The 232,662-nt window shown below is 36.1% G+C and overlaps 12 protein-coding genes across 16 annotated transcripts; 6 read left to right on the top strand and 6 right to left on the bottom strand.

Moving 5' to 3' along the window:
• Nucleotides 1–9,423: 9,423 nt before the first annotated feature.
• On the bottom strand, nucleotides 9,424–12,321 carry LOC6644526. The gene is made up of 2 exons (XM_023176971.2): nucleotides 11,726–12,321; nucleotides 9,424–11,667 (listed from the first exon to the last, which is right to left on the bottom strand). The coding sequence occupies exons 1-2, from the start codon at nucleotides 11,865–11,867 to the stop codon at nucleotides 9,443–9,445; spliced, it is 2,367 nt and encodes a 788-aa protein (XP_023032739.1). The 5' UTR covers nucleotides 11,868–12,321; the 3' UTR covers nucleotides 9,424–9,442.
• A 62,051-nt stretch (nucleotides 12,322–74,372) lies between these two features.
• LOC6644527 (acetylcholine receptor subunit alpha-like) lies at nucleotides 74,373–124,441 on the top strand. Of its 5 annotated transcripts, none has more exons than XM_047011525.1 (11): nucleotides 89,300–89,662; nucleotides 89,791–89,861; nucleotides 95,405–95,699; nucleotides 95,783–95,963; nucleotides 101,459–101,574; nucleotides 112,671–112,839; nucleotides 118,882–119,018; nucleotides 119,897–120,043; nucleotides 120,154–120,246; nucleotides 120,504–121,632; nucleotides 123,943–124,441. In XM_047011525.1, exons 2-11 carry the CDS (start codon nucleotides 89,825–89,827, stop codon nucleotides 124,141–124,143), a joined length of 2,505 nt encoding a protein of 834 aa, XP_046867481.1. In that variant the 5' UTR covers nucleotides 89,300–89,662; nucleotides 89,791–89,824; the 3' UTR covers nucleotides 124,144–124,441. The 5 variants fall into 5 exon arrangements, with proteins under 5 accessions (XP_023032706.1, XP_046867481.1, XP_023032708.1 ...); XM_023176937.2 differs by lacking the exon at nucleotides 89,300–89,662 and adding an exon at nucleotides 89,940–90,001 and having other exon boundaries at nucleotides 89,816–89,861; XM_023176938.2 differs by lacking the exons at nucleotides 89,300–89,662; nucleotides 89,791–89,861 and adding an exon at nucleotides 74,373–75,010.
• An 8,313-nt stretch (nucleotides 124,442–132,754) lies between these two features.
• LOC6644555 lies at nucleotides 132,755–135,081 on the bottom strand. The gene is made up of 5 exons (XM_002067201.4): nucleotides 134,779–135,081; nucleotides 133,891–134,237; nucleotides 133,467–133,814; nucleotides 133,237–133,388; nucleotides 132,755–133,176 (listed from the first exon to the last, which is right to left on the bottom strand). The coding sequence occupies exons 1-5, from the start codon at nucleotides 134,983–134,985 to the stop codon at nucleotides 133,085–133,087; spliced, it is 1,146 nt and encodes a 381-aa protein (XP_002067237.1). The 5' UTR covers nucleotides 134,986–135,081; the 3' UTR covers nucleotides 132,755–133,084.
• LOC6644556 (pyridoxine/pyridoxamine 5'-phosphate oxidase) lies at nucleotides 134,789–136,116 on the top strand. The gene is made up of 3 exons (XM_002067202.3): nucleotides 134,789–134,850; nucleotides 135,244–135,769; nucleotides 135,838–136,116. Exons 2-3 carry the CDS (start codon nucleotides 135,252–135,254, stop codon nucleotides 135,962–135,964), a joined length of 645 nt encoding a protein of 214 aa, XP_002067238.1. The 5' UTR covers nucleotides 134,789–134,850; nucleotides 135,244–135,251; the 3' UTR covers nucleotides 135,965–136,116.
• Nucleotides 136,117–136,140: 24 nt separating this feature from the next.
• Nucleotides 136,141–163,631, bottom strand: LOC6644557. Its single transcript, XM_002067203.3, has 8 exons — nucleotides 163,227–163,631; nucleotides 149,107–149,277; nucleotides 142,717–143,218; nucleotides 142,440–142,650; nucleotides 141,450–142,288; nucleotides 141,179–141,380; nucleotides 140,011–141,103; nucleotides 136,141–136,508 (listed from the first exon to the last, which is right to left on the bottom strand). The coding sequence occupies exons 1-8, from the start codon at nucleotides 163,257–163,259 to the stop codon at nucleotides 136,329–136,331; spliced, it is 3,231 nt and encodes a 1,076-aa protein (XP_002067239.1). The 5' UTR covers nucleotides 163,260–163,631; the 3' UTR covers nucleotides 136,141–136,328.
• On the top strand, nucleotides 137,863–139,105 carry LOC6644558. The gene is made up of 2 exons (XM_002067204.4): nucleotides 137,863–138,182; nucleotides 138,245–139,105. Exons 1-2 carry the CDS (start codon nucleotides 138,083–138,085, stop codon nucleotides 138,841–138,843), a joined length of 699 nt encoding a protein of 232 aa, XP_002067240.1. The 5' UTR covers nucleotides 137,863–138,082; the 3' UTR covers nucleotides 138,844–139,105.
• A 2,401-nt stretch (nucleotides 163,632–166,032) lies between the features above and the next one.
• Nucleotides 166,033–168,206, top strand: LOC6644559 (BTB/POZ domain-containing protein 17). The gene is made up of 4 exons (XM_002067205.4): nucleotides 166,033–166,576; nucleotides 166,645–167,608; nucleotides 167,680–167,837; nucleotides 167,914–168,206. Exons 1-4 carry the CDS (start codon nucleotides 166,214–166,216, stop codon nucleotides 168,166–168,168), a joined length of 1,740 nt encoding a protein of 579 aa, XP_002067241.1. The 5' UTR covers nucleotides 166,033–166,213; the 3' UTR covers nucleotides 168,169–168,206.
• Nucleotides 168,207–170,225: 2,019 nt separating this feature from the next.
• Nucleotides 170,226–183,698, top strand: LOC6644626 (synaptic vesicle 2-related protein). Its single transcript, XM_002067209.4, has 4 exons — nucleotides 170,226–170,330; nucleotides 181,911–182,426; nucleotides 182,484–183,152; nucleotides 183,233–183,698. The coding sequence occupies exons 1-4, from the start codon at nucleotides 170,288–170,290 to the stop codon at nucleotides 183,649–183,651; spliced, it is 1,647 nt and encodes a 548-aa protein (XP_002067245.3). The 5' UTR covers nucleotides 170,226–170,287; the 3' UTR covers nucleotides 183,652–183,698.
• LOC6644560 lies at nucleotides 171,539–176,524 on the bottom strand. The gene is made up of 2 exons (XM_023177009.2): nucleotides 176,284–176,524; nucleotides 171,539–173,385 (listed from the first exon to the last, which is right to left on the bottom strand). Exons 1-2 carry the CDS (start codon nucleotides 176,507–176,509, stop codon nucleotides 172,457–172,459), a joined length of 1,155 nt encoding a protein of 384 aa, XP_023032777.1. The 5' UTR covers nucleotides 176,510–176,524; the 3' UTR covers nucleotides 171,539–172,456.
• Nucleotides 183,699–191,999: 8,301 nt separating the features above from the next.
• On the top strand, nucleotides 192,000–209,318 carry LOC6644627. Its single transcript, XM_023177036.2, has 7 exons — nucleotides 192,000–192,329; nucleotides 202,271–202,376; nucleotides 206,492–206,645; nucleotides 206,722–206,849; nucleotides 207,082–207,229; nucleotides 207,342–207,464; nucleotides 207,530–209,318. The coding sequence occupies exons 2-7, from the start codon at nucleotides 202,299–202,301 to the stop codon at nucleotides 208,915–208,917; spliced, it is 2,019 nt and encodes a 672-aa protein (XP_023032804.2). The 5' UTR covers nucleotides 192,000–192,329; nucleotides 202,271–202,298; the 3' UTR covers nucleotides 208,918–209,318.
• Nucleotides 203,101–204,013, bottom strand: LOC6644628 (farnesol dehydrogenase). The gene is made up of 2 exons (XM_023177035.1): nucleotides 203,441–204,013; nucleotides 203,101–203,364 (listed from the first exon to the last, which is right to left on the bottom strand). Exons 1-2 carry the CDS (start codon nucleotides 204,011–204,013, stop codon nucleotides 203,101–203,103), a joined length of 837 nt encoding a protein of 278 aa, XP_023032803.1.
• A 2,919-nt stretch (nucleotides 209,319–212,237) lies between the features above and the next one.
• On the bottom strand, nucleotides 212,238–217,723 carry LOC6644629. Its single transcript, XM_002067212.4, has 3 exons — nucleotides 217,573–217,723; nucleotides 214,134–214,367; nucleotides 212,238–214,068 (listed from the first exon to the last, which is right to left on the bottom strand). Exons 1-3 carry the CDS (start codon nucleotides 217,721–217,723, stop codon nucleotides 212,390–212,392), a joined length of 2,064 nt encoding a protein of 687 aa, XP_002067248.2. The 3' UTR covers nucleotides 212,238–212,389.
• Between the last annotated feature and the right edge of the window lie 14,939 nt (nucleotides 217,724–232,662).

The raw sequence follows: 232,662 nt of genomic DNA, 5'->3' as shown, positions 1-232,662 counted from the left end.
CCAGATGCAAGATCGGTTGAGCTGTAAACTTTTTTACCACAACTTTTGGCGCAGCTTGTTCAATAAAGTGCGTGTCTGTATTTACGTATTATTTTTCATTTTGTTTTGATTTGGGTTTGCTGTCTAGATCATTAATTTTCGCAATTAGTGGCAATAATATGTGCGCTAATTTGGTTTCATTGCACTGAGACAAATGTGGTGAGTAGTGTAGTATTTTTTAACGGTAAAATTTAAAATTCTGTCAGCTTCATAAAACGTATCAAGGAATAAGAGGCCTTGAGTTTTTGGCTCTACGACGTGCCTGGGCTAATGCGAATTTGCAATTTTCGGCTTATGTACATACATTTTAATGTACGTACATATGTATGTATATATGCATGTACATATATGCATAAGTAAGTAGGTATTCAGATATGTACATACTTATGTATGTATGAACTTGTGTTTGCCAATGTTTTTGGTAGTAAATAAAATGCAACTTTTCGTCTTCTGTTCTCTTATGGTGGATTATGCGAAAGCGTAAAACATGAAATGACTTTTTGTTTTGTTGTTTGCTTGCTTGTTTCTTACTTTTTTATTTTACTGTGTTTGCCCTGTTTTGCATATATGTATGTACATATGTATGTACATATGTACATACAAATATGTACATACATATATGTATGTACATTCTACATACATACATATGTAAATACACGTGTGCATGTGCGTGTGTGTGCCTGTAGATTTTCACTTTATTCATGCATAAACTTGCCTGAGAAAGTTTCGCGATGCAAAAAGTTGCCACGGGATTTGATGGTGGCTTACCCCCTCTCCCCCACACCATAGGGACCCCTTTAACCTTGTTGGACACATGCAAATAACATATCGATGCAGCTTTTTCAAATAAACCCTGCACCTATACTCATTCAGCCAACATGCGGCATCACCATCACAACCACCCTTAATCGTAACCTCAATCCCCTCTGACCACCCACCCTGTGCTTCCCCTCTCTCACTCACTCTCTCTCTCTCTCTCTCTCTCTCTCTCTCTCTCTTGCCTGTTGTCCTAGGGGGATTTAGTGGCAGCCGCCGGAACGTGCTCCTGCTTCTGCACACATGCATCAATTTCCGAAACCACAGGAACAGAACAAGCCTCGCCTATTTCTACAGTCCACTCCCCCATAGCCTCCCCCCTTTAAATAAATCATAAGTTCTTGATTTTCTGTTGATTAAAAAGCCGCAAAATTTAATTTTATGCCATAATTTATAGAAATTTTGCATGTCTGTAAATAATTGCATAAATGCGGGTTTTTTGTAATAAATGGTTAGACAAGAGTTGGGTGTCCGTAGGGTGTTGGTGACGGTATACCTCTATCTCTGTCTTTCTCTTTTTTCTCTCTCCCTCTCACTCACATAGAAATACATGCCCACACACAAATGGCAAGGTGCAAAAAAAAAAGGCTCAAGGCCGTAACACTTGTTATGAAAGAGATAGCATGATCCAGACAGGTATGTGTGAGGGTGTGCATGAGTGTGTGTGTGTGTGTGTGTGGAGAGGTGTGCGTGTGAATGTGGTGCGTGTGAAACAACCAGAGGTGCAAAGTACATAGTTGCCACTTAAAAAAGTGGGGGAGAAAAAAAACTTCAAACAGACAGTAGCCAAAAAGCTTTGAAGGATTCTTTTTTCCTATCTATGTCTTTCTCTCGCTTTCTCTCTCTCTCTTTCTCTATCTGAATGGGAATGGCTTGAAAGGGTAAAGGGATGGCAAAAGAGAAGATAGCGGCTCACCATGAGGTTTGGTCTGTATGTTGCTTTGGGCCATTGACAGTAAATCTGTTCAAGTTGACTTGGCAGCAAGCTGAAATACTAAAAACTCGCCACTTAACGTGACCTAGTCGACTCTAAATTACCCTATCTTTTGGTATTCATTAGACCTAACTTTCTTGAATTGCCATCACATAAAATTACCGAAGATAGATAAGTTCTCTTTGTATAGATTCTACATACATATGTATGTATGTATGTACATACATCATAAATACATACGAGAGGCTATAACTGGACTTAGCTATGCAGCTTAAAAGTATTAACTTTGCTGTTTGGATATCTTAATATGCTCTTTACTTAGAAGGTGTGTGGCCATACATACATATGTACATATACACATAGATGTAGATTTGTATTTACATACACGTGTGTGTGTATGTGTGAATTTAGAAAAAAAAAAACCAAAGGGAAAAACATGAAAAGCCCAAAACGATTTTCGCATGCACAAACATGCATTAAAAAAACAACATAAAGTTACTGTAAGAGCTACTGAGACGTTTTTTGTAAATGTCCATACATATGTACATACGAATATACATACCTATACATATATATATATATATATATATAAAATTATAAAAAACAATATAAAACAAACGGAATCTTATCCTATTCTCATCTTTATATCCCATTCTTTGAAGAATATGAAAAAAAATTTAATTTTTAATGCTTAACATGTCGAAAAATTAATTTAAATGTTGCAAGGTGATGCGCTACTATATTTTTGAACACAACTGTATATGTACATATATGTATGTACATATGTATGTACATTTCAAAAGTGTTTGTTGCGGACCAGAAACATTAAACTAACTGATTTTAGTTAACCTCGCAGATATTTGCTAATAGCATACATATGGCTTACCTTTGGGATATAAAAATATCGTATGTAAAAGATATTTATGTAAACCAAGTATATATGTACATACATTAGGGTATTACGGTTCGGAAAATCGTTTAACGTTTCACCTTTTTGACCAATCACCCTTAAAAATTAAATTTTTCAACTAATTCCGATATTTTTTTCTATTCGTTTTTATACTGATAATAATTGCCTATACGTAAAATATATACATTTTCAACTTTTATCATTATAAACATCATAATTGTCATAATTGTCATAATTCTTACTCAATTAATTGTACTGTGGCTTCCAAACACTGCGTATACGTGTTATGGTTAACATTACAAAATATAGCATACTTTTTCGGGCAATGCTTGGTAATGCTTTGTGTTACATCTTGATTCCCTTCGCATTTATGTAAAACTATTCCAAATTTCAAATTTAATCCACAATTTAAAAAAATAAAACTTATTATCTTTGGAAAAGAACTTAATTAATAAATGCTGAAATCCTTAGGGCAGTGGCATATAAATGACTTCACAACTCGACTAAACGAAAATCGAAGATTTGTTTGTATATACATTATGCATAAATATCTTCAAAACAAGGATAATTTTTCAAATGGACTTATGCGAAAGAAATAATTTGGTTTCAAAAACTATATTTTAAAGACTATATTTCAATTTGAAGACAATGTATGTATTTCCAGTCCACCAAGATGCAATTCAGCAGATAAACATTTGCTCTAAGGGTCCCTACCTATGTAAAAGAAATAAAAAACCTATTTTGGGAATTTTTTTTTGTGTATTTCTAAAACTAAGAAATTTAAGCTTTTGCTAAAAAATTCTCCTTGGTCGAATATGCCTCGGGTGCAGGCCAAGTTTCTTTATCAGCGAAAAAAAGGATAAGCCGAAAATTATTTGCTTTGCCTCGGGTGTTAGAAGTACTCGGCACCGCTGTACTTATAATTAGAGCTTTTGTAGAAATTAAACAGAGCACCAAAAACTAATTTACACTACATTGTTTGTTTTTATTTCTACATTAAAGCTATGTGACAAAAAATAAATGGAAAAAGATAAGTAAAAACTAGATTAACTGAAATGGTTTATCCTTGTTTTTAATAATTGTCTTCATTTTGATTGGGTCGAAAGGTTAAACGATAATAAATAACGCCAAATGTAGTTTCATTCGCACTATAAATTCCTATTTATCATCCAGATGATGGATTTCAGAGGGCAGTTCAATAAGTAAGCAAGACACACCTAATCACAAAAGCTAACCTCGAGATGTTCAAGTGGAATCCAAATGCGATTTATATTAATAGTTGACCAAAAAATCAAACCTAGCTAATATAAAAGTGGATTTTTGTGGGAAATACAGGTTATGTTTATGTTTATCTACATTCATATATTTCTATGTTTGGAACTCATCTCGCTTTGATGTACATTTTCGCCCTCATTATTAATTGATAAAAATTTCAATTTGACAATTTTTTTTTGTTGCTCATTGCAATTCTTTTGATGATTTATTCAAATTTATTTGCAATATTAAATTGCCATTAAAACTATTTTTTTGGTTAGTTAAAGTTATTAATCATTAAGTTTTTTTTTCACATTATAAATGTATATGTATATGTATATATCCATAGAGTAAAGCATTTAAGTGGCGTGTCATGTTTTTTCTATATACCCATTTATATATATGTTTTTTATTTTTATTTTGTAATCGCATTTTGGTGTGGCATTTTTTTGTGTTTGCTTTTGAATTACTTCAATTTGCACTGTGCGTGTATGTCTATGTGAATGTGTGTGTACGTGTTCTAGTGTGGGTGCATGTCTGCCTATATTATTGTTGTTGCTGTTGGTAGTGGCGCGTAGCAATCATCATCATCATCATCATTGCGGCCTCTTGGTAACCCTGACCTAAATTTAGCACTAACCAGAGCGTTAAGCTAACTTCCGACTATGCCAACATTTCGATACTCTTTAATTCAATTTTGATAAGAGAAACAACTTATGTAGATTGATATGTAACATTATCTTTAAAAAATGGAAATGGAAAGCTTTTAAACAGCATTATTGGCAAATGAATAAATCTTTTCTATGTCAAAGTAAACTGACGAAACCAGTGATAAAACAACTTTAAGTTTTGTTTCTTCTTCTTTGGCTTTTATGACGTTAGACAACCTTTTTTTCATGTAAAAGAACAAACAATAAAAACAGCAAATGGTTCTTTTCCATCGATTGTGATATTTTAGTTGAAATCAAAAGATTTCAATCTTCATTTGAGAAATTAAAATTATGTGCATATTCTTTTATAATTTTCTTTCTATACATTTCTTTTTTTTTCATATGTATTTATGTATGTATATGTTTGCATTAAACGTTTAAATATGTATAACATCTGAAAGGAAAACAAAAGAAAAAACATATTAATTATTTTAATTTTGTCATACAGCATAAAGTACAGCAAAAACCACTTAAAGTTCATCTGTGCATTACGAACTGTCAGGATTCATCAAGAATGATGCTCTGAACACTAAAAACTACTCTTGACGCTTGTATATTTTTATAAAACAATTACTAACTAATTAATTAATATTAGTGGGGTACTATTATGGAGGGCTCCAGATGGGGAGTCTGGAGGGTCTAGAGATTTCGCGAAACATCGATATTATGTTTTTTTTGTTTTTATTTTTTTTGCTGGTATTCATGTCAAACTCATGAATCTTTGAAGTAGTCAGACAATTCTGACAAAATGTTCCCTTTGAAAAAGGTTTTTTTTTCGGTCCATGTAAACCATTAATTGGAAAATTCTGCTTTCGCATCGTTAGACATTTATGTGGCAGAAAAAAGAACTTAAATTTCTGCTCCTTAACCATTTCCTCTTTGTAAATGTATCAAGCAGTGTCTATTACCGCTTTGGCCTTATCTGACACTATTATATCATATGCTATAAACAATTAAAATTCTTAAAATTTGATGAATTTACCAGCTGTCAATTGACCAAATCATTAGAAACTAACTTTGAGCGATGTTTTTATGATGAAATGGTAGTTTCAGTTGATTATGTCATCATTTATTGCATTTAGGTTTCCTTTTTTTGGCCATTTGTTGTCAACTAGAGTTTTATTATACTTTATGTTGTCCACTTGCATTCACATCAAGTACATTTCACGTACATACTATTGTTCATAATTTTTGTCATGTCACACATTATGCTATGGCAATGGAATGGAATGGAATGGATGAGGGTGTGGGCGTGAGAAAGGAATTGGGGACTGTATTACAATTCCCTTACATCAAATAATATTTTCTAAAGCATACTTTTTGGCAGGCAGTGAGGCTATTGCAAAGAATTTGCCAACTTTCATACTTATATTTTGTTTGTTATCCTCAACTCAACTTAAGCCAAGTAAACAATATGCAAACCTAACAATACGAATGCCTCTTTCTTGGGCATTATACTGTCAATTCGTTTACACTTCAGGTGAAGTCACCCTATTCTATAGAGATGGCCTAGCAAGCTAGCTAGCTAGCTAGACAGGCCATAGAAATGGTCAAACGGCAAGATGTGTACGGGGGAGGGAGGGTGGTTAGAGAAGAGGTGGCCAAACGAAACCAATTTCCTTTTTATGGCAAATGAAATGAAAAAGTGAAATGACCACAGAAACGACAGACAGTGAGAGAGAAAGTGACAGACAGTGGGACTTGGAGGAAAAGAGGGACGAATGGGTGTGGGAGTGGCATGTGAAGGGCGGACAGGAAATGGCCACTTGGACATGATGCGACAATGTTCTGGAATGCTTTTGCCTTTTGGATGCTTGAACTGCAGCAAAAGTTGGTAGGGAACATTAGTGCAAAAGAAGCACAAAAAAATGGCAAACAAAAAAAAAAAAAAAAATGAAAGAAAGGGAAATACAAAATGCTGAATTAGCCAAGGACTCACCCCACAATTGTAGAGTTTCTACAAAACAGAGTTTTAGTATTTCTATCTACATGTTTTCTCTTTTTTTTTCTGCTTTTTGCTTTTTGGGGCAATCTACCCGCAGCGGCTTTGCGGTGGATTTATTTTATTGCTCCCGGCTCTGTAAAATAAAATAAAAAAAAAACCAACGAAAAAAAAAAACACACACACACACAAAAACGCACCAAATACGAGGCAAAGACAAGACCCTCCGTAACTTGTTCGACTCGCTTTTGAGATGCCTTTTATGCGGTTTTGGTTCCGGTTTCTATTTAATCCTTTCGCTTCTCCCTTTCACTAGTTTCCTCCCATTTCTCTTACGCCCGTCGGCTCTCTGTTTTAACCCCCTTCTATGTCTATTTATACACATGATGGGCCGGACTTAGCAGACATGAAGGGGGAACTTGGTTATATGGATATCTGGCATCTGTCAATCAAATATTTAAGATTTAAGTTTTTTGGTCAAGGTTTTGTATACTATAACTAATTGTTTTCAACAGAAACTGACATCTTAGATTGTTATAAATTTTATGTGGACAATTATGTTAGTATTCAGTAAACTATTTCTTTGATATTTTCAAAATGCACACTATAGTAACTCTTATTAAGCATTTCACAAAGACTTACCATTATAAATGGTTCATATGGTTTGGAATTGAATTTATTTGGCAAGTCCTTCTGGTCGCGGACCTGCATCCTCCATCTATATGTATTTATGTACTATGCGCATTTCATTTCATTTCATTTGATTTAATTTTATTGGCTTTTTGTGTGTGTGTGCGTGTGCGTATTGGAATTAATTTAATTTGATTTTTATTTATTTATGCCAATGGGGGAAACTTTAGTCAATATTGTCTCATGCACTGAAGGCTTTTGCTACTGTATGCATTTCGGTTGGTTAGAATTTTTGAAATGGAAATAAAAACCAAAATGGAAGAAAAAATTCGGTAAGTTTTTAACATTCCCCATTTGATGCTCTATTGTTGTAGTTCTTCTCCTGCCAATTCATCAGTCTAGTCAGGCAGTAAGGCAGTCAGTCAGTCAGTCAGTCAGTCAGTCAGTCAGTCAGTCAGTTTGTGACTTAGTCAGCTATTCAACTGTGTCCTGAGCCTATTTGTCTGCGTCTGCCAACATGGCAGAAGAAAGCATTCAGCTCAAGTCCGTTTATATGGCCAGTCATGTAGCACGCATCATCATTTATCAAATCCAACAAGAAAACAAAACCAAGAAAAGAAAAAAAAAAAAATACAAAATAGTCAAAAAGCAAAAAGAAAATAGAAATGAAAATAGAAAAGAAAAGGGAAAGAAATTCAACCAAAAATACGTCGCCGCTTTTCTTGCCTACTGTAGATTTCGGTTAGGGTTCTATTTTCTTTCTTTCGTTTTTTTCTTTTTCTGTTTTTTTTTTTTGTATTTGTTTTCTGCGGAGGCTTATCTTTTTGCCACTGTGACTGTGACATTGATGGGCTACTAACAACAGTTGCACAGTGGTGCAAAGCGTCTATTAAATTGAAACAAAAGAAAGTTCTGCACGTCGTCAGATAAAGACGGATCTGGGAATTTCTTTCTAAGGGTCGGACATGCATATATCAAACCCCATAAAGGTATTGCAAACAGATTTCTTATTGATCAAGTTAATTGCTGAATTAATTAAGAATTACTATAAAATTAGGTCAGCGGATTGAACAATATCCCTTTTTGTTGGACACGAATCCTTGATTAAATAATACTATTTTTAATTAACTTTCTACAATTAACTTTCAAATTGAAGATGTCTTTACAATATTTTTTTTCTTAAGCACCGTGTTTGAGATATACCATGATGTCCAGTCACAAATACATCAAAGGATTCGAAAGGTATCTTGTTCTCTTTCACAATCAGAACTTGTTGACAGTTATCACAGTTTTTACAACTACAAAATCATTGAGTGATCAATGATCAATTGATAAAATTTTATGCCAGAATTTAGAAGCTGTAGTCTTCTTTTGTAAGGATTTTATAGTTGAATTAATGTTATATTCAGGCAAACACTTTGATGGATAGTTTGATTAGAATTAAATTGAATTAATATTCACGCAATTGATTTCATATAATTTAGAATTGCATAAATTATAAGGATCTTTGCAAAAGCTAAGAACAATAACAAATTTGTACATATGATATCAATCTATATGCTAATTTCTTTCAATGTTCTATCCAACTTGTGTGTGCTTGAATAAAAAAACAAAACTTTTATTCTTTAAGGTAAAATTTTGTTGCTATAGACTTTTGCAGGACACTGTGCCCAATAAGGACTTGTAGTTGTTGTTGTTGCTGCTGTCATGTAACAGTTAAATCTGCATGAAAAATTAATGCCATGTTGTTGCCACTGCTGCCGCATTTGGGGATATTGAAATTAGCCAATGTCCAAAATACAAGTAAAACACCACCGCCAGCACCACCGCCAGCACCACCACAACCAACCACCCAATTACCCATGGTGGCTCAGTTTTCAACGCACTTTATCTTAATATATTTGTTTTGTTTACCGTTTATATTTTATTTTTCGGGGGCAATATCGTATTGCCCAAGGAGAAATCATACGATGGTAAAAAAAAGCAAAAAATTTATATATACCTATCTATCTATATATATATATATCCATATATATAAAACACATTACGTTCTAAACACAGGCTTGGATTGGCTTGGATTGGCAAGGGTCGGCCGGCCGGAGGAGGTAAATACACACAGTTTACACTTGTTCGACTTGAATTTTGTTTTTCTATTACTGTTGATTTTTTTCGTCTCGTTTTCTCTTTTGGGGGGGGGGGGGGGTGGTTTAGTAGCTGGGTCGCCAGGGGCATTGATAATGAAATTGTCGACGCTGGTGTTGCATATGTTGGCGTTGCTGATGCAATTGGTATTGCTGCTGCTGCTGTTTATGTTGCTGCTGTTGCTCATGATATTGGTGATGGTAATGTTGTTTCTGCTGGTGCTGCTGTTGCACTTCCATATGAGCACCTTTAACCGGATCACGCTTTTGACGATGATACGGTGTAGTAAGCATTTGACTGGCCGAATCACGTTTGTAAACGGTTGCAGGCGATACTGTTGCCGCTACAGTTGCTGTTGCTGTACCTAGATTTTGATGCTTTTTCGATGAATCTGCATTGATTTGCAGTTGCTCATGGTGACTATGTTGATGGTGGTTTGTCTTGCTATTGCCTGGGCATGAAGCTGTTACCGCTGCTCCTGCTGCTAGTGTTGGTATTGGTGATGTTGTTGCTAATGTTGTTGTTGTTGTTGTGACAGCCATCGGCAGATTTGTATTTGTTGTTGGCAAATATTTTCTAGCTGCCGATAATATACCTGAGCGATTACATGCCCGTTTTGCAGCAGTTGCCGCATCAGTGGCCATTACAATTAGTGGTCCTTTTAATGTCATTTTGCTTGCAATTGCTAACTTGCCTCTATTTGCATTGATGTTGTTGCTGCTGTTGTTGTTAGCCATGCGGCAAAATGGTTGTTCAGCAATAAGTTGCGCTTGTTCAAGAGCTTGCTCTCTTAGCGTTTGACTCTTAATGGCACGGTTGTATGCCGATACCTGTGAGGTACTTGACATAAGCAACTGATTACCTAATTTCAAAGGTGTCGACGGTATCTGTTTTTCGTGCTGTTGTTGCTCCTGCAGCTGCTGCTGTTGATGAGATTTACTGGCCCGTTTCATTAATATAGCGGGCAGAGGGCAAGCTTTTGATTTATCCTTCATATGGGCATGACGACAAACGCGACTCATCTTATTTTTGTCTATCGCAATTTGTAAAGCATCGTAACTAGTTGACGTTTTCTTCGATTTCGTTTTCGATTTGAGTGTTGTTGTCGTCTCAGTGTTTTCTTGCAGTTGCTCCTTAAGTTTCGTCTTCTTCTTCTTCTGTTTTTGCTGTCCTTCTGGCTCCTCCTCATTGTTTTGTTGGCCATCCGTGAGGCTTCGCTGCTGATGCTGCGTTCGCCGTATTACCATCGGCGCCAGCGGCCTCAGCGGCGGCGGCGATTCAATTAGCTTTCTGGACATCGATGTTATTGTTGAATAATTGCAGTTACTTCGTTGCCGATGGTTTGTATGAAGCACGTTTTTGAAGCCCAATTGCTTCCTTTGCGCATACTGTGCACTATGATATGGCTTAATATACCCAGCATGCCGATTGAAAGCATAATTGGTAACTGGACCATCGGCAAATTGAATACACTCGAATTGCTTAATACGCTCACCCAGCCCGAGCGTTTGGAAACGTGTCGGCGGGTCTTTCATCTCACCCATGGCATGCTGCTGCTGCTTCTTATTATTATTGAGGTCGAGACCGAGGCCAAAGCGAAAGCGGCGCTCCCCCGTATTGGCATCGTTCTCGTCCCTATTGTCTTGGTTAAAACGTACGGCCAGGCGTTGCTTTAATGCCTTATCAATTACCATAAGACGTTCCGCTTCGGCAACATTATTGCTGTAGCTACGTGCAGCCACAGTTGCTTTTGCTGCTGCTGCCACTTTTGTGGATTTCTCCAATGCATTCATATGATGCAGACGACTGGGCGGATTCTGTTTCACAAAACTGACCAAACCCAGTTTTAGCGCCGAATGCAGGGGCCTTGGTGGCAAACTCATTGAGCGACCACTAAACAATGTCATATCGCCATTATCATTATCATCTTGCGGTATTTCCAAATCATTTAACCTCTTTCGATTTGATTTGGGTCCGAGGTGGTGGTCAATTATGTTTACACCGCTGCCCATGCCGCTGGAACAACTTGAGCTGCTGCCACTTAGCAACGATTCTCCATAGATATTATAATTGCGGGCAGCACCCATGCTAAATGACATGGAACGACGGCGACTGGCCTGCATGACAGTCTCAATCAGATTGCTCGAATTGGCAATAGAAGCCTGATCGGCCATCTGTTTGTGAGTTCGTGGATAGGTGCCGCCAATATGGCTGCATCGTTCCCGTTCGGCGGCCTTAAGTGTGCGCACAGGTCCTGGATTCTCCTGGCGGCCCTTAGTGTCGCGGGAGTCTATAAAATTTACAGACTTAGAGAAAAGGGAGAGATGAACGTGCTAGAATTTTCTTACCCGGATTATAGGGCAGCACCGAAGAGCTGCGTGCGTAATAGCTTCTCACTGCATTCTCGAATAGCTCGTTGGTGCTGCGCAGAAACCAGGGCTGCATGCGCTTATTGGCCCGCATTAGACGATTAAGCTGCTCGGGTTTCATCGTCTTCGTCTTCGTCCTCTTCCTCCACCTTGTCCACTCTATAGATCAGCTCGTCTCGACTCAGCCTCAGCTCGACTAGTCGCGTCGCGACTCAAACACCTCTGATGACCCCTTTTCACTTTACAATTTCGTGTTCCGATTATACCGAAAGATAAAGATTCCGCTTAATATATATTATGGCTTGCATTAAACGCTTGCCAATTTAACTCGAAGAATTTTGATAATTGTCGTACTCCTAAACTGAAATAATTTTTTGTATGGTTTTTTTTCGAATAATTTTGCCTGCCTCAACCGAAACGGATCACTTTGTTATTGTTATTCAAAAAAAAAAGCAAATGTATTAAACTATGAACGAGTTCATGTGGAAAAAATACATCTACATGGGAAATATTTTGAAAATAATAAATAAAACAAAATAATCCCTACGACTTTGAAAAATGAGTAAGTGTTGTATTGAAAATTAGGTATATCTAAATGTAGAGTACGATTTAGAAGTTTATGTTCTTGAAGTAAGACAAATGGCCGACTTGATTACATATTTCCAAAGTTCATAAATTGGAACGGATTTAAAGAGCGATCTATAAGTAGAAAAGGTTTTAAGATAATAACAATTTTTGGAATGTTTTTTGTATAATTTTTCTTAAAAGAAACCCATCAAGGTGGTCAAAATGATGTCTGGGCTATTTATATATCAGTTTAAAAAGTTTTCGAGCTCTAAAATACTTTGCAATTTCAAACATTTCCATTAGCTTGATCTACCAATTTGAAATGAAAATTTTTTTTCAAAAATTGTGTTTACCATTCAATTTCGACTCTAATATCAAAAGATAACCCCAATGCCCCAAAAGTGAACGAAACATTGTGGCTAATGTCAACTACAGGGGGCATCAGGCTGACTTTCGTTGTGTATTTCGATGGCTTTTTCAATACAACAACATTTCTGTTTGTCAATTATTCACTTGTACTCATTCATTACCAAAAACCCATCCATATGTATGTATATTTATATCCCACCTACACATACATACATATATACGTGCACATCTCTCTGCATTTCACCTCCGTACCATTAGTGTACTCACTACTGACATTGATTTATCAGCAGCTGTCAAGTGGCTTTATTTGCTCATCCCATCCTTTTTCATTCCATATCATTCCATTCCAGACCAGACCAATCCAGCCTGCGTCTGTCCATTTGTCCGTTGCGTGGTCAAGGTAAAAATGTAATAATTAGCCACATTGGTAAAGTGATGATCTGCAGGTCAAGTTGGGCCTTAGGCAACATTTTCCCTAAAAATCATGACATGGCAAATTACATACGTGTATATGTGTATATATATTGTATATATCTATTTCTATCTCGCTCCCTAAGCACCCCAGCCATCAGAAACTAGATTTTCAGTTTTTTTTCACAGCAATTTGTCAAAGTTTCGCCTGACTCGCCCACCAACCACCACAAAATGAAAGTAGATGATATGGTGGATAGGTGGTACCTTCACCCATTTCCTGTCGAGGTTGACCAGTCACTGATGATGATGATGATGATGATGATGATGTTGTTGTTTGCTTGTCTCTCTCTCTCTTATCCTCCCAACCATACAAAACCAAAACCCTAGCAAAAGTTGGCAATATGCACAAAAAGCATCGAATGCGTGTACGCGAGTGAGTGAGACAGAGCTTAAAAGGGAACGAGAAAAATCAGAAGCAGTTGCATCTGATCCTACTCTACTGTGCGTGTATGTGTGTATGGCCATCCGAAAATTGGTTTTAATTCAATTACAGTGCGTAATTTATGCATTGCTTAGAGCACCGCACCTATCACACCCCGTAGGCCATTCATTCAGCCACCCAACTAGTCTAGTCACCTGCTGGCATCAGTGGATGCTTCCCACACACCACAGTGTAAACAAAAATCACAGGTACATATATGCTGGTTCCAGGTTAAACGCGTTTAGAGATTGTAGTGTTCGTGTCACGATATCTACGTACATATGTATGTATAAGTATTTTCTAGATATGTTGAATCGAAAAGAAATGATCAATATTCAGTTTAAACTTTATACAACTCTATCAATCTTTATTTCGCAGGACTTTGACTCACAAAAACTTTTGAATTTCAACAAAAAAAAGAAACTTTTTATTGGCATTCAAATTTTAACTACTTTCATTTGGCATAAATTCAATTCAAATTATGGATCAATAATTTGTGAATTTTGATGGTATAGTAGAACTAAAAAAAAGTGCAAGCAGGCAGAGATAAAATTAGAATATATATACATTCAAATCGGCTGAGTTTCGAAACCATTTAAACAACTTTGGAAATTTTGTTTTACAGTATCATTATTAAAACATTTATGTCCTCCTCTATTCTCTTATCAAAATTGTGTCTTTTGTGTCGAAAAGACAAGTTATCCCAAATCCATTTAATTGGATTTCACAATCTTTTGCCTTTTTTTCCAAACTTTTTCTAACCTTTTTAAACCATAATTATGGAAAGTAGTCTTAGCTAGGTCTAAGCTAGAAGTCGATTAGAAAAATGCTTCAGCTAGTGTCTGAAAAAGTCGCATATGAAAATGAAGATTAAGATTTACGTATTGGTAAAAATAATGTAGCCAGTTAAGTTGTATGTTCCTTAAACTAGTATTGTAAGTAAAGATTTCTTTACTTAGAAATAATTTAATTCGTTCTAATGAATTTATACTATGATATGAAACAGTGCGAAATGAAATGGATTTAGAAAAGTAAAGTGTGTAATGCACTTACAAATTAAATGAATAAAGCAAAAGCGATTTAAGTCTGGATAAGCAAATCACAGATGAAAGACTGAACTGCTTTTAAATGAAATGAAATGTAATAAGCAGTGGTTGAACTGCTTAAGTAACCTTTCGTTATGTTTCGCTACAATAACTTTCGCAAAGTAAGAGATCAAAGAAAGGGCACAGCGAAAAAGCGAGAGCCAGAGAAAGAAGGTAGAGTAAAAAGTTCTTATGCTTTTTCTTTGCTTTACTCTTCTACTTGGAAAAAAATTTTTCTTCTTCTTCTGCAAATCCCTACTTAAAACTTTACCTAAATTAACTTAATTAATTGGCACATCATTCCGTTACAGCCAACCCTGTCACTTACCCCTTCTATTTCGTCCTTTTTTTTTTGCTCACTCGACATGCAGACCTCCTTCGGACATTCTTAATTGTGGGTGAGAGACAAACAGTATGAAAATTCCTTTCCGTTTCCTTTTCAAATTGTGTGTGAGTGTGTATGTGCCTCTCTCTCTCTCTGTCGCTCTTCATGGTCGTGTGTGTGTGTGCGTGTGGGTGAGTAGGAAAAATTGTAAAAACGTCGCCTGCTGTTGAAAAGCATTTGCCTTTGCTTCGACCCGCCCCTTCCCCCTCCCTCTACATTTGTTCTAAGCTATGCCACATTAGCAAGTGAGGTGCAAAGTTTACGAGTGTCCTTTTTTGTTGTTCTTGTTGTTATGTTTTGTGTTTTTGTTTTTTGCTTTGTTGCTTCTTCTGTTTCATCTTTTCGTCTTGTTCTTCTTAAGGCTTTCTCTTGTTTTTTTTTGTTTGTGCTGTGTTTTGCTGCTTTTTATGTTTATTGCTGTTGTTGATGTTGTTTGTTATGATTTTGAGTGAAAATGATGATGAAAACTTGTCCCCACTGACAGGACATAAATTTGCTGCTTCTGTTTCTGTTCCGACTGCCATTCCATATCCATGTTCTTTTTGTATCCATGTGCACTGGCCCCATTGAAAATTGGCATATTCATTGCATTTTGGGGGTAATTAGACTAATTGACTTTTAACCACTTTACCGTGGCCCAAATTCAACTATTCCGCAAAAATGATGTCCTTTAACCTGAGAGCTCCACGTTACACCTTTTATACGTTTCGCAATGCATTAATATTAAATATATACATACATACATATGTACATATATTGTGTGTGGCTGTGAGTGGGAGTGTGTGTGTGTGGGTATACGTATGGTTTAGGTATATTTGCGGCTTAATTGCCGTGGGCGTCTTTGGTCAATTTGGGTTCAATTCAAATGAACCTTTATTGTTTTATCGATTAATTATAAACATTTAAAATCCCATGAACTCCCCTCTGTGTAAATAAGACCAGAAATTGTTTTCTCACAATTACAAGTTTTATTTATAAACACGCATTAATTTTATTATTGTATTTCGATTTCCATGTTCCCATAAATTTGTAATTCGATTTAGTCATTTTATTAAGAGACATAGATAGTTTATAGATTGAACCAATTACTGTTGTGTCCCATGGAAACATGCTTAATCATAAAACTTAGTTAAACTACATTTTATATGTTTATATACCAAAAAAATTTGTAGGAATTTGCAAGAGTATAACAACTTCGACATGGTCAAATTGAGTTCTTTGTAGTTTTTTTATTCCTCTGTTTTCAATCGTTGAATGAATTGCTTAGATTTTGCGATAGGTACTCGATAAAATCCAGGCTTAAGTGAAAAACTGTGATACAGATCAATCAACTGTGCTTTTCTTTTTTTGAGAAAATTTTTGGTGAAACTTTACACACACGGTCTATAAGCTGCATCACCATCTGACCAAGAGCGTGTAAGCCACAAGAGTAGCGCAAGAAGAGAGAGTGAAAAAAGAAAAAAAAAAAAAGAAAAGCAAAAGGAAAAATACGGAAAAAAAGAGCAGAACGACGAAATGGAGATGAATGATGTGCGGGGGCTTTAGAAACAGTTGCCACATGGCGTTAGTCAAGCTCACAAATGCAAGTCAACTGTGCTTAGTAGCGGCTGCTGCTGCTGCTGCTGCACTCTCTTAGTGGCCGTGGCACAAGGATTGGGCGAGACGGCATGGCGATGGCATGACGATGGCATGGAATGGACTCGCTGTGTGTGTGGGTGTGTGTGTGAATCGCTTATTCATTCATTTGCTCAGTCAGGCATTCATTCATTTCCTTGATTATGTTTCTTATCAATGATAAATGAATATGAACGAACGTACCCAGCACTCAAAACTGTTGTAAACTGTTAGTAAAACCAGAGAAATGCATAAAGGTTGCCCTTCCGGCCCAGCTTCTTTTAAATGCAGATCGACCTTAACGATTACCTGGCTTACCTGGATTTTGCAAAAAGAAAATAAAATTAAACTTATTGGCATTACTTAATCAAAAAACTCACTTGCCCAACAGTATGAACCCAAATGAATGAGAGTGAATTCTATTTGGTTTCGCACAAAATTCAATATACATATACATATGTATAAAAGGTATTTTTATTTCAAAAAAAGTTTTATGTTTATGTCTTTGAGTTTTATTTTTGCCACGGAAAAATATTATTTAAACTTTGATTAAGACTTGTTCTTGTAAATTCGCATCAAAAAATCTTTACTCAACATTTTATTTATTAACTTTTCAGAAGCTAATTCTATATTATTAGGTATTAGAGAAATAATTTCACAACGATTAATTGTTTAATTCGTTTGTTTAAATTTCCCGTCTATACATTATATCAATTTTCAATTGGCAATTATAAAACAAATCAATATGCCCAAACCTCCCGTTGCGGCCGTCATCAGGCAAACCGAAGTTTTTGGTGCTTTGGAAAGTCAAGCGCAGGCAAAACTGTTTCTGACGTCTGCATCAGCTTGAGTCCGTATTCCACGACCCAGACCCAGACCCAGAGTCAGACCCGAGACCCGAGACCCCTGAACCCGGACCCGGCTAGGACCCATCGGCCATGCCACACAGTTGATTGCCGCAAAGAGTTTCTCTCTCTCTCTCTCTCTCTATCTGCCTTAGCTGACTCTTTCTTGGCTACGTTTGCCAAAAGTGGTTAGGCAGTGAATTCCCGGTAGGATCTGTATCTCTTTTTCTTTCTCTCTTTCTCTCTCTCTCTCTCTCTGTCTCTCTCTCTCTCTCTCTGTCTCTCTCTTTCTCTTTTTGTCGCTGTCTCTCTTGAAGTGGGCGCTCGCCAATTTTCCAGCACTTTAGAAAATAAAATTTTTAACAACTCGCCGAGGCGGTCGCTAAGTGCGTCGACGTTTAAACTCCCCCATGAGGTGAAGGATGAGGTTAGAAAAAAGAAGATGAAGAGGAGTGGAAGGGCGAGCGTCCATCAACTTGACGCTGTCCTTGCCTGGACTCAACCCCATGAGTTTAGTTTCGCAAAAACTTTGCTGCAGCTGCAACTCAACTGAAATATGCAAAAGACTATCATCATCATAATCATCATCATCATCATCATCATCATTTTGTTTCGGCATCCTTGACGATGATGTGGACCTTTAGACATCAATTACGCACACATTTTGTGCTGCATACATATTTAAGCCACGCCCAATAAACAGATATACATGTAAATGTATGTATGTATTATACTTTGTAACCCCTGCCCATTGGCCCACTGGAACACCTGCCCATCACCTGTCGTTCTATTATCTTTGTGCAATTATGTCACACTGCCTGCTTGCAAAGAGGATAAACAATCCTGTCCAGGCTATGCTCTGCATTATTTATGTCAATTGACGTTGAATAATTAGCCTTTTCCTTGTCCTTCGCGATGTTTAAAACTTGCTCTTTGCTCCATTGACCACCTTAAGCCCAACAACCAACCAATCGACCCTACCAATGCCAATCACCAGTCTCTGGCCCCCACTATCCACCGCGCACCAGCCACCGCCCACCGCCCACCGCCCACCGCCCACCGCCCACCGCCCACCGCCCACCGCCCACCGCCCACCGTCTATTGAGAGTGCAATTTGTGATATATGACTATGTCAATGGCTGCCATCAATATTTCCTAGCTAATGACTCCTCCAGCTTGCAGCGTCATGAGGGCAGCAGGCTTATACATAATGAGCGAGTGACAAAAGGGACATTTGCTATGCGAGGGTTGAGGCAGGGTAAGTAGTGGGGTGATGGGATCACCATCGATGTAAGCATTGTAAGGCCAACTTCTAATGAGGCTAATGATGACCCAAATGACGAGCAGAAAATAGTAATAATAATAAAATATTGTAAGAGTTGCTCAAAAATTGTTAAAGAAATGTCATGACAAAGCAAGTGTTATCGATAGACAATTATCGACAATTATTGTAATAATAGTTAAACGTCTAGAAATTTCAATGTCCTCCCAAAAATTGGCCCATCAATTCTACTTCTAACAAACTGTCAACTACTTCCGAGCATTCAGTAACTTCCAACCAAACCTAAAATTATAAAACTGATAGATCTTATGAGGCATTCGATATGTTTGAATTATTCATTATAAATAATGTTTCCGAGTAATGAAAAAAAGGTTAAAAAATAGTTTATTTATTAAGCAAAAGGTTGGAAACTTAAACAGTTTCTTTTGTATGCACGAACAAAGAATGGTTTTTGCTTTTAACCTTACCTTTCACAATAATACTCTTGTCAATTATTTAAGCCTTTCGAAATACCAAAAAAACAACAACCAAAAAGAAAACCAAAAACAAACTTAAATAAAAATTTTGTAGAATATAAAATTTTTTAGTAGTTTTCTTTTTTGTTTGCTGTCATTCAGACCTTGGACAAGACATTGACCCTTATGACTTCTATTTGGGGTACGTTTTTAAGGGGTTTTCGGGGCAATCAAACGGAATGTTAAAATCTGGAAAAAAAAAAAAAACGAAAAGACAGCAAAAAATGAAACAACAAAAAATATATATATTTATATATAAAAAGAAGAGGGTGAGAGTGACAGAGAGAAAGGGGGAAGGCAAAAGAAATGTGAGAACTCTTTGGCTCGTGTTTTCGACATTTTTTCGTCATGTGCTGGGGAGATTGGCTTTTGAGACTCCTCTTTTTTTTTTTCTTGTGTTCCATCTTCTTTGCTTTTTGGGGCTGACTGACAAGTGTGCCGAAATGTCCCAGGCATTTGTCATGAACCCCTGAGAGTGCTGGCTGGCTGGCTGGCTGGCTGGCTGGCTGGCTGGCTGGCTGGCTGGCTATATGGTTGGTTGGTTGGTTGGATGACTGAGAGGTAGAGGGCAACAGGACTGAAGTGAAACGGTTGGCGGGAGATGTCAGAAGTCAAAGAAGTCACACAGACACACACACAGGCACACAAATACAAATACATTGATACATACGTGCATATGAGTTTCTTTTCATATCTCGTTTCTTCCTTCTCGTCTCCTGTCACTCAGACAAATAAACAGGCAACGCTAAAGGCATCCTGGTGGATACGGTGATGGGCAGAAGAAGTCGGAGTGCGTGAGCAAAAGTTAGCAATTGGCATTAACAAGCTGGTTGTTATACAGTTTCGGTAAAATTTATCACCACCACCCAATCTCCCAGCACAGTATTCACACCGACAGACACCACATAACACAACAAAATGTTGCGAAATTCTAAGTAAAGAAAGATTCGGTCAACAGTCACTTACAATTAGATGATGAAACAAATTCCCAGTGGTTTTGCTCTCCCTTGAGTGATTAAATTCACATATGTATTTTTCTTTTCGTGAATAAATATTTCAAAAACCAAAGGAAATACATATTGTGAATGCCTAAACTGTCGTCTCCCAACACATAGACAAAAGTGAACAGAAAGTTATAGATATTTTCTTAGACTAAGATCAGGATTATCTGGCTTACGATCTAGTAATCTTAAAAACAAATTGGTCTATTTCTAATTTCATTTTCAAAATTTCTCGATAATTAACAATTACCAATCATTTTTTTTATAGTTTTCACAAGACAAACCCATCTTAATCATAGCTAAAATGCAAGGTGTATATATAATTATTTTCATACGTTTGACCAACTACCACTTCCAAAAAATATGTATGAATCTGTTATCCCAAAAGAAGGTCAAAATTTATCCACTAACAGTTTCCATTTCAATTAATCTCTGTGTATTCAAAAACTCAATATCAACAAATCAAATTTGGTTTGTCTTTTAATTCTTACTGGCCACAATATGTGGTTAAGCAATCTTGCCCAAAAGTTTGTGGCCAATAAAAATGAATTTAACAAAACAAAATTGGAGTTTTTTTTTATTGTGATTTTTAAAATATTTATGTATGTACATACATATGTATAAAATATGTATGGTATGTCTTTAGGAAATCTTTTTTTGAGAAAAGTAATTTAAATAAAACTAGTTATCGAAAATCGACTTGATTGGTATTTTGGCCTTTATGCGTTTTTGCGTTTTTTTAGTGAAATTATTTTACAGAGAAAGTAAGCTAAAAATTATATTTGTAACTATAATCCAAGCTTTTAATTATGTATGTTTTTTATTAGCTGTTTTTTATACTTAAAATGTGAGCAATAAATAAAATATATTTAAATTTTGAATAAACGAAAATAAATACCCAACAGTGATTTGGTTGTGTTAGCAAGAACGATAAGTTAACAGATACTTATATGTATATATACATATATATAAATCAAATCTGTTGGTAATAGTCAATGATACAAATAAATATGTACTCTATTTTTATGAATGGATTAATAAATAAGTAGAAATACTTTTGTCTGAAGCCTGTAATATTTCGAAAACGTGTTGTTATTTTTCGTTAAAGTTAAATGCCTTTGAGTGATTTAAAATTTTGCATTATCAGTTAATGCAACTTAGGCAATCTCAGTTTTTTTTTTTTTGGTAATTTAAGAAGCTTTGTTTTGTTGTTATTTCCTTTTTTTCGTTTTGTGCGCATTTCAAATGCAAATGTAGTTAAATAAATTGCCACCTGATAGAAAAATCAACAAGGCGGCCAAAAGGGTATCAGAAAAGGACCTCCAAGAGGCACGTGGCACGTACGCACCTCACGCACACACACACACACACACATACACATGTCCTTCCAGCTGTTGACTTTGTATGAAGGGCACCACCAAATACAATTGCCTTTCCACTTTCCTACTCTACCTACCACCGACTGCTCCTTCTTCTTATCCCTTAGCGTTCGCCTTTGCCTTTTCGCATCGACAATAGTGAACAAATTGACAAAGGCGTTAAAGTGAAGTTGCCCCTTAGGATGGCTTTCTTTCTCGCTCTTTTCCCGTCGCCACTCTGCTGTATATACATATAGTTTAGTTTATGCTTTGCCAGATTACGCATACGCCGCGTGTGTCACGCACTAAAAGATGGCACAGCCACACCTCTTTTGCCTTTAAAATGAAATTAAATGCCTTTGATTTATTTATTTATTGAATGAAAAGAAAGAGTATTGCCAGTATTTAAGTCCCATTGCCTGATTTGCTCTGTTACCAATAACCTTTATTGAAATTTAATTTATATTGAAATTAAAATCTTGAAAATATCAACAGTGTTTGACGTTAGCATTTAATGTAAGACTCAAAAGGTTTCATTTTTATCCCTAATCTTAATTCGATTTTAATTTTTTTCAGTGTTAAAAACATACAACACAAAAGGGAAAAAATAGCAATAAAGTAATAAAAATTAATATTCCATTAAGTTTGAACAAATGTTTATTTCTATTTTTGAGTGTGTTCCAAGTTCGATGTTTATTTTTCGAGATGTGTCAACCTCAATATTGTTTTTCGCTGCCTTTGTCTGCTGGCTGCCTGGGTCTGGGTCTGAGCCTGGGCCTGGTTTTGGTTCTGAATTTGGGTCTGGGTCTGGGGCCCCACCTCATGTGGTGCTTCCATGCCCTCCTCTCCGTCTGTTTGTCGTGTAGTAGTAGCTGCTCCACATGACATGGCCCTGGTTGCTCAGTTTGCTGGTTGCTGTATTTTTACCCCTTTTATTTTTCTGCTTTTATTTTTACTCTCTCTGTGTGTATGTGTGTTAGTGAGTGAGTGTGTGTGTTTTTTTTTTATTATTTTTGGTTTTGGTTTTTCTTTTCTTTATTTTTTGAATTGGTCGCGAATTTGTGTGATGGTTTTTTATTTTTTATTTTTTGCTTTGGCCTTTCGCTGCTTTGATTTCACTTTGGGGGTGGCTCTTCTTTTGCTTTCTTTCTTTCTTTCTTCCTTTCTTTACGGCTGTCTGAGTGTGTGCATGTGTGGGTGTATGTATGTATGTGTGTGTTGAGTGGCACTTGACAAAGTTATGACACGCCCGTAGGTGAGGCCAGAATGTTAGCTACGATGGCGATGGCGATGGCGATGGCGATGATGATGATGATGATGATGATGATGGCGGCGACAACGATGTAGATGAGCATGTGGACGCCACTTGGCTGCCGCCTGCAATTGATCCTTGTTTTTTTTTTTGCACTCCCTTTCTCTTATTGCTGTTGTTGTTGAGAATTGCATTTCCATTGCCAGGTGTCAAAAAAATTGGAAAAAAGAAAGGGGAATGAAAAGCTTGTGTGCTTGAAATGTACTTCTACAGATTTCTGCTTGGATTTAGTGGGCGGATGCTTTACATCTTTGTTTATTTTAGTTTTTTATGCTTTTCTGTTCAATGTCCATCATCATGTCGTCTATCATCATCTCTTGTCTTATTAATGGGAATGGTTAAATTTATTAAAGTATATATATTGATATTACAAATTTACATATCCTTAGTCTAAAAATTTAACCAAAAAAGTTAACGAATGATAGGAACAAACTTTTCAACGTTTAGCCCTTAATTATATTTTTTGCCTCATTTATCTGTGCTAGCAATGAAATTCAGAATATTCCTTTTTTTTTTTGCTGTGGCAATTTTTCTTTTAATATCCCTGTCTGTCAAAATCAATTGAAGGCAACTTCAGGGGGCGGCAAAAAAATATGTCATTCACAAGTGAAAGTCGTAAAAATTTTAATTGTTAAAATCTGTCGGTCTCTGCCTATATCTCTGGAGAGAGAGAGCCCTGCATGAAGGGTATATTCATTTTGTTAATATCTTTGCACACACACAACAATGAAATCATCAATCTGCTTAACCCTAGCAGGCTTAATGTTCGAATTGCCATCAACTGGATCGAATCGACTAAAACAAGGATCAGATGAATTCGATAGCATATCTCTCTAATGGCTGGCAAGGGAATAAAAACTTCTGGATATTCGCAGAAGTTGTTAGACTGTCCTTCTTGTTATGTTTATTTTTGGCAAGAAAGTTGCGGGCTTGTCGCACAATTTCCTGTCGCCATTCGCTCACGTTGGGCGCCAATTATTCTGTAGGTTCTTTTTCCGCTGGTTAACGCTGTCATCGATGGGTTGGCGGGGGGCTGCAACAGGTGCCGCTTCATCCTACCTACATACAGACCTACACCTTTTTGGTACCTAAACCAATTGCTACAGCTCCCTCAGTCATTGTACTGTGGCAACATTGTCAGTACTTGATTAACAGGAGGATGCGAATGAAACTTTGTTGCCAACTGTACCTTATCGCACTTCAGTTGTAATTTTTCGCCACTTTTAATGGCAGTTTGCATGTTTGTGAAGGAAACTTTCACTTCGATTTGCCGCCAGGCTGACTTTTGACTTGCCTTTTCTTCTTTCCTTTCTGCTTCGCATTCAATGCTTCTCTTTTGTCTCGTCACCATCTCCTGCTTTCCCAATTCATTCATTCATTCACTGACATTTCTACACCTACAGCCACTTTCACTGCCATTGCCACTCCCACTTCTACGCTCACCCTCTCCCTCTGAGTCTCTTGACGACTAACTTCTTATTTATTTGGTGTATGGCAAACAATTTTTTTATTGCTTTTAGACAGTTTTTGTCATTGATCACATAGGAGAGGTGGCCCCACACCATCATTCTGATGATTTTGAAAAGTTTCCTTTACCTTAAAAAAAAACAAACTCCATTTAATGATGTGGTGCTGGCTGCCCTCCACTCCCCCCGTCACATCGGAGCTGTACACAATCAAAAACCGACTATGGCAACAAATGACAGCCATTTAAGTCGATCAATCCATCTTCCCTGCCTCACACATCGCGTGTACTTCACCTCCGGTTGCCGTTTAGCTTTTCATTATAAATTTTTATGCTGTCGATTTGCAGCTTTTAATTAGGAAAGAAAAAGAAAAACGCTAAAAGAAACCGCAACAAATTTCCATATATTTTTTTATGGTCTCTCTTTTTCTTGCTGATAAGCTTGAAAATATGCTTCTTCCCTTTTTTTTTAGGTCTGTTTATGACCATGTGAATTTTTGATTTTAAAATCAGTTTATGAGCCAATTTTATGCTTATGTTAACGACAAGAAGAAATAACAAAAATGCCATCAAAACACAGTGGCACACGATGAATTTGAATAAGCATGGAAAATTCATAATCAACTTTGGTCTAATCAAAAATTTACCAATTGACAACTTTATACAATTGCAAGAATATTGTTAAAAGTATTTCAGATACAGATAGATATATAAGATATATTTATCATATATTTGGGTCCATAAAAGTTCAGCATCTTTGATTTGCTATAAACATTCTGAAATTGAGGCCATTTGAAGAAATTGTCACTGCTTTTGGGAATAAAAATCGTTCTCTTTCTTTCTGAGCTCTAAAAATTGGTCAACTAAATAAGTTCTTGAAAGTGATAATCTATAAGATCTTTTTTTGTCGTTAAAAGCATAATTTTAAATAGTGTTTATTCTTTTATGAATTTTCCTTAAAAATCATAATAAAAACCTGACATTAAAAACTTAAATGATATTCTCAAATAAGTATTTGCTTTACATTCTTAATATATACTTAGGAATATCTTCCTTTGTACTGAAAAAAACCGAAAAATTTTAGGCAAATTTATTCTAATTGTGCCCACAGTTTGGACTTTTAAGTTTCGTATAATGATTGTCGATTAGTCAAAGTAAAAATAAAAAAAAAAAAAGCAGAAAGGTTAAATGCCTTCCGTTTAAGGTGTATATTTTTTAATTAACCAAAGCTTTTATTTTTTTTCAAGGTTGTAGAGGAGAGAGAAGATTGTGGAGGAGGCGCGCTTATCCGTATTATAAAAATATTTAATTTTACGCATGCTCTAAAAAGCGCGGTATATCTTTAATTTGATTCTTGGAAACGTTTTTGTTGAAATATTCCATAATTACCTTAAGAGATTTTCACTTATTAGAAATTCAAAGCACTAAATGCAGAGTATTTTTTTTTGCATTGATGAGTGGAGTAGATTGTAGGGTATTTGAAAATTGAAGACTTAATGTACTCTATGTGGCATTTTCCTACCACAGCCTAGTTTCGCTTCGTATTTTAGGCGGGGTCAAATCCGGGAGGAGTGTAAAACTCGAAACTCAATTAGGTTGCATGCATGCTCGTTGCCTTGTCAAACACGTGGCATGATGGCAGAAGGGGAAGCAAGGGATGTGGCATCATGGTTAAGGCGGTGGAGGGTAGAGGTAGAGTATCAAAATCACAGCGACAACAGAAAGTACAAGCGAAGTACACACAAGTACAACAATTATCAGATGAGGAGAATGTGTTGCAGGAGGGGAGGGGTTACAACACTAAATACCCAGCAAGTGGAAAGTGAAAAGTGAAAAACGGAAACGGAAATGGCACACACACACACACACACACACTCATATACACAATGAAAAAGTGAGAGAGAGAGAGAGAGAGAGAGAGTGTGCAGCAATGAGGTATGCATGTAGAATTGTAGAATGTGTGTCGCTTGTAATTCATAGAAATAGCCTCCGATCCGCCTCCCATGCTTGCTCTGCCCGCTTCAAATCCCGTACCATCTTCACCCCCAAACGTTCGTCTCGCTACCGAACCATGACCATGTTAGCATTTTCTCTCTTTTTTTCCTTTTTTTTGTTGTAGCAACTCGCGTGTGTGTTAAAAATGAAAACCGGGCAAGACAAACGAGACCGGGACGTGGCACAAACGTCACTACAATGGCCAACGGAGCACCAGTTTCCTTCTCCTGTGACCAAGTCCGTACAATACCTCACCAAAACATCCAACCCCAACCCTCCTCTTGCTCTGCACCATTCCGCCACTCTGAGATCCTATCGACCAGGCTCTGTTCCTCTCCCCACCAAACACCGCTCCACTTTGGCAGAGAGCTTCAAATTCAATTCGCTGCGCCATGTTCATTGTTTATTTTTCATTTAATTTTACATTTTTTTTATCTTGTTCTTTCTTTATACTTCTTTTTTGTTTTTTTTTTTGTATATTTGTTGTGTTTTATTAACATTTTGGTAGAAGAGAGTAGCTTTAATTCATCATTTAGCGAGTGGGTAGAAGAGAATGATTGAGAAAGTGAAAAAAAGAATAAGAGTGAGTCTATCAGAGATAGATGATTAGAGGAGAAATATTTGAGTTTTGTCAAAAAACTCAACTAAATTGTTTCAAGCCATTATATAAAGCCAGATTTTCTTAAATATCAGTATAACCTTATCTTAATGTAGTTCCACAGTATTTCTAACTTCTTTATCACTCAATTCAAGAGTGCTATTCCCTTTGTTTTATCACATTCTTTCTAGTTCTTTTTTTTTTTTTGTTGCTAACATTCATGTCGGCAGATTCAATTATGGGGCGTACTGAGGGCGAGGTCATTTCGGGGGCGTGGGCGGGCAAATTTTGCGCGTAAATGACAAAAGTTTTGCAGCTCTCGAGTGTTGATCTTTCAGTCAGGTCGGCGGGAATTGAGGAGTGTGGCAAACACACTACACTACACACGGTAAACGGGCAACGTCGTTAGCTACTGCCAGTTGGACAGCCACGATGAGAGAGCGAGCGAGATGGAAAAACAGAGATTGAGAGGGGCTGAGAACGGTGGGGCAGAACTGTAAGTGGCATCCTTGAAACTTGCGTCAAGGCGCCGCACGCAATTTGCTGCAACAACGTCGAGAGAAAAAACGAAAAAAAACCACCCTCCCTCGCCCACTTGAACAACAACAGGAAAAAAAAGAAACCAAAAACAACTCAAAGGTCATTAGAGAGTGCGCTAGTTGGAGAAAAGGGACTGGAACTAGGACCGGGACCAGGACCGGGTCTGTGACTGGGGTCTTGGTTAGAGTCTGGGTTTCATTTACCATGGGCTTCACATGACCACAAGGCAAGGCAAATCGTGGAGAGGCGAGGCGAGGCGAGGCCAGGCCAAGCCAGGCAAGGCATGGCAAGTGGTTGCAGTAAGTGAATAAAGCTGACAGGAAACTCGACACACACAGTAGTAGTTGTCAGCCGTGGTAACGAAATGTGCCAAATTGAGATAACCATTAAAAATTCAGTTACCTTGACCTAACCTAGACTTGAATAGTACTTTACCAGGACTAAGCAGGATTTTAGCCTCCTGCTAACTGGTACTTGGCCGTATTTTAGTTTAGCTCTACTTAAATGAATCTAAATATAATAGCTAGTTTAAGTAAAATGTTGTATATAATACTTCAGTTTGTTTTAGTTACTTGTATAACGACACAGAAACAACTCGATCTAAGGTAGTCCAACCAGCTGGTCTATCAAATATTTATAGATTAATATGTCGATCAAAACAAAGCTAACTAAGTCTTGGACACATTTAAAAAAAGGTTTCAAACTGGATTTTTCAGGGTTTCAAACATCATTGAATAAGAATCTCATCACTAGTGCCTAATAAAGGTTCTTAGTCAAAATCTAGATCAATAAAAATACGTACACACAATGTTCGATTATTCTCAGAGTTGTTTTAGTCTATTTTGAGTTCGCAACCCTGGCAGCCACCTACTCGAAACAATATTTTCATCATCATTGAGCCATTAGACCTTCACAAAGTTAAGCAAATCGTTTTTAAAGGGGTCAAGGGGACAAATGTTCGGCTCACTTTTACCCAACTCAGAGCTATCAAAAAGCCAACTTCACTTTGGCTTGATGCCCGCCAACAAAATGCTTTCGAATCCAGGATAACTCAAATGAACGAATCGAACGAAAAACCCCCACTCAAAAAAAGAAGGAAACCAACAAACAAAAAACCCAACGAAAAATACGGACAGCTGCGCCCCAGTTAAGGCGGTTGACAACATGCAACAGCATCATGGCAACATTTTCCGCCTCAATTAATTAAAATGTTTTGTTTTAATGTCTCGTCTCCCAGCTCAGGACAGATCAGATCGGAGTTCCCAATTTCCGGCTGTGTGCCCGTTTTCTCCTCCTTGCCACACATTCTGAGGCAGTCTAGTGTAAAATGCTGATTGATATTTCCCGGTTAATAACATGGGATGCCTGCCTGCTGCCTGCCTATCGTTTGTGCCTCGTCTCGTTTCGCCTTCAATGAATAACGTCTTCTGTCTCCCAGTTTCAAGGTCGCGTAATAAAAATTAAGTTCATCCATCATTTATAGCCAGCCCCAGGAAAATGTTGAAACGTAGGCAAATGGGTTGCTTGTCGAAATTTGATGGGGCAAATCCCTGGAATGGGTCTCAATGGGATGAGATGGCCTGAGATGGGATGCGATGCGGTGCTATGCGATGCGATGGAATGGTTTATGGTGGAGCACAAAAAAAAGGGGGGAGTTTGAATTGCCTTGGAGTTTGGGTTACGTCTTGTTGACAGCAATGACAACGACAATGACGACGACGACGACGACGACAACGACGACTCAATTAGTCGCTGCATTTACATAACATTTTAAGCAAGTTTATTTAATTTAATTGTTGTCGACTTTTCGTTAAATGTCCGTCCATTGGGTTTGCCTTTTGTTATGTTTTGTGAGTTGCCGGCTGCTTGTTGGTTTTCTTTAGTTTTCTTCTTCCTTTTATATTTTGCTCACTTTTGTTGTTGTTGTTGTTGTTGCTGTTGTTGATATTTCTTCTTCTTCATCTTCTTCTGTTGTTGTTAAATATGGCCTCGTGGCTCGTTAGACAAACCACAGAGCATAATACAAAGCAGACACAATAGAAGCACATAAATAATCATTTTCGATGCAAAACAAAAGAGAAAAAGGCAAAAATGGAAAAGTGCAAAGTGAAGAGAATTCAAAAATTGCTAAGACAGCAACTTAAACTATATTAAGTCATAGTCATAGTTTTTAATATGGTCAATTTATTGGGTATGCCATTTCCTTTTCATTTTGAATATGACTTTCATATTTTGTAGCAAACTCATGAAACACGAATAATATGAAAAAATATAATACAACCGTATAAAAAAAGAAAAAGTGATTGATAAAAATTTAATAATGCTTTTCAATGTTGGATGATCGATGAATTTCTCAGATTTGAAAACTATTCCAAATCAAAACAATTGACAACGAACAGAGGTATTAAAACTTATCAATTGAAAAAATCCAAATTTTTTGCCAAACCGTGAAATAAATTGGAAATAAACATTTTCACAAACGGTTTTCCCCCTTCCAAAATGAAAAATAACTGAATAGAATGGGACACTAATATTTGTTATTAATATCTATCAACATACCAAAGGTGATTAACAGCGGACAAATAATAGTTAAGTTATGGCTAGAACAGTTTTTCATTAGGCCATCTGGCCATTGTCGGCACTGATTTGGTAGTGAAAGAGACAAAATATAAATATAATTAAAAAACTTGTGATTATATACAAAAATAACACCCAAAAAAATAAACCTAAATTTGATTTGTACCTGAAAATGCTCACCATAAAATAGAATCTCTAAGGAAGAACCTTGTCATGATAGCTTCCTTTATATTCCTTTAGTATTTTGAAATTCGTTTCTCGACAATTCCCCAGGAAACCAGAAAGAGAGAAAGTCTATTTCGAAATAGACTCAAAATGATTGATTTGCTTTCACATTAGTAGTTGATGTTTCAATTGTAACATTAATTGGTAGCCAACATAAGCGTTATAGTATATATGCAGCTTTTATCATGATTATGATGACCTTATCCAATGTGTTTCATTTGTTGGCTATTATAGTAATGCGAACAGTTAGCCACAATTAAGGATACTCGGTCAAATCAATTTATGTATGAAAATTTCTGACAGAACACGTGACTGAAACGCAAACAGACACACACATGTGCATCTCACACACACAGATACAGATGCATCACACACGTGCATGGCATTAATGCAAATGAGTCGGCATTGGAGTTCGCGTTCGGAGATGAAAGCAGGAAGCCAGGATACGAGAATGCGGAACTCGCTCGACTTGATGCCAAATTGAATTATGCTGCATGCCAAAAGGGTTAATGAAAATGCGGCCCGCTATTGGTACTACGTATTCACCGTACTTGAATTCAGATTCGAGCTGAATGAATTGTGATGAAGCACCAAAACCAACCAGATGACCCATAGCAAAAAAAAAAAAAAGAAAGGAGTGAGAAGACCAGACCAACAGGCAGAGATAAAGATAGAGCAACACACAGAGGCGTGGTTGAGGTAAAGAAGGAGATAGAGAGTAGGAGACTCTGTAACCGCACCTACATACATAGAATGTGTGGATATGTGGATGCAGTGGTCAGCTTGCATGCAAATTGATGCTTTTTGTTGGGTTTCACATTATGTTGGTCACTCTACTGCTGCTTGCACTTTCGACAAGGATTTGGTTTTCATGCAGATTACGACAATGCCAGAGTAAACGTCAATGAAGAATGTGACAGATGCTGGTGGCAAGACAAAAATAAATTAGTGGGCGGCACTAAGAGAAGCACGAATAGATGGCGATGGCAAAACAACAAAAATATGATGAACGGATGCGATTGAAGTTGGAAATGGAAATGAAAATGAAATGACCCACCCAAAACCAATATAGCGAAAATTAAATGAAAATTGATCAACTGCAATCCTCTTTAAATAAATCCATGTCATGACAATGCATACAACCACAATGTAAAGTGATCTGTAAACAACAAATTGAATAAGTTCTTAAGCACATACTATTTAAATATTATATCTTAGACTAAGTTTGTGCACACTTAGAACGTATTAAAATGGCATATTGACATCATTTTGATATACAATTAATTAAATATATATATTTTTAAACCAAAACGTTAAAATCAATAATATAAATTTTGTTATTTAAAATTAATGTTTTGATTAAATATTTCTTATACGACAATATCAACTAGCTTGATATTTCAACATTTTATTGTAAAAATGAAGTAAGTAAGTCGTCTCGCCGACTTAGGTATACCATACACCAGTAAAGCAAATATTTCAACTTTATTAAACAAATGCATTTTCACATGCTTTTTACAAGCATATCTTAGTATCTCGCTCACTCTATCATACGAGCACCCTAGCGCCCCCACCAGCTGACGGCCAACTCCGGCCTTATGGAAAAATGTTTATATGCATAACTCGACTGTTTTTTGTCCGATTTTGATCAAATTTGGTATTTTGCTAGATATTAGTATTAAATTTAAGTGTGCCAAATTTGATTGCATAAGGTAAAAAAATACGGGAGATAATCAAGTTTTTCAAATTACGAGGGCGGAAAAGGGCGTGGCAAAATTTTTACACATACAAAATGTGTGCATTTACTAAGCGAATATACATACCAAATATGGTGTCTCTAGCTGGAATAGTTTTTGAGATAAACGCTTTTTTTTAAATTGCGGGGGCGGAAAGGGGCGTGGCAAAAATTTGAAATAAACTTGATCACTCTACATACTACACGAGTCTACATACCAAATTTGGTGGCTCTAGCTCTTACAGTCTCCGAGATCTAGGTGTTCATACGGACAGACGGACAGACGGACGGACAGACGGACATGGCTAGATCGACTCGGTTGTTGATCCTGATCAAGAATATATATACTTTGTGGGGTCGGAGATGCTTCCTTCTGCCTGTTACATACATTTTGGCGACTTTAATATACCATTTCACCCTATGGGTGTATGGTATAATAAACAATTTACTAATTGATTAAATTGATAATATTTATTATTGGTACCACATGACGTATGAGCAACAATTATATAGTCATTGGGTCATATATTACTTATTCTATTATTATTTATTGGTTACCAAATAATATTACGTATACGACATGTATGACGTACAACTAGGAGGATATAACTCCCAGTAATATGCCAATGAAATTGACAAATTTTGGTATTACAAATTTATATTTGAAACTTATACTTCTTGTTTGATTGTACTAAGTACATGATGTATGAGCACTTTTATGATTTATCTATTGGCACTTTGTAAGACTATTAGTAAAGCAAAAGGAGAACAAAACCTCTATAATGATATGAATTTGTACGAATCACAATAACCTTCATCTACTGACCTAGATAAATCCGATTTTTTCTTGAATTAGGAAAATTGAATTTATATTTAGATTTAATTATTTATTTTTTAATTCTTTTCCATTTGATCATAATTGTTTATGTTTTTGAGAATTTTTGAATTAAAATGGTAATGTTTAGATTTCAGGTCAAGATAAAGATGCGACCCAATAATAAAATAGCATCACTTATACGCACCATACGCCGGCAATAATCATAGAAATAGCCCCCGCATTACACACGTTGCGCATGCCAGGGAAATTTTAACAGCATACAAATGGGGGAAATTCTTAAATGTTCTTTCTCTGTTGTATTTAACAGCGGCAGCATCACCATCAGCAGTAGCAGCAGCATCCTTGGCTGCTATTTGGCAGGACAAACAGTATGAAACAGGACTCAGCGCAGACGGCACGCGTTTCGCAACGACGAGAACGGTTTAAAAAACAACAGCCAACAGAAACAGCAACACAAGCACACAACAGCAACAACAACAACAACAACAACAACAACGCGCGATAATACAACGACGACAACAACAACAACAACAACAATAATAATAACAAAGACAACAACCCAAAGTCGTACATTTATTTTTTTTTTTGCGTGTGTGTGTGTTATTTCGAAGGAAAAGTCGCAAGTCAAAATCGTCCTTTTACTCGTTCGTGTCCGCGCTCTGTGTGTTTGTTTCGGTGTGTGTTGGTGTCTGTTGTGTCTGTGTCGTCAATTTTTTTTTTTTGCGATTTTTTTTTGGTCCCTTTCTATTTTTTTGTCGACTGTGTCGTCGGTGTCGCGCATGTGACTGCCCCAGCTGCGTAGGTTTTCTGATTTTTGTTGTTATTTATTTTTTTTTAAATCATTTCATTTCAAAATTTGTTTTCTATTTCTTTTTTTTTTTGATACACATTTCATTAAATACAGCAAAATAGACACTTAGATCTAAAGACAAGTTGTACATTTGATACTAAGCTAAAGTCAGAGCATTTGAGAATTTCCAAAACGCCAAAAACCAAAACGCGCGCGCTTACATAAGTTGGTTGAGTTGTCTAAATACAGGGGAATGAATGAGCGCGGGGAAGGGTTATGTCTGATGTATTGGCAATGATATCTGCTGTTTAATGCTGTCCAAATAATAAACAGTTTTTGCTCAAGTCAAAGAAAAAGCTATGCACATGCAAATTATATGGCTAAAACATAAAAATAATAGAAAACAAAAAAAAAAAAGAAAGGAATGTAAGAAAAGACAAAAAAAAACCATTGAGTAAAGTAAATGGCGTGCTGTCAGGGCCATTGTCTGAATTGCCATTGCCTACTTTGTGGCGCGCGCGCGTTTTCTTGGCTTCTGCTGTATTTGCTGCTACTGCTGCAAAAATTGTTACACGGTCATTGCGGAGGTCGCGCCAAAAGAGACTAACTAAAGCAATTGCAAACTGCAGCAACAGACTAACAACAACAACAGGACAAACAAGCACCAACAATAGCTGCATTAACTGACAATAGAAAGATTTCGTAATGCAATTGCATATTATAATGTGCCGACATGAATATTAACTTGATCAAATTTTCAACTTGTTGCTTATATTATGCATAGATTTATATATGTATAGGTATGTTTAGAACATTAATTGTATTTTAATTTGCTCCTGGCCCTCTTTTGTTTCTGTCTTTCTCAGCTGTTTCGACCAAAAACAACAACAACAACAACGTTCTTTCTGCCACAAAAACTAACAAAAAGCAAAACTAACAAAGGCAACAAAAACAAACAAATAAAAACTATTAAAAAAAATAAATTTCTGAAACAGAGCAAAAGTTAAATGTATAGAAATTAAAAAGGAAAAAAAGAATTTTTAATAAAATATCGAAAAGAAAAACAGAAGAAATAACTATAAACCAAAACCAAACCAAAATCCAATTTGCGTTTGAGTGCGTTTGTCTCCCAACTGTCTGTGGCTGTGTTTGTGCGACGTGCGACGAGTGTATGTGTGTGTGTGTGTGCGTGTCGGTGTCTGCGTGCGTGTGTGAGTGTGTTCCCGTTTGTTTGGGTGTGTGTCTGTGTATGTGTGCTAGTTGAAGGAGAGACTTCTACGCTTTTCATTTGTTTCTGTCTGCAGAAAGCAAATTTTTTGTGCCAAGGTAAGATTAGCATAGACATACAAATATGCTCACATAACTATAAACTCACACAAATAGAAACACAAAACACACACACACATACAAACGATATTGTGTATAAATCTATATAAGATATACAATATACATATATATACTTGTATTCCCCTTGATATCCTCATGCAAATACATAAAAAAAGAGCAAGAATTTCATTTCACATGATAAGTCTATATCAGTGATTAAGAATCAAAGCCAAAAAGCAAAGGCAACTTTTATATGAGTTAGTTTTAATTTGGCTTAAATAGAATATAGAAAATAATAGAATACCTCAGTTTTCATCGAATTTACTTTTGATTCCAAATAGCTAACAATTTGATAAAAAATTGATAAATCAATTAAACCATTTATACTCTATGGCTACATGAGATTAACATATTTTTTCTTTTTTTAAATATTAACAGAAATAGCATTTATAAGAGTGATTCGTTTTCTGAATGAAAAAACCCGCTACTATAAGAAAAAGTTATATTCCATTGATGTATCCACCAATTATTAACTAGTATTTAAATTATAAATTTTCTAATTTTAAATCGAACACAAACCGACAAGCATTTGCAGTTCAAGCGGTTTGGGTAACCTACCCCAATGACAAGCTTCTTAAGCGAGTAGCTCTAGGGTCATTTCGAAGCAAAAGCATCTAATGATTGTAAATCTAATCATTGAAATATTAGTTAACTTATTATTTTATAATTTTAAAGCCCACGATAATCTAATTTAACTTTAAAAAAGAGTTTTATATAACTTTGGATTGGTTTCCTTATATAGAACTAGAGCAGTTTGAGAAATATTTGACATTGAAAAACTTTTTTTTGTTCTAATTAAATTGTTTCATAGTTACATATATGGTTAGCTCGTTTTCATTTCTGGCAGTTGTTGTTTATTGATTCATACGTACGACTAGCACCACCCATCGCATAACACGATGATGATGTGCCACGCCTCTTAATTGCAGTACATTTTGTTTTTTTGCACAAAATATTTTTTATTCAAAACCCACTCTTGAAATTTTAAATCTACTATCAAACGAAGAGCAACGAAAACCAAACGGTCGGAAAAGATAATGGCGAAGTTAATATGCCCTTGCCAATATTACATTAGTTTTATCTAAATACAGTTTCATTTTCTACCCTCACATTAACTTAACTTGGCGTTTTTTTATTTCTCAAAATTCTAGACAAACTAAAGTAAAAGCATTGGCATTTTTTTTTGTTTTTGTAAATTTCTGATGAAAGCAAATATACCCATTTGGCGAGTATATAAAAAAATAAATACGAGAAGTGCCCCTGTGCGTATGCAATGGGAAAAATGTTAAAATGTTTGCCCAACAATTTTGAGCGATTACGAAATGTGTGAGTGTATATGTGTGGGTATGTGTGTGTGTGTGCATGGTCGTGGGTGTGGTGAGTTCTCTGTGTGTGTGGATGAAAGCGGGTGCGTATGTGTGTTTGTCTGAACAACTCTCTGACATGAATGGCTCTAGTGGGAGTGAAGAGTAACAAAAGCAGCTGCTGCTATTGTAGTTCCTGTTGTTATTGTTGTTGGCACTGTGGTTGCCAAAACAGGCAAAAGCGCCTGTTTTATTTATTTTGTTGCTGGCATTGTTTTAGTCGTCCAGCTTTCCTCCCTGTCACTTTCCAATCCCCTTGCCCCTTTCTCTTCTCCTCGCATGGCAATGTGTGTGTCGGATATACGTCCAATTCCATCTTCAATCTGCATTCATGTGCCTACAGAGTAGGGTTTTAATTAAATGCAATAACAACAACAACTACACACATACCCATAACTACAACAGCAACTTAAATTAGTTTAGTCTATATATTATACAAACATAGATATTTATAAGTCTTTCTACTTATCTAGATGCCCATACTGTGCATATTTTTTATTTTAACCATCCTCTAGTATAAAATTCGACTTATTCAACTTCAATTGAACTGGTTTTCGAACCAAGCATTTTGCCGTTTGTTTTTTTCAGATAAATCAGAAAGAGAAAAAAATTAATTTTTACTACTTGAAATGTTTCGTTTGTTGCATTTTTCAAACGTCCTTAATGTTTACGAATTTGATACAGTACAAACCAATATATTTATATATATTTTCCCCTACAGAATCTTGAGAAAAAAATCTTACAAAAATATAGAGCTTTTTAAATAAAAATGTTCAAGAGTTTCGATAATCGAAAACCATTTAAAACATTTGCTTAAAAGATGGAAAGTTTTTATGCAAATATTTCCGATTTTATTTTCATAGTGTTTGTTTAAGAATTGAAAATTCTATCGTTATTTGGATAGATGATCCAATTTTCTTTGCCTGCTTACGACACCTGTCTAATGATAATAGACAATTTATGCATTTGCTCTAAAGTTGGTCATTTAATTTAACCATATCCACATATTTGACATTAACAATTTAACTTAACGTAATTATGCATTGGGGTCCAAGGAGTTTGCTTTAGTGTTTCAGTTCTGGTAAACAAATATTGGAAAGTCACCCTTGGGTCTTATTGTTAGTCCAAGCAATAATAACTAATAACGATTTGTGTATGCAAATTAAACGAACTGATTAAATGTTAAATTCAACACTTGACAGCAATAGTAAGTGCAATAACAACAGCAAAAGCAAAAACTTATTCAAGTCACAAAAATTATTGCATAAATTTCTATATGTATTTTGCATTTAAATCGTTTTAATTGTTGCCTGCTGGCTAAATGTAAGCAATTTTGGTATAGGTGTGTGTGTGTTTGTCTGTGTGTTGTGTGTGTATGTGTGTGAATGAACTTAACATTTAGAATATTCCATTTTCTCTCCCTTTTCTGCCGGTTCTCTAGCTCTAGTTCTATTGTTGTTTTCGATGCTGTCTCTCTGGGCAAAACAAAAGGGCGACTCAAATTTCATTGCAGACAATGGGGCGTATGAGCAATAACAAGAGCAGCATAGCAGCAGCAGCAAGAATGAACGAACATTGCAGAACGAGGCAAATAAAATGTTAACATGGCCAAAGGGAAAGGGAAAATCGTTTGGATTGTGAATTTTGAGTAGCCCAAAATGAAGAGATTAGTGAAATGACCACCACACCACCGCCATCACCGCCACTAACACTACCACCACCACCTTTAGTAGAGATGAGTCTGAAACTGGGCAAACACAAAGCGACGAGTCAACACGGCAGGCGCTGAAATTTCAACTCGGAACGAACGAAAAAAAAAGAAGAAAAACCAAGCCCCAGGGAGGCAGTTAAAAGGCAAGCGGAATGACATGAAGTGTAGCATAGCGGCGAGTTTGAGGAACGGTGGCGGGGCATGGAAAAGCTTAGTCTGCTCTGACCTGAGTCCATGCTTCGGTTTCAGCTTCTGCTTCTTCTCTTTTACTGCTGCGCCGGGCTTCATCTCAAACTTGGCCGTTATCCTTGCTTGTCGTTTGGCATTTGCCTCGTTGCTTTTTATGGGCCATGTCAAACATTGCAAATCAGTTTAAACTAACATGCGAAGAGTATAAAAGAGACAGACAGCGAAAAGAGACCAGAGAAATAAAGAGGAAAATAAAAATAGAGTGAGGTAGAGATGATGGTGGGGCAAAAAGCCGATGCTAAGCGTAGGCGCGCAAATGTGTTGTCTGCATTGCAGCTGACGCCTATTTTCTACTTTATTTTCCCCCTTTCCCTTTCGCCAACTTGAAATTGATGCCAACACTTTTTTAAATGCTGTCTTTTTTCTATTATTTCTCACCTATCACTTTAAAACTATTTGAAGCTATCAAAAAAAAAACACCAATTCTTAGTTGCATCTATTTTTGGATATATATGACTTTAACTTTAATTGTTATAAAATCTCACAGTATTTAATTAGTTGGAACTTAATTTAAATTTAACTTATGTCTATTTCTAATAAATTGTGAAAACAAAAGAAATGACAACTCTTCTGTTGTGTTATAGTGATCCGATACTCCTGCAATAAAGATATAAAATAACCTAGAAAGACGGCCATGACTATATGAACGCGTCTCGTCATGCCACTAAGAAGAATTCATATAATTAATAGGTAATACCCTATTAAGTTTCATGTTGTTAGGATATTTGATGGCATACAAAATGCAATTTGTGAATACCTTTGGACAAAATTTGCAACGTTGAACGAAAAAAGAAGGCATTTTTGCCCTAAAAAGTATGCTATATTTCGATTAAAGCATGCTTTCTGGGTTGGCATTAGTTTTCTATGTATTAATTACTTTCTGCTCAATTTGTTTTGACTTTACATTGTTTACCTTTCTCCAATCTAAGTAACCCAACTATTATTTGGGTATTTCTGTGTCAATTTGAATTAAAATAGTTGACTTTTATTTCACCCTGAATACAACTACAAAAGCGTTTGGTTTTGTGCGATAAAAAAAGCGTATTGTTGAAATATTTTCTTGAAGTTTTACCCCTAAGTAATCACATAGATGGCAATGTTGAATGTTTCTTAGTTAAGAAACTGTTGGGAGCTATGTATATGATAAAATTGTCTGAAATTAAGGCTTTGATTTAGAGAGTTAGAGAGATATTTAGCATATATTCAAACTACGCCTTCGATTACGAGGCAAGACATCCAATGGAATTTATATTTCTATTATATTAAGTGCAGGATAGCTCAATCCCGATGCTGTGAATTAAACTGTTGGATGTGGACGTGTGTATTCTGAATTGCCTTCTGTTTTTGGTCAATTGCAACTTAATTTATTGAGTAGAGGCATTAACACATATGGTTGTAGGTTTACAAATTGCCATAACTACAGTCTCATATCACCTTTTCGCCTGTCGCCTTTGAAGTCACACTTACCTATACAATTAACCAATTAACACTCACCTCTTACCCCTTGCCTTTTTGCTTTCGGTTGTATGCATTTTTATTTTTATGAGTTTTTATGACCATTTTATTGTTGTTGCTTGTTTGTTGTAAACAAAAATTTGTTTGCTCATAAAAATTTTAATTGCTCCAACACAGAAAACAATGGAGAATGCAAAAAGCAAAATGAAATAGCCAAAAAAAAAAAGCCATGGATAATACGCCGACATTTGTTTACTCTTTTATCCACAAATATTTTGTGCAAACTTTAAGAATATCTTCCCCATAGATTGAGTTGCTAATAATTGTTGTACAAGAATTTATTCATTATAAATATTTTTATACCTTTTGTGTCTAAAACATTTTAATAATCTCCTTTCTGGTAGGGTATAATAAAGAAGAAAAAGGAAAAAGCACACAAGGCATAATGAGAACTGGGCAAAAGTGAGAGAAAAGTGCGAGAGACAACAGAGCTAATAAAAATAAATAATAACAAATACAAATACAAAAAAAAAAGGCAAAATAAGTGGCAAACGGCCAGGCAACTGTGGCATGGTATGAGTGTGGGTGTGGTGCCAGAGGGTTGGTGTGTATGTGTATGTGTGTGTGTTGCTGGTGCGGAGGGTAGGGGCTGGTCTAAAGAAAAAGGGAAACGCGTTTGTGCGTTCAATTAGCTTGACAGGCAGATTGTGGGCAGCGGGCCAGCAATAAACGAGAGGTACTTGAAGACTTTCAAACGACACCAAACGTTAAGCCATATCGATTTGCCTTTGTTTATAATATGTTTCAAAAAGTATACTTTAGAGAGTCCAGAATATAAAGAAAATATTTGCTGTAGTGATTTAAAAAAGATCCTACATTTACAAAAAAAGGATACGAAAACCAAAATCTGTATGAATCAAAGAATTCATTAAGAATTCATTCAGTATTTCATGTTTGAGAAGATATTCAAATCAATTGGAAAAAAATAAATTACAAAGACTTTATTACCAGTTTGCTAAATGCTATTAAATGATAATTAATAGGACAAAAACTCAAATCAATACTAAGTAACCATAATGTTACAATTTCTTGCTTTCCTTTGATGATCATAACCGATGTAAATGAAAGTAGAAAGGTTTTGGGTTTTTTTTTGCTGCTAAAGAACTTGGAAATCTGCCTCCTTTTTGCTTGGACCAACGTATCCTTGCCTGTCTTCCTTCCTGTCATCAGTTTTTCGTTCTTTCTCCGTTCTCTACCTCCCACATCCCTCTCTGTCTCTTGCTTTCCGTGTATTTTCTTTCTCACTTTCTGTTGTGGTTTTCAATGTGTTTGCCCTGGCATGCCGCAGTAAACGCATAAAATGCGTACAATAAAAAATTATAATAAATATATATATATATATGTATGTATAAGTGTGTGTGTGTGTGTGTTCATCTTCTCAGTTTTTTGCTTTTTACTTCCTGCTGACTGGCTGGTTGGCTGCCTGCTTTTGCCTCTGATTCGCGCAAACTTTTTAATAGCACTGAAAATGCCTCCTGCCAAAAAGAAAAACGAAAGGAAAACCCGCCACAGGAAGTATTTTGAGATTTGCGACGATGACGATGGCCACCCGGCACACTGTTAGCGTCTCCTGGTTCCCAACACTCATTACACACTATACATACATAGTATATTTTTCCCTTTTGCCCTTTTGCCTTAACTTTAGGGTCCTTACTTAGGTTGGTAGCATTTTAAATATTAAATATTTCCCCTTTAGTGCCGGGGCAAAAGAATAACTAAAAGGCAATATAACTTTGCACACTAATCTTTTTGGCCGGGATTCCATATATTGATAAACTATGTACTATATGTAACGTCAACGTAGGTCGTTAAGCTCATCTAACAAATAAAATTCAAAGAGTTTTCTACAACAAAAGTATTATGAAATGAAAGTCAGAGTATATGTTCATTTTTGGACACAGATTACGACTTACTTGGAATTGACTTCCACTCACTTTAATCGTTTGTTCACCTGCTCTAGTAATTAAACAAAGTCTAATACCTTGAAAGGCATTTCATTAAAATTACTGAAGAAATTTCACTTAATTAAATGTTTCCTACAAATTCAAAGACTATACCCGAAATATTATTAATAGGATACATTGTTTCCGACTGACAGACCTTTAAGTCATGAAACTCCCTCCTGCACATAATCAAGAAATTGTGAAATTTCTTTATACATCTTTTTGTTTCATCTCTGTGTTCATTGGCAAAGTTAAGTGACAAATGAGTAGACAAACAAATTGGATAAGCTCTCAGACGGGGTAGAATAAATCATAATAAAAATCACAAATATGACATATTACAAATGGTTTAAGTAAATAAATAAACAAAAGCGGTAGCAGCAAGAAAAATTGACAAATTTATATGCAAACTAAAAATGGATAACTATCAACCTATCCTTTGCCATCCTCCCATTCCCTTTCCCTCTCTCCAAATATTCGCTTTTCCACTCTCTTCAAAAAAGGAGAGTAAGCTTATTTGCATATTTGCCCAATATTTGCAGTGAAAAAAATCCAGACGAACCAGATGAAACTCTTGCAAAAATAAAATACAAAATATGGTATATCAAATGCAAAATGCATTTAACTTTCCCAAAAGTAAAAATAAAATAAATATGTCAAAAATTTATTTACTTATTTAGTATTTATAAAGAAAAAAAAAATAACAATTTGTTATAACTTTTGTGCTTACATATATGAGGGCCCAAACACGATGACAATTTAATTTTTCTATAAACATTTTTTCGAGCAAACATTTCAATCATTGATAAGTTAGTAAGTGAATGATTCAAAGTTCAAGTGGATAAATAATTTGTTAAAATATTTGTTTAAATATTTTGAAGAGACAAAACTGACAAGTGAATAAATATGCATACATGGGTACATAAGGATTTCCGTGTCTACCTATGGACCCCATCTAATGTTGTCTTAAACGTTCTCTTTCTTGGCCTTAATAATATGTACAAATGTATGAAATATGCATAAGCATCTGCCATTTGCAGTCATTTGAATTTGAATTTATGCCTAAAAGTCCAGTTTGGGCAATTATGATAAAATACATACAAACACGCGTGCACGCACACACACACTCACACACAGATTTTTCTGTATATATACATATATTTGTATTTGGCATGCTAAAAAGGATAAGCCTAAGAAGCATATGCAAAATGAATCTTTAGCATAACGAATATGTTCACCGCACAGTGGCCTAAGGATTATTGATGCTGGCTGGGATATACACGTACAATATAGAAAAAACAAAAGGATGAGAATGTTAGTGGACAGGACTTTGGGTGGGGGTCAAAACAAGATAGAATGACTCTTTACCAGCTAAGTAACTTTGGCCTGATGACTGTCAAACAAAAGCAATAGAGAGCATTAGAGAGTGGAGAGAGTTGAAGGGTAAACGAGGTAGACAAAAGCAGAACAAAGGCCAGACATTTTTTGGCCACATTAATCGAAGTTGAAATGGGCTGAATGAGGGAATGACTGAATGAGCGAATGGCTGAATGAATGAATAAAGGAAGGAAGGAAGCCCTAGGAAGGAAACACTGTAGACTAAAACTGCTGCTGTTGCTGAGTCAAGGTTCCCCTTTCCAAACCACTCCCAATCACCCAACCGAGGAAGAAAAAAACCGAAGCGGACAAAACGAGGTCAACCCACATGCAGAGCAGGTGGAGAGGAGGTGAACAGAGATCCATACCGAAAACTGTAAAGACTTAAAGGAAGTCTTATGATTTATTTGCCTAAACAATTGATATGCCCAAACACAACAGGAGGCAACCGGAGGCTGGGGAGGGGTAACAAGTAAGAGGGCGTGGCCCAGACATTTTCACAACTCTTTGAGAGACGAAGATGAAATATGTAAATAGGATTTATGGTAAAGTTTTAACAGAAGCTAAGAAAACAACAACAAAAAAACATAAAGGAAAATGAAAGAACAAGAGAAGTAACTCACCGAACACAAAATTTTCAACAACAACATAACTAAAAGCAGTAAGAGACAGACATAGAGCAAGAAAGACAGCTATAGATGGGTGGAATGGTGAATAAAAAACATATTTATCCAAGTGAGTGAATAAGCAAGTTGTTTAAATGTAATGCGAGAGTTAATCCAACAATTTGCAATATATATTTTGCTATTTAAAAAAGCTAAAGTTCTTATAAGTATCTCTGTCAAAACCTTGCTTTGTTTCTACCTCTAAGAAATAAGAAGACTGCAAGTCTTTGTTTTTCTAGTTTTCAGTTAGAGACTAAGCTCATCCAATGATTTGAGTAAAGGACGATAAAAACATTAAAAATTTCAAATATATAGAATTGAAGTGACCACCAAAAAGAATATGCAATTGCCTTATTCCAGTCTATAACACTTATCGATTCTTTAAACGTGATTATCCTCATTATGGGTGTTGACGAAAACTCGGCACAAGTATGGCACTCATTTTGTAGGAGAGATCTATAATAGCTATCACCATAGCGATCAATATCAGTGTTGGTTAAAAAAGACAACGCCTATTGAAATGGTAAGAGTAACCCAGAAGAGTTATATCATATATCATGTATTCATAATTGAAACTCTTTGGGTGATGATTCCATTAGAACTTAGCCAAATTATGTTAAATCTGACAACTATTTATATCAATATATGTTTTATATATTTATATACACAATATACATACATATAAATGTATCGTATAAGGACTCAAAAACAATAAGTTAATAAATCTTTTTTTGAAGTGTACTTTTACAGAATATTATTCAAATTTTACTTTATTGAAGAGGTCGATAAGAATTTTGTTTTGTAATGCTATTGTTTTCATTTTTCATTTAAAACTATTTGTCCTGTTTTATATAATATTTACACTTAGCTTTTAGTTTTGAAAATCTAATCAAAGTAAACCATGCAGAATTGTTACTAAATTAAAATTGTATTAAATTACAGATAAATTGGCCGAAAGCAACAAAAACATGATGACTTACGTTGAATAAAGCATAAAAGGATCGATTGGAAGTTAAGACGAGTGGAATTATATATCCTGATTGTCATATACAAATAAAGGTATGCTTATTGTTATTGCACCTTGTAGAAAGGGTATATTAATTTTGTTAAGAAGTATAGACGGAAGCATATAAGCCATATAATCCGAAATCCGATTTTTTAGATAAATTCTTTTATCCGTTTTTTAGGTAAGAAAAAAACAAAGACTTCCTAAGTTATACAAACTTCGGTACGACCAAAATTCGCCCAGGCTTTCTAGTTTTTAATCAATAATTAAATTACAATTTGGAATTTGGTAAACTGATCAGTCTAACCATGTTGAATTTTACCTTCTCCATTCACAATTTGCTTGTTGTCTTAGGCGTTTCACTTAAACTGCTCGTCCTTCATCAGTCTCTGCATCGTCTGCACCTCATCACTTGCCATCCTTCCACAGAGACATCTTTCACCCAAAACAGTTTTCTTTCTTCATTTGTTACAACCCATTCTGCAGGTTCTTTTCCCACCTCCACCTCCATCACCACCACCTCGTCTTGTACAGCCCCTCTTAGTCACTTGTATTTCCTACATTTTACCCTTTGTTCATGTTGTTGTATATTTTGCTTGCTTTTCCTCATTTGAAAATGTCTTTCAGTTTGTCTTTTCTGTTTGTCATGTGAAAATTAAGCCGTCAACTGTTTGTCCCCCTGCTCTGCATCTCTCCTGTCAGTACCTTAGCACCCCAACCTTCCAGCATGAGAAGAAGCAGCAGTAGCATCATCATCATCATTTTCATCATTATCATCCCTAAAAGCTACTCACTTGGCAAAAACTTTTGTGTGGCACTGTTCTTCTGTTGTGCTATGTTTTATGTACGGGTATGTGTGTGTGTATGAGTGTATTTTTTTTGGCTTCTCCATCTTCTACGACTGTCAACTTGCTTGTCGTCTGTTTGGGTATTTACGTTTTCAATAATTCATGCTTAAAGGATAATCAGGATATGCGTGTATGTAAATTTTGATAATGCCATTTTCGAATGCCACAGGACATTCTCCTTGCTCGCACAAACTTCTGACACACACACACGCACACATACATGTCAGCTGGCTCGTTGTGGCTCATTGAGGTGCTTGAAAACATTTTCACACCTTTTTGCATGCCCCATTTGTGTTGTGGTGCCAACAGGCATCCCCAACACCACCAACTCCAGCAACCTCAACCATCCACTTAACCACCTACTCAACTCACCCATTTTTTCAGTTGCCACCATTTGTTGTATACACTGGAGAAATATGAAGCAAATGCGTGCAAAGTCAAACAGATTGTCTTAATTATATTATATAAAATTAAAGTCGTTAAAGTTATTGTTACCTTATTTTAAAAACAAACAAGATTTATACAAAAATTAAAACACTGCTGTCGGCAACCAAGGAAAAACGCCGATTACGTGTCACAATACTTTAAAGAAACAATTGAAGATTTTGTGTTAATTAGGCAGCATAACTAAACTGATTTAGCGCCATGGATTTTATAAGTTTATATAACCTTATTTATACTAAATATACTTGCCATTTTTAGACAAGGCTATTAAATTGGAAAAGCAAGACTCTGTGCTTAGAATAGTCAGATATTTGCAACAAGACATTTCCGATCTCACAAACTATATACATATTCCTGATCAGCGTGAGAAGTCGAGACGAATTAGCCATTTCAGTTTGCCCCTCTGTGCATATTTCCTTCACTTCTTAAATTAAAAAGCTACTGGAATTAAGTACAGTATTTAAGTTTTTTATTGCCTAATTAAGATCGAGTTTAATAATTTTTCGGATCAGAAAACTATTATATATATGTACATTGCTGCCATTAAAAACAGCGATCGAATGCTAGAAGGATATATGAACTTCGGCGCAGCCTATATTCGCTTCTTTTTAGTTTTTCTAGTAATCTTTTCAAATAATAGGAGAAAAAGCTTGATTAATCAAGAAATGTATACCAATTGGGGAACGTTAACAATAGAAATTTTCAAAATCAAATAGGCAAAGACAATTTTGATCATTAAAAGCATTCGTAGAACCTAAGAAACGATTTCAAGGAAAAACTATTAAAAGGCAGCTGTCCAAGATAAAAGTCTAGATCTGTACTTCCATTTCCTAGGAAAAGAAGCCGTTATAATGTCTTTTATTAACTTGTTTTTATACTCTTTAAAATAAGATTAAGTTTAAAAATCCCAAGCCCAAAGAAGTAAAATCTTTCATTTCTACTCACTTTCTCTTTTTCACTTTCATTAAGTCGCTTAGGTGAGAGGGAAATTCAACCTAATTGCCCTATATTTTATTTGATACTGACATTGGTAATGCTAAAATAGATAAAATTTTTTTTTAAATCAACTTGTCTCATTAAATTTAGAATGCAACAAAATAAGGTACATATATATGTACATCATTATAAGTAATTTATTTAAAATATATAAATGTTCTTTGATTTAATGCAAATTTAAAGAGCAGTCAACTTTAAGGTCAATCATTTTCTTTTGGCTTTTCCCGGTTTTGTGAAGGTCAATTTGTTGGAATTTGCTGAAAATTAAGTGTTCGGCTGCAAAGTTGTGAAAGCAATTTAAACAATATGAAGTCCTTCTTAAATTTGCGTATGTAATTGAAGTTTTATGTGGAAATTAAATGTAAAGTTCGCAGTTCTTAAGACAAAGTGTGGAAATTTGAAATTTAATAGAAAATTTCTTCTTACATTTATAAGAAATTCAACAGCCTTTCTTATGCTAAAATCCTTTCAGCCTTTCAGTCGCAGCCAAGTTACAAGTCAATTCAATTTTAATGGCCTTGGTAAAGTCGATAAGTTGAAGATTTCAATGATGATGTAGAGAGAAGTTGGTCCTTAAGGCTTGGTGCAAAACTTTTTGTGGTATTTTGAAATGGCATTTTCAAAAATCTTGTAATAATTTAAGTTGACATTTTTGTTTATTTGAAGAGTATGTGAAGTTTACTAAATGAAATAACTTTTGATTTTTGTTTCAGAAGGAGGAGAAAGAGAGGTTTGACAGGGGGCATTGCCTTCTTCGTGCTTTTGTGCTTTTTCATTGTTTGCTTATTCTTTATCACTGGCTTTGTCTTGTCTTGTAATTTTTTGGCAAATCGAGAGGAATGCCGCCAGAGACGAAAGTGTCTTGCCCGAATGCCCTGGCAGTTAGTCATTGAAGCTATTTAGTCATTCATTTCATGCATTTATTCACTGACTTGACGGACGAGACGGACGGGACGGGGGTCGCTCGCATCCATGCTCACAGAAATCTTAGGTCTTCACACCTTCTTGGCTGGCTGGGTTTTTCAAAATCAAGGAGGAGGCATCTTTTTGTTTGCTCCCAGGTGCGACTCATTTGCTGTTCACGCATTTTTCTTACACCATTGGCTTGAATTTTTAAGCACCTGGTACTGATGGAAAAGAATACCAATCCCCTATCATCCCGCCAGCCCCTGCGCCTGCCTTTAAGTTTCTCAGGGGAGACTGTCAGCACGGCCCAAAATGAAAAATGAGCAAACCCAGCTGAGTTTCCTCTCCCTGCAAAAGATAGAGAGAGAGAGAGAGGGAAAGAGAGAGAGTGTGTGTTGGTACTGATAGACAGATTTTTCTGCTTCTCCCACGCAATGTTTTGCTTTTTCCGTTTGGCAGTTTTCTTCAAAATTGCTTTCACTATAGATAAGTTTGTGGTTTAAAGATGACGGTAAGGGGAGAATGTTTGGTCTGCTGTCCTGGATATTCTAAACAAAATATTTTTTGCATGCAAAATTGTGCAATCTGTGAACTAAAAGCTGAAAGGTCTCACAGCATTTTTCCCTCCCATATGTCGATAAATTAAAGAAATGCCAAAACACAGGTGGACGCCAATTGGGATGGGATGACTGGCTGAGTGAGCGTGGCATGCATTGTATGTATGTACATATGTGCAAATGTATGTACCCGTTCGTATGTTGCAAAAATTCAATTTAGTTAGATTTTTATTTACTTTGGCTTTTGGTCTTCTCTAGCATCTGACACTAACAGGTGCATGCATATCGCTGGTCCACACACAGACACATACATATGCATATATCACTCTGGGCGAGAGAATGTCAACTTCAGTCAACTGTCTCCTCCCTTTCATCTCTTCTGACTGTTCATCGTGCAGACCCTCAACCCTTTTGCTCATATATCCTTTTACTGATGTCCTTTTCGGTCACAGTTGTATAGCCAACACAATACTTTTTCATTCATTCCCCCCACCATTCGGTTTTTAAAAAAAAATCGCCTTGTAAGCATTTTCGGACATATTCGTGTTATTCTTCTGACACTATCTGAAGGTTGAGCTAAAATTATACGCCATCATTGAAAGTGGCTTAGATTATCTGACAAAAGAAAAACGCAAAAGGTTGTACTTTAACTTATCTGACATACTTTTAGATACAGTCGAATCGTTTAAGTGCTTATATTAGAACAATACTTGCACTCATATTGATTAATCTTTGAAATAAGTAACTAATAAGTTAAGAAAAATAAAATTTTAACTATTAACTTGCACAGTTTAGTTTTGTTGAGTGTGTATTTTTCGATATCGACTATGCAGTTATATGCAGTTAAAAATTAATAATTATACATTTAAGGATTTAGTTATATGTAATAGTTTATGTGGTTAACATATGATTCATTTAAGAAAAATTATCAATGAAACAGACTTTACATATTCCTTTAACACATTAGTCATCTAACATGGCTTCGTGAATCATTTAAGAAAATCATAGATTATCTTGATATTCAATCATGAATAATACAAAGTTTAAAGGATCAAAATTCATTTTTCTTGATTTATTGTTACTAAATCTATCTTAGACATAATATTCCCTTGTCTATATTAACCTTATTCGCTATATTTAACATCAATTGATGTCATTTTAAATGCTAAACTTTCAAAGCTGTAAGTGGTGAAGTCATATAATGAAAAGTTCTGCCATTATTCCCAAATGATTTGACATATATTTGGCACTTCCAAATTGAATCAAATTAATGGATCATTGATTTTTGATTTTAAAAGGACATTAAAGACTTGTCCATTTCTTTGCTTGAGTTTTCGGTTTTTTCCTTTATTTATGTTTCACTTTTCCTAAAATAGATAAAAACCATTGCATTCCATTCCTTTCGCGAGGCCAAAAAAAACTTTGGTGCTTCTCTTGAATGTATTATTTTGCCAAAATGAGCTCTCTGTTTCTATCTCTCTCTTTATCTTTTTCTCTCTTTCTGTTCCACTGTCTGTGTCTATCTGTCTGTTTTTCTCTGGGCTTGGCTTTGTGTGCTGATGCATAAAATATGTGGCATGTTTAGAGCGAAATTATCCACAGACCTGCTTTACTTTCAACACTCACTGCTCACACAGTTGCTTTCGAAATTCCCACCGTTGTCTCTCTTTTTCTGTCTGCCTTTTCAGAGAGGGGAAAAAAACGTTTTTGGTCTTGCTGTATTTTACTGCTTAACTGCATATTTCAACGTTTTTGCATCTTTGCGCGACAATAATTAAAATAGTTGCTGCCTATCGTCGCATTACGCATACGACGCGTATGCTAACCAACCCATACCATACATAGACACACACATGTGTATATAGAGACTCTGCCCAATTCCCCATCCCTCTGAATGTGCGCCTCAATATATGCAGTATGTAATTCATAATGCGACGGCAACTTCCGCTTCTTGTTGCTGCTGTTGTCGTCGGCTGTCGTCTACCTGGCACTTATGAATATTTGTGCCGCGTTTTTTTTTCTCTCTGCTGTTATTGTTGTAGTTGTTGTTTTGCCAGCTAAAAGCGCGCAATTTACATAGTTGTAAGTTGTATGTAAGTGTGTGTCATAAGTTTTCTTTCTGTTGTTGCTGTTGTTGTTCGGGGCGAATGTTTTATGCATGCGTTGACATCATTCACAAATGATGTGAGGAGGAAAAGAAGCAAGAAGATACGATAAAAAGGAAAATAAGGAAAAAAACAGAATGGAAAGGGATGCATAGTAGTAGTAGTAGTAGCAAGCGGTAAGGACTTTTAATGCAGTTTTGTTGTGGATTCTGTCTTGACTCGTCATAAATCAAAAATAATTACTTTTTACCTTAGGAACCCTAGGCAAAAAAAAAGAGAATAAAACTCAAAAAGGTCTACACAGGTTTGGTCGAGACGAATCAGGGCTGGTCTAGCCTAAAGTTGTCCTTTGACCTCGCTCATCGCCCAATTAGCCCTTTGCGGCTTGTGGTTGTGCAAGCTGCCAATTTGCCAGCGAGCTTCTTTGGGGCCGTAGCTGTCATTGCAATCGAATTGTGCAAATCAATCAACTTCAATCAAAGAGCAAACAAAAACAAAAATGAAGGTTATTGGTTTACTATAAATATTACACAATGAATTGAAATAGGAAAATGTAGCTTATGTGTTAGACTTTTTTAAACAAACACTAACAATAGACTTCAAACTCAAGTAAGAAAATTTTGTTAGGTTGTAAAAATTAAAAACAGCTGTGAAGATTATCTATCATTTTATATGAATACAAAACTAATTTCTACGGATAAGATTATGTTGACATTTAAAGTCCTCGAATCGGACCCTAATTTATAATCAGTCTTTAAATTGAACTAACGTGTCATAGACTAACGATTATTTATATCTCGCATCGCAATGCACAATGCCGAACCGCTAAGAATTACACAGATTTTAAGACACACACCTAAATTTATAACAAATCAAATCTACTAACACATAGGACAAATCCGACTTTTTCAATTGCATCTTCAGTTTTATCCATAACATCTTTCTTTTAAAAGTTATATACACTCAAAGTCAAGCAACAATTTACACCAAATGAAAGCAGTTTGGTTTTGTTCCCAACACTTGTTTTTGACAGCGTTATTCTCACCAGTGTTGAACAATTTTGAAAAACCTAGTATGCAGAAATGTGATGTGATATCTATAAATTGGCATCAAAATATTTGGGTTTCAAAAACATTTAAAAATTGACCTAAGTGTTTAAAAAACGGCTCGGCACACCTATGTGCAGTGTTCAGTTTAGAAACATTTAGCTCTTTTTTGTAGCATACTTATTGGGGTTGTGTGTAAATTACATTTTCTCAAAGAGAATGGAATTTTTATTATGTGTGATTTATCCATTAACTTATTTTATATATTTAAAAGTTTATTGAAAATATTTTGTATTTTTTGACAAAAGTTCAATTTTTTGTGTCTTTAACTTAAACTTTTGAATTCTGAGAAAAATGTTTTCTTTTGTATTTTGTGTTTTTCTTTTTATTTTTGTTTGTTGAATTTTTTTAATTTTTTAATTGATTTTATTTGATGGCTTGGTTCGTTTGGGCTGTTTCTTTTAGACTGGTGTGTCATTTTTTTTTTTCTTATTTCTTTTGTTTTTCCAATTTCAAATTCAATTTGTCGCAATGTGCACAAGTGGGCAGAGCAAGCAGCTGAAAAAGATATTCAAGTGAAAGAGCTAACGGCAGGGAGAAAAGAAAGTAAAACGTAAAAAGTATGCAAAGTGGTATGGAGGTGTGAGAGTGAGAAGTGCTTAAAGTATAATGAAAATAAATACAATTATAAAGCGAACGAAATGCAAGCGCAGTGTTGCCTTTTGGTCTTATTCGTATAAATCGGCACGTACGCAATCCCCCCGCGCACACATACCCACAGTACTTACTGTTCCCCTTTACTATACTCTTCTATTTGTTTTTGTAACTTAGTCATACCCCGAAAGTGACTGCCTGAAGCATGGATGGGTCGTTGTTGAAAACTTGAGCAGAGTTTTAAAATAATTTTCTCAGCGAGCTGTCCTGAGTTTCAAGCTGCGTGTGTCCAGTGACTTTTGATGAGCCAAAAGATAAGAGTGGCTTGCACTTGTTTTAGCCTTATCAGCAAATTGCAACCCAAAAATAGGAAGCTTGGCAAAAGGAAGTGAGAAACGAGGTGCAAGCAAGAGAGAGAGAGAGTGAATGAGAAGAGGACCTCGACGAGTTAGCAAATTCAATTTCTTAAGTGGCAACTTGTCCTTTCTCACTTGTTCCCTTTTCTCTTACTTTCTCTCTCTCTCTCTCTTACTCTTGATGTGTGTCCTGTGGACACTGCCCAGGGTAATGCAAATGCAGCCAACGGCAACAGCTTAGAGTTCCGATGAGCTCTCCTTAAATGTGCTTGCCAGTGTCCTATTGTCCTATTGTCCTTGTGTCCTGATGTCCTGTCCTGCTGTTGTCTCAAACTTGCGGCACACTAAGCGGCTCAGTGCCAGTGCCCTTCATCTCTGGTCCGTCTATCCACCTCTCGTGTCTCAGCAAAACGTAACTTGTGCGTAAAGTTTGCCAAAGCATGACACAAAAACACTAACAGTTGAAGTAACAGTACCAGATGCAGGTAAAGGGATGCATTTCTCTTGTTTTCTGAGCCGCATCAGCTGCTACTCATGCCGCTGCCTGCTGCTTGCCGCATTCTGTTGCATTGTTTTGTGGCTTTTTGCAAGAAGTTTTTTAGGAATTTGTTTTCGGCATTTTGGGGTGAAACATGCAACAACAAAAAAAAAAAACAACAAAAGCAAAACTAGCCCAAAAATCTAAAACAAACCTAATATTTTGCAACATTTTCGGGGCTGAGGCTAAGTCAACGTTGGTATAATTAAAAATAATATAACCAAAAATGCATTACCACAATAAGGTTTTGGTCTGGTAGAAATATCTTTGATAATTGGCAAACTTTCGTGCACTAGAGAATCAATCAAATATCTAAAAATTGTATTAATTTTAATACTAAAAATAGTTGAATGAATAGTTAAAGTCAAAATTTGTTGATTATTTCCGTTGTTTGCTTCAATAAAGATGATATTTTTTGGCATTTTTAATTCAGAAGCTAAGAAGTTGTTAAAATGAAACGATTTCCAATGATATAAGGAAATTTCTTTTTTGTGTCCAAGATTTGACCACAATTTAACTTCACGACAAAGCTTCTTTGCACTGTCTTCTACATAGATATTTATTTGTGTTTTTGAATCAATGTTAAAGGCAACCTATTTAAACTCACCAATTAAGGTTTAAATTCATTTAAAAAACACTGCTTGGTAGCTTTTGTTGTGCCTAACTCGTCAATTGAATAGGTTTTTCACAGTTTTTGGCTGTTGATGTAAAATTTCTTACCACAACATTAAATTTTGATATGTTGTGAATGAAATTCAATGCCAAAAATCGATCGAACTTTCCGAATTGCGAATGAAAAACGTTTGAGCGTTTATTCATAAGTGAACTGGCCTAACACTGCTTCAGTTATTGAGAGAGAGAAAAAGATACGGGGAGAGCAAAGATATGCTGCTAACTCGGGCCTAAACTTAAGTCAATGCAGAGAGAAGGAAGAGGTTTGAATGGTAGTGTATGAATGGTTGATTAAGTCATTTGGTGCAAAAATCGGAAATCCGTATGAAAAAAACAATCTTTCTATGTGTCCAGGATGTGAAATGCTTTCACGCTTGCATCTCTTTCATTTTTTTTTTTTTTTTTTTAACGGCCTGTCCAATGCAGCTGCCAGCAGAAGTAGCAGGAGAACTGGACGGAAAATGTGCGTGTATAGCGATAAATACTCTAGGCCCCACTTTCTCTCTGTTTCTTGTTCTCCCCACATACAGTTTCATTTTTATCTCAATTCGCCAAAACCAAAAAAAAAAAAAAAAAACGAAAGCAAAACGAAAAGCGAAAGTTTTGCGCTTTGGCGTTTCATTAAAGTTTTTGGCTCACAAAAATAATATACGACTAGCAGGCGTGTGTGTCTGTGTCTGTGTGTGTGTGTGTGTGTGTGTGTGTGAGTGCGTGTATGTTGGCAAAAAGTTGTAACTGCTATCAGTTACTTTTGCATTGAGAGTCCTAGAAAGAGGCAGATAGACAGAGGGAAAGGAAGGAAGAAAGAATGGTGGCTATAGAGACGACGGCGACATTCACATTATGAAGATAAGCCATAGAAAACAAAAGACCCAACCCCAATTCCAATCCCAGTCCCAATTCCAACCCCAAACACAATCCAATCCAATCCCATAACCGAAGCAAACCTAGTCCAACTTAGTCCCACAGGCCCAGCCACACAGCCGCCTACGCAAAATGTTTTGGCTTACCCTCTTACGACATTTTGCCGCCATGCTCGCTTGGCCGTTTATTGATAATTTCTCGCAAAATAAAAGAACTTTACCTAAGAGAACTTTAATCTTAGTTGGGGTAGTGCTTTGAATATCAAAAGAGTAGCAATATATGTATTTTTTTTTTTTTTTGCTGTTTTTGTTTGTTTGTATTCTATGGTTATAAGGAAAAATGCTTGAAAACAATATGGATTCTATCAATTGAGCGTCTTCTGTAACTTTTAGATATATATAGAGCTTTAATAACTTTTGTATATAAATGAAATTCTATTCTATAATATTTTTGTTTAGGGTATAGAAAAGTCTTTACAGTTAAAGTGTTTTAGTTCTTCTTCTTCTACGCTTGGTTTTTCATATTTTAGTTTTGGTTTTTCTGTGGCCCACATGCATATAAGTATATCTACATACATACATAGCCAAGTGGCTGCCCGGCTCACGGACTTGCCTTTAAACCCTTTTTGTTTTTTTTTTCTGTTTTCTTCTTTTTTGTGTTTTTTTTTTTTTGTTTTGAAAACGAAATGAGTTGCTATAACTTTCACCAGGGGCCAAGTGCGTGTATTTTCTATCTCATTCCTGGTCTCTTTTTTCACTCTCACTCCTTTTCGAAGTACATATGTGTATGTGTATGTGTGTCTGAATGTAGACACAAATCAAAAACTTTTACTGCTTACACAGACTGAAAAGTACTATTAACTATCATTCGCATAGCGACTATTAGATGTTGGTTTATTTGTCTGGCTTTTGTACATCTGTGAATGAAGTCTTACCAGAGGATTTTATTTTTAATGTCTTGACATGGTTAAGTTCCAATTAATGAAAACGTATACGCTCGTTTCTATAGCTTATTGATGTCAAAACCTTTACAATTTTCATCGGATCTTAATAAATCCTATTTATCATTCGACAGGAAATTCGTTAAACTTTTATTTGTAGTTGAAGAAACAAAGAACTTTAGTGTAAAATAGGCATCAGGCCACAGGACCTTAATAAATTACATACAAAAGAAATTAAAAATTTATGGTATGAAGTTTATCTTAGATTTCCCACATCTAAAACTTCTTTTAAGGATATCTTGTGTTATCTAATGTTATCAATAAATATTTGGCTAGGAGCTGTGCATCTGTAGAAAAAAACCGTAAAAGCTGACATGACAACATTTACGGGTCATACCTAATCACAATAAACACAAAAAACAACAAATTACTGCAAAAATTTCTTTGTTAAGTTACTTGCGATACAAGAATATTAGAATTGAAGTTAAAAAACCAAAAACCTCTTAGCCCGCTACACTGCTGGTCAATAGGTTAGACACATTCTAACTTTCAATTATATTTTATTTAAATTTTTTTTTATTAAAAACAATTGAAAATAAGTTAACGTGCAAATAACGTTGACCAATTTTATAATACCCTCTGCAAGGGTATAATTATGGTTTTCAAATGCAGTTCTCAAGCCAACTAGAAAAAGTCTTAGCAGTGTATCTAACACAAAGTCAGCAATAGCAAAATTTCCTTCTATAAATATTGATTTTAATTTATTATTAATTGTTTATTCCTGTAAGTGTGAACAAATTTGTTATGCAAATTGAAAATATTTTATTTTGTCAACAAAATCATCAATTAAATGTGATATGTATTTGGTATTCAGTCGTTGGCAACCATTTGGGTTTTAATCAATACACATTTGTTGAGTTTTCTTACAGCTTGTATAATGAATTAAATTAATAATATTAATTAATTTTTTTTAATTAGCCATCCATCCTTAATTTGAGTGAATGCCAAAGGCTTTTTGTTCTTGTCAATGTCCTGAACTGAAGCTGTTAAAGTTCTTAAAGTGCAAATTTGATATTCTCAAGTCTCTTTGGGTGAAAAGGAGAACAAAATTTTCGTTTACTTTTGCTGTTTTTAAAATTTTATGTTTTTTTTTTGTTTTGTAGGCGGAGGCTGCTTATCAGGCACTGTTTTTTTTTTTTTTTTTTTTGGCTGAGTGCCTGGCTCCTTCTTTGGATGTGTGTGTGTGTGTACTCCTATGTGTGCCTGTTTGTGTGTCACTTTATTGCTTTAAGTAAGCAATTTGAAATTTGAGCTGGCAAAAGAGCCAACATGAACAACAACAAGAACAGCAACAACGACACATTCGACAGTGGCAACTTGTTTGTTGTTGTTGTTGTTGCTTTTGTTTAAATTGCTGTGAGTTAATTTTCTTGCACATTGTTTGACAGACAAGCACCGAGTCAGTGAGAGAGTGAGTGAGTAAGAAAGAATGCCAACGACAGAATAAGAGAAACAGAGAGAGAAAGTACGTCCATCAACATGATTTAAGGGTTAATTTAATATTAAATTGAATTTTCCTTAAAACATTTCGGTTACTTACATACTTACTTCACTTACTTACTTTGTCGTCTGACTGATGGATAAAAACCCCAAAAAGAAAATTTGTTTTCTTATTTTGCTCTTCGTCTTTTAGACTGAAAACATTTTTTTTTTTTAATTACAGTAATTAATGCGTCGAGTAGAGCCTGAGTCTTGTGTTGTTGTTGTTGTTATTTTATTTGGCAATCTGCCACGCCTTGGCATCTTCATCATTTTGATTGTAATCGTCTCCACTTCATCATCATCATCATTATCATCTTGACAATGCCAACATGTCGTATACTCAATTTCGAGGCATCATGTCCTCCTACAAATGGCGACGTGAGCTCACGTATTACAAAACGTACGAACGTACATAGTCAGCGGTGGCAAAGCAGCCTATTTCCTTTCCTTTCCTTTCGTTTCCTTTTTTTTTTTTTTCTCTTTCGCTTCTTTACTTTATTTTCCATTTCATTTTGGTGTTGAAAAGCGGTGCCACGCCTACGCCAACTGTAAAATGAAATGAAATGATTGCATGCAAAATAAAAATATAAAAAAAAAATGAATTGTAAGTAAAAATAAAAGAAAAAATTATAAATATATTCTGGCAATTGACAAGTGAAATATGTATATGGTAAACTATTAAAACTCAATGGCCGTTTATATTTTTTGGTATGTTACAATTTTAATCCTTAAAATCCATTTACCATTGCATATAAATGTTTTAATTATTCATTTGCATTTGATTTTGGGAACATGTCATTGAAGAAATCTTTAACCTTAAAATGAATTTAAACTTGTGCTCTTGAAAAACTTGAATTCAAACTATATAAATCAAATAAAAGTTTCGCTTAACATTATGTTGACATAATAGTAAAAGTTTTGCTCCTCCATTAAATTTCTATCATTATTTGTATTTATTTATGATGTGTTAATCGACCTTTCTTCTGTATCTATGTATGTTTGCACATAGTTTTGTGTATTTTTGCCTCAAGCTTTCAGTGATTTTCATTTGGGTCTTAGGGGCAACTAAATAACCATAAAAAAAAAGAAAAAAGTTATTTATTTTAATTGAGATTTGTAAATTGATTTTGGCTTTTAAGGTTCTCTAAGTTGCTTAAAGTTCCGTTGAGACTCATTGATGAGTTGGCTTTGAATTGCATTTGAAATGAATTTAAAGTGCATAGTCTTAAATATAAACACAAGTAGAACTTCTTTCGTATTTGCCTTCAATGCTGCATCGTTTGGGTGAATGTGACACGTACGTTTGCTAATTCAAATACTACTCACACACTCACTCAGTGACTCATTCACACACTCACTCATTCATTCACTTACTGCCACATGCAGACACGTAAACATATGGGGAAGGCCTTCAGCAAAAAAACAGAAGAAAAAATAGTTGAAGACCAGAAAACAGCCTGAGACCAGAAAAAAGAGAGACAACGAGCAGGAAAAAAAACAGAAAAAACTGGGACACATTGCGCATACGACGCATTGCACACATATATTATGTTATACCCTTATTATTATGAATATAATTTTAAAATGCATTGAAAAGCCTTTTTTTCCCCAAGGATTAAAAAAAAGGTCTTATCTGAGTTTGTTTTCTATTTCTTTTTTTTTTTTTGTGTCGATCTTTAGGAAATTAACATGGGAGTTTATTACCTTATGTTTTCCTGCAGGAGTTTGCTGCATTTCCATTAATTTCTTGCTAGATTGGCTTTTTTTGTTAAAATTGTTTTTAAAAAATTGCTAGAAATGCAACCCACGAAATTTATTGAAAAAAAAAGGTATAATAGCAAATCAAATCGAGTGGGATAGAAATATCTCCAATAGATGGTGGAATAACAAGGACTAGAAGGATTTTCCGCTCTATAAGCAGATTTACAGAAAAAACCAATATTATTCGCCACTTTTTGGCAAAATTTTTAATCGAGGTAAGCAAAAGCAGGCACAAAATGTATTTGCCAAGGGGACATGTACATATATATGTATGTGTATGCCACATAGTTTGTGGCAACAAAAATAACAAAAAATCGAAGAAAGAAACAACTGCCTGAAAAGAGGGAACGATGTAAGGCTGGGACCATGATGTGGAGAATTTTCAACGGGAAATGAACGTACTGCAAAACAATGAACTTTCCGAGCACCTCCTGTGGGATGTGGCCTAGGCCCATTCACTTTGGTCTTTCGTATGGTTGTGGCCCAAAGCTCTGTTATAAAATGGCAATTGAGCGTGTATCAGAGTATGTGTGTGCGCGCGTGTGTGTGTGTGTGTGTGTATTCCGAACCCTTGAAACATTTCAGTGTTTTAATTTTCGTTTTGTTTCGTTTCCTTTAATTTGTTTCTTGGGGTCTAGTTAAAGGAGCTTTAGTCTGCAAATATGTAGGTACCCATAGCTAAAAAAGGCTCTCCCATCCAAAATGAATACAATTGAATTCTCTGTTAAGACGCTTTAATCACTCGAGCTTAAATATTGCTACACACAGCCATATCTATTAAGTTATGACTTTGTTAAGCTATAGTTAAAACTTCCATTGCAGTTCTTTGTTTGTGTTAATTTCTTAAGCTTTTGTTTTAGTTGGTTTGCTAATAAAAGTTTAGCCAAATTGTACGAACAAGTACTTGCATTTACCTAACTTTAACCTTCAAATTGGTTTTTGTTCTTTAACGACTGTTATTGACTAACTCAACAAGTCAATAGGGTTTTGTTTTTTTTTTTTTTTGGCAAATGCACTTTGAAATAGTTTAATAGTTTAATTAGTATAGTTTGATTACTTTTCCGGTATGAATATTTTCTCTGGTATCTCATAAATTTGAATAACTTTCAAATTTGCAATACTCTGGAAATCGAACTTGAAATATTTGATAAGAAATAATTAATGTTAAGTCTTACCTCCTACTTTAAGAGTTTTGGTAAGTTTAGTTTGGTCTCTATTAGCTAAAAGTTACAGCATTGTTTTGGTCTATTGTTTTGACTTAGAATTTGGTAAAATTATCTCGTAGATTTACTTAACTTCCTCTTTAGAATTTCTATTCGTGTTCTTTAGGTTTTTGAGTTTGCTTCGTAGTTTTCAGTTTTCTTGGTTTAGTTTGGGGCCGCAAATATGGACCAAATATATAATAACAATGCCTTGGCCATAGCACGCACACAAACAATGGCAACAACAAATATTATGGCTAAAAACAATCAAAAGTGGCAACCACAAGGCAAAAACAAAGCAGAAACAAAAAAAATAAGAGAGAGCAAAGAAAAGAAAACAAAACACAAAATGAATCGAAATGAAATGTTGTTGGCCAGCAGCAAAAAGCTACAAAAATGAGAGCACACTCACACACAAACACACACACACACACACGCATAAACACAGACGGGCTACTTGACCAGCTAGAACTGAACTGGTCTTGACTGGACCAAGTAATTTGGTCATTTTTGGGCCACACTTCTATACACATACACAAACACAAATACACACACGCAGACACAATAAATAACTCAATTGCAAGCTATTTGCTTGAAAAGTTTTCTTTGCCCTATGGCTGCCTTCTGACTTATAAAAGTTCTCCGCGCCCCCCACTCTCCTACACACACACACACACACACACACACACACACACACACACACAAGCAGCCAGCCCCGTCTGGCTGACTACCTTCATTGCTTATGCTGGCATACTGGCTGGCTTCCCCCTCGGACCCCTCAGACATTGGCATGCAAAATAGTTGAAAAATTTAAATAACCAAAGAATGATGAGAGAATTGGTCGAATGGCTAACCAGGGGGCGGTAGGAGGGGCTGGCAAAAATAATTCATTAAAAGAATATCAAGTGTTAAAATTCACACAATTTACAAAACACAAAAGGAAATTGTGCCAATGGCAATTTGCTTTTTGCTCTCGCCCTCTCTTGTTCTATTTCTTTTTCTTTATGTGTATGTGTATACATAAGTGTGTGTTTGTTTATATTAGTGTGATTTTGTGTATGTGTGTGTGTATCTGTGTAGATTTGCGTACTCGGGCATTTTGGCACTTGTATTTTTACATACATTCAACCTATACAATACTAAGCCTTACAAGTTGATGTAATTTTAATGAATAATAACGATACATTTGTTTCCGTTGCGATACTTATCATTGGGCAATGAAACTCAAAACCAGAGGGCCGGAAAATTGTTCGGAGATGCTTCCTTTTTATATATTACACTCATCGGACCAAAGTTAATGTACCTTTTTGTTTTTTTGTTGCAAAAGTATACAAAAAGTAATAAACATTAAATTTCAGTTAAGATCAAGTTACTTTAATGTGAATTCTTTTACCACTTGTAAATAATTTAAAGAAAAAGTGAGACAGTCCATTCAATGGATTTGTTGGCATAAATTATATTTTAAATTAAGGCATTTCTTAAAAGACATATTATTTTTCAATTAACAATTGATCATTTTGTTTTAAGTTTATGTTTGTGTACTTTAAAAATGTTTTTGGTAAGCTTCTCAATGTTAGAGAAAATGTTGCAAAAAATAAACATATAATCAAAAATGATTAATAAACCGTAGAAATAAAAAATATTTTATTGAGGTTTTATTTTTAAAATGATCTAATAATTATTACTTTTGATTTCTATAATATATACGTTGAAAACTAATTATTATCTATGATTAAAAAAATATAAATCAAGAAATATAAATAAATATAACAAATATAACAATAAAAAACTTTCATTTAACCTTCATTTAAAAAAGAGACGAATATCTTTTAGTCTATGGTTGATCTAATAAATATATATTTGTTTTTTAAATTTGTTGTAAAGCTTTGAAAAAAAAGCTAACTAAAACCTCATTATAAAGCGCAATATTTAATTTTTTTTTAAGACGTTTCATTTTATTTAAGATTTAAAAAAATGTAACTTAATTAGAATTTAACTGAATCGATTTTTCATTGAAAATAGTTTCGATGAAACAACATTTCGATTCGTTACATCCGTTCAATATATTAGGGTTAATTTTTGAAAGTGCTTTTCCACTTGATAATGTTAATGAATACCTTTTGAACAGAATTAAAATGAATAAATGCAAAACTGAGTAGCAGATGGTTTTAAGGGCATGCTCGATGAATAAATGGATGAATGGGCGAAACGGGGTGACGGGCAAGGAGAATGTGTATGAAATGGTTGAAGTTTTCGGGGGACAACGAGGTGATTGTGGGGTAAATCAACGAAATGTTAAATAAGCAAAACGTGACTTTATTCGCAAAAATGATGAGGCCAGCCAACCAGTTGGTAAGCAAAAATCAAGATGCAGGGGGAAATGCAGAGGTGGTAGTATAATGGTGGTGATGGTGGTGGATCGAAAATCCTGCCTAGGTCCTGCCAGCGTCAGGCTTAGCACCTTACCAGTCACTGATGCTGCTGCTTCTGTTTCCTTTTATTATTGTTGTTGTTGCCTTTGGCTTTAAGTGCTACTGGCAGCTGACGACGACGACGACGACGACGACGACGACGACGATGGTGAGATGGAAAAAAGCGATGAGAAAAAAAAAACCAAAATAGTAGTCGAAACCAAACGAAAAAAGTGCTGACAGCATTTTTGGAAATTGGCGTCGAAGGCTGTGCAAGGATTTCACAGGCGACAAGTGCGTCTGACAGCCATGGGGCATTAAAGCTCACAGCAATGTTGCCAAAAGCCAAAAAAGTGAACGGAAAAAATGAAAAGCAAGGCATTAAAACAAGTAACAACAACGAAAACAAAAATCGAAAACACACAGAGAGAGAAAACCAAACGTACACAGAGAAACCAAAGTTTGTCATAAAGTGTCAAAGTGAATTGAAAATTTCCATTAAGCGTTGAAAATCTGCAAAATCCATTGCGACCGCAGAAACCGCGCGACAAAACCGCAGCCAAAACAGCTAACAACAACAACAACATCAACAACAACAACAAAAACAACGGCATCAACAACCAACAAACAAACCAACCTTGATGAGTCCCTCAAAAATTGCCATATCAATATAAAATTCAAATTTAATTGAAAGCTTTAAAACTAAATCGAACAATTCAAAACAAAAATTTGTGATTCCTAATTCCATTCAATTATTTTTTATTTGTTTTGGGCCTTTGGGATGCTTGAATGACTTTTGACTTAGCTCACGTTCAACCAAAGACCAAAATGTACCCAAGACAATTGTCGAATATTGACAATTTAATTTGTCTCCTGTTGCCTCTATTTCTCTTTTTTTAACGCTTAACTCTATCCGTTAAGCTGCACTGAGACATAGTTTGCCCTTATTTAATAAGGAAATATCGATCGCTGTTGTTGGCCACTGAAATGGTTTAGAAAGTTTTAGATAAATTCAATTCAGTGGCCAACATTTTACATAAAAAAGGATCAAAGATTGAGAATGACTAACCAATAGACCTGACCTCGTACACACACGCAGCAATGTCTAATTATATAAGTTTAATATTATTTTAAAGGCGGAGACGAACAAAAAAAAAAAACAAGAAATTGTAAAATATTATTCGACTTATATTCCATTTTGCTTGTTGGGGCAGCTTAAGATGCAGGAGCATAGATCCCTTTCGGCTAGTCCTTTTTTTGGTATGCTCTCGCTTCTATATGTGTGTGTGTGTGTTTCCTCCTTCATGATTGATGCCCAGTTTGCGCGAGATTTCGTTTTAATGCCTTTGACAAATCCGTTTCTAGCACAAGAAACGAAAGAATGGCGGAGCCAATTTAAACCAGGCGAAGCAAGGCGAGGCTAGTCGAGGCAAGTCGAGGCTAAAGCAAAGTCTTAATGACAAAAACATTTGAGCGTCAATTTTTTTTCTTTCCTTTACTTTTTCTTCTGTGTGTGTGGATGTGTGTGTAGTCGACGTGTCCTTGTCAATAGTGAGGCCTTGTCTGGGTGAGCCTTAAACAGCATTGGGGAAAAAAATTACTTAAAGTTTCAGTTAGTTGGCTTTATAGTTAGACGAATCAACTACAAACAATTTTGGGCATACTAAGCTGGGCTGAAATGTCCGCTCTATGAAGGGAAAAAAGAAAAATTGTCAATCGAGGACGAGGAATTATTGTTCGGGCGTTTTCCCTGTATACACTGTACACTGTGAGTGTGCTAATTTTCTTAACGATGCTAATAGTTTAGGTATAGGGTCGAGGACAATGATGGGCATGACATATCATGACACAAGAAGAAGCCAAACAAGAAGAAGAAGAAGAGGAAGATAAACTTTGATAGAAAGAAAGGAAACAAAGAGATAAATAGAGTGTGAGATAGAAAGGAGAATCCCCCATCCTCTTGTCCGGCCCGTAACAAACTAAATGAGATTTTCATGCTGGCAGACAGGATGAAAGGCAAAGGCAAAGGCGAAGCGTGTGCTGAAATTTTAAGCGATGGCAAAAGGTTGGTAAAGCTGAGAAGCCAGAGCCAAGATGAAGATGAATGGGCGTTAGACGTACTGAGGAATTAATAAGAGGATAAAGACCACACCAACAAAAGTGATGATGATGATGAAACTGAGGCTGATTATAGTCAAGCGGAAAGGCTGGTAACTGTCAAATATGCAAATGAACCAATAAAAATGAAGTAAAAAATTAAATTAAATTAAAATTGAACAACAAATGTGTAACGTTTTGTAGCAAAGTTTTTGGATTTCGTTTGGCCATTTCAATGAGAGAAAGAGAGAGAGAGAGAGAGAGAGAGAGAGAGAGAGAGACAGTGTTGGGACGGGGCCCAGTATCAGGGTCATAGTCAGCGGCAGGCTCTGTTGTTGATGTCTAATGCTAATGCGGCCCGCCTCCCCCCCCTCGCATTTCTTCACACTAACTCCTGCTGCTTGCATGGCGTTTGACATAAAAAGCATAATTGATTACACACACACACACACATACATCGAGAAAGAGAGGGAGCGGCACACCGACAGAGGCAAACACACCAACCGCAGGCCGCGCTGACATTTACCACACCGCCCCCTCATTTGTTTGTGCTTCCAACAACCTCAATGCCATTCCCACACATCCTGTTTTAGAAGCAGCTTATGACGTTATTCAATTATGGCCAACTTAATGCACAAATTTGCTTTTATTTTGTAGCAAAAAAAAAAATTGCATTTGCCTAAGGGCCAAATGCCATTAAAAAGCCAAAAGCAGCAAGCACTGAGCAAGTGAGCAGAAAAACATGTTTTAGTGAGCGAACGACGAATATCTGTAAAAAATTTCCATTAAAAAACGGCGGCCCAGACAAAGGTTAAATCTTGTGCTAGTTACTTACAACAAATTATATTAATATTAATGTTATTTAACAAAGCATTTTCATGGCAACTATTTTCACGAGGACTTAAAAATTTTTGAAGTATACATATATTCAAATTGGGAGTTTCATAACTTTAAATGGAATTAAAGTTGTCGGTCTAGATGCCTTCAGATAAGCATAAGATTACTCTATAAATATAGTAAAACCTTTTTTAAATGAGTTTTTTTTTTCCAATTTTTTTGAATAAAACTAATTTTGAATACGTTTTGCTTAATAATATAGTCGTAATTATTAGCTGATTACGAATTTTATAACTTATAGTCTAAGTCATTTAATTTTTTTGATAGCTTCTTTTATGTTTAGTCGCTCTAACTTAATTAGAAACGCATTTTGAAATCTCTTTAACTTATACATTTCTTATAGGTGTATACTATTTAAAGTTAATTAAGTTAATCAAGTTATTTAAATACACGAGTATTGCATGCGAGTCTACTCACTCACTTTGCAATTCCATTTTGATTGACTTATTTATGAGAGAGTCTGTTCCTCAAAGGTATTCACTGGCTTTATTAAGAATGCATTTACTTTGACAACAAACTTCACTATGTCAATAATCCATGCATAGTTTAAATCACCATAGTCAAAAGCCAAGCTCCTTCCTTGCTCTTTCCGTCCACAATTCATGGATGAACGAGGCGAGGGAATATTCGACCGGAAGTTGCGCGCCGACAGGAAGTGACCCGCAACACACACACACACACATACACAGCTTTACAGAGGGAGAGCTTTTTGGAGTGTGTGTGTGCTTAGTAAAATGTTTTAATTATAATGAAAATTTGCTTAGCAAATTTTTTGTTACACGGTAGTTTGGTTTTTTGGGGAAATGAAAGGGTCTGAAATATTTGCCGATGCCGGGGCGGATGGGGTACAAAAATGGTCAAATTACTTTCAACTAAAAAAGTTTTAATACCAATTTTTGCATAAAGTGTGTGTATATCTATTATAATTATTGCATAATTATGGCGGAGAGGAGAAATGATGGAAATCGATTAACATCTCAAATGTTTTTTCAGTTCCAAGTGTTTGGAATCCGGAAGGTATCGGTCAAGTTGACTCCTAGACAAAATGGCAATGAAAACGATGTGCTAATTGCCGTTGATTTCAAACAATCCAAATGGGGTCTTTGAATCACGAGTTCAATAAATCAGCTGATAGTGTTTGGCGACTGGCACGGCAGGTTAAGGCCGTACTTGAAGCTAAAACAATGGCAAACGTAGAGAATGGGAATGACAATAAAGATTGCAGGCAATTGACATACCTTTCCATTGGAACAAATGTGTATTCTGTCTATTGTCTTTTATTGGTAGAAGAGTTTCAGCAGACTGTGAACGTAATTTGGTATAGCTTAAATTTTTAAAAGCTTGATCTCTGTTTGGGTCATCATTTTTTATTTTTGGACTTACATTTTGCACTTTTAAATGGGAATCTTTTGCTTCTAGGTTTCATTTACTCTTTGGTGCAATGTGAGAAGCCCTTTCAGCAGCTGCTCCCTGCTTAAGTGTGTTAGTTATCTAGTTGTGTAGGTGTGGGGGCGTAACACATGAATATATACCTACACACTGACATCCGCCCAAGCACACACACACACACACACATGGGATAAGTTGACAATGCGAGTGGCAATTATTTAACTTGATTTATTTGCTTCAGTCAACAAAAGCAAAGAAGAAATGTGGGCGTGCATATAACTAGAATGTCAAGTAGAATGAGTTGAACTGGTGGAAAGGGGCGAAGACGTGGTGTGGACTGGTTGAAGGCGATAGGAGTGGTATAATGAAGCGGCTGGTAAATTTAATTAGAGCATCCTCTTCACCTGGCCATCAGGGAAAACAACTTAAATGACAAAGCAAACGATTCAACGACAAGCAGCAGATCCTCGAGATGTGCAGTCAAATAAAAACAACAACAACAAGAACAAGGAAAACAGAGATGGCAACAACATGGACAGCCATTTGGTCAAGTGTCTCATTTTGTTGATGATGCAAACAAAATGCAGGCAGAAGACACAAACTCTTCAGCTACAACTCGTCCAGCCCCGGCTGGACCGGGTCTTTGCCGTCTGTCAATAAAAAGCGAAACAACAACAACAACAACACACACACACAAAATGTGAAAAAACTTAGCTGCAAAAAGTGCAGGCAAACTTAAGAGTAAAAGAGATAGCGAGAGCAACTAAGGAGAAAATAGGGGGGCAAAAGGAGTAGGCAGTCGGTGGGTGGGCGATGGGGTTTACGTGGTCTAGCAGCAATAACAAGTTCCACGCGAACAAGCTCTGTCCAAGCGGAAACGAGTAAAACTGCCTCATCATAACAAGCCATGAAAAACGAAAATTGCAATGCAAAAAAACCAAAAAAAAAAATAAAAAAAAAACGCTACAGAAAAAAAAAAAAAAATAGATATGCCCCCAACAAAAAGGAAAATATTTTGTGAACACCAAAATGGGCTAAGAAGCCGAGTGGAGAGGGCGGTTGTGGACGATAAAAAAAAATAATACAAGCTGGGGGTAGGTACAATGTGTATAAGTGGGGCATGACCCTGGCATTAAGCCCATTAAATATCAGCTGCCATGGGAGCTACAATAACTGTGGCCAAACCTACCACAAATTGATGGTTAAATTCAATTTCATGGATATTGAGCTTTGGTTAACGGTATAGGAATAAATCCTATTGCAGGTCATTTAGAATATTAATTACAAGCAGGTATTGAGAATAGTTAATCGAAAATAATACCTGATCTGTTCCTGTTGCTGCAAACTGATTTTCTTTTTTGTGAGTAGGGAATAGAGTATTTAACAAAAGTAACATTTTTGTTGAGAATTTTGAGTTATTGCTAATCCCACAATTAAATATTATATCGTACAATTTGTACTTTGCTTGTAATAAGCCGCTTTTATGCTTTCACATTTTTTTGTTGTTTTTGGTTGGGGGGTGCGTAAGTCTAATTTTCTTGGGCATAATCAATTCTCGAGCCGGTAATTTATCAAACTAAAACTGGTCTAAACAGCTTATGGAATACATACAAAACCATGTCACACAGTGCGTATGGGCAATAAATTTTGAAAAGAGAAAAGAACCAGCAAAGCCCAAATAAGTAGGCAATAGAAACAAAAAAAATATACCACACACACACACACACACACACAGAGACAAATATACATGCAGACATATAAAAGACAACGCAAAAAAGAAAATGAACAGGGCAAATACACAAATCACAGTCAGCAGCTGTGACAGAAATCAACTGCCAAGGCGAAGGCAAAAAGCAAAAATAAAAGAGAAAAAGAAAAGATGAGAAAAACTAGAAGAAAAAAAGAAAACACAAAGGGGAGAAGAAACGGTGTCACGGGGATGACTGTCACCTGTGTGCATGTGTGTGTCTGTGAGTTAATGTAGGAATTGCAGGCCACAGAAATGCAGATGAAAAAAACCTCACTTATGTATATACTGCGTGTGTAGATACACAAGGACATGTATGTGTGTGTGTGTGTTTGTGTGTGGGGTTAAGCAGAAATAAGTAGACAATGAGCCAAAATCTAAGGTTAAACCAGACAAAGAGAGGAATATAGCGAGGTAGAAAAAACGAGCCAACATGCCAGCGAGAGGCCAAACGTAAATAACTTAGTGCAGTAATCCAAACCATAAATTCAATTTATAGTTTTCAGTAATAGTTTCAATGATATAATGTTTCGAACTGAACTAGGTTTACGATAGTTTTTAAGAGAACTAAATAACTTTTAAGGAATTTAATGTCCCAATGACAAGTCTGTTAAATTCGTACATAAAAGATATTAAATAATTATTACTAATAATAATAATAATGCACTTTTGTTATTCATTATGTTCACAAAGTTTGTTACCCCGTTAGTGTGCTTCTCTTAGTTGTATTTTTCATTTAATTTTCTCATTGAATTGATTCATCGACCATTGCAATGCTTAAGTCTTTAGCAAAGTCAACGACTTTTTTGGTAGTTAAAATGGTTATATCGACAACTTGTTAACCTTTTGCGATCGTAATGTTGCTTTTAAACAATTTGAAGTGACACACTTTAAATTTATTGATTTTTAAAATTTATGTTGTTGCTTTTTTTGTTAGAAAAGTACCTTATAATTTGCTTTTATGACCTCATATACTAATATTGTGGTCAATTTTCTATAAAAATCATGAGAATAATGATTTTTTCAAAAAATTTTCAAGCACACATTTGCTACTCTTTTTAATGCTGAATTCCGATTGTCTGAAAACTTTTTCAATTCGGTTAGAAATCAGCTACAATCTACAAAGATATTTCTATAAAGTTCTTGACAACCCTTTATCGACTTGACTGTTGTTGCTGATCCAAAAAATTATACACCTGACAGAGTCGGAAAAGATTTTTTCTACCCGTTGAAAACATTTCGACGTATTTCATATATTATTTCACTATATGGGTGATCCAAAAGTTATCTTTCAACGGTCAAAATAAAGAAAACTGTACAATCAAAATTTTCAGGACATCTCTTAATACTGTACAGATTTATTGATTTTGACCATACCTTCATTATCCTCTAATAAATAGCTCATGTAAAGAAATGCTGCCACATAGAGTATTACACAGTCAATTAGATTTTTATGATTATTTAATATACAGATATGATAAATATGAAAACGGGAGTTAACTTAATTTGATAATACATAATTCATAAATATATTGGACAGCAATTGATCAGGTGCAGCTTTTGCTACTACTCTAAAGTCTGCAAATAGTCTGCCAGTCTGCCTTCTACCAGCTAACTATATATATGTACATATAAATGAATAGGACCAATAATGCTGTTCAATTTGAAATGTTGATGCCCGATGATTATGTTGATGACGCTGCAGCAGCAGAAGTAGCAGTAGAAGTAGCAGCAGCATTTCAGACTCAACTCTGTCAGCTTTTGGAGGCACTTGAGTCTCAGTATCTATCTATCTATGTGTTGTCGTCGCTTTGCCTCACCGTCGGTGCCGTTGCGACTGACTAGAAATGCAAAGCACATTGTTAACCCCACTTCATTGAGAATGCTAATCGCACTCATTACACGAAATATGCATGTAATAATAGCAAAATCAGCAACAACGACGCTCAGCAGCAGCAACAGTAGCAGACGAAGCAGCCGTGCCGCTAAGCATGCCAATGAGAAAATTTGCGTGAGAGAGAGAGAAAGATAAAGGCAATGTTAAATGGGGAGAGCAAAATGAAATTTAGTTTCAAGCATGCCGTTGGCCAATATGTTTGCAATTTCTAGTTGGTAAAGTCATAATATAGTAATCATAGCCTACATTTTGGCGGCATACATCTTAGGCTTTTGTTTTTTTTTTTGTGCGTTTTTCTCTTCCTTTTGAGGTCAGAGGTCGCTGGTGCCGCTTGTAATGGGCGCCTCATTATGAGCGACAAAAGGCCACTGTCATGATGATGGTGCTGATGACTGAAGCAAATAGAAAGGGACACTGGGGGCAGGGAACAAGGGTGAAGATAGGTTGGTAGGTTGGTTGGTTGGTTGGATGACTGACTAGCTGGTTGGTAGAGCGTTTGTTTGTCGGATTTGGGGGCCTAGGCCAACGGAAGTTGTCAGCAGGTCGCAGCTCGTGTCGTTGTCGCTGGCGAAAAATCGAATTTTTCTTTCGCCCTTCTCACATCTGGCAATGCATTTAATATGAAAAGACAACAGGCGAGGACAGAAGCCTTGCTCTGGCATCTGGCAAGGACAACGCCCAACGTCTTAAACGCTGTCAACGTTGTCTTTTTCAAGCTTCAAGTGGCAGGAGAAGCAAACGAAAAGCAGCAGCAACAACAACAACAGCAGCAACAGCAACAAAAAGAAAGAAAATGCCCCTGGCACATTTTTGCTCCTTCGTCTTCGTCTCTGTCTCCGTCATTGTCTATACATTTCGTTTTGCTTCTTCATCTTCGTCGCCGTCTCTATCTCTTGGCGTTTTTGGCCATCGCTGGAAAAGTGTGCGGCTGTTTAAATTGACACTTGGCATCTTTTGTTGCATCAAAAACGTGTCGTTCTTAAGGAGAGGAGCTGCTGCGCCGCCGCTACTGTTGTTGTTGTTGTTGCTCGTTCTTAGCTTGTCATGGCACCTGCAGGCGTGCCTTTTAAATATTTGACAGTGCTTGGATAAGGTCAAAGAGAGGGAGAGAGGCAGAAGTGTATGTGTGTGTGTGTGTGTGTGTGTGGTGGTGGGGGATGCTTTGGTATTGTTGTAGTTAGTCGGGTATAAAGACACTCATGACATTTTCCCAAATTACTTCCGAAAACCTTTTTGAGTTCTCCCCAATGCCCCCACTCATCCTTGTTATCCTTAGTCTTGTCCTTACCTCACTTATGTATTCATTCATTCCTATTATAGTATGTTTGCCTGTTTGCCTGAACGCTGAAAATTCTACTTAATTGAATTGAGAAATTATGTTGCATACCTTTTTGGGGGGAGTAATGCCGGGTACAAAATAAACATAACATTTCCTAAACTCAACTTAAGCTGCAATATTAGTCCCTTAGTATAAGAGAACAACCATTTTGGTTCATGTGTTTTTTCACCCAGACTTCTCGAAGTTGATTTTTGTCAAAGCTTCAAGCTGCCGGGACTAAATTACCAAAATAATGGATTAAAGATGAATTGTTTGTTGTTTATAAGATTTTGATACCTTAACTAGCAAATGTTTTCGCTAAAGACACTTATGTGTAATCCCAATAGGGATATAATAACAATCATAATATCACCACTAAAACGCAAAACTTAATTGTAGTATTAGCCTCTGCCAAAAGCCTTGGAAATTTCATATTAATCGATTACACAGATCATCGAAAAGTGTTTGAACCTTAATAAGTGTCCTATCGTAATTGGGGGGTGTTGCTCATGACCATGTGCCTAGTTTTTGTCCATCACGTCAGGTGTGTTTGAGACTTTTTAGGTTCCAAAACTTTGTAAACTTTGCCCCAAAAAAGTATGCTATGGGGTGTTTTAATTTAAAATAAGTATTGGATTCTCTTGGATCTAACAAATTGTTTATTGGAAAGGTTTGCAAAAGCCATTTTTTTTTTTAAGAGGACTTTCTGAGACCTTTCTAAAATTCTACGACTCTCTATAGCTTATTTTTCTGCGACCTTTCTAAAATTCTTCGACTCTCTATAGCATACTTTTGGTTGCAAATCCCTTGACTTCACAAATTTTCGACGCGATGGCCTAAGACCTGAGTTTATATTGAGAAACAGCGTACAGCTCTCAAATTAAAGTCACAAAAAACCATGTAACCCTGTACTATTAAGCGGTTTATGTGGTACACATTCCATTCAAGGCATATCAAGGCATTTCCCCTACAACAAATCTCGAATAAAGTAATTTTATATATACTGCATTAACTGTTGTGTGACTTATAGTTAAAACTTTATCTTCAATTACTTCAACAAATTGATGGGGGAGATCAAGATAATCAAATCCGTTGGGGAGAAGTTCAACTTTTATTTTGCTTCAATTTTTGTTGTGTCTTGTAACTCTGTTTATTAAAAGAAAAATGCAGTTTGATAATGAAATTGAGGACCCAAGTCCAAAATTAAGCTGAAAATTACTTTGCAAAGTAAAAGTTTTGGTTTTGTTGTGATGTAAAGCCAAAAAATATTCCATTGCCTTACCATACAATATTCGTTTGAGTTGAGTCTTTTTGTTTTGGCCAAGTTATTAATTAAATTAACAGGGCCAAAGAAGAGAACAAAGGCTGGCAAAAAACTTTGAGCACCTTATTCGATCCTGGGGTTCCTGGGCGAAATCTCAAAGGCCAAAGTAAATGAATTATGATGAAATAAGCAATTAAAATTCACAAAATGTTTTGTTTTATTATGATTATTATTTTATTTCTTGTGCAAATTCAATTTGGGGTCAAAATGAAAAATTTTTTATAATTAAAATGAATTTGCATAAACAACAAAAACAACAAGAAGTATAAGTAAAAGAGAAAAAACAAAAACACCAACCAACTTTGCCTTTGCCTTTGCCTTGTTTTTGTTATGTGTGCGTGTGAGTGTGTGTGTGTGTGTGTGTGTGTGCTGGATAAGAAATGGGATAAATGAGATAGATGTAGAAGCGGGAGGACATTTGAATATTTTTTTGTTTTGTTTTGAGCAACTAATTAAATGTTTCACTTTCATTTCATGATTGCAGCTCTCGACTGGGCCTATTTTGTAGACGGAGCGAACAAAGGACCTAAACGGAGGTGGGGGCACAACAAAGAGAGAAGGCGAAGAGCGAAGACAGCGGACAGAATTGGGAATTGAAAAAAAAAAGAAAGAAAGAATGTACCAGGATACGCAAAAGCGGTTTCCGGAGCAGCGACAGCAGCAACAGAGGCCACAAAATATAAAAACATTTAAAGAATTTTAATCGAAAACTGCCAAGAAACAAATATATATACACATACACACACATATATATATATATATATATATATATATATATATACACATATATATATTTACAGTTAATACAAATATATATATATATATATCTTGTAACGATATACATAACAATGATACATAACTTTAAAATGTTATAGATACACTTATAGTGTATATATATATCTAGAGATCTAGATATATATATATATATATACATATACATATATATAACTAAATAGAAAGCAAAAGAAACGGAAGAAAGTGCAAGAGAAACAAACAAATAGATGTGGATGTTAGACAACCAAAGAAAACAAATATTTCTAATAATCATGTAAATAAATGCTGCCAAATCCAGGATAACAACAAAGAGAGATGCATATAACGCACAACAATAACAACAACTACAGCAACTCCAATAACAACAATAACAACAAGAAAAACAAAGAAAAAAGGAAACGAAATTACTTAGTAACTGCTGCGCTTGCGCCCATTAAAGTCGAATCAACTAACTTAACTTAAGCCCTGCCCCCGCCTACCATCATAAACGTCACCTCTGCTTTTCCTGCACACACACACACACACACACACAGACACACACGCACAAACCATCACGATCAGCAGTAGCACTACCGGAAGAAGCATCTCAGAAGCACCACAGGCACCAGCAGCAATATCAACAACAACAACAATACCAACAACAACAACAGCAACCACCACAACCAACCTCTCGGCCAACAAACAAAACAACAACAAAAGCGTGCAGAGGGAAATGAGATGAAGTGGTTTCAAGTGACCATAGATATGATTCTTGTGCTTTCATTTATATCAAGTAAGTGGTATCTCATGCTTATATATTTATTAGCCTCTAGCCTCGACCCACTGGCCCCTAGTCCAAAGAAGAGTATCTATCGAGTGGCATTCAAACAAAGCCCAGACCCCAACCCACACAAGCACACACACACACACATACACACACGCACACGAGACGCAACGCAACGCAACAGAACAAAACACAACAAAAGCAATCGCATGACATTCGCCCGATGACATCCACTCAACACTTAAAACATTCTCATCGCTCTCTCTATCTCTTGTTGCTAATATCAGGAGCGGATTGCCTCTAACAAAGTCAAAATTTAAGCTTTCATTACACATACATATGTTGGATCTATGCTTAAGGGCGTAGCCAGGTATGGGCAGGGGGGGTTAACTGCCGTCCCTATGGCATTAAATTTTTGTCTTTTTTTAAAAAATACTTTGTTTTTTAATCAAATCAAATAAAAATTCATTTAAAACATGAAGTCAAAAAATTGCTGCCCCTAATTTAAAACATATCCAAGCCTTTGTTTCTCTAGACTAAACCAAAATGTGCATAAATTATGAAAAGAAAAGTACGAGCAGCTATTAATTTTGCTTCCAACAGTTTTATTTGAAATCAAAATCGGGAACTATATTTATTATTCGCTATACCTCTATACCTATGTACATATGTCTTTAACATAGTTCAATGTAATTGTATTTTATTAAACTGTTCTATCGTTGCAAATCCTGATTAGGCATAAGTTTTTACAAATATTTTGTTTAGCATTTTGAATAAAACAACTTCATCTTTGTTTTAGTTCATTTAATAATAAACATTTATTAGGTATCTTTAATGGGAAATTTTTGCTCTTGTGCTTTAGATGAAGCTCCAATGAAAACTGATAAGATAATTATGTATACCTATATATACTTTTCCATATACTCTTATACGTAGATAGAATCAATAATGTCTAAAGTTTTATTTAAAACTTTAATCCTTTTTTCAACTCGCAAGATTTTATTACTTTTGGTTTTTCACAATATTTTTTTTATCTCCTTCAGAGAATAGTATTTTGCATCTTTAGAATGGTGACACAAAAAAAAATCCTACTTAAAAAACCGAAAATCGTCATTTTGTTCTGGAATATATATAATTCCTATTAGTATGTATTAGTCTGATAGGACTCATTGGCCCTTTAACATATTATCGTATCAAATATTGCGATTAATATGACAAAATTTTAAAGAGTTTTTTTAATTTATTATCAAAGCTCTGAGTTTGGTGATGCCTAAAATAAAGAAGTTTGAAAATTGAAGAAATTAGGTTTAGAGAGTAACAAAAATTAAATTTGTCATTCGCTAGAATTCAGAGTAAGAATTTCTAACTATTAATATTGAAAAAGTCACTGAGCTTAATAACAAGTTTAATGATTATCCAATAAACTAATAACTATATGACTGGTTTTTGCTTTTGCTGGTCATTTCTTTAGTGTTGTTTTGGAACGTTCCTGTTTCTGTGTTTGGCAAACATCCTCCATCTTGTCCATTGAAACCCACGAGTGCTTTGACTCTGTTAGAGGTGGAGATGTGGCGATTGTTATGGCGTTAGGAGACATAGACGGAGACACTAGCAATGGCATAGTGGGTGGGCCAAGTGGATGACATATGTATATACATACATACATATTATTGCCGCTGTCAGGCTTTATTGCGGCAGCTTAATTTGGATTTTAGCAATTCAGTCGTGTGAAGAATTAAAAGAAACAATGAACAAAATTGGCTAAACCATGTGCTCTTGCTCAATCAGTTTTGCCCAGTAATGATTTATATGACATTTTGTCTAACATGAGAAATTTGATATAAAAATATATTTTTAAATTCATGATAGAAATAAACTGAGGGTTTTCCTTTTTTTTTTTGCTGGTATTTTGACTTTTCTCAAGTTACTTGTAAGTTTGTTTGCTCTTTGGTATGTCTATTCTTTAGATTATTTACAACTTGCATTGACTGACCGTTTACGCTTACATTAAGCAGTCATTCTACAGGGTATTTGTTCCGGTTCTTTTGCCTCTTTTATGTTGGTTTTAATGTTTACCAGACATTCTGTCTGAAAGTGTAGAGTTGTAACAGATGCCACACACACACACACGAACACAAAGAAAGAGAGAGAGAGAGAGAGAAAGAGAGCCTAAGAAGAATTGTCCACTTGGTCTTTGCTTCGATTCGGTTTCACTTTTAATGGCACCCAAAAAAAAAAAAAAGAACCAACCTAAAAATGAAAGAAAAAACGAAAATAAAGGCTACTGCAAAACTAGCACAAGGCAGCCACGCCCACATGGCGAAAGATACAAAAATGCGACATCTGTACACACAGATACATATTATGCTGACACACACACACAACCATACACCATACATTTGGGTGCGTGTTCTCGAATTGATATTTGGGGTATTCGTTCAATGCGTTGAAGCTTTTCCTGCTTGGCCTGCAATTAGAGGCCATTTCCCAGGCATATATAAACAGCAAGAGCAACTACAAAAGACATAATACTCGTACATGAGTAAACAAAAAAAAAAAAACGAAATGAAGAAAATAAAGAAGATGAACATACAAAAAACATACATACATACATACGAACACATAAACAGACTTTCATACATATAGATTTATTCAAAAGTAAACATAAATCTTGAATCGTAAAATGTGTCTGCGCTTTTCCTTTGGTTTGCTTTTCTTTGGACGTTTTCCCACTTAAACAAGCATCGAGTTTCTTTCGATTTAAAAACCCATAAATTCTTTTCTTTTCCTTTCGTTGTTTCTTGTTGGTTCTGTTGTTTTTTTTTTTTTTTTTTTGGTTCATATTGGTCTTTACATGAAACAGGCAGTAAGCAGTGCTATGCATCGGCCTTAAGGGTCGAAAGGGAATCAGAAATTCGCCAAAAATCCAGAGCGCCCAAAAGACGAGGCAACACAATTTTTCATGTCATCATTTTTTGGTCGAACGGAATGAGAGAGAGAGAGCCAAACATAAATATAAATGGCAGTAAAGCACGCCATACTCACACACACAGTGTGAGAGAGAGAGAGAGAGAGAGAGAGAAAGAGAGAGAGAAAGAGAAAGACACATACATGCACTTGCATCAATAGGTCTGCCTCAAATGGCTGCTAATGCAGCAAGCAGCAGCAGCAACTGCCACGCTCCAGTTTCCGCTTTGTGGCCATTAAACGAGCCACACACACACACACACACACACACACACAAAGAGTGGCATAAACATACACTAACACCCATAACCCTGACCAAGTGAGCACTTGCCACTTCTTCACCCACCCACTCTATACCCCCCTCCTGGCTCTTAAAACTTACCCCTCAACAAGTTTGTCTCAAAAACGAACATGAAATTTTAGTATCTCAAATATTCTTCATTCACTTGATAGATGACTGGAAAATTTCTCATTTTCGACAATTGTAACCATTGAGCAAACTATATAAATGATTTGCTTTTAAGAATAATGATAAACAAATTTCAAATATCTATCATTTTATGTAGCGAAAACTATGCTTATAAATATATATATTTGCTCAGCAATTTACTATATTAAAATCACTTAAAACAACTTGAGCACTTTATGCATTAAACTAAACTAAATCTACAACATTTTCTTATTTATTAGAATAATTGTAAAAGCTGACGAAATCAATTAAAAGCAATTTGCTTTTTATTTCTTGTTTTATTTATAAATATCTATAAGATATTTTCGATCGTTAATGGTACTAAATCATTGGATCTAGGCAAAAGATATGAATTACCTTGTAAATTGATTGACGACATTCCAATAACATTTAGCCTCAGGTCCTGAATTGAAAATGTTCTGGCCGACAATAGAATCACTTATCCCAAGCGTCAAATTTAAATGAATCAGCGCCTTGAGATGAGGTTTATATTATGTAAATTTCAAGATAAATTATAAAGTCTAACTTGGATTAAGTCTTAACCAGTTGATTTTATATAGATTTCAACATTTGTGTATCTCTTGTGTACATATATATATGGGAAGAGTGGTTAGAGTATATACATTATCAGCATTAGCTTATATAAGAAATTCTGTTTTGCTGCTTTGCAATTTTTCACTCTTAACTGCTTTATCTTCTGTGATACTAATGTGCCGGGCCCTCTCTAGCCACTTCCTTCATGGCTGTCTATCTATCCAGTCTATGTTGGGCTCCTCTCCTGGTCCTGGTCCTGGTCCTCTAATGCAATTGCCACGCCCCTGCGGCTGCACTTACGTGGCACTAATATAGAAAAGTGAAGTGCTACGACAACGATGACGACGCCACTTGCTCAAAAACGGGGCGTGTCCGTGGCAGCATTCCCTGCCGTCTTACCACCATGCCACCCACCTGCCCTCTGCCTTCGTCCTACACCCACTTTTATCCACAGTCAGTGCGACAAATTCACTGCAGTCGTTGTCGTTGCCGTTGTCGTTGCTGTTGTCTCCATGGCCATGGGTGTCCTTCGTCCTTCGTTCTCGTCGATGTCGCCTCAAGTAGAGCAAGCAACAGAATTTGGGTCGCCATCCACCGTCGTCGGGTGGCTGCAATTTTTTGGCATGATTCATGACCGCACCATGGCAATGTCGTCTACGCGCAACTTAACACACAAGAGAAGAGACACAGAGCACGAAAGATTGTCAAGGAGATAGAGAAGGGGACGTAGATAAAAATAAACCATTGGGATAAAGATAGAATGAGACAGATACATGAAATTTTCAGCATGTGGGATGGCTGACTGGCTGGCAAATGCCACCAAATCATGCACAATGGGCTACAATCGAACCACCAAGCCACGAAAGCTTTTCGACTAACTCAAATATCCATAACTTTATTTCTTATGGCTGTATTCAACACATGGCCACACGACTCTTAGAATACTTACAAAACGAATGTGCCTAAAGAACTTGATCTCACTTAATTTGATTTGATTCTAGTGTGTCCTTGAATCGATGCAATTAGGTTTTAATCGAAACAGATAAACTAAATTCCATACACTCTGTAAGCTGTAAACTGCACTGTTCCTGTATATCCAGTGCAATTTATTGAAATTGCTTTAAGCGAATTCGCTTTTATTTCTTTCCCCCCTCCCAACACCCTGCTTCTCACTCTGCCATCGATTCCCTTTCTCGTTTATTTTATTTTATTCGATGCTTTTTATTTTTCCAGATTTTGCATCGTAAATTCCCCACGTGCATCCATTGTCCGCAGAGTGCGAGTGAGAGAGATAAAATAGTAGAGTAGTTGCAGCTTGGGCTCTGTGCGTTTCCTCTGGCTGCCATTGTTATTGAAAATTGATGAACATACTCGCACATCCACACACACTCACATACACACCCATTAGAGGGGTGGGGCGGGTGATACAGTTGGTCGAATGAAAGTGCAAGGAAAATTATTGCAGACAACCCCCATCTTTGTGTGTTGTAAATCAGACGAAAGTGAAATTTGCCAACAAAAAAACTAAATAATAAAAAGAGGAGAACCAAACAAAGAAAGCCAAAAACTGTAGACCTATTTTTGAAATTCGATTGCAATAAGCGATTTTAAAGTTTGGCTATAAGAAATTTTGAAACATTTTAAAATACATTAAAATAGATAAGTAGAGTAGTGTACAATATAAAGGCTCGCAACTTATTACAGGATAAAGAAGATTCAAATTGGAGTAAAAACCAAAAGGTTTTGCGTTTCTTATCGGTCAACAAGGTATGGCTAAATAACTCAAAGAGCCTTCCATGACCAACATAATTTCTGTTAGGTTCTTTGAGTTTAAATGTACAAGTATGAAAGAATTTAGATGGAAACCTGTTTAAGAAAACATAAACATAAGCCTGAACATTTTACCTGACCAATCGTATTGTCCATCCAATTAGCAATTGCAATGTTCAGACATCATGAATAATTGGCCATTAAATTTTTGATCAACAACAATAGAAAGAAGCTCTATCGATTACTCACCATTTGTTGACGTTAGTCGACTATTGAAAGCTGGTCACAGTTTCCACGATAAATCTTTAGAATTTCTCTAGAATTTGTTTTTGTCACTTGTATACTAAGTGAAACTATTTATTGTTCGCTTCACGCTAGTGTATAATAATGACTAAAATGTGTATATGTATTTGTGTACAGATATATAAATCATTTCACTATAGAGAACAATTTGTATGATATATATTTTAAACAATTTTTGAAATATTTTTTATGTTTGACAACTAGTCAAAATTTTTTATGCAACTGTCCAAATTTGTTAGTAAGCGCTAATTCTGTTAGTCTTACTCGCTAGTCTTACTAAATTTGTATGATTTATTGGAAAATTTCATGCTTACATACATATTTAGATAAAGTGGATATTTGCTGTGCCACCATCAATGGGTAAGAAACGAAGGAGTATAGATTGTAGACCGCGTGATGGACCTTGTGCAAAAAGTCATTGAAAACTTTTCCAGCTCTTAAGTACACTTGCCCTTGCCCCCTTGCCCCTAACCCTTATATGTGTGTGTGTGCGTGTGTGTGTGTGTGTGCGTGGGCAAGTGCGTGGGGGTTTTAATAAACTTTTGAAATGCATGATTGATGATGTTGATGTGGCCTGACCCCTTCCTCTCTCTCTCTCTCTCTCTTATCATTACACCCCCTTTTCTTTTCACTCTCTAACCATCTAGCTGTCTCTCGCATATATACATATATTTTTTGTGTTTTTGATGAAAGTTTCATTTTCGATTTTGTAAACGAGTCGCATCGTTTGCCATCGCCTCGCTAGTTGTTGTTTGAAAATGCGCCAAATGTAATTACACACAAATGAAAATGCATTGAAGAGAAATTTGTGATTCACACACACACATACATGTATATGCAGCAATGGAATGAAAGGCTTTTGATTGATGCTGAATGATTGGGAAATGGGCATGTGATTTTGTTTTGTTTGATTGAATGGAAATGGAAATGCAAACAATAACCTTCAATTTATTTTGCGAAAATTCCAAAATATATCAGCGAATGAAATGCAAAGCAATTTGAAGCACTGAATTCTGGTTACCCTTACAATTGCTACTAATATCTGTCAATTGAATCGCAAATATTCTGAAACTAACTGTAATTATATATAAAAACCAGTTTTATCTGTTGGCAAATGGAGTCGCCATTTGACTCCGCGCCAACTGAAATTATAAAAGCACTCTTGACTAGTAAGTACTTACTTACTTACTTACTTTGCAGCGATGTTATTATACTTACTTACTCTTGCATGCAAGCTTCTGTGTGACCAGAAAATTAGGTTAGTTGGTTCTCGTGGACTCTGTCTTTTGGGCGGGTCAAATGTGTTTTGATAAATGAAGTTGTTGTCGCTGTTTCTATTTTCAGCCAAATGAGACCAAGCTTGAAGGGGAACAAAAAGCGCCGTAATAAAGTGGGAAAGCATGACAAACCGCAAAGGAAAAGCAAACGGCAGCCAAAAAAAGAAAAGCGACAGAAAGAAAAAATTGTATAATATAAATAAAAAAAAATAAATAAAATACACAAAAAAAGGATGCAGCAGAAGTGACTTCAACGGAAATGACAAAACGAGCTGCTGCCATTTCAGCTTTATTTTTCTCCTTTTTTTTTCGTCGACTTTTGCCTCAGCTGAAAATTGCATTTATCTTCAAGTTGAGTTTTTCTCTCCTTTTATTTGTTTTTTTATTTATTTACGTTGCATTTGCTAAGCTCTGCCCCCAAAATAAAGTGAAATGTAGGGATGACACACACACACACACAGGCTAACATTCAGTGAGGGCGTTTGTGATTTTATTACCTTCGCCTATGTCCATTTTGGAATTGCGCCCGCATGGCCCATACCCATCAATTTTCGTCATATTCATTATCATCTGTAAGATGTAGTATTAAACTTTAACCCATAACTTTTAGCAACATATCTCAGCCATAACTTGAGATTTGAGTTCACATTCCTGAAGTTAACCCTCCTTCCTTCCTTTCTTCCTTCCTAACTTCTATTCATCGTTTTTCCGCTTCGGTAGGAAACTTTTTGCTAAAGTGAATACTCTGGACAGAGCAGTCACCCACACTATCCTACTATTCCTCTGTCTATCTGTGTCCTTCTATATGTATATAAATAAGAGTAGTTGCCAGCAAAATATTCACCTATAATTTGCCTTCCCAACTTCTATAATTTAATTTAATTTCAACTCATTTTGTGTGTGGTGGCAAGGAGGGCAGAAATTGCAAAAAGTGTTGCCCGCTTTTATGGGCTCAGGGCAAAATCACCGCAAGGCTTAGCTAGGCTACCAAGCAAGCAACCCAACCCAAACAAAATACCAACACACATACCAAAAATAGGAACAGCATACTGACTGCTGAATGCTGACTGCTCCTTGCTGTTGGCTTGCAGCACTCAACGCTCCTTAGGGCCTCATGCATATTCAAAGAGCATTTCATGAACCTCATAAGCATGATACTCTCTGCCTCAACCAATGTAGTTGCCCAAGACCAGCCAGTAGCCGGCCCAATGGCTCGAGCCGGTATACCACACACCACATCAAGGTGTCCGTATTTGTAGCCCATAGCCGTATTCATGTCCGTGTCTATTTTGATGGTGTTGGTGTTGGTCCTACTGTCTATCGTGCTGTCAGTGAATAGTAGGTGGAGCATGGTTGGGATGAGATGCTGCTCAGTAAGAACCTTGCTTACATATTAAAGACTTTTCGTGTCGGTCAGTTATAAAAAAAAAAAACACTTTGCTTCTTAAGTGGTTTTCCTTGCGTCTTTATTGAGTGGCGTAAGAAGAAAAATGGATCTCATTTTGATCATTCGCTTTGATAATCCAAGTTTTACGTAGCTCAAATTCATGTTGTTAGTAATGAACCAGATAAGTGTAATTAAACTGGATTTTCAGTTTCAGTTTACCAACTGATCAATTGACTTCTATGGTAAGGAGAATGGGGAGAATGTGGGTGCGAGTAGCATAAAATCACATAACATATTCACAATCGTATGATATTTTCAGTATATGCCAGGGGGAAATCGTAACAAATCTGCTGTTATTACATAAATTTACATTGTCAAAACAATTACATGGAACAATTTTGGTCTGATATGGCCAAATAGCACGCAGAATAACCATATATATATACCAGCAGCACCAATAGTACGAGGACAAAGCGTTAAAAAACCAAAAGGGGGAAAGAGACAATCATTGGTGGGGGTACAAGAGGATTTGCAGGCATGTGAAATATGAATAACGCAATAAAAACGTCTTACAGATGCGTGTGTATATGTAAGTCGATACGGGAACATTCAGAATACAAGTGTGTGTGTGCTGCGACCAGGGGTAGAGTAGCAAATACAATTTGCATCTCATGACTATACAGTTACAGATACATTTACAGATAGATGTATAGATACAGATGGCAGAAATACAGCTACACATGACTGGCTGCACATAAAGTGACAGTTACATTTGTCCCACCACATTGCGTGGTGTTGTGCAAGCGGGGACGAGGGCGGGAACGGGGGCGTATACATCTGTAGATACTCACAGATACTTTACGCCTGATATGCTGCAACTCATTTTACATACAAACTGCATTTTTGTGCTCAAGACGCTTAAATGCGGTTCAGGTAACCCAGAGGGTAACCTCCTCGATCTCCTCCATCCGGAGCTCTATTACCATTTGTATTTGTTTATCAAAGCGCTAACTCTAAGCCCGTCTTTTGCGGTGAAAACGCAGCGAGAGGGTGGCAATGGAATTTGTTGCCAACTGATGCACTTGAGAGCTCCGGATTTGTGATGTATTGCATTTTACGGCTTTCAACTTGGGTTTATTTTTATCTAGTTATTTATATTTACCCAATGTCAACATAAAGAGACAGAAAAATAGATGGCGAGAAAGCCAGAGAGTATAAGAAAGAGAGAAGATTGGTAAAAAGAAAAACATTATTCATCATATTTTCAAGTAATATTTGCATGTTTAAGTTATTTTCTTATTTGTTAACAAGTAAGTCAAATTAATTCCAGCTTACGTTAATTAAATTTGTTTAAGTATAATTCATAAGACTAATAAAAATCAATAAATATTGAAGTAAGAAACGAAAGATGGTGATATTATCGAGAGAAGTGAGTGTATATTTTTTGATATACCTTAAGTAATTATTTTATTAAATTGCAAAATTTGAAGCATTTGTTGAGTATGAAGTCGATAATCTCTTGTATGTCTTGTATGTCTTGTATGTAATTGTCTATCTAGAGTCTTCGGTGTCTGGCATAGATAGCTACCATTTATTTTAGTTTAAGGTTTTAACACACTCGAGACAGCTAAATTTGTTGGTGGGTCATTAGTAGCCCACTTAAATGGAATGACAGGTTTTTCTTTTCTTTTTTAACGTATTTTATGTTTGATGTGAAAGCGTTCTCAATCGAAAGTGTCGATAACTTGGCATTTTGTAGCTTACCTTTTGCCTGACATTGACAGCCAGCAATCGCAGTCTTAACCACATAAACTGCTTTCCACACCCCGCGCCCCTTAGCCACAGCTCCTTTTAATGCCGCTGTCAATTGCTCATTTGTCTTCCGGCGGTTTTCCACGCGTGAGTGTGTGTGTGTGTGTGTGTGTGTGTGTGTGTGTGTGGTAGCATTTAAAAGCCACAAAGTGCGCGGCAAACAAATCAATTTGCCATAATCATCAACTAACAAGGCAAAAAGCAAAAGGACGAAGAGCAGATATGCCAGAGGAGCATATAGAAGTGAAGAGAAGAGAAGTGATGAGATGAGAGAAAGCGATTCGCTACCATAAATGAATGAATCCTGCAAGGAAGCCAGCGTTGACTGACAGACGATGCGTGCAGCAGTGCCAATGCAATTACATCCTGACATACGACAAGTTCTTCCTCTTGCCTTCCTTTTCCACTTTTCAAAAGTGCCGGCCATGTGCGGGGGGGTTGGGGATGATAGCCCATGTGAATTGGCAGCAACAGCGCCAGCAGAGACAGAGACACGAATTCGCAATTAAGTGATTTTATGGTCGCGTATTTCAATTTATTGCCAATCGAGCGGAGCCCTTGGCACCCTCGACAACCCATGGCCCTCAACCTACGTTGGCCCCGTCTCTTTTTTACTTTCGCTCTTTCTCCTTCTCCCTCCCTCTCTCGCTTTCTCTATGTCTCTTTTGGTGAGCCTCTCTCTTTCTATTCACGTTGACATGTTTTGGAGGGGAGATTGGATGGTTTCCTCTTTTATTTTTTTTACATCCAACATTAAACGATATTAGATTTATGGCAGCAGCAGCAGCTCACATATACACCATAGACTCACACACCCACACACATACATATATATATATATGTACACTCACACCAGTTCCTCGAATCGCGATAGATGGGAAATGTCGTCATCAACATGAGCATCGATGGCATTGGCATTGGCAGCTCTTTGCTCCGCTGTCAATGGCTGCACTTCCGTTTCCGCTACTATGTGTCTACATATGTGTGTGTGTGTGTTTGTGTGCGCTTTATCATGTCAAAGTACGGAACTTGATTACGCTGTCATTCCCACACACACACACACACGACAAATGTATATGTTTATGTTTTAGCTTTACAATGATCGTTCACCTTAACAATAATATCAATTTCGTTTCAAAATTCGAACTATGCTTTATGTCTGAAATGTTTGAATTGTATTGACAAAATATAGAGACTACATTGATTTGAGACCAATCGTATTCAGTTCCATTTGATGTCAAAGCCAAGTGCAAAATAATACCGACTGAAACGATGATTTGACGATGATGACGTGTTTGTTGTATAAACCCTTAGAAACACTTTAAACACCTCCTTAAGGGTAATTTTATGAACAAAAATGTTTAATTTGTGACCATTTCATTTCAGTCGAATGTCAAAAGTTTCATCAAATTAAAAGTTGTTAATAATTTTTTTAAATATGTAAATTCCACTTACTTTTTAACTTTGCTTTCTGGCCTAAACCAGTTGGGAATTATAAGTGGAAGCAATAAGCTTACTGTATTATTTTGTTTTTTTCTCTATAAATATTTTTAAAATCTTTACATTTTGGTTAAGGAGATTTTAAAGTTCATTTTGGTTGACATGGGATACCATGGCAGGGTTATTTCTCAAATGTTCAGATATCTCTCTGTCTTTAAGCACCTCCCTAACCAACTCCCTACCGCCTTTTACCATCTTTCCGCTATACAAAATGAAGAAGAAGCAAAAAAAAAAAATAGCTGCCATGCAGCTAAAGTAATCAGCTTTTGGCTGGCTTCCTTTATGCCATTCATAAAAATGGCTGCCAGCTAAGCGATGGCTATGCGACAGGTCCAAGGGAGGAGACTGAGAGTGGGTAGTAGGTGGGTGGGTGTATAGAGGGTGACGGGGTTGGGGGATTATGGCACAAAATGCTAAAAGTGTTTCATAGCACAAAAATGGGCGTGAGCTTCGGTCGTTGGTGTGGGTGTACTGGCATGAGCATGTAGGCAAAAATACCAAGTTCAATATGGCACTTTTTGGTTGGCTCGTTAGAAATGCGTTAACTATGTCAGAGCCAGCGAGTTCCTGTTTCTCATCATCTTCATCTTTTACTTTTGCTTCTGCTTCTGTTTCTTCTCCATCTTGCTCATCATGTTATTCGGGGTGTGCGTGTTTCCGACATTTCGTACTTCCGTTTTGAAGTTCTCGCAATCCCCAACCCTAAAAATATTTTGTGGCGCGCACATTAAGCGAAATCCCCGGCAAACAATGCTTTCTCTTTCGCTAACATTCAACTGTCATTTGTGCAAAATATATAAAAAATAAAAAAAACCAAAAAAAAAAAAAAAAAAAAAACAAAAATTGTTACGCCAGCATTTCGATTTGAAAGCAGTCGACCAACATTTCGACACATTGGCTGCCACTGAGTAAGAGCAACTACCTCACACACACACACACACACACACAGCAACACCAGACCAACAGCAATAAGAGCAGCTTGGTCTTGTTTTTGACGCATGGCCCATAAAAAATGATGATGGGGATCATGCACGTGCTCTACGCTCAATTCATCAGCTGGCAAACACCTACAAAACCATACCCGAAATGTGGAGGCCAGGAGACGGGAGATACTATAGTTGATGGGCAGGGCCTGACACTTGGCAAAATATTGCCATTTAAGCTACGAACGCAGCATTTACGCTTGACAGACACACACACACACGCACACACACACATATATGTATGCAATGGAAGAACAACAGGGAAAGAATGGGACGAGTAAAATGTGTTCGTATGGTAGGAGATTCCTGCTAAAGGGTACAAATAGATGTAGAGCCATGTCAGTACGTAAATGATTGGATTCAAGTTTCAGTCATTTCAATGGAGAAAAAAAAATATTGACATATGTGCATAAACGAATGCATTTACTGTTATATAGAAGAACAAATAACAAATTTTTAAACAAATATTTAGTATGTTAAACGGAATTTCATTGACAATTTAAATTAATCAGTGAATCAAAGACAGACAACACTTCATAGATTAACTAACAACAATGGGTAAAAGCCCGCAAGACACGAAAATCTTAGTAATTTAATTTGTTATATTTATCCGATCTAATTGAAATTTCGGGATCTGATGTAAAACTAGCATATTAAATTTTTTGAAAATGTTTCTTCTAGAGCTATATGATATAATGGTCCGATCATGACAATTTTCATACTTTATCTGCTCCGGGCTATAAGTAGCTCAAATATCAAGTTTCATCCCGATAGCTCTTAAGATGGCGGCGTGAAGTTCATTTGCACAGACGGACGGACGGACATGGCTATATCGACTCAGCTTCTCATGCTGATCAAGAATATATATACTTTATGGGGTCGGAAACGAAACCTCCTTCTGTGTGTTACAAACATCTGACCAATTTTATAACACCCTCTGCAAGGGTATAAAAATAAATAACATCGAGTAAACCTCCAAATGTAAGACCTGTTTACATTAAGCTGAAGTCAGGGAACTCGATAGAGAAATTTGTTTATTTACTTTCAGAACAGAACAATTTTTCATTTAATTTAGAAGTTCGCATTGGGGGCAAAATCATTTAAAAAGTTAAAAGTAGACTGTAAAAAAGCGAAAATAATCGATTTGTTTTCTTTTTATTTCATATTTCTTATCTTGAAGTCTGACGAATCGATTGGCCTTCAAAGCAAAGCAAAGTAAAGTTTCGAAAATAAATTGAAATTTCATGCGCTATAAAAGAATTGAGTAGAACATTTTCAAAAACTGTTGATAGTGGATCAAAAACAGTTGTCAATACAATCAGAATTTGCTGAAATTCGATTTATGTTTTAAATTTTTGGATAAAGAATATGAGTAAATCGAATTAGATGCTTTCCACTGTAATCAAAAGTTGTGAAGTATTTGTTTTGTTCTAAAATGACTTCCTAGGAATCGAAATTCCATGTATTTAAATGAGTGCAAATCAAAGGAATATATATGTATATTCGGGTCATTTCATAGTTTAGTTATTGTTGGCGTCGCGACAGTTTCAATTTCTTGTGATTCATTTGGAAAAACGTACACGTAGTCTAGAAAAAACCAAGCTGGACAAAACCTCATCTCAACCAATGAGCCGGAAATGTGAATCTGGATGGGGCTGGGTCTGTATTTTGACTGGTTTTGATATCCCTCCATTTTCGTTTTTCTTATACTTTTATTTATTATTTTACTTTTCGTTTTCGTTTTGTGTTTGCCTTTCACTTTTTGCACGCATTTTTGTGGCGGCTAGCAATGTGGAACGTGCGGCGGGTGCTGTATGGTGTATGGCGGTTGGGGATCATGGGGCATGCTACTCTTCAGGTCAGTTTGCCAACCCAGAAAGCAACGCAAGGAATTATTCATATTTTTTTTCACCGCCTCCTTTTCACCCACTTTTAGGGACCGCCGTTGGCGTTTTGTTGGCGCACTTCGTTCCGTTGAGAGAGGTGCAGGCTTGGAATGTAAGGGCGGGGGTGGTAATACGAAAGGGAATTGTGGCGAGTGTGTGTGTTTCCAGTACCCCAAATTGTGCACCTTGCGGCCGTGCCTCTTATATTGTGTGTGTTTGTGTGTTGATTTTTTGTTGCTCGTGCGAAGGACCTTTGCACTTGGCAAGAACCAAACAACGTGGAGAAGAGTGAAAAGAACGCGGCCAGATTGTCACCCACATTCGAAATTCCCACATTGGCCATTCGCATTGTTGCTACGCTTTATATTATTCATACGCTCAGTTGGCTGAGTTCTCGACTGCATTGCTGCAGCTGCAACAGCAATTGGATTGCTCTCTTTTCTGGCTTATTGTTGTTCTGTTCTTGTTTTCACTTTACCCAGTTTATCATTCACATTAATTGCGTGTAAATTTCAGGCTCTATCACATTAAAGAACAAAAACAAGAAGAAAATGTGTAAATGTAAGATTTTCCATAATGATTTTAGCAGACATACTTACAATTCATCCCCATTTGGCATACCTAGTTTCTTTCTACTCCTCCTTTTCCCCTCATCCGTTTCTTTGCCACTGCTCAACACTCTTCTCTTCTGTCCAATTTTGTTCTTTCTTTTGGCCTTGCCAAGCGTTTTGTTGTTCGGTTCTTTGGAATTTATGGCGTTGTTTACACAAAAATTGCATTCGCCTTGCAATTGAGTAAACACCCGCCAAGACCAAGCAAAAACTTCCAGCGAAATGTGCAAAGAAAATCAACATTTCTTCATGGCAAGTCAAATTGAAATTTTTAGGCAAAATTTAAATGAACTATATGTATCTGTACGATTGAAGACCAAGTTGGGGCAATCAAAAAGCCAAAAACAAGAAGCAATTTATTCCACCTTGTTTTTTTTCGATGGATATAAATGGGTATCTGTGCGTAAGTTTTGAATTAACCTTCGTTTAATGATTATTTTTCTAATTGTGTATAAACGATCCTGGAACTTAAGGATATTTCAAGGTTTAATCATCGAAAACAGTTTGTACCGACTTACTTATACAAAGGTTTAGGAATGACATCAAATAACTCTCCATAACAAGGAAAACCCTATTCACTATTCACTAACCTAGTAGTTCAGTTATTGCATTAAAAAAAAAACATTTTAAAGAAGGACTTAATACTTGGGGGAATTTAATAATTGTAAAAGTGGAATGCGAAACTTGTCTTTTTCCTTTCTCTTTCTTTTGGCTAACAATTTCTCTTCTTCTGTCTCTTGCATAACATAGAAAAAAGCTAATAAAAAGAAAGTTCTTGGCCAGTAAATATTAAAGTACATCTATATAATATAAGATAACACTTACTAATGAAATCGAATTATATACCATGTGGACAGTTAGCGACGGAAAGTTGGAAAAGGAAGTAACAGAAGAAGGAAGGAAACAAGTGGAAAAGCCATTTGCTTCTCTGTACTTGAAGGCAAAAAGAAAAAAAAAATAAGAAATTTTCTTCCTACATTTGTCTTTTGTGGCTCAGACATTGACTTTTGTGTGTGGGTGTGTGTGTGTGTGTGTGTGCAAGTGTGAGAGTGTGTGTGGTTTTGTTTAACATCTTAAACGAGCCTCAAGGCCGGATGGAAGCAACTTTAACGCAACAACAACACATGGCCTTGTCCCCCATAATAACCCCGCAGCCATCAAATTGTGGCACCTCATCCACTCCGCCTGTCATACACTTTGTTCCGTTCTCGTTTGCTCATTCATATGGCAAGGTGTGCGACGACTTTTATAGGCCACTGTGTTACACAGTGTGTGTGAGGGTGAGAGAAAGTGGGCGTTTGTATGTATGTGTATGCGTGTGTGTGTGGATTGTTGCTCGCGTGGGAAACGTTAAGTTAAACGGACCTTTGCGGCGAGCGCTTTTGTCGCCTTACCTCTAACTGGAGGGCATATGAGGCATATGCTTTATAAAGCCTTAACTGTGTGTGTGTGTGTGTGTGTGTGTGTGTATGAGTCTGTATATGTGTATTAGTGTGTGTTGGTGTTAATCGACTGCCTTTCAACTGACTCACATGTGTGGTGGATGCTGGTGGCCTGACAATCACATTAAGAGGTAACCAAAAAGCACATTTTTATGATTGCTTTGCGTGTTGTAAATGTAACACACATTTTGCCAAACACACACACACACACACACATATATATACTTAGTAATTTTATTTATTACATTTATGTTTTCATTTTATGCTTAGACATACGCAAAGTTTTATCCTCTCTGGTTCTGTTTATTTATTTTGTTGGCTCTATGTTGGTTTCTTTTCGGTTTGCTGCCCTTTTGGGAGACTATGGGGGCTAATTGATAAAGCCAAAGCCCAAAAATGGCAGAGCAATTAAATTTCCATTTGACTGCATATAACCTCATTTGCTGAGCTGTCCGACGGGTGAGGAACGGGGGTGGAAAGCGGGTGCGGCGTCCATGTGGTACAAACGGATGTCCACTGTTGCCAACTTCTAATTAAGCATTTCGCAATTCTATACGCACACCGGTTCCACAGGGAAAGTATGAAGCAAAGGGGCGGGGCTGTGGGGCATGGGGTTTCCAAAAGCCAAAATGCAATTTCCTTGTATGCGTGAAATGTCCGAGTTTCAGGTTGGCTCTTAAATAATTATTTGCTGTTGCGTCGTCCTGTTTCAGCATACCCGTTTCCCATTTTCTGTCCTAGGTCTTTCTTTCCATTTAACCCTTACTCCACCTTTCTATTTCTCTCTCATTCTATCTCTAGTTCTGTCTCTTGTGTGTGTGTGTGTATGTGACCAAGTTGGGTAATTTAACTCCTAGTTGCAGCTCTGATTATGTTTTTCTGTTGCAATGGCAACAACAATAATTAATATACATTGCGTATACGTCGCGTTGGCCTCGGTAGTTGCATTGCTTTTAATTAACACATACTTAAACACACTCATGCAAACACACACACACAAACTCTCTCACACACACACAGAGACAACATAACATGACTGATGATGAATAAATGGCAAAGAGTAGCACACAAATAGCAAAACAAAAACGATACCAAAAACCTAAATCAAATTTCTATGCTAATGCTAAAGTAACCGGAAGCTATAATTCATTATCCTTGCTTTTGCACTTTGACTGTTGAAACGATAATGATTTTTCACCCACAAAATAGATATATGCATACATACATATATCGTTCAAACGCCCACGATTTGATTTAAAATGTTGAGTGGCTTGCCCCTAATGGGATTTTATCCACAAACTTAGATTATTGTGATCATTTTTACCTAATTGGAAAAAGTAAATGCTTTATAGAAAATTTGTAATTCACATCTTACCTATACTTAATCTATTCCTCTTCTCCTGTCAACAGTCAACTAGTTGACATGCAACTAATTGTAACGATTTACTCAGATCTTAACAAAAATTAAGATGACTTTAAAAAAGACAATACTAGATATTTATTGCATTTCTAGATTCATATGCACCTTAAGACATTGAGGTATTTAAATTTGACTAATGATTTACTAAGAATTTTGAATAGCTTTTCATTGATAGAATGATCATCACATCGAACATCAGATTCGAAGGAGTGAAATAGGGAATTTCTCGGGAAAGTTTTATTCCATTTTTCACTTACTCGTATTGAATTTGACTCACACAAAATATTTTAGAGGCCATCATGAAACAGAACTTAAGTTAATAATCTCAAAAATGGCGATATTTTTCCAGATAATATTCTAAATTATTATTTGTTTCAAGACTATTATAACTAATTTCAACACATTTGGCTTGTATGTTGGGAGAATTCTCAGAGTATTTCTTGTCTGTTGCATTCATTAAATGATTCTAGAGATTCCAATTAGTTGTTGATTCTATGTGAGAGAGATTTAAGAGCTGTTCTCTTATAAATACTTTTTTGCCCTTTTTTTGTTTCATACTCTCATTATGCGCAATCTGCTTATGGAACATTACAATGGATGATAGAAATTTCGCATTATGGCCATTGGGACTTATCTACAAGCCGAAATCCATTCTTCTGTCTGTCGTCTCCCTTGTTCTGTCCAATGGCCGTTAGGGCAAATGGCAATTAATGTGCAGGACATTAAATTAATGATATACGCTGATAACACATACATACATACACAGACATACACAATATGCTTGACCCGTGTTGTCTCTTCTCAGCTGGTGCTCTCCTTTCTTCTTTCTTTCGATTTTTGTGCCTAATCTGACTGTCGAATGGGTCTCACTGCTAATTAGCTTTTGGCTTTCACTTTCGCTGTGGTTGCCAAAAACCAAAAATAAAGAAAGGAACACACACACACACACGGAAAAAAGGAACAAAAATTCTATGGAAGAGAAAAAGAGAGGGAAAGACAAAGTGAAATCTTTTAATTGATTTATTCTCGTCTGCCATTATTTGTTGTATTATTGTCTGTGACCCGGATGGATGATGCCACCACCAACGTTTTGGCAATGCATGAGAAATGGCTAGCTGGTCGGTTGCCTGGTGGCTGGGTAACTATTTTAATGCGCTTAGACTTTAGCTACAAGCATTTTTATTGCTCGCCATCCGCCATCTGGTTCTCCATCACAACCTATTCTCAATGATTTGGTTCCATGTTATAATGATAAGCTGATTAGCGCAAGCTTCGCATAATGACATTGGCGACATTTTACAGCTGGAAACCCCAGGCGAGAATCCCAATCAAGTTACAAGTTACAGCTTGAGCTCATTCTCTTCTTCTCCTCCTCATCCTCCACCTTTTTAACTTCCTCTATTCCCTTTTTGCATGTCAGGCAATGAGAAGGGAGCGAGCGAGCGACAAGAAGGAAGTAAAACGACACCGACAAGGTGCCAGAGGAAACGGAGTGAGAGATGTTGGCCATAGGGGAGGTCCCCTCCCCCTAACAACAATAGCCATCAGGTACTCTGGCCCTGGCTCATGCTTTACAACGCTTGACTGAGCTCAGTCGCTGTCCGGCAATTGGCAACCAGCAACCTCCTCCTCCTCCATCAGATCTGGTCAGGTCTGCCCCTTTTGTCCTGCTGGCTGTCGCTGCCATTGACGGCGCATTAACTCATTTCCTGCATCATTAAGAGGCACCTGCAATTTTCGCACATTTACACCACAGACGACGTGGTGGACACCTATATAGTGTGTGGGTGGCATTTGACTTAATCAATTCAAGTTACCCTTAGTTTCACAATGAAGTCAAGGATAATCCTTAATGGGTTCGAAATGCGAACAAAAAAAAAAAATGATGGCAAAATGATGGCAAAATGATGGAAAAATATTTTAGACTTAACTTGATAACATATTCTTTTATCTCTAAGTACATAAGCTCTCTCTCTCTTTCTCTCTCCCTTTCTAATGGTTTATAAATTATTTATTTGTTTGTTCTTATTTTTCATTTTCAGGCAGCACAGCGAATCCGGATGCCAAGCGACTCTACGACGATCTGTTGAGCAATTACAACAAATTGGTCCGGCCTGTGGTTAATGTCACCGATGCTCTCACGGTGCGCATCAAATTGAAGCTATCGCAATTGATTGATGTCAATCTAAAGAATCAAATAATGACCACCAATCTATGGGTGGAGCAATCTTGGTATGATTATAAACTCAAATGGGAGCCGAAGGAATATGGCGGAGTTGAAATGTTGCATGTACCCTCCGATCACATCTGGCGTCCAGATATTGTCCTCTACAATAAGTGAGCAAACAAGTCCATTCAATTGATCAATCATTGCCCTTTATTATATATAAAATACAAATATTTTTTCTTGCTATTTCTAGCGCCGATGGCAATTTTGAGGTAACACTAGCCACCAAGGCCACGCTGAACTATACGGGACGCGTGGAATGGCGACCGCCTGCCATTTATAAAAGCTCCTGTGAGATTGATGTCGAATACTTTCCGTTTGATGAACAAACCTGTGTAATGAAGTTCGGCAGTTGGACCTACGATGGATTTCAGGTGAGTCAAAGTGGCGTGAGAATGATTGTCTTTCATAGAGATCTTTCTGTGACCTGATAAGTTGTATTTTATAATCGATAGTCTTAACCCCAAGACTGACTTATAATGCTCTATGCGTTTGTGCTCCAAGTCTAGAAGGACATTGACAGTGTTAGCAATAAATAAACTTTAATAGGCCCCGATGTGAAAAGATATAACATTTGAATCGTACAACTACATAGACGAATCCAATTTGATCCGATCCAATCTGAGAGTCTGTCCAGCCCCCTGAAATATCAATTTTCTCAATAATTTTGTAAATTTTTCGCTTGTCTTTACGCCAAGAAAGTTGAAACATCGAAATAGTTAAGAACTTTTGGTAAATTCTTAAATTACTAAAATTTCTTAGCCGAAAATTATAATTTTCTGATCAGACACTCGCCCAAAAATATTTCCTTAACTAAGTTGTTAACTTGATTACATTATAAATTATTATTCAAGGGTTTCAAAGGTAATATCTGAATTGAAAGATTTATTGAAATGTCAAGAACTTCTTAAGAGCGTGTGTGTGTGTGTGTGTCCAATTCTATTTGGGAAATAAATTTAAGCAATATCGATTAAAGTCTGTCCCAGGCAATAGTTTATCTTTTTGCTTATCTCGTTAACACATTAACAAATTGCTCTCAGGTGATGAAGGAGAAGTAGGTGAAAGAGTATGAGATGATGAAGGTGTGTGTGTGTGGGTGTGTATGTGTTTTCCCCCTTTTTTTTTGGATGAAAGTCTACAAAGGGCGCACTGAGCCTGGTTTAGTGGTCATAAACCGAAATTTGCTCATAATTCGTTGGCCTGGCATAGAATTTCTCACGTTTTATGACCGCAAAACACACACATACAGAGACAGAAAGAGAGAAAAAGAGATAGAGAGATACAAATATAGACAGTTGGATGGATACACACGCAAAAGGAACTCCATAAAAATGTCTCTGGTGGATTGGCAAACCTACACACATAGGCACCTAAGCAAGCAAGCAGTGAAAGGACAATAAGGCTGCTTGACACCTGCCTGGCCTGCTCAAAATGGCCAAAATGGCGGCGACAAAAGACACCGACAACAGCAACAGTAACCAACAAACAACAACCAAAAACGACAACCGACAGGCATTTTGCTAAGGGCCTCGTAAAATTGTGCAACTGGCAAAACTGGTTGCCCCACAAAATGCAACAAACTGAAAGGGGGAGTCCTGCCTTGGCATATGTTCAGTGAGCCTCGAATGGTAGGTCGTTGGGTCTGTCGTTGTGTCGGTCGGTAGGTCCATCCTGTGTGGTTGGAATAGGGATTGGATCTGAGTCTGAGTTTGGCTGTTGGCTTTGGTTTTGCCCGTACGGGGTTGGGTTTCTCTGGGCTTAACATTTGCTGCGACTTTGCCAGCTAATGAAGTGGCATTAGGAAGAAACCCTACCCTACTCTGTTCGTGAAATGAGCTGGCAAATGGCCCGCAGTTCGCGTCTGACGAGGGTTTTAACCGCACACCCACACCCACACAAACACACATACACTTGCACACAGCATAGGTAAAAGTAGGTAGGTATGTATGCATACCAAGCTGCATTAGCTACCCATAAAAATGGCGCAGCCTTTAACAAATTAAATAGTTAGAAACCATAAAGTTTCAAAGAATTTAATGAATTGAGTTAATTTTCTAGTTGCAAGTAACTTCAACAATTAGTAACCAACTCATCACCCAATTAGCAATTAACTAGCTCTTCCTCGTTTTCTCCCTTCCCGTCTAATTTTCTATATATTAACCCCTTAATGCCATTTTAGTACCTAATTGGGGTAAGCATAGGAGACTATGTACTAGAATATTTTTATGCAATAAAGTCTTAATTTTTTTATTCAATTTCGTAGTCAAAATGTATATTTGTAATAATTTCCACATTAGATCTGCTAGAAATTGATATATAATTTATTATTATTATTTAGCTGAATATTTTAAAGTTCGCCTCTCATATAGGTGAAGTCAAAAATTTCGCGACCTTAATATATTATTTCCAACTTTAAATGCATAGCAGTAAATAGTAAAATGAATAATACTATCGCCGTAAGTTGAGCGAAATGACTCTATCTAACTATAAAAAATGTGTGGAATGTGTGGGTGGTGAGTGTCTTAAATTATTTGAAACATTTGGCAAACTTTTTGTAAGTTGTAAATTTTCCTTTCCGACCAAAAAGGACCTTGGCGTTTAATAGGTTAAGGCGTACGAACTTGTGTGTACGCGCACATCTCTCTCTGTGTGCGTGTGTGTGTGTGTGTGTGTGTGTATACATAGCGTTCAAGCCTTCCTTCAAATGTTTAATTGTCAGTCAAGAGTTTCAAGGCAAAAGTAAGACAGATGGAATTGTCAATGTTGCTTAACATGTTCATTAAACTTTCGACTTGGCCTTAATGCATACAAACACACCATCATGCACACACACACACACACACACACACACACACACACACACACACACACACACACACACACACACACACACACACACATACACTCATATATACATAAGCTCAAGTTGTATGTGCTAAATTCTCATTTACTATTAAAAGGCAAGGCGCTAACAACGTTTCTGACACGCACCAACATTTACCCCCCTCACACACACACCAACCCCCACCATCATTCCGTTGCGTTCGTCATTGCTTTTGTTGCTAAACCATCAACGTTGTATTGTTTTGGGAAAAATACACTGCGAAAAAATTAACAAAAGAACATCTATGATTCAATTAAAACTTTCAAGTTTCTGTTTTAGCTCTTTTAATATATGTACATTTTAAATGAAAATTTATATTATTTCATTTATATACAATTACAAATTAAGTAAATCAATAGAACTTTTTACAACAAAAAAAAAAAAAAAACGCCAAAAAACTTAATAAATATAGCCAACTTAATAAACTGCATAAACTCAGAAACAGAAGAAATGGGGGCAAAATTGCAGAAGCTTGATTTTAATGTGGCATAGTCATTAACTATTGTTTTCAACTAAAAAATGTTCAATTTTATGACAAATATTTAAGAAATAACAAAAGCTTTAATCTAAAACTATATTCTCGATCGATCATTCTTAATAAAAATTGTATGTATATACATACATATATCTGATTTCACTTAATCGTAAATTTAAAAGCCCATATACAAAATTTCTATAACTGTAGCTTTAACACTCTCAAATAAGATTGAATTGATTCATACGGAGGAACAGATAGCCAGAAAGACAACCAGACAGACAGATGGACAGACAGATCTGGGACTTGGGACTATTTTTATTATGAGTTATTAAAAATAACACTCATAATGTTCATAAAAGATTCATATATAATGATTCATATACTTATAATGACAATGAATTTACAAAAATTGTTTTTCAAAGAGTATTCAATTTATTGATATTTGTTGTAATCAAGTAATTTTTAAACACGCTTTAAATTTCAAGCCAAAAGTTTACTTTTGAGAATTCATCTTTTGAGTCTTTACCTTCCAACATTTTCTTTCAGTGTATAATTGTTTACTCCACGCATAAATTAACCGCAAAATAAGCAATATCAAACAGAGAAAATTTTTTATAAAATATTTATAAACTCGCCGGTAACAGACAACAACTTGTCTCGTCCTGTCCCATTCTGTCCTTGTTTGTCCTGTCTTATAGTGTCCTTGCCTGTCCAGTTCTATTTCATCCTGTTCGTTTTGGATCTCCATTGAAAGCATTTTTTTATAAATATAAATGTATGTATGACTGTGGATGTGTATGTATGTGTGTGTGTGTGTGTGAGTGTCTGTCTGTGTGATTGTTTGTTGCATGCCACAAAGTAGTAACTGTATTTTTGCCACATTTCTGTTTTTTTTCTGCTCACCCACACCGCTTGCACAACGGAAATATTTTAGTAAATCGTAACTTCCTTATAGTGAAATTTCCGCTACCACTTAAAATAACAATTTCCGCCTCAGCAGTTTCAGTTACAGTCTGAGTTTGAGTTTGAGTTACAGCCAGCAGCAGTAACAGTTATTGCTGCTGCATCACAAAAAGCACCTGGCCGGGTGCCGGTTGTGCTTCCTGGATGCCAAGCCCAGCCGAGTCAGGCTCAGCCCAACTCAGCCAAACCCATCCCACCCATCAAGCATCCTGTCTGATTATTTTCCACTTCTTCTACATCGTCTACTTCTCTTCATGTTCGTTCATGTTGAAAGGCATCGGGCGTCGATTTCCTAATTTTATGTCATGAGCCAAAGTCAAAGGCAAGGTAAGAGTAAATGGGAGGCGGTGAATGTTTTGTCGAGAAGGTGTGGCATTAAGCATATAGCAGGAGTGTAAGTTCATAGGCTCAATTTTCACACTTGATTTTGCACGCACACCCACACCCACACCCACACCCATACACACACAAGCACACACAAATCGAATTAACGTCACTTTTCAAATTTCACGCTTTTCCAACAATGTTTTCACCCGTTACTTCAACTTCTCCTACTCCTGCTCCTCCTCCTCTCCTCTCAAACTCATAAAGATCGAAATGCCCAAAAAAATCACTTGCATGGAGATATGTATCCTTAAGAGATTCAGGATTAACAGATTGAGGGACAACAAACTTTTAACCCAAACTTAATCAACATTAGTGAAGACGAAATCACTAAGTTATTTTTGTTCGGAATAATGTAAATAAATGTCAAGTGAATTTGCATTTGAGATCACAAAATAAATAATAGTTTATTTTCCGTTTTTATTCTTTACTCCTTAAATAGCCGATTATCTTCCTTAAATACCGTAAATAGGACTGAAGCGTGAATTCAGAATTGCTCAGATAAAAAAGAATTTGCAGTTCCTACTTTTTATTAGTGAAACCTTAAACATAATTGACTTTTTCCATATTCTTTTATATATACATATATGTATAAGCTTTAAGAGTATGGTTAAGAGTTTTAGAATGAAAAATTGATAATATTTATGGAATTTAGTTGATAATAAGTTATCTATCTGAACGAAAGATAACTCTTTTAATCTATTGAAGCGCTGCATATGCACTCTTTAAATGAATTCTATTATCCTGATGGACTCCTTTTCTCTTTCTTCTCTTTGTCTCTCTCTCTGGCAACGAAATGTTGAGTCAGTTGCAGGTGCTACATATTCGTGTGTGTGTGTCCAAATGTCTAGCAGTATCTTCTTTTGTCCTGTCTTGTTCTGTCTTGTCTTGTCTTAACTTGTTTTGCTCTGTAACTTGGCAAAACTGCATCTCAAATTGAAGTCCCTTGGAGGCGTACTGTAACCGACATATTTCTATGATAGTTCCAATTTTGAAAAGAACGGTAATCTTAATTGACAAAATAAAATGTTTATACTTAAGGTAGATAAACAAAATGATCTGTATTTTGATATTTGAAATAAATAATAACAATTATTTGCCAAGTGTATAGGATTTTCACTCAATCTCTCATTCTCTTTCTATTTCTTTTTGCCCTTTAGGTGGATCTGCGTCATATCGATGAGCTAAATGGCACAAATGTTGTTGAAGTGGGCGTGGATCTGTCCGAATTTTATACATCAGTCGAATGGGATATACTTGAAGTTCCTGCAGTGCGGTAAGTTCCCTTATTCTAAGCAATTCTCTTGCATTCTCCTTCTTTCTCTCTTAGTATTCATTGCTACCTCCATAAGTCTCTCTTGCTCTCTTTCCCTGTATCAGTTGTTGTCTCTATCCGTATAACAATTTGGCAGAAACTCCTTTGGCAAGTTGTTTGGACGCTGTCACAAAACACAAACACAAATCTTTCAGAATGTCAGGACCCAGGTCAAGGATGCAACTTTGCCTTAGAAATGCTGCTACAGCTGCTACCGCTGCCGCTGCTGCTGATGATGATGCGCATTGAGGGCGTTCTGTGGCCCATATATGTCAGGGGCGTGGTCTTTATTTACACCTCTTTACAACAAGGATTCAATAGGCCCCCCAAAAACGCACAGCAACCCGTCCACTCTGTTGGCATTCTCTGCCGTTGCTGCTTATGTTTTCTTGTTGCTTTTTTTTTCTCGGATTTTGAAGTTTTTAAATTAAAAAACTTTGGCGCCCGAGCAGGCATAAGAATCTGCAAAACAAAATGACCTCTTCTTCTGCCCTCTGTCTGTCTAAATGTATGTGTGTGTGTGTGTGTCTTTCTTTCTCTCTCTCTCTCTCTCTCTCTGTCTGTTTCTCTCTTAGAGCGTGGGTGTGTGTGAAAGTGAAAGCTAACGAAGAGGCTGTTATTTAATTGCCACGCCCACTTCTTAGACATATATACGCTTGTGTGCACACATCAAGGCAACAAGCAATTTACGCATCATACTCATGTAAAGAGAATTGAGACCGTGGCCAGGGTCTAGGGCTATGGCTCTGACTCTGGCTCTGGTTCTGGCTCTGGCTGGGGCAAGAGAATGGGCAAAATGTGCTGTGAGTGGAATTGAGTTTGCGACTTGGCTCTAATGCATTTAGGCCCAGAACAAAGAAAAAATATCAAAGAAGCTAACTTCGGCTATGCCGAAGTTTATATACCCTTGCAGTATACTTGACAATAATATTTTTCCTTTTTGAAATTTCTTTCCCTGCAACTCAATTCATCAATACACAAACAAAATATTATTTCTCTTTTTACCACAAGTTTTTCTTCTTCCATCATTTTCTAAGCAAAGCACGGCACGCATACACATACAGTTCATGTAGCGTTGCGTCTGTGTGTGTATGCGTGTGCTCTGTTGATTTGATGATGGCAGTAGTAGGCAGCAAGCAGCGCTGCCGGCAGCGTTTGAACCGATTTATATTGACTGTAACTTGTGTTCTATTTATCGGATCAGATTCAAATTTTGGGATCTGAGATTTTATATCTATTACTATCATATTGGTAAATTTCATGGGGATACTCCAATTTTTGCAAAAATGTTTCTTCTAGAGCTATATGATATAGTGGTCCGATCCCAAAGATTTTCATACTTTATCTCACCCGGGTAAAAAAAAGCTCCCAAAAAAAATTTCATCCCGATAGCTCTTAAGATGGCTGAGTAAAACGCGTACGCACCGACGGACAGACGGACAGACGGACATGGCTATATCGACTTAGCTTCTCATGCTGATCAAGAATATATATACTTTATGGGGTCGGAAACGTCTCCTTCTGTGCGTTACAAACATCTGACCAATTTTATAATACCCTCTGCAAGGGTATAAAAAAATGAAGTAAGTAAGTCGTCTCGCCGACTTAGGTATACCATACACCAGTAAAGCAAATATTTCAACTTTATTAAACAAATGCATTTTCACATGCTTCTTACAAGCATATCTTAGTATCTCGCTCACTCAATCATACGAGCACCCTAGCGCCCCCACCAGCCAACGGCCAACTCCGGCCTTATGGAAAAATGCTTATATGCATAACTCGACTGTTTTTTGTCCCATTTTGATCAAATTTGGTATTTTGCTAGATATTAGTATTAAATTTAAGTGTGCCAAATTTGATTGCATAAGGTAAACAAATACGGGAGATAATCAAGTTTTTCAAATTACGGGGGCGGAAAAGGGCGTGGCAAAATTTTTATACATACAAAATGTGTGCATTTACTAAGCGAATATACATACCAAATATGGTGTATCTAGCTAGAATAGTGTTTGAGATAAACGCTTTTTTTAAATTGCGGGGGCGGAAAGGGGCGTGGCAAAAATTTGAAATAAACTTGATCACTCTACATACTACACGAGTCCACATACCAAATTTGGTGCCTCTAGCTCTTACAGTCTCCGAGATTTAGGTGTTCATACGGACAGACGGACAGACGGACGGACGGACAGACGGGCGGACGGACAGACGGACAGACGGACGGACAGACGGACATGGCTAGATCGACTCGGTTGTTGATCCTGATCAAGAATATATATACTTTGTGGGGTCGGAGATGCTTCCTTCTGCCTGTTACATACATTTTGGCGACTTTAATATACCATTTCACCCTATGGGTGTATGGTATAAGTATATGTATGTATAGATTTTAAAGACTTCCTCATTGTTAGGGGGTTGAAGGTCTTTTTTGTTCCTTATTCACCATAACGGAGCATTAAAGCCTTTTACTTAACATGGAATTTTTCTTTAACCAAGTTTTAATTCTATCTTACGGTATATAAAGAAAGCAAAATAATCGCTACAGGTGAGCAAACATAAAGTATACTAACAATTGGCCAAGATCTGTTGGGAGCAAAGTCTTAAAATTTGTTGCTTTTCAACAATTAGTTTCATGAAACTAGAGATACATACATAATAATGACGTTTAGTCCTGCTGCCCATATAACTATGCTATACATATTTAGTATGTAAAAAACAAAGCAAATTTATACCTTAAAAAGAAATGACAAAAGACATTTATATTTTAAACATAAATCTTCGCTTAGAACTACATATGTATGTAATATTATATTACTAATAGTTCAAAAAGTTTTTATAAATATTAACTTAACTGAGCTTCTTTAAAATTTGATTATCCCTTCACAATTTATGGCTAAATGACGAACGTTTTTGCTCTAAAAGGAAAAAAATTCGATTTTTGGAGTCTCAAAGTAAAAAAAAAAAACCTGTATTATCATTATTTCTTTCTTTCCTTTATTGAAATTGTTCTTTAAACATTTAATTTACCTATTAATAGAAAATTTTCAAATATTCAAAGAAAAGAAATCGCACTATTGAAATTAATTGTGTAAGAGTTACACATGTTTATTTCAATTAAAAATAAATATTTTGAAAAATCAATTACTAAATTGGCTTGTATTGAGACTTGAAACATATTTGGCACTTTTTAGTGAAATATATTTCTGTAAACTGTAATAAATTATATGTATAGGCTGCTTCAATTTATGCCTTGGTGTTGAAGTTCTACTTATCCCGTACTCAATACAAGATTGGTCAGTTAAATTGTTTTTATCTCACTATTTTTTTTTACTACATTTGCATGTAGTTTAGTACATATGGCTGTATATATATATATGTATTTCTTTTGTAGCCCTATGTTTAATATTCTTCGATTTTATGACTTTCGTAGTTTTGATTTTGGTTCGTTTTTTTCTTTTTGTTTGGATTTCTTCTTTCTGCAATTGTTGTTTATATGTTTCTATATGGGGAAATAGCCCGAAATGCCAATGAAATTTTTACAAGAGCAAAACAAAATAAGAAAATGTGTAGTAAACAGAGTTGTTGGAATCGTAGTATCCTTGGTGTTATTGCTATTGTTGTTCCTTTTGGCCTGGTTGGCACGCGTGCCAGGCCACCAGGCCACAAATATGCGCGACTTGCGTCTCCTATGTTAGCCATTTTTATTTTTATTATATGTATGAAATTTTCTTTTACCGTTTTTGGCTTCTTCTGATTGTTGGTGTTGTTGTTGTTGTTGTTGTTGCTGTTGTTGATGTTGATGTTTTTGTTGCTTTCGGAGATTGTCCGTGAAAGTCGTGAAAGTGTTGTTTATGGAGGACAAAGGGCAAAAGCAAGAAACCTGCGTTCTATATGTGTGTGTGCGTGTGTGTGTGTGTGTGTGTGTGCGTATTTACCTGTTTGTGGGGCAAAGAGGAAAAGTTTCCTTGAACTATTTTGTTGCGGAAAATGGGCAGTAAATCACAGAAAACTTCATCTCCCTCCACATAAGCGTTTTTTTTTTCAATGTTATCTTTTGACTAAATTTTAGTTTTGATTTAAATATGATCTTAGATTAATGCTACTGCAATAAAGAAAAAAATGGCAATGCTTGCCAAAATTCGAGAATTTTAATAGTTTTTCCAAATGATTTCCGTAAGAAATAGTTCTTTATATTATATATTAGATAAATGTTGACTTACCAAAAGCACTATATTTATTTCTTCTTCTATATATCCCACACTTGGGATTTGTAAAGGATATTTATCTGTTATAATGTGAGTTATATTTCAATTAAGCACTTTCACAGTTCAGGGTGATCTAAAAAAAAAACTTCAGAATCAAAAATCGGGGCATTTTATCATACTTATTTTTAAGATTGCGAAATAAACCGTTTGTATTAACTAAGTAAGATAAAACTTTAAACTAAGTATGATTAAAAACTTGGTTCTATTTACGATTCTTGTTAGTTGATTAAGAAATGAGATAGTAAAACCTTAAGTAGATGGTTTAATTTGCTGGCTTGTGTAATGAACTGATTTGAAAATTCACAAATGAGTTGTTGTTGTAGGGTCATGTCGGTACGTTTGTGTGTGCGCGTGTGTGTATGTTTGTAGGTAGCTCTAGCTGTAACTGTCTGTCAATCAACTTCTGATTGTCTGATTTCATTCCACCCAACCAACCAACCAACCAGCTACATGCCACATGCCACATGCCCCTTATCCTTGTCGCCCTCTCTCTTTTTGTACATGCCACGCCCATGCATTCTTACTTCACCTAACACAGAGAGATGTCGAGTCGTCCTTCAGTTAATTTAACTGTCGGTGGGGCATTAAAACTGAATCCTGTTAGAAGCAGGTGGGTGGTTAAAGTGGTTCGGGTACAGTGGCATGGCTTGGCGTGGCGTGGAGTGAAGTGAAGTGCGTGCTGTCCGTAGTGTGGATGGGGGCTTCATGGGAAAATTGCTGTACGTGCTGTGAATTATGTTGCAGCATTTTAGGCGCAGCAGCCTGCAGACAATAAAGGCTGCCACCCGGGCATGGAAGTCAGAGGCCGCCGACGCCAACGCCAACGCCGTTTCCCGCTTCTTTTTCCTTATTTTTTCTTCTTTTTTTTTGGTGAATGTGTCACGCACTTGTGGCATAATTTACTGCAAATGCGACGCGATACACACACACACACATACATACACAACTCACTCACTCTCGCCTTGCCAGGACTCTGCTCTTGCTATTGTGCCTCGCTTTGCTTCGCCTGCTGTCAACTTTTTAATTCCTGTCAATGACTTGAGCCTGCCGTTTCCGTTTCTGGTCTTAAAATGTTATTGCCCCAAATGTATTTTAGCTTTGTCATACAGTTTGTCACGTGCCGGTTATGAAATGTGATGGCTTGGAGAGAGTAAAGTGTTTTGCCTGTGCTGTTTATGTGTTAGTACTTGGCAATGATGGAAATATCAGAGGGATACTATTTGTAGGCATCGAAGTTAATTGCCAACGATTTCTATGAAACTTGTCTTAAGTTTAATAATTTAGCAATTTAGATTTCAATTCTATTGCATATTTATTCACCTTCATTTCTCAAAATAAGTCGAATCAAAAATGTTACCTCATGTACAGTTCATATTGCTAAGTATGAAATGGAACATCAATCATATAAGGGTATATAAAGGTCGATATACATTTTGGTGGTCTCCTTAGACTCCCATTAACTTTTGTGTGTTTTTACAAAAATTCGGGTATCAAATGTGATTAAAATTGGTATTATACCATATCAACTGCCGCATACATGTACATAGATATGTATCATGATGTTTGTGTGTGTGTGTGTGTGTGTGTGTGTGTGTGCGTGCGAGGAGTTATTTATTTATGGCGTTAGATATTAGCTTTTGGTGCATTTTTGAAGTTATCTATAATTTGGAAACGATTTGAATAGAAACGCTGGAACTTGCTTCAAAACCTAGCTGAGATTTTCTCTTAAACCTGTCAAAAAGGCTAAGCATCACCTCTTAAAACATTATTATTTCAAATGTAATGCAAATACCAAATACAGTTTGAGTATTTTTTAGGATGTTTAAGGTTGAAATACGATCCAAATCGTTGTAAAATTTTAATAAATAGTTGTTACTTAATGAACTTCATAAAAAATCGTTAACAATTTAAAGTTCTTTGCTTTTAAGTTGTAGGTAATGACTTTGTTTTTTATTATTCCTGCTTTAAAAACTGGCTTTTGGGTCGCCCTGCCATTTAAAAAATTCTTTTGCTTCTTCTATGTTTAACTTACCTCTGAAGTTATTTCACGTATTTTCCTAGTTTTGTTTCTGTCTTGGTAATCATGCGTGACCTTTAAAATTAACAGGCCAGGCACATGTACAGGACGCCCTTCCCCCAGTTGTCCCCTGCCACTGCTTCCTTCTGCTCAGAGCTCTTTCTTTCTTATCGGTTCTAGTTTGCTTTCCGTTACGGTTTTGCTTTTTGATTGTATTTGGATTTCGTGATTACAAGGTGGTTGCTTTGTCTGTTCTTTCTATCTTTCAGCAGATCGATTAAAAACATAATTAGTTAACTTTCAAGTGAAAACCCTCTTGGGTTTATTCCAGGTTCTGTTCACACCTCAGTGCCACACCCATTTGCGGTTCTTTTTCAAGTCATGCAACGAAGCGTGTTTATGTTAGTTATTAAAATTCTATTACTTTGATTTCTTTCATTTTCCAAACACACACACACACACACACACACACACACACACACACACACAAACAAAGAAAAAAGGAAAGCACAAACGAAAAAGAGCGAAAAAAAAAATTACCCGAAACTTTTTGCGGCACAAAGTTCTGTAGTGGAAATCAATCAAGCGTTTGCAACCTTTTTCGTCTCGTTCGCCTCTTTCGACATGTAATTTTTTCGCTTCCCCGTTACCACCTTAACATCATCATCATCCCTTTTCTTCTCGCTAGGTGCTCTTGGTTTTCGTTTTTTTCTTCACTTTCTTCACCGCCTCCCCGCTGACTAGGTGGTAATGGTTTTGTGGGTTGGTTTTTCTTTGGGGTTTTTTATGTTTGCCAATCATTTTGTATTTATGCGTTTTGTTCTTTGACTCCAGCTGCTTTTGCCTCTTCTGCTCTTTCTTCTGATTCTCCTCCGCTGGCTCCTTCTGCCTTTGCTGTCAATCAGCGTTTCGGCCATTTCGGCTGACTGACTGACCGAAAGACACAAACTGACTGACTGCCTTAGTCAGTTTGCGCCATTCAACACCCCCACCCCCTGCCCCAAGGGACGTAGAGTGATGGCAATTTTGAATTCTCTTTTTCTCTCTGATTCTTATTTTGGTCGCTCTCGTTCTCGTTTCGCTTGTCTAGCAATCTCACTTCACTTTGTCAAAAATCAATTGAAGAAATCATAGCAAAAAACGAAAGAATGTAAGCAGCAAAAAAAAAAACAGAAAACCAGAAAAAGATAGAAAGAAAGAGAGGAAAAAAAATTTGTTGTCATTTTGCTTTAAGCATTTTGGCATTTTCATTCCGTTTTTGGGTTTTTATTACGCATACGCCGCGTGATTCCGACGCATTGATGAATTGTTGCCAAAGACTAGAGGAAAATGGTGTGTCGGCGGTGGAGGAGGGCCCCAAAGAAGGGGCAGAACAAGAACGTGCTTAAAGTAGATACATAGAAAGTAAAAGTGGCTATGGAAATGGAGATGAAGGACGTTAGAGGATGGAGGTAAAATGGAGGTAGAATGGGCATAAGGATGGCCTCTATTTTCCAAGTCAAATCAAAGTGAAGTTGTTGCTGGTTGTTGCTGGTGCGGGATTGTTACAGCCATTCCTATTCCTATTGCCATTGTTGTTGTTCTTGTTGTTGTTATTATCGTTGTTGTTGTTGCTGTTGTTGTGCCTACGTGGCGCCAGCCAAGAACTAGGCGTCGATGGGTCCCGTGCCTAGACACGCGCAAGCATCAATGCTTTTTTTTTGGGTGGAAGAGAGCGTGGGGGTTAGTGTGGAAGACCTCTTGTGTGCTGTTGGCGGCTTTGCCCATTTCTCATTCCCTTCATTTTTTTTTCGCTCTCACTTTTTTGCCTATTTTATGATTTATTGTATGTTGTGTTTTTCGAATGTCTTGTTTTGTTTTCTCATTGTTCTTTCTGAAATTTGTTTTTGTTGTTTTTTTCTTCCTTTCTGTTCTTCGTTTTCTTGTTGTTGGCAACAAAACTAACCAAAACCGTTACCAAGCTTATTAACTGACCTTTACCTAATGCCACCCATGCTATCCCAGTCACATACCGGCTTAAGGGTCCTTGTTGGCAGTAAACTGAGGCCACAAAATCTCTTATCTCAATTGGAATTTTCGTTTTCTTGGCCAACTTAATTAGCGTTTTTCTCATCAAATTTGAATTTGTAGCATACTTTAAAGAGTGCTATGGCATATTTTATACATCAATATATTAAGTACAATTGAAATGTGTACAATTATGTATCTAATCGAGTAGCAAGCATTAGAATTTAATCACTTAGACTGGCAACAAATGATGTGACAAAAGAATTAGCAAAAAAAAAAATTGTAATCGATCAGTTGATTTGATTTTATTTATGTCTAAATAAAAAAACCATTCTAATGATTCTCAATATTTTCTGGATTGGGTTGCACGATTCATCAGGCATTTTCAAATTTTATTTTTCCATCAAAGTTCTCCGAGGCTTTCCTTTTGTTTTCTTTCTGTTGGTCTATTGCCTTCGCATTTACCATTTGACATGTGGAATTGCCTTGGCAAATTATATTTTATGGCTGCAGCTATCAGAACTACCCACAAGATGTTGGCCTTCAGCCTTTCGAACCCACTCTAACCAAACGCAAACCCACACACCCACACCCACACCCACACCCACATCGACACACACTCACACCCAAGCTCACATTCATCCTTCCTTCAACATTCTGCTTTTCGTTTTTATTTTCAGCTTCTTCGCCAACTTTTTGTTTTCTTTCCTTTTAGATTGGTCTGCCACATACTTCATTTCTATTTCGAAGGAAAGTCAACTGCCACAAACAGTTAGTTGCCTGGCGGCCACATCCTTGTCGACATCTTCTTTTTGGCTAACCCCCCCCCTCCTTACCATCACCTCCGCCCTTCATCTCACCAACACACCATGACGCCTTCTTCTCCTACTTTGTTTATTATTTATTTACAATATTTTCTTATTCAAAATGAAGCCGCAAGCCTCTTGGAATTATTGATGGACAGACATACACTACAGCAGAGACCAGGCCACATTTCCTTCCTTTGGTCTACCCCTTTTTGGCCGCCAGTTACATATGTATGTATGTATATATATATATATATATATATATATATATATATATTGTTGTCCTTCTGCTACTGTTTGAAGAGTTTTTTCTTTTTGCCTCGTTTTTTAAGTGCGACCACAAAGTTCTCTCCACTCAATTTAGAAAATTTGCTTCCCTTCTTTGCTTGAATATTTTTTGTTTCTTTTTTCTCTCCGGTGGGAACTTAAGTGAGCAGAAACAACAAAGATTATTAACTTTATGTTGCACATACATACATATAGATAAGAAAATGGTAAAAATAAAAGAAAAAATAAGATAATTGAAGAATAAAATTAAAGAAAGAACTCTTCAAGAATCGTCTGCAATATGAATAGTTTCTGAAAAATTAAAAAAATTTCAATTAGATTTTGCAAATTGTTTGGAAAACCTTAAAAAAAATTGACAGTGGATTCAGTATCTTCTCAGATATAACATCACAATTCGGGAACCTAATTATAGACAGGCAGCTTCAAGGTGATAAGTTATATATACAAAATATTACCAAATTTGTATCTCAAATATTATTTTATTGATTAACTAAACCATAAGCTAAACAAACTATTAATGAATGAGATAGTTTTTGTGAAATGTTATATAAATATTTTAGCTTTTGACGTATACATATTTTGTTAGTCTTAGTCTGAGGAAGAATTAAAGTTAATTACTGACCTACTCTAATGAAAATACTCTGCCGATTAGCAAGCTTAGCTTTGAGTTCAGTTGTTCATTTATTAGCAAAGATCTTATTACCTTTTATGTATTTATAGTTACATATGTATATATTATTATTTTTAGTAAGAAATTGTGTAGTTAATTTCATGGGATCAACAATTTACTATTTTCCCAATTTCTAGATATAATTCCAACTGGTTGCTCTTTGCAGAGTTTATGTCAACAAAAATTTGTATATATTAAATACATATAAACATAGTTACACCATCTCCCTGGCTTTATCAGTGCCGGATCTGATATCTTTTTGAAGATTGACCTCGAGTCGGCTTAAATGCACGATTTGACTTAAATTTAAATCCGCAATAAATCTAGAAGTATACAGCAAGTGTTTCATTTTCATTTCATCGAATACTAAATTGTGTGTTTATCGTTTTGAAATTGACGAAATTACAGTCTGATGTCCAAAAATTCTGATATCAAATGTTTGATTTCATTTCAGAATTTTAGAATTTAGCCAAAAAAGTCAGATAAACCAGAAATTTATCTTGTTCTAACTTAATTTTAACGTACATTGTAACTCCGAAAACTTTTGTTTAGATTGCTACAGAACCCGCGCTGTCTTAATCCGGCACTGGGCTGAGCACGCCTATGCATTTTGCGCCTTCAGGCCAAAAATGTGAAGAAGAGAGCAACCAAAATAATAATAAAAAAAAAAGAGTAATAACATGGAGAAAACCGTAAAATTGGTTGTTTTTCCAACATTTTAAAATATTTATCATGTGGCCGATGATTTATGTGATTGGAGGGGCATATATCTAGGCTCAACACACACACACACACACACACACGCATACACATACATAAATGTGTTTTGCGTGTGTATGTGTTTGTGCACTGCGGATATAGAGAGAGAAAAAAAGAGAAATAAGAAATATAACATTAATAAATATTTACTTGCTGCGTAACAAATTTGCCTAACTGACAGAAGTAACTTCCCATCTCTCTCCCTCCCTCTCTCTGCCTCTCTCTTTCTGTCTATTTGTTTATAGGAATGAGAAGTTCTATACATGCTGCGATGAGCCATATCTGGACATAACATTTAACATTACGATGCGAAGGAAAACGCTCTTCTATACGGTTAACCTGATCATACCCTGCATGGGCATCAGTTTTCTAACCATATTAGTATTCTATCTGCCCTCGGACAGTGGCGAAAAGGTAAGTACGAATTAATCTTACAAATAATTATGTTAAAAAACTAAAAACTATCGACTTACACGATAACTACTTATACTCTATGTCAGGGCCATTGATACAACTTTGCTGTCAAGGACTGCAGTTTTTTTTGTTCAACTAGTTCAATTAAATTATCATTTCTGATACTCTACATACAAATAAGTACATATACATATACCATTTGAGCTAGTTAATTTCAAAGACTATTTTTCAGCTGAAAAGTATGCTATAAACTATACAACCCAAAAAGTTGGAAAACCATGACCCTAGAGCACATCTGCCGCAGCCACGCACCGCCTCGCAATCGGACCGCCCATTTTGCCCATTTCTTTTGGTTTTTTTTTTATTTTTTTTATTTTGCGTTTAACCAATTGCCATAATTTATTGCCCTGTTTTACTCTCGCCGAACCGAAACCGAGCCCAAACCAGCCCACACTCCTCTGGCTATATACCCTCAATGTGCTTTTAATTAAAAAAAAAGGGGGGAGGAAAAAAACCATATAATTTCACACTCAAATGAAAATGAAAATGCATTTCAACATTTTTGTTGGCTCTTTCTCCCACATTGTTGTTGTTGTTGTTGTTTTTTTTTTTTTCGTTTTTGATTTGCCATCATTTAAGTTTGAGTAAATAAAATTACATGTTGGATTCAATTTAATATACGCACAAACCAACACACTCACATACCAGTACACTGCGGTTTTTGCCTCTTTGTGCTCATTGGTCAGCGAAAACGTCAAAAAAAAACAAATAAAAATAATAATAAAAATTAAAGCGTACAACGGTAAAATGTTAAGAAAAAAAAAGTAAAATAACAACACAACAACAAAAAAGAAAGGCATAATGCATAAAAATATAAATATTTACACGCTGCCTGGGACTTATGAATAAATTACGGCCAATTTTCAAAATAAATAAAATGCAAAAATAATTTGTGTGCGCTGGCGGTTTTATGTGGAGGCAAGAGGATAAACGTCGACGAGCACTAAGCGGTTTTAAGGTGGGAGATGGGAGATGGGAGATGGGAACTGGGAAATTGAAGGATGGGTGTTGAGTGAACTGGCTGCTGTAATGGGAAACAAGGGATATGCTTTTTGGCTCTCTCTCTCTCTCTCTCTCTCGCTTACTCTCTGAGTGACTGGCTCTCTGTCTCTCTGTGGGGTGGTAGACTCATAACGCATAATTTGTGTAATAAATATTGACAATGGTAAGCATTTGGCCAGGTGGCATGTGGCAGGTGGCAGTCAACTGAAACAGAAATAAACTGACAGGCCCAAAAGTACTAAGCGAGCGACTGTGACGAAAAGAGATAGTGATTGCTTTTCATTTGGACATGTGGATTATCTAGTCATAAAATGAAGTGACAAAAGAGTTTAAATTATGATTAGATCAACACTGATTGCATCACTCTAGTTCTACGTTGAAAGTCGCCCCAAAAAGACCACAAAATTTATTCAGAAATTCTTTATTTATTCCAAATTTGGCTTTCTCGCATAAACATTACATCGATCAAGATTTAATTCAATTCCTTTGTCTTTTACTGATAAAAAGAATATTAAATAGGAGAGGAAATAAAAAAAAAATTTTCTGGACACAAACGATTAAACTATTTTAAGTACAGCTGACTATAATCAGTGTCTTCCTTTAATACAGGAAGAACTAATAAAATAAATAGAACTTTGTTTATGTACGGTTGGCCAAACTCTCTTGACCATCGCTTTACCCAACAATTACAAAATTATACATATAGGTATGTATGTTTTTTTAAGTGCTTATTGAAATGAATGATTAAATTTAAGGAAAGTGAAGAAGAAAGACTTTCCTATTGCTTCCTTTCTTAGACTCTTGTAGATAAAGCAAATTCAAACGTATAAATTATTTTTCAACATGTGAACTCAAACGGAATAGAAGGAAATATTTAAAAAGTTTAAAATTGTTAACGACTATATATAGCCCGATATTGTATAGCTTCCATAGGTTAGCTCGAGATGCAGTTATTAACTAGTGTAATTATAGAAACATTTATGGAACATTTCTAAAGCTAAAGAAAAACTATAAAAAAAATAATTTTACTTACATATGTGTATAATGTTACAAAATTTCAAAAATTCTTCGTGCTTTTTCAAAAAAGTATTCTTTAGCTGAAGGGTACATACTCGACATTAAATCCAACATATTTTCTTCCATAAAATATATCATACAAAAAAAATTGATAGAAAATGCTTTATAAACTTATATTTCGTTTAAGTATTTTAGCACTTTAAGGCAAATAATGAATCAAATTGGTAAAGAGTGGTATTATTTCTATAAAAAGTTAATCAGACTCACCAAGTTGTAAATAAATTAAATTAAAATTTATATAATTGACAAACGTTTTCCATTAGAATAAACAATTTCCATTACTGACAAGTGTCAAATCGATCAAAAAAAAAGAAAAAACATTATTGTAGAAAAATAGTTAGTTGATTATTTGGAGTGGAACAATTTTTAACAGCAATCAGCTAATTGGTCTGATCAGCATATTTTGTAGGCTTGATTAGTAGCTCTTAAGAAGGAACCTTTACATATATCTGTACCTATCGACTTCAAGTTCGATTGTGAGTGCACGTCAAACCGAGAGTTGAAAATACACTGACATGCGTTTAGATAGCCAATGCTCTTTGCACCTGGCAGAAGTCTGATTTTTGATCCTTTGAGAATGCTCCATCATCTCAATGTCAAAGTGTATAAGCTCTCGACAATCTTAAAAACTTGCGTCATGACTTGTCTGCTCTTAATGTGAAACAAAACAAGGTTTTTCAGTCTTTGAGCAAACTGCAATACAAATGGAAAGTTAAATGGGGTGAAGTTTTTGCCACAGTTAGTTCTTGTATTTTATTCATTGTTATAATTGTCCGTCTAGATATATGTACATACATACTAACGTATGTACATATATGTAAAGTGTATGGTTCAACTGATGGTATGTTGGCCAGGACGACTGATAGTCCTGCATTTTTCGTTGTTGTTTTTTATCTTTTATGGCCTTGCAGTCACACACACACACACAAACACACATAAACAAATATTTGCGCCTAAAAGCGGGAAACATTTCTGATTCTGACTCCAAACTCTGGCACGTTCACCGCATTTGCCCAGCATGACGGTGCTGCTTCGAGCCTCGAGCCAGAAGCCAGAAGCCCATTTTGGCCAGAGAAACACAGAGAGAGAGAGAGAGAAAGAGAGAGAGTCCCGGACAGCTTTCAGCATTGCGATGGCATCGGAATTGGAATTGGAATTGCCAATTTACATGCATATGCGCCACAACGCACTTCATTCATGCAATTGCACGTGATGAAGGGGGCATCCAGTGGCAAGAGGCGGGGCAGTTTAACTGGTAGTTGTGCCCAATACTAAGTAGCCAAAAAAAGAAATACAATACAAAACCCCCCACCACTTCTGTCTTTTGGTTTATTTTTATTGTTCGAAACAATTACGTTTTATGAGCGGGCAGGCGGACCAGGACCGATGAAATGTCATGGACAGTAACTTTAGTCCACAGGGATTAGATGTACAGACAGATGGGATATTGGGGTGGGTATGGTATGGTGTGGGGGAGGGGGGAGAGGATTGTTAATGGGTAACCAGATTGGCATTTGAAGGCGCGACAAATGCATTTGCCACCTTAATTACACATTCTCCAACGCCCCCCGCACATAAAAAACAACAACAACATTTGCATAAATAATGAGTGGAAGAGAGAGATATCCACAAACAACTGAATCAAGCAATAAGGGCGATGATAGCGTGATTCGAATCACGTTTGAAACTCGAAAGGACGGTTCGACAGCTTGATAGTTCAATAGAGTAATTTCCACCAAGATGCCTCTTTATATATTTAAGTAATTAGTGTGGAATAATGTAAAAAAAAAAAAAACTACAAAAAATCAATCAACATGAAATTTTCATTAGTTAGTAGATTGGAATTGGAAAATTTCGCAGTTGCCAAATGTCCAAATGGGCTCAGCAAATATTGACAAATGTTTTCATTTTCAAATCTCTAGCGATTACAGTGATTTATTTACTTTTGCGAGATGTTTGAAATATACAAAGTGGGCCAAGATTCGTTCGCCATATATTTGTAAACACTTTGTGATAACTGATTTTCAATGTAATCAAACACACATACAGACATACATACACTCTTCTTCACTTCAAAGTATGGAAAAGCGTTTGAATTTTCTCGTCACCTATAAGTGAAACATTGCCTTTAGTATTAAGCGACCGCAAAGTCGATGAAGCAGAACACTAACTATTTATTACTATTATTCAGTAATTAGCCAGCATAATTAATTGTGCTTATTTAACCTGATTAACTAATCCCTGATTCTCATTCATTGATTATGGTCATGGAAGTAAAGTTAACTTAAACACTGGCTTAGGTCCAGTTTATTATTATAAGTAGTTACCCTTTTGCAGTTATGAACAGATTTACACTTTATATATATATATGTAATTTGAGCTCTTTTCGTTGGCACATCTCTAGGTCATATAAGCTTTGGGTGGTTTGGTGGGCAAAACGGGAGAAAGTGATGGCTTTTGCTTTCAACTTGTAGCCTTAATTAGGCAATGTCACTAATCGCTTTACAAGTCCTCTTTCTCTCATTCAAAAACTAAGGCTAATTATCATAAAATCATTAGGCATCAAAATATATGCTACACTTACACACACAAAAACACACACACACTAGCTTATATTTAGATGTATACATATATATGTACAAAGGACCCTCAAAATGGGACTCAAATCGCGCGTCTCATTTTCGACATTTAATTACTTTTTGCACACACTTCATTACAAGCAGCTTAGAGAGTCGCAGTCTAAGTCAGACAGTCCCAGACAGACAGTCCCAGACAGACAGACAGAGTTAGACACACACACACACACACCCACCTAAAAAGAGAAAGAAAGGGAGGGTGAGACATAAATAAGGTGATGTGGCAGGCTCGTGGCAGTTCCTCTCATACCTGTGTGCTTAGCATTTAATAATACTCGGTAAGGACTCACGGCAACCCCACAAATCATTTTCTGCTTTATTGAGCTCTCAATGTTTTTTATACCCTAACAACGAGAAGAGGCTATAATCCTATTGTTCAAACATTTTGTCCATGTAGACGTGGGAGATCAAAAACAAATGCGTTGTGGTAATTCACACCAGGAGTACAATACAATATTATCAAGCACTACAATTGCAATTTTCCAACACTTATATTTCATATGATATTGTTTACTTTTCAATAGAGTATCTATTATGCGGTTTAGGGCCTATCTCTTCCGCCTTTTGAATTCCCGTTTATTTCATGACCAAAAAATAAAAACGAAAAATGGTTTTTTATATGCTCATTATGTTTGAATTGGTATTGAATGAAAATAAATTTCAAATAAGCAATTGAAATTTGATTGGTGAAATTTTAAAGTTGTGGACAGAGTAAAACAAATTCAATGGGGCTACTCGAAAATATAAAATTATTATCAATTGAATGAATGTTTCAAAAGATTTTGCATATTCTAATTTAAAGCCCACTTAAAAACTTATGTCCTGGTATAAGTTGTAACTGTTCGAATGAATTACAAAAATTAAGTAAAGGGCATTTAGCCAGTCGTTGGTTGTATCAGAATTGAACTTTGTTTTCTTCTTATCAGAGAGTTACAAAATGATTGTGTAAATTATTTACAAGAGCAGAGAGTTCACAAGATTTTCAAATATGTATGTGTATGGTGAATCTATTCGTTCTCACATTTTGCACAATTGTCGCGCCTTTTAGTCCTATAGCTTCCGTCACTCTGTTTATGTGTGTGTGTGTGTGTGTGTGTGTGTGTGTGTGTTGCAGTAAAGTCAACTCAATTTGGCATTCTGCAAATGAACTGAACCAAACTGAACCAAACTGAACTGAACTGAATTGAATTGTGTGCTGATGTTGGTGTTGGTGTTGGGACTTCCTTTCACTCACTCAATTTCTATCTGGCTGTCTGTTTATTTGCAGGTCTCATTAAGCATATCCATTCTGCTGTCGCTCACTGTGTTCTTCCTGCTGCTGGCGGAAATTATTCCGCCCACGTCACTGGTAGTGCCGCTATTAGGAAAATTTGTCCTTTTCACCATGATACTGGATACATTCAGGTAAGTGTCTGTGTGCGTATGTCTGCGTTACTGATAACTGATAACTCAGAGAAGCCATCGTTTCGCTCGGGCCCGGTTTCAACTGTAAGAGTATTTATTTATGACGGAAAAGGGAAGCTCACAAAATGCCGACTTCTGACTTTCAAAGTTCTTTGTTGCTGTTGTTGTCTGTTGGCATATGCCGTGTCCGCAATAGCATCTACCATCGTTCTCAACCAAACCAACCTACCACTCTCTCCCTCAATTCCCAATGCATGCCAATGGTTCAACTCGCACCTATCCTTTTGTGTCCCTGCGACTGTTTGTCGGCGGTGGGTCCATTTGTCCGTTCATTGTCGACCACAAGCCAAACTTCATAAATGCTGCTAGCAATTTACAGTCATTTGCCACGCCCACAAAATTGGCCAAGGTTGTAGAGTATGGGGAATCGGTGGATGGATGGATGGGCGGATGGGTGGATGGTCGGATGGGTGGATGGTTAGAGGAAAAGTGACCGCCTAATTGTTGGTAAACAAAAGTCCTGGATCCCTCCTTTTCCATGCAGCAGCCCTACAGACCCTGTCTGAGTCAACGAAGTTGACGCAACAGGACCTCGTCTTGGCTCGCCTCAAATGATGTAATTAAGGCCGACCGCCCCGATCTTTTGTCCTTGTTGGTTTTTTTGTTTTTGTATTCGCTTTGCTTTCGCGTTGGCCAAGCTCCTAATTAGACGTGGGCGTTGAAAGTTAATTACCAGACTAACACACTGAGCGTCAAAAAGCGACAGAGACGAAGGCAGAAAGAGAGAGAGAGTGATAGAGAGTAAGAGGCTATCTCTCACTTCAGACCCATATTTTCTTCTTGTTCTTACTTTTTTTTCTCTGCTTATTGCCCTGCAGCATCTGTGTGACAGTGTTGGTGCTCAACATTCACTTCAGGTCACCGCAAACACACACAATGGCGCCCTGGGTGCGTACTGTGTTCATCAACCAACTGCCCCGCTTCTTGGTAATGCGTCGACCGCTCTATCCGATCAGCGAAATGATGTGAGTATAACCAACAATTTAGCAACTCAGTTACATGAGCAAAGGAGACATAATTGACCGAAATCCTAATGTGTGTGTTTTCTTTCTGTGTACATTCTCTTGGGGGACAGCAAATCCTCACGTCGTTTAATGGTACGCACCTGTAATGGACTCGAACTGAGGGATCAAATACCACCGTTGCCACCTCCAGTGGCTTTATCGCGGTAAATAATTGAATTTAATCTAATGTAACCGAATTAAACCTTAACAAATGCATCCATCAAGTTTACCTAATGCTCTTTGCAATCTTTAATATGATGACTTACAATCTGAAATTGACCAAAACTAAGTCTAAACAAACCTAACTCATCTTAGCCTAGTTTAGCAAAACTAAAGCCATGATTTACTAACCTAACCTAACCTAAACTGGCGTTTTGAATCCTTAATCCTTAAACTGACTTTTATAATCTCTAATTGACAGCATGCACCATAGCCCGAAGACAACCTCGCGGAGCACTTCGCCACATTTACAACACAGAGTACAAACGCTTAATCTAATGGACGAGCTGGGTGGCGGTGTTGGTGGTGGCGGCCTGGGCATGGGAATGGGCATGGGCATGGGCATGGGTATGGGCATGGGTATGAGCGGTGGCGGAGCCTCAACAATAACCGGACACCTGAGCTCATTGTATCCGCCGACCATATCGACGGTGAATCAACAAACCTCGACTACGTCCTCGCTAATCGATGCTCAGTATCACAATCAATATCAACAGACTGGTGGCTCGCTGTTGGATCATCCACTGACGCCGACAAAGTTCCGTCAGACAACCTCCACGTCCAGCCAGACGGGTCAGAATGGGACGAACGGTGGGAATCATCATCAGCATTATGGCGGATCGGGCAAATCGTCATCCACATCGACGCTGGCCCACCAGCAACACCAGCAGCAGCAGCAACATCAGCAACAACACCAGCAACAGCATTTGTACCGCCAGCAATCAAGTTGTTCGGCCAATTTCTCGCCACTGCCGCAGCATGCGCATCAGTCGCACGCCTCGACCACCACCTGCGACTTGGGTCTCGGCGGTCTGGTCGGAGTCAATGGCAATCCCAATGTGATAAAGTCTACGACGACAGTTAATTCGGTGGCCACTGCCTCAACCCTGGCCGATTCCTGTTGCAGCGGCACTATCCAAATCCATCAGGGCATGGGCGCCGGTGCTGCCTGTCAATCGTCGGAGTTGCTACAGCAGCATCATCATAATCGATCCACAGCAGCAGCAGCATCATCATCATCATCATCGGCAGCAGCCGGCACTGTAACCGGCAGTGTCGATCGCGGCGGTGCAAGTACCTCAGCAGCGGCAGCAGCTGCAGCGGCTGCATCCGGTGCAGCTGGTACACCGCCGCCACCACCGCCGCCATCGGCATCCGCCTGTGATATACTAACTCTACCCGCCTGTCAGCGTGAGGGCGGCCCCCATTGCTGTACGGGGGGGCGTGGCAATGTGCGACAACGCTGGCATACCTGCCCAGAGCTCCACAAAGCCATGGACGGTGTCAACTACATAGCGGATCAAACGCGCAAAGAGGAGGAGAGCACGCGGGTAAGTTCAGTCGAAATAGCATTATCATAGATGATTTTAGGGCTTTGCTCCCTAAATTATGCAATAGCAGTACGAAAATGTACGTTTTGAAACGTTTAAAGAGATTTTGGAACGTCCTGTGCATAAAATCATTATTAACGGACAATATTAAAAATACGGATCAAATGAAAATTAATGAATTAGTCAAAAGCAATTAATACTTTTCCAGCCTATTGCATACTTTAGGGGACAACCATAGATCCGCCTTTGCCGAGGGCTGCTTACAAAGTTCAATTCGGGGAGAAAACGAATTATCACAGAAATGCGTATACGTTTAGTGCTTTTTTGGAGCAAAAAAAAAGCTTGCGGCTAGCCCGCGAACAGAAAACAAATCAGCAATAAAAACCAGGCCAAAAGCCGCTTAGCATTTCGGATTAATCTGCGCAATGTACACCAGTCGTCGCCAGTTGTGAGGGGGGCAGAATGTCTGGAAGTCAAAAGTCATTGATGTTAGACGATGTTTCTGTTTAATGGGCCTAATGCAATAAATTAAAGCGGTCTTAGAGCGGATTTATTGAAATGCCAATAATCAATACAGAAATGGAATGAACCGTTGACACCTTATACACAAACACACATGAAGAACATGGACACTAGTTGATGATGATGATGATGATGACGATGATGGCCCTAAGGCCTGATGCCCTTTCATTGACCTTTCCTTTGACCATACAGACACACACACACACACACACACATACACACACGTGTTCGTAAGAGCCAATGTGATATGAGATGAGATGAGTGTCTCAATGGGCAGCAAGCGAAAAGTTTTAATGACTTTTCAAGCGCCTTATGAACATCATCAGAAGATGGTCTTTGCTGGTCTTTGCCTATAATGAATGAATGAATTTCTGGTTGTGTGTGTGTGTGTGTCTGTGTGTAAGAAGAAGACTTACAAAATGCCAATGAAAGTATTTTATTAAAATTACGCACACATTCAATCATTATTGGAATGTCATGATGTGCTTCACTGAGGCTTAGTTAAAGGCATGAAGAACATGAACATGAACGGACAAAGGACAACGACACTTAGATATGCCAGGCAGTAACACCAACAACAATACTAACAACAACTACAACAACAACATTAAGGCATTTACATTGAGTATGTGTCATTTGGCACGCCCAGTCGTCTAATGGGAGTTGAACATATGCTTTGGCAATGGCGAAAAGAGAATTCAACTAAATATGAGTTGTGACAGAACAGTATCCTCCCACACATACACACCCACTTCACACATACACACACTCTTATACACAAATAGAAAGCGAGATATTCAATACGATGATTTAAATTCCAAAAAAGTTAATCAAGATATAACTGAATAAATTAATTTATTCATTGATTTCACATATCCAGTAATTACTTTATAAATTTAATGGCATTAGAGCAATTCAATGAGAGCCATGTTTATATGTACGTATATGTATGTATGTATGTATGTATGTATTGATATAATACACAAACACACATAGATATACATGACTTCAATGCTTAGTATTTTGTTTCTTGTGTGTTTAAAAGAATTATATATGATTAACCTAAGCACCATAAAGCTAAGCTGACTTAGATGAACCAAATACTTTACTTCTTTTTTACTATTCCTGTTAATTTAAGTACCTTAACTGAAGAAGTTGGACCAATAATTTTATAAAATATTTTCTCATAATAGTTCATCAAAAGTTTGGGATTCCTTATAAACAAGTCCTTTTGCAACGATCTAAACAAGTGATCACAGAATTTTCAGAAAGTTTAATACTCGTCCAATATTTCATTTGAAAAAACCTTTAAAGATTTTGGAATGGTTTCAAATCAAACATTATTGACTTTGCGAATTCTCTATTGTTTTTTGGCCGTATATGGACTGGGCTGTGCTTAAACAAATCAAAAAGTTAAACGTAAAAATTTGTAGAAAAACGATTCATACAAATCTCAAATGACAAATTTGTCACCTGACTGAACCCAGTATGATTCCATGGCTAATTATTCGTCCGTGTAATTTAAAATGCCACTTTTTATTCATAGCTAAATTGGCCTACTTTCCTTAAGGCTTCGCAATGCCCATGGAAATGAAATGGGATTCAACTTGCCAGCGAATTAATTGCAACACAATAAAAGAGTATAAGTGAGCGGAAATAGAGAAATCAGAAGTCAGCGAGTTAAGCTAACATTGCCAACCATTTTAATAATGTAGCCTTCTTTTACCTTGATAAACATTCTTATTGTGGTAAATGGTTTTTGTAATCAATATTTGTGTTTTATTACAGGTGAAAGAGGATTGGAAATATGTGGCCATGGTATTGGATCGTCTTTTCCTTTGGATATTCACAATAGCGGTGGTTGTGGGCACGGCTGGCATTATATTGCAGGCGCCCACTTTATATGATACCCGTGTACCGATTGATATTAAGCTATCGGAGATAGCATCTACGACGGCCAAGCCGAATGTGGCACGGCCAGTGTTGTAAAATGTTATATGAGAGAACATTACGGGAACAGAAATCTCTCGTCGTCAAGACGGTACACACGCCATCAGATATGTATGTATGTATGTATATTTGTTATTTTTGTGTGTGTCTTTAGTTTCGTTTCTTCATTTTTGTTTTATCATCTTGGTGGGAAAATGACGTACTACGAACTTCATACATATACATACATATACATATACACATAAAGGTAACATTCATTTCACATGCATCACACTTACTTACAGACAGTCTGAGAAGAAACAACAAAAAAAACAACTCAAAAACCAAATATATGAATGAAATTCGCATTTGTTTTTTGAATTTTTTGTCTCTCTCGTCACGAAAAAAAAAAAACAAAACTAATAGAAAAAGTAAAACAAAAGAAAGAAAAAGCAGAAATAAGCGACAAAAAAAAATTGTTCCAACTACAACTATGTATAACTAAATATAACTAATAAAACAAAAGGGGAAAAACCAAAAACAGAAAAACAAAAAAAATACCCACACAAAAACGAATAAATGGAGAAAATGTATTTGTCATATACATCTACAAATACAATAAACTATAATTAACTTGTACACTAAAATGTTTTTGAACACAAGTCAACAGCAAACCAATAATAACAACAACAACAAGCAAGTCATAACAACAGCAAACAAACAAAACGGTGTTTTTTTTCTAGTTAAAAATGAACAAAGTTTTAACGAAAGAAAACCCAAAAAAGTATGCAATATAAAATAAAATGAATATAATTTAATAACAACAAAAAAATAAAATAAAAATAAAAACATTAAATTAAAATAAATAAAAGAAATTAGTGAAATTAAATTAGTCTAGTCAAAAGAACATAAGAAGAAAATTTTGATGGTAGAAGAAGAAGAAGAAGGTAAGCAACAACAAAAGAAATACCGAAGAAATTAACAAAAGGAAACCAAAAGAGAAAGACAACAAAAACGAATTGTTAGTTAAAAACTATTTTTTAGTTAGCTAAGCAAAACAAAAACGAAAAAAAATCAAATAATGAAAAACGGGGTAAAATTGAAAAAAAAAAAAAACTAGAAAAATTTATAACAAAAGTTTGCCAGCAAAATGCAAAAGAAGCAAATGTTTATATGTATGAGTGGGTGAGTGTTTGACTGCGTGTATTCGTGTGGGTGCGTGTGTGTGTGTGTGTGTGTGTGTGTGCGATTGCAAATGAGGCATGCAAATTAGTGCAAATAAACAGCAAGCGTGGAAAATCCTCACTTGCCTCCTTTAGCTATTTCTCTCTCCGACCTCTTCCCCCTCTCTACACTTTTGCTCTATCTCCTAGATTTCGCCTTGCGGCAATTAGTTAGCACAAAGCTTTAGTTATTATGCCCAAGTGTACGTGCACACTCAGTGTGTGTGTGTGTGTGTGTGTGTGTGCCGCGTACGAATGTGAGTGTGTGTGTGTGAGTCCGTGTGTGCATAGTAAATAATCACCATTAGAAATTCAAATTCAATTTTCCGTACATGGCATTGCCTAATTGGCCTAATAATGCTAATTTCCAGTTGCATAATTTACCTGCCAAGGCACTAAAAAAAACCAAAAAAAATATTCACCCTCCCATACCCTTTAATCCCTTTTAGCTAACTCAGCGATCCTGTTTTATATTCATCGCTTTATTGGCGGCATCGTTTATCTGCTTTACAGTTTTTTATTACACATAAAATCAAATGATCCCTGATTTGTTGACCAGGCAAAGAAGAAAAGAAACTGTGAACTTTTGTTATGCAAACATACATACAGACATACATACATACATACCCTTGGTGTCTGTGAGTGTGTGTGTGTGTGAGTGTGCTTGCTAACAATATTTGCCGCTGTTAAATTGTTAACAGTTGATGGGAAATTTTAACAGCGCATTGTATATTAAACAGGCGACAAAAGTTTCAATTGCGTTTAGGCATTGGATAATAAAAACCTCAACTTTTACTACAAAATTAGTCGAAAAATTTACTCAAAACAATTTTCCAAAATTAATTTGTGAGAAGACTATTTTATTTCAATAAAGTGAAAATTTGCCGTTAAATTTTGAAATGCAATAATAAACCAACAAATTAGTAGACAAATGGAAGAAACTTAAAGTAAAGTGTTGATATACTTAAAGTTAATGATTTGTGATCACAATTTGCGGATCAGTAGCTTGCTAAAAATCTACAAACCATTTACATACACATTCTTGAAATCTTTTCTTCTTTTGCTTCATTTAAAAATCAAATGAGCAAATATATAATTTCTTGCAAATGAAAAAATAATAATATTTCTCTAAAAACTTAAAATAAAATGAAAAATGAGAAAAATTATAATGTTTCTCTAAAAACTTATCATTTTTTCATAATGTTTCTCTTAAAACTTTATAATTTTTTCGCGTTCCATGTTTCTCTTGATTACAGACAATATATGTACATTTTTGTATCTATATTCCTGATCAGCATGCCAAACATTAGCAATATCTATCTACCACTCTAAGAATTAGCATAGAATATATGCAACTCACATATATGTATAGCTAAATCATCTCTTATTGATCGATTTAGGGTCAACAATTGTAAACAAGTGTTTATTTTTAAAACTATGCTTGATTCTTTCTTCTTCTATATCCTTTGAATACTTTCGATGATTGTAAGCTATATCATATGCAAATATCATAGATTTAATAATGTTAACTTGGCGATCGGCAAAGTCATTTATTTCTTAGAATGTTTCCATATCTTTGTTGTCTCTAACATTTTGAATTTGTGCAGAATAATTGACTTGATATTCGTTAGTCAGTTTTTAATTTGGAGTTTATAAAGTTTTTCCCAAAAAATATAAAAATTTCCCTTGCCAATTGTAAGGATTATTGAATGCTTGTCGCCTGGATTGAAATGATTGTCATGTGGCTGCATGTCAATCACAGTTACCGCACAGCAATTGTTCTTATCAAGAGCGCACCGCAAAACCCCTCGACCCTCCCGAGCTGGCCCCCGGGGGCCTCCAGGAGATCCGTAACCCTTTGCGACCGTTGGTAAGATAGCCCATTGCTGCACTGCACTGCGTACTGGCGTATACATTGTCAGTTTTTTAATTAAATGAAATGCAAGCGAAAAACTGCATACAAAATGAAAAGCCATTAACGAAATTTTTATATGTATGCAGTCGATGAGTGAGCATCCTTCATGGGGAATGACCAAGGATGCCACTAACAGAGAGGCGGAGGCCGGGAAGTCAGATGAATGATGTCAGCTGAACACAGCAACAACAACAACGACACCAACGAACAACAAACAAAAAGAAACATAACAGCAAAACGCGTAAAATTTCGAATGCGTTTTTAATGTGAGCAACAACTTTACTTCCTCGTCGTCTTGTGTTGACGAAGGAGACCGCAAATCATAATTGTTGCGGGCAGCATTCACAGCAACAACAACGCTCAGACACACAAACACACTGACACACACACACACACACTTATAGAGAGGAAAGGACATTAGCCTGGTCCTTGTGGTCTTTGTGAGCTGGTGTTTTTGTAATTGCCATTGTTTCATTCATTTAGCTTTTTGGTGCCTGGTGCCTGGTGCCGTGCTCTCTGGTCCTGTAGCATAGTCCTTGCCAGTTCTAGTTTCAGTGCCCAAAACCCTCCAATGCCAATGGTCGATGCGTATCAGCAGCGAACATCAGTGAGACCCCCCGACCACTCCGACCCTCCCCCCTCTCTATTACTACTACTTCTTGGCCTCGTTCAACGAACTTCTGTATGCACACAGTAAACTCTGATTACAAAGAAAGCACAAAATGTTTAAAAGGGCGTGAGAATGTTTTGGTTAGCAACTACTTTCCATTGTTAACTGTAAAATCGAATGTGAAATCAAAGCATTGAGGCTTACCCCAACTTTCTTTTAACTGTAATTGTTGTAGCTGTTTCTTTTTAGATGCTCCTATTTTTTTCTTTTTTTGTTTTGCTTTTATGGTGATTATTGCCATTCTGTTTACTTTGCGATTTCATTGGTTTAACCTCTGAAGAAAATTGTTTTAAGCCAAAAAATTATATTATTCCACTAAACGTTATTCAACACTAAACATTATAGTTTCTATGTGCTTCTATGGGTCAATAAAATTAATTAATTGCAATCAAGTTTCCTTTAAAATTTGTACAAAAATCGGTTTAATCTTGATCTAATTGAACATTTTCGACAATTTTCTTGTCAAAATTTGGATTATATTGAACATATTTCTATGCTTTGCTATATTAGGCAATTATTACTGTTAGAAGGACACTTTATCTCTGTATGTCCTCGAGGATGTCGCGTGTCCCAGTCACAGGAGGCAATACAAAAGCAATCATAAAGTTAGAGACCAACCAAACCCACTTTTACCCCTCCCATAATCCCGTTCCAACACTGCCACCAAACATGGGACCCTTGGGCGACATTTTCTACCGCTCTGCCTCCCGTTTTTTTTTTCTCTCTTTCTCTCTCTTTTTCTCTCTGTATCTATTTCGCTCTTTGTTTGTCTTCAATCGCCGCCTTCTGCTGCGTATCGTTTAATGGCCTGTATCTCTGCTTTCATACTGCTGCCGCCGCCGCCCACCTTAACTCAAATAGGAGCTAAAAATTTATTGCTTGCTAATAGGAAAGCAGCTTCCATGCGCCCCGCCCCCACTTACACGCGTGCGACACCACCAAAATGTTAACAGAAATGGACAAGACAAAGTTTGTCCGGGAACAACAAAAAACAAAAATATGCTTTCAACATAATTTCATGCATTATATTTGGATTGCTTTAGTTATTGTTGTTGCCGCTGTTGCTGCTGTGGCTGCTGCTGCTGCTCATTATCAGCTCCCCAACTACCCGTGAAATGCCATCCACCTGCCCTGCCCTGTCCCACTTACTATCTAGTACAGTTATTCTTGCTAATTTGAATTTGATTTCATTTTGAAAGCATATTTCTCTTTCTCTTCCTTTTTTTTTGGATCCCATGGAAACATTATTCAAAAAGTAGCATATTAAAACTCATGAAATTTTCTTGTATACAAATGAGACTAATTAGCGAAACTTTAACTAAAATTAGAGAAAGTCTATTTGTTCATATATGTGACAGTTTTTGTGTTTGATTTAATTTTATTTTATCTATGCCAGGTATCTAAAAGTCGTTTCGCAGTCTAGATTTTGTATTTAGTGTGACAAGTGCAAAAGATTTGTTCATAATTGTTGCCTACTTTTCGGCATGTGTGTGTTCATGTGAGTTTGTCTGTGTGTATGTATGCGTAAATGAATGAGAGTTAATTAGTTAAGCAATTTAATTTAACACAATTTTTGATGTACTTTTGCTTGGCAAATAAATAATAAAAACAAAAACAGCAACAACAACAACAAATCATAACAAATTAATATGAAACAATTGTAAATTATCGTTGGCCAAAACAATTGATTGTTTGCAAATGCCCTGTAATCGAACATTGTTGAAAACATTTTGTATTTTTATTGCCATATTTATATACATAAATATATATATATATATATATATATATAGCCACACACACACACACACACACATTTAAGCATGTCCTTTGCAGAAGAAAATTAATAAATTTAATTCAGATATTTTTCAACCGAAGTTAACCACAAACAAAACTATTGAAAAAGACGTTCATATAGAACAGTTTTCTTGGTTTGTTGCAGGGTATACAAGACTTCTATATTTTTTAAAGACAAAAAGTTTTTTGCCATACTGTTGCCAGTGCCGAATTAGCCATACAGCAGGACTAGCAAAGAGATTTTTGATTTTCTCTGAAAAGTTCTGAAATTTCATAAAAACTCTTAACTTTGCGAATCTGCAACTTGGCTGAATTTCAACCGATTTTTGAAAGTAATATCTCATTTGAATGCTTTGAAATGCAGACTTTCGGAATGCAAGTCAGGCTAATTATTAATTTTTCTTTTTATATAAGACAAAGAATGCCAAAGATCAGCAAAGTGTTCAAGAATACCTTCATTTCAAGATGTTCTAATTGAGTCAACTTTTTTATTATTTCCAAAATTCATATCTTTGTTAGCAAGTTAGAATAATGTCTTTTAATCTGCATTTAAATTTCGAAAACTAAATTTTTTGTGTTTGATGCCATTTTAAAATGTTCTAAATTCCCATTTAATTGTTATATAACTCTTTGAAATGAGTTAAAAATTGGTCAAATTTCACGCTAAACGAAATTTGCAGATTGACAACAAATTATTGTTAAAAAAATTTATAAAAATCTATGTATATATGCATATATGTATATGTAGGTTTTTGGATTGCTAGAGGCCCCGCGCTGGCTTTATCCGGCACTGCCTGTTGCATACTTTAGAGAGCGATTTGTCCCAATTTGCTTGAATTTGTCTGAAAATCATTATACGTGGAAAGTTCGGTTTCAAATTAAAAATTTCTTCCTCAATTTTCAGTCATCGATTGTTTTTGTTAAAGTTGATTCAATTTTAAAATCCTTATAGATATTTATTTTAGCCAATATTTCAAAAACTTTTCCATTATGGATATGTTGAATGAAAAATGACTTCCGAAAATTTGGACTTCCCCCAACCGGATGTCCACTTTCACACACAAAGGACATACACATTGAAAGTAAATGTGTGCATCTGGTCACACTTTCAATATCACTAGTCATTAAATAAAACAAATGAACTCCAAATGAAAAAGTTAAAACGAAGAAAACAAATTATTCTAGAAACAAATTGTTTATAAAAAGAATAACTAACAATGAAAACAAATAATCGAAAAGTAAACGAAAAGTGTAAAGAAACAGAAATCGCATAAACACAGAAGATTTTTTTTTTCGATATGTACAGTTGGCAACAAAGCGTGGCCAACAAATTAACGTATAAATAATTGTGGGTTGGGCTGAAAGGGCGGGGTCTGGTTAACAAACAAACTAAATCTAAATGAATAATTTTTTTTAGAAAGTACCTTTAAATCAAGAACAAGAGTAGCAAAAAACGAAGAAAAAAAAACAATAGATAAAGCGTAAAAAACCAACTAAAATTAATTAATAATAAAATTAAATTTAAAAATTAATATAAAAACAAAATTGATAAGTATACACAGCAAATTGTTAACAAAAACCCAAAGAAAATGGAAAATTTAGAGAAAAAAAAAAGAAATGTTTGAATGAAATGAGAAACCAAAATAAACAAAAAAAAAACAAGAAAAAGAAAAACAAAAACACGAATTGAATTAATTCTTAAGAACATAACCTAAAATTATACGATTTATAAAATTATGTAAGTTGAGAAAATAAAAAAAAAAATATTTTTTTTTGCTCAAAAGAAGCAACACAACCAAAAAAAAACAAATATTTCGCGGCACATAAACGACAAATTTTTGCAAAAAAAAAAAAAAAACAAAATAAAATTGGCAACTCAAAAAAAATGTTACAAAATGCAAACCAAAAATTTAGCAACTAGTGAGAATTTTTAACGAAAAAAACCCAAAAAAATATTTAAAATTGAATAATGCAACAAAAAAAAAAAAACAAACGAAAGAAAAAAATAAGAAACATCGATAACAACAACAACAACAACAACTATGTACTTATTTATAATAAAAATAAACTTTGAAAAAAAAAAATGGAAAAGAAGAACGAAAAGCATACATGACGAAAATATATTGAAAAGGCAAACACGAAAAATATGAAATAAGAAGTAAAAACCAAATTCAAATAGAAAATTCTTTTCAAATATCAATAAAGCAAGAATACCATTAAAAAACAAAAAAAAAAAACCTCACAAGAAAAACTTCTTTTCCTAACGAAAGAAACTTTCACAATATCCTGTATCCAAGGTAACGTACTCGATATCCCTTCATTTACCCTCCAGACAACAACAAAAAAAAAACAATTTGTTTTGCATTCTTAGTAAAGGTACATATGTAAGTGTATGTATGTATATTTTAGTTATCGAAAAAAAAAAACAAAGAAAAACCAAATGAAAATTACAACATTTGAATATTTCACATTAAGTCACAGCGAATAAATGACAACATTAAGTTGCATTTTGTGGTTAAGGCAAATTTTTGAAACTAGAGGGCGCATAATATAAAGCAAAGGTACTTGAGATATACATATATTCTTGAGATTGCACTTTTTTGTGAGATATAAAACTTGAAATAGTTGAATAGACAAAGTGTCATAGTTAGTTACGCTTTAGTATTAAGATTAGGTAAACTGGAAATTGTATTAATTTAAAGACTTTTCTTATCTCTGGCATAACATTTGCCATAAATAATTTGTAGGATTTGGATAGTATTTAATTTTCAACGTCTTTTTCTTAGTCAGGCCTCTTGTTTCGCAATATTTTACGAATTTTTTTGTTTTTTTTTGCATTTATTAATAGCTTACAATGGCTCACAAAATTATTTAAAGAGTTTGTATATGAGTTTTAGAGTTTTGGATGAATTGTGTATAGAAAATTTTCATTGCTTTCTACTTAATTTCAAATATTTTGTCTAGTTTTTTGTTAAAACTACATAAAAAAAAAAATATAATTTTGAATTTGGTGAATTTACTGAATAAATAAATAAATAAATTATAGTAAAATAAATTAACATTAGTTAGTTGATTACATACAAATACTTTGAATTTTATCAATCTAAATAGTTTACAATTTTGTATAATTAAGTACAATTTTCTTTGTTGAAGACCAAATTCAAAATTGCTAGTAAGCCTCTTTGTATAAACATGAGAGAGCATTTTTATGAGATAGATAGATAGTGATGTCTCTCTCTTTTGACAGGAGGTAGTTCTTCTTAAGTTTTTCTATATTAAGCATCCTAAAGCCTTTTGTCTTTATAGTTGTTTATCTTATATATTATTGTTATTATTTAAGTGTTGATTTTTGTGCCGTCTTTTGTTAGATTTGCTAATTTTTGATATTTTCTTTTTTTCTTAGTCATTATTTAGCTCTTCGTTATCATCCTCGGGCTCATTACCGCGTCCTTCGCGTATGCGTTTCAATTTTCTTTTCAGCATCATAACACCTGTAACGAAATATAGAGTGAACACTTCGATTTAAGAATCAAAAATTAATAACTACATACACTTGATGGCTTGAAAAGTTTTAGCTGATGCAGATTCCGTTGCTGGTAAGGCATTTGCAGTAGATTTCTCATGGGCCAATTTTACTTCCATGTAGGCTTTCTTAAGTGTTTTGTAATGACGATACTCGACAGAATCCTTGACCAAGATGCATCTAATCAATGACAAAATATAAGAATATAAGCAATGAAAGTACGTTAGATGAGATTCCATGGTGTGCAATTGTACTCACTTGGCTGCTGATCCCTCGCCCGAACAATCCGCCGGTGTCGTATGATAGATCTGATGATAGAAATACTGCAACACAGGCGAATTCCATATGGATAGACCGTACCACAACCAAATTACCACATTCAATGGCAATTTGAAATTCTTAGCAAACAGTGTGGGCATAAAATACTTGAAGGGCAGCAAATTGATAAAGACATGCGACCAGGCCGCAATGCGTATGCCCATGAATAATTGATAGATCAAGCGATTCCGATTCGAGTTATTGGGCATGGCGAGCAGAGCCAGCAATTCGGTGAGTATACTGTACAGACCCAAGGTTAGATTCAGGCCCACAAAATAATTCTCATACCTGAGAAAGAGAAAGAAAGAGCGAGAGATGGTAAACAGGTAAAGCTTTCAATTCAAAAACATGCATCAACTTGTACCTGTATACATCGATGGCAATTAATGCCAACAGGTAGAGACCCTTTGAGGCAGCCTCCAGAAAATCAGCCTCCTTGAAATCCAACATTGCTCCATGCAAATAAAATGTGATAATAAATGTCGAATAGAATTGAAATTTCTCTGTCTGATGCGAGCGATAAAAGATTAAATTCTCCGATGAATAGAATAGTGCATAGCGTCCCTGATTCTTCATCAACTGCGGCAGGATCATGAATTCATTGTAAAAGTGCAGGAACAGGCAACAGGCCGCATAGAAGGCAATATTCCAAATTAGACGCGCGAATTGCTTTCGTTTAAAATATTTCACATTCGATGACTTGAGAAAGAACTAAGTATACGAAAGTCGTTGAAAGCGGGGAGAGAGGAAAAAAATTAAACATTAATTAGTCGATGTCGTACATTCGTCTCGATGCTCCCCAATAACAAAAACAAAGCGAACTGCAAACAATAAACAAAACCCCAAGTGATAAGACAGACCCATAACATTATGGTTAGGCGATGACTAGCGGTCATTATGTGGCCTGACCCCTTTGCTATCGCCCACAGCAGGGCCAGATTGGGTCTATATTTAAACGGGGCATCTAAATGATGTATAAGACGATTCATACTTGGAAACAACTTTCATCGAAACAAACCACATAAATATATTTGGATGTCGGCAAAATAACTTTTTTCTTAAATTTGGATTCTAAATGCCGTGTGGTAACTAGTTTTGAGCTGGCGCTTCATTGCCCAAGTCAACAGGCCGGCGCAGTTATTTAGTCCACCCCTGGACATGCTCGGTTCTATTTATAAACGAATTTTTTTTGCTAACCCTCAGAAAGCCAACGGCAATTGCATTGACATTTTCAAGTTGCATTTGCACTCACCTGGAACATCCGTTGAAATCCATAGAAGCCGAAGGATAGGGCCACAAATATCCAGAACACCGCATTGATCAGGTAATACAGGTCTATATCCTGGACCAAGGCATCGAAGCGATCGTTGGCGAAAATGTATTTCAATGGTAAAAAGAAATTACTGATTTCGGCCCAATAGTCCGGAGGACCAGCCTTCATATCCAGTATGGAGGTCATGATGCCAGGCAGAATGCGCTGGCACCAGAACGGCAAGCAAAAAATTAAAGAATTAAAAAAATTCTTATATTTTTTTTGGTCTGCCTCTCTCTCTCTCCCCTTCTTTCACACTTGCACGCGATGGTATTAAACAGCTGATTCGGCCCAGCAAACTAACAGCAAAAGAACGCTATCGGTTTCGAGTTATCGGACTTAACAGTGCACTGTTAAATTTAACAGTGATTTTATTTGGCGCAATTTTTTGAAATTTCGTTGCAGCATCAATAATGTCTTCAGAATTGGCTCATATAATAGATGCGGAGTCCCCCGTGGACCCAGTGGAATTGTTCAAACAGCTAATAGAAACAAACGGCCCAGATCCGTTGCAGACCATGAATTTGGCTACTTTGGATGAGGAATTTGGTGTACTCAACCGAACGGTTTTATATCGTGGCTTAACTTCTGATAACAATATATTCTATATAACCCAACGATATACACGAAATTGCAAAAACCTAGTGGCCAATCCCAAAGCGTCTTTAACTTTTTATTTGCCAAATTTAAAGAACCGCCAAGAGGAAGCTACCTGGCAAATTCGTTTACTAGGAGCCGTTGCCGAAGAATTGCCCGATAGTGAACTCGATGCCTTATGGGCCAGTGAGCAACTGCCGGCCCAAATACGTGCCTACGTTTGTCCTTGCGGCGAGCCTGTGGACTATCAGCAGCTTAAAGCAAGACATGACAATTTCCTTAAGGAGCATATAAAGAACGGAGGTGGCAAACCAATAGCCCGACCATCTTCCTAGTATGTTTACATCATCTGTTTACTGAAATCTTTGTACAAATTTAACAATTTGAATTCTGTATTGCCAGCACTGCCTTCCAGTTTCGACCCCAACGTTGGGACTTCCTTAAAGTGGGCGTGGGCCAGGTAGCTGATCGTCTGCAATATCGTCGAAAGGAAAATGGCAAATGGCAATCATTGCATGTGGCTACCTAGGCCGACTCACAAAAAAAAAACACAATACCAAACTAAATTTTTGACTTTTTTTTATTTCATTTACATTTTATTTCAACAATCGCTTTCTACAAAACAACTAAACATACAATGTATAAAATTTAACAACTAAAATTTCACTTTTTTGTTCTTTTTGTTTTTTTTTAAATAGTTAATAAATATTTCACAAAACAGCAAAAAAAAATATGTATAGAATATGATTGTAATATATAGAGCAGTTTTTAGTTAGTTACTTCTATGGGTTTACTACATAATACAAAAGTTAGTTAGTTACATATTTCTCTTTCTAAACATTTTTACATACAAATGACAGACGTTACCGTAAATACAGGGTGTTTTTTTTTTATTACACCGCGTTTACTGTCTCCCGTATCCAGGCTGCATTCGAGGATATCTTATCGTACATTCGAGGACGCTCTACTCCCGTGGGGCCGCAGGCTATACGCCACGATGAAACTCCTATGAGAGCCCATTGATTGGTACCAGGTATAAGGCATTGAACCGGCGCTCCAGAATATTCTTCTTGCTGTAATAAATAACATTTGGAATAAAGTTCTTTATTTTATTTTAAGCATTTAATAATAATAAGGCAAATATGTTGAAAAGTTATAAACATATTTTATTATATTTTTTATTATTTGTTTTCCATATGCTGAATTTCACAACAAGTACCTACTTTTGGGTGACCCTGTTCAGCGCACGCGACATGCAACAACACGTATAGACAGAGGAAAAAAAACAATTTGAATGAAATGAGTAATCGTCGCAGTCGCAGCGATCGCTCTCCCCCTCGCTCACTCTCTCTCATGCGTATGTTCTTGATTTTTGCTCTCTCTCTCTCTCTCTCGCATGTCATTGCATTGCACACTGGGCTGAATTGCCAAATAAGTGGCATAAAGTCGAAAATTTTGTGGAAGCAAATAATAATTATAATTATGTATATTCAAAATAGAGTCCCTAAATAGGAAAAATCGATGATCGCTTTTACCAAACATACAACCCTGTCATTCTGATCAAGCTTCAAAGTCAGGTGATTAGTCAGCTGATGCCTGCGACAAAATTGACGGGAAATTTTTATTCACTTTGAGCGCTTGGCAAATTTCCACAAAAGAAAAATAAGATACTGTAAAAAATGGATTTTGGAGGCCAAGGTATGTAGAATGGATAAAACAAAACAATTTGGTGTTCAAATTTATTATATTTTATATATGTGTACTGTTTTGTATTGTCCAAAAAGATAGAAAACTAAACATATGTGTTCGTCTTCTGTGGAGTAAAAACTAACCTTCTGCGTGTTTCTGCCATATGTAATGTATGTATGTGAAAATAAAGTAGAGAGTGTGTATAAAAAGTTAGTAATAATCTTGTTTGCGGCTTTTTGCGGCTCTGGCGGTATTTTGAACTTGTAGATCATGTTGAGTTTTGTCATTCCAGCCAATTGACGGAAATAAATAATAACAATATATATATAAAATTATATTACTATCACTAATACATAAAAAATATTAAAATTGTTGTACTTTATATGTAGTTCTCACACTTTACTTTGTGATCATGTATACGCACTGTTGCCTTATATGGGCTATTAGGGTAGGCGTGGTCAACTGAACTTCAAACTTTGTTTCAATATTTAGAGTGCTATTCTTATCAAAGATACCAAGTTTCAGCTCGATATCTGCGTTATTCGACTTTATGCCACTTATTTGGCAATTCAGCCCAGTGTGCATTGGCTAAAATCAACCCCCACGCTTTGACGCTCTCACTTATTTTTCCTCTACCTGATGAATGCAGCAGCTGGTAAGATAAGAGGGGAGAAGGGCTGGACCGGCCTGGAGAAGGGTGAGGGCGATAGAGAATATAACTAATACTCGCTCACTGCTTGGCACAGTGCACAGTTAGAATTGAATCGTGAAGCGGTAAACATGTTTTGAGAGAAGTTCCGGCGCCCAAATCAGTTAAAAAACAAAGAAAAGAAACAAACATTTTTAATATTCGAGAGCAACTCTTCAACTGATCGAACGCTAACCAAAGTGACACATACATAATTAAAACAGCAACAATATAACTAAAATAATTAATTGGTTAAAAAACAATTTCAATATGTTGGATCTGGGGAACTGCATAAAGATCAGTTATCAAAACGAATTGAGCTCTCTCGTTTATAAGTCGGGCAGCACTTACGAAGAGGTCATAGCACAAGGTAAGTTAAATCTTTCTAAGACATTCTTTTGACAAAATAATAATTCATAATTTCATTTACAGCCGCTTCGCATTTTGGTATCCCAGAGGATGAACAATTTGCTTTGGTCCTGAGCAATGGCAAGGGTGGCTACATTTTTGAGCCTCGTCTCTTTGAATATTTCATCTTACTCTTTCCATCGCCGGAGATTGTGTTTCATCTACGTGTGGACTACCAGAAATTGCGACGCGGTGTTAACAAGGCGATAAAACGTAAGCGTCAGGAAGATGAGGAGTCGGCCAGTCAAGACCAATTGGCATCCGAGATGAACAAGGACAGGCAGATGGATTACCCGGATTATGTTTTTGTGTATCGTCAGAATTGTTTTCTAGGCGCTTTGCCATCCACCTGTGCTGCTCCTGTTCGACGGCAAAACTGTTTTCTACGTGAGCAGCTACAGCAGCAACATCAACAACAACAACATGTGCGAAAAGAAGATGATGATGATGATGAGGATGAGCAGGAGCTGATTATAGAGGAACAAGAACCGCAACGGTACTCGCCTCCCAAGGCCAAACGTTTGCGTATACAACATTCTGGGAAGGAATCGCATTCTCGGCGCCGTTCTACCAATTCATTATTATCCGCCAACACCAATCCAGGCCGTTCCATACGTATTTAAATACAAAACGAAGAGAATTGAACCAAAACTGTTTTCTACACATGTACATACACATTATATACTCAAAAAAATTAATGTTAAGTTTAAAACGGTTGAACCACAGCAGTTCCTAAAAGCCTACACCAAAATTGATCAAAAATATACATAGAAATACATAAATGTATGTGCATACATATACAAAGATAGCAAAAATAACTATAAGAAGTTGTTAACTAGAAATACTTTAAAGTTTAAGCAATAAAAAACATATTTTTATAATCTATGTATTAATGATATTTTCACCATGTTTGAATACCCTAGCAAAAGTAGTGTATTAATTTTTAGTCAACTGTTTGTAATGCTTAAACGGATAAATATCGGTTGACTGAATACTCATATGTACATACATGTATTCTTAATCTGTACCGATCGGGCAAGAATAGAATGTTAGATCAAAAACTTAGCTAAAACGCCTAAACAAAATCGAGATTGTCGTAAAACATGATTGTTAAGAGTTCAGTATTAACTCAAATAACTTTACTAAGTGTAAACAAGATCAGACGTGTATATAATATACATATCTTTTATGTAGCAATTGGGCAAACAATAAACTGTGTTTGCTTCATCAGTGACAATCACAATGATAACTGATTTTATCTCTGTTATATTTAATTAAAAATTGGCTGCGTATATCTATAAGAAAACGATGACTTATGAACATGCTAAACAGTTTTGATTTAAAGTTTTGAGAGGTTTCTAACTTAGTGATTCGATTTCTTACACAAAGGATTATTTTTATATGTACATTTGTATTAATGTACAAAGGAAATACATACATATGTAAGTAAGGGTATAGAAATATTGGCTTTATAGTTTGGCCCTTAGTTTAGTAACTGTAATCGCAAACCTTCTGGTAATTTCTTTGTCAACTGTACCACAAAGTGCAGTTAAGTGCAAACACACATACATATGTACATACATACATTTGCATGTGTAGATGTAGATGACAGAATAAAGATGCAAAAGAGAATGCATAAATTGGAATTGAAGTAATACACAATCAATTAGCGATCGGCTAATCGTATTCAAAGGAACCAAATCAAATGTACGAACTGTACCCTCGTCTGGGGGAGATGATAACTGTTTCTTCAAAAGGGGCAAGGCGAATGCAAATGTTTTATAACTTACCGTACAATCGTATTTCTGGTAGGTGGCCTCCATGCACATGGAATTAACGGTGGCTATGGAGACATTCTCACATGGCGCCATGTCGCCAATTTTCAATTGGACACGCTGCAAATGATCACGCTGCCTGGACCAGCCCAGGGTATTGCAATTGGTCCAGATTTGGTCTGAATGTGCAGGAGACGATTTGGTGGAACTGCGCGTAGTAGTCGATGTGGATGAAGAGGACGATCCACCGCCACCATAGTAATTAACTTGGGGCGCATGATCGGGAAGGGGATAGGCTCCATCCAGTTCCTGTTGCAATGCTTCTGCCCTTGGCATATGTGAGGCTGCAGCCAACGGTTGATCCTGCTCGAGATCCTGATCATCATCCGCTTCTCCACCGTCGCCACTGTGACCCGAACCCTCGGATAGTGACATTTGCTCTTGGGATGGTATCAGGAAGAATTGTTGGGTTTCCTGGGCCAAACGGCGCTGTTGAGGGGCTATGGAGGGTTGCATCATCATCATAAGCCCAGCCTCCAGACGCTCAGCCACGGGCACAAATGCCCGCCTTTGGACAGCCTGTTGGCGTCGTTGAAGGGCATCCGGCAGGCAGATGGGCCGCACATGGTCAGAGAAACTAACTGGCGTTTCCAGGCGCACTAGAGCCGCTGTTGACCCTTCGACGGGACTCTTAATCATGCCAATGATGCGTCGCCTTTGCGTCCAGGGTGCTCGGGCCGAGAGACGGACAGCTCCCACAATGGCCATCCATGTGGCACGTGGCTGACCCTGGAAACAGCTCTCGGTGGTGAGGACCCAATCTTCTGATATCAAGGTGCCATCGCACACGTGTATATCCTCACGGAAGAGGGCCACCAGCCATGGCCAATCGCCGGGCGATGACATCTTGGGCAGGGACAAGTGTTGCTTGGCATTGAATAGAGCTGACTGAATGCCACACTTTAGATTCCCGCATCCCACATACAACACTTGACGTTGTGGACAATGGGTCCGTATGAAGCTAATTTCCGGCGCATGAGGATCCAGAACACGTACGTAATCGGTCAACTGTTCCGTATCGTTCTGCACATCAAAGATTTCCACGGATCTGGGGAGACGAAAAAGAAATGGCATGTGATTAGTTGAATTTTCTCTCATTCTCCCTAATCTCATTCATCATTACTCATAGCCCAGGGATTTGCATAGGGACTCGGAGACTGTTTGACGCACTATCAACTTGGCATCGCCCTCTAGACCTTCGGCACATAATTTGCCAACAACTCCCTTTTCTGAGAAGACGGCATAGCCAGACGCATGGAAACGCGAAAGATATGGTACTAATGGCTCCGGTTGGAGTAGATCGGCAGCCAATGGAGCAATGGAAACTGCAACAAATGGCAAAAGGAATGTAATTTAAAAATCAACTCAATTTTGCTCCCCAAGTTTGAGCTTACGGCAATCCTTTTCATCGGCACCATCCGGGCAATCAGCCTTGCCATCACATCTCGCCTTGCGCGGCACACAGGCTCTTCCACGGCCGCAGTACAGAGCATTTGGGGCACAGAAGGCGCAACTTCGCTCATCCGACAGATCCGGACAATCGGCATAGCCATCACAGAGCCGCGGACTCTGGACATTCGATTGCATGTCGCTGACACAGTGCGGCTTCTGTTGGCACGATTGGCTGCCCGTCGATTCGGGGAAACGTTCACAATCGAAATGCTGACGAAAACGTGCCGGCAATCGACCGCCGCAGCCGGCCATAAAGGACTCACAGTATTCACGGCAAATGGCACCCGGTGTGGGTTGCAGCAGCGAACCGTGACCTTGACACGGTGGCTGCAGTAGACGACATATGAAATCGTAAGCCTCCCGATAGCATTCACCGTCGACCAATTCACGGAACACAATGACATCCTCGGCCACTTGCTCATAATTGGCATGACCCAAAAGATTCGGATAGGTTGTCACGTTATAGCCAACATTTCGGCAATAGTTCAATTGCAGCGGTTCACAACGACGCGGTGGCTGTGGTGTGGTTGTGGGCAATTGTTCTGTAGTCTCGTCGTGACCACCCAGCGGTGAGCTGGACATGATGGGCTCTTCAATTAGACCAGTGGTCTCTTTGATACTCAAACTGGATATATCCACCGTCATGTTGGAGAAATGTCGCCGCTGTTGATCGCTCAATTCCTCATGGAACAGGGCCAGTAGGTCACCACTACTCACCAGACCCGCATAGGGATCAAAGATCATATTGAAGTGAACAATCACATTGTTATTATCCTCGCTCCTTGAATATAATGAACGAAATAGACGATCAATTTATATGTTGATTTAATACATTTGTCTAACGCTCTTAAGTGATAATTTTTAATCGAAAAGCAAATATCGTCTTCCCTTGCCTAGCAGTGGAAAAACGAAAGACTATTTCGGGAACTTACCCATCTAAGGCCAATATCTCGCTACCCTCGTATGCCTCACGTAAATCGGAACGTCTTAATGTTAGATTTATGCGCTCCCGATAATCCCGGGCTTTATGCTGAAAACGCAGAGAATTCTGATTGGCCAAATCCATGCTCCATTTATCATTGAGCACCATGAAACGACCACGAAATATGCGATCTGGCAGCGGTTCCGGGCGGAAATACGTATCTACCGAGTACAAAGAAAATCAATTTCAAAGCTCAGCAATTGCTATCATGTTTAAAGTTAACTTACAACCAATATAAACAAATATACCGGCCACCAGGAGGGCTATCAGAAAGCCAGCTATCACAGCGCATCCACATTTCTGTCCATCGCCCAATTTGCGACGAGTGAAACGTATATCCGAATCGGTGGATAGCACCGATTCAGATTTTCTACGTAAACCTTGGCTGTGACTATGCATATGATGTTGCAGATGATGTTGCTGTTGCTGCTGTTGTTGTTGTTGCTCACGTTCACGATCACGTTCACGTTCACGATCTCGTTCACGTTCCCGCTCTCGATCACGTTCCCTTTGGTGTGGTGTTGCCTCCAATCCTCCGACAGCAGCTAGTCCTCCAACTCCATTGCTATGCAAATGATGCGGCTTATGATGCCTTGTGCATCGCGTATTATGAAAGACCTTTGCCGGCTGTATCATAGCTGCTGGCACAGTTGACCCAGCTCCAGTTCCAACTCCATTGCCATTGCCATTGCCACTGCCATTGGGATTTGGATTGCTTTGAACGATGCCCTGAAAAAATGACGAGGGAAAAGTCATCAACAATTTTTTTTAAATTTTTTTATTATTATTATTTATAATTTTGGTCATTGACCACAAAAGCGTCTTAAATGATTTTGGTTATTTAAGGCTATTTTTTTTTTACGCCAAATCATGCCGTTAAATCAATCGACGGAACGAAACTCAACGAAACCCCTCCCATACTTCATTTTTCCCCCTCTCGTCATGAGTTTTGTTCATCAAGCCACTTGCAGGTTTTCTTTTCTTTTCTTTTCTTTTGGAACCATGCAAATTTTTTCGTGGCATGCAACCAATTTAAAAAAAAAATGCAAAAAACAATGAAACAAAAAAAAAAACCAAAAATTAAAAGGAAGCCCCAACATTAATTAAGGAAATTTCTCGTTGCGTTTTTCTTTTGAATTTATGGATATTTTGCGTTACCATTAGCTCAATTAGCCAATAATTACAATACTCATACCGAGATTATAGGTTTTTATGAAACAATTTGAACGCATAAACATGCCATAATAATTATTGACAGTTAGCCGATTTATGGGGCTGAATTCGATTACCTAAAATACGTAAATTAAATAAAACGAAATGAGCTCAACACTAACTATTAAAGGTTGATCTTTAAAATGGCCAATAAGTACAAGTTAAGCAATCCTAAAGGGGAACAGTCTTCGGTCTATACACATTTAAAAAAGATTAACTTGAATGTTCAAAATAATGACAATCTGCATTTCAATGTTAATTTAAGCCCTCTTTTGTTTTGCCTACACCTATTTTAATTTTAAAGAATTTGAAAAATATACAATACTTATAGATAACCAAAGTCGGATCTAGCTCATAATTTTGAAGATCATTTACGAGGTAAAATTGATCAGTTTTAAAAGGAAAATTTCGTTTTCGGAGTGAAAATTGTTCTCGTTTTTTAATTTGAAGAGCCATATTAATGGCTATATGTATATGTAATTTAAAATAGTTGAAATATTGAAACATGTTGACGAAAACTTTAAAAATTCTTTTCATATTTAAGTGAGGAAAAGGAACTCCTTGACTATTATTTAACAGTCCCCTAAACATCTTTTACCCAGTCTTTCATAAAAAACGGTTTGTTGATTAACAGATTCTTCATTATTACCCAAGAAGCTTAGTAAAAGGAACTTCGTGTTTTAATTACAATTATCATAGCCCCTTGAAGAATTTTACCGATAATCAATTTCGGTGACTGGAAACTCACTTCTGGATTTAGAATAAGAGATTTGGATATTTTTGGCACTGAACTTGACTAGACTCGACTAGAATCGAGATCTCGAGTCATTATTTTAACTTGAAAATAAAGACATGTATTTTTCAAAAACTCAAAAATTGACCAAATTAAAACTTTAAAAAATTCCGTTTTTTAATAATTGGCTGTTCAAAACAGAAAATAGGCGTGATTTATTTAAAATTGAATTAAAATGAGATATCTCTTTTAAAAATCAGTTAAAATTTGGCAAAGTTACAGATTCGCAAAGCTAAGAAGTTACGAATTTATAGAATTTTTCAAATTAAATTTTTCTCCATTTACTATATTTTGATAAATGAATAAATATTGAATCTACCTTTCAGTTTTTAAGTCTCTTCTAGTCGTGCTAATCTGGCACTGCGTTAGTGTGTTTACTCTGTATATTAGATTAAATTTGATATAGAACTTGTTGATTTTAGGCACTTTGATTAACGGTTGGTCTACCGTTTTAAGTCACTAGAGCATTTCCACGTGTTATATTTAAATATGTATATATTTAGATTGTATTTTTACTATAATCTTAACTGGCACGTATCTAACTAACCGTTGGGTAGTCTGCCATAAGGAGAAGATTTTGTTAAGGTATCTTTATATATGTATGTGGTATATAAGTTAAGAAAATTCCATGCGGTTTGCTTTTAATGTCTGAATGTTGCAAAAGCAGCAACAGAAGAAGCAAAAGAGTTTGCCGCAAAAAAAAAATACAACATACCTTTAGAAAATTAATTAAAACGCAAGCCGACAATAAGTAAGTAAAGAAAAGTCAGAGAGAGAGAGAGAGAGAGACAGAAAGAGAGAGGGGGAGGGAGAGAAAAAATACTTATTGTGCGTTTAAAGTAAAAGTCTATGCGACTTTTAAATACCTATTTTATAATTAAAAATTTAATAAATATAATTAAAATTAATTAAAAGAAATCGCTAATAAAATAGACAAGACCAATTAGATAGGGATTAGTTTCAAAATTCATATTAGAAGCACAAAATAACATAGTAAATTAAATACTTTTGACTTGTAATTGTAATGTCTAGGGAACGTTTTTATTAATTATTCTTAATACTTAAGAAAAAAGGTATTAAATAACCAATATCAGTTGCAATTTAAAAGCATTATAATTGAAAGAATTCTTTAGTGTAACATAAGTTTTATTCATATTGAAATTACATAATTGTATTTTCAATCAGTCCTATTATCGAGTAGGGAGAAGGCAAATATGTCTAATCGGAATCGGTTCAGAGTTATTGAGATCGTTTTTAGAAAAATTGCATTTGAAGACTCAGAAATAGTTTACCTTTAACTCTCTCTCACTAAACATTTAGTTTATTCTTGGAAAATGTTTTCTCTGATTTTCTTGGACCTTTTAGTAAATATACTAAATGATAATGACGAAAGTTTATAACTAAACATACATATGTACATATGTACGTATGTATATGTAATCTGGCTAAAAATGTTTAAGCCCAAATCAAAGATGATTTAGTCCGTTATTGAATTGTCTACAAACCGTTCGCGTTTCAGTCAATTAATTTCAGCTCGAAGCTATTTTACTTTATGATTATATAGCATTCTGATTCTAAAAGAATCTAGTCTAGTAATCCGCTCTGTTTTGTCTACTTGTTGCATGATTTTGAAGCGGCCTAATATACCATTTAGTGGGAATATTTATTTAATGGGTATAAAAACATTCAAGTGTTAATGCTGCTGCCAATTGCTGGCTGTTTCTTGAACATCTTCTTGATCTGAACAGGTAAATGGGTCAGCAATTGACCCACTTTAACGGCGGCGTGATGCTGTCCCGCCTACCCCCCGACCCCTACTCCAAGTAACCCCCCCTTTTGCTCGACCCCTTGGCTTGCTCATGACTCTTCGCATGCCGCATAACAATAATAATAATAATAATAAAACAGAGCAACAACAACAACGAAATGTAATTAAACAACAAATGGTTTCCTCATTTCATAATCAGACGTCGGTCAACGCGCTTTATTTTACTTCTATCTTTCTTTCTTTCTTTCATTGTGCTTCTTTTTCTACAGTTTGTAGTTGTTGCTTTTTAATTGAGCATGTCCAGTTAAGCAAACTTATTAGCATCATGTTGCAATTGTCTCAAATCTCCATTTCCCACTCACTCCAAGGCACACACACCTCACACACACACCTCACACACACACCTCACACACACACACGCACACACACACCTCACACACACACACACCTCTAGCCAAAAGTCAGTTAGCCGGCGTTACGCATTGTGAAGTGCAGTGAGGCGCGCGCATTCATCAAATGTCTTTCGATTATCTCATAACACTTCACACAGATGCATTCACAGCAGCATCCAGCACTTCCTTAATTATATATATATATGTGTGTGTGTGTGTGTGTGTGTGTGTGTGTGTGAGTGTGAGTGTGTGATATTTAATTACAATTTGCCGTCTAAACACAGGTGGAAAAGTGAAATAATTCATCGCCATCCCGCGGGTACATTGCCTCACCATCGAAAGGCATTCAGACATACATAAGAGACAGACAGGGACTGAAACCCGTAACAGACCGGAAATAGCCGCAGTCTCAGTCTCAGTCTAAACGAACCACTAACACACTTACATACAATGTCAATTGCAAGCTCTTAAATACTTATTAATTAGCTGTTTGGTCTAAACTGTTAAAATAGCCAACGGATATGAAAAAAAAACAGCATAAAGATCTATTTCACATTTTTGTGATCATCGACTTAAGATTTTTCTAAAAGAATTTTCCATCATTTTCTTTTACTCAAGTAGCATTTTCAACATTTTTTCAAATATCATGAACCTTTTCAAACATTAATGAATTAATAAGAAATAAGGTCTACAAACTTATGGGCTTACAAGCGACCAAAATAACAAAAACAAAGATAACCAGAGGGCCGGGGCTAACTTCGACCGCGTCAAAGTTTGTATACCCTTGCAACTTTTATGGTATGTAACTCTTTCCTTACCTATAGGCTAAAGGCTAAAGGCTAATGTTTGCGAAAGAACGGCCTACAATCTTAGCATAGGAAAAAACTAAGATATTGATCAAAGTCACTGTTTTCCACCGATCGTTCCTATGGGAGCTATATGATATAGTTACCCGATCCTTATCAAATTTGGCACAGTCATTAACAGATATATTAAACTAACAAATGTTTAATTTGAAAGCAATCGCGTCAAAAGTAACGAAGTTATTCACCAAAGTCACTGTTTTCGAAAGATCGTTCCTATGGGAGCTATATGATAGAGTCACCCGATCTTGATCAAATTTGGCACAGTCGTTTATATTAATTGTAATTAACTCACCAATATTGAATTTCATGACAATAGGTCAGAAAATAACGAAGTTATTAAGAAAAGTCACTGTTCGTGACTTTGCCATTTGTATGGAAGCTATATGATATAGTGATCCGATCCGGCTGAATCCGAGATATACAACGCCTGCAGTATATACAACCCTACATGCAAAATTTCAGCTCTGTGGCTCTTACGGTCTAGGAGGAGTTTGCGTTGATCCAGACGGACGGACGGACGGACGGACGGACGGACATGGCTATTTGACCTCGTCTCGTCGTGCTGATCAAGAATATATATACTTTATATGGTCGGAAATGCTTCCTTCTATGCGTTGCACACTTCTGACCAAAATTAATATACCCTTTTTGCAAGGGTATAAAAAATAATAAAAACTTCTCATAGTTGACGGAAATTCGTAAATTTTTTGAAGTGAAAGATCCAAAAACCTTATACATATATACATTTTGAATTGGTACAGGTCCCACTCTTATCCGGCACTGTCTTCAAACCTCAAGGCTAAGAGACTGATTGAGCATTCAAAATCTATGTATGTAGTTACAGAACATATTAAATATTGTATTCTTGGCTTAAATAAGGGATTTTCTACTACTGATTTTTATTAAAATTTTTATTGAAATCAATGACATAAATGTCGAAACTTTCTCTTGGTAGACAAATCACTTTGAATATATAAAATAAAGTATTTTATATGTCTTAATAGAGATTAAGTGTCTAATATGCCTTTATCTGTATCATAATGTCTGATTTCATAGCTTACATGTCTTGATCTATATTCAAACCACATACTGATAAGTCTGCTGTATTAAGTTATATAAAGTATCTTTTATTTCACAGTAAAGATGTAATTCGTTAGCTCTGAAGATTCTTATGCTTATTGTTTATATCCATTTTGAGCTGATATCGGCATATAGTTTTTTCTAAGTATCATTATTAGTCTGCTGATTTGACAATGATTCAAAAACTACTAACAAATTTCGAATAGAAAATGTCTTAAAATTGGATGAACAATTGAGCTTTTAATACTAATCTTTTTCTTTTTAAGATAACAATTACTTGCAATTAATTGCTTAGCAAACATTTTCCAATCCAACTTTGTATATATATAACATATTGGACATATTGTTAACTATACAAATCAAGCATTAATCAAATAAGAAATCATACGAAAATCGATTTAAAATAGCTTTTCAAAGGTTTTTCAAGTAATCAGAATAGAATAGTTACAATTAATAAATTGAACAAATGTGAGACATTTGTGGTTTTCAAATTGAATGAAACTTACCTTCCAATTCTTTTTCTCTTTATTGCGATTATTGTTGCAATTGTTGTTGTTATTGTTATTATTATTATTATTGTTGCTCTTTTTGTTATCATTTACTGCTGCTGTTGCATTTGCATTTGTATTTGCTGTGGCTCCAGACGACAATTTGTCCGCATCGCGAGATTTTTTAATCTGCAAAAACATAAAAAAAGTGAGGAAAAAGAATTAAAGCTTAGCTTGGCTTTTTTTTTTGTTTACAAAACTTGTTAATGAAGACAACACGACATGGGCAACAGGTGCTAATTGTTTTGGTCAACCAAAATTTGGCACAGCCAACAACAGAGACACAAAAGCTAGACAGAGCCAAAAAGAGGAAGACAGAGAGAGAGAGATAGAAAGAAGAGGGAGTGGAGGTGGGAAGGTAGGCCAAAAACCCACACCCGAGGGCCACAACAGTTTCATGACTCAAGACCAAAAACCAAGAGAGAGAAAAAAAGAAAACCAACAAAGTTTTAACCAAAATGTACATATATATGTATATGTATGTATGTATGCTCCAATTTTGTGTTGTTTGCCAAAGTTAAATCCCCTTAACATATATGCTCCGCACCCCCCTTCTTTGGCCAAAGACCCGCTTAAAGACTTTGTCCCAATGTCGACAGCGACCTTAGCACAGACAGAAAGAAAGTTTCAGCATTTCCTTTCTTGTTGTTGTTGTTGTTGTTTCTGTTGCCTTTTCTTCTCTTTCGTTTGGTCTGCTTTTATCTGCTTGTTTATTGTTTATGAATTATTTTTCTTTTTGTTTCTGTTGTCCAGCATATTTACATATTTTACTTGGCATATGAAAACATTTAACTCTCTATGCTTACCAAGCTTTAGAGCGTAACCAAACTTTGTTTTTCTTTTTGGGTTTTGGTATGTGATAATCGTAGGAATTTCGTATATAATTTATATAAAAATCAAGTATTTTAGTTAGGTTATAGAAGAAGAAGAAGACGGCATTCAAATCGTCTTTTGAATTGGGCTTTTCATATTCGATTGAGTTAACTTAATAGAGAAACGATTGAAATGGATAAGACGAATGAGTAGGGGAGAAGGCGGGTCGGGTAGTATACGGCCCTATGAAATATGGCCTAATATGGATCTGGATATATCTTTGGTAAACCTTTTCCCAAAGAAAATATAGTAATATTAGTAACCAAATAAATGTTATGCGGTTTTTTGGCTTACATAACTCATATCACTTCAAGTAGGTCTTGAACTCAAATACCAATTTAAAAAGGCTATTTGAAAATGTTGAAAAACAAAACAAGGATTAAGAACGTTTCTCTATTTACTAAGCTATCTACTTGGCATGGTCAAAACTCTTTGAGTTTTTGACTAATTCAGTGGATGAAAAATATTGTAAATATTAAGAATTCTTTCAGGTTTCGAATAATTTTTTTCTTTATACATATATTATCTTAATAATACAGATACATTTCTTCAAACCCTTGTAGTTTTTGAAAACTTGCTCAAATTAGAACTCAATCACATATCATTTAATTATTATAAAGTTAACATTTCAATTTCGTGTCTTACATTTGAAGTCAAAATTGAATTTATAAGTTTTCAAATGAGATATCACTTTGGAAAATGGGTTAAAATTTAGAAAAGTTACAAATGCGAAACGTTACGAGTTTCTAAGAATTTTCAGAATTTTAGAATTAAATTTTGTTCAAACTGTAATGAATGTGAATGTAAAACATTTTTTACAGACCTCTGAAAACTAAAGGCGCGAAAAAATATACAAATTGCCGCCCCCCAATAACCTGCCACCTCTAAGCACTTATAAATCCAGTCTTGATTGCAATCTAAATAAAACAAAAAGTTACATTTATAATTTTTTATAATTTCTAATTGATTTAGATTTGATTATAATTAAAACATTTTGAAATATATTTTCCATCAATCATTTTTTTTTATATTTACTTAATTTTATTTGGTTAATTTTTACATAATTTAATTTTGAGTTTTAAAACACAAATCACAGTCATTAAGAGTCGCAAATATTTTAATAAAGTTGTAATCAAAAATTAATTTGACCATTTACTTTGATTTACTAGTCTTCTCTTCTTTTTTTGATAGATGAACTTTTGTTTTCCTTTGGGTTAACTTTTACTTCGCCTTAGTTTTGGCTATCAACATTTTGCATCAACATTGTTGTGGCAACAACAACAACCATCATAATAACAATAACAATTATGCTTCCCATGTGAAGACCAAGTTTCGTTTTCGCTTTTCTTTCACACGAGACTAATTAGGAAAATTCATTTTCAGAAAATCACAAAAAAAGAAGAAAAAAACTAAACAAACAAACACATGGGAGAGGGAAGAGCTTGTTGTTGTCGCCATCGCCATCGTCGTCGTTGTCGTCGTGGTCGTCTCTTGTAAACATGTTTAGCGCAACATGTTGCCGAAACGTGTTTGGGGATATATGTATATCCAAGTAGCAACAAAACACTTTCATTTCTTCGTCATGATCATCGCCTTGGCTTTGAAATTTTTCGACTGCATTTGGCACGGAAAAAATTCGCTTTCGCTGCAGCTCAAAAATTTTTTAACCAATACGAATGCAATTTACAAAATGTTGTCGTTGTTGCTCCTGCTGTTTCTGTTGTTGTTGCTGCTGCTGCGGTTGCTTCTTCTTTTTCAAATGACACTTGTCAATGAAGAAACGAGTTCGTGGCCTAAGTCTTTTGAACTTCTCTATCGCATTGACTGCACTTTCACAGCAACAACAACAGCAGCCTCACCACTACCAACATTCAGATAAGCAGACAGTCAGGCAAGCAGGCCTAAGTGCTCACTTAAGTTGACCTTATGCCCGCTGCCAATATGGCAACAATACGAAAGAAAGTTGCAGCACAAAATATTTCAAAGAAAACTTCCAGCGACAACGACAAGAAAAACAGATGCAGAAAGGAAAGCCACGCGTGGAAGAAGGGGAAAATTGTTGTTGAAAGTTAAGAACTCCATATGCAAATCGTCGGGGTCACCATGCTTTGAATTTACCGAATATTTACTAAAGAAAACTTTAGATTACTTTGCACTTTAAACATATTAAAAACTTTTTAACTTTGAATATAAAATGTCGGGGTCACCATGTTTAGAATTTATCTATAATTTATCAAAACAATAACATACGCAAGCAAACAGAACATTTAATTAGAGATCATGAATTTATATCAACTTTTTAGTACATTGTTTTCAAACATACATATGTATATAGTACCTACTTTGTGTTGACTTTAAAAAAAGAAAACGACAAATTTCAGTAACTAATTTAGCATTTCTTTATTCTTCTTGTGAAAAAAGAAAAAAAATTTGTAAAATTTATACTAAAAAGGGCTTGGACTTTAAAATATTTAATAGATGATGGTTTGTTTTTTTTATAAATGGCAAATTTCGTGAAGACTTTTGTTTTTTTGTGATATTATGTAGATCTGCAAGAGTTCATCAACCCAATTTTAGACAACAAGAAATACAAAGAACCGAAACCAAAAGAAAAAACTGGAATATGCTAATATTGTTGTATTGTATTATCAACCACATTGTGCGGTTCCCATAGATATGCACATACATATACATACATATATGTAAACACACACACACACACCATGACCAAACCCACTTAGAAAACTAAAAAAAAAAAGAAGAAAAAAAAAATCGCTTGCTGAATAAACAATTAAGTCAACTGAAAAGGTAAGACAAAAGTCAGATAGATAGAGCCCCCGATGGTATTCCTCGATCATGGATCGCATCGCCCCAATGGCATTTCAATTAATTTTGCTTGTTGTTTCTGTTTTTGTTTTTTGTATTTTTAAGAACTTTCTACTTCATTTGGAATGCAAAAACCGAAGGAAAAACCGAAACCTAAAAGCCAGCCGGCAGTCAGTACGTCAGTCAGGCGACTTTTCATCGTATTGCATTTCAATTTGCAATAATTGTTGTTGTTTGTTTGTATGTTTCTGTTTTGTAGGCTTGCGTAGGCAGTTGACATGAGTCAACGTCACACCCTAAAACGGGCAACCCAGTTTTATGTTTATAATTTTTATTTTATTTTATTTTGGAAAATCAGTTACAGTCACGTTCTTTGCCATCGTCAGTTGATAGTAGGCCTAACCCATCTATCTGGCAATGCCATCTATGGGTACTGCAACTCCTCCAACTGGTCGACTTCTCCTGCTTTACCACGCAACTGTCCTCTATCTCTCTCTATCTCTTGTCTCTAGGAAGGGTCAAGTCAGAAGGCATCAGGCAGGCAGCAGCAGCAGCTTTCCCCATTTCCAGCGTTTGTTTGTTGGTTCCATTCCCATTCCGTTATTAATTCGTCACGATTGAGTGGCAGCTGCTTGGCGAATGTCTTTTGGCTGCCGCTGCAGCTCGAAGCGACAATCTTGTGGCGGCTGTGGAAATTACATGGTGAAAAGCTGTCACAGCTGCTGCTGTCTCCAACGATCTTTGCCTGCCTGCGGTTGGTGGTGGCCGCACGTGGCTTCTAGGTAAATAGAAATTTGAGATTTCAACCAGATAAACCATGCTTAGATGATTAAACTCTAATAAGAAGTACAAAGAAACATTGCCCCACCAATAAAGTTAAATATTGTTGGGGCTACTTTATTTCGATTCTTTCTAAATTGATATAGTTTGTCTATGACATTCGAAAATCTTTGATATTTCGTTTTTGTTTTACTTAACATATCTTTTTATAATTTTATATGGTCCAAATATAAGAATCTTATGATTCTTATATAATCTTTTAATTGGCGAAAAGAAAAGATCACATCTCCATGATACAACTAGTTGGGAATTATAAAGAAAACAACCGAGTGATAGAAAGAAAGGCTTATCGCTTTAAAGTTCAAAAGATTCAACTTTCAAATCGACTTATATATTTCAGTATTAATCGAAATAAATTAGGTTTTTAATTATATTTTTAATTCACAAAGATATCTACGATAAAGTTTATATTATTCAATGACTTGCTGATAGTTTAAACAAATTATTTAATATTTATTAACATTTCCGTTTTGTTTTTGCAATACTATCACTAAAACTCACCATAGATATATGTATGATTGATTGATTTAGTCATTTTTAATGATTATCTTTAATACAAGATACATTATTATATGATGGAAACCTTCAAATTTCTTACACATTATAATATTTTGGTTTTTGCATTCTTTGTCTTTTATCTCTTTGAAGTCTTTGAAAATGCCTTAAAATTCTGAAGTTACTTTCACCAAAAATTGTTAATTAATAGTTGACTTTCTTATGGGAATAATCAGTTAAAAATTGATGAAACATTTTAACAAATTTCTGATGCAATCGAATAGATAAACCATTTCCCAAAATAATAAAAAATTGCAAAAAAAAAAAAAAAACAAATAGCAAAAACAAAATGTTAATTTCCGTTTCAAATAACCAAAAACAAAACAAAAGAAACATTTGCATATTTAATTGAAATGTATCTTGACTTTGTGTGTGTGTGTGTGTGGTTTTTTTGCAACTCAAATTGTTAGTTGGAACTGCATCAGGAAAAGGCCAAAAAAAGGCATCAAAGAAAACGTTAGAGAAACATTAACAAAGATAGAGACAAAAAAAAGAGACAATGTTTATAGGTACATACATTTGTATGTATGTATTTGTGTCTCTAGGTAAAGTTTGGCGGTTGCCCACGTTGATTTCAGTTCAAGGCTAAAAACAAATTGCAAGCAGTGCGTATGGCAAGAGAAACGAGGTGAGCTTGGCAAATTGTTTGGCTTTTAATAGTTGGTTTTTCTTCTCTCTTTCTTTCTTTTGGTTTTTTTTTTGGCAATAAACCATGGCCAATTGGAAAGTAAAGGGCGGCCAACAACTTTGTCTGTATGTGGGTATTTAAACGAAAGGAAATTCAATTTAAAAGACATGCCCATAAATCGCAGTTAATAAACGAGAAGCAGCAGCAGCAACAGCAGAGGCAGAGAGACAGCAGAGACAGTCAGACAAGTCAGAAGCAGAGGCAAAAAGCCAATGCCAAATGATTTGTGCCACTTTCTTTGGGTGGCAAGCAAAAGACACGCAGACACATGAACAAAACATATGGCTCAGATGGCATAGAATGTCGCTGGGCACAGTGGTTAAAACATTAATAACTTGTTTTAAGGTTTATATTTTTAGAGCATGTAAATTTAGTTTCCATTATAGATAAAAATATTCCTATGGATTTCCATTGAGACTTTTCTTAACTCTTATAAGTTCTAATGCATTAAAACGCACTAACGCACTTTTTGAACTACTTTGTCCATTGTTTATTTTAGAAAGAGATGAGTTCGAGGTTCAATGAACAATTTTGAACACTATTTAAAAAAAGTACAGTTTAAGTTTGTCTTTTTTTACAATATATATATATTGGTTTAAAATTGGTATGTTCACCTAAATAAAACACCTAACTACTTGAAAAACAAGTCAAGATCCTAATTTATAATAAAAACATTGCCAATTTTGAATGAAAAATTTAACAGAAATTTGTAGGAATTTATATATTTTATATATTTTTAATTTATATATATATATTTATAAATTTTTATAATTTTTAAACAAACTGATTAGTTACCAAAAGGTTTAATATTAATATTTTGTTGAAAGCATCATTCTTAAGTGTATTTTTCTAGTAAATTAAAGAGTTTGAACAAATTTATGTTTCAGTGTTCTGGTTTTTCACAAATTAGACCCACTGTGCGCTGCTCCATTTTATAGAAGCCATCGCTGCCGCAGTCTACGTTAACGTTAACGTCATCGTCATCGTTGTCTTCAATGTCTTTTGTGGCTTTTATCATAGTACAATAATTTTTTTTCTGCTTCTAATTTATTTCAATGACATTTGAACGAAAGAAATAAGGAAAATAGGCAAGAGGCAGAGGGAGAGACAACAACAAAACAGAAGTGCAAGACAAGCAGAGAAAGTTCTTTCTACCTACCAGTCTCTTCCCCCCTCTCGTCTATCTCTGTCTCTGTCTACCATTCTCTTTGGGATTGGTTAATTGACTGATTGATCATGATTAGAAATACATACGAGTTTATGCGCCCCCCCCCAAAAACCTTACCCCACCACCCAACGTACTCGCCACTCCCGCTCTGCCTCCCCCTCTCTCTCTCTGTCCCTGTGTGTGGATCTGGTCTATCAAAAAAGGTCAAAACCGGGCTTAGCTTATTGTTATGGCTTAAAGTTATATATGTATCTATCTATCTATCCTCTTCTTCTACTTCTTCTCTTATTTCTCTTATTTTGCTATTTGGCATTTGTGCAAAATGGCAAAACAAATGCTGCCGTTCAACCTGTTGCTTATGAGTGAAGGAAAAATGCAACCAGGCGAGTGGAATGAATGGATGGTTAAGTGGAAAATGCAACGACAACAACATTCGTAAATGGGTAAGAAAACTATGGTAAAGTAATTAAATAAACAAAGAAAAAACAAAATTGTGGCATATTGTAATTGCATATGTATGTATCTGTGGATATGTATGTATGTACATATGTATGTATAAATGACAATGTGCCAATTATTTAAACAAATGGCATAATGAATCCACGTCGGGGTCACCATTTGAATTGACATCACGATGAGAAACTAATTTTGCACTAATTATCATAAAGTTTATGCATTATGCATATATTTATATGTATATAGTATGCTAATTTTGTCAATTATATAGGTTTCAAAAATAAGTAAGTATATATGCACGTCGGGGTCACCATTTTTAATTTATAGCAATCGCCTACAAGACATGAACTGAAGGCTAGACATTTTGCAAAGTACTGTTGTTATTATTAAAGGAAACATATCCCGAATCCTTGATAGCAGAATTTCAGTTACCATTTATCAGTTTACCAGTTTACCGTTAAAGAGAACCATTTTAAAGAGATATTAATTCGGTTAAAATACGTATAGAAATTTTTATTTTTTTTTGACTACAATTTCCCGTTCTTGTTAACCTTAACCACGCAAGCCTCTAGCCAACTTCAGTCAGTTTGGTTAAAAGCCATTAAATGCTTTCGTCTTTTGGCCTAAGTTAGAGACTAAAAAGTCTGAGCATATCCTGCTGCACGGCATAAAGCCAATGTTCTTGACATTCTCTATTGATTGGCATTAAATAACACACAATTTCTTGCACATACATATATTTTCATATTCAATAGATGATTGAGAGCCACAACAATGGCCACTTTTGGGCATCGATCATCGGCTATTGATTGAGCTTTAAATTGAAATTGCTTTTTACACAGAAATTCTCAAAAGGGCACAAATGGAGCGGTAGATTTTCAAAATGCCTCAAGATGTTTATAACTTTCGTTTTTTTTTTTTTTTTGGTTTTTTCTTTTTTTTGCCTTAGGTTTCTGTTTCTGTTAAATGGCTTTCCAATCTTGGCTTGTCGTTTGTCATAGTTGGAAACTGTTGCCGTTGACGTTGTATCCATAATTAAAATGAAACAAAAGTAAAAGCAGTCATTTAACAAAAAAAAAAAAGACACAGACACTAGCAAAAGAAACAACTGTTTATTTTGTCATTAGTTTTACCAGATTTAGTTATTGCATAAGCTGCAATCAGATGAAGTCCAATTCGCTTTACTTTTCGCCCTATTTGAACGCTTTTTCTTTAAATTTCAAAATGTGTTGAGACATTTTACAAAAAAAAAAAAAAAAAATGAAAATGAATTAATATAATCATAATATTATTATTATTTAAATGTGTGACCATGTTGGACTAGGTGGTTGTTTATAATATACATTTTCAAATAATTTAGTGTAATAATTAAGGGCTTCAAATTGTTCATTGTATTAAGATTAGTTCAACATTGCCTCAGAATTTGTCTTCAAGTGTAATTGAATGCGGGATCGACAATTGGGACTCTATATTAGGGGCACATTATTCAAAATATGTTAACAATATATTGAGAATAGTATTCTCTTTTCTTTTTATTGTATTGTGTATTTTAAATACCCATTAAAATTTGAATAGAAATTGCCATTTTTCGTCTCCGAAATTACTCCACAACGCGAGGGCTCTTGTTGCCGTTCTAGCTAAAACTAAATGACTAATTGACAATTTACATTTAATGAAAGAGCATTGAGTATGTGCACTTTCATGTGTATGTATGTATAGGTAAAATCAAAGTTGGCCAACAATCATTTCTGCTGCGACTATTTTTCCGACTGCTGCTTTCGTCGACTTCCAAAATTGGCCAAAAGTAACAGTTGGAACAGTTCCTAGTTTTAAAATGTATAATTTGGCTGTTGCTATCAAAGCAATCTGTTTCGGGTCTTTGCTATTGCTGCTGCTGTCGGGTTTCTTGTTTTCGGAATTTTGCTGTTTGCTGTTGCTGTCAACATTTTCTATTTCGGTTATTTGCTGCTGCTGTTGCTGTCAGATTTTCTGATTTCGGTTTTTTTTTCGGAAGCAAAAGCAACACAAAGTGTTCGTTTTCATATTTGCTAAACAATCAATCACAGCAATGAATATCACAAAATTTCTGACTTTTGCTAATTCGACTAGAGCAATTTAAACACTGGAAGATACATAATATAAGTGTTGTAAGTCTTAAGGCCGAAAATTTTATTTAAATTTTAAACTTTCTACATACATATATGTATATTGTACCTATAAATGTTCTTTTGGCGGGTCTCAATTGGTTTCGTCTGTTGTTCAATAATATTATAATTATGAAACTATCGTTTATACATATATGGGACCTTAAAGCTCCGTAAATATTTTTTTTTTTAATTTCCAATTATTGAGACACTAAACAACTCTCCGAGGCAGTGCGGAATTAGCCATATGGCTGCTATATAGCAGGACTAGCAAGTGCTAGGAGACCTGTGCCTTGAATGACTAAAGGTAAATTGACAATTTTAGCAGAAAAATTAAGAAAATTTTTAGCTTAACTTTGTTTTATTTTCGAAAATGTTATCTCATTTAATATTTAATTTGAAATTGAAATGCAAATCACGCTTCTTTTTAAGTAATCTTATCAGGCAAGATGAAAAATGCCAAAATATTCCAATAAACCTTAATTTTATGAAGCTCTAATTAGGTCAATTTCTGGAGTATTTGAAAAATTGATTTTTTTATTTTCAAGTTAGAATGATGTCTTTTAATCTAAATTAAAATCTTGAGAACTTAAATTTTTGACAATTTTTGCCATCATGATTTTATTCAAAAATCAGATTGAAATGTATTTAATCAAATATCCAATTGTTTCATGTAATTTTAAAGTATGCTGAATTCCAATTTAATTGAAATACATATCACTTTTTGAAATCGTTTAAAAATTGGTTAAAATGCAGGCTAAAAAGATGAGCAGATCGACAAAAGTTTTAAAGATTTTACAAAAAAAAAAAAAACATTTTTCATTGAGGTTCTAACTTTGACGTTTGAAAGTAATCTTGAAATTGGCATTATGATCCCGAAAAGACGTATTCAAACAAGAATTAGAAGGCATTACTTTGTTGTTTGGTATTTTAAACTGTTTTAAAATTTCTGATCCATAACCAAAACTACTTAGATCGAGTTAGCAATACATTAAGTTTAGTCTGTTTTGAAAATTAACAGCTGGAAAGTACTTGTAAGTCAGTCAAGCATTTAGGAATACATTTTGAGGTGATCATAAATTTCATGATTTTGTAGGCGAAAAACGATTTCAAAATCTGTTAAATTTGCCAGATTTTTATATCCAAAAATAAAAAGTAGCATAATTTTAATGATTTTTCTACTAAGAGTAAGATTATATTTTGAAGTTTAAGGAGGAAGGGATGGAAGCGTATCCATTTATATATTTTGTTTTACTTTGTGTCATTCTTCTTCTTCTTTTGCCTCTTTCGGCTTATTTATGGAGATCTCTTTTGATTCAATCTACTTTATGAGTCTGTTTGTTGGCTACTGTGAAATTTTGTTTGTTATATGGAAATTATATGGATAAAATAATGCCTGAAGGTGCCGACATACGCCTCTTCTCTCAAAAGCCGCAGCATCAGCATCGCTGGCGTCGACGCCAACGTCAGCAGCAGCTTCGTCGAGTGAAAGTGCGTCCCGTTATATGTAAAGCCAATTTTGACTTAGTAACTTACTTTTGTACACCCCTAGCACTCCTCTCGTCCCCTGTGGAAACGCCTCTTTCATTATTGTTGGCCAAAAGAAATCAAAAGTTTAAATTTTCTCTCTATCTCGCTCACTCTACCTCTCTTTCTGTTTCTGTTTATGTCTTGGCTTATCTCCTCATGGCTCTTGCGCTTTATTGTTGTTATTTTAATTTGCAGCTGTTATTAATGCAAAATGTTGTTGCTGCTTTTTCTCTCTCTCTCTCTCTCTCTCTCTGTCTCTCTCTCTCTCTCAATGTCTTTTTGTCTCTGTGTCTCTGTTTTGTTTGTGTTGTTTCTCCCAGCAGCAGCAAATTTGTTTGTGAAATTATTCGTTGAATTTTTCGTGCCTTCCTTTGTTTTCTTGTTTTTCTTTCTTTTTCTCAAATTATGTATTTTTTTTCTTCTTTTTGATGGTCTTTGATGAGAATTTTGGAAAATGTCACTAAAAACCAAAAAGTGCACAAAAAAGTGAGAATAACGAATTTCAAATATTCTTTTCACATTTCAAAATTAAAACTCGACAAAAGAGTTTATTGCTCTTGTTTCTTAGCAGATTCTCCACGATTGGACTTACACATAATTAAAGTAATTTAAACTATATTTTCGAATAGGATTATCGAATTTGAGTCAACATTAAAACTAAAGTATCTATATCTTTAATCTATTCTTTATTCGCTTCATATATTTGTAATTCCCAACTAGTTTTTACACTTAGTCATGGTATTGGCCATTGTGTCATTTGGGCTAGCCATTTAAAGAAATTTGATATCCAAGCAGACAAGAAATGTTCAAATTATTCTGAATTATGAGTTTGGCACCAATTGAAATTATAATTCTTACAAATTATTTTGAACTATACTATTTTTCACCTACAAAATAAAAGGGAATTGAATTTCTTAACAATAGTTTTGAGTTAGGTTGAAATAATGATTGACTTAATTTTGACATATTCTGTATCTATATTATTTATCTATATTATTACGATCACATTATGATTTATGACTTTTGAGAGTTTTCTCTAAATCAAACCACTCATGAAGAACTTCTTAGTTCTTTATTTTTCATTTAGTGATTTGAATTTGGAATTACATAAAAAAGAGTATATTTTTTATATACAATTACATAGATCAAGGTCATTCATTCGACATGTTGGCAACAAGTTTCAAAAACAAAGCACAATGTATCTCAAATGGATCATAACAAAAGAGTAATGGTTACATATTTCTTGTGTGTTTCTATATATGATTTGACAAATGTTAAGGTATACCTTTGTACATATGTACCAAGGTTTTTGCTGACCAAAATTGTATGCTTGTAGTTTGTTAGTTATTATTGTTTATTATTATTATTGTTGTTGTTGTTGTTGTTGCTGTTGCAGGGCGGGTGTCGAGCACCCACCGACTATTGAGCAATTTGGAGCTTTGGCGTCTGTAATTTAAGCTGTGATCTGTGTGAATGTGAATGTGTGTAGAGCGCAAAAACAAAACAAAAACCCAAGAGAAGAAAAAGAGTAGAAGCACAACAACAACAACAACATATACATTCCAATAAGTCTATAAGTCTAGTCTAAAGTCTCTACAAGAAAAACAAAAAAACGCTAAAAAGTGATTGCAGCGACAAACTCGTTTGAGTTAGAAACAAACGCAACAACTTTCAGTCTTGTCTTGAATTTGTTGCTAATGCTATTTTAGATTTTTTTTGTTTAGTTTTCAGTCTGCAGCTTTTATGCTTATCTTGTGGGGTTTTGGGGGTGGGCAGTCCATTATTGTTGCTGTTGCTATTGTTTTTGTTTTGAGCCCAATCACCCAAAAAAACACTCGGCCACTTTGATAAGACTCAAAAGTACCTGTGGGTGAAGGAACTCTTACTGTTTTATTGGCATTTTAATTGATCTTAGTCATGCAATTTTATTAATAGATTTTCAGAATACCTCAAAGTATATCCCATGAATTCTAAAGATAAAAAATGGTCAAGGAATCTAAATTGTTATGGATTAAGTTAGAAACAAAATCGATTAGCTTATAACGTTCAAAGTCCTAGATAGTTCAAAAGAGTCAAAAATATTCAGTTGCTCAGTGAAAATGGCTCAACTTAATATCATACTTATATCTATTAAGGATCAAATCAAATGTCTAATAAATTTTGAGAAATTATTCTAATGTGTGTCTTGACTCATTTTTATGATATTTTCACTGGTGGGAATCTTGGGCTATGAAATGGAGGAAACTTGTTCCCTAAAGTATGCAATAAGCACCACAAGATGTTTACTTTTTGAAACATATACGTATAAGTATGTATATACATTTTGTAGTCTTCTGTGAATAGAGAAAAATACTCAAACTAATTAATCGACAATATTAAAGTTACAGAGCAAACGAAAGATATAAATTTGAAACCCATAGATCCTTTTCTAACATTTTGCATACTTTGAGGGGTAAAGTTTCCGCTATTACATTAATTAATTTTATAAACGTTTTTCATATTTACTTTAGAAAAAATGTAATATCGAAAATCCAATTACATTTTAAGTTTTTTCTACAAACTATGCCAGATAAATGCCATTTCCTAAAAAAACATTTCAAATATTGTTAAAATGAACTTTAATTCAACTCAAAAATTTATACAATAATTATACGTTTTCTAAAATATTATAAAAATTCTCTTTTAATTCGAATGGGAACCCTTTATAAAAGAAACAGAATATATCCAAGTCTAAAGAAACATAAATTAGGATAAGACTTGATAAAATTAAAGCAGAGTTTGATTATTTTTCGTGGAAATATTTTAAATAAAACACAGTTCAAACCTTTTTCTTTTGTAAATATTTTCAATGAAATGTCAATATATAGAATTGAAGTAATTCGGAAGTTGTAACTAGATAAACTTTCCACCAATCACTGGAAGTGGCCCGCCCTCTCTGTAGGAACTTCATCGTCTTTGGCAATTAACCAGGTTAACATACTTATATCTTGGCACTCACCTGACTATTACTGCAATAGTAAATGTCCGACATCCTGGAGCTGTTGTTAAATACTTGCGGGGTCTTAGACTGGCTCTGACTTTAAGGCCGTAGCATGACCGCGTTCCGTGCACAGAGAGCAGCAGCGGCAGTAGCAGGTGATCGTGATCGGTTGGTAGAGTGCCCTCAGCCACAGCTACCTGTTCCTCCTGACCGTTGCCCCGCACTTTTCTATTTGACGGAAAATCACAAATTGTCACACGATTTGAAATCGATAGGCAAAACTGATGCTAATGCTGACGCAGAAGCTCACGTTGACGTCGATTGTTGGTTTAGATTTTCCGCATGCTTTCATTAAATGTGGTATAAAATAACAAGTAACAACAACAATAACAAAACTAACAAAAACAAAACAAAAAAAAAAAATAAACAACAAAACGTAAAAATCTTCTTCACTTCACGCTTCGCCTTGCAGAACACTTCACTTGGTTGATGCCTTTTAGCTGTGGGTTTTGGCGCATGCGCGCGCGCACCTTTCTTTTCCAGGTGGTAAATGCTAGATATAATGTCGAACGATATCGAGATACGAGTGAAATGCGCCAACAGAGACGCAGACGGCGATGGAGACGGAGACAGACAGGCAGAGAGAGCGAGAAATATAAAAATCGAGAGAGAGAGCGAGCGAGACACACAAACAGAGAGTAGTAGTTTAGACAACGACAACCGTTTCGGGCCAAGTTTACAAGCAGACTAAACCAACTTAACTTGGCCAGTCGACAAGTCTTCGGGACCGTCTCAGCCGTGCATCACAAACACACACACACACACACATATACACACAACATGCTCGTGCATTGGAAACGTCTGCAGCAGCTTCAACCACAATGAAAGTTGTAGAAGTGTCCAACCAGTTTTGAGTTCAAATTTCTTGTATTTGCAATTTTAACGGTCATTTCTTTAACACTATCGCTTTGCTAAATAATCGATAAGTTTTTGAAAACTAAGTTGAATTTAAAATATCAAAGAAGCTAACTTCGGCTATGCCGAAGTTTATATACCCTTGCAGTATACTTGGCAATAATATTTTTCCTTTTTGAAATTTCTTTCCCTGCAACTCAATTCATCAATACACAGACAAAATATTATTTCTCTTTTTACCACAAGTTTTTCTTCTTCCATCATTTTCTAAGCAAAGCACGGCACGCATACACATACAGTTCATGTAGCGTTGCGTCTGTGTGTGTATGCGTGTGCTCTGTTGATTTGATGATGGCAGTAGTAGGCAGCAAGCAGCGCTGCCGGCAGCGTTTGAACCGATTTATATTGACTGTAACTTGTGTTCTATTTATCGGATCAGATTCAAATTTTGGGATCTGAGATTTTATATCTATTACTATCATATTGGTAAATTTCATGGGGATACTCCAATTTTTGCAAAAATGTTTCTTCTAGAGCTATATGATATAGTGGTCCGATCCCAAAGATTTTCATACTTTATCTCACCCGGGTAAAAAAAAGCTCCCAAAAAAAATTTCATCCCGATAGCTCTTAAGATGGCTGAGTAAAACGCGTACGCACCGACGGACAGACGGACAGACGGACATGGCTATATCGACTTAGCTTCTCATGCTGATCAAGAATATATATACTTTATGGGGTCGGAAACGTCTCCTTCTGTGCGTTACAAACATCTGACCAATTTTATAATACCCTCTGCAAGGGTATAAAAAGTATGTAAATTGCTACACATATTAACTATATCTATCCTGATTATCACTTATATAAAATGTTCTCGCAAAGATTCTCAATAAGCTTTATCATTTTCTTTAAAATAGTTAAGAAGTTCAGTGCCGTATCCGGATCCAGTGTAGCAATCCGAAAATCAATAATTGCAAAGATTTTTTAAAGATCAATATTTAGTCTACCTGCACTTTTTATTAAACTAAATTTTTGCCAATTTCTAACCAATTCCAAAAAGTTATATATTTCATATATTTTAATGTTTTATTCAATTTACAAAAAAAAAAAAACTTGATTTTTGCGAAAATATGTTTTTTTTGTTTATGTCTAGTATTTAATACTTTATCTAAAATTGTAAATAAATAAATAAATAAACAATTAAGATTTCGAAATTTTAATTAAAGACATACAAATTAACCAACCAAGAAATTCTTGACATTAAGGTTTATTGGAATACTTTGCTAATAACATTATTTGTCTCGCTTGAAAACATAACTTTATAATTGGCTTGAGTAACACACCAAATTCACTTTGAACTTAAAAAGATTAAAATGAGATATCACTTTTGAAAATCAATTTAAATTTGTCGAAAAGTTTAAGATTTTATTTTATATACATACCTATTTTATTCAGACTGTAATTTGCTAAACAAATGAATCAATTTTTAGTGTTCGAAAATCTTTTTACAGGTATTTTGCTGTGAAATTGCAGGGCCTTCAAAAACGCAAGTCCCGTAGCGTTGCTATATGGTTAATTCGGCACTGAAAGAGTTTCTTCAAAAACAAAATGAGATTGAAAACATAAATATATACATACTTTAACGTTAATATAAAATTAAATTAATTGTAGTACACATGTAATAATATTCAATTTTTTCACAATATTCACTTCGATGTTTTGCATTCAAACTGCCCGCCAATAAATTGCATAGCACAGTGGCGCCAATAAAGAAAAATGAAACATTGCCCTCAATGGGCGACACTGTGCTTCACAGTCATTTGCGCCACTTTGGTCACACTAATAATCAAGGTATATGGTGTGTTTGTGTGTGTGCGTTTATGACCAAACAGCTGTTTTTTCAGTTGCAACTAGTTCCGCTCTTCGTATTGGGCGAATCAGTTCGTTTTTGTTGAACCACAAGAAAGCAAGTTAAAATTGCATTTTGCAGGAAAGGAATCTGGATTTCCCTAACTTGTCATGGTCGTTGCGCTGCTGTAGACATTGACCAATTCCCCTTCTTATAGGGAATTCAATTAAGTTTAAATTAGATGAACGCAAATAGCAACGGTGGCGGAGGCGGAGGAGTTGGGATAGGAAACCCTGCTGCTGCTGCTGGTGGTCTTGGTGGAGGTGTTGGTGCTGGTGCTGGTGCAGGTGCAGATGCAGGTGTTGGTGGAGCTGCAGCTGGAGGTGGAGCAGGAGCAGGAGCTGGAGCTGGAGCCGGTTTTCTAGGCGTATTGGCTGATGCTGTGATATTGGGTGGCGGACCAGCCGATGGCGACAATGCTGGAAATGCAGCAACAACCAATGGCCCAGGCGAGGGCATTTCACTAACAGAGCTCAACGATGATCAGGATGCGAAAAGACGCAAATGCCTAGAATCGGATGAAACGCAGGATGGTGCGAGCACTGTAAGTACTCAAAGGAGAAGATGATGGAATTGGCGTCTCTAAGCAAACTTTTTGTTGTTGCTTTCTAGATGATCGATGCCAACAGTGTGCTAAATAAAATTGCCCATCTCTATGCCGAGCAATTGATGTCGGACATTGTGCTCCTGGTCGATGGCAAAGAGTATCCAGCCCATCGAGTTATACTGTGCGCCAGCAGTGATGTATTCCATGTGATGCTAATGAATCCAGAATGGAATGAGTGCAGCAAGCATGTTATCGAGCTGCATGAGGAGTCTTGCTGCTCAGCCGTATTCCCGCAGTTCATCAAATATCTCTATGTTGGACACATTGAGGTGACACTGCAGACAGTGATGCCCATGCTGGCGCTATCCGACAAGTACAATGTGCGAGATTTAATTGATCTCTGTGTGGGCTATATGATGAAGCATGTGGCCAAGGCGGCCACCAGTGGCTATTTGGTCTCTTGGCTGCAATACACACTCTCCTTTACGCCCACGCACAACGATCTCACCGAGACACTGAAACGATTCCTCAAATGGAATCTAGAGACGGTGGCCGAATCGAAGGACTTTGTAGAAATGGATCCGGCCATAATGCAGCTATTGCTGCAACAAAACGACATTGTTGTTACCAGCGAGTACAAATTGTTTACGATATTGCAAACGTGGCTGCTGCCCAGGCACGATCAGATTGGTTTCATGGAACTAATCGAGCAGACTGTTATTCACATACGTTTCGGCATGATGACACCGACCGAGGTGGCCCATCTGCTGATTGAGCCGCTGATTGAGTATCATAAGGAATTTCTTGTTAACCGCATTGCGATCGGCATGAGCTATCAGTCCGGCCAGGAGGATCGTGTCCGGGAAGTTCGTCATTCGGAATATGGCGAATTGCAATTCACGCCACGTCTCTACTGGAATGATACATGGAGTGTTGGCATCGATGTGCATAATTTTGACGAGATTGAGGACTATAAGAACTATGTGACCTGTTTCTTTTCCCAGCGTCACATTGCCGAGACTGAAGATGGTAAGTCACATTTACATTCTCCTACAAACAAACAAAAAACGATTCCACTAAAATTAAATATATAATTTCAGAACCTTCAATGACCTGGGAAATTGAATTTTTTCCACGAGGTGTTAGATACAATAAGGCCAAAATGGTTTGGGGTGAGGATGTGCCCGGCTGTTTGCTCAATACGGTACGCTTGCGTGTCACCTGCAAGAAGCATCATATCGGCGAGGAGCGTTTTAAGGTGAGGAATGAATGATGGCGAATTCATAATAAGATAAGATAAACAATCTTCAATTTATCTATCTATCTCTCTACAGATTGCCGTTCTGATTGTGGGCGTGCAAAATAAAATAACGCATATACGGACCGTGGTGGAGCGCACTGAATATTTTACGGATATTGATCGGGTTATCAATATCGATAACTTGTTACCCTATGAGGAGCTGGAGCATACATCGCTCTATCTTAGTCCCCATTTGACGGGAAATCAACGCAATACACTCTCTCTGCATGTTGTCATAACGCCCATGGGCAAGCACACCTGCCGCGACACACCGCCATTTCAATTCTAATCAAATCCATTAAACCTAAAAATCCGAATCTAATCAAATTCATCCCACAGCAGCTGTATTTTATTCTTCCATTTAAATTGATCTGTATGTGTAAATCGAGCCAATGTTTTGGTATCAGTCCATGTCTGACTGCAATTAATGGCCACTAATTCATAATCACACCAACACCCGACCGATTGGCAACATGTTATACAACCTCTATATACACAGTTTTCATTTGTTTTTAAGTTTAAGCAAGAGCCATCATCATTTCTTTATGTTCTTCTTCTTTTTCTTTCTAACTAAACTCTTAAAATATCATACGTAAATAAGTTTATATGTATGCATGCATGTTGTATGGTGGCCAGCAGCTCAATGCCAGGCTGAAGAAGTATATATATATATATAAATATATATTTACTATCTTGATAAAACACTAAACCTTAGACTATATGGAAAAGACATTTTTTCTAATAAAACGTTGATTTGTATAGAAATCACTAAGATGTAATGATCGAAACAAAAAGAAACGTTCAAAAATTCAATTAATTAGCTTTCTGTTTTCAGAGCTTAAATCCCGGAAAATGTAGAAGCATAAACCTTGGAAGGAAGACAAGTTAAATACCTACGTATCTGTTTAAAGAAAAGTCTTTTATCTTCTCAGAGAAAGAGTAATCTCTTTTGTCATGAAACTTAAATTCAAATTGATTAGTTTCTTGAAACGTATTTAAATGTTAAAGTTCAAGTCTAATATAATCAATGTCAGCGACAATGACTATGACTTGCTTGTATGTTCAAAGCTTTTAAGACATGTTTCATGCCAGTTAATGCTCTTTTTAATAATATCACATAAAACGACTCAACAGTGCAATATAATACAATTAAGATATATTCCTAGATATGTATATATGTATGTAATTGTATTCACCAGCGCATTAACAACCGCAATGTATAAAGTTTACAATCTGCAGAGATTGTTTATCTAAGGTTAATAGCTAGTCTTTCGTTTGCTTCAGATAAGTAAGAACCTAACACAAAAACGTTAAGATGGTCTTGCCCCCCATGAAGAGTTTATCATAAACATAGATATTATATATTATATTTTATTTTTATATATATTTTATTTATATATATATATATATATATTTCTTTTTCATTTCGGTATACCAAGAAACAAGGAAAAACAAAATAATATTTTGGTTAAAATTATCTTTTCATTGGATAATCATGTGCACTCATAGAATCAACACCGACATTAGGATTTATGAAACCCTCATGACTACGAATAATTCGTCATAATACAGTCATTTAGATTAGATACATACATATATTATATAGACATATATATATATATATATGTATATATATGCATATATATCATTGTATATAGTTATAGATCTGAATGTGTATAATTGTGTATTTAATGTCAATTTTTTAATATCGAATGTTGTTTAAGAGATCTAATCATTGAAATTAAAGAAAATTTCTATTATTTAAACGATCCATATCCCATTATAGGATATACATCTATAGATATATCATTGGTGACCCTGATGGGGTCTCTCTTTCTCTCCCTCTCTCTCTCTTTCTCACTTGGTGTCTGTGTACGATTCATTGCCAAGAGCGAAAGTGTTTTAACACTTGTTTGCTGACTTGCAGAATTTGTTGCCTGTTTTTGTTATTCTTCTGCGGATACTTTTGCTTTTCTTGTGTGTGTCTTCTTGTTTTCCTCATATGTTTATTATAGCCAAAAGTTTTAGTGCTTTACGAGTCCAAAGATCTATCTAAATAGAACCAAGCATAGCGACAACCAAAATTTTTACAGAGAGCAACAATTTGTAATCATCGCCGGGATTTAGTCTTGGGTACGGTTTGGTATTGGGCACGTACGGTTTGTCGAGAGATACAATGTGTGGTAAAGCATAGAGTTAAAAAGTCCACGTCTTTGGCTAAATGCTCGACAGTTGAAAATCGGGCGGCAGCGTCATCGGTAGTTTATATTTATTATTATTTTTTCTGTGCTCTCGGTTTCGGTTTGTCACTTTTTTTTTCCTCCCCTTACCTAAATCGTTGTGTGTATGTGTGTGTGTGTGTGTAAGTGCTTGTGTAATATTGTGTAACTGCTTAAATCCTAAAAGTCATGGATAATCAAGCCTATATCATTGACTGTGAACACAATCGTGGTAAGGAATACAAATAAAACAAATTTGTGTTTGTTTTTTTTTTTTAAATTTCTTCAGTTTTTGCTATGCTTTATTATTGCCAAATTGACTTTTGTTTTTTTTTTTTTTTTTTTTGGTAAACATATATAAGATATATTTATACATATATATATAATACATGTGTATTAATATATAATGTATGCAGGATATATACCGATTTTCTAACATATGTATGTGTATATATATTATGTTTTTGTATATCATATCTCATGAGTTGTATGCAGTTCCTTTTCTCGTCCTTGACTCGTGTAAAAAAACTGGCTGTATTCGTGTGTGTGTGTGTGTGTGTGTGTGTGTGTTCAAAAGTAAAAGTCGCTATTAAGGATATAAACCTACACTGCTTGCATTAGACTTAGAAGACAAGCCGTTTTTTTTTGTTGCCCCAAACTTGCTCAACGAACGTTCTCATTTACGAAATTGGTTGCTATTCTATCAAATTCGAGCCGATTTTTAAGTAAATCTGAATAATTGTCATTGATTTACATTGATTACGAAAGTAAGGCACTAAATTACAAAGGATGACTTTGCTGATTGACAAAAACAACAAATACTGACTAATATTGTAAAACAAAATGTGAAAATCAGACTAGATTTTGTACTTATATGTTTTGGGTGTTTTCAATGTTAGAGAGAAAACTTGCCGAAGCAAACAATGTTGATTTGGGAATTATGATTAAAGCAAGCAGTGTACTCTGCTTACGTACCATGCATTTTACAACTCATAATCGTACATGAAATCAAATATCGACATATCGATTTTTTTGCCAAACCGCATAATTGGTAGTAAGTAGGGCCAAATCGAATTGTAAGTGATTTAAAATATCTGATCTCCCATCTCTCTCGTGGTATCATAAGCAGTCCCAACTCGAAATTGTACATGAGAGAAAGCAATAATCTTTGGGCCCTTGATCATAGCAAGCAGTGCAATGTATGCCATGCACTTTATAATGCACCTACCAACACTGGATTGTACATGGGATATATTTGAATTACTTTCTCTTAGCTGATATTTACTCACTTTTTCTTGCCGAGTTTCCGTGTGTGTGTGTGTGTGTATGTGTGTGTGGGTGGCCTATAAATTGGCTAATTATTATTATCTATTCGAATTAAAACTATTATTGGGGGTTTCTTTTAGTTTTCCATTTTGGTATTTATGTATTGTATATATATGTATGTATATATTTAGGTTGGTTGGTATATGTAAATGTATATGTATGTAGCATTCGCTAGCTGCCTTTGAAAATTGAAGCAGTGTCCTGGTGGGGTGTTTGCTTGCTTTGCCGCTGTGTGACTTTGCAGTTTTCCTTTTCTTTTATTATTATATATAATATATATATATATATTTTTCTTTTTGTAGTTGCAATTTTGTGACTGAGTGAAGTTCTAGTGGATGTGGGTCCCGTATATAAGTATGCTTTGTATGTATCTATGCAATATGTATGTCTTTTTCGTTTTTCGGTAGTTAACTAACTAGTACATATGTATAACTATTGTTCAACATGTATACTCGTAGTATGTATGTATTTGGATATATGTTTTTCGTTTTATTTAGTATGCAAAAGTAGTTTAAAGTTGTTTTGTTTTCTTTGAGGGCCCTCAGTCTTCTTCCTTGTCCTTCTACATAGCTGAGATGAGACCCACTTAGAGACGACTTTGAATATATATTTTTATATATGTGTATATATATGTATTGAGTGTATATATCCCTCTATATAAATTGTTATTACTTTTTTGATATATTTTACGGTTTCTTTCGATCCTTTTGATGCTTGGAAAGATGGATTATTAAAGATAATCTTATCATTGGGGGAAAACTACGAGTATAACAAATTGCAAATTTCTTTCCATCATCGGGCATTCCAATGTCTAAGATCTACTACTATTATTCGCCATTATATCCTTCTCTTAGGTGCGTCTGTCTGTCTGTGTGTGTGTGTGATATGAGAGTCCGAATTCTGTGTAGAAAGTGTCCGCGTCGGCTTAAAATATATTGAACTAACTTTGGCCATCTAATACATATATAACTGCTATATGTATTAGTAGTATCTGTGTAAGGATGTGTGTACGCTTCACAACGATTTCGTTCCTTACTTCTCAAAGATTAGTTCACCGGTTAAAAACGGATTGAGATACGTTTGCGAATCGTAGCCAGACACCGTGGCCGTTGTTGTCCTCCGTCGGGCTTGAGCTCCTCCACGTCGCTCGCCATGGGCATGATTATGGGCATGATGCGAGGGTCGCTTCTCATCGCTGGGACTGAGGATCAATGGTATGGGCATTGATGTATACAATTGCAATGGCTGCTGCACAATTGTTCCGGCCGCTGGATTCAATGGTGTATCCATATAGCCATGTGGCACAGAAGCTGTGGCCACTGCCACTCCCGAAGCTGCAGCTGGACCAGCCGCCGACTCTTGTTGTTGCGGCTCACCCAAAGCGAAATTGGCAGCTGCTGTGGTGCTCACCCAAGGGGAACCGCTCGAAGCATTAACCAGATTGCGCTTTTGTCCCCCAACCCTTCCCCGATGATGTTTATAGTGGCCACGATGAGACTTCCGTTTCAGGTGTCCCGAACTTGACATATCTGCTGGCGGTGAAGTGTCCAACACCAGTGGCAGGTGATGGCCATGAGGTGAGACGACAGCATCTGCTGCATTGATGCTGGCGGAGCTACCTAAGCCAATGGAACTGCTGCTGCTGCTGCTGCTGTTACTATTGCTGTAGTTACTTCTACTATTGACCGTTAATGTCCTCGATGACGGCGACTTTTTAAGCGGCTCAAGCGACTGGGGATGCGCCTGAATTATGGTGGCCGTGGCAAAAACCTCTTGGAAACGATTGCTCGCATCCAGTTGCTTCAATTGCAGATGCTGTTTGTGCAAAAACTGCTGGTGCTGCTGTTGCAAATGATTGAGAATGCGATACTGTTCGAGGATGTGCTTGTAGAACTGCTCTGCGGTGACTTCCGATGAGTTTAAAAGGCGTATGGCAATTTTTTCGGGTATCACAATTTTGTCTGCAAGAAAGCAAAACATCAAAATGTTAATAAAATTCGTTTACTTGAAAGCCAATTAAACTTATCAAATATTTTAGGTTATCCCAAAAAGTCATGAACTTTCGTTCATTACCGACTAGAAGTCCAAGTTGAAGGGCAAAAGGCAAAAAAACTTTGAAATGAATTTATTTTGTTATATATTATATATTTTTACATCATATTTAAACATATACATACGGCTTTGTCATCGCAACCAGCTACGTGATTTTTAATTTGTTTAATTCTTTTTTATATAGGTTTTTGTTAATGGAATAAATATTTCAAATATTTAAAACAAATATGCTCATATTGTGCAATATATTGAAAAACATTTATCAAATGTCTAAAACTAATGAGTTTGCTTACATTAGGACCTTATTGAAATTTATGTCAAGACTCGCATTTTAGCCGGCTCAAGATTAATGTTTATAATTTGATTGCAATTTCCAATTGGTTCTACCGTTGAAGATATCGTATGGCCAATGCAGTTTTGGATGGATCTTCCAAATGCTAACCTCGAGCCGAGGTTTGACTTAAACCAAAGAAAACGCAATTAGTTTATTAAAGGCTCTTAGTAGCCGGTTAATAGACATAGGCGAAATTTTTAGCCCTATCAAATCAAATCCTATGATTTGATTGAAGCGTAGTCCATTGGCATTTTTCATTTTAAAATATCCTTTTTCAAGGCCTACAAATGTAATTCAATTTGCATGTATTCATGTATCAGTAGGTTATTCTTTTATATAAGCCTAGACATATGTATGTATGTATTTAGATTTTGGCCTATAATGAAATCAGTTAATATCGGCTATTTCGAGCCTTTGTTCCAAACTCTTTTCCTTTGTCAACAAACATACATTCATATTTATAAACTGTCGATTTTTATTCGTTCTATTCGATAATCTAATTCAGTCTTAATTATAAAATGTAAGATAGAAAACCAAACGAAAACAGATTTTCCAGTTTTTCTTATGCTGTTAAATCATATATTAGTCAGATCAGATCAGAACAAAAACTTGGTAGCTTTTCAAAGTAAGAATTCTAAAAGTGTTTCCTTATAAAACTATTCGACCGATTGATCATATAACCCTACACGTTATAATTGTCTAATCTAACCAAATTTCATACTTTATATCTCTGTGGTAGTAAAAAGATAAAGTGCCATGTTTCATTCTAGTTTCTGTTTAATTGACAGATTACGATTAATTTAAAGAGACTTGTAAATTAACATGCCATTCAATGCTGACCAAAATTATAAATGCTGGACCGGCCATTTTAACGTATTCCCTGCAAGGTTATTATAAGTAAATGATTGAGTGTTAATTAATAAGTGACCAAAAATTCATCCCTAAAGTAGGCAATAGGCAACTAAAAAGTAAAAGATAATGTTCTCCTCTTAATTTGAAAACAATTAGTAGCCGAAGGATAATAATGCCCCTTGTGATTCAAATAAAAATCATAGCTCTTTGGTCGCTTCATTAACAATCTAATTGTGCTGTTGTCTAAATTCATCACTTAATAATGAAAAGCTCTTAAAAAAACTCGAATAGATTTGAAAATGAAAATAAGTTCATAAACAACTTTTTATACCATACACCCATAGGGTGAAATTAAAGTCGCCAAAATGTATGTAACAGGCAGAAGGAAGCATCTCCGACCCCACAAAGTATATATATTCTTGATCAGGATCAACAACCGAGTCGATCTAGCCATGTCCGTCTGTCTGTCCGTCTGTCCGTCCGTCCGTCTGTCCGTCCGTCCGTCTGTCCGTATGAACACCTAGATCTCGGAGACTGTAAGAGCTAGAGCCACCAAATTTGGTATGTAGACTCGTGTAGTATGTAGAGTGATCAAGTTTATTTCAAATTTTTGCCACGCCCCTTTGCGCCCCCGCAATTTAAAAAAAGCGTTTATCTCAAAAACTATTCCAGCTAGAGACACCATATTTGGTATGTATATTCGCTTAGTAAATGCACACATTTTGTATGTGTAAAAATTTTGCCACGCCCTTTTCCGCCCCCGTAATTTGAAAAACTTGATTATCTCCCGTATTTTTGTACCTTATGCAATCACACTTGGCACACTTAAATTTAATACTAATCTAGCAAAATACTAAATTTGATCAAAATCGGACAAAAAACAGTCGAGTTATGCATATAAACGTTTTTCCATAAGGCCGGAGTTGGCCGTTGGCTGGTGGGGGCGCTAGGGTGTTCGTATGATTGAGTGAGCGAGATACTAAGATATGCTTGTAAAAAGCATGTGAAAATGCATTTGTTTAATAAAGTTGAAATATTTGCTTTACTGGTGTATGGTATACCTAAGTCGGCGAGACGACTTACTTACTTCATTTTGATTAAAAAGTTTCATTGGCCACTAAATATGTAGTCTACTTTTAGGCAAAATAAAGTCAGAGAGAAGGCTTGAATGGAAATAATTGCTTAGACAGATTTACAAAATCTATGTGTGTGTGTGTCTGTGTGCATAGTCAGAGACAAGGGCTGCACCCTTCCATACATGTCTATAGTCATGACCGTGTGTGTGTGTGTGACCTAATTTCGAATTGATTTACAAAATTTACAACAAAATATGAGAAACATTCACGCCCTTTTCGGTGAGAGTTTTTAAGTTTTCGGTTTCGGTTACGGTTACGGTTTGAAGCTCAATTTGAACTATAGCCTACTTTATGGCCCATGTCCCAGATTGACCACACACACACACACACACAGACAACAGACAGCCACAGAAATTTGGTAAATTTGATTTAACTTGGGTACGTCTCGCTTGGCCAACCGACCCCAAACATAAGCAAATTGCATTTTGTTTTGTTCTGGCCCATAATCGCAATGGTTCGCAATTTGTTGGACCACTACTACTTACCGCAGTGATTGCCCTTGGTTATAAATGGCCGTATGGTCGGATCCCATATGAATATATAATAGAGCGACAACATTATGGCCGCCAATGAGACGCATAGCACATAGACGGCCACAGTTAGGATGCGGATGACCTTACGATTGCTTTGCTGCGGTTGATAGCAGCGACTTATTGTCTCTGTGGGCGGCAGTTTCACTTTCTCCTCCAGTGAATTGACTTTCGAATGCATTTCTCGAATTTTTGTTTATTTTGATTTTGTAATTTATTTATTTTTTATAGGATTATTTTTATATATGCTTTCTCTTTGTTTGTTTTGATTTGTTTTGTTTTCGTTTTCAATTTTTTGATATGTTTTTTTATACAAAAAAAAAACCAACCACAACAAAAAGTAACAAAACACAACAAGAATAAAAATTTGTTTATATTTATGGTTTTTTGTGCTTAAAGTTTATTTTTTGTTTCAGTTGTAAATGCAATAATGTTATTGTGAATGCAGGGCGGACGCGTGGATATTGTTACTAATCTTATTATTATTATTATTATTATTATTATTTGTGGTTGTTATTGTAATTGTTGCACCGCTAAAATGTAGAAAATTTTCCAACCGACGCGTCCAGCGTATGCAAGCGAAATGACGCCCCAGAGCCTGGAGAGTTAGCCGACAACAACGAGGCAACGAGACCGACCAACAACGACGACGACCACCGACGACAACGACCAACGACAACAACAACAACAATACCAACAACGACGAAGACATTTGGGACGAGCCAGGAGCAATGCCAGGCCCAGGCATCATCATCATCATTATCATCATCTTAGTCATCATTGGCCTCATTATCATCATGATTGTCGTTGTCGCTGTTGCTCGTCTCTCAGTTTCGATCTTCATTCATAAATTTATTTTTCCCTTTCTTCCGTGTTTATGTTTAAAAAAGGGAGAAGGAATACAATGAGTGATGAGTGATGAGGGGAGCTGAAACATTTGCCACGCGCTGATGGCATTCCAAAATAATTACAAAGCACGTTGGCACGTTCCAAAATTTCAGAGATTTTGCGGTATTGCATGTCGAATTCATCCATCACTCAATCATAGCCCGCCTACCCATTTTATTTAAAATGAAATATCAATCAGAAATATGTGTAAAATGTGTTGCTCATGAAATTTGAATTCTTGCCGAAAGCCTCACACACACACACAGGCGCACAAATTCAAATTTCATTCAACCTTCGCCGCGAAGGACGCCGACTCAAGGCAACAAAACTCAACTAAAACTTTCGCTCACCTCACCTCAACAAGCATTGCAAGCCACGCCATGCCATGCCATTCCATTATATTCATCCCATCGAATGCAACCCCTAAACCAACGACTCAGGTGACACCTTCGTTTTCGTTATGCTATGTGCTATTTGGGAACAACTGGAACTGTGTCCGCCTAGCTCGTTGTTGTCTCGAGGTTAATAAACTGCAACTGGGTCACTAGGACAAAACGAATGCAACTGAGAGCGAGCCACTGAGCTAAAGAGCTAAACGAGAGCCGAGAGCCATGGAACATTTTGGGTGTGATGTGAAAGTGTAGTAAGAGGAGGATTGAAGGAGGTTTTGCAATGTTGGCCATTGATTTTGGTTGTATAAGTTTCGCACAGGATGTAGGCCAAATACACACACACACACACACACACACACACACACACACACATTCATAGAGTTCAGTCAGTCAAAACTTGCCTTAAAGCATTTGTTTTCCATCGTGTCGACTTTTGGCCTCGAAAATGAATGGAGTCCCCGGCTTAGGGCAATTTCCTTTTCCGTTTTGCTTCGGTAACCTTTAAATGGTTTTAATACAATTGACCGATTTGCGTTAGAAATTCTCATGTAATTTCAGGAATTACATTTGGTAATTGCGAATGGGAAAAAAAGACAAACACACACACACACACATCGAGAATGTTCTGCAATTTATCAATGGCTTTGATTGTGCTCAATAATCAATAAATCATACGCCCTGTTGGCTCGCTTTAAATGGAATTGAATCCAATTATTTGTTCTCAGGCCCAGATAAGGATCTGGTCTTAGTTAACTTAATTGTTTATTCATGGTCTAGTTAAACTGACAATATTTTTAGTTTTTCACAATATCCAAGCAAAAGTTTATTTTATTTCTATGTAAGAAAATGTGGCATACTTTCAGACGCTTTTCTTCAAAAGTTTTTGCATTCAAAAGTCAAAGAAAATAACTACAGTTGTGTTAATTGCTTTTGTTTCTTTCTCCCCCCTCTCTCTCTCTCGTTTGTTATTATTTATTGATTAATGAAAAAGCATTGCAATTTAACCCAAACGTAATGCAAGTCACAAACTTGGTCAAAACTTTCCAATGATTTTAAAAATTCATTATTTGAAATGCATTTTACAAGTTTCTGTCTTTAGGAATTTTCCATAAAACGAATATGCAAGAAATTGTACCCAAATTGTATTTCTGTTTATTTTGTTTGTTTGAAAAAAAAAACCAAATAATATTCCTCGATTTTGGTTGAAATTCGAACTAATTATAATTTAAATAAATTAGTCATTTCTATTTTTTAAGGGTAGAAATAGGATGGGCTTATTAACATTATTTATATGTGACAATATGTTTTCGGAGCAAATTTTCTCCATTAAAATTTTACATCGTCAGTTTGAGAGCTCTATGTTTAGATAATTTTCAACAGCCCAAACTTAATTTTTTGTTTTGTTTAATAAAACTCAATAATTTTTGTTAATGCTCAAAGATTGTTGTTTTTTTTTTTTTAATTAAATCCTAATTCAAACAAAGAATCAAACTTATTCATTGCATTCAGCAGTTTTCTAATTCAGATTTCTTTAAAATTGAGTTTTTTTTTCTAGTTTAATCAGAATTCTCTATAGGAAAACGCGAATTTTCTTTAAAACTATTGACAGTAATTATTAAATAGAATAGAAATTGTCTAATAATTGGCATTCGGACTAGTAAAAATATGTATTTGATCACAAAATTAAACATAAATCGTGTTTATTTGGACTGGAGCCACACTCACCTATTCATTGGTCAGCGATAGATGAATTAAGTTTTGTTTTTTCTTATGTCAAACAACAATTAATATTAGCCAAAGGCTGGGGACTTCTTTTGACCCTTGAACACTGGCGGCATTCGTGAGTCCCAGAAAAAGACATGATAGATGGATAGAAAGAAACCCAAACTGCAGAGACCACACAGATAGATGATAAGGACAAAGTAGCGGGCAAAACGCTCCGTGCACGTTGGCTCGGCGAATATGATTTCCTCCAATTGGGGCGTTTTGGGTATATACGAACAGGTGCTACGTCTGGGAGCACTACTACTGGCTAGACGGACACTATTACTGCTGCTACCGATGGGCGAGAACGATTGCTCCTCCGTTTTAACATTCGACTCGATAAGATTGACAATTTTTGCCAAATTGGCAACACTTGACGGTGTCGCAGGAGGAGTCGGAGACATGGCTGGAGCTGTATCCGATGACATGCTGGACAACTGGTGGTGGTCACCGTTGTGTGTCGCGTCAATTACTGATTTCAGTTTGTTTGGCATTTGATGTAGATTAAATCAAAATCAGAATCGAATCGCATTGAATCGAAACGTAATGACATGGACTTGGACTAGGCAGACAATTGGATGACGTAAACCAGAGGGCGAATGTGTGTTTGGGGGAATTTAAACTCTGCGATTTGGTGGAACGTGGAAAAGCGGATTAATTTTGTGCAAGTCTGACAACTTTTGATATGTGTGGCTAGGTGCCTTTTTTTTTTTTTGCTTTGCACTCTGTTTTGGGCCCCCTATTACAATTAATCCCAAACTGACCTAGCCCTAGGAATAGATAGGCACTCACCCAATGATGATGATGATGAAAATGTTGTTGTTGTTGTTATTGTTGGTTACGGAAGAAGGTCTCCGATTTAGCCAATGGGATGCGTATGCTTGAATATGGGCAATGGCGGCATACGTGAATCCCAGATGAAAAAGTAATACATGGCTAGCGTTAATCCCATTCCACTGACTCCGCCCATATAGAGGATCAGTGTGAGTAAACGAAATGTTTTCGATTCAAAGAAATCGTCCGATTTGGGTACATGAATCTCCTCATCTTTGGCCTCATTGACAACGGCGGCTAAATTGGAGAGGGTTATCTGTGACATGACTGTGTTTTTGCTCAATAAAAAGAAGAGAAAAAAAACGAAAGACACGAACTAGAGGAGACCTCTGTCTCTAGAGAACTAACTGAAAGCTAAAAAATACGGCGGGAACATTCCGTGCCATCGAACGGAACGTTCAACTAATGCCGGCAGCGACGCGTTCGTTTTGCGGTTTCTCTCTGCTCGCCCAATGGGTCCCCGGCCAAGGGTGTAAGAGGTGGTGCGGGTGAGGGGGGACCCACATTGAATGCAATGCAGTGCGTTTGGGGTTATATCCATTTACACGACGGTAAGGCAAGCCAACGTCTTGGCCAGTCTACACTAATAAGATTCGGCCAAAACTATTTCCTTTCCTTCTTTCACTACCTCTCCCTCTCCCCCTCTCTCTCTCTCTCTCTCTCTATATGTCCTATCCATCACGTGCTTAGTTTGGGCAGCCACTTGACCTGGTTTGATTTTGTTGGCTATACTAAAATAAATTGAATTCCCTTGACTTTGACAATTGGAATGTAACAAAAAACTTATTTGCTTCAAATCGTATTGATAATGTAAGCGATCTGCTTCTTCATATCGAAAGCAGTGTAAGTGGGGGCAAGCAGTGCTAGTATTCACGAACACAAAATATGTTGAAAATTAAATTTAGTGCAATATTTTTTCTACACAATTCTATGTTATCGGCAGTTTGCATTTTGGGATTTAAAGCTTTAAAATTAAACAAATTAACTGATTAGTTAATAATTAATTTAGCACTTTACCTAAATAGATGAAAACCAAATAGAAAAAACTTTAATTTCAATTCTGTTTGATTTGATTCAGTTTCGAACAACGATATCAGGTCGGATAATTATGAATTTTAAGGGTATTTGAGCTAGTCTTTATAAATTATTTGTTATTGCTTGAAACAATGACCAAATGGCAAATCCAATTAGTTGGGTCTATTGTGGTGTCTTTTCGTCGTGGGGGGGAGGGCAGACACTTAGACACACACACACACATATACAAAGATATAGTCACTTACTCACCTGTTTATTGATATTCATGCACTTTTTGCACTGGATGACCGCCAATGGAGACGGGAAACTTGAGATGTATATCCGGCATGCTGGAGTCAAAGAATATAAGATAATAAAAGGCCAAAACCATGCCCAGGCCACTGATGCCGCTCACATAGATGAATATTGAGATTAAGCGAAATGTTTTCGTCTCAAAGAATGGTGATGGTGGCTGCTCCTTGGGCAAACGGACATCGGGTGGCAAGGGTTCTGCCTCTTGGTCTTGCTCAGCCATTGTGAGCATTTGAAATGTCTGCATTGGCATTAGCATGATTCTTCGCCTATTTATAGGCAATGGCAATTATGCAAATTTCGAGAATTTCATTTGACGCTGAATTGCCACTGATTGACTGATTGATTGATTGATTGATTGATTGATTCTGATTGCAGGCAAACGATTGGAGGAGGAAAAATGTAAACCGTTGCCACATAACTTCGAGGAGGCCATCACATTGACGGGCGTCGGATGGTTCCATTACAAGCTGCTGCTGATCTGTGGCCTGTGTTTCATGGCAGTTATGGTCGAAATAATGGGCGTCAGTTTGATTATGAATCAAATGGAATGCGATCTGAAGCCAACACTCGAACAGCAGGGAATTCTGGCATCGGCTGGATTCCTTGGTGTAGTCCTTAGCTCGCATGCAATGGGTTTCCTAGCCGACACCTGGGGACGTGTAGTGACTCTACGTTATGCCGTTGTCCTAAGTGTCATCTGTTCGACCATTTCCGGTTTCTCTGTCAACATTTGGATGCTGATTGTGTTCCGTTTCATGACGGGATTCTTCATATCGGGCTGTCAGGCGTGTGTCTTCAGTCTGTGCGGTGAGTTCCATGGCAATGGCTCTCGTGTGCGTCATGTGACCCTGTTATCTGGTTTCATGTGCGTGGCCATGATGTTTGCACCATGTAAGTAGAACTAATGCCGACCACAAAAATCTTAATAACTAATTGGTCTCCATTTAGCCATGGCCATTGGCATTCTGCCACTGCAGATTCACATGTTCGGCATGCATATCTCATCGTGGCGAATTCTGCTAATTGGCGATGTATCCGTCTCGGTGTTGGCTCTGGTCGGTCTTTTCATTATACCCGAGACACCGAAGTATGACCTTATCCAGGGCAAAGATGAATTGGCATTGGAAACGATGCGTAAAATGTTTGCCCAAAACACTGGCCGTCCAAGCTCTGAGTTTCCAGTGCATCGTTTGATCCTACAAAGTGGCAAAAGCGGCGCCAGTCTATCCAATGTTCATGGTTTCTGCGATGCAGTGCGTCTTATCTGGAGTCAGACAGTGCCATTGTTTTATCGTTCACGCGTATTCCATACCCTCAACATTTGTCTCATTCAGTTCCTTATCTATGGCATGGCCCAGGGCATATTTATGTGGTTTCCCACAATTCTCGATGTGATGGGTTCCCGGGAGAATGGCGACAGTTTGATGTGTACAGTGCTTCAATCTTTGCCGCCAGCGAATACAACTGATGTGGTGGGCATGGAGCATGAGGAGATCTGTCATATAGATGTCGATGTCAGTACCTATGAGTTGATGGTCACCATTGGCGGTTGCTTTACTGTAATCTTTGTGATATTTGCCTACACAATTGATTATATTGGCAAAAGGAATCTGATAAGTAAGTCGATTATTATTCATCTAATCCTAATAATTCTTTACATGAACTCTCTTCTTCATCTTCTTCTTCTTCTTTGACAGTGGGCTGGATGGCATTAACAATTATTTCCCTAGTGGCTCTGCATTGGGTGCAAATATTCGTTTTGGTTGTCATTTGCCTAACCGTCACAATGGCCATTGGCAATTGCGGTGGATTGGTTAGCACCGTTGCCATGGAATTCTATCCCACCAATATTAATGCCATGGGCATGTGTTTCATCATGATGGTGGGTCGTCTGGGTGCTGTTGTTGGTAGCAATGTGCTCGGCCGTCTGTTCTTTAGCAATTGTGATACTGTCCTGTGGGCCTTGCTCGCCCTTGTGATACTTATGTCAGTCATGGCGTTCTTTTTGCCAGAGCAACGCCGAAAATTGAGTAGTCTATCAACAGAATTACCAGTGTCAGCAGCTGTGACAGCGCCAACCACACCGATTCTGTCAGTTCTAAGTAGTTCTAAGTAGTTAATATACAAAAACAAAATATATAAGAGAAAATAAGAAAACCAAAACTAAGAAATCAGAACGGGATTTTGGAAATGAGAGCGGGAACGGGAATGAAAATGGTAATGGCAATGGCAATGGCATTGGCAAATGGCCATGGTAAATGGTAAATGGTAAATGGGGGAACGGGAACGGGTACGGGAACGAGAGCAAAACTGCATTGGAAATGGATTAGGTAAATGTTTGTGCCCATTCTCTTTTGATGCCAAGAGATGCTGCTGTCGTCGTTGTCGTTGTCGTTGTCGGTCTTTTGGTTGCATTAACATTCTTCACATTCGCTAGCAGACAGTTTGATGGGGACTCCAACAGGTAAACGATTCTAGATGACAAGGGGATGAGAAGTGAAGTGAAGTGGAGTGGAGTGGAGTGGACTGTAGAGAGAAGGAGGAGGACGTTCACAACTAAACGCATTCCAAACTCTAACTGCAATCGGTTTTTATTTATTCAGTGAACGGTGTTTGCTCCGCACGGGGACCACATTCAACAATCCAACCAAGACCGAAACGAAGTCCATCTGCTGCCAATCATAACTGCAGCCACATCTCTCTCTCTCTCTCACTCTCTCTCTCTCTCTATGTCTGTATCGTACTCTTTTTATATATTTATATAGATAGATAGATAACTAACATAACATGTCGCCCAAGAAGCGTCTGGGTATTAGTATTGTCGTTGTCCATTTCATTGCCTAACTGCGCATTTCTCGACTTATATGGACATTGGCCAGATAACCACATAACAACTGCCAGCTAGCCAGTCCCCAGTCTTAGTCCCACTCCCAATGCTAGTTCCATTAGCTACGTGGAAGCATCTTTCTAACCCCCTCTATCTCTCTCACTCTCTCTCTCTCTCTCTCTCTCTCTCTCTGGCTCTGTCTTCTTTATTCCTTCTCTACGTGTATACGACCTCTAGACACAGATAAATTGGCGCTATGCAACCTAAACGTACCCGCTATAATTTAACTCACATTGATCATTAATGAAATTTCACATCATTGGCGCAAAAATTTGACCTTCAATTTGAAACTCTAACCTCATTTGACCTGTACTCGCTTCTTTTGGTCTGCCAGTAAAATCAAACAATTTCACCAAGGAAAACAAAAAACTTGTTTTTAGAGCCAAATTCATTCAGGATTCGTTTTCTTTTACATAGACTTGTTCACAGAAATGTTTAAAAATTTGTTTTTCCACATCAAAATAGGTATTATGATTAATCATTATAATTTTTGAACAAAATTGACCAAATTATAGTTTTTGATATATGAATTTTAAGAATCGGTTGAAAATTGACAGAACTACGAATTCACAAAGTTAGAGGGTTATTTGAGATATTTTAAAAATCAACTTTTTTGATTCCATATATTTTCCTTAGACTGTATTTTCGACAATTTCTAATCGATTTTGAAAAGTTATATAGCCATTTAGTATATCAACACTTGGATATATATGCAGATTAAAAGACATTATTCTAAATTGAATTACATACATTTTATTTATACCTTTATTTATTAGCTACAACAAAATCACAAAGTTTAGTGAAAATTTCAGACAATTTTAATGAAACAAACAGTTGTCAAATTTATTGATATTTTATGGCCATAATTTATGCACCTTTCGGATGCATACTTTTTGGCTGTTTTTCAATTGTTATCAATTCGAAGCCCTTAATTACTGCATATTGTACATGCAAATTGTTTTCACTAATGATTCAGTCATTTGTAGCGCAATTTTAATGCAGAAAAAATATTAAGCTATTATCTGTTCAAAATATCTTAGTTATTCATATGGAAAATTGACAAAAGTTATCAATAAAAATGTGAAAAAATATAAATATAAAACATTTCGAATGAGGTCGGCTTCAATCAAACTAAACTAAGCCATGACTTCACTTTATAATTTTCACTGGATAGTTTTCGTCTTTGTGGTTTGATCTCAAATGCAAAAAGTAAGCCTCTGGAAATGGAATTTATTGAATTTCGATTTGATTTTGTTTTGTTTTTCTAATTTTATTTCAAGATAAGTATGCATTTTGAGTTTACAAACTTGAAATATCAGAATTTAGACAAGCAGTTCTGTTCGTTTGAATATTGCTTTTTGAAATCAATCAACCGAACTTATAAGTACGTATCAGTAAAAGTTAATTTACATGAACTTCCAGTTACCAATTTTTCGGTGAGTTTGATTAAAAAGCATTATATAACATTCGTATATGATTACAAGAGAACAAATTTTAGGTTCGATTTCAATTGCTCAAACGTTTCAATGGCTATAAACCCTTTTTGTATGACCTCACAGTTGATGGCTGCAAATTTTTCGCAAAACAAAAGAGCAATCCAGTGGCATTTTTCTTTTACGGATTGGTTGCAAAAAACACCAATATGAATCACACTTGTCCCATTAATGTGAGTACGGAAATTGTAGTAAACAAAGAAAGTGAAAAAACTTCTTTCATTACAGCATCCTGTAATTGTTGAAAAAATGAATATTGCCGAAATGAATTATGGATTAACCGAGACTCTACCATTTCCCGAGGGCGAGTACTTGTTTAACATGTCTTGGATAGCATATGGCAAAATTCGCGCTGTAGTTGAAGTTTTTGGTAAACTTTCTTAAAAGCCAAAAACTCAAACATTTTTTTTTTCGTCTATTTATTACTTCAATTGTCTCTTTTATGAATATGTATATAAATCAATAATAATATAAATAATAAAAATGCCTAAATGGAATCAAAAGTTTTTCAAAAAATACATTTAAGATCAATTAATTTTAGATTATTGTGAAAAATATGACAAAACGAGAGAGAGAGAGAGAGTAAAATCATTCAAACACGAATGGAGTGAGATATTAATATAACGACTAACTAGTCAGTCTTGAAAGTGATGTTGCATTTTCGATTTTTTATCCAACAATTCTGAGCAAGAAATGTTCGATATACCCAAATATATTTTTTAGATCCATCCACACTTATGCTTTATGGGATTGGAAACGTCACCCTCAGACGAATTTTTTCAATACCCTCTACTTAGGTATGAAAAATATTAGGTAATTTATTTGAAAATTAATTGGGTGCTAAAACAAATTTTAAATAAAATTTTAAAGTTCAAGTTGTTAAATAACACTAAAAGTATTACTTAAAATGATTTGTCAATGTTAAAATTAATATATTCGACTTCGAGTCGGCTAACAAAATAGTTCAATATTGTCCAAAAATCGCAAATTTTTAACTGCTCCTTACAGCCCTGGAGTATGCTACGCAAAGTTTGTTGCTCAGGGACCAACTCAAAAAGGGATGAAAAAAACTTAAATTAAATTATTTAAGTCCAATTTCTCATCTTTTTTTTTCCCAACATGACAACACAAATCAATACGAGTGTCGTTTAGCCAAAGGACATTCTAAATATTTTTTTATTTGTGGAAAGTTCAAAATTATTTAAGAATTTCAATTGAAATTTGAAGATTTTAAAAAAAGAACTTAAAGAAACTGTAATTAAGTTCATACTGAAAAGCTCTTCTACCTTGACAATTTTATGATTAACACAAATTGATCTAAATTATTTAATATTTCTTTTCGAAATATGCAAATTCTAAAGAAAATAAAGTTTCAAAAGAACTTCTTGTCATAATGAGGAGATTCTCCTACCTTGTGCTGGGAAATAAGCAAAATATTCGAGTCAAATCCCAAATACGATAATACATACACATATGTACAGACATGTGTGTGTAGTTATGTATAGTACATCGAACTATTCTCATTCGGGACTTATCTATCTTGGTTGGTGGTGGCCATGCCACTTCAAAATTCAACAAGTGTCGCATTCGGTATACAATGGGGAGTAGTGAGCGGTGTTCCCATCAATCTCTCTGATGGCTCTCCATCGACCCACAATGGGCACAAATTAGCATTAGCGTTAAGCAAACAAAGTTGCCTTTGCTACGGCTGCTGCTGTTGTTGCCGATGTTGCTGATGTTGCTACATACTTGCACTTCTATACATAACTTGCTTCTGGGTCATGCCAAAGAGGCGGCCCTCTCAAATGGGGAGGAAATTGTATGTGGAAACAGACGGGCAGACAGAAGAAGATGAAGTGCAAGAAGAAGAACATCCAAGACGAAGAGAAGAGACGAGAAGGAGTCGAACGTGCTACGTGCCGTGAAATACAAATCAGAGATAAACGTCGCAACAAACCAATTTGGTGGCAAGCAGCATCTATCTATTTTCCTTCTCTTTCCTTCTTTATATACATATGTTTGTAGAATATATATTTCTTCTTTCATTTTTTTCTTTTTCTTTTTGGCTCAAAATAGTTAAATAGTCGCGACTTAGCCAAATTGGCACGAGGCTGTCGGGCCAGCAACGAGCAATAAAAAGAACAGACCGAATCAAGTGCGTTGAGGAATTACAATGAACGACAGGTGAGTGTGCGCGTTAGAGATGAGCAGATGGATTCGCATTTTACATGCAAAACAATGATCGTGCATGGCTAAGACTCACGCCGACAACATTGATGGCTAGAGTGTTGGCTGAAAGCCGGGGATGAGGTGAGTGAAGTGTGCCTGTCATAGGAACTAGGCGATAGTTTTACACGCCAAGGGAAGGAAACGGACTGAACGGAGCTGCTGCTGCTGCTGCTGATGATGCCAAATTCAAAAGTGGATTGCGCATGCGTGGAATAGGAATGAGCACAGACTACGACGACGACGACGACGACTATGATGTAGACTCGGCCAACTTTGTTGCCGAAGCAGACGACGACGACGACGACGGCGGCGGCGGCAGCCATGTTGAGCTAATGAAGCGAACGGCCAGGAACACGACGAACCGACAACGACATGCGGAGGACGTGTATGACGCCCGCCAAGTTCAAGTCCGAGTCCAAGTCAAAAGCGTTATTTAATCACAATGTCCCTGTTCCCGTCCCCACCACCATTCTCTCCCTCCTATCCAAGTCTACACACATATGTATGTATATATATATGTATGTCTGCAATGGCGACAGGTGCTAGTTCTGTGGCTGTGCCTGTGACTGTGCCTTAGCCTGTGCCTGTGCCTGTGCCTGTTGCTGGCGGTTTTGAGAATCGCTAAAGAATGCTGACGCGTCGGCCAATCAATTCTGAGAAATGAAAACGCCGTCTTCGGCTAGCTTGTTGGCACATTTGTGCGATGCACAGTCGCAGTCGCAGTTGCAGTCGCAGTCGCAGTCGCAGCCATATAAACATAAAAGAATGCGAAGAAGAAATGCAAAATGCAAACACCACCACGAACCATGCGAGCGGCAACAGCAAAAACAACAACAGCAACAACAACAACAACCACAACCACTTTCCAAATGCATTCATGATGTTTACCGTTTAAATGCGCCCAGTTTGTCTGTGTGCAAGTGTGTGTATGAGTGTCAGTTAAAAGAGAGCTAGCGCGCCCGCGAGAGAGAGAGAGAGAGAAAACAGAGAAGTATTGCAAAGCTTACCTGGCTCTCTAACAGCAAAGAAAAAAGAATACGAACAACAACAAGGAGGAGAAAAGCAAACTGTTATTTCAGCTACCCACATCACAGACTCTCAAACTCTCTCACACACACATACGTACCGCCATGTGATAGAGTGATAGAGATGGAGATAGCCTAAAACAGTTAGCAAAGTTGCCAATTCCCCCACTAGTGGTTTTTGGTTCTTTTTGTGCTTTTTTGTTTGTGTTTTTGTTTTTGTTTTTTTTTTTTTGGAAGATGGCTATAGATGGAGATGATGAGATGTGCGGATGACGATGCTTTCAGGTGAGAAAAGTATGCAAGCAACGTGCGGAAGCGGACATGCAAATCGGTTTCTGTATTTCTGTCGTCATGTTGTTTGCCTAAATACAGTAATTACTCCGATGTCTACATATGTACATATGTACATACAACCATGCATGCATACACACGCTTAAAAGAAATAGAAAAAAAACCGTTATTAATTGCCAGCTGATTGATCAAAAATTGAATATCAACAGTAAATAGAAATTAGAAATTTTCTTTAGTCCCCAGCCACCCCGCCCTGCCATATTAGGCTAATTGTAAATGATCTTGAATCACGATCCTTAGATGCATAAATTCGATATATGTATGTATGTATGTACATACATATGTATGTATGCATTATTTATAGAATAATACTTTTATGCTTTTGAACGTACACAATCAGGATAGGGAAGCGGAGGCATCCACAAGAGACCATGGGAAACTTTTCACATTTCATTGCCAAATATTTTACTAGCCCCCAGAGCCCTAACTTTTCGAAATCCAGCCCTGTATGCAATTGACAATTGTTATTGCAGTTGATATCTATCTATCTAGGAGAGAGAAAGGAATCTATTGATGCTAGTTAGCCTTATTGTGGCTATTGGTTTATATTATTGCCAAACGGCTTCTAATTGGCAAACGATTCTATGTCATTAGGCCGCCTGATTAGCGGCGCCGACGAAAGAACTGTCTCACTTCAGGCCTTGGTGTGGCTGTTGGTCTTCGTCTGTGGCTCTGTCTGTGTCTGTGTCTGTGCTTCAGAGCTTCGTCTTCGGCTTCAGCTTCTTCGGCCTGATGCCAAGTGCCTCTCTGGAGTGTCTGAGCGGGTGCCAAAGCCAACAACAACAAGTTATATAGCTGCCTCTGCCGCTGTCGTACCCATTTGTGTGGCCAACGGTGACTGCGCAGCTCTGAATGCTCTGCCACACTGCCTGCAGAGATGAGACTTGATGATCACTGTTAAAATATCGTATTATCGTATTAGACGAATCCCCCTATCGAAATTAGATGAATCCCCCTCAAAAAAACTATTTAAATATTAAAAAATTGTTGTTGCGACTTTTTTTTTCAATACGACCTCGTCAACCTTTTAAGATCTTAACATAGCCAATCTCACTTAAATAAGAGACTTTCCCAAAAAAATGAACCATTGGGAATATATCTACCAGTATTAGCTATTAAATTTAATATATACTTTAATTTGTAGGTAAGTACATTAATCAATATAATTAAGATATTAAGATTAATAAGATATTAAGATATATATTAAGATATATAATTTAGCAGTGATCTGACAACTTACATTAATAGAAGTTTAGAAATTTCATCAAGGGGAAATCATTTCTTTATTTATTTCCCTTTTCCAAAATACTCTCAGCTTAGAAACACTCGTAGTAAAATAAAAACCGAATTATTTCTTAAAAATAGAAGAGTTTTCGCACATGTATAATAACTTTAATATTTAATATGTAGATAGAATACAAATATATCGGTGCATATTAAAACAATTTTTAAAAAATCTTTAAATATATCTTAGTTAAAGTTATTAATAATTATGTTAATCGGTATATATTAATAATTGCTTTAATATGTAATTGTATTTTTAATTTTAAATATATATTTTATCAAACCTTTATTAAACATAAATTGTAAATAAATAGTAAAACGTAAATTTTTCAAAATTGCACTGTTAAAATTCACTATCCAATGAATATTTCTTTGGTTTATTATTCATACGCCACATAGACCCATTGGTAAGGTATCGTTAGAGTAAACTTCTCCACCCCCCGTTGCGGGTACTTAATATTTTTCAAAAACAAAAACTTTACGCCTTACACTTGCCTCTGTCAATAAGTACATAAATTTCAAAAAAGAATATAAATCGAAACGGATGGTCAGAGTTTTGAGAACGTCTGGTGTACATTATTTTTTTTGTTCATTTTTTTTTATTTTTTCTTCTTTCTTTCATGCTTGATGATTCTCACGATCACGTTTGTATGTATACACATACATTGGAACTTGCTGGTACATAGATATTTTCATCGCTAGACCCACATATACCATCCACATCTAGCTTCATACCCCCGCACTCACCCTCCGCACACAATCTTCTCCTCTACTCTGTCTCTGGAGCTCACTACTTGTGCTTGTGTTTTTTTTTTTCTTCTTCTCAGGTCTCTGTCGCAGATTTTGAGCTCGTTTCTGTAGCTTTGGTCTTCGGCGGTGTCTTCTCGGTCTACGTAGCTGTATAAGTGTAAGTCAGTCTGTGAGTCTGTGTGTGTGTGTGTGTGTGTTTGGCTTGGCTTGGTCTTGTCTTGATTTTCTTCTTCTGTTCCCGACAGTTACATTACGAGGCCAAAGAAAGTATCTTTGACTGGCCTCGCGTATTTCGCGTTCGTCGCTCGCCGAGTTCACACGTGCTGCTCGCTTTGGCGCTTGCGCAGAATATTCCCAAAAAAATAAATATTCCCGTGCAGTGAGCATCATCATTATTATTATTATAAACATCATCAACAACATCATAATTATCATCCTCATCCTCATCGTCATCATCATTATCATCGTCGCTATCACAGTGTGATTCTGTACCTGTATCTCTATCTCTATCTGTATCTGTATCTGCATCTTTATATATGCAACTGTAACTGACTTTTTTGGTGTCCCAAGTGTCTTTCGTATCGTGTGGATTGAGTTTCGTTTTATTTTTGTCTCCTTCTCCGTGTGTGTGTCTCTGTGTGCCCAAAAAGTGTGCCCAAGTGTATTTTTTTGTTGTTTCAACCAATTACCGTTACACACTCCTCTATATAAGTGAGAGAAAGAGCAAAAGAGAGCGAGAGAGAGAGAGAGCGGTGCATTTTTACCTTGCAGTGAAGTGAGTGTGTTATAATGCAATTTAAGGTGTCAATTGCAAATTGCCACAAAAACAAAAACAAAAAAACACAAACCAAAAAAAAATGATCAAAAATACTATAAGAACAACTTGATCCTTAATTTAAAAATCTCCCTCCTCCTAATCCACATCCATATTATTTCTCTAAGTGTATTTGAATCCTTGTTTGTTTTTTGCCAGTCAACCAGGATATACGATATAAAAATTTAATTTACACAATTATGGGGGAAAGAAAGGAGCTTGAAGAGGATTCCATGGTGCTGCTAGTGGGGTGTAAGAAGTATGGGGGAGGGCAGACAACGGGGGGAACGGGGCTTGCAATGGAGAATGGTTGGAGTGTAGAGTCGATAGAGCCGATTAACCAGCTAGACGGCAAAATGCAACCGAGCATTTCATGCTTTCTAATTTTCCCAATTAGCACAAATGCGGCTTGTTGTGTCCGTTGTGTGTGTGTGTCTATGTGTGTGTGTGTATTTGTTGTGCGTTGTGGGTTACTATTGCTTCTATTCCGTTTGACTATCTTCAGAATCAGAAATCAAAAAAATCAAAGTCTTCTCATCATCGTGATGAGGATAATGATCATTAAATCAACTAAATACTAACCCGTTGGAGGCTACAGCTCACTAGGTGCTTTGCGTGTTTCTGTCTCTGATTTGATTTTCTCAGCAACAAAACAGAGACAGAACTAGAGACAGAGAGAAAGAAAGAAAGAAAAACGAGCCGTGGAAAAGTCATAATAATAAAAATAATAATCATAACGATCATTCATACATGTTATAGCCACAACAACAACAACAACAACAAAAACAACTGCAACACCAACAACAACAACTGCAACACCAACAACAACACAATCATAGAGCAAGATAGAAAAAGAAATAAAGAAGTGACATTGTAATACAAAAATTCCCTCACCTGTCGTTGTCGTTCCCGTTCCCGTTCCCATTCCATTTTCCACCTGATCCCAACACATGCATCATCATAAAATGATCTAAGCCTCTAATTAACTGCAACAACATACTATGTACATACATATGTATATACTAAAAATTTCTTTCAGTGTTCAGTTTTTTAGGTCCCACAAAACTTTACAAATCTCTCACCCATCTGTCAAATCAATGTGACTAATTACTAATCAGTTTGCCCATGATGGCATTACAATTCGTTGGTTTTTTTTTTTGTTTTTAGACAACCCACTGAGTGACTGGCTGAGTTAGCATTAGCTAGTTAGTTAGTGGGTTAGTTAGGTAGTTAGTTAGATGGCTGGTTTATAGATTAACTATATGATTGGCCAAACATTTATGCTTAATTCACAGAAGAATCTCCATTATTATGAATTAAGAGTTCTTCTCTTTTTTTTTTTTAGTTTTTTGTTTGTGTGTATTTTTTGAATTTTAATTTATAAATTTTGTTTTAAGCAAAAACCAACAATATTAAATCGTAAAGCGACAATTTTCTTTTTGCACAACAAAATTCCATATTTGTTTCTTGGGTAAGTGGATTGAATTACTAACTTATATTTGTCGTTTCATCATTAAATCAATGACTAATGGCTTAAAATTTTACATTAATCATTGGCCAATTTATCTATGCATCTCTCTCTGTCTCTATCTCTATCTCTTTCACTGTGTGTGAGTCTTAATGGAGCTTAATACGTTTTCGATGTAAGATGATTTAAATGCACCGTTAACTACATTTCATTCTAATTAAGTTAATGAATCGATAGAAACTAAAACTCCTGCCAATGATAGAGAGAGAGAGAGAGAGAGATAAGTCGAGGTGTTTAATACCCTAATAAGTAGTTTTAATATCAAGCTAGCCAAAAAACTAACTTGACTCACTCCTAAAGGTGGAATAAAACAAAACAGGGAGAAGAACACGCGACTTGGTAATAAATGCAATGACAAGTTTTGTTTATCTATGTTAGCCATATAAACGCTCATTCAAGAGAGTTGGCGCGAGGGCAGCGAGAAGGGTCTCGACCCTAAAACCAATGAGAAGACGTTTGCCGACTCTAACTTCATCTTTATCTCCATTTCCATCTCCATCTCCATCTCTGACTTGTCAGTCTATCACCGAGATCTATGTGTGTCGTTGTCGTCGTCGTCATTTGAAATTCATTCATTGTTTTGAGGTTGGTCGACAGGTTGAGCTTCCGACGATCAGCGACCCAGTAAATTCTATTCCTCTTTCACATAACGTTCGTTCGTGTATCTGTCCAATAAATACATACATACATATGTACATACAAACATATAAACCCAGAAACATACAATATATGCAGATGATGATCATGATGTTGATGCCGCCGCCTTTTCTTTTGAGCAAATGTTAATTTGTTAAAAGACAATCAACACTATGCATTCAAGAGATGTACAGCGGCGCTGTCTAACTGTTCTTTGCCTTTCTATAGATGGATGGATGATATAGGTGGCGTCCCTCACCCTCATCCTCACCCTCTCAAACGGCATTCCAATAATGAAATTGAAAATCTTGTTATTGGGGGGAAAGTAAGAGTGTTTAACTCTCATAAGATCTCAATAGATGCATACAAATTGTATGGGTCTTTTTAACACTAAAAACTTCCATTGTTTACTAATTATAGTTTACCTTTCACCTGGCAAACTTACTAGTTATTAATTAGATGTACTTTGTCTCTGCATTTTGTCAAATGTTTTAGCCCATATATATTAAAGGCTGGTCCATAGTGATAACTAAGACGTCATCTTAAATGTTGATTTAAATGTTCCTTAAAACTTTCTCGGCGAATCTTAGAGATCGTTTTTCTTCCATAATAGACTCTAATAGAACATTTTGTTACCTGGGCCAAAGGCCGTTGCCATTATTTTTTGTTGTATTTTATGGATGATATTCATTTGCTTACTTTTTATCTCACTTATTGTTAGAGTTTTGCTTTAATCAAAAGCATAAACTTTTAGTCTTTATATTAGTTAACTTTAGATCTACAAAATTGATTTTTACGTATCTGTTTTCCAGTGGCTAATCCTAAAATATTTATCCTTAACATTTAAATGTCCTTAAAGCCCAACACGATTTAAAAGGCAAATGCAATTTAATGTGTCATAAGTTTGAGTATCAAATACTATCTGGGGACCTCTTTGCCTCTCCTCCTCCATTCACTGTGAATTCATGTTGTTGTCCTTTCTCAAGACATACATACATACATATGTGTATATACATATTTCTCTGGTGACAATCTGTCCATTCTTCTTCTCATTCAAATTTGCATTCCCATGGAGTGGGCGAAGGCGGGCAGGGGATGGGCGGATGTTGGTTGTTACCACAATTGTCGTGTCAGTTGCAGTTTGCCCCAGCTGCTGCTGTTCTACAGACAGACAGACAGACATACAGAAAGACAGACAACAAAAAAGTTTTCGTACAATGTCTTATTTTCGTTGTTATTGTTGTGGGAGAGAAGATCTGAGGTCTAGGCAGGAGGCCATGGCTGGAATTCATTGCATTTCCTTTTTACTGAGATAATTTTCATTATAATTTGTATTTTTGCAAGTGCAAGAGAAACTGACAACACAACAAGACCAGAATATTCATCTGCATTAATTTAGTCATTTTTTTATTTGTTGAATATTAAGGCTTAAATTGAATACTTTCAAGTTGTTAGCTTTCTTGGCTGAAAAAAGCTAACACCAAAGTGAAAAATTAAGTATTTTAATTAGCCAAAGTAAAATCCCACCCCACACCAAAAAAAAAAAAAATAAAAATAAGTGACCAAACTTGCTCTTGGCTTGCTATGAGGTGGAGTAGATGAAAAGATATCTATAAGTAAACCAGTTTAATTAAAATCCGGCGCAAAAGAAAGTGAACCATTTAAAAATATATTTCGTGTTTTTTTTTTTGGTTTTTCTCTTTAGTTTTGGATCATTATCATTATTATTCGTTATTATTGCCCACAGAAGCTGAAAATACAAAATCATAGGCAGGTGATTTACCGTTTAGTTTAGTTGTTGTTTTTTACCTCTCTCTCTCTTTCTCTCTCTCTCTCTTCTTCTACTTCATTTACTCTGCGTTGTCCGTTATAAACCGGGGCGAGCAACAAATGGCCATTGGATTCGAAAGTGGTTTGATTTTTGGTCGATTTTCAAAACATTTTCCCAAGCCAAGTGGAAGTAGGAGGCGGAGGCGGAGATGGAGGTGGAGTAGAAGTTAAAGTCAAAGAAAAAGTGAAAACCGCAAGGCCATCATGTACAGCTATGGCTGCTGCAAGGTGCGACAATTTTCTTTTCCATTTCATTTGATCGATACGATAATGTAATATTAATGATAAATAATGCCATAGACGCTGTCGTCGTCGCCATTTGTTGAATGCCCAAAGGCACTATGCACCACCCATATGTCAGAGTGTGTGTGTGTGTGTGTGTGTGATTGTGGCTTACCGAGCGTGGCCGAATGTTGCCTGCATTTGCTGTTAATTGCAGGCGGCATCGACTTAATTAAGCGTCATTAGACCGTGCAACACACACGCTTGCCCCATCTGGTTGCTGGGAAGCACTTTCTTTGACTTACATTAAATCCAACCTTCCATCTGACGCTTTTTTTCTTTCTACCTCTAGGCTGAAGCTAGGCTTCTCTTAATTAAATGCCATTGTGTTGGCTTTTATAGGTAGAACACTGATCTTAAAGATTGATCAGCTGATATGTAAGTACATACATAATACGTACATACCAACAACAACAGCTGATGCAAAACTTTAACCCTTCACAAATGGGCAGTTAAGCTGGTCTGTTGGTTATAATGATGGCTCAGATTATGGTTATGTTATGGTTAGTTCTTATTCAAAGCACTTTTAGAATCATTAATAGAATAATCTAAAAACTAAATGGTCAGCCTGCATTTTTAGTATAGTCAAATAGGCGAGTTTTTACGATATTCCTCTACGGTTCAATTAGATCAACTTCCAGCACATAATTATCCATATGGAAACAATATTTTTTAGAGAATTTATGAACGCTAAAGAGAAAAACTGTTTATGACACTAGATTAGCCCTAAAATAAAGAATTACAGTTTTCCAAAGGTGGTTATAATCACAAACCGATACAGGCACACACATACACATATACATCCATTTATATTTTTTATAAATTTAATAACACTTCGCTTGTGATTTATAAGTACCTATTAGGTTTTAATTAATTAAATGTTTGCTAATATTTGCCCTAGTCTCAAATTATGCTTCTAAATAATAGGTATATAAATAAAAAGCAAAAAGCAAACCTTCTTCACTGGACACTGTGTGATTCTAAAAATAGCATCTTGAACCCATTTTTAATTGATATTTTTCTTAGTTAAAAGAGCTATAAACATATTTCAGAGTTATTGTATGGGTTGTCAGCTGAAATATTAGAGAATCTTAGAATGATTTGTGTTTCAATGGCAAAAGAAAAACTACATAAATATATTTTAAAAGTTATATTTTGAATTATTTAAAATTACATATACCTATAGTTTTTATACCATACACCCATAGGGTGAAATGGTATATTAAAGTCGCCAAAATGTATGTAACAGGCAGAAGGAAGCATCTCCGACCCCACAAAGTATATATATTCTTGATCACGATCAACAACCGAGTCGATCCAGCCATGTCCGTCTGTCCGTCCGTCTGTCCGTCCGTCCGTCTGTCCGTATGAACACCTAGATCTCGGAGACTGTAAGAGCTAGAGCCACCAAATTTGGTATGTAGACTCATGTAGTATGTAGAGTGATCAAGTTTATTTCAAATTTTTGCCACGCCCCTTTCCGCCCACGCAATTTAAAAAAAGCGTTTATCTCAAAAACTATTCCAGCTAGAGACACCATATTTGGTATGTATATTCGCTTAGTAAATGCACACATTTTGTATGTATAAAAATTTTGCCACGCCCTTTTCCGCCCCCGTAATTTGAAAAACTTGATTATCTCCCGTATTTTTTTACCTTATGCAATCAAATTTGGCACACTTAAATTTAATACTAATATCTAGAAAAATACCAAATACCAAAATCAAAATCGGACAAAAAACAGTCGAGTTTTGCATATAAACGTTTTTCCATAAGGCCGGAGTTGGCCGTTGGCTGGTGGGGGCGCTAGGGTGTTCGTATGATTGAGTGAGCGAGATACTAAGATATGCTTGTAAAAAGCATGTGAAAATGCATTTGTTTAATAAAGTTGAAATATTTGCTTTACTGGTGTATGGTATACCAAAGTCGGCGAGACGACTTACTTACTTACTTCATTTTTGTGTGTTGTTTTGTAAGAAATTATTAATTTTCTATACTCTTAAGTCTCATATTTTGTTCTTCTTGACATTTGTCGACTAAGAGATTTACGAAGATTAAAATATTATTAAAGTACTTAAGAAAACCTTCCTTATTATACACTTTGAAATGAAAGGAAATGCTGGGAAATAGTCTTAAATTTACAAAATGAGGATCAATATCCTCAATAATGCTTTAGTAATAAAATATTTAGCTGATTTTTCTTAATTGATTGATTACTTTATTTTGGAGCTCCAAAATTTTGAATAGAAAGGACTCTAGTCATAGAAAGGACTTCTCATAAGGATAAGAGGATGCTGTTGCAAAAGAAGATAAACGAGGGCATAAAACAAACAATGACATAATTCTACAATTTATTTGGAAATGCATCTACCTAAAGAACAAGTCCGATTGCAAATTTTGACTATAAAAATAAGGTAACCCTACTTTTGAACTTTATATTGTTAAAGGATATGCAAATCCTGAAAAACTGTTGAATTTCACTAATCAATACTTGAACTCACACATACACATGTATGTATGTATGTATGTGTATGTATGTATGTATAAGTAAATTTTTGCGTAGCTTTCTCGTCTCCTAATTAAACGAGAATAGTGAAAATCTTAAATAGAAATAGAAATAGAAACCGAAACAATGAGGCTGACTGACTGACTGGGAGGGAAAGAGACAAAACAGATGATGAGGCAGAAAGAAAAGAGAAATTAATTGGCTCTAAATTAAAAACAAATAAGCATATCAACAATTTACCGTTTTGTCTTCTTATTGACGATGCCGACGCAGCGACGCGTCGACGTTGACGTTGACGCTGACGCTTTACAATTTACAGTTCGTTCTGTGAACGATTCTGACCGCATTTTTGCGCTTGAATTCAAGTGGCAGCAGCAGCAGCGCTGCCAGCAGAGAGATGCCACACATACAAACAGATATGTATCCACTTGTCCATCAACTTTGAATTTGGCTTAATGGACAGAGCGTGAGAGAGAGAGAGAGAGAGAGAGAGAGAGAGAGGAGGAAGAAAGAAACAAAATTTATATACATACATATACATTATCTGTATATCGGACAATCGAGTTGAAAGCCTCGTCGCCCAGTTTCGATTTCATTTTCACCTGCTGCCAAGGCGGGGACCTTACCTGGGTAAAAGTGTGCAAATACAATAAATACACACACACACACACACAGAGAAACAGACAATCAAAATATCCAAAGCAATAAAAGCAACAAGATTTTTTTCCTTTGTGTGTGTGTGTGAGATTTTTTTTTATTATTATTATTGGGATTGCTCTATGGATTGACTGACTAACTGATTGATTGGCGGCATTTCTTTTCTTTCTTTCGTTTTTTTCTCCTCCTTCTTTTTCTTCTCATTTGTACCGTAATAAAAAAATAAATAAAGAAGAAAAACGCAGCAGCACTAAGGGGAAAGTAACCAGTATCTACACTTTCTCATAGATTATGTGCAGCAAAATAAACGACAAAAACCAAAAAACCAAAATGAAAAAAAAAACCAAACCCCTCCCCATTCCAAAAATGAAAGAAAATATGCAAAGGAAAGAAAAAATACATTGTGCTTACCTACATATCGAAAATATGCCGATTCCTGCGGCAACTTCAGAACACAAAGTGGGCGTGTCCACCTCTCATTGTTCACGTTTTTGGCCCCCATGCCCCCCTCCTCTCTGCCTACCCCCTTTTGACCATTCGTACATACATTTTAATATCAATTGTTAAAAAGGTTCGCGCAAGAATTTAGAGTTACCCCTCCCCCGCCATCCCATCCCATCCCCACCTACCAAATTGAGTGAGTCTCTCAGGTTGCAAAGTAATAAAGATGTCTGATGTTCGTCATTAGCCTCGGCATGGACCACAGACAAGCCAGCGGCGTTTAGCCGAAAATTGTTGGTCAACATGCGTATACACACACACACACAGTCACGTACTCTAAAAGAGCAGGCGAAAATAAGAGAAGCCCATAAACAAATTGAAATTTAATAAACGACCCTCGACTGGGCAATTTTCGTTCATAACTGAGATGAACTCAAAAACTTGGTCATGGCCTGAAGTCACCTTACCTTACATATACCTTAAACTTTTATGTTTACCTTATCTTTAAACATTTACAAAATGCGGCGGCAATGGCAAACAAATTTCTAAGAACAAGTTAACATTACTAAATGGAAATGAGTTGAGTTGAAAGCCAAGTCCCTTTGATCAGATCGCTGAGCATTGCATTGCCAATTGCCGTTGCAATGAATGGGCCACAAATTGGCCCACTTTTGTGTTCACGATTTGTAAACTAGCTATTTAGGGGGAATTTCGATGCCACCTTGCGGCCAGAGCGTGACAGAATCAATTGTCCACTTATTGGTTTCGATAGCAATTTCTTTTCTTTCCAACAAACGGAAACAATCTCCAAAGCCCACCCACCCACTTCTGACCCAATCAAACCATTAAAGGCCACGCGACAAGAATTATAGATCTTATAAATAGTAAAGTTTATAGATAAAGTCTGTATCAGGATTTATGTACCAGAGGTTTATGTCGACATCTACTACATCTTGAATTATATTTCCAATCGCTTCTTGCTAAGGGAGCTGTATAATATAGTGACCCAATCCGATATGAAAATATATACATATGTACTCTAAATGCTAGAAACTAAGTACTTCTTGCTAGGCATTTATCCCTTTTGCAAGGCTCTAATTGCCTCAAATGAAATCTGTAATCAGCATTAAGACATTACATACATATATCTCTGATGAAACTACCTTTCATTATTGCTTAATCGCGCGAAACGCTACCCACAAAATACATTTGTTTGTATTCATCTTATTGTTTACTAATAACCTAATTTATCAAGATGGTTCTCTTTCAATTCCCACTTCAATTCACTTCCGAATTGCCAAAGCTAGTTAGAAGTTAAACCAAATTAATGAAATTCGGAAATGATAACATGCCTTTCACTATTTTGAAACTTTTTATGATGTGTGTAATGCCTTTGATGAAAATGAACTGCAAAAGAAATCATGGAAGATGGATCTACATAGGAGGGGTGTGTCAATACTTCAAATGACTTTTTACATTTTTAGCGCTTTACACTTCCAACTAGTGAGTCTTTAAAGTGGTCTTACAATTTCGATAGGTTCTCATACTGACAAATTGCCTTGTTCTAAGCCAAAAATGTAAATTTTTCTGATAGAATCCTCCCCGAAAATGTTTTCTAGATCCATCTCTATATGAAAATAATCATTGCATTTTGCTAAAGAGGCCTTACAAGTAGTAAATTTAAGTATTTATTAATACTATTCAAATTCTTGACAAAGCAAGTCCTTAAATAAACGTATAACCCCGATTTTTGATGTTGAGCCAGTGAAGATTAAAATAACAAAATATTTAAATAAAAAAATGAATAAACAATTGATACAAAATCACGTCAAAAAACGTTTAAATTTTTGTTTTGAGTGAATATAAATCGCGATAGAAAAATAACTAGTCAAGGTCACCCACTGTGTCAATGACGCCTCCAGCCCCCAAAAAACAGTTTGGCTTATAATTTAAGATATTTACTAAAATGTTTAATTCCTCTATTCTAATTGTGTATTGTTTTTGCATTCATCTCGTTCTCAGATCTAGACGCAGCGCCCACATTGCCAATATGTGGAGTCCACAAAAAGGTCCTACACGTCTGTGGGACATTAGATTTAGTAGCTGTATATTTATTTTACATTTAACGGTAAGTCAAATAAATAATTAAAATATTGTAAACGTAAATAAAATGCATGGGAATGAAGTGTAAAACAGCAGTAGCTAATATACTCCACTACCATAAGGGTATGATGAACAAAATGAGTTTCAAATGTGATAAAAATAGATTTTATTTGGATGAGAGACAAAGAAGTCATAATAATTTGCTCGCTGTCTGTTTTGTGTGAATATTGCTAAAATTATCTTTTAATTGATGAGAAATTAAAAAAAAAACAAAAAAATGTTTAAATAATATATCACGTATACGGCATGGAATGAAAATCGAACAGACTAGCTAAGAATTTGGTATTCATGTTTTACTAAACATTTACTAATGAGATTAAGAAACCAAAAGCAATTGATCTCTAGGCCTGTTCTCGTTTCCGAGTCGTTTTCGAGCGTAAATCGACAATTCTGAATGAAATATCAAGCGCTTGGCAGCTTATGGGGCTAACGACAGTGACGGATTAGGCCGGCGCGGGGCCATTTCCGAAACCGAAAATGGTCTAGCTTCTAACCCTAACTTATATAATGAATTTATAGGAGAGACTATTTCAATTCCATTTCGGTTGCTGTCTTATTTCTTGTCCGACTGAATTTTCTTGTTGCTGGTTTTGAAAAATATCTCCATGTAGTTCAAGTGATGTTCCTTTCTAACTCCGAGGAGACAACTCATATCATACAAATGAACAGTTAAATCTGCCTGTTTTCTATCATTCTCGCAATAAAATTAATTGCCTATGGTTATCACAACGATTTATTACGAATAATTTAACATTTAAATTCAATGGAATGAAGCTTAGAACTTTTCGCCTTGGCTTAATGGTCAACTCATGGATTTGCACATTCGGTGGCGTCTGTATGGAATACGAGACAGCATCGGCCACATCTTCGGCACGTAGCATTGGCAAATCGGGCATACGAGCTCTCGCATTCTCGTCAAAGATCTCGGTATCCACAGCACCAGGACTAATGCTCTAAAAAATTGATAGATAAAGACAAAATTGCTGTAGATGAACAGATGACAGATGGCGGACAATGACGACGACTTACGGTTATTTTTGCCTGAGTCTGTTGCATTTGGAACTCCTGACGGAGAACTTCGGTCAATGCAGTTATTGCATGCTTTGACGGAGAATAAAGATTGGAACTATAGCCCGGCACATTGGGCACAGCATGTCCGGCAATACTATTGATGATTACCACATGACCGTCTTTGACTTGGCGACGTTTCTGCGATTGGAATACTTCCCGTGTACACCATGCCACACCCAAAACATTCGTCTTCAGAGTGTCAAGCAATTTCTGCGAGTTGTCCGCCTCAATAACGAAGCCACGACGGGCCACACCGGCATTATTTACAAGGACATCGGCTCCGCCGAGTGTCTGATCGATCCAGGCAAAGGTATCGATAACATTCTGCTCGATGCTAACATCACATTGACGGATATAGAATCGTTTGGCCTGATCGGCTGGCAGTGAGGCCTTCAGTTCCTCCAAACGGTTCTCTCGTCGCGCCAGACCCACCACGATCATGCCCTTGGCCACAAGATCTTTGCAACAGGCCGCACCAATGCCAGAGCTGGCGCCAGTTACGACGGCAACGCGATTCAACCAACGATCCATGTCAATGAAAATTTACACTCTTACTAAACACAAAGAGCACACGGATTGTTCATTTTATACTAAACACTTGACAGAGGCACAAATGTCTCTTAGAGAGCAAGTTGAGCAAGTATTTCACCGGACAGGCAAACACTCAGGGTGACTCTGACTTTTCATTGTAATAGCTAACCATGACCAAGCACAAACAACAATCAACTAATTTCGGCCTTGCCGAACTTTCTATACCCTTAAAGTCTCAAGTCATTCAAAACTGGTAGAACTAGAATTTGGCCAATTAAAAATCAAATCATACATCATCATGAATATACAATTTCGGCAAGGGCAAAAATATCAAAACTAAAATATTTAAATTAAAATCTTATTCTAGAATAAAAATTTTAGCAAGTCATTAATATTATATCATATATAAATATATGAACTTTCGTATAAGCGATAATAAATTGCTCATGTCTTTAGGCTATATAAATATCTGTATATGTACATATTGTTTCAATATCAAGGGGAATGTTTTATATTTAGCTATCAATCTAATGGAAATGTTTAGACTTTCCACTAATATGAATTGAGTTAAACTCCGAAGCTAAAAAAAATAACAACATATTTCTTATCTTATCTTCATGATTAACAAAACCTAACACACTATAATTTTCAAATTCTATATAGTATATATTGAGAGTGAATATGAGCTTATCTTATGAGAATTGATAGTAAATAATTCTAAGGTTCACTCAACTTGTTAAAAAGTCTTAAAACTTTATTAGAATCTCTCAACTTAGACCCAATCAACCCAGGAGTAAATTTTGATAGTTTTTAACAATTAATGTTATTAAAAATATTTTTATTTCGCTGTCTATTGACATTTACGTTAATAAAAAGTAAGTGGAAAGACAAATTTTGGCAGATTGTGCCTTTCTGCCCTTTCTGGGGTCATTTGGTTTATCTTGTAAACAGTTAAAAGAAATCTATATAAATATAAAGATAATAAGTTTATTTGATCTGTTTAAGTTGTCAGAATTTTTTCAAATTTCTAATAAGTGAGTGGATAAATTATGCATACAAAATATTAATTTTTAAATCAAAAGTAGAGTAGAATTTGAAAATGAATGAATAACTGAAATTATATAAAATTCAAACTATTCTTTTAAAAAGTACGATTTGAAAATGTATGAATATATTATATATAGAATTAATCAATATTTATTCTCTATTATATTAATTGTCAACGTTTTGGTTAATTTTTGGGCTTGGATGAAACCTAGTTATCGATATAAACTCCCTCAGGCTAGGTTTTTGTTTTGCATTATTAATTTTAAGTAATGTAATTAATGTAATATGTAATAACTAATCGTTTGATTACTGTTCAGAGAACTCCTAATAAGCTATGAATTAAGACCATAGTATAATTAGGCAATCAAAAGAGAGAAAGCTTAGAAAAATTTGGTCAGTTTTCAAAAAAAGTTTACTTTTTGCTTGCTAATATTTTGCAATTCATAATGTTTTCTGAGGATATAGGTACATAGAAATAATAATAATTGGAAAACATTGAAATTAGCTAGTATTTTCTTGTTCTTACTTGTTTTCTGCCTTGTGAAAAAGTGACTGACTAACTCTAGACAAACTGGCACCATCCTCATTTTCAAACGTCGTCGTCGTCGTCGTTGTCGTCGTCATCTTTCATCTGTTTACCCTATGCAGACATTGCAATGTTGTTGATGGAGCAACAACAACAACAACAACAACAACAACAACAGCAGCAACTTTTACTGCAAATTCCAATGGCAATATTATTATTTTTTTTTGGACGAAACGGTTAGCTTTTGGCCAGGCTATGCCGACATTTGGCAAGGCAGTTTGGGGCAGGTATGCAAAATGCCAGGAGTGGACCCCAGACGGACAGGATTGACCAGTTAGCTTAGTTGCAATGTCTAACTATGTGTGAGTGTGTGTGTGTGTGTATGTTTCAACCAATTCCAGTTTCCAGATGCACTGGAATCTGTTTTCTCAATTCGGGCCTAAGCCTGTTGAATGGCTTCCGTTTTGAATGCATTTTTCCATGGTCAGGCAAAGAGTTAAGCTTTTCGTTTTTATTGATAACACGTTTTCAAAGCAAATAAAAAACCTAAATAAAGCAATTAGTGAAGGAACTACTTTCCTGCACACACACACACACACACTCAAACGAAGTAATGTACTAATTCCATTCCACATGCAGATGCTGGTTTGGGGGGGGGGCAAGATTAGCTGGAGCAGCAGGTGCCTCGTTGTTTCGGGCCAGTGGTGGGAATTGCGCTAATTAGAAATTATAACGGCTTGAAGCTGTCAGCAATTCCCTCCGCATTCCTGACAACACAAATCATGTGAAATTGTGTGGGGAAAGTGTGAGGAGGAAGCCTTTTTGGCCATTCACTTTAACCATTTGCTTTAATTTAAATTATTTTTCTGTTTTTTTTCTCTCTCTCTCTTCTGGCCACCTTACAGTTTAGTTTAGTCATAGCTGGTAATGAATTGTGGCCCATGGATCGGCCAGATGGTATGCCAAACATAGTTTCATTGGAGGTAATGTGCGGTAAGGATCACATGGACGTACATTTGACATTCTCTCATCCATTCGAGGGCATTGTGAGCTCCAAAGGTATGAAATTGCATTCTATTTAATCTCAGCATCGAGTTAATGTTGGTTATTAATTTATGAATTGTTTCGTCGACAGGACAACACAGCGATCCGCGATGCGTTTATGTGCCTCCCTCGACGGGCAAGACATTCTTCTCGTTTCGCATCTCGTATTCACGTTGCGGCACTAAACCGGATCTCAATGGCCAATTCTATGAGAATACGGTAAGCAGTCAAGTACTTCAACCTATTGTGATCTTATCGCCAGCAGAGCCAGAGAAATGATGGTTGTGTTTTTGGTTTTTGGGGCGACAATCGATGATGAAGCTTTCCCACAGTTCACAGAACATTCACCTGCATGGTTTTTTGATTTTTTCCTCTCTCTCTCTCTCTCTCTCTCTCTTTGTCTCTCTTTGTTTTCGCTTTTGGCCTAAATCATCAACCGATAAAACAACAGGTAGTCGTGCAGTATGACAAGGATCTCTTGGAGGTCTGGGATGAGGCGAAACGTTTGCGCTGCGAATGGTTCAACGACTATGAGAAGACTGCCTCCAAGCCGCCGATGGTAATTGCCGATTTGGATGTAATACAACTTGATTTTCGCGGTAAGTCAAACACAATTACAAAATTGAATTCTCATCGAACCGTCTGTTGGTCTTCTCTTCTCTTCACTTCCCTTTCCTTTCGTGCCTTTCCCTCTTGTGGTTATTTATTTAGGCGATAATGTTGATTGTTGGATGGAGATTCAACATGGCAAGGGACCCTGGGCGCCACCAGTGAGCGGCATTGTGCCACTTGGCTCTACCTTAACCCTTGTGGTGGCCATCAATGATTATCGCGGTAAGTTTAATTGACTTGAGATAACAAGAGAGGTTTTTTTCACAATATTTCACTTGTTTTGGCAGGTGAATTTGATATGCGTGTCAAATCGTGTGTGGCCTCCGACGGTTCGGGTCATGTCATCAATCTTTCGGACGAATTTGGTTGTGTGCTGCGTCCCAAGATGATTTCACGCTTCCTTAAGGCACGTGCTCCCGATGAGAGAGCCACGGTTATAACATATGCCTTCTTCCATGCCTTCAAATTCCCAGATGCCCTGAGTGTGCACATCAAATGTAAGGTGGAGATATGCCGTCATGGTTGCTTGGACCATTGCCAGAATACGGGTGCTGGACCTGGTGCTAGCGATGTCCTGGGTCTCGGCCTGGGTCTGGGTCAGGGTAATGCCCATGAACGAAAGGATGTCCATATTGGCGATGCCATGGGCAGTAGTAGCAGCAATGATCTGATGCACGATCTGCCAATGCAGCCGCCAGCATCGGGCACTGGCCAACATGGCATGAACTTGGGTTTGGATCACGATATCTTCTATGAGGACATAATACACGATCACAAGCAGACGATTATGGGTGGTGGTGGCCACGAGAAGAGCAGTGGAAATCTACAGCCACGGCCTGTCCACGAAGATCCCGAGGAGGTCGATCTATCCGATTTGTTTGGCGACGATGATCTCTCCGATATGGAAGGCGGCGATGGTGGTGAACGGTATTTGGGTCTCAAGAAGAGTGGCAAATTCCCGCACGGCCCACGCCAATTGGAGGCGCAAAAACGTATTGGTGTTCCAATGGCTGGACCACGTTCCCTTGAACCCAAACCATCCGATTTTGAGGAGGATCAACTTGAAGATGATGTACCGCGACCGGTGTATCGGCCACAAGCAGAGGCGTTAAAACAACCACGCGAAGATCACATCGATTTGGATAACGATACGGATGAACTAAAGTCAAATAGTAGCAGTAGTTCATCATCATCCGGATCGGCATCCAATTCGGAGGTGCCGCGACCAAGACGCCGTCGTTCTCTGGTCATTGCCGATCGCAAAGTGCGCAGTGCGGATGTCGGGGTCAGTGGACTGTACGATGTCATTTCGGAAGCTGATTTGGCCTTCTCGCCGGACTCGAAGCAGGAGGCGGTAACCGTGTTCCAAGGCAAAATTAGCGAGGAGGTTGTCTATGGCATTTGCATGCCAGTGCCAGGATTTAGTATACTCTTCATTGTGGTCATATCGGCGACAATTGTTTCGGCTCTAATTGCCGGCTCTCTGCTCTATCGCTATCAATTGCAAAAGGAGGCATTGGAGAAGCAGACACCTATGCCGGTGCCAGGTACCTTGGCTTCTTGGATGACATTGCGTCTCTTCCGGCTGCGTCACATGCAACAACAACAACAACAACAGCAACAACAACGACCGCAACAACAGACTGCCAGTGTTGGACATGAGACAGTACAGTGAATTCCATTAACACTATGGGATCGATCATATTATGCTTTCTGCTCACATTCCATCTTTGTTTTTTTTTTTTATGATTGCCTTCTTTTACTTTCTTTTTGGAGCAACAACCGACTGAGTAATTCGTTCATCTAAATAACCGAAATTCTAACGAAATTCATTCTATCTATCTCTATTGCACGGGGCGTACTCGTTAGTTTTTTTTTTTTTTTATTAATTAGTTAAGCTTAGCTTCTCGTCAGCTTCTTTCGGGCCACATTGCAATACACGAAGAACGCTTTTTGTCCCCCGATCAACCGGTCCATGCTAAGATATTTATTTATTTATTTTTTGTTTTAATCCATTTGATTCGCGATTCGTCACAATTTGAGTAGTGGTGCTGAAGTGAAGTATATATATATATACATAAATATATATAAATATATATTTTTTTTTGTTTTTTTTTTTGTTGTGAAGTGGGTGCATTTAGTCGATAATGCGGTACTCGTTACTCGTTACTTTGTACCGAACCAGAGGTGCTATCTTCCTCGCTCTATCCCTACTATCTAATCTATATTTCTCTCTCTCTCTCTCTCTATATCTCTCTATCTCTCTCTTTTGTTAGACGATACGCATACGTACATATACAAGTACATAAATTGCACACATTGTGGCGTAGTGTTAAGGGAAAATTTATTTATTTTATCATTTAAGTTCTGAGCGCAACGAAATGAAATTAAGAAAATTTGAGAAATCAATAAACGGGGAAATTAGTTAAATTTAATAAAAACAAAACAACGTATAACAATATATAAATAAATCTAGTAAATTGTCAACAAACACACACACACAAAATGCAATAAGGTTAATTTTTACAATTAATACAGAAAAATAATAAACAAAAACATTTCAAACTCTTTTAGACAAGTAAACGAAAAAAAAAAAACAAATTCAAAAAGCAAAGAAAATAAAAATGTTTAGTTAAGTGAAGATACAAATAAAATTAATATAATATAAACAACATTTACATTTCTCTGCGGATTCCATTTCAAGGCAGTTGGCCAAATTTTATGTTACGAATTTTTTTCAAGTCCAAATGCCTAATGCATTTTTAAAATGTGCTAAATTGCGCTTGAATTGAGATATAACTTCTTGAAATTGGTTAGAAATTGGAAAAACAGGTGGATGGCAACGGATTTCGTTCGTTTAACCAGAACACGAACGAAATCCGTTGCCTAATTTTGGGATCAGCAGGAGTTTTTAGACCTCATGGGTCCTCTATCATACACGGTGTATACTTCTGACATACCGAGGCCTGAGGAAGAAAACAAATCCTTAATAGCTTGTCTATATGTTTTATTCCTCATTCTGTGAGTATTCTGCTGCTGCTGGAGTGGAAGAATATCTCCATCTGCTTAAAAGCTGGACATGCAGATGGAATATAATGCTAAACGAGGCCAAATGTTTAAATATATGATTCACATTGAGAAGAAAGCATCCTCCCCGTGTATGGCCTAACGGAAAGGTGCTACAAACAGAAGCAAAGGCAAAATACCTAGAAGTAGTCCTAGACAAACGTCCTACTTTTAAAGATCACATCGAAGCCTCTCTAAAAACGTGCAGAATCAAATGGTCTAAACTGGCTGACAAATGGCAAAAGCAAATTGCCACTAAGATGCAAAACGGGCACTATATAATAATAGTATAATAGTTTCTACTTGGAGATATGGAGTACAAATCTGGGGGATGGCTGCAGATTCCAATAGAAAAAAGGTACAAACTTTTCAAAACAAAGCTCTGCGGTAGATGCCCATGGTGTATTCGAGGCGCCTCACTACACCATGATCTTGACGTGGAAACGGTAGAAGATCAAATAAATCGGTGGTGTGGACCAGCAGGTACAATGCCAGGCTACAGACACATGCAAACCGGCTGGCAAGACTCCTTGCGAGCCAAAGAACCATCCACTGGCTAAAAAGAAGGCAATATCTTGCAATGATACACTAAGTTTGTGACTGATTTATATAACTAAATAGATACAAAATATACAACCACTAAAAATATAGATTTATGTAAATAGGATTAAAAATTCACTGTTAGTAGTAACTGTTTGGCGTATGGGTTTGGGTTTGCGTTTATTAGTCAATTTGGTCTATAAACTTACATTACCTAACTGTAAATTTGTTCAAAAATTATTGGAAAACAGTTGATTTTCTGGAAATAACTATAGGGCACAACAGTTAAAAAAAAAAACAACAATGTATTGCCTACTTGCCGGCGTTGTGGCAATTTAACACACTTTAACTAACATTAGGCATGGATTTTTCATTACGCTGAAAAGTATGCTTTAGGTTTATCAATCGAATGCAATCTTGGAGGCTCGATCACCATTATTCAAATGGTTCTCAAATGAATCAGATGAAATATTTATTCGATATTATTATCCAAATTTGACACATTTTGATTTGCATTTGTTTATTAATAATTTATTACTCTGCTTACAAGATTACTACAAAAAAACATATATTTATATAAATATTGTCAATTAAAACAAATACATAAATGGACTACAAGATGCACTTACGCTATTGTGTTTATAGAAATATGTAATCGAAATGTATTTTTGAAGTTTATTTAAAGCGAAGATACATATTTAGGATATAGATCAAAATTAAGATTGGAAAACGAGCTTAGACTAAGTTTTGTTTGTTTGTTTGTTTGTTGTTTTTCTTTTTGTTAAAGCGCTTAAAATATTTAGTGACTAATTGAAGTTGTCCGTATATAAGTAAGTATAAATATTTGTATGTATTTATTTTGTTTTTGTTTTGTTTTGTTTTTTTTTTTTTTGTATGCGGATATATGTAGGGGTTTTGGTAGTATGTATGTATGTTTATATATAAGATAAGTATAGTATGGTATATAGGCATACATATATGTATGTGTGTGTATATATGTATGTACGTAGGTCTTGCAGTTGTCTAAATTTATAGTAATTAGATAGTTATAGATTTAGATTGTAGACGAAGACTAACGAGCATTTTGAACTTGTAAGCAGGAGCATGGCTTAGCACCGTCATTTATATTTTGTTTTTTTGTTTTTTATTAATTTTTTATGAAATAGAACCTAGTCTTAAACTAAACAATATATATATATATATATAATATATATATATATATACCGACTGCCACCAAAAGAGGATTGCAGAGGAAGAAAGAGAAAATTAAATGAGAGCAACAATTGAAATATGAAGAAGGGAAAAACTAAACATTTTAAAGTAAGTTTTCCAAAATAACTTTTTAGTTTTTGGATTATTGTTTCTGCAAGAAATAATTTTGATTGCACTTAAAATGAAAGTTTAGATAAGGATTGATGGGGAAAATGTGTGTCTAGTAAGGGGAAGGCGGAGAAGTTGTATTACCCAGTAAACGGAATGAACTAAATTTTATAACTCGCTCAAACAACTCGAGCAACTCGAATTTCCATCCTTGTATCCACTCATGACAACGTTCGCTTCTTGGTCAGCGTCGTGCACTGCACCGCATCCGATGGAGATGGCATCTTGATGACGGGCACACCCGCCAATTGTGGATTCGTATAGGCGACGGCCCGCTCCTTGGCCGTGGCGGCAAACGAGGCGAACGGCCGCAGACGGACATACAGGACGGCCGATATGAGGCACGATGTCACCAGGATGCCCAGCAGGATGATCAGCGTTATGGCAAAGCCCGGCGTTGTCATACAGATGAGTCCCTCTTCGCGTATTGGGAAGACCATAGTCTGGGGTTGCGTTGAACTGATCGAACCAGCTGCATGTTGATCGCCAGCCAATTGACTATCATTGCCATTGCTGGCCGAATCGATGGCAAACGTTAAATCACCAGAGGATACCACTTTAATGATTCGATTGAGTCCCACTTGGGGCGGCTCTGTGGCCGAGGCCACAGCACGAGCACGACGCTGAACACGACGCTCATCGCGACGCTTGCCAATGGCACTGGCCACATGATAGGCATCCACATGCAATTGCGGCGGCGGTGGTCCGTATTGGGATTCGGGACCGACCTGCAAATGATGGACATCCTGGAGATTGGTTGGATCATTCGAACACTGTTCGGGACAATGGTAACGACAGATTTGTATGGTACACTGGAAATGCACTTCCATTGAATCGGGGAATTTGAAGGCCTGGAAATGGGCGTAGGACAGAACCGAGGCGGAGGCACCGAAGTTTTTGATTTTGGTGAATCGTGACATCAGTTTCGGCCGTGTCACACATCCCCGCTGATCGACCAATTGTATGGGGGCACGTTTGCCATCATGGGCCACACAATTCCGTACCAGCATATCGAACTTGGAGTCGTCGTCCTTGATGGCCAGCACCATGGTCATTGTTTGTCCGATTTTCACCAAGCCGGACACTTCTGAAGCCCACGGCCCTTTGCCCACTTGAATTTGCATCCAGCAGCCAACATTGTCGCCAGCAAAATCGGCACGTACCACATCGAGCATGTCCACCGGGAACGGACGGAAGGTGACACTCTTCTCGTACTGATCATGCCAAGTGCAGCGCAATTTGCGTGCCTGATCCCACACCTCTTGCACCTGAGGATCGTATTGAATGACGATTATGTTCTCGAAATATGTACCAGCACCGGCACCGGATCCACCGCCGCCACCATTATCATGACCATAGCCCTGGCCATAGTTGTCCGTGTTGCCGGCAGTGCCGCACTCATGCAATCCAATATCAAAGCTGGCCGAACTGCGACCCAAACCCGATGGCAAATGGACACAGTTCATATTGCTGTAGTGACCCTTGGAGAAGACAATGCCATTGAAGGGCTTGTCGAATTGAACGAACACCTTCATGCCGCTCTTCTCGCACTTGACATCCAGCGAGACAATCTTGGGCATATCCTGTTCGGGTGATGCCCATATCTCATTGTTGCTAGAGGCTCCAACACTCAAATCGGAAACTTGTTGGATCTGTTGTTGACCCTGCTGCTGCTGCTGCTGCTGCTGGTGCTGGAGCGGTGGCGGTGGGGGACGCTGTGGCTGTGACATTTGTGGCGGTGGTGGTGGTCCCTTATAGAATTGAGCCACCAAGGGCGGTGGCGGTCCAAAGGGTTGGGCAAAATTCAATGGTATGCCTGGATGTCCTTGATGGATATTGCCTATACGAAAAAGGAAATCAAATCAAATTGAATTACACTCGATGCGTATTTGATTGAAAACTTACTTCTGGTAGCCACGCTCACTAGAGGAGCTGGTGGCATATTGTGGGTGTAATGCACCTGAACCTTGGGTACCACAGATTGCTGTTGCTGCTCCTGCTCCGACTCAAGGGCCATTTGATCCACCTCATTCTCATGATCAGACATCTCATCGTTGCCAACAACTCCGACGCCAACACCAACTCCAGCGCCGCCGGCAATTGCCTTAACCACCTCAACATCGTCCGCCCAGACCGAGACTAGCTGTAAATGGGTCGCCGCCCCAAAGAGAAAGATGAAACGAAAAGAGAGAAAAAAAACAAACACACACACACACACAAAGTCACTTGCATTAATAAGGTGCCAAGTAAACCGCTTTAACCACAGCAACAGCAACATCAGCAACAGCGGCAACTGTCTAGAGAATGCCAAGTGGAATGGGCGCATAGTGGATCGCGGATTGCGGCTCGCGGATGTCGGATGCTACATGCGATGCCAATTGCATAAGGAAAAAAAAAAAAAAAACCAAACAACTACACAAAAGTAGAGAGAAAAACAACACAAAAAAAAAAGTGTAACAATTTCGCTTTTTCCCCGTCAATAGCAGCGACCCAAATTGGCTCTTAGATCCGCCTTCGATGAACGGTTTATAATAATGTCAAGGCTAGAACCAGAGCGACCACAAGAACGTTAGAACATCGCAATTACCATGCTCTCCCTACTTACATCACCGATAATCATCTAAACAACAAACAATAATAACCAAGATCTTATCTGCGTCTCCAAAAAGGTCAAAACTAAATATTCTAAACGAACTTCAAAGAAAGAAAGAGATACAATTTAAAAATCTAGTAAAACCAAACTCAGAGTCCTCAATAAACCAAGGTAAGGAGAAAGACAACAGAAATCGAGTAACAAATTAGACCCTCTATCGATTTAGTTTACGTTCAAACTGACTTTTCGATTGTCTAGTAACAAATATTTAAATTAAATCTTTATCATACTTGTCATTTCATAGATGCTAGAGACGTCCTACTACAAGTACTCGAATTTTACCATATTATTACAACAAAATACTCTTTTGCCGGTTTCTGTGATAAAAGAAATATCGTTAGCGATATTTACCGATAATTTAATATCGACATAGTGAAAATAAAGTGAAGTCTAACAATCGGAATCACATGTATCAGTTTGTTAAAAATCTTACATTCTAAAATTGTAATTGATTTTCGTCTTACTTAAAAACATTCAAACCAAAATGGGTTAAGAAATGTTATCGATCCCTTTGTGGTCGATTACAGTTCTTTTGATATCGAACTTGAGTACAACAATCGATTAATTTAGTTACAGAACTTGTTACGCTAAATAAGAGCTCTGTAAGTGTATGCAAAGTGTGGATAATTTCCTTTTTATTGGCAAGGGTCATTATCAATGGACAATTTCAATTTCATCGTCGGTTTCTCTCTTTTCATCTTAAGGTTTTTTTTTTTTTTTTTTTGAGTCTTCCTCCGCGTCTTGGCGGGAGAGCAGGTGGATGTGATTATGGATGTGGATGATGCCCAGATCTGGCAGATTCCCAAATGTAGCTTCACTTCTTTTTTTGGCCAAAAATCTGTGCCGCAGCCAAAACAACTTTCACCAGCAAAGTTGCTGGGATGTCGCATAATCAGCGAGACGACAGCAGCAGCAGCAGCACCAACTACCAAGACAACGACTAAGACTGCGACGACGACGACGACGACGACGACGACTACGACGGTGGTGGCATCCTGAGGCTTTAGCATAAGCTTCAGTTTTAGCAATCCTGTTTGGTAGAAAGTGATGTGCCACAAACAAGTTCCGCAAAATAAACCAAACAAATTCTAAAAATACTAACAGCAAACAGGCATTTAATTTTTGCATTTACAATTCGTCTTCAAAACTTAAATAAAGGCGACTAGACGCCGAGACGCCAACATTTCATTTCGAAAATGATGTGATTATCAAAAATGACTATCACTACTTCTTTTGCTTTGGCTGTTTAATTGAATGCATGGAATTGGAAACAGAAAAGCAAGAAACAGAAGTAAGAAAAGTGTTAAGAGATTTCCAATAAGCCCAGGCCAACAAATCGTGAGCGTAATCGTTAGGCAGGACAGCTGCTAATGCGACAACTAATGATGAGATGGGATGGGATGGGATGGCTTGGCATGGAATGGAATGAGCTGAGATGAGATGAGTCGAGTCGAGGCTGCAGCCGGCGCAATGTTAGTCTTGACCTCGACCAATGCTAAGATGTTTGAGAGATGCTGACGGCTCTTTTTCTTTTTGTTTTTTTGGGCTCTGTGTGGCAGGCGCACCAAATCGGGAGAAAGTAAACGAACCTGAAAACAGCATTGCCAGAGAGAACGCGAATGTACTTACACATATACAGGCAAACAAGCATCAAGACTTGTATAGAGTTTACCAACATTTCGTTGCTGTAGGCTCTCTGGCAATGAGGAGTCTCAGCTACAGTCCAAGTGGATGTCGGGGTCAAAGGTGAACACATTTTCGTTTTGTTGTGGCATTTAAGGAAAGCGAAATTTCGATTGCGGTGCAAAATTGTGTCACCACACCATCAGAATACCAAACAAAAACAGAGGGAGACAGAGAAAGAGAGAGAGAAGGAGAGACAAACTTTCTAACGTCATGAATATTTTCTTGATGAAAGAGAAAGGATTGCAAGGAATTTGGGAAAAAGTATTTGACTCATTTCTGGCAAACTATCAAAACATCTTCACTTGGATTATTATCATTCATTACGTCATTCAATTAGATAACCAAAGGAACGAAAGGAAACAAAACAAAATATAAGACACTACAAAAGGAATTGTTATTATCCACAGAAGTAATTCAAACAAATCTAGCTATAAACAGAATATAACTTAAAGATCAAGTCATTCTAAAAACATAACATAATGTCAATATATAAAAATGATCTACAATCCATTAAGATATTTAAAATCTAAAATATATACATATATATAATCGACATATGTATAAATAATGACACAATCAAAGCTAAGAATCCTAAGAAGAGGCCAAAAATATTTTCAAGTTCAAAGCTGAAGAAAAAATAATCAGAAGTAGAACCTTTTTGAAAGGTACAAACTTTTCAACAAAATTTCAAACAATCCTAATGAAAGTTTTGGCCAACATAAACCAATATTCATTTCTTCTTTGCTCATGTATGACCAATCCTAATTGAAATTCAAAGCCATCATCATTATAATCATCTCATGCTCAGGTGAGTATCTTTCACTTCCATGGCTCCAAGTAGTGATCATTATCAACTAAATGGCATTATCTACTTTAATTTATAAGCTGCCAATAGATTGCAATTGCATTTTGCTGTTGTTGTTGTTGTTACTGGATATTAATTATGAAAAATGTGAAAATGTGGAGAGTAACAAAAAAAAAACAAAAAAAACAAAAGAAAAACACTCACCTGTAGTGAAAGGAAGATGATAAGCGGCAACCAAATCCTCTTCTTAACACCAACACCAAGATTTTGGCATTGTGCTTTTTTTTTAAATTGCTGCCTCTGCCGTTGCCGCTGCTTTTGTTGTTGTTGCTGCTGTTGTAGATGTTGCATGTTTTTATTTGATTTGGAAAACTGAAATAAATGTTACAAGTATAATTATTATTATTAGCAAAGCAACAAGAAAGAAAAACACTTAATACAAATTGCAGAAGGAACCGTAGAAAGTGTTTTTGCTATAAGTATATGTATATATATAGAAAGAAAGTGACTTTTTTTATCATTTCTTAAGTGCTTCATTTATAAACAATTGCACTATAAATGATTGCAAAACGCTCATCACTTTTTCCACCATCATTAGTAAATAAAGAAACTGAATTTTGTCTTAAAAGTGAGTAAGTCTTCTTAATGACACAAAACCTTCAATTAGGTGGCACATAAAGTACACCAACACCACCAGCACCACCGCTCTTATTCAGCGGGTCATTCAACAAAGGTGAAAAGTGTTAATAGGTTTCTCATAAGTGAAGTGGGTCAACAAATATGACCAACAAAAAAAAGAATAAACCAAAAACAAAAACAAGACAAAAACCAACTGGGAGAATGCAGCAGCCACAGATATCTACATACATACATTCATCGTGTGGGGCTAAGAGAGTGAGAGTGAGATAACTGACAAAAACAAAGAAAGAGAAGGAAATATGGCTAGACAAAAATCTAACATTTAAGCTATAATCTAAAAAGTTTTTAATGTTAATTTTTGCAAATCAAAGCGAAAAAACATAACAAAAATTTTTTCAAACTTTTAATATTTGAAAGAATTTTTTTAATATTTTATTTGATTTGAAAAATATATGGCTGAAGACTTCAGAAAGTTTCTACAAGTTGATGGTTAACTTTCCTAAGATTTAGTCTACAATTATTATATATATGTACATGTATCTACTAGACTGTTAGTTAGTTAATTCTTGTGATTTAAACAAGAATTTACAATGTTTTGATGTCCATGCATTTGGCAATGGCAATGGCAACAGGCTTACCTTCGCTTTTGAACCAATTCCTTTGATCTTTGTTTGTAATTCCAATTTTGATGAAATGCTGACAAACAGGATGCGTTTTCGAGTTGCAACTTTCGAAAAACAAAAAAAAAGAAGCAGTTACTACAGTTACTACTGTTTGCTGCCGTTGCCGCAGTTGCTAGTGTAGCTGATGTTGCTGCTGTTGCTGTTGTTGTTGCTGTTGTTGCTGCTGTTGCTACCTGTGCGGCAGTTTTAAAACACTGCTAATTGCACACGCTGCACGTTGATTAAATGAAACGAATGTGTCACAAATAACAACCAAAAACAAACAAACAAAAAAAAGGAAGAAATTGTCGAATGAAGGGCGCACTTGCTACACACATACACACACTCACAAAAAAAAAAAACAAGAAATATATATATATTTATATGTAACTTCACTTGCAGCTTTTTTGATTCTGCTGATTTAATCCTTTGGTTCAGTTGGTTGGTTTCTATCAAGTTATTTGTGTTTGTTGTTTTGTTTTTTTGTTATGATTCGGATTTCATATATTTCGGTATGATAACAAATCGATTGCAGGTTGCAAGTCGATGTTAAGAAAAGAAGTGTAGAAGTCGCACACACACGCCAGGCTAGCCGGGAGATGAGATTGCAAACGTGTCTAGTCCGCGCCGTGGATAAGCGCAGAATGGTGCATACACCTGCTTTCTCGTAGCGGAACACTTCGCATGCGCGGCGTCGGCGACGACAACAGCAACAGCAGCAGCAGCAGCCGCCGCCACGAGGCAAACCGGCGCAGGCGCTGGCAGCGAAATTTCTTCTTTTCATTGACAGCAGCAGCCAAAGCCACAATACGAACAACAACAACAACGACAACAGCAACACGAAGAAGTGAGACACTGAGGCAGTCGGCCAAGTCCAAGTCCAAGTACAACTACCAGCAACAACAACCACAATCCAACTTGCCGGTTTACTGTGCACAGTGGCAACATGCCAAACAAAAAGAAGATAGAGTATAAGATATAAGATATAAGATATAAGATATAAGATATAAGATATAAGATATAAGATATAAGATATAAGATATAAGATATAAGATATAAAAAAATAAAAAAATATAAAAAGATATAAGATATAAGATATAAGATATAAGATATAAAATATAAGAAAAAGATATAAGAAAAAAAATATAAGATATAAGATATAAGATATAAGATATAAGATATAAGATATAAGATATAAGATATAAGATATAAGATATAAGATATAAGATATAAGATATAAGATATAAGATATAAGATATAAGATATAAGATATAAGATATAAGATATAAGATATAAGATATAAGATATAAGAAAAAAAAAAAAAAAAAAAAGATATAAGATATAAGATATAAGATATAAGATATAAGATATAAGATATAAGATATAAGAGATATAAGATATAAGATATAAGATATAAGATATAAGATATAAGATATAAGATATAAGATATATAAGATATAAGATATAAGATATAAGATATAAGATATAAGATATAAGATATAAGAATAAAATAAGATATAAGATATAAGATATAAGATATAAGATATAAGATATAAGATATAAGAATAAATAAGATATAAGATATAAGATATAAGATATAAGATATAAGAATATAAAGATATAAGATATAAGATATAAGATATAAGATATAAGATATAAGATATTAAGATATAAGATATAAGATATAAGATATAAGATATAAGATATAAGATATAAGATATAAGATATAAGATATAAGATATAAGATATAAGATATAAGATATAAGATATAAGATATAAGATATAAGATATAAGATATAAGATATAAGATATAAGATATAAGATATAAGATATAAGATATAAGATATAAGATATAAGATATAGATATAAGATATAAGATATAAGATATAAGATATAAGATATAAGATATAAGATATAAGATATAAGATATAAGATATAAGATATAAGATATAAGATATAAGATATAAGATATAAGATATAAGATATAAGATATAAGATATAAGATATAAGATATAAGATATAAGATATAAGATATAAGATATAAGATATAAGATATAAGATATAAGATATAAGATATAAGATATAAGATATAAAAATAAGATATAAGATATAAGATATAAGATATAAGATATAAGATATAAAGATATAAGATATAAGATATAAGATATAAGATATAAGATATAAGATATAAGATATAAGATATAAGATATAAGATATAAGATATAAGATATAAGATATAAGATATAAGATATAAGATAATAAGATATAAGATATAAGATATAAGATATAAGATATAAGATATAAGATATAAGATATAAGATATAAGATATAAGATATAAGATATAAAGATATAAGATATAAGATATAAGATATAAATATAAGATATAAGATATAAGATATAAGATATAAAAAAAAAAAAAAGATATAAGATATAAGATATAAGATATAAGATATAAGATATAAGATATAAGATATAAGATATAAGATATAAGATATAAGATATAAGATATAAGATATAAGATATAAGATATAAGAATATAAGATATAAGATATAAGATATAAGATAATAAGATATAAGATATAAGATATAAGATATAAGATATAAGATATAAGATATAAGATATAAGATATAAGATATAAGATATAAGATATAAGATATAAGATATAAGATATAAGATATAAGATATAAAAGATATAAGATATAAGATATAAGATATAAGATATAAGATATAAGATATAAGATATAAGATATAAGATATAAGATATAGATATAAGATATAAGATATAAGATATAAGATATAAGATATAAGATATAAGATATAAAGATATAAGATATAAATATAAGATATAAGATATAAGATATAAGATATAAGATATAAGATATAAGATATAAGAATATAAGATATAAGATATAAGATATAAGATAAAAAAAAAAAAAAAAAAAAAAAAAAAAAAAAAAAAAAAAAAAAAAAAAAAAAAAAAAAAAAAAAAAAAAAAAAAAAAAAAAAAAAAAAAATATAAGATATAAGATATAAGATATAAGATATAAGATATAAGATATAAGATATAAGATATAAGATATAAGATATAAGATATAAGATATAAGATATAAGATATAAGATATAAGATATAAAGATATAAGATATAAGATATAAGATATAAGATATAAGATATAAGATATAAGATATAAGATATATAAGATATAAGATATAAGATATAAGATATAAGATATAAGATATAAGATATAAGATATAAGATAAAAAAAATAAAGATATAAGATATAAGAATAAATATAAGATATAAGATATAAGATATAAGATATAAGATATAAGATATAAGATATAAGATATAAGATATAAGATATAAGATATAAGATATAAGATATAAGATATAAGATATAAGATATAAGATATAAGATATAAGATATAAGATATAAGATATAAGATATAAGATATAAGATATAAGATATAAGATATAAGATATAAGATATAAGATATAAGATATAAGATATAAGATATAAGATCAATTTAACAACCTAAGCGACACATTTGGAATCACAGTGCTTTGCCTCTTCTGCCGCTGTTGCATGCGACGTTGCCGACGTCGCCGTCGTCGCCGTCGTCGCCGTCGTCGTCGTTGTCAGTCGGTCGGTCGGTTTCCCCAAGTCTTCTGTTTGTTTATACTGGGCAGCAACTTTCAGTTGCAGTTGCAATAGGTTCCAGGCAGACGACAATTTTTGCTTGGACAAGTCCCCTAACTGTTTGCACTTTCTATTCCCCTTCCCCTTTTCAGTTGCCAGCTAGTGCATATTGGTATTTGGCAGCAGGTTGTTGCATCCCTCGATCATCATCATCATCATCTTCGGCCTCAGGTAGCAGCTTCAATGCATTGCACTGCTCCACCCATGCTCCAAATGTAAGTAATCAGGCTCAAGCATTGAGAGATGGGCGTAGGCGCCCTTTGATTGCCCGCCCTGTTGCATGGTGGAAAAATGGCGGGAGGAGCGGGGAACGGTGACTTTCATGTGGCGGTTGTATCTTTATTCATGCAGTCGCTGTAATGTTTAATCGCCTGTTCCACTTTTCCATAAAATATTTTTGCCAAGTGCCGCATTTGGCATTAACGACAACAACAATAAGAGCACAGAAGACACGTCGACATCTGCCCCACTACTGCACCACTCTTACACCACTGCACTTGCTCTCATTGCACTACAGGATGAGCCATTGATAACCTGCTACATCTGTGCACAGTGACCCATGACTACAACAAATGAACTTTCATTACTTACTTGCTAATACTTTAGTTACTTAAGAGAAGAGAAGAAGAATTGCTTATACTTAAGTTACCTAAGAGAAGAGAAGAAGAACATAAAGGAAAAGGAAAGGATTTATTAGTTTTTAATCTAGTGTATAGTAAATAATTTCAATAATAGATACTATATACTAACTAATTTCAAGAATAGATCCTATAAACTGAAGCTGAGGCAACAAAAATGAAAATAAAGAATGGAAACAATAACAAAAAATATACTAATTTTAGGATAATCGAATAATTTAAGATTAACTTGATTGTGATTTCAGAAAAACTTTAATAACAATTTCAGTCACTACCAACAGGAAATTAAACAGAAGAATGACTGACATTCAAAAAAGGAAAAAGGATACTGAAATGAGTGTCAACAGGATTTTTCTGAAAGCAAAAAAATGAAAAATGAAAAATGAAATGCTCTCTGGATATCGAGTCATATGCAATTCTCATTTAATTGTTTCATTATTAGACACTTAAGGAAATTGTTGAAATATTTCTTAAACGCCTTTCCATTGTGCGTTCTTTATTGACATTTCATATTGATTCCATTTCGCAGTGGGTTTTGTGTTCAAAACGAATGGGTATGCATCAGAGATTCCTGTTTCCTAAATATGACCAAAAAGACTTGTTTTGAAATTGGAGTAATTTCGTCGCGACTGCAGAAAATAATATATACATACACATATATAAGAAAAAAAAGAAAGAAACAGGCTAAGACCGATAAAGTAGTGGCTGCCTGCCACAGTTGGTTCCGCCTGAAAGTGGACATGGCCATGGCCCCATCGTCATCGTCATCGTCGTCGTCGTCATCGTCATCATCATCATCATCATCGTTGTTTTTGGTGTTGGCGGCGATATTGCCATCGTCTATTCGATGTACATTAAGTAACACACGACTCGCCCGCTTTGTGGATACGTCGTTGTCGCGCCACAAAGTCTGCCACTTGGTCAATTATACGCTAGTTTGCATGATCATTGCTTGTCAGGCACAATGCAATACTAAATTGATTTAAACCAAAGCCAACAAAATTAAGACGCTACAAAAACAACTAGGGGATAGAAGCGTAAAGGAAGGAAGACAAATATACATACATATTTATGTATGTACATATGTATGTGTGGGCAAGGGCTCTTTTTAGTTCCCACCGAAACGCCACACGCATCTTAAGTGCTGCCAACACCAAAAGCAACACTAGCAACAACAACAACAACAACAACAGCCTCGACCACGACGCACTTAACTGAGAGATGTCTTATTAAAAGTATCTTGTTACTTTCACCGAGCGCCAACTTGAATTGCGCTTCAATTTCACACACACACACACACACACACACACTTATACTCACACTCACTCATAAGTAGCAAGATGGAATGGCAAAATGGGAAGTGAGGGAAGAAGCAACGAGGCATCAGCGGCAACGATATCAAATTTGACCAAATTTGGTCTTTGCAAAAAGGAAGATCTTCCGATCCCCATTGCTTATGTAGGTACAACCAAATATGATAAGCTAAATACACATACATATATGTATACATATATACAATTTATGCTACATATGAAATCACAGTCAACAACAACATAAGAGTTTAAAAATTTATTGATAATAATTTACATTAGTAGTGTGATCTCGAGTAAAAAGTGAGAATATAATTTTTATCTACATAATTTATCCAGTTCATTCTACTACAGTTCTAAAGAATTTCGCAGATAGAATAGAACAAAGAATATTGAAACTCGTTCAAATTTAAAAACAAAAACAAAATGAATGAGTATTTAACCATATCTGTATAAATTCTTAAAGGGTAACATCCATCATTTGATATAGTAAAAACAGTGACGGATTAGCCATATAGCAGGTATGGCCTTACGTACTTTCAGATCGCGGTAAAAATATTTTTGATCATTAGGTTTTAACCGATTTTCGAACGTGATATTAATGCTCTATTTTTTGCAAAACAATTAAAGAAACCTTTAAGTTCTCAAAGCTCTAATTTAGTCAATCTGTCGAGTATCTTAAAAATGCATGTCTTTAGTTTCAAGTTAGAAAAATGTTTTTTAATTGAGAACTAAATTATTTTGCCAAAAATCGGATTGAAATCAATTTTTTAACAACTTCTTAGGCTGGAATACCTGTTCTATGTGTTATCTATTAATTAATCACACTTCTTTTTCACATTCCCATACGGTTTATCATTATCAAAAAATTCAAATTCTTTAGCATGATCCACAGGACAATGGATTATAGAACGTATATCAAAAAGAACTATATACAACTATATAGTTTGCGTCGAAATGGAGAGATACAAATTCCAGCCTTGTCTTTTTCCATCTGTTGTTATTCTCATTTGATATCCAAGTTATCTGAGCGATCAATGGACCCCTCATACTTCGATGGGTTTCTATTGCAGTCAAGTGTATTGGCTACGTGATCATTTTGCGACATTTTCAGTTTGCAGCGGGCGCTATACGAATGCCGATGATTTATGTGGTCAAGTTGACGATAGCTTCATTTGCATGTCACACACACACTCACATGTTCCTAGGTAGTTACTAACTTACTTACATATGTATGTATGCTTCCCTAGCTCCCACTCCCATCAGCATGATCGTGATGTTGATCATCAGCAACATCAACATCATCATCATCATCGTGATCGTGATCATCATTGGCCGGGCAAATCCTCTTTACACGTTGCCAGTTTCTAGTCAACTATTTGGGTCGCTCTCACAATTTATTGGTTTAGTTTTCATTGCATTGACACTTCATCATCGAGTGGCTGTCGTTTGTCATCTCTGCCGCATCGTCGAACGTCTTGGTCGTCGTCGTCGTCATCGTTGCTGCTGTCTTTTTTTTGTTTTTTGCCGGGTTGTTGCTAGTGTTTCTGGTGTTGCCGGCGTTGTGTTAGTGTTGTTGCTTACCATAATAACCTTTCGGCTGGCAGGTAAGTTGCATCTTCTTGTCCATCATCAGGCGGGGTTAACGTTAACCGAAGGTGGCAATGCCACCGCCAAAGTGAAAACAGAAAGAAAAATAACAAAACGACAACAAACAGTAGCAATGGCAAGCCATTAAGCTATGAGAAGACACTATTTTTTTTTGTTTTTCATTTTTCTACACTTGGCAAAATGAATTTCCTTGAAAAAAAATTGAGAATGAAAATGCATTAGAAACATATCTTAGGTTTCTCTGAGTTTTTTTTAATGATTTGTGAGGCATATTGAGAACATTAACATACATTAAATAATAGTTAGATTTTTTAATCCTTTAATAAAAATATAATACAAAGCCAATTTCAGGCACATTTATGTGAATTTATATATGTAGCAAGATAATTATGATATTTTGATTCTTGCAATCGGTATATATTTTTATGTATATAAATATGAATAATCAATCACTGCTTAAAAGGTTTGAACTGCTTGATACGTTTAAACTGAAAACCACAATCAATCAATGCTTAAGAGGTTTGAACTGCTTGCAATTTATTTTAGATTCAAAAAACCTATTTAACTTATTCCAGTGATTTTTCGCAGTGTACCCACTGACTTTGTTAATGTTTATACCTGCAATTAAAGAAGAAGAAGCAGTCTAGCAATGCAATCGGAAAAAAGTCAACAAAATAATGTCTAAAATTGGGTTGAGATACCATTGTTATATATAGGGGTCTTCTTAAATTTTTTGTATTCGCCACACAACCCACATCAGTCCCAGCTTAGAAAGTGCAATGTAGAATCCCTTTTTCTGCCTCCAATCAATCCAAAAAAAAAAGTACCTACTTTAAGTACATACATATGTATGTACGTATGTATGTACATAGCACCACTTTGTTAGCCACGACAAATCTCACCTGTTGTTATTTCACGATCAATTTCACTTTCTCACTTAAGAAAGGTAAGAAGATGAAGATGAATGAATGGTAAGAAAAAAAAAAGAAAGAAAGAAAAAACTAAACTAAACATTGAAAGTCAATTAGCCGCTGTCCGTAAAAATTCTCTTCTCAATCTTCTCAATTATTACCATTGTTAAGAGTATCGTTTTTTTTTTTAGGTCTCGCCATTTGGCCCAAGGCCTCTTCTACACATAAGTGCGAAATATCAAGTTGAAATTGAAATCACTCGCATGCCCAACAGCTACTCCCCCGCCAAAACCTTCTACCAACACGATGCCGAGAGTTATGAAAGTTTTATAGGTACTTACAGTCTTTAATGGTTTTCTTCTCTTTCATTTCTGCGAAAAATAAACAAAAGAAACAAAATACTAGATGCCTCCTAATGATGTTAAATGAATAGTCTCCACATCGAATTGTAATTGATGATAATGATGTTTTAAATTCATGACCACAACTAACTACACAATGATTTGTATGTAAATTGTATCATATAATATGTTCAGACTATTTCAATATATTCAAAGTCAATTTTAAGAACATAAATGTAAAATTAATTCCTATCTCATATTAGTGTGCATTGCAATCGTCGATCTACAGTTATACTAAACTTTTACTATCTTAATCATTCGAAGTTTAAACAAACTCTTTATCGACTTGAACTAAATTTCGAAATCGCTTAACTGTTGTCGAAATAATTCATAAAAATATAACAAAACAAATTATAATCGAACCATATCGATTAATATATATATAATGAATGTGGACTTAGTTTTTATACCCTTATTAAAATTGGTCAGATGTTTCTAACGAACAGAAGGAGACGTTTCCGACCCCATGAAGTATATATATTCTTGATCAGCATGATAAGCTGCGTCGATATAGCCATGTCCGTCTGTCTGTCTGTGCAAATCAACTTAACGCCGCCATCTTAAGAGCCATATTAAGAGCTATCGGGATGAAACTTGATATTTGAGCTACTTATGTATAGCCCGATACAGAAAAAGAGTTTGGAACATGTAAAAATATTATGGCCAAGGACTGCAAGGGTATATAAACTTCGGCACAGTCGAAATTAGCTTCTTTGATATTTTATGTTCATGACAAAAACTGTTAATTTATATTTAGTTTCCAATTCCCTTAATTGCCTTAAATATATGTATGTGCTACTTTTAGATAAGTAAAATCCTAATAGTCAGTATTAAATTAGAAACCTCTTTAATAAAAAATTACAATTTTTTAGTGTAATTTATTCCAGGTGTAAGCAAATGTTTTAAAATCTGATGTTCTGAAATCTAGATATCAATCAATTTAAATCCATCAGTTGTTCCTTTCAACAAATATAAGAGAAATCTGCTAAGATTTGATAATCCAATAAATTGGTTACTCATAAAGATTAACAATATAGCGGCTATATTGTATTTATATCCGTTTTCGGATCTTAACATATAAGTATAGCCGGGTGAAATGTTGTGCGTAGACAAACATGTAATTGACAAGATGGCTTAAGTGCTGATGCCACCACAGTTGGCCACGCCCACCATGGCGGTGGCAAATAAGCCAGGCAACAACTGGCCATGTGGCCATGTGGCAGACGGCTCGTGGAGAATGTCAAACGTTTATTTGCTGGTAATTAAATTTAAAAATGATTTAAATTTCACCTGGCAAATATTTCGAATTGGTTTTAACACACTTTTTTGTTTGCCATTTGCCTGGCAGGCTTAAAACCAAAAACAATACAGAAAAAGATTATTTCGGGCTGATTGAAAGATATGTATGTATGTATGTATTCGAAATTTGAATTGTTTTCTATCTAATTGCAATTTGATAGATGCTTGGGTCTGGCGTGCGGCTGGCTGACCAGCAGTTTGGACAACTCTCCTCGGCTGGATGAATATCTCAACAAAATCCATGCCAACCAAAAGCAGGGCCGCACCTCAAGGATGAATAAAAAGAAGTAAAAACTAGGAAAGTGAAATTTATATAAATTATGGTTTGTAAATTCTATCTCTTTCACACTTTTTTTATGTATATTAAAATGAACAAATTACTTGTTAAGTGCACAATTTGGTTTGTACACTTCACTTTTGATCGAGAATACTAATATTTTTATATATTTGAAAAGTTTCAACATTTGTGGTAATTCCAATAATTTAACTAATTTACCTAACACAACAAATATTTAAGTTAAAACAATCACTAATAAATATAAATTCTTTGGAATAAATAAACTGAACGATTTTAGATAAAACTCTTACCATATATATCATTTCAATTGAATCTTCTTTGAAAATTTCTTGCTCTATCTTACTCTAAAAATAATTTCAATTAGTTTTTGCTTTCATATTTTGGAATAAATACATATATATACCTAGTTGTAAATGTAATTTTAATTAGTTTTTATTATATCATATTTTTAAGACAGATGCAAATTACACTTCAATTTGTTTTTTAAGCAAATTAAACTTTAAATAAAGTAAATTAACTTTAGTTTTGACTTCAGATATTACGTCTAATTAACATTTGAATTCTTTAAGCCAGTAAATTTAAGTATTAAACACTCTGATTTAAATTTCTAAGAGAGTCAAGCAACTGAATTTGACTTCCTGAGACAACTATTCAAATCCCCCCCTGCATATTTGCAAACACACCCACTTTTTTACTCTTAGATACCCTATACCAATAAAGACATATTGATTTTGCTTAGAAGGTTAGACAATGGCCTGTATGGATAGGCAATCGGGCTGATCATCAGTGAAATGGCCATGTGTTCTGGATTGTGGCGGGCTTAAACCAAGTTAGTCATTATGTATTTAGTCATATTGAACTCTCTTTACCTATTTCCCAAACAAATCGGGCGCTTACAATTGTTTTGCATAATTTCTATAGAAAACACTGAAGACTAATATTAAATATTTCTCTATTATCGATTTTAAAAGGTTTTTGTTCTTACAAACTCAACAGATTTCTATGAAATCTAGGAAACAATTCTAATCTATATGCCAAAAGAGTATTAAAACTTCGGTGTGGCCAATGTTATGTTCAATCCTCTGCTTTCCTCGAAAAAGAATTTCCACGAGCCACCTCTCTTGTGCGTAAACAAACAAACAAATAATAAAAATATCATAATGAAAAGAAGAAAGAGATTTGCAGACAGAAAGAAACCAACAGAAGAAAAAAAAAACAAACACACACACACACACACCCACTTTCCAAATGAAAACAAAATCGCAGCACGAAGCGAAGCATGCCAAAACTAAAAACCGAAAAAAAAACCTTTATAAAAGAAGGTTTCATTGGGTTTCGGAAACCGCACACAGACCGACAGTCGGATGGACAGACAGGCCTGAAGAGATGATGATGAAAAATCGAAGCTGAAATGCGCTGCGCATGCGCAAACAAACGAAAAGCCATTGATGGATGGATGAATGGATGGATGGATAGATGCTTGGGATGCATGATGGATGAGACGGATGGATGGCTATGGTTTATGTTGGTCAAATGGAAGGGCATGACCATGGCCATAAAGCACATTCTATTCATTTCTATGTATATTTTGTATGTCTGTGTGTATGTGTGCGTGTGTGTGCGTGTGTGTGTGTCGGTGCATAATTTTGGAGCCACAAGCAACTACCCAAGCGAATGAGCACCCAAGTGGAGTCTTTTACATAAAGTGAAACACTTGAAAAAGTGGACACAGAGCGGTCATACCGCATATGAAATTAAAATTCTTGAGGAGAAACATTCCAGTAGGTACATATTAATTTACTTTAGTTGCTCTCAATGTATTTCCTTACAAGATTTTCGGTAAAATAAACAATATATAAAACATAGAATATACATATAACCTCGATATTTGGTCATAAGGACAGATCATTAAAAAAGGTCTTATTGAAGAAAACCAAACCTGCTAATTGGATGAAAAGAAACAACTATTTCTGCCAAAGAAAACATTTATTGACGCAATCAAGAACGAATTGAAGGATACAAAGATAGAATCACTGTTCAAGGAATCGATATATGGTAAAAGTGTCAAAAAGTAAACCATCAAGGAGCCACATCCTTGACACAGGGATCTGGACAAATAACATTCCATTCGAATTTTCACTTTTTCCCTTTTGCCTTTAGATTCAAAGACTCAAATGGGGCTTAAGATCCACCGGGGCAGCCAGCTAACTTTTCGGACTATCCCATTAAAAGACTACAGGACCTTTTGGGTATTCCGTTTACCAGGTATACATTATAAGTATGTATGTATATAGATGTATGTATGTATATATATGTAAACCAAATACCAAAAGGAGGATATTAAAGTTACCAAAACTTTTCTTTTCTTTTGAATACTCACAAAGTATACAAAATGTTGACCAGCATCAACAGTCAAGTCGATTTAGCCATATTCGTCCTTTCGCCTTCGGAATTTCAACAAGAAATGAGTGCCATTTGAACAGAAAATCGTTCTTGGATATCGAAATTTAACCAGTTTCAGAGTGAAAATCTTGGGGGGGGGAGTATGTTTGAGGGGCGAATTTCCCTCAAGTTAATGTTTAGGCTTAAAATACTAATCAATACGTTTAGGTAAGCAGGTGCTGAACTCTTCAGTTCAGTTAAGAAATTGCAGAATTTTTCAAATTATATTGCTGTCAATTTATTATATACATATTTGGATATAGGAATGAATATTGAATCAACTTTTCAGTGATAAATACTATGTTAACAGCCCTTAGCTTTTGCTTATCCTGCTTTATGGCTAATCCGGCACTGACAGCAAGTTAGTAATACTTCTAATCTAGATTACTAGCCTAGAATTGTACTATTGTAGTATTCTATTTGCTCTTTCCTTTAAGCATTGACACTCTGGGTCAGCATGGACTAACGATTGTTCAGTCAGTCAGTCAGTCAGTCCCATCCATTGGGCCTCTTTGGCCGCTGATTTAGGCCCTTTTTGGCGGATGCATCCTCTGTGATTTTCATTCATCTTTATGAGTAGCACAAACATTTCTTTTTTTTCATTTCATTGCATGTTGCTAGTTTTCTCGCCCCTTTTTTTAGCGTTGTTGGTGGGTTTTTGTTGGTATTTTTTTTTTTTTTTGTTTCTCTCTATTTGGTGGCACCTACATATAAAACAGCTTTTCGTTTTAATGCGTCGCGTCGCAGAAGCCGGAACTGGTCATGAGCAAAGAGATGGCGGCCATGGTCATGGCAATGAATCGCAACGAAAGTTGCGCCGTTTTTTGGCCTGGTCAGCTCAAAACCAGACAGCCAACCAGACACGATGCAAACGCAGGCGGAAGAAGAAAAACCAAAGCCAACGTCTACGTCTAAGTTTGCGTCTGCGCTCGCGTCTAGGTCTACGTTTGCGTCTGCGTCTGCGTCCACTGAGGATGTCCATCTCCAATACCAACTTGAGCAGCTCCATTGCCATCCATGTCCACTGGCCGTTGCCGATGCCGATGTCGTTGCCGATGCTGCGTGAAAATGCCGCCCAACAAGTTTCGCAATAAAGAGAAAGTGTCCCAGGCCTTGGTTAGCCGCTTGGATGGGATGGGATTTTATTTTATTTATTTTTATTTTATTTTTTTTTTTTTGTTTTTTGGATGGGATGGGACTGACTGACTGACTGACTGACTGCCTGGCTGTTGGTGTTCTGGCGATCGTAAAGAATAAATTTGCAGGCTATTAAAAATGTTTCCTGTTTTCTTCATCAAAGCCATCTCATCTCTGTCGGCCTCTCTGTTTCTGCTTGAAAATGTGTGTGTGTGTGTGAGTGTGGTTGTTGTCTTTTTATT

The sequence above is a fragment of the Drosophila willistoni genome (assembly GCF_018902025.1).
Source record: "Drosophila willistoni isolate 14030-0811.24 chromosome XL unlocalized genomic scaffold, UCI_dwil_1.1 Seg142, whole genome shotgun sequence".
In the NCBI taxonomy this organism is placed as follows: domain Eukaryota; kingdom Metazoa; phylum Arthropoda; class Insecta; order Diptera; family Drosophilidae; genus Drosophila; species Drosophila willistoni.
The sequence above is the reverse complement of the archived record's forward strand: the minus strand, read 5'-3'. Positions and strand labels throughout refer to the sequence as shown.

Excerpts from the sequence above, each read along its gene's own strand:
- LOC6644555 (XM_002067201.4), bottom strand. The coding sequence starts at position 134,985 with ATGACCTCCATACTGGATATGAAGGCTGGTCCTCCGGACTATTGGGCC. Across the intron at positions 133,389-133,466 it reads GGCGAGGGATCAGCAGCCAA|ATGCATCTTGGTCAAGGATT; the intron begins GTGAGTACAATT and ends GTCATTGATTAG. Across the intron at positions 133,177-133,236 it reads AACTTTTCAAGCCATCAAGT|GTGTTATGATGCTGAAAAGA; the intron begins GTATGTAGTTAT and ends ATTTCGTTACAG.
- LOC6644559 (XM_002067205.4), top strand. The coding sequence starts at position 166,214 with ATGAACGCAAATAGCAACGGTGGCGGAGGCGGAGGAGTTGGGATAGGA. Across the intron at positions 166,577-166,644 it reads CGCAGGATGGTGCGAGCACT|ATGATCGATGCCAACAGTGT; the intron begins GTAAGTACTCAA and ends GTTGCTTTCTAG. Across the intron at positions 167,838-167,913 it reads TCGGCGAGGAGCGTTTTAAG|ATTGCCGTTCTGATTGTGGG; the intron begins GTGAGGAATGAA and ends ATCTCTCTACAG.
- LOC6644626 (XM_002067209.4), top strand. The coding sequence starts at position 170,288 with ATGGATAATCAAGCCTATATCATTGACTGTGAACACAATCGTG. Across the intron at positions 182,427-182,483 it reads GGCCATGATGTTTGCACCAT|CCATGGCCATTGGCATTCTG; the intron begins GTAAGTAGAACT and ends GTCTCCATTTAG. Across the intron at positions 183,153-183,232 it reads TGGCAAAAGGAATCTGATAA|TGGGCTGGATGGCATTAACA; the intron begins GTAAGTCGATTA and ends CTTCTTTGACAG.
- LOC6644628 (XM_023177035.1), bottom strand. The coding sequence starts at position 204,013 with ATGGATCGTTGGTTGAATCGCGTTGCCGTCGTAACTGGCGCCAGCTCT. Across the intron at positions 203,365-203,440 it reads AGACTCAGGCAAAAATAACC|AGCATTAGTCCTGGTGCTGT; the intron begins GTAAGTCGTCGT and ends TCAATTTTTTAG.
- LOC6644526 (XM_023176971.2), bottom strand. The coding sequence starts at position 11,867 with ATGAAACCCGAGCAGCTTAATCGTCTAATGCGGGCCAATAAGCGCATG. Across the intron at positions 11,668-11,725 it reads GGTGCTGCCCTATAATCCGG|ACTCCCGCGACACTAAGGGC; the intron begins GTAAGAAAATTC and ends TAAATTTTATAG.
- LOC6644629 (XM_002067212.4), bottom strand. The coding sequence starts at position 217,723 with ATGCAACATCTACAACAGCAGCAACAACAACAAAAGCAGCGGCAACGG. Across the intron at positions 214,368-217,572 it reads CTTCCTTTCACTACAGGTGA|TCTCGGTCTGGGCGGACGAT; the intron begins GTGTTTTTCTTT and ends ATTTACAGCTAG. Across the intron at positions 214,069-214,133 it reads AGTGAGCGTGGCTACCAGAA|GCAATATCCATCAAGGACAT; the intron begins GTAAGTTTTCAA and ends TTTTTCGTATAG.
- LOC6644560 (XM_023177009.2), bottom strand. The coding sequence starts at position 176,509 with ATGCATTCGAAAGTCAATTCACTGGAGGAGAAAGTGAAACTGCCGCCC. Across the intron at positions 173,386-176,283 it reads AACCAAGGGCAATCACTGCG|ACAAAATTGTGATACCCGAA; the intron begins GTAAGTAGTAGT and ends GCTTTCTTGCAG.
- LOC6644556 (XM_002067202.3), top strand. The coding sequence starts at position 135,252 with ATGTCTTCAGAATTGGCTCATATAATAGATGCGGAGTCCCCCGTGGAC. Across the intron at positions 135,770-135,837 it reads ATAGCCCGACCATCTTCCTA|CACTGCCTTCCAGTTTCGAC; the intron begins GTATGTTTACAT and ends CTGTATTGCCAG.
- LOC6644558 (XM_002067204.4), top strand. The coding sequence starts at position 138,083 with ATGTTGGATCTGGGGAACTGCATAAAGATCAGTTATCAAAACGAATTG. Across the intron at positions 138,183-138,244 it reads CGAAGAGGTCATAGCACAAG|CCGCTTCGCATTTTGGTATC; the intron begins GTAAGTTAAATC and ends TTTCATTTACAG.
- LOC6644627 (XM_023177036.2), top strand. The coding sequence starts at position 202,299 with ATGTGGAGTCCACAAAAAGGTCCTACACGTCTGTGGGACATTAGATTT. Across the intron at positions 202,377-206,491 it reads TATTTATTTTACATTTAACG|TTTAGTTTAGTCATAGCTGG; the intron begins GTAAGTCAAATA and ends GCCACCTTACAG. Across the intron at positions 207,465-207,529 it reads GGCCATCAATGATTATCGCG|GTGAATTTGATATGCGTGTC; the intron begins GTAAGTTTAATT and ends TTGTTTTGGCAG.
- LOC6644557 (XM_002067203.3), bottom strand. The coding sequence starts at position 163,259 with ATGTCGGACATTTACTATTGCAGTAATAGTCAG. Across the intron at positions 149,278-163,226 it reads ACTATTGCAGTAATAGTCAG|ATTAAAAAATCTCGCGATGC; the intron begins GTGAGTGCCAAG and ends ATGTTTTTGCAG. Across the intron at positions 141,104-141,178 it reads TGCAAATCCCTGGGCTATGA|ATCCGTGGAAATCTTTGATG; the intron begins GTAATGATGAAT and ends TCGTCTCCCCAG.
- LOC6644527 (XM_023176937.2), top strand. The coding sequence starts at position 89,818 with ATGGTGTATGGCGGTTGGGGATCATGGGGCATGCTACTCTTCAG. Across the intron at positions 95,964-101,458 it reads GGACCTACGATGGATTTCAG|GTGGATCTGCGTCATATCGA; the intron begins GTGAGTCAAAGT and ends TTTGCCCTTTAG. Across the intron at positions 121,633-123,942 it reads AAGAGGAGGAGAGCACGCGG|GTGAAAGAGGATTGGAAATA; the intron begins GTAAGTTCAGTC and ends GTTTTATTACAG.